General features: G+C 38.4%; 5 protein-coding genes and 4 long non-coding RNA genes across 13 annotated transcripts; 2 read left to right on the plus strand and 7 right to left on the minus strand.

Annotated features, from left to right (window-relative positions):
• Positions 1–3,577: 3,577 nt before the first annotated feature.
• LOC129453910 (uncharacterized) lies at positions 3,578–5,597 on the plus strand. The gene is made up of 2 exons (XR_012368468.1): positions 3,578–4,962; positions 5,008–5,597. It is a non-coding gene; the product is annotated as an uncharacterized lncRNA (long non-coding RNA).
• Positions 5,598–25,070: 19,473 nt separating this feature from the next.
• On the plus strand, positions 25,071–29,159 carry LOC129427192 (uncharacterized). 3 transcript variants are annotated; one of them, XR_012368464.1, is made up of 7 exons: positions 25,071–25,155; positions 25,853–25,921; positions 26,227–26,380; positions 26,862–26,941; positions 27,211–27,450; positions 27,548–27,693; positions 27,804–29,159. It is a non-coding gene; the product is annotated as an uncharacterized lncRNA (long non-coding RNA). The 3 variants fall into 3 exon arrangements; XR_012368465.1 differs by lacking the exon at positions 25,071–25,155 and having other exon boundaries at positions 25,696–25,921; positions 27,804–28,409; positions 28,578–29,103; XR_012368463.1 differs by lacking the exon at positions 25,071–25,155 and having other exon boundaries at positions 25,395–25,921.
• Positions 29,160–34,416: 5,257 nt separating this feature from the next.
• On the minus strand, positions 34,417–36,338 carry LOC141362893 (E3 ubiquitin-protein ligase TRIM39-like). Its single transcript, XM_073865157.1, has 3 exons — positions 36,255–36,338; positions 36,111–36,137; positions 34,417–36,000 (listed from the first exon to the last, which is right to left on the minus strand). The coding sequence occupies exons 1-3, from the start codon at positions 36,280–36,282 to the stop codon at positions 35,477–35,479; spliced, it is 579 nt and encodes a 192-aa protein (XP_073721258.1). The 5' UTR covers positions 36,283–36,338; the 3' UTR covers positions 34,417–35,476.
• A 14,137-nt stretch (positions 36,339–50,475) lies between these two features.
• Positions 50,476–52,777, minus strand: LOC141362751 (zinc finger protein RFP-like; the record flags this gene model as incomplete). The annotated part of the gene is made up of 3 exons (XM_073864967.1): positions 50,476–51,773; positions 52,087–52,113; positions 52,759–52,777. Coding segments are annotated over 3 exons (597 nt in total), but the record flags the coding sequence as incomplete, so codon positions are not given.
• A 2,160-nt stretch (positions 52,778–54,937) lies between these two features.
• LOC141362895 (uncharacterized) lies at positions 54,938–55,868 on the minus strand. The gene is made up of 3 exons (XR_012368469.1): positions 55,602–55,868; positions 55,358–55,465; positions 54,938–54,970 (listed from the first exon to the last, which is right to left on the minus strand). It is a non-coding gene; the product is annotated as an uncharacterized lncRNA (long non-coding RNA).
• A 140-nt stretch (positions 55,869–56,008) lies between these two features.
• LOC141362752 (myelin-oligodendrocyte glycoprotein-like) lies at positions 56,009–56,813 on the minus strand. The gene is made up of 2 exons (XM_073864968.1): positions 56,614–56,813; positions 56,009–56,388 (listed from the first exon to the last, which is right to left on the minus strand). Exons 1-2 carry the CDS (start codon positions 56,669–56,671, stop codon positions 56,009–56,011), a joined length of 438 nt encoding a protein of 145 aa, XP_073721069.1. The 5' UTR covers positions 56,672–56,813.
• Positions 56,814–72,701: 15,888 nt separating this feature from the next.
• On the minus strand, positions 72,702–201,556 carry LOC141362822 (butyrophilin subfamily 1 member A1-like). 3 transcript variants are annotated; one of them, XM_073865074.1, is made up of 9 exons: positions 201,480–201,556; positions 179,331–179,400; positions 178,762–179,112; positions 178,306–178,578; positions 142,285–142,392; positions 91,432–91,485; positions 73,899–73,943; positions 73,675–73,701; positions 72,702–73,379 (listed from the first exon to the last, which is right to left on the minus strand). In XM_073865074.1, exons 2-9 carry the CDS (start codon positions 179,383–179,385, stop codon positions 72,856–72,858), a joined length of 1,437 nt encoding a protein of 478 aa, XP_073721175.1. In that variant the 5' UTR covers positions 179,386–179,400; positions 201,480–201,556; the 3' UTR covers positions 72,702–72,855. The 3 variants fall into 3 exon arrangements, with proteins under 3 accessions (XP_073721175.1, XP_073721176.1, XP_073721174.1); XM_073865075.1 differs by having other exon boundaries at positions 179,331–179,403; positions 201,480–201,550; XM_073865073.1 differs by lacking the exon at positions 201,480–201,556 and adding an exon at positions 179,594–179,978.
• Positions 83,161–90,729, minus strand: LOC141362733 (E3 ubiquitin-protein ligase TRIM39-like). The gene is made up of 5 exons (XM_073864931.1): positions 90,642–90,729; positions 89,953–89,979; positions 89,327–89,626; positions 83,749–83,775; positions 83,161–83,642 (listed from the first exon to the last, which is right to left on the minus strand). Exons 1-5 carry the CDS (start codon positions 90,727–90,729, stop codon positions 83,161–83,163), a joined length of 924 nt encoding a protein of 307 aa, XP_073721032.1.
• A 15,558-nt stretch (positions 201,557–217,114) lies between the features above and the next one.
• LOC141362926 (uncharacterized) lies at positions 217,115–218,787 on the minus strand. Its single transcript, XR_012368489.1, has 3 exons — positions 218,739–218,787; positions 218,178–218,255; positions 217,115–217,914 (listed from the first exon to the last, which is right to left on the minus strand). It is a non-coding gene; the product is annotated as an uncharacterized lncRNA (long non-coding RNA).
• Between the last annotated feature and the right edge of the window lie 36,662 nt (positions 218,788–255,449).

The following is a 255,449-nucleotide window of genomic DNA, read 5'->3' on the forward strand; positions in this document are numbered from 1 at the left end:
GCCCCGGGAGTAGTCTCCAACCCCGGGGAGACAGGAGTCGATCCCTCTAGCCGGATAGCCCCGGTCCTAATGGCCCTCAAGCTGGCCTGCGTCTGGCGGGATCCAAACGATCCGGTCGGTCGCCGCCTGGCATTACCTTCGGGCCCGCATACGAGTGGGTCATAACACTCGTACCCCGACTCGTATGCGGGGCGGGATCTCCTTCCCCGTATCGCCAGGCGGCTGCCAGCAAACATCTCGCTGGGTTCTGTTGGGTGCGTGCGTTATGTCACGGTACGTGTAAACCGGATAATGGAAAACTAAAAGAAGACGAACCCAAACGCAAGACGTACAAAAATATAACTATTTATTAAACTGAAACTGAAACACCCACGATGGGGTAAAACGGGAAGGAACAAAACAATGTGATGAAACACAAATAACTGTAACAGATAAACGGAAACCAGAACACTTGGATTTAACAAACATCATACATCAAACAACGCACGCACACCACACAGAGAACACAAGGGCATTATAAAGACACCACATCAATGGGGAACAGGTGAACATAATTAATCACTTAAGACATGATTACATAAGGGAGTAGGGTAAAAGTGACAAGACACTGGGAATACGTGTTACACAGATATGATGTGAATACACACGTATTCCCACATAAAACAATGCTGCCCTGGTCCTGCCCTCTGGATAATAACCAAGGTCAGGCAAGACCATGACAGCCACAAAACACTGGGAACACGTGTCACACAGATATGATGTGAACACACGTGTTCCCACTTACACACACTGCTGCCCTGACCTTGCCCACAGAACATAGACCTGATCTACACTAAGGTCTGGCAAGATCACGACAGCAACAAGACACCGGGGACATGTGGCAGCCACACACAGAATGTGATCCCACATGTCCCCACACAGAACATGATACTGCCACGGTCCTGTCAGATGCACTCAGACCAACATCTAGCACGGATGTCTGACAGGACCATGACAGTTTGAAAGTCATTGCTTGCAACAGATTGAGCGACTGTCATTCTGCATTTCTGTTTGCATTGCTTTGCTTGCATTTTGAATCCTTTGCAATAATAACTTCGCAAAAAGTTTTACATTTGAACTGTAGTTGTAGATTCAAGTTTGTTTTTCCTTGATATAATGTATTTATATAGATTTTTACAATTATTTATCATGCAGTGCTTCATATATGAGAAAGACAACGCTTGAAGAACCACACAACACTCATATTAATGTATGTGTCATATTAATAAAAATAAACAAGTCTTTGCACTTCATTTATATTTAATCGAGTGATATGTAACTTCACAATGGTGGATTCTTTAACTATTACATGAATATGTGCATTGTGATTTCGATTTATTGACCATAGTTATGTCTTAGGAATAGTGGGGAAAATCATTTACTAAAAAAGACAAGGTGCCAGATCTTTCATTTACTTAAATGCAATAAAATTATAGTACAATTGTAAGCAGCTTTAATGGAATCTATGTAATATAGTCAGTAAAGGGTCGATATAAAGGCCACGTTTTTAGCATATAGTTTATAAATTAAGAAAAAAATTCTTAATATTAGATACTATAAATTACGATTTTCATTAGTAAAGCCATACAGCATTTTTACTTTGATGTTGCATAAAAGGGTAACTCTAAGTGTAACTTTCTGCCTTATGGTTAAATGTGTAGTATGGGTTTATATAAAAGCTTCGAGTGGTTTCACGTCCCCGGAAGGTCCGCCAGCGAACGTTGTCTAGCGGACCATATGTGACCCGTCACGGAAACCAGGGACACAAGTCGGCAGCACAAGTTTCGAGAAAATGAGAAACAAAGTTTTTTTTTCAAAATTTTTGATTTTCGTTTTATTGCAGAATCTGTTAGTTGAGATCACGAAGAAGCCTCTCCATGTTTGAGATAGCAGTTTATGTATATTTAAAAGCGTACATTTTGCGGTTAAAATAGGCTTGTTTTCCGGAGATTCTAGCGTGCAGCGGGGGGCGTCATTGTCTGTGTGTATATTTACATACTGTATAAGCTTGTGTTTTCGCCTCCGCCCCCAAAGGGAACAGCGTGACTTCTGAATAAGGATAGTTCGCCCAAAACTGAAAATAATGTCATTAATGACTTACCATTATGTCGTTCTAAACTCGGAAGACCTCCGTTCATCTTCGGAACACAGTTTAAGATGTTTTAACATAGATTTAGTCCGAGAGCTTTCTGTCTCCTCCATTGAAAATCTATGTACGGTTTCCATGTTCAGAAAGGTAATAAAAACATTATCAAAGTAGTCCATGTGATATCAGTGGGTCAGTAAAATTGTGTTGATGCATCGAAAATACAGTTTGGTCCAAAAATAGCAAGAATTACGACTTTATTCAGCATTGTCTTCTCTTCCGGCTCGAGCGTGAAGTCACGTGACTGTAGTGACGTGGCTGCTCTGTCCCTTAAGACATGTTTGCTGAGTTTTATTTATTTTTTTCAAACTTATAGCGTGCGTCTCCCCAGACTGTAAATGAAGCTCGGGCGCACAAAACAAAAGAAATATAAAAGAAGCTGGGGCGGAACAAATAACAGTCAACCGCATATACGTCAGGCGCGTCACTGACTTTATGGGGCGCCGCAGTCGGAAGACGTCAAAGTACCGCGAGAGCTCTTTAAGAAATCTTACGGAGTAGTTTAATTTCGACTCGCTCTCGCGGTACTCTGACGTCATCCGACTGCGGCGCCCCATAAAGTCAGTGATGCGGCTGACTGTTATTTGTCCAAACACACAGAAGTTACACAGAGATCGTTGTATTCTTTATATAATTGGCTACATGTTTTGTCTATCAATATTTTCCATGAAGTCATTGGCTCATAGAGGAACGATCGAGCGATTCGTAACATCTCTTAAGGACTTCACGTTTTCGACGGTGCTGTTTTTGGATTATCTATTTTAAATACAAACTTTGAAGGCGGGTTCATGTGTTTAACGGAACGTAAATACCGGAGTGTAATCTGATATACCCTTACATGTTACGATGTAAATAGTCCTCAGATTGTATATTATATTGTATTACCAGAAGTTCATGCGAAATAGACTATATATCTATATTTCACGGATTATACGCATTTGTGGACAAAAATCATTGGATGATTCACACATCTGAAACAGACTGGATTCGACTTGTGATCCCCGCAAAGGTAACGTTAAAAGTCCTGTTTATTTTTGCATTTTGTCATTCGGACTTCTGTAATAAAATACTACATATGCTGCTAGAACCTCTGTATCTCAAAACGGCTTTACAGGGGGTATGGCTTAGCTAAATGAGATGTAAATGAGCCCTATTGTCTCTCCAGCCAGGGAAAAGGGAAAGTGTTAACTTTTTTCTTTCTCAAATTTCTCAGCATTCTCTTTCTTGAATGTGTTACATTCAAATGGCCACAACTTCTCCAAATCTTATCAGATTTCCATGTGTTACACATCGTTGGAAAGCTTAGAATCTGCACTTTCAGAATCTATGAATAACTCAAAATGCCCCAGATCCGACTTGTGTCCCTACTTTCCGTGACTGGTCACATATGCGGATGTCACAAAGTGACGATCTTTTCGGGGCGGAACCAAAAGTTGGGAAAGTTTGGTTCCGCCCGGATGTTTCCGTCCAGACCGGAGAACGGAAACACCGGACATCCGGCAGTTTTGCGAAGGCTGTAATCAGCGGATTGAGCACAGCTGTGCCTAGTTAAAGAGATCGCCGGGCAATTGGACAACTGGAGTACATGGAGGAGTATAAAAAGCACAGTTAGATCACAGTTCGGGAGTTCGGGCACGAGAGGGGGATTGACACGGGGAAAGCTCCTCTGCTTAATGCAGAAAAAGTAACTACGTACCTTTTGAAGAGCCCGCAGGCTCTGTTGATCCGGGCTGCGCTTGGAGCGCACGGAAAGAAGACAGGAGCTGCCTGGGGTGAAAGAAAGGCGATACGTGGGTGGAGAAAAGGAGCACCCCGAAGAGAGCATTGTGCTGTCAAGTTGAGTTGTAGTGTGTGCTGAGGAACGGAGCTGTGCTCATTGTTAGACGTGGTGGCTGTCTGTATTTCTCTCTCTCTCCCTCTCTTGTTGTAGTTTACGGTGGACCTGCTGGAGTAAACGAAGAATCCTATGGGTAGAAAGGAACCTTGGTCTAACCAGTATTTTTGAAGGAGTAAAGCAGGAAGAAAATTGACCTTGTTGCACAACGTAAACAAAGGCTATCCGCTGTGAGTATACCCGTTGGTGTGGAGTAACTTGCAGATATTAACCTGTGTGATCGTTGGAGTCCTCCAGGACTAGGAGGGCGGCCCTACCCCTATAATAGCGTGGTGGGCGAGCCGCTAGAAGTGTACGTCCAAACAGCCACAGCAACGAGACTTTATTTTGGTCGTGTTTTCTATCACCCCTATTTCAGCCCAAGCGCAGTGGAGGACACCGGGCGCTTTCCCTTGTGGTGTTGCACTTATAGTGTGGTGAGTGAGACTTTACAATTAATAAGCTTTTCACGTTGGAGTGGTGCTGTGTATTTGCTGTGGGTTGCTGTGTGTCTTGTCAGACGAAGCCCCGCACCATCCATTTCCTCTACTGGGCAGAGGACGGAGAGGCTAACGACCTCAGAAATTACTGCTACCATACGCTGTGTGCTGTTTCGGAGTACGAAGGGATGCAGACCAAGAGCTGTCAAGGACTGTGAGTAAAATATTGGAAATATTCGTGGTGTAAACTTACCTGTGTCTGTCTTTGTCGCAGAGTCAGAGGCGAAAGGGTCCGCCGCCCCCGTGGTCTCTACAAAAGGGCGCCCCTGTCCAGGATTCGATCGGCCTACGGGCAGTGGAGATAGGGCAGCGCTCGACCCGGCGAGGTGGTGTGTGACCTTCGCCCCTCTGCTGACCTACAGAGGAAACCATACCTACCTAGAAAGCTGTAAGCAGCAGAGCCGGTGAGAAATACTCGAAGTTTCAGTAACAGTGTCTTTGTGTCCTAGCGACCACCTGTGGAGAGAGAGGAAAACAAGAGTGAATAATTGAAGAACAGACTGTGAACGTGATACCTGCCCAGAAAGCTGTAAGCAGCAGAGCCGGTGAGAAATACTCGAAGTTTCAGTAACAGTGTCTTTGTGTCCTAGCGACCACCTGTGGAGAGAGAGGAAAACGAGAGTGAATAATTGAAGAACAGACTGTGAACGTGATACCTACCCAGAAAGCTGTAAGCGGCAGAGCCGGTGAGAAATACTCGAAGTTTCAAGTAACAGTGTCTTTGTGTCCTAGCGACCACCTGTGGAGAGAAAGGAAAACGAGAATGAACAAATTGGAGAACAGACTGTGTAACGTGATACCTACCCAGAGAGCTGTAAGCAGCAGAGCCGGCGAGCAATACTCGAAGTCCAAGTAACAGTGTCTTGGTGTCCTAGCGACCACCTGTGGAGAACGAGAATGAACACTAGGAGAAGGAACTGTGTGAAGATCCAGTTGGTGGTGGAGGAGAGCCTAGAGTGGCCATTATTTTAAGTTCCCCGTTTTTCCCTTCCCTATTTATCTTTTTTAAGTAACTTAAATAAAGTACATTTTTAAATTATGCTTACCTTGTGTGTTTGGTCATTGGGGTGGCTTTGGGAATCTCCTCGAGGTGGAGAAAGGGGCGTGACCTTATTTACATCTGGGTCCACCCCGACTTGTGACACGGACGTCACCGGAATGTCCGCCAGCGAACGTTATTTAGCGGACCTTATGCGGACGTTCCCGGAAGGTCCGCCAGCGAACGTTATTTAGCGGACCATATGCGGACGTCCCCGCAAGGTCCGCCAGCGAACGTTATTTAGCGGACCATATGAGGACGTCCCCGGAAGGTCCGCCAGCGAACGTTACAATGCGGACCAATTGAGGACCTTTTGCGGACCTAAGAGGACATTCGCGACGTCCGGGGGACGTCCCCTGTTTGCTGGGTACTCGACTGTTTTGTCCTATTTTCTTACCATTGTCGCTTCGGTTTAGGGTTAGATTTACATAAAATGACATCCCTAACCAAACGCCAGGCGACATATAAAAAAATAAATCAGGAAAAATAGTATAGATCAATATATTAAGTGACATTCTAATGCAAGCACCAAATCTAACCCTAAACCGAAGCGACAATGGTTTAAAAATAGGAAAAAACAGTCGAGTAACCAATACGTGATAATCACACGAAAACAGGAATTCGTTATACGACTACGAAAAAACACGAAATTTCGTGATAATAGCACGAAAAAAGAATCAAAAAAATACGTGACTATATCACGAAACTTTGTGAGACTGGGTAGGGCCAGAACGCAATAGCGCAACATCGATAGAACGAAAAACAATCCAAAATGTACAGACTTAAATTATATCAGAATTTACGTTTATAATAAATACATTTTTTAAATCAAATAAGGTCAGAAGTAACAACGTGCAGAACAAATGTGCAAAATGCCTCAAGTGCACGGAAACAAAACACAAGCCAAATAGATAAATCAGATAAACCAGAGTGATTTATAAATAAAATAAAGAAATTAATAAAAAAACGAAAGTATTGCCAGAATTGCCAGCTTTGTCTTTTAAATGTAGAAACAAAGAGGCAATGGTTTATTAACATAGGAACCTCTTTTTGGACATGTAGCCCTGTCACAGGGATTGTTGGATTTATTAACGCATTTTAAAAATATTTATTGAAAGCTGCTACATCACATATTATTGGCAGCATTATAATAATATGCTGTATATCAATATATTGGGAGAAAGCTGTTATGTGCGAAATCAGATAATGTGTGCACCCATATACGGCCAAAATTGAATGATCCTCATTTCATAACACATCTGCAACGATTCGACTGTGAGATTGGTAGTCGAATCCGGCTTCTCCGATGCATAGAATCTTCAACTATTCGGGGTCACCCCTATTAATTATTAAAAAAAAGTTTTCAATATTAGTAATACTGATGTGTTGCTTTGTACTTTGAAAATACATGATATTAATTAAGATATGTTTTCAGGAATGTGTCTGCAACACCAACTTCGTCTGGTACTCGCACGTTTTGAACAATGGCACGACAACATTTAACTCCATTCCCAAAGAGTTACAGTGTGTGATGGTTTACAAATGTATACCTTATTTTTTATATTTGGAAGTATTTTTAGATGCACACCAAACTTTCACAGCTGACATTTAGAATCATTTTCTTTTAATTAGAGCCATATTGTACTGGTCATATAGAATATTGTTACATGTATACATATTGTTACTTTATTATTTATAATTACAATTAAGCTTCTTTGTTTATAATTACAATAAAGCTTCTTAAATCTATTGTATTGTTCATGTTGTTAGCATTTTTTGCAACCCTGTAAGACTTTTATTTTACTAAAAAGGCCTTTTGTACTTTATTTTAACCTATTTTTTTTAACTACAAGCAAAAGTTTTTCTCTTTAAGTCTCAAGCAAAAGTTTTTCTCTTTAAGTCTCCCCACAGTCACAGTTCTTTTGTCCCAACATTCCTCACTTTTTGCTTGTTAACAAATGTTTAGGATGTGTTCCTTGGCCTTATTTCAGCAACTTTTTGTTTTCTTTTTTTTACTAACCACGCATAAACATCATTTACTTAAAAATACAAACATGTACATACATTTATCTTAAATATTATTATAGCACAGTTTGTGCTGAATACAGTGTTATGTGATATTAGCCATTAATGTGTTTTAAAGCAACTGAAAAAAGACCAAATGTGAGAGCATCTCAGAACCTCTGACTGTGTCCAAAAAAGGGTCCGACCCCAGAGGGTTAAAACCACCACTGGGTCAGCACCCCCCCTACCTTCACTTACCTATAGAGCCTTATGTACCTGTCACCAGGTGACTATGGTAGGGCGGGAACCAAAAGTGGCAGAGAAGAGTTCCGCTTGAACATGGTTTCCGCCCGGACCCGATTTTTAATCAATTGTACTTCCTGGTTTCCATAACAACACATCAGGGCTTATTAGAAACAGGTGTGCAGGAGTAATGTGGCGATCTAGGATTGGAAGAAGAAAGGAGGACGGGCAACATAAATAGGGCTGTAGCAACACACAGAGGGAGTTCATTTTTCGGGCACGAGCTGCTTCACTGCCTAGGGCAGATCCGAACACACGCTCCGTCCTTAGAGGAGCCGGAGGGCGCCGTTGATCCACGGAAGCGCTTATAGCGCATGGAAAGAGTGCGGCAGCCAAGTAAGGCGAAGAGGACGGAGCAGAGGGAATTAAAGGAGCACTGCACCGGAGTGAGCTTGTTGGTGTACTTTGTACACGCTGCGTTTGCTGCTGTGTGAGCTGCCGCATTGATTTACGTCGATCCCTTGGGGAGAAAAAGAGGCAAAAGGTGACTAGGTGAAGAGGTTTGGACACGGATGTATTTGTGAATGTTATGATTCAGAAACCAACGAGTGCAGTTAAAACCCAGATTGTGAGTACAAACAACGAGTGAGTAACCACTGGTGTATGTGCATGCAGTATCAACCAAAGGCTGCCATTGTGTATTCTGAGTGTGTTAAAGGTGCTGGGCCCCACTGTGAAGGGAAGCGTGGGTGAGCTGCGTAACCACCGGAAGTACAAACAGATTGTGAGATTCAACAACGAGTGAGTAACCGCTGGTGTATGCGTATGCTGTATTGACCAAAAGCTGCCATTGTGTATTTTGAGTGTGTTAAAGGTACTGGGCCCCACTGTGAAGGGAAGCGTGGGTGAGCCGCGTAACAACCGGAAGTACAAACAGGTTGTGAGATTTAACAACGAGTGAGTAACCGCTGGTGTATGTGTATGCTGTATTGATAGAAGGCTGCCATTGTGTATTCTGAGTGTGTTAAAGGTACCTGGCCCCACTGTGAAGGGAAGCGTGGGAGAGCCGTGGGATAACCGGAAGTGCAAACAGGAAGACGACGTGGGAGCTGTTGCTGTAGGTCATCTGGCCCTGCGGATACAAGAAGCGCGGGTGAGCCAAACGGGTAGCAAATAGCATACAGGGGTTGTGCTGATTTCTTCCATTATATCACCATACTGTTTCTCTTGCGGTGGGAGCGAAGCTCAACGGGCCTCACTGACCGGTCGAGGCCAGGTGGTCCAGCCTAGAAATTCACGTGAGAGTGTGCCGAGTGCTGTGGGGTGAGTGAACTTATCATTTGGTGTTTACACAAAGCTTGCTGTGTGTGCAGTGTCTGTAGGACTAGAACCGCCCCGCCTCGGACGGCTCGTGAGGAAAGAACAACACGTTGTGGCTCGCGCCCCGTGTGAAGAGGAGCTTAGACCTATCGGCCCCCTGTGTGTCAGTATTAACCACCTCCTTTTTGAAGCAGACAGTGGTGAAGCCCAGCGCTACGTGCAAGTGAGTAACAAATTCAGTACACTGTACGGAGTTCAGGTCACGGCATTCTTTTTGGGATTCATTCCACAGAAGCCTTTGGTGTGTGCGGAGCCTCATCAAGAGTTCGCCCCAGCTCGTGGCCCCCCAGTTGTCCAAGCAAGGAGGGAGAGCCAGGGAAGCGTTCGGCTCCGCAACACTCGAACCGTCAGTCCCCACAACACCCCGAAGGCGTAAGCAGACGGGTGAAGGTATACTGTGTATGCACGCTGTTGCGAGAGCCCACTGTCTGCAGTACACGAGACGGCCAAGCCCCGTGAGTAACCTATTCGTGTGATGTATTAACCTACCTGTACTTACAGAAACGCCCCGAGGCAGAAACCGAACAGTGAAGAGAGAGTGGAACACTTACCTTTGTCCTAGCGCACCGCCTCGAAGGGAACAAGACGGCCAAGCCCCGTGAGTAACCTACCTGTGTGACGTATTAATTCTGTCTGTGCTTAAAGCAACGTCCTGAGGAGGAAAAGGACTGAGAAGAGAGAGAGAAATACCTACCTTTGTCCTAGCGCACCGCCTCGAAGGGAACAAGACAGCCAAGCTCCGTGAGTAACCTACCTGTGTGACGTATTAATTCTGTCTGTGCTTAAAGCAACGTCCTGAGGAGGAAAAGGACTGAGAAGAGAGAGAGAAATACCTACCTTTGTCCTAGCACACCGCCTCGAAGGGAACGAGACGGCCAAGCCCCGTGAGTAACTTACCTGTGTGACGTGACTAACCGTCTGTGTTTACAGCAACACCTGGGGGAAGAAACGAACTGTGGAGAGAGAGTGAAATACTTACCTTTGCCCTCGTACACCGTCCCGAGGAGAGCGAGGGGCCCCAACCGGAGAAACCTAAGGGTGTAGGAGATACGGGTGAAAAAGCCGGCTAGTTGAAGTCCCGTGTGGAATACTTAGTTCACTAACAGTTTTTTACTTGTTTGCCTCCAGGAAGAAGCGGAGGGCGCCACGGATTGCAGGACCAAGCCAGAAAGGAGCCCCTGTCCCCATTCCCTGGTCCAAACCGCCCTGGAGACAAGAAGAGAGTTTTATTAGTTTTAACTGCCCTTTCCCCTTCCCCTTTTCTCTTTTTAATTATTTAAATAAAGTGATACTTTTAAACATAGTATACTTGTCCGTCTGGTCATTGGAGTGGTTTTGGGAACCTCCTCGAGGTGGAAGTTAGAGAGGGGCGTGGCCTGTTAGCTATCTTGGGTCCGCCCCCGGCCGTGACATACCCTCTCGATCCCTGTGCTCTGCCACCGAGCGACAGCTTGTGGTGCCATCTCACAACTGTGGAATGATCTTCCGATCATGACACAATCTGCTGACACTGTAGCTGTCTTCAAGACTCGGCTAAAAACTCTCTTCTGCCATTACCTCACTTCCTAATAACGGACTTACTATCTTTCTCTATTTCCCTTTCTCTTTATCGCTACACTTCCTAAAAAAAAATACTAACAATCCCTCGTCTATGTATACTGTGTTGGACTTGATGAGACTATTTCAGTGCACTTTTGTATTGCTGTTCTTGTGTTGCTTAAATTGCTTCTATTGTTTACCTTACTTGTAAGTCGCTTTAGACAAAAGCGTCTGCTAAATGACTAAATGTAAATGTATGTATCATAATTAAACTCATTTAATGTTAGTTTTCAGTGGTTTGCTCACCTTCAACATTGAGATCAACAGTGATATCATCACTCCAGGATTTATACTCAATAAAACACTTATAAAGTCCTTCATCAGAGATCTGAACTGTTGATAGTTTGAGTGATGTGTTTCCTTTCTGTAGTTCATCTTTAAACACTTCAGTTCTTCCTCTGTATGACTGAAGCTGATTTGTGTTTTTATCCTCATGATCTTCATAGAGATGAACTACTGAGTCTTTGAGATCAACTCTAAACCACTCAACTCTCATGTTTACAGCACTGATGTTGGGTTTAAGAGAACAGGGCAGAATCACATCTTCACCAGATACAATGAAGAGAGGAGCTACTGGTCCAACAACAGCAAACTGATCTGTAAGAGACAGAAAATGGAGGGGTTACTTGAGTGTAACCTTGTTCCTAGGGTTGCCACCTTTCTGAAATGGAAATAAGGAACGGGGGGTGGGGGTGCCTGGGTCCGGTGACATGCCCCCACGAAAGTCAATTTTGAAAAAAATTACCCCTGAAATGAAGACTTCTGATGAAAACAGTGGAAACTAATTAATAAATTTAGATAAATATATTTCATACAACTTCTTAAGCCTAAATATTTAATGAAAAGCAAAGTATGCCTAATAAGTATACAAGACTGAACCACATGTGAAATATAAAGGCAATCATGATCATTTTGCCAACAATGAACCATGGTTTAGACCCCACCCCCTTTTTAAACCTTGCGCAATCTAAATCCATAATTATTTAATAAGAAACCCATCAGAAATGATTGACACATTGAGACGGGAGGGACCGGGACACAGGAACAGAGGGAGAGCACTGGAGAGATAGGCTAAACCTGTACTATCTCTTTTAATATAGCCTAATCACTTTCTTATCAACTATATTTGAGTTTTAAAAATCCACATAATTACATACCATATGAACCTCTGGAGACGACTGACGATCAAGAACCTTGACATAGCTCCATCCTGTGCCCGCAGTCTCTCCCTCCTCTTGTGATTATCTCCTCATGCGTGCTGCTTTATATCACACACTCCGCCGTGACAACCAGAAAAAACGCGATCGCATATGGTACAATTGGCCGTGTATTCATTGTCCCTCACGCATTCCAGCCACGGGTAGTCATTTTCTCATTCAATTCTATATTTTTGTGCTCGTTTCTTTTTCGCCGGCTGCTCGGATGCAGTCATTTTTACATTTCCCGCTGTTGTCACTTGTCGTCATCGTTGCTATGATACGCGACATCACATGACTGAAACGACCAATTAAAAGGGCATTCCCTGACGTGGCTGCAGGATGTTAAAAATGCTACGCTGATCATAGATAAACAGAGGGAGACATTACCGCACCGTCAGGGTTTTCTTATACAAATGACGCGGTCTTTGTTCATGGCTGACATATTATAAGCTATGTGTCTGTCATGTATTTGCACTGAATTGATTTTCATAAAATACGGAACAAACTGCGTTCCGTATCAGTTCAATACGGAACAAGAATTTTATGTGTCAAATACGGGACGATTCCGTATTATACGGAACGGTTGGCAACCCTACTTGTTCCCTGAAAAAGCGGAACATGATGCTGTGCTGCTAAGCGCTATGGGGAAACATCTTTATTGTTGACCAGCTGAATATAGTGTGCAAACACTAGGGCTGCACGATAAATCGCATGCGTTTGTCACGCGCATCACGTCAGTAATGCCGGTTCCTTGATTAGTATTATATCGCCATCAGCTGTTTTCAGATGGAGCAGCTTTAACTACACAGAGCCGTAGTTCCCTGACAATCGGGGCAATTTCGCATTAATTATCGCGGACGTATCGCCTGCGATATGTATGCGATATGGCCTAGCTTGTCAGGGAACTACGGCTCTGTGCAGTTAATGTCGCGCCATCTGAAAACAGCTGATGGCGATTTAATTCTAATCAAGGAACCGGCATTACTGACGTGATGCGCGTGGTATCGCATGCGATTTATCGTGCAGCCCTAGCAAACACGTCAATGAAATTGACCCGGAGGTTTATAGCCTCGGTTGATGACGACATCACAGCGCACCGGATGCAAGGCTATAAAATAGATGAGCACCAGCTGTGTCATCAGATCTTTTGTTTGAAGACCAGTCCTAGGACATCTATTGTACGGCAAGACAGTGCAGCATCTCGTTCCGCTTTTCCAGGGAACAAGGTTACACTCAAGTAACCCCTCCGTTCCCTATCAAAAGCTTTACTTCGATGCTGCGCTGCTAAGCACTATGGGGAACGACAATATCCACGCTGCCGTGCTTGGAGATGTCTGGACCCCTTACGAATGTGTAAGTGTGCGCACAAGGACCGCAAAGAAATCTCAGACATAAACAACCAAGCTAAAAATAGTGGATGTGTGCAGAAAGGATGCTCCTGCCGCCTCACAAACACCTATAAGAAGGCATCCCTTACTAATAAATAGCAGTGGGCGATACCCCTTTAAGGACAAATGGTATAGACATCAGATGGTATAGATGTTGACTCGAGGACATGAGATCCTGGAGTGACATGAGCATCCAAGCTATAAAATCTTGTGAACGTATGCGGAAAGACCAGCCCGCCGCATCACACCTTCATCATTCCTGGGGCAAAATCTAGACAGGATGGCAAGACCGCCAGAGCCTGAATATCCCCAATTCTTTTCAAAGCAGTTATTGCCATTAGAAAAATCATCTTTAGTGCCAGAAGTCTATCAGACGCTGACTCTAGAGGTTCAAAGGGGGTCTTAAACAGACCATCAACTACTATAGCTAGGTCCCACGAACAAATCTTAGTTCTTGCTGGAGGCCTTAATCGTTGGATGCCTCCCGAGCGGCGCCCCATCCACCAAAGCGTGGCAAGCCGAAAAAGCAGCCACATAAACCCTGAGAGTGGATGGGCATAAGCCTGCTGACAGCTTTTCCTGCAGAAAACTCAGAACTGTAGCAATCTGGCAGTTAACAGAATCTGCATTATGTGTCGTGCACCATGCTTCAAAGACACCCCATTTAAAGGCATAATTCTTTCTAGTGGAAGGAGCCCTAGCACTCAAAATAGTGTCATTAACATCAGACGACAAACCTGTTTCCCTCAGTTGATACCCTTCAGGAGCCAAACATGGAGATTCTACAGGACGGGCCTGAGATGCATTATCATATGAGACAGAAGGTCCCTCCTCTCCGGACTCAGCCACGGCGAGCCGTTGCTGGCGAACACTGGCTAGAATCTGCGGGAGCAGCGCCACTGGAGGAAATTCATAGAAGCGCTTGTCCGGCCATGTGTGCGCCATTGCGTCCAGACCCAGGGGGGGCTGGGGGACTCAGAGAGAATTAAAGAGACATTGCACTATCTGAAAAGAGGCCAAGAGGTACACTCCTCTCTGGTAAATCAGGTCCATATCTAAGACACTATTAGGGATGGGAATTGATAAGAATTTAACGATTCCGATTCCATTATCGATGTTGCTTATTGATTCGATTCCTTATCGATTCTCATTGGGTGAGGGAATAAGTACAAATTTGTATGTTTGTATTAACTCGCTTTAATATCTGATCAGAAGACACAGAACAGAGTATATACAAATTATGTGTAGCAACCTCAGAACAAACTTAAATGTAGGTGAGCTACTTCTTAAAGTAAAGTCCAGGGACATATAGCCTAGGGCAGTGTTTCTAAACCAGTGAATATATGATAGGACTAGGAATTAATAAAACTAGACTGACATAAAACATGCAACTTTTGGTCATGCATGCATTTGTTATTTTCTTTTGAAAAGACATGATGCTGGACAAAATACAGCAAATTAACCTACCAAAATGCAGAGGCATCTACAGTGGCAAACAAATGCCCTTTACCCTTACCACAAACTTAGTCACTGCTTGGCAGAGGTGGACACTACTTGAGTATTTTAGTTTCAGAGTGTTGTCTTGGGATAAAATTTACTTTACTAAAAATGTTCACTACATTTTAAAGCATAGAATCATAATGTGTATTCCTTTTATATTGCATATTAAAATTGTTTTAATCCATATTTACATAAAATTGTGTACTTTTACTTTTCTTGTGTAAAAGTACAAAAGTACTTTTTACTGAAGTAAAAGTAAAAAAACATTACTAGATTTTGAATGTACTTAAATATTAAATATAAACCAAACTAAATATAAAACAAACTTGAAATTATGAAATGTAGTGGAGTTAAAATTGTGATAATATGCTTTGGAATGTATGTTTTCAAATACAAATACTTCAAAATGTACTTTTAAGTAGAAATACTTAAGTAGTGTCCGCCTCTACTGCTCGGTGAAAGTTGTTTATCTTTGCCTCGTACATTTTATTCCTACCTGCCTCTGTAAACGGAATAGCTAGAGGTGCAAGAGAGATACTTTCTGCAGCCTCTGAGCCAGTGTGAGAGCCAGCCAGACTCAGGCCGTCATCAATTTGATGGACAATGACAACGGAGATTATCCGTATAGTAAAAGTTTACATAATGAAATGTGCTCACATTAACATTAACACATTACCTTCAGCATTAATAACAGATGGCGGCCCGTTAGCTCCGCTGGTGTTTGACTCGCTGGTGTTGTTGTGTAATTGTGTATCAAACACGCAACAGTCCTGCAACCTCCTGCAACGCGACCGTATTGTCGTATTTTCGCGTGAAATATAAGTTATTGATTCAACTGTTTCAGTGTTTCACAAAACCTCGCTCTGCCCACCACTAAATATAACCAAACTTTGGATCATTCTGCCTCGATGCAATGTTTGCTGCGTTCTAAACCAAAACAACACAGCGTGTGTGTGACGTCATGACACATTTGCAACGAGCGGAACCGATAAGCGGAATCATTAAGCAGGCATGCTAACGGTTCAAAGGAATCGATTCACTGGGCTTCGTAAGAACCGGTTCTCGATTCCCATCCCTAGACACTATGTCTGGGTGGGGTTTCCATTCCCCAGTCGATAATGTGTGCCTGGACAGTAAATCTGCTCCTACATACAGGTTTCATGGGATGTACACTGTTCTGACTGACAGGGACTTGTCCTGAGCCCAGGGAAAAATCTGCCTCGCCATCTTGTTCAAATTGCACGAGCGCAGACCTCCCTGGTGACTTATGTATGAGACTGTCGCTGTGTTGTCCACCCGCACTTGGACATGACAGCTTCTCAGTTGGGGGAGAAAGTATTTCAGGGCCAGAAATACAGCCGTCAGCTCTAGGCAATTGATCTGATGACCCTCCCATTCCCCTTGAGCTGGACGACCATCTAAGGTCGGACCCCAGCCCGTCAGGGAGGCGTCTGTCATTAGCAGTTTGTGATGACAAGTCGCTCATAGCGTGGGCCCCAAGGCAACAAACCGGGGTCTTATCCACATAGTTAGTGTACGAAGCCAGCGGCGCGTCACTTTTATTAGCCTTTGAGGGTTGGCCCTTGGATGAAACCCTCTGAGTCACAACTGAAACTGCCTCATATGCAACAGCCCCAAAAGAATCACTGTGGATGCTGATGCCATAAGCCCTAATATCCTCTGATATTGTTTCACACTGAGATCCTGGCCTAGTCTGACTCTGCTCAGGGTATGCTGAATGGTCGCGATTCGTGCAGGAGGCCGATGTGCCCGCATCATAATCGAATCCCAAACTATCCCTAAATAAGTCGTTCTCTGGGCATGAGAAAGAACGCTTTCCTTGGCATGGAGTCTCAACCCTAGAAAAAGTATATGTGCTAACACAATGTTTTTGTCTTGGAGCGCCACCTCTCGCAATTTTGCTAGTATTAGCCAATTATCCATGTAATTTAAAATGCGGATGCCCGGGGTCTCAGTGGAGCCAGTGCTGCATCCATACATTTTGTGTATGTGCGGGGTGATAAAGCTAGGCTGACTGTAAGAACCAGGAAGTATCTGCTGTAAAAGCCTGATCTTCTCTCTGGAAGGGGAACATGTTCTATGGCCCCTTTCATCAGTAGAGTTTGTATTTCTTGCAACAGTACGTGCGTTCGTTCCAGTCTCACGGAAGTGAATATCACACCATTGAGGTGCGGAAGACGACAAATAAATTGGATTATGTATCTTATGTGCACTGTGCTTCTTACCCAAGCAGAAACGCCTGGCAGGAGTTTCCACGCTGCCAGACTCTCTGATAATGGTATTAATTTTATTATTTCCTCTTAGGGGAATGCTAAAAAACCCTGAACGGGGGTCCTTTAACATTAAAGACAGTGGGCCTTTAACATTACGCTGGAAACCGCCTCCCACCCCCCCGGCAAGCCCAGAGGCGGCGGAGGTGGAGAGGCTTCATAAAGGCAGCGGGACGGAGCGATCTGATGTAATATGATATGCCCGGCTCCACTGGCGAGCCCTACCCTTGCGTGCAGCGAGACAAAAAATGTGTGAATATTCCCTCGTGCTTTTAACTTTAGTGAATTTCGTGACAACGGAGTCAACCGCATTACCAAATAAACCCAATGGGGAAACAGGGGCATCTAAAAGAAAAGTGTTATCCTTCTCATTTATGCCTGACAGATTTAGCCATAAATGCCTTTCTGTGCTCACCAGAGCAGACATAGAACGGTCGATAGCGCGAGCCGTTTATTTAATGACACGAGACAGATCTGTAGTCCTACGCAACCTGTCAAATGTCTCTTTGTCTATCGTCTCACCTGCACTCAAATCCTTTAACAGACCAGCCTGGTATGCCTGTAATATTGCCATAGTATGCAGCGCAGCACCAGCCTGACCTGTGGCTTGATACGCTTTGCCCACGAGAGCTGAAGTTATTTTACATGGTTTCGTGGGCAGGATAGCAGAGGTGTGGACTCGAGTCATGTGACTTGGACTCAAGTCAGACTCAAGTCATGAATTTGATGACTTCAGACTCGACTCGACAAAATGTACAAAGACTTGCAACTCGACTTGGACTTTAACATCAATGACTCGTGACTTCACTTGGACTTGCACCTTTTGACTCGAGAAGACTTGCTACTTTAGCGTGTTGAAATGCATATACATATTAGGCTATATATTTGGTGTGTGGGATCCTATTGGCGTATGAAATCAAATTACTATAGGGGCGCGAAAGTGACTGGGGAGCAGAGAAGCCACAGGCGAGTGACAGCAAAGTACTGCGAGAGCGATTCCAGTTATCACATGGAGAAATCTGCTTTGAATCGCTCTCGCTGTACTTTGGCATCACCAAGAGGTCTGCTTAGCGCCAAATGAAGTTGAACCTCCAGTGTAGCTGCTCACGCGACACTGTAAACAAACAGTCCATGTGGAGAAGTGAACGAGTGGAGCAACATAAAATCCGGAGAGTTAACAACGCACATGTGAGTAAACAACATTTAAATCATCAGTCCAGTTCATTACTTTATCTGGAGGTAAGAATCCAAATGCAATAAAATAAGCCTGTGATTATATCCTGATGGTTTTTAGCTGCATGTTTGCTTGTGCTTCACAGTGTTAAACTTTCCTTCTCTGTGTTCATTTATATATCTACGTTCAAGATGTATATGATCTTACACTTCTGTTTGGTTTGGGTGTCTAATATTAGGCTACATGATGGTCTTGTAATAATAATTAAGTAAAAGCCTATTTTCATTTTTAGACAATGCTTGTATTATATGCAAATAAGCTTTTTATATCAATGACTATGCAAATTAGAGTTAATCCATGTTCATCTTAAATGTGTATTAATTAAAACATTTACACCATTAAATTACACATAGTGATGTTATCAATAGTTGTCAGATAATAGCTATTGAAAGAGTGGATTTTTTTCTCCTTCAATGCATGTGTTAGCCACAGATTGAAGATTGTAAACAGTTTATTTAATTTTAATTAACAGTTGAGTAACTTTTGGCTCTGAGTTAGATGTTGATTAACACTAAACCAGTCTAAAATCAGTCCAGTTTCCCCAGCTGTAAACCCATTGGCTTTTAAAGTATTTTTTTCTTATAATAAACTGACATGTTGAGAACACATTCAGTTTATGTGTTTATGAGTACACTTTCAGAATGCTCTCAGTTACATGAATATCTATACTGTATGCATCTGTGAGTGTAGTGGTGCTTATGGGGTGTCGCGCTGGGACGAATGAGCATAAGGGTGAGAGGGAAAACAAAAATCTAGACTACACCACAGCAGCTAAGTCACTATATTGACATGGCAGAAGGACAGCATGCCCTTTTGTTCTGGGCACTGAACAGTAAGACTCTTCCTTCACTCTTCGCTAGAAATAGGATACGTTCCAACAGCTTTCAAACTAGCAGTTATTAAACCGCTGATTAAAAAACCTCAGCTTGATCAGGGAGAGCTTAATAATTTTAGACCAATCTCAAATCTCCCCTTTCTTTCGAAAATATTAAGAAATTAGTGGCAAGCCAGTTACGCACATTCTTGACAAATAATAGTACATATGAAAAGTTCCAATCAGGGTTCAGGCCCCACCCTAGCACAGAGACAGCGTTGCTTAGAGTTACAAATGACCTCCTATTAACATCCGATCGTGGTGAAATCTCAATTCTTATATTATTAGACCTTAGTGCAGCCTTTGACACAAAAGATCACACAATCTTACTCAATAGACTAGAAAACTATGTTGGTATCAGTGGTCAGGCGCTAGCCTGGTTTAGGTCGTATCTAACCAATCGCTATCACTTTGTTTATGTAAACGAGGAAGAGTCATATCACTCCCTGGTTAATTACGGTGTACCACAGGGATCGGTTTTAGGTCCTATCTTGTTCTCATTATACATGTTACCCCTAGGAGACATTATCAGGAAACACAACATAAGTTTTCACTGCTATGCGGATGATACCCAGCTTTACATCTCCTCACATCCCAGCGAAACACACACGTTTTCTAAGCTAACAGACTGCCTTAGCGATGTTAGTGACTGGATGGCACATAACTTTCTTAAGCTCAACTCCAATAAGACAGAGATACTTATTATTGAACCGAATCGCTACAAACATAATATGTCAGATTACAAGTTGCACATAGATGGCTGCACTGTGGTGCCATCTTCCACGGTTAGGAACTTAGGTGTGATGTTCGACAGCAACTTATCCTTCGATAGTCATATCGCCAACGTCTGCCGCACAGCATTCTTCCATCTTAGAAATATCTCGAAAATACGCCATATACTGTCTACATCTGACGCAGAGAAGCTTATCCATGCTTTTATGACCTCTAGAATAGACTATTGTAACTCGCTACTCGGGGGATGCCATGCAAATCAAGTAAACAAGCTTCAGCTAGTTCAAAACGCTTCTGCAAGGGTACTTACCCGATCTAAAAAGTATGACCACATAAGCCCAATTCTAGCATCTTTACACTGGCTACCAGTTAAATATCGCATACAATTGAAAATATCACTAATCACCTACAAAGCTTTATATGGCCTAGCACCCTCATATCTTAGAGAATTACTATCAGAATACAATCCATCACGCACACTATGGTCGCAAAACTCTGGTCTCTTGATTATCCCTAGACTATCAAAAGTGTCTAAAAGTGGAATGATTTACCAACCGATGTCCGAGAATCAGACACAGTCGATAATTTTAAATCTAGACTTAAAACTTTTCTCTTCAACAAAGCATTCGCATAATTTGTCTAGTAAAGGTACTTAACTCGAAATAGTTATTTGTACGGAACAAAGCACTCGCGGTCATAACACAGACCAACCAAATAAATAAATAAAAACCTTAACGTATGGTCGGATTGCGATTTTGGAACTTTCGTGTGTCTTGTGAATAGGATGCCATACAGACCCGTTTGCCACTGAACCTGCATTAACAACGACAGTGGGGCTCCCGGCCTTAGTCAAACGGGTTGGCACGTATGGTCGGGTTGGGATTTTGGCGTTTTCGTGTGTCTTGTGAATAGTATGCCATACAAACCCGTTTGCCACTGAACCTGCATTAACGACGGCAGTGGGGCCTCCAGCCTTAGTCAAACGGGTTGGCACGTATGGTTGGGTTGTGATTTTGGCATTTTCGTGTGTCTTGTGAATAGTATGCCATACAAACCCGTTTGCCACTGAACCTGCATTAACGACGACAGTGGGGCCTCCAGCCTTAGTCAAACGGGTTGGCACGTATGGTTGGGTTGTGATTTTGGCGCTTTCTTTGTGTTGCGAATAGTATGCATAGCCGCAGCAAATTTGACTGCTTATGCTATTGTGTATTATGTTGTGCTATCTGTCGTTTTTCTGTGCTTTTACTGCTTCTATTAATGTAAAGCTGCTTTGAAACAATTAAGTATTGTGAAAAGTGCTATATAAATAAAATTGAATTGAATTGAATTGAACTCTTTCAAGTAGCCATCCGAGTCTTGGCAGTGCCTGCTTCTAGTTCTCCAGTGGAGCGAGTTTTCAGCCATGGTGGCATCATTCTGCGTCCCTATCGTGCACAAATGAGTGACAGACTTTTGGCCAATTTGATCTTTTGCAAATGCAGTGCAGTGTAGGGGCCTCCCTCCACCTGTCCACAGCACACATTTTATTTCTGTGGTAAGAGGACTTGAAATGACTCGAAACTAAAATGGTAGGACTTTGGACTCGACTTGAGACTTGTTGGCTTTGACTTGTGACTCGACTTGGGACTTGCCTCATCTTTGACTTGACTTGACTCAGGACTCGAAAGCAAAGACTTGAGACTTACTTGTGACTTGCATAACAATGACTTTGTCCCACCTCTGCAGGATAGGCTTCTTTAATGAGGATGCCTAGCCAGGAGAGAGATAACTCGCGAGCGTGTCTTCCACCTGTGGCATTTCGGTATATCCGAGTGTCTTTGTACCCACGATAGTCGTATATTGACGCCGTGGGCATGAAAACACGCAATGAGTATGGTCTCTATCATGATTTATTTAATTCACCATGGAGATCCTCAAAGAAAGGGTCATGTTTCGTCCTCTCCCTTTTGTCACTAGAAACCTATCCGCTATTGCTTTGTTTGGGGTTCTCTGGCTCGCGATGCCAGTCAGTTTACAACCTGGCGTGTGTTACCACCTCGAGAAGCTCTTCGACCGACTTTCACCGTGCGAGGAACGCTCAGAGGCTGGTTTATCAAACTCCGCAGAACCGAGAGAGATATCATCAATGTCATTATTATAATTATCCCCCACATGAACCGAAGAAACACCGGAGTGCGATTCAGAATCACGCGAAGAAATATAACTTAATTTGAGGTTGCGTAAGAGAGAGATTTGCATTTCAGTGTAGCACACACACATTCAGTAGTTGGTCTGAAAATAAAAAGACCTGATGACACAGCTGGTGCTCATCTATTTTATAGCCTCGCATCGGGTGCGCTTTGATGTCGTCATCAAGCGAGGCTATATACCTTCGGGTCAATTTCATTGACGTGTTTCCACACTATATTCAGCTGGTCAACAATAAAGACGTTTCCCCATAGCGCTTAGCAGCGCAGCATCGAAATAAAGCTTTTGATACGGAACAGGTCTGAAATCTGCTGTCAGAGAGGTGTTGTGTGGTTTCATCATGTTAAAATTAAAGAAACCAATCATACAAAATATGAATAGATTTTTTGTAACAATGACCTTATAAACATTCTTCTATTATCAGCTGTCTACTTTCAGTCACTTTTACACACAAAACACACAAAACAAGTGAATTAGTTAAAATGTGTGAATATTTACCTGCTGTTGAGTCTGTAACTCCAATAATAATCATCAGAGTCACACAAATGAACTCCATCACTCCAAAACACAGCTTCTTAAACATTTGACAAAATAAAAAATGTTTTTAGACACAAACACATTTACAAAAAAAAAAAAAAAATACAAACACAATTTCACCTTCATCTACAATCACTTTCTCTTACAATAAAACAGATTAAAATGTAAATGTCTAACAATTGCAGGAGAACATTGGCAAGTGAGACGGAGGTTTATATTGATTAACATGACAGCCTGGCAATCAGATGGCACGCAGATACCCACATACAGTGCTTTACAATAAATTATGCATAAATGAGCAATATCAGATTATTAAAAAAAGGTTGCTGGACATAAAAGAACACACAAGACATTTAGGAGAAAATCTTTCCCTATACATCCTCTGAAAAAAACTATTTTTAGTTGGTCAATCACACTTCACAATTAGATCCTTAAGATCATGCATCTTCTCTTACAAGTTCACCCTATAATGCTAACATCTTTTATTCATTACTGATCTTATGGACACACATTCAAATCTTTATCAACATTTGTAATACACTCTAAAAAAAAAAGGTTCCTTGAGGTTCTATATAGAACCGTGGGGTTCTATACTTGGCCAATAGAACCTTTTACCAAAAAACGGGTTCCATATAGAACCCTTGGAAGGCAAAGAACCATTTTTATTAAAATGGTTCTATAATTCACGTTTTGTGACTGAAGTGTAATCTAAAGATTACACAATAATTGCAGACCTACACAACTCATTTACAAACCTACACAACTCATTCACAAACCTTTTTGTGTCAATAGGTTGTGGTCAAATAAAGAGAGAGTCAACAAATAGGCTACTAATATTTAGTGTACACTGTAAAAAATCCAACTAATGAAATGTTGGACGGGCAAAAATATATAAGCTAAACCAATTTTTTTGTTTGAGTTAGTTGAGAAGATCTGTGTTTAAAATATTAAATGAATGGTTATTTTCAAATCCAGTCAAAATTCAGAATGGCTAGTGTTGAGTGAACTAATTAAGACAAATCAGGTAAGTATGTGGACTTATGACAGCTATGTTTCCTGACAACAAAATGCTCATAATATTACTGTTATTTTGTCACAAAATGTAATTGTAAGAGTTGTTCAGGCGTGAATGTATGTGCTTAAAGTTTAAATATGCGGTCGGTTAATAAAGATAGCGTCTATTTAAAAATGTGCTCGGACACTTTCGGACGTAGATGAGCTCCATATGAGCTCCAGAAAATCACAGACACTTAAGCGCTCACACCCCGCCCAGCGCAGCCTCTCCTCGGCAAGCCCATCAGACTGCTGGCTCTGATATCTCTGTGGCGTTTAAACATGTGATTTAATTCATTTTGATTTCTCATACTTAACAATGAAAGGGTTATGTTTTAAATCATATTTTAGGATTGCACTTAATTGATATTGCTGTTGAGTGATGTTTCATATCTTTTACATTTGTTATAACCGGACTGCATGCGAATTTGAACTTCAGATCTGAAGGAGCGAGTGGAGAAATAGTCCCAATATCATAACAATCTTAAATAAAACTTCTAAATATACCCGTGTGTGTACCCGTGTGCTTGCGCGCGACCCGTTTTTCTCGCGCGTGTGTATGTACAGTATGTGCGTGAGTTTTTAATTTAAAATGTCTAACTTAACTCGGAAGGATCTGAATCAGGTCATTTCATCTGAGATCATTCCGCATGTAACAGCCGGAATCACTCACTGTTTCCCACAACGACACGAGTCATCAGCCGTTTCCTCAAGGTCACGTCAGGTAAGTGTTTGTAAATAAATGTTAATTTTAGACTATATTAATTGGCAAAGACGCAAATACTCGACGTTTTTGTAAACATATAAGTTATATAAAGGTGTGTTATGTTATGTGACCGACTTAAAGTGTGTGTTATGTTATGTGTCCGAGTTAAAGTGGAGCTATTTTAGTTAAGATAATACCGGACAGGGTTTAGGACCCCGTCTTAATTATAATTGGGACATTTTTACAAACAAACCTTATAAAATACAATACTAGTGTGCATTTTGAGACAAAACAATAGCACTCATATGTTAACAGATGTCAGTATTTTAGTCAGTGATAAGTCCTGTCCGAGAAAACCGCCCAATAGTGTTTAATTCAATTACGTGTGATGTCTGAGGGAAACTTGGCAATTTTAGGGTATAAAATCTTTCACCGTCAAGCTTTATTATATTAAACATGTTATTTATGTATGTGTGTGTGTTTATATTCCTCTGTTTATTAAACCAGAGCGGTGATGATGAGAGGCAGAGACCACCACCATACGATGAGCCTCGAGGCGTGACAGTTATTTTTTCAAACTGAGGAGTTCGGACTCCGGACCGTCATTTCTGCTTGTTGGTACCCTGAGGTAAGTAAACTTTCTACATTTTTGAAACGATATTACTGAAATATTTAGTATAATTAGTTAATATTTATTTTGTTAGAGTAGGTCTTGTGCTAAATAGTGATACTAGAAGCTACATTTATAATATTTACCTCAGTTAAAAAATACTGCTGGTAACGTTAAAGCACTGACGGGCTTGTTAAATACATTTTGTTCCTGGTTTTAATGAATTACGTTACAGTTCTGCTTTATTTCTTTGTCATTTTCAATTAAATTGCCAAGCACAATAAGACAGCTGTGTTGTAAGGAGACGAAATTCGAGACAGGGGTGTTATTTCAATGAAGCGCGTGGTCAAAGGAACCGGGTGGAAGACGGTGGAAGGGAAATTATATGTAAATGTTTGTCGCTTGAGTATTTTTCGCTTGTTCACAAGTGTTTTATCAGGGTTGGAGCTAAACCTTGAAGGAAAGTGGAAACTGCTGGCCACAGTTAAGAACTTTCTGCTGGTCTGTATTATAAATGCACGATTGCAGTGCAGCGTTTGTATCTGCAAGTCTAGATATGCATGTTTTCTGTGATGCACACAATTAATTAATGTGATGGTAGCTGTTAAGACACTTACATTTAACATTCAAATGTTTTAAAAACCAAACGTGTTCAGGTTTTTATGTGTATTTGGTTTGTGAAGTGTAATTTATGCTTTTTTCCTCTCCCCCACAGATAACCATGGTTAATAAATGATCAGACACGTCACTGGCTTTAAAATATAAACCCCATTGATGCAAAAAGGTAAGGTGCTTAAAAGGACCTTGTAAGACTTCGTCACTAATGTTCATTAAAGAGAAAATAAAAAGAAATCTGTGTTTTGTAGCTTTAATGATAATTCTTATTGTATGTATTTCATTTAGAATTTAGCATTAAAGACTGTAAAGTGTTTGAGGATTTAATTTAAATTCTGTATATTTCACACTATTTTTTTATTGAACATTGTGTTTTGAAAAATACATCACTAGTCAATTGCAACCTCAAGTTAATGTAGACTTTAAGGAACTTGTTTGTCTGAAAGTGGATATATAAAGATTTTTTGTTTTAAGATGCTGCATGGAATGACAATGTGGTTTGGAACAGACTTGGTGAAGAACATGGAAACATCTCTTAATAAAATGGCCCCAAACATCATCAGGAGTGCAAAAGAAGGAAGTAAAAAACATCTCTACGCCAATCTCATTGGAGAGGAAACCACAGAAGGTGCTTGTTCTTTGTCCAGTGTAAAGTAGCCTTATTTGCATTGTCAATGTAAAGGTTCTAGCACCTATAAATTGTATAACTGAAAATATGAAAATAATGTTAGTATAAACTTTTTCCTTGCCATTGAAGAGTAAACTTGTTAATTAAGAGACGCTGGCTGAGAAAGAGTTAAAGTTTACCCACAAATTAAAATTGTCGTCACTTTCTTCAGCAGAACACAACAGAGGAAATTTTGAAAAAGTATGGTAATCGAACAACAATGGTGCCCATTGACCTGCATTGGTTTTGTGTCCATTAAATTGCTAGCAGAGTTGTTCGGTTACAGACATTCTTCAAAATCTTTTTTGTGTTAGTGTTCTGCTGAAGAAAGAAAGCTGTGAATGTTTGAAATAACGAGTGAGTGAATGAGTTTTCTTTTTTGAGTAAAATGTCCCTGTAATGGATATCTGTACCTAATGTACAATAATTTGTATCTTTGTAGGTCTGGTGAGGAATGCTGCACTTATGTTATTGCAAGCATTATTTCAAGAAAATCCCAGCTTCCTTTACTGTGTAAATAGTGTAAGTATAGTCTTCTGTAATTTAGTTAGCATTTGAGGCACTTTATTTAAAGTAACATTCAATGCAAATATAAAACTATTACTCTGTTTACCCTTAAATAGCATACAGCTCTACATCAATTATTATGAGTCTTGTTGGTTCGTGAGTGTCGCTTGCCTAGTTGTCATACTTATCCCATATTTGTGTTATTATGGGATAATTTTAAGTCTATTTGATGGCTTCTGTTAATTGGTAAAAAGCACTTAAAAGGTGAAATGTTTGTTTTACAGGAACCCAAAGGTCCCACACCAACCATAGTGTTCAACGGCTCTCCTGATCTTTTCAAATCTGAATGTATCAACTTTATAATGGACAATGTGAACTTAATATGTGGAAGACATTGACATCACAGGCTGTGGAATGACTGTGTCACAGGTCGGAGAAGCGGACCGCCCCTGTCGCGGATCACGCTCCTCCTAGTTCCACCTCGAGGAGGTCCCAAAGCACCCCAATGACCAGACAAACCAGAGGTAAGTAAAATATAGAAATAGAAACTTTATTTAAATTATTTAAAACTAAAGTGGGGAATGGGAAAGGGAATCAAAAAATCTCGCTTTTCGTCCTCAGGGGGAGTATTACGGGGCCAGGGACGTTGGAGGGGTTTCCACTTGACTCCAGCTGGAACACCGCTACAGAGCGTATCTGGGTGGGTTGGGCACACACCGTCGCGGCGGCCCCTGATGGCATCCACAAGGGTCCAAGACCCTCCTAAGGTGAGTACGGACGACAAGGACACAGCACAACACTTCAATAAAGCTTTGTGTATTTCCGTTTCAAGAGGTTCTTACTTGACTGTTGAACAGTGTTTCTTCTCTCTCCACAGCTCCTAGAGCCGTAGCAGAACTACGTATTTCAGCACCCGAAGGACTAACAACCCAGCCGGCATCTGCAGCGTATATCCAACGCGATCAAACTTCACTCTGACAAGTAACTTCCTATACACAACCACGCCGTCCTTTCGCCCGGACCAGCCCCGCACTCTTTCCGCCCGCTACCTAGCGGTCGCCGGATCAGCAGAGCCTGCGGACTCTTCGGAGGCTGGTCTTCGTTGTGCTGCCCAAGGCGGAAGTTGACTCGCCCGAAAATCGACCCTTTCAGTAACTTCTACCTTCTCTCTTTATATCCTCCTCCCAGGCGTGGCGAGCCTGGGAGGAGGATATAACAGCTGTGCCTTGTTTCAGCGAGTGCGGGGATTCCCGGGGAACCCTGAAGTGCCGGTGTCTGTACAAACCGGTCCGGGCGGAACCTCTTCACTCTCCTTTTGGTTCCGCCCCGCATAGTCACTCCGTGACAACTGTTTGCGTTTTTTTTTTCTCCTCAATGTTCAATACCCTTTTGCCATTAAGCACACAGTGACTTTAATTTATAAAATATATGCTTAAGTTTTAATACCTGTACAAAACAAATGTACAATCAACTTGTGTAAATTGTCATTCTATTTAATAGATTGTTCATGAATTGTCTTTAAATGCATTGTGATTTCGGTAACACTTTACAATGAAGTTCATTAGTTAACATTAGTTAATGTATTAACTAACTTGAACAAACCATAAGCAATACATTTGTTACAGTATTTATTCATCTTTGTTAATGTTAGTTAATAAAAATTTAAGCTTTAATTGCTTGTTCATGTTAGTTCAGAGTGCATTAACTAATGTTAACAAGATTTTAATAAAGTAATTGTTGAAATTAACATTAACAAAGATTAATAAAGGCTGTATAAGTGCAGTTCATTATTAGTTCATGTTAACTAATGTAGCTAACTAATGTTAACTAATGAACCTTATTGTAAAGTGTTACCGTGATTTCTTTTCATCATTTCAGACACATGTAAAAGTTACTAAAAATTAGTACTGCATATACTGTACAGTATCTATGCGTAAGGGAAATAACTTAAACAAAATTTTTAATGTATAGTGTAATTAAGAGTTTAGCTGTTTAATACAGAGATGCAATTTATTTATATATATTATTTATATATAAACGTATGTATGTTTATTAAAAAGTGAAAATGCTTAATGGAAATAATTAAATAACTAAATGGTTGAATGTAATGAGACATTTTAAATGTAAACTAAAGTTTTGCTGTCTAATACAGAATAAAGAGATGTGATTTTAAGTAATTTTTATAGATTTATATTTCTGTATAATACAATTAATAAATAGTAAACTTTTATAATTTTCTAGATCGGTTATAATTTCTTATCAATAATAAATTACTCATAATAATAAAGAACCTTTAATGGTTCTAAATAGAACCATCTAACTTTGATTCAAAGAACCATTTGGGGTTCTTTTTAATGAACCCATTAAAGTGGTTCTATATTGAACCATTTAGGGGTTCCATATATGAAGCGGGTGATAGAACCATTTCTGGTTCGATATAGAACCATTTTTTTAAGAGTGTAGGATTAAACTTTTACACACAGGTAGTAAACAGAAGAGAGGCAACACAACCTCACAAACATCACAATGAGGAAGAAACAGATTTTTAAGTTAACAAATGCACATTACAACACTGCTCTAATCTTTATTAATTGTATTTATTGTTTAATATAATTAACATTCAATACATGTTGAAATCACATACATGATCTCTCAGCTACACTAATGTAAGACTTACACAGGCTCAGTTAATTTACCATTCTTACCTTTTAGCTCAACATTAAGTTTGTTTACAATCGTCTAAAGCGTCTGAATAAATTCTGATCATGAGCGTTTGTGGGATCAAGCAGAAACTTGTTTAATTTTACTTTCACTTATGATCTCATTGTCACGGTAGGAAAATCCATTGTTTTCCTCCGTGTCATGTTTGTATGTGTGTGTTGTTCACTTACCCTGCCATGTGCTCGTTAGAGCGATTCCTTTCACCTGTGTGTTGATTGTCTCGCTCCAGCTGTTCATCATTACATCATCTCCATAAATACTCACCTGACTTTCTGTTCCCTGCCAGATTCTATTGTTTGCTCAGTCTGCTTGTTGCTTGGTTGTTCCCTGTGCTTTGGATTACGTGTTTCAGTTTGGATGTGTATTGTCGTCGTCGTCTTCGTGTGGATGTTCCGTGTCAGTCTGGATTTCACCACTGCTCACCACTCCACCAACGTCGCACTCAAAGCACCAACTTCCACCGTAGTCATCGTCACCATTGCCATCAACAACACCGGACTGGATTACTTCCGCATTGACATTGAATACTCTCTCTTTGTTTATATTTAATAAACATTGTTATATTTTACACCTGCGTTTGCTTCCGTCTCTTACAAGTCATTACACTCATACCTGAAGTGCTCACACAGCTCCTCCCATCATTCTGATAAAGAGGAGTTAATTTTCTCTTTTTGTGTTGACTGAAATCTTTAAACTTTCATTAATTATAAGGTTTAACATGAATCTGTAGTTTTTTAGGTGTGGGATGATCATATTCTTACTGATTCATGGATCAATATGTTGTATTGCTGTAAAATAATCTAAGTTATGTAAATTTGTAAGTTTGCAGCCATAAAACCTTGTATAGGAAATATAATCCCTCATTATAATAAAAATACAGGTTTTATTGTATTTGTCAAATAATTCACATGAACATACAAATAGCCTTCTCTCCATACATTTTGCTCTGACAGTAAATAATATCTTATTTGGCTATAAAAAGGATAAGCAACAAAATCAAAACAAGCTGATATCAATCTCATACAAAACACCTAAATGTTCAGGTTGCATTGTACACAATATAACAAATTATGTTTGGCAAAAATTAAATGAAGATTTCTGTTTAGAAGATTATGTGCGGTCTGACATTTATATTATTTAGCTTCAGATATCTTTAAAGACAGTGACAGTTTTCATTTTCAGTGCCATAGATATTAAAACTTTTGACTGCACACAGTTTGTGTGGTGATTGATTTAATGTGAAGCCCACAGCTGGAGTGAGATTCAGTTCATCTTCAGAGACTCCAAATATGTTCATGATTCAGAGCGTTTAATGTAACTTAAGATCTTTAACCTGTGTGAAATGGTTTCATACAGGTAAGTTCGTTGGAAACAGTATTGTGTCTGGTATCTCATCAGTCAGGTTTGTCTGGTTCTGTGTTAACTCACCTCACAGAGACTCAAGTGTGCTCTGTTGAAATCCAACATTAAGCAGATTTCCAGTGGCAACGGTTTTTGGACCAGGAGGTTTATCTCTCGAGTTAGACACAGAGAAGAGACGATAAAGAACCAAAAGCAGAATAAAACACAGATCAACACAGCTGTGCTGTAATCCTGAAGAGGTGCCATATTAGACAACACCCAAAGAAAAGTCAAGGCAGGTTTTCAGGGACAAAGTGGAGATATAATCTGTTACAAGCACTGAAGAGTGTAAAGTAGGTTTGGCTGATACATTAAAAGTTCATTGATATTGCAAACAGTTCATGGTGCTGTTAACACTTACTAAACAAGCGGATGCCATGAGATCTGGTGCCTTATTTATAAAGCATGCTTACACACAGATTTGATCATAAAGTGTGTGTAGGCAAAAATCCACAGCAAAATCCATATTTATGAAAACTGTCTTTGACGTGGAAAAGTGCCTAACACCCCGTCAGGGTCTGAGCAGAAGTTTGCTTGTCCGATTGCTGCTGGTTTTTGCCATTCTTGCTGCTCGAAAAGGATTTAAACATTAACAGTTGTTCTTTTATATGTCAATGACATTAATTAGGTATCGTTTAAAGACGGAAATCTGCAACTGTTCAGCTGTGCACAATTTTAAGCTAATTTGCGATTTATAGATTTCACGTCTGAAATTGAGACGCTTGCATTTTCTATGCGTACATTCGTTTTATATATAATTTATACAAATATTAATTAATGTGACAAAACCAAAGTGAAATCAATAAGAAAAAAACAAATGACTACAAAAGATTTATTGATGTGACACATGTGTTTAACACAATGAATTAAATGTAGCTTTGTGGTCTAACAGTCAACATCTTTTAACAATAACTTCCAAGCAAATGTAAAATGTTCATTCACAATCTAATGTAACATATTTTTTCTTTGTCTCACTTTGTCCTCCCAATAAGCAAAATACAATCAGACAAAAAAATGAGTAACCAACAAAGTATAATCAGAAATCATGAACATTTACACAAACTGAAGTGACTACAGGAATATTTTAAACAAAACATGCTGATGATTTAATGAAGTGTGTTATTTATTGTTGATAATACTGTAGGTCATGATGTCAGTCTCTATCAGGAAAATTATCTTGTCTGTTACTTAAAGTTAGTCAACTCTGTTGTGAGTTAAAACTTTTACTCAACCATGAGACAGAGATGAAGAAGACCATCAGGCAGATAAAGCGATGATAAAATAAAGGCCCTTTTTTAATGATCTAAGCATATGATCCATAGTGCACAGTACAAGTACACTTAGGGTGTGTCATGAAAAAGTATGGATAAATGATCACTGTGAACTCAAAAAATATTTTTACAAGAATAATTTACAAATATGAAAAAAATTGCACTCAAAAAACACTTTATTTGTAACAAACAGAAGATAAAGAATTTACAAACGTTTTGAGAGCCGCAACTTTTCAGCACTTAAGAGATCGTTGTAAGTGTTTTGATAAAAATGGTTCTCATCTCTCACCATATCCACAAACTCTTCACATACATTAATCCTTTAATTTTTCTTATTTCTAAATCTGACCCGTGTTGGCAAAATTAGTTGTAATACGTACTGTCTAATTTTGAGCTACAGGCAAAAGATAGTATAAATATCGATTTTGATCAAAATTTAGGTTTTCATAAAAATAAGTACATTAAGCCCTCGTCTATGGATCTCAATGCTCTAAATAATCATTAAACATCTAAAATAATCTTTAGTTGTATGTTTTCTGAGAGGTGTACCGTCCTAAATGCTTAATCTGATACAAAGATGCGTGCATCCACATGCGCGTCTGACATTTTGATTTCCGTTTTATAACATGCAGGAACTAGAATATAAAATGCAGGACTGACTTGATGTTGAAAGAGTTATTAAGAGTTACAGACTCGAAAACAATCTTTCTCGCACTGACAGACAGATCTGAAGCATGGACACATATGCGGGAGTGCGCAAACCCAATATGTACACATATACAGAATTGCTGTTTTGACAAGAATTCACGGAGATATCCCGGGTGAAAAAGTAGTACACTTCCATACACTCTAAAAAAACAAACGGTGCTATATAGCACCAAAACTGTTGCTTTGGATCGTAATCATAGAAGAACCGTTTTTAGTGCCATATAGCACCGGTGAAGCACCTGTGTAGAACCATATATGGGGCATATAGCACCACTATAGCACCACATATGGTTCTACAAAGCACTATATGGTTCTACACAGGTGCTTCACTGGTGCTTCACCGGTGCTATATGGCACTAAAAACGGTTCTTCTATGATTACGAGCAAAGAACCACTTTTGGTGCTATATAGCACCGTTTGTTTTTAGAGTGTAGTGTACTTAAAGTGCTTTATTTTCGCACACTAATTTTGTACTTAATATACTAAAAATTCATCTTTCGTACTTCTTAAGACGTTCTTAAGATTATCTAAGTGTACTTCACTGTGCTATTTTGAGACACCATGAATATGAACTAAAATGCACTTTTAACATACTCTCTCTGTATTAAAAAAAATCAACTTTCATACAAAGATGGGTTCAAGTTTACTACAAGTGGTACCTAAATACATTTTTTAAATACATTTTTGTTCATATTTATGGTGTCTCAAAATAGCACAGTGAAGTACACTTAGATGATCTTAAGAAGATCTTAAGAAGTACTAAAGATGAATTTTTAGTATATTAAGTACAAAATTAGTGTGTGAAAATAAAGCACTTTAAGTACACTATGGAAGTGTACTACTTTTTCACCTGGGATAATTCACCTGTTATGTGAATTTTTTTGTATATTGTAGGGATTTTATTGTGATTGTATTTGTTGGTATTCTGGAAAAGTTTTTTTTTAGATCATGTGGTTTATTTATTTGTAATGCCAATGCCCCTACTTCCTTTGCACTAGAAGTGAAGTTGTGTTTTACTTCAAGGACCACAATGGAAATAAGTTATTTTAACTTTATTGTGTTATCCTTGACAAATGTGTTATTTCACTTTTTGTCCAATAAATCAAATCAAATCAAATCAAATGTTACATAATGTTTGGTTAACTGTTGGGGAAATATATCTGATGTGTAACATTATATTAGTTATTAGATTACAGTAGATCTTAAAGCTATCTGTTTCAACGTCAATCAAACAATAAAAGAAAGAAAAATGTAAACATATATTTTCCTATAGATATTGTTTTTGAGTTTGTGTGTGCCTAATCTATTTGTTTTATCAGTGATTATCAGATATGGATACAGTAATTTAGATTTTTCAACTTCAAACAAGTGAAGCTCTGTCATTTTTTATTAGATTTCAACAAATCATACTTTTTTAAAGTTTTTGTTTAATAGAGAATGCCAAAATATAAATAACTAATTTTTTGAAAATTTGCTCATTCCGACTCATTTTGCCAGCACATGTCACAAATGGTTGTGTGTGTAATAAGCATATTGTCTTCCCATTTATAGGTGCATAATCCTAACACTAAAAAAAAAAAATTGTGCCATTGACTTTAGATCAAATTTTAGTTGGTCAGTGGCACAATCCATTTCAGTTCCCTTAAAATAGCAATGCACCAACAATGCGCCTAAACACTTCTGTTTCAGACCAGTCATGGGCGCACAAATGGGTGCAAATGCAGGTGGTATGTATACATCGTGGCGCAGGACTTGAAAGTGAAAAGTAAATAAAACTTTCGCTGCATTGGGCCAGGTGTATGTAGGGTGGCCATTCGTGGCAGTTCCGCCGGACACGTCCCGAACATGTTTTCGGGTTCGTTCTCCGGAAGTCGCGTTGGTCGACCGCATACATCATCAAGGTTTAATATTTCGGGTTTAATTTCAGAAAAGCAACCGTTACATTTCAAGGTAAGAATGAAACTACAATGATTGTATGTCTTAAAAGAAATAAATCTAAATTTTCTAATGTATTTTAACTGAAATGTGAGAACCTCAATGACGTATGCGGTCGAACAACGCGACTTCCGGAGAACGAACCCGAAAACATGTTCTGGATGTGTCTGGCGGAACTGGCACGAATGGCCACCCTAGCTGTATGATAGGCCCCAAAATGAGCAGAGTTTACTGAATAATCTTTGTTGTGTTTTCAATGCTGAATTCATCTGACTAGACACAGATTCAACAGGTGGTAATTGACTCCCCATGACATTATTGAGAAGATTGTTACAGTCCTTTAGTAGTGAACAGCGGTCAACAAGGCTTTCCAGTGCCACAAGCTTTATGCCAGAGCCTACCAGATCAGAATCAAATGTATATTACTGAAAATGACACGCACGTCCCTGTGTATAATACCATTCCAAGTTACACAAATAACTTAAGGAGAGGATTTTTATATTTAGATTAAATCTCAGAGATCACAGATGATGAGTGGTGCAGAGTTACTATGCCAAAAGATCGGATGTAGTTTCTTATTAAAAGATTGATCAGTAAATGAGTAGATATGACACATAGACTCCACATCATAAAAAGAGACTCGACCCTCATCATTATCCACAAACACCCCGACTCGCTGAGGCTTCACGCTCACAGAAATAGGAATATATGGATACTCACTAGCCTGATACTTTCCTCCTCTCAAACCAGCCACCCAGTATCCCTTCTCAGGATTCAGACTTACAAACCCTTTCCTCTTAACAGATTCTCTGGCCACACCCACAAACCACTCACTTAACCCCTTCACCTGCACCTCATAGTAAAAACATGAGGTGAATCCTTCCTTTCCAAGAACACAGAGCTCTTCATCAAACTTGTTATTTGACTTTTGATCTCCATCCTTCACTGTTTCTGATTGTTGTTCATATCTCACTTGTTTCCCATCATCCGACACAATGAGATGTGGATGAGCTGAATCGGAATCCAGGGTCACATTCACTGATAAAATAATAACAAACAAATTCAGTGTGTCAAGAAAACCACATATAGTCTCGTCTAACAGCTGTAGATCTATATCACTTTAATGATGTCATAAAGCCTTTACTTACCTGCAAATTTTCTTAAGAGTGATTTCACTAAAAACAGAAAGCCAGTAAAGCGTTAAACAGAGATCATAATAGAAGATTGTGAATGACATTAAAACATTTATAGTAAAATCTAATAATTGAATAAAGATATGAAAATAAACTCACAACTTTCTACAGTCCCCTTCTCTATCATTGCAAGTCTCTCACATTCTAGAGAGTTCAAGTTGTAAAGAGGAGAGAAAAGAGATTAAGTAAAATAAAATTAAACTTTAAATAACAATTATTAACACAAGCATTTACAGCGGGGAAAATAAGTATTTGACACATCAGCATTTTCAGTATCAGTAAGGAGATTTCTAAGTGGGCTATTGACACAAAATTTCCACCAGATGTAGCCGTCAAGCCAAATATTCATACAAAGAAATCAGAACATTTAAGTATACAAGTTGAGTCATAATAAATAAAGTCAAATGACACAGGGAATAAGTATTGAACACACTTTATTTAATACTTCGTAGAAACTTTGTTGGTGATTACCGCTTCTAGATGCCTCTTGTATGGAGAGACCAGTCGTCTGCATTGCTCAGGAGTGATTCTGGCCCATTCTTTCACACAAATGGTCTTTAAATCTTGAAGGTTCCTGGGCCTCTTTTATGAACTTTGATCTTCAGTTCTCTCCATAGATTTTCTATGGGATTTAGGTCAGTTGATTGACTGACCACTTCATTGTTTTTTGGCCTTGTTGAAATGTCCACCCTCTTTTCATTTGAAGCTTTCTTGTAGATGGCAGCAGATTATCCAGAATTGGTACATTTCTCCATTCATCCTGCCTTGAATAATATGAAGTCTGCCAGTACCCCTTACTGAAAAGCAGCCCCAAACCCTGATGCTTCCACCCACAAACTTAACTGTTGGTATGGTATTCTTGGGGTGGTGGGCAGTGCCATGTCTTCTCCAAACATGGTGTGTAGAATGACTGCCAAAAAGTTCAATTTTGCTTTTATGTGACCATACTATAGTCTCCCAGTAATCAACAGGCTTCTCCAAATGCTCTTTTGCAAACTTTAACTGAGCCTCAACATGCTTTTTCATCAGCAATGGAGTCTTGCGTGGTGAGTGTGCATGGATGCCATGGCGGTTCAGGGCATTGCTTATTGTTTTCTTTGAAACAACAGTACCTGCTGATACAAGGTCTTCCTGAAGTTCTGTCTGGGTGGTTCTTGGCTCTTGGAGAACTCTCCTGATTATCATTTGGACTCCTCGGACAGGGATCTTACATGGAGCACCTGATCATGGCCAGCTTTTGGTGAAGTGATGCTCTTTCCATTTCCAGATAATGGCCTCCACAGTGCTCACAGGAACATTCAGCATTCTGGAAATGCGCCTATAACTATTCCCATCAAAATGCTTTTCAACGATAAGATTACATAGATCTCGAAAAAGTTCTTGCTTTTACCCATCATGACGTCTTTCTTGTGTGCCTCCTAGTTAATGAGAAGCCTTTATAGGCCATCAATTAGGACTAAAGCAGCTGATATCAATTAGTACTGATAGGGGGCAGGGTTTCTCTCTCAATACTGACAGATTACAGGTGATCATATGGCTTTCTATGCCATTTTGCACCTTGTTCTCTTCATGTGTTCAATACTTATTCCCTGTGTCATTTCCCTTTAATTATTATGACTCAAGTTGTAAACTTAAATGTTCTGATTTCTTTGCATGAATTCAATATTTGGCTTAAAGGCAGGATAGGCAGGAATTATCTAAAAAAACTTTTTTACAAATTTGTTTAAACTGACTTTATATATCAATACATAATTAAAATGTAAGTACTCTGAAAAAGAGAGTATAAAAATCGAGTGTCTGTAGACCTCTCAGCACTGTTTTAAACACAGCTAACTTTTCCATTCACTCCACCCCCTCCCTTCTGGGTTTCTCCTTAAGCCACGCCCCCAAAACACATGAACGCGCGAATTACCTCAGACAAGCGGAGAGGAAGGAGCGCGGTGCATGTAATAACATCAAGTCACAATCACATGTAATAATACACCTAACTTTATCACTAGGAATATAAACAGATGGCTTTTATAAACGGATGGCTTTTAGTACTCACTCAGCCAGTGTTTTGCATGGAAGAGTTTCTGTGATGAAAGCATTGTTGACTCTGACGAGGACTACACTCCGCAGACAATACCGCTACCGCATCATCGGCTCGAGGAAAAGCCACGCGATATTTACTCTCGTTTGATTGCTTCGTTTATTCCTTTTTTGCATTCGCTGACTGGATATGCAGGTACTGTGAGTTGTAAATGCTATTTCTCTGCTGTACTTTTGCTCTTCCTATTGCCTTGTGCACGTTCAAATCAATCGGTGTGCGCATGTCTGGGCAGATCCCATAGCAACGGGTGGAGCCATGGTCGCGAGAGAGAGGGATATTTGAGCAAGCTAATCATATGTTTCGTCCCGGATGGAAATAATTAACTGTGTTTAACACAGTCGTGAGAGGTCTACAGACACTCGAGTTTTATACTCTCTTTTTCAGAGTACTTACATTTTAAATATTCATTTGTATATAAAGACAGTTTAGACAAACTTGTAAAAAAGTTTTTTAGATAATTCCTGCCTACCCTGCCTTTAATGGCTATATCTGGTGGAAATTATGTGTCAACATTACTAATAAAAATGCTGATGTGTCAAATACTTATTTTCCCTGCTGTAACTATTTTGTCAAGTTTGATCTGATTTTTAATCTTAAATCACACAATAGAAATACAGATGTTTGTGTAAACTCTTGATCATAATGACCATTATTTGAGCTTCAGATCAACACAAGAGTCAATAGTATTTCGGCACTAATTCTCTTAACATAGAAAACATCTTGATGACTACTGTATCCTTTGTTCCCTGAGATAGGGAATGAGACGCTGCGTCATGATATGAAATTTTAGCATGCACACATCTAATTAACTTATAAAACTAGCTCCTATTTGATCAGCAACGAGAGATGATGTCACAAGTGACGGCAGATACCAGAGGGTATAAATAGGAAAACCACATATGCCAGCTTCTGGAAAAAATTAAGCAAGTGCTACAGGCACAAGGAGTTATGTCAAGTTATTTTAGGGAACAAAGGTTACAGGCGTAACAGAGATGTTCCTTTTCGTGGGATCTCAATGCTGCATCCTCAAATAAAAGTTTTTGGAATAAAATGCCCACTAAGCCAAAAACGTAAGAAAAACTTAGACCACATTTGCGCAATAATCATGAACAAGGAAAGAATATATAAATTATATAACACAGATTTATATTATTGGGTTCTTTTTCCTTGTTCATGATTATTGTGCACATGTGGTCTAAGTTTTTGCATACATTTAAAATAAATTTAAGTATGAAAGTTTTTGTTGAATCATGATTTGTAAGTTAAAATCTGTTCATTTTATGAACAAATTTGTGCGTACACATGCTTAGTGAATCAGACCCAATATTACAATTTTTTAGTCTCCTCTCTTCACTCTTTAGTTTCTCGTATTCACTCAGTTTCTTTCTCTGTATTTCTGAAGTGGAAAAAAACATTGAAATGATATAAAGCTATTTCTTTACAACTACAAAGATGCATTATTTTCCATTAATAAGATTGTCTGGTTTAAACTTTGATTTGCCCACTTGACACTGTGATGTCTTTACATGATAATGTGTGCAGTTCAGTTTACAGCACACATCATAAATCTGTCTGAAAAGTATAAATTATTGACTTTTAAACACTACAATATGAGAAGTGAAATCTCAAATCACTGTGTGCTCAGTTGAAGATGAAGTGAATCTAAACCTGAAAAAGTAAACATAATAAAACAAACATGAATGTTACCTCTGTGTCTATAGATGAACATAGCGATCAATATCCCAGTGATCACACTGAATATAACAGCAAATTAAATCAGGACCACTGATGTCCTCCAAGAGTTAAACATTTTACCTGTAAAAGAAAACTTATAAAACTTACTATTTCATTATTACTATGCAAATGTTGTGCTATATAATAGGAGACTGTCAAGCTTTTTTTCAGATATGATCATCATTTGAAAACAGACCCAGCTGGACATCTTTATGTATAAACACCCAGTTACACTGTTTGGGCAAAGCAATATGAATAATACTATAAAACATAATGTTGCCATTAAAAAATGCCTTTTAAATTGTTAAAGCAAATAATCAAAATGTTACCCTATAGATTTATTAAAATTTTCCACTGACGTCCCAACACCTAGTTGCATCTCCCTTGGGTCCTATAACCCCTTCACTTAATATCAATTAAAGTTCACTTTTAGAATATTTTCATGTGGGCCATTCTACCGAATTTGTGCCATTTCTGGACAAACATGCAAGAAAACTCTAAAATAAATGTTATTGTTAAGCATTGTCCTGCATGTTAATCTTACACCAAATCTAAACTTTATAATTTAAAATATTAATAAAAACTACATAAAACACTGGAAAACAGCATTTTTATCCATCACTGCTCTCAATCTCTATACTTTACCTTTAAATATAAAGCATAACATTCTTCAGATATCATTTTATTGGCATATTTGTGTAGGTCTATATCCCATCTTTGATTTACATATTTTTACCAATGGAAAAATTTAATAATTTTTATGTCCCCAGAATTTCACTCAGCCCTGTACCTAACACGTAGCCTGACGTTGTCATACTCAATTCTAGTCAGAATTTGAGTCTGATACCGCTCCATTGAGCTATAATTATGAGGCGTGTCTCAACCGAAAAATGCCTCTGCACTCAATTGGATAGACCTACGACCAATCAGAGCAACGGAGTGTATGTTGAAATTACATCTTTGCAGCCTGACCGAACTGCTAGTTATTTCGCTACAATGACACTAACATTGTGATTATACTAAGTCCGAGTTAGCAAATGTACATCAACACCTACTATGTTTACAACATTTCGTTTATATTGTAAGGTACCACCCACAAGCCCAACGACAGATACAAGTGGAGTGGGTGAAGGGGACTCGTGTTCGTTCCTTCCTCAGCGCTTCTAGAAGAATAATTCCATATCATGATTAAATTAATTTCTTTGATCTCTGTGTTTAAATTATAATCTGACTCCAATTTAATATACTAAGAATTTTGTGCATTATTCCAATTATCTGTTGATCATAATTTAGATGTTTGATTATTTATAAATTCCCATAGTCTTAGTTATTCGTTCATTAGGGACCCGATATCGCACAGAGCATACGCCGGCCGTTTGCGTACATCTCACGGACACAAAATTGCCAGTTCTGATCTTAGTCAGAGGTTACCGGGTAAACTAATATTTTTATGTCTGGCCGCCCCATGCTTGCTCCGGTCATAAAAATAGTTACTTTAGTCACGATCATGCAACTTGCTAAGGCAGGTGATAAACATAAATCTGAGAGTCCTGGTGAATGTGCTACCTGCTCCATTCAACATCAAAACACCAGTGTGATAATATCCTGACATACTTATTCTGCGGTAATATCAGACTCCTTCTAATCTACTGGAAATAATAATTTAGAATTAAAGAATTAAAATAAATCAAGACAATTCCTGAAGAATTCAGATGAATCAAATGTAACAATTTATTATACCAGGCAGGTTTCAGCTTCAAACATAAATTAAACAATATCATACAGAATTTGATTCAATTCCAATTAATTAAAATGATCAACAGTTGCAAAAGTTACAAAGTCATACTTGGCAATAGACACTCTGGCTACAGAGTACTTCCATCATGAATATAATATACCCAAAATGGTGTAAGAAGATTCTGTTAAAGATTTCTCCCATAATGTTTGAATACACACACACAAAGTGTGGGGAAGTTTCTTGCTGAAGAATACTTCCATAATGTCTGAATACACACACCCAAAGTGTGGGGAAGATTCTTACTAAAGAATACTTCCCCGAGTCTCTTGCCAAGCCACCTTATATACACAGAATGAGACAAAGAATAGTAACATCTCAAATCAGGATTTGGTTGGTCGGTTCTCATGACCTGAAGAGGAGCACCAAATGGGACTGTTAACCATCTGTAATCTAGATCTCCTCATGAGTTGACACCCATCACAGGAGTACAGATTATGTCTTAAGTTTTAAACTTTGATATACTTTCTCTTAACATTATAGAAATTAGACCTTTTTAACCATCGCACCATGACCTTTAAAACAACACCAAACATGAAGATGAAACCTTTGTAGCATCACAACATATGATATACCCAATGTTACATGTGTTTAGTATATTTCCAGCAGAGGTGGGTAGTAACGAATTACATTTACTTCGTTACATTTACTTGAGTACATTTTTTGGGTAACTAGTACTTTTAGAGTAAATTTAAGGATGTGTACTTTTTACTCTTACTCGAGTACATTTCTAATGAAAAAACTGTACTTTTACTTCGCTACATTCGGTGGCGTTACTACGCTACTTTCAAATGGTAATAATTAATGAATATATTTTATTTTTTAAGTTTATATGGCTTGTTCGAAAGTCTCGCGATACGTTAGAGAGGCTGCGTGTGTTGCGAGGGGTGGCTACGTATCACCATTTAGCGCGCGTAGATGAAAGGAGATGACTGAAGCGGAGGATGACCTATGCAAGCTATCGGAGGCAGATCACGCGTGGCCTCAAGTTTGGTCTATGTTTACACTACAAAAGGTCAAAAAGATTAGTTTCATAATGCGATGCATGCTTTGTGCACCAAAACGAACTGACATCTCAGCATACAGGAATTCAAGCTCCAACCTGAAACAACACGGCGGTACGTGTCACTTTGTGCAGTGCCTTATTATAATATTATTTCACGCACTGTTTTTGTCATATGCGCTCTTGTGCAAGCAATGAAAATTACTCTAACCTTACAAACAACACACGTTCACATCTGCACATTTCCATATCATTTCCCCATAAAACTAAAATTGAACAGCATAATATTAAGTCTTGCATTAATAATACGGGAAAACCGGGGCAAAAGTAACGCTGGACGAAAGTAAAAAGCGATTTTCTCAGAGGACTGATAACATTTGCATCCCAAACTATGACAGCATCTTTGCAACCCTTGACAGAGCTGACAAATATCGCGTTATTTACTCACCATTTTCCGGGTGTAGATCCAGAAAGGTGTTTTCAACCATAAGTAAATTCCAAAAGCGGTCATTGTTTTCTTATAACGCGTTATGTTTCTCGTTTCATCAATCTACAGGTTATTTAGTGCTCTAACTAACACATCCTGAAGTTTGACTTCTCAAGACTTTTTCAAAATAAAAGTAAATCGGGTTTAAATGTGAGGAGATCCTGTCAGGACGAAAGGTAACACTTACTTTTGTACCACTTATATTATTCTAATTTTATTTAATTTAATTTTCATAGTGTTCAAACTGTTGAATTTAAGTTTGTACTGTTGGTTGCTTTTGAAACATTTGATAAAACTGAAATTTAAAATGAAAATATAATTTCATTATTTTTTTACAAAGATAAATTACAAAATATGTTTGCAGTTACATATTAAAGAGGTCATAGTCATGTATAGTTAATAAAAACAAGTGTAACACGAAAATCTACATTTGTTGTGTTAAAAAAAAACAACTCACCACTTATGTTCAAAGTGAAATTATACTAGTCATTTTACATTTGTTCAAAATTCCACCTGGTATTGATAGTTACTGACCACAGCAAAAATATATCTCTGTCTGAAACATTATCTTTAAAAATTTAAAAAACTTCTGAAAAATGGTACTTTTCGCCTGTTCTCCCCTACACATAACCCGGACACCTTACTTAAATGTAGAAAATACATACGAATAAAAACTGGATTGTATTTTATTTAATTCCTTCCTAAAGAATCTATATACTTATAAAAATAAAAGAATAAAGTAGGTTTTTAAAGAAACATGTTTTATATATTATAATAAATGTAGAGTTGATTTGCAAAAACAGATTAGTTCCATTTGAAATTATAAAATAAGCATTTTATCAAGCTCCTTATGTTGATTAATTGAACATTAATGTCAATGAAAATAACCTATTCATATAAAAACATGATAACAAACAGACACACACATTCTTTTTTGCTTACTGTAAGCTTGTTTGAAGGCAGATGCAGCCAAATGTTGTTGTGAACGTGAAAATAAAGACACAGTTAACTGTCAGAAAAAGTGTGTTTAAGATTTTTTTTTAATGACAAGTTATGTGGTGATGGAGGACTGAGAACGACTGCTTTACTTTAACCTAGGTTTATAAGTAGTATATAAGCAGAACAATGAGACTTTTAAGGAGAGGTTTGTAAAAGCCCTCCAAGTAGTCTGAAATTCAGGGATTTTACGCTTCTTTTCAATCAGATCGGAAGTAACGAGTAACTAACTACTTGAGTAGTTTTTTCATCTAATACTTTTTTACTCTTACTCAAGTAAATAATTAGATTGTTACTTTTACTTTTACTTGAGTAAATATTTGTATAAGTACTTGTACTTTTACTTGAGTACAGATTTTGGGTACTCTACCCACCTCTGATTTCCAGTAACCAAAACCTTAAAGGAGAAGAGAGAGGGGGTGAAATACAGATCAGTTCCTGGGTATCCGTGACCCCTGTGGAGAGAGACAACAGGTCTCTCAAAAATAGACACAGAATGTGTTTTTTATTGTTTTATGGTCCAGCTCCAAAAACAAAACTTGTACACCTGTCCTACAATATCACAACATGAATTATTTACTAAGTCATGGAGTATGACTATCTCTTACCATTTGTACGTTAGGTGAACTTCATCCACGACGATACCCAGACCCGGCGCCAGACACAAATTCACGGACGGGCATTTCATTTTTCAGGGGGGGGGCACAAATGAGAGCAACGTCACTGCAATGCATAATATCATTAATTATGCATTAAGTGGACAAAAAAGCGGACCTAGATTGGACCTAGCTTACTGAAGCAATCTAAACGCAAATAAAACGCGTCGCAGGGCTCGACATCAACGCTTGTCCGGTTAATATCAGAGACAAGTGGATTTTTTAAAAGGCCAAGTGAAAGAGAATTTTACTTACTCGACCGAAGTAGCCTAGTCTGATTAAAAACACCAATAACAATAACCAAAACACGATAATGATTCTGCATCCTTTAATCAATGGCGACCGAAATGCATAATGTAAAAACGCAAAGTTAAACAAATAAGCACAGCAAACACAAAGTGTGTTAACAAAGTGGGTTAAACATACTGCGGTAAAAATGTGGATTTTTTAATAACATGATACAGTTAAAGGAGCATTTCACCCATAGAAACATTAAACTTTATTTAAAGTGTGTCATATTTGTAATCGAAATGTAACATACATTTAGAATTTGGTGCCTATTTGACCAAGAAAGGGGGTGTTTGTAGTCTCACTCCCTCAACAAAGATATTGGACTTCCTTCTTTCAATGATGCAAAATGATGATTTTTACATCATTGAAAGAAGGAAGTGCAACACTGAAATCTGTATTTCTCCAGTCTCAGCGGCAACTGAGAAAATGATGCATGACCATTCAAAAACATGACTGGGGTTCTAACTATACAAAGCTTTATGCAAATGGGTGAAGTGTCCCTTTAAGCAGCATCACATCACGGTTGAAAATGTGACAGATTTAATGACAGTTCACTACAAATAATTAATATTAAGCCACTTACATTTTAGACGCAATGTTGACTGTTTTTGTTGTTTCAGCAGCGAAAATAGTGAAAGATAACAGCAGATCCATAACGTGTCAGTCTCACTGCAGGCAGCACTCAATCGTGTCTTAACATTAAGCGGTGGCGCGCTTAGCAAATAACCAAACATTTCCGCGCTCACTACTGACAAACCAATCAAATTCGTTTAATATATATATATATTTTTAAATCAGACCAAACACATTTTTATTTTTATTCATGAGTTATATATGTACAAAACAATAACTTTTAATTAATAACAGTGGCCTATTGATAAAAACATGGAGCTGGTGAACAGGTGAAGGGAGACCGAAGGTTCGTCCAGGGCGGGCACTAGTGACTCACAGGGCGGGCCCGGCCCCCTAAAGCCCGCCCATGGCGCCGGGACTGACGATACCCTACGTTGGCTTGAAAATATTGGAGCCTAGCATGTCCCTCCACTTATTCAGCAACCACGACTCCGGGCTTCCGAAAAGAAGCTGGCAACGACCGCTAATTATATCCATCTCGTCGTGCACGCAGAGTTGCATCGCCATGATAAGGTTGCCCATTTCAGTTGCGACCAACCTTTGCCGGATCCCATAGGAAGGACGGCAAAAACATAAACAAATGCCCTGCTCGCGTTTCTCTGTTCCTCTTTTAAAATCAATGCTCTGTCGATATCTTAGAACAGACTCAATGTCAGAATCCACACATCTGAACTCTATTGCGGCAGCCATTCAACACACGCGCTCTTTGGTGACGTGGTTCATTACGTTACTGCGTTTATCTGTCAATCATCGTATAAAGCCCGCCCTCACAATTTAATTCGTCGGCCTGTTTTGATATTCTCATAGTAGCTCCTCAACGGTGAATCCCCAGACCGATCTTCCCCGTATTTCAAATCGTGGTGGGCGGGGCTAAGATCGGCTGGCACCCAGGCTACCTAACACGTTCACCCCTCTGAAAATCTAGGAATATTCCACAAGTCACATTTGTAAAACGAAGTGACATCATCTGGATCTTCTGAAGGTCATGTAAAGATCAAAAGTCCCTTTTATATTGATGCTATGACTGTGAATATCAATCTTAAAGGAACAGTATGTAAGAAATTTATATCAATTAATCATAAAATGTCCCTGATATGTCACTAGACATCAAGAAATCATTTTCATTTCAAATATTTATATCACTCACAACAGTGGTCTGGCCAGGATATTGTCATTTAAAAAGTGAAGTTGCAGCCCTCAACTGATGTTTATGTTGTCATTTTGTGTATTGGCCACCAGTTGTGTGATTGCAGTACCAGTTTTAGCCACAAGTTTTGTGATTGCAGTACCAGTTTTAGCCACAATCCTACATACTGTTCCTTTAATGTTCAGTCCGGTTACCTATATTATTTCTTTGATGCTATCGGTTTACTTTAAAATAAAAAAATGGTAAATCACTAGAATTTGCTCAGTCTTCATGCTATTAGCACATATTTAATTCAGCAATATTTCATTTATTTGCTACATCTATGCTAGTCCTGTTACTTTAAGTCCTTTTACCAAAATTTCTCCATTCTCCAATACCTGAGATTGACCAATAATCATTTGGAAAAGTTAAATATGTGTGTTATTAGATGAAGGGGCAGATTTACTAATAGCTTGCACCGAAGCATACAGTTACAAACATCTCTTCATGTACTATTTTGCACATGATTTCAGATGACATCGTACAAACCAATTTTGTAGTTTTGCCACATTTAAGGGGAACATTTTCATTACCGCAAAGAGTCCATGACTGGATTTGGGTTCTTTGAGACGGAAATATTTATAATTTAAAAATCTAAAAAATAAAAAGCTTCAATCAATCAATCAATCAATCAATCAATCAATCAATCAATCAATCAATCAATCAACATTTATTTATACAGCCCTTTACAACACTCAAGGTGAACCAAAGTGCTTTCCAATAAAAACAAAACAATAAAAACAGTAAATAAAAACCTTCAACAAGAAATATATAAATACACAAAAATACACATAGTGTCACGACAATTGCTAGACATTAAAAGCCAGTGCATGTTATACTATAAACATTTATAGTAAAGAAACATGTGGTATTTGGTGATCATTGGTAAATGGAGAGACAATAATAAGGAATATTAATGTGTCCAAGACCCAGTTTTTTCATCCTCCGCAACAATTTTCAATAATTGTATAAGCCCTTAAAGGGGACAGAGAATGAAAAACCATTTTTACCTTGTCTTTGTTGAATAATTATAGTCTACCTGCATTCACTAACATACAAAAAGTGCTAGGCATGCTAAAAATCTCAAGGTGCGTTCCATTCGACAGGGTCCCTGCGGAGTGTTCACTGCTCCCTACTCCCTGAGCACGGTATATCAGTTGCAGTGGACTTCACGGACAATAACCGCTCATTTGGAACGGCCTGCAAACGTCATCAAAGAAGTCAACGACGGGGTCGCGCAGATTGATATAACATACATTTATATAGGACTACATTTCATATTTTAATTTTTATTTGCTATCACATTTAAAATATGTACACTATACAATAAAAAAACATTGAGTACTACGTAATGAAAAACTTATGTTTATTATACACTTTAATTGACTACTGCTGCTATTACTTGACTATTAACAGAATTGAAGCCCTGCTGTAACTGTCATGCAAATATGAAAGTAAACTTTTATTTGGTTAATTATGTGTATATATGTGTGTTTTTAAACGATTGTCATATAATTGCATAGCGGTCTGACCGTTCTGACTGGTGATCACGTGATGCGCGCAATGACAGTTGGGTGATTATCGCTCTCCACTTCCTGTGAAGTGATGTATCGATGTTCCCTGATTCCCTATGCCGTGCTCAGTGCCCTTCGAACTGAACATGTTCGCTCCCTTCGGATTGGAATCTCACTTAAGATGGCGGAATACCCTGTGAAGTCCACTTCGCAGTCCACTTACGGTCGAATGGAACGCACCTTCAGTCTCATAGAAATTCCTCTTTTAAAAATGTCAGCCAGAAAATGGCCCAATCTGAAAAACTGATGCTTATGACATCACAGGCATCTAACTGCCCCTCCACTTTAAAATAATTGGCTACATTTTTGAGTGGCAGCAAAGTCAGCCAATCAGTAATGAGATTGCAAGTTAAGCCAGTAGGGGGAGCCAAATAGGTGCAAAACCACTTGTTTAAAATCCCCCACCCTAATAGAGCTATCTGAGAGAGGTTTTTAGGAAGCTTCTAAGGCATTACAGACACACACAACATTTTTTTTTTGTCTACATGTCACATCACAGAACAAGGATAAATACCCCATTCAATCATTCTATGTCACCTTTAAGGAACTAACATTTTAAAAAAATAGTTGGAAGGGACATAATTGACTGTGACACACAAGATGGCTACCAGGTAAGCAGTTCTTATTTTTTCTCTCCAGATAAAAGTTAAAATTTTGTTTGTCATAGTACCTAGACAACTTTTTAGTTCTCATAACTGAAACATGATTTTGTAAATTTGTTAATGTAATATCATGTTGCGGTAATGATAATTTTTTAATGACTTCACCCATTTAATATGATCTCATAGGGCTACATTAGATTAAGCTTTGAAGTGTTGTACATCATTATGTGGAAAAATTGACACAAAAGCTCAGACTTTTTGGTAAACATGATCATTTTTTAAATTGGAATAGTGAAAAGAAAATAGAAAGAAAATTTGTATCAAATGGTAAAAAAATTAAATACTGAAATGTTTTGACCCGATCTGCAAAAGCCCAGCTAACATTTGTGTGTGTGTGTGTGTGTGTGTGTGTGTGTGTGTGTGTTCTACATAAAATCATCCTACATAAGTTAAAGGGTCAGAATGGCCAATTTAACCCATAGTTGGAATGTGACCTCTTCATTTAACCCATTCAGTGAGTTCAACACACACACACACACACACACACACACACACACACACACACACACACACACACACACACACACACACACACACACACACACACACACACACACACACACACACACACAATGAGTTAACGTGACCAAAACTAATAACACCTCTAGAGTCTTGTGTACAACACAATTGGTGTCCTGTGTGACGATCACTACACTTTAGATAAAATGTACTTTGTCCAGAGACTCTTTAGTGTTGCTATGATGGTTACACAGCTGTTTTAATGCCTTTAATGAATCAAACATGTAAGGAAAACTACTCTGAACCCTTCTAAAGGTGTGCTCAATCCAGAATCTGAACTACACTCATCTGGATGATGTTTATACACTTCAAGGTCAAGGTGACGTTATTGTCTCAGACAAGAGAAACACTGCTGCAAAAAAAAAAAACACAACTCACAACATACAGCCATCATTCAAACATACAACTGTCACACATACATCAGCATCACTTTCCTTAAAAAACAATACCATTATAATGCATTACCAAAATGGGAAAATATAAAACACACAGCCTTTAGTTACACAAGTTACTATATACAGTAAGTCTATTATCAGTGTTACTGTGAAATAAATGAATGTTTATATTAATTATGTCTACATAACAGGACACAATAATCTCTTACACATCACTCAGAGTTGAACACATGTGAAGAGTTTATTAAGAGTTTATTAATCTGCTGTATGATGGACTGATCAAAAATATCTGAGCTTCTGTTTTTTAATGATTTTCCCTGACACGCTCGACAGATTATTTATTTGAGTTTTCATTTTAAACATTAAACTCCCAAACCAGACAATAATTTCATATCACAAAATAAGTTCTATTGTAGCTTTATAAAATATATACAACATTACTGCTCACTATAAATAATTGTAATCTTCCTTAAATGTCTAGACGCTAATGAACTCTTGTATACAAACACTTAACACATGTTTATACCACTGAAGCTCACTGTCGATGTGGACCTCCAAATATTTACAGTATAGGAAGCAACCTGATTAATGTCGTGACTGTAAACAACAACAGAGCTCCTGTCTTCCACTGATCTGGGGTCTGTGATCACCTCCTCAGTTTTATTAACATTCATCTGAAAAGTATTCTCATCACAACAACCAACAAATCTTTCCACTGCAGTTATAGACATTATTTCAATGACTTTAGTTGGGTTTTCACAGACAAGATCACATATGTTAAAGATAAAACCTCTTTTGTTCTTATGACCATGAAACTGATGAATGACACGACTGTGTGATTGTTATTCATGTGTTTGATTGTTATACAGCATCACATGTATGTACTGTATGCACAAAACTAGTTTCTCTTAGGGGACAAAAAACGACCATCATCATTTATCATCACATGTTTCTGAAAATTAGACAAACATCCCTGTGTATAATACCATTCAAAGTTTCAAAAATAACTTAAGTAGGGGATTTATATTTTTAGATCAAATCTCCTTAGAAATCACAGATGATAAGTGGTGCTTTTGAGGAGTTTTTAGAAAAATCATAACTTAAAGAAAAAACAGGATATAGTTTCTCATTAAAAGATTGATCAGTAAAAGAGTAGATATGACACATAGACTCCACATCATAAAAAGAGACTCGACCCTCCTCATAATCCACAAACACCCCGACTCTCTGAGGCGCCACACTCAAGGAAAGATAAACAGATGATGGACCCTCACTAGCCCAATACCCTCCATATCTCGAACCAGACATCCAGTATCCATTCTCAGGATTCAGTCTGATCCACCCCTTCCTCTTAACAGATTCTCTGGCCACACCCACAAACCACCTACTTAACCCCTTCACCTCCACCTCATAGTAAAAACACACTGAAGTGAATCCTTTATTTCCAAGAACACATGCACGTTTCTCAAACTTGTTATTTGACTTTTGATCTTCATCCTTCACTGTTTCTGATTGCTCTTCATATCTCACTTGTTTCCCATCATCAGACACAATGAGATGTTGATAAGCTGAATCAGGATCCAGAGTCACATTCACTGTTAAAATATTGAGATTTCTGCTTTATAGATGAATGTTGTAATAATGATGATAATAATATTATTAGTTTGTGTCTTTCTAGAACACAACATCACTTTACAGAGAAATAAATAAACATAAACACACTGCATAGAGAAAATTAACTGAAAGAAAACAAGACAAATCTAAACAATATATAACAACAAATGAACACAGATGAAAAATATAAAGATGATAACAAACAAGTTCAATGAGTCAATAAAACCACATACAGTCTCATCTAACAGCTGTAGATCTATAACACTTTAATAATGTCATCAAACTTTAACTTACCTGCATATCTCCTTAACAGCGATTTCACTAAAAACAGACAGACAGTAAAGAGTTAAACAGAGATCATAACACAATTATACTTAAGATTAAGAATGAGATTAAAACATCCACAGTAAAATCTTATAAATCTGTTTTACTTACATATGATATGACACACTGGCCCAGTTTCACAGACAAGGCTTAGCTAGAGTAAAGCCAGGACTAGGCCTTTAGTTAAATTAAGACGTTTAAACATCTTTTATTAACATGTCTTAGAAAATGGTATTACTGATATGTATCCTGAGATAAATCAATGACACTGGCATATTTTAAGATCTGTATGTGTAAGTTATTTTCAGTTAAGACACCTCAAACGTATGTTTTAGTCTAAGACTTCACTGTAAAAAAATTCTGTAGAAATTACAGTAATACAGCTGCCAGTAATTTACTGTAGATTTTACATTTATGTTATTTACTGGCAACAGTTTGTTTAAAGTTAAATGAACATTAAAAATGTTCAGTCTTTATCTTCTACAGTAACTTACTGGCAACCAGCTGCATAATTAGCAAATATTTTACAGTGTTGTCTAAAGGCTTGTCTGTGAAACCAGGGGACAGTGTGTTAAATTTGATTGCAAATGAAAGTTTGTCTAATAATTAATAATTTGATAAAGACATTGAAAATAAACCTACCAGTTTCTACAGCCAGTGAAAGTGTTTGACGTTCTAGAGAGTTTAAGTTGTAAAGAGAATATAGATATACACAACAAAATTAAATTAAAGTTAAAACAACAAGTAGGGGAGAGCGGGGTAAGTTGTCACACGGGTAAGTTGTCACACTGTTAATAACTCCAACACTAGAGGCTCTATCTCAAAAATCAAATAGCCACTTTATGTGACTTCTTCTTCTATAGTCAACTTCCTGTTCACATGTGGTCAAGATCACTGTAATCTGAGGTTAGCACAATTTTCTTATTTTTCTGCTTAAAAAGTAAAAAAAAATCACATTTTATGCAATACAACTTTGTTAGGTGTGAATGTTTAAAATGATTATTTTGCACAAAATAGAGGAGACCGTAAAGTGTCTTTTGATACTTTAGCTAAAGTGATATGATGAGCTAAACTTGAGATTTAGACAACATTAGCACACAAGTAAGTATGGGGCAAGTTGTCTCAATGACTTTGGGGCAAGTCGTCACATCTGACAACTTGCCCCTGTACAAACAAACACATCGAACATGCTCAGAAAACATGATATAGAAAAGAATAAGCCTCAATCTAGCAAAAAGCTGTTTCAAAAGAAAGGGAAGCAGAAATCTGGACCTATGAAAAACAAGGCAGCTAAAAGAAGAAAAATCATGCAAGAGTCATCATCAGATGATGAAGAGTGCTTCTGCCTCGTCTGTGTAGAGCCATTTTCAAAGAGTCGTCCAAAGGAGACCTGGGTAAAATGTGTAAAATGCAACAATTGGGCCCATGATGCTTGCACCTCAGGCCAGGCAATTTATGTGTGTCAGAATTGTGATTCTGGAGATGAGTCCTATTAGTCATACAGGGCATCTGTTTTGTTCAGAGGTTAAACATGTTAAGTTAAGCAAGTTATCTGCAGCGTTCCATTCAGTTATCTGGTTTTATGTGAAAGCCATAGAACATTTGAACCAAAGTTCAAAGTAAAGTGGTCTTGCCACTTAATTGAAATGTGCATTATTTGGATTGAAATAATTGTTTTTCCAGATTCTCCAGGCACGGATGTTTATATTTCCAGTTTGGTTTGAGTTTAAAAATTAAAATCAATATTCACAATTAAGTAGTTGTGTTCTTATTTTTAGATAATCTAGTGTGACAACTTACCCGCCCTAGTGTGACAACTTACCCTCCGATGGGGCAAATTGTCACAAGTGCACAGTCACTATTCAACAGTCTACAACTCTGTAATGAGATAAGATATAAAGATGTTATGAATACAACATATGTGCCCAAGACTTCCTTCTTTCATTTGGTATGAGATTTATACCATTTTGATGTATGGTGCTCAGTAAATGTTAGACAGTGTGAAAAGTGTGACAACATACCCCGCTCTCCCCTACAAACAGAAACATTTAAATATGTTGTCATGTTTTAATGAATGATTTAATGTTTGTTTGTTTGTTGTTTATCAGAATTTGATCTGATCATCTAAACTTAAATCACACAACAGACACACAGATGTTTGTGTAAACATTTACAGTGCAGGTGGATAAAGTTTGTGAACTCTTGATCATAATGACTGAGTTTCTCTCTTTTATCAGCAGTAATATTCACTGAGTGTTTCATGTATTGAGTGATTATTTCAGCTTCAGATCAACACAAGAGTCAATAATATTTCTGCACTGATCCTCTTTACATATTAATCTCTTTATGTTCATCAATATAACTGAGATGTAATTTTATTTGAGATGATGTTAAAGTATCTCAGTCAGGTTGAGATCAGGACTCATGGGTCACTACAGAAACTGTTTTATCTTCTTCTGTTAAGCTTGAAGTACAGATGACCGCACAACTCCTGATAAATGTTTACTGTAAATGACAACACACAGTCCAGGACCTAAGACAGCAAACAGCTTTAAATCATGATGTTTGTCTTATTGTGAACTGTGAACATCAAGACTGTTAGAAATACTCTTTATAACTTTATATAATTCACACAATTACAATACAGCTTGAAGTTCACACTGGGCAGTGATTCTTGTCTTCAGTCTTGTGTTATTGATTCAACTTCATGTTAAGTGTAATTCACGCACATTTATTACTCTACACTGTAAATATGTTTAACACAGTTTTTAAATAAACACAAAACACATGAAAATTAATAATAAAATATAAGCTTAATTACCATTTTTTATTCTCTTCTTTTCACGTGGAACTTCTAGAAAAATGACACAATTATATTTTTTATAACAACTACAAACATACAACATTATTTTATAAGATTATTTTTTGGTTTAAATTTTGATTTGTCCACTTGACACTGTGATCTCTTTACAAGATATGCAGTTTAGTTTACTCCACACAACACAGATGATAAAACTGTTTGATAAATATAAAGTCTTGACTAAGCGCTTGAAGTGAAATCTCAAATCACTGTGTGTTCAGTTAAAGATGAAGTAAATCTAAACCTGAAAAACTTCACACTGAACTCCACTAACTGATGAGATAACAAGAAACAACATTTCTTTAAATCTAACCAACCTTAGGTCACACTATATACAGTACATACATACATTATAATAAATATAACAAACATGAATGTTACCTCTGTGTCTATAGATGAACACAGCGATCAATATTACAGCGATCACACCGAGCACAGATACAAAAGAAATCAAGATCATTAATGTCCTCCAAGAGTTAAACATTTTACCTGTAAAACAAAACTCTCTTTATCTAATATCATTGATTATATTCACTTGAATTATGAATATTTTCATGTATTACTGCATCAAATCATCATCAGACAAAATAAACAACATACTCAGAATCAGTGTTTGTGTACTTACTTGATGTAATAATCTCAGTCTCCATCATGTGATGTCTCAGTTTGACTCTACAGTGATATTTACTGTCTCTGTTATATACAGTGATCATGTGTTTCACTCTGAATCCATCTGTCTCTCTCTGTTTGTCTGTAGTTTCAGATGTCAAAGTGACTCCTTCACTGTCCAGCCACACAAGTTCAGGTTCAGGGTACCAACCTTTAGATTCACACTGAATATGAAGTCCACCAGAACCATCAAATCCATCTACAGTGATGAGTGGATGACTACCTATAGCTACACGTGCCAAGAATGAAAAACATAAATTTAGTGATTATTTTATAAAATGTCTTTTGGCTTGTTGTGATTATGACAACATACAAGCACTAAAACCAATACTGAACATTACTTATAAGAAAAATAAATCTTGTTCAATGTTGGTTTTCAGGATTTTGCTCACCTTCAACTCTGAGATCAACAGTGATGTCATCACTCCTGGATTTGGACTGAATAAAACACTTATAAAATCCTTCATCAGAGATCTGAACTCTTGAGAGTTTAAGTGATGTGTTTCCTTTCTGTAGTTCATCTTTAAACACTTCAGTTCTTCCTCTGTACGACTGAAGCTGATTTGTGTTTTTGTCTTCATGATCTTCATAGAGATGAACTACTGAGTCTTTGAGATCAAGTCTAAACCACTCGACTCTCATGTTTACAGCACTGATGTTGGGTTTAAGAGAACAGGGCAGAATCACATCTTCACCAGATACAGCGAGGAGAGGATCAACAGGTCCAACAACAGCAAACTGATCTATAAGAGACAGAAAACAGGTCTGAAATCTGCTGTCAGAGAGGTGTTGTGTGGTTTCATCATCATGTTAAAATTAAAGTAACCATTCATGAAAAATAAATGAATTGTCATTGTTTGTAACAATGGGCTTGTAAACATTCTTCTATTATCAGCTTTTATTGTCTACTTTTAGACAGTTTTAACAACAAAAAGTTTATATTATATTGATAATATGTGAATATTTACCTGCTGTTGAGTCTGTAATTCCAATAATAATCATCAGAGTCACACAAATGAACTCCATCACTCCAAAACACAGCTTCTTAGAAACATGACAAAATGAAAAATGTTTTTAGACACAAAACTTTTACAAAAACAAATACAAACAAGTTTGTTCACAATCGTCTACGGCGTCTTAATAAATTCTGTTTATGAGCGTTTGTGTGATCAAGCAGTAACTTGTTTAATTCTACTTTCACTTCTGATCTCATACACCTGAAGTGCTCACACTGCTCCTCCCATTATTCTGATAAACAGGAATCTGAATTCATTTTCTCTCGGTGTGTGGACTAAAATCTTTAAGCTTCAAGGGGCGGTTTCCCGGACAGGGATTAGATTAGTTTTAGACTAAAATAAATTTAAGAGCTGTCCAAACTGAAAATAACTTGCACTGACATATCTTAAAATACATCAGTGCCATTTGTTTTTCCTTAAAATGCACTCAAGTAATGTTTTTAATAAGGGATGTTTGTTAAAACTAGTTATATTTCCTAATTAAACTAAGGTCTAGTCCTGGCTTAAGCTAATCCCTGTCCGGGAAACCACCCCCAAGGGTTTAACAGGAATTTGTGGTGTTTTAGGTCTGGGATGGTAATTTTCTTACTGTTTCATGGGTCAATATTTGCTATGACATAAACTAAGCTATCTAAATTTGAAGGTTTGCAGTCATAAATGTAAAAGAAATATTGATTTCCTTATAAATAATAAAAATACAGGTTTTATTGTATTTGTCAAATAATTCATATGAACATACAAATAGCCTACTCTCTTCCCAACACCATACATTTTGCCCTGACAGTAAATGAAATCTTATTTACTTATAAAAAGGACAAACAACAAAACTCAAAACAAAAGAATCTCATACAAAACACCTAAATGTTCAGCTTGCTTTTTACACCATATAATATGCCAATAACTTGAATTATATTTGATATGAAGTAAATTAATTTTTTAGAAGATTATGTGCTGTCTGACATTTCAGTGCCACAGATATCAAAACTTTTGACAGCACACAGTTTGTTTGGTAATTCTGAAGCCCACAGCTGGAGTGAGATTCAGTTCATCTTCAAAGACTCCAAATATGTTCTTTTTTCAGAGCGTTTAATGTAACTTAAGATCTTTAACCTGTATGAAATGGTTTTATAAGTTCCTTGGAAACATCATTGTGTCTGGTATCTCATCAGTCAGGTTTGTCTGGTTCTGTGTTAACTCACCTCACAGAGACTCAAATATGGTCTGTTGAAATCCAACATTAAGCAGATTTCCAGTGGCAATGGTTTTGGCCCAGGAGGTTCATTTCTCGAGTTAGACCCAGAGAAGAGATGTTAAAGAACCAAAAGCAGAATTAAAACACAGATCAATAGCGCTGTGCTGTAATTCTGAAGAAGCCCCATATTTAGACAACACCCAAAGACAAGTCAGTTGAGAATTTGTAGGATAAAGTGGAGATATCTGTAACAAGCACTGAAAGGTGTAAAGTAGGTGTGGCTGATACATTAAAGGTTCATTGATATTGCAATCAGTTCATGGTGCTGTTAACACTTACTAGACAAGCAGATGTGATGAGATGGGGCCTCATTTATAAAGCGTGTGTACGCACAGATTTGATCTTAAAGTGTGTGTACGCAAAAATCCACGACAAAGTCCATATTTATAAAAACTGTCTTTGATGTGGAAAAGTGCTTATCGCCACATCAGGGTCTGAGCAGACGTTTGCTTGTCTGATTGCTGCAGGTTTTTGGAAATATAAGCCATTCTTGCTGCTCAAAAGGATTTAAACATTAACAGGTGCCCTATATGTCAATGACAATAATTAGAAATTGTTTAAAGGCAGAAATCTGCAACTGTTCAGCTGTGCACAATTTTAAGCTCATTTGCGATTTATAGATTTCACATCTGAAAGTGAGGCATATGTGCATTTTCTATGCGTTAATTCATTATATATAAAATGTATAGCATTTTATAAACGAGGTCCCTGTTTTCTGGTTTGTTAATGTGACATGAAAGCACTCCCCCCCTCTCTCTCTTAAGGACTAATAAAGTATAATAAACATTTGTGTGACTTAAGTACTCAAGAATATAAAAATTTTAGTTTTATGTTATTTTAAACCCATCTAAGAATTCATCTATAATTACCCTCCCTCCTTAGATTTAAAACATTTTCAACACGTCCATCAGTATCAACACATTATATGGAAAAATGGACACAAAAGCTCAGACTTTTTGGTAAACATCATCACTGTTTAATTTGAAAAGCAAAAAAAGTTGAATTCGAAAAAATTTACTAAATGGTAAAACATTACAATACTTGCCAAGATTTCACAGACAGTTTCACAAATATTATTTAATGTGACAAAACCAAAGTGAAATCAATAAGAAAAAAACAAATGACTACAAAGTTTATTAATGTGACACATGTGTTTAACACAATGAAGAAATGAAGAAAATGAAGCTTTGTGATCTAACAGTCAACATTTCTTAACAATAATTTTCCTAGCAAATGTAAAATGTTCATTCACAATCTTATGTTACATATTTTTCTTTGTCTCACTTTCTCCTCCCAATTAGCAAAATACAACCAGACTAAAAATGAATAACCAACAAAGTATAATCAGAATTCATGAACATTTACACAAACTGAAGTCAGAACTGTGACAGGACTTCACAAATTGACTACATTAATATTTTAAACAAAACATGCTGATGATTTAATGAAGTGTGTTATTTATTGTTGATAATACTGTAGGTCATGATGTCAGTCTCTATCAGGATAATGATCTTCTTGTCTGTTACTCAATCATGAGACAGAGATGGAGAAGACCATCAGGAAGATAAAGCAATGATAAAATAAAGGCCCTATTTTAATGATCTAAGTGTATGATCTATAGTGCACAGCGCAATCTTAGGGCGTGTCCTGAAAAAGTATGGATAAATGATCACTGTAAACTCAAAAAATGATGAAGAATAATTTACAAACATGCAAAAAAAGGTTTGCACTCAAAAATACTTTTTTTGTAAAAAACAGGAGATAAAGAATTTACAAACGTTTAGCAAATCACAACAGCACCTAAGAGATCATTGTGAGTGTTTCGATAAAAATGGTTTTCATCTCACCATATCCACAAAGTCATCACATACATTAAATCTGTGGGGTAGCATTTTTAAACAAATCATTTCAAATAAATCTACCTTTTTAAGTCCTATAATACGTCCTCATTTGTGTTCAAGAGACTCAATAATAATCTTTTACATTTTAATCCTTTAATTTTTCATATTTAAAAATCTGACCCATGCTGGCAAAATTAGTCTTAATGCGCACTAACTAATTTTGAGCTTCAGGCAAAAGAAATTATAAATATTATTTTTTGGATGCATCCATCCACATGCGCGTCTGACATTTTGATTTTGGTTTAGAAACATTAGAAAATGTTGAAAGAGTTATTAAGACTTACAGACTAGAAAACGACCTTCTTCGCACTGACAGATCTGAAGCATGGACACAATGCGGGAGTGCGCGAACCCGATATATATATACACAGTTTAAAAATATCTGTTTTGACAAGAATTCATGCAGATATAATCTGTTATGTCTTAAGTGAATGTTTGGTTAACTGTTGAGGAAAAAATATCTGATGTGTAACATTATATTAGATCCGTGCATTACAGTAGATCTTAAAGCTATCTGTCTCAACGTCAATCAAATAAATGTTGAAAATGTGCTCATTCCGCGAGCACATGTCACAAATGGTTGTGTGTGTAATAAGCACATTGTCGTCCTATTTATAGGTGGATAATAAATACTAACACGCTCTCTAAATACTGTAAATGTAAAAAATTGTGCCATTGACTTTAGATCAGGTTTTAGTTGGTCAGTGGCACAGTCCATTTCAGTTGCCTTAAAATAGCAATGCACCAACAATGCGCCTAAACACTTCTGGCTCTGACCAGCCATGGGCGCACAAATGGGTGCAAATGCATTTGGTATGTAAACAGTGTGGCGCAGGACTTGAAAGTGAAAAGTAAAAAAAAACTTTCGCTGCATTGAGCCAGGTGTATGATAGGGCCCAAAATGAGCAGAGTTTACTGAATAATCTTAGTTGTGTTTTCAATGCTGAATGAATTCATCTAACTAGACACAGATTCAACAGGTGGTCAACAGCTCCCCATGACATTATTGAAAAGATTGTTACAGTCCTTTAGTAGTGAACAGCGGTCAACAAGGCTTTCCAGTGCCACAAGCTTTATGCCAGAGCCTACCAGATTAGCATCAAATGTATGTTACTGAAAATGACACGCACATCCCCGTGTATAATATCATTCCAAGTTACACAAATAACTTAAGGAGAGGATTTTTATATTTAGATTAAATCTCAGAGATCACAGATGATGAGAGGTGCAGAGTTACTATGCCAAAAGATCGGATGTAGCTTCTCCTTAAAAGATTGATCAGTAAATGAGTATATATATGACACATAGACTCCACATCATAAAAAGAGACTCGACCCTCATCATTATCCACAAACACCCCGACTCTCTGAGGCTTCACGCTCACAGAAATAGGAATATACTTTCCTCCTCTCAAACCAGCCACCCAGTATCCCTTCTCAGGATTCAGACTGACAAACCCTTTCCTCTTAACAGATTCTCTGGCCACACCAACAAACCACTCACTTAAGTACCGCGAGAGCGATTCGAGATCAGCCGCCTGAGTTAGCCAGCGCAGTTCCCGAAGAGGTGCTGCACTATGGAAGCATATGGGTAGCTAAATTCAATTTAGAATGTAATATGCAATATGACAATGCAATATGTAAAATGACAATGCATTTCTGTATTTAAGTTTACATTTTCCATGCATTTATGTGCAATCCTTGGTGCAAAATAGAAATGAAAATGTAATACTTTAATTTACATTTTCCATTTTCTACAGCCCTGTTTTAAATACATATTTTAATGCTTTAAAAGTTGCAAAATTAAAATGGAAATGTATTACCCGAACTGATATAATGTGTTTCACATTGTAAAGCAAAAACTGTAGCAAAATTGTCATTTAAATGTAAATTTCCCTAAATGCATTTACATTTACAGGTGGGAAACTTGGGATTGCATTTTCATTTACAATGCATGCAATGGATGTAGCAAAATTAAATTGGAAATGTATTAGCTGGATTGATTAGATATGCTTTACATGGTCAAGCAAAAACTGTAGCAAAATGATCGTTTAAATGTAATTTTCTCTAAATGCATTTACATTTACGGGTGGGAAACATGGAATTGCATTTTCATTTACATAGCGCGCAACGGATGTAGCAAAATTCAATTGAAAATGCATTCCGAGTTGACCACGCCCCCGCCCTGTGAATCACTGCGTCAAGGCGGGGCCAACAACTCCCATTGCCTGGCCTCTCACGTGGGAAACATGGCGGCAGCAGGGCTGATTGAGACTGTTATATTCGCTGACCGATTAAGTGAAGCATAAACAGAGAAATATTAGTGTTTATGGAGATTATTACGTGTCTGTAGGTGACAGAACTACAGCGTTGTTTGATCCTCTCACCGAATTGCCTGCATTATCAGACGCTAGTTCACCTCGCACTGTCCTGTGGCTGCCTTTCGTGCCTTCGCATTCAAGTAGCGGAGCGGCAATCGGGAAAGTCGGGACTTTTCCCGGTGGACCGGCAGTGTTTTGAGGCTGCGAACGCCGGTCTGATAATAGTTATACATTGCGAGTTAGCAACACAATCTGGCAGCCTGATGTGCGGCCGATTCCCGCTGGTCAAACTGTGCAGCCTTTCTGCTCAACACAGTAAAGTGCCCTCAACCCGTTCGGCAGGTCCAACATGTCTAGGATTTACAAAAATACGGGGATCAATGAACGACCCCTCAACAAATGGCATAGCCTGTTGGCCTTTGATGTGTTTATTGCAGTATGTATGCGGTTAGATTTGTCAAGCAGCCGTCTTGTGCTTTCACACTCTGTTTGCAGTGCGCTGCAGCTGCTGACCGCTGCTTTTGACTATAAAAATATCGTGTGATTGACACTTCCTGCGGAAAAGCGCAAAAACAATATAACATCATCATTTTTTTTTCACAAAACAATATACTTTAGATATTATTTGATAGACTAGTAAGTGTGGATTAATGATGTTTATAAAACGGTTAGTTCCAATCCTTGATTCTGATTGGTCAATAGGTGTGCTTTATTCACGATAAAACACTGCTATGACCGCTTCACCCAACGGTTCTATTTAATATCACTGCGCCCTTAGCAACACCCTTAGCAACACATAAACATATAATGAGACAAAGTCTGAGAACAGTTTGTTGTTTTTATTTGAGCTTTCATGTTATTGTTCGCAGTCAGGGACTATTTTTTCTAGCAGAAGGAATGCTTTTATTGATTTAACTTCATGAAAGTTGCACTAATATTTTTTTTTACTTTAATATTGTGTGGTAACCATTTTATAAAAGCAATAAGGTACTCGAGGCAAGTGCTGTATCGTGAATAAGTAACGGCTGAAGGGGTTGCAGGCACTCCGCTTCGCGTCGTGCCTAACAACGCCCTTCAGCCGTTACTTATTCACGATACAGCACAGCCTCTCGTACCTTATTGCTTACTTAAAATCTCTAGCCTGGTGGTCAGGAAATTAATGGATCAAATCAGCAGATTTGCAAATGTTTATTTATCCCCACATATATCATTAATAAAAATTAGCAGTGTAACTTTGCAGTGTACCACATTATATTTCCTACGTATATATGATTTCCATATTATAGACGAGAGTATTCAACGGCAATAAACGTCTCATATGGCAATAAATATCTTTCAACATTATTGTTTCTAAAACGTTGACAAAATTATTTTCAAAGTTATTCAGAGATGCACACATTATTCCGCATATGATTTGAATATTAGACTTAACATAACAGCACCATGAAATGAATAAACAGAGAAGGAAGCAGGATTGATATAAATTGTATTATTATAAAACAATAAGCAATATTACTGAAATAAACTCTTATGGTAAATGCGCCAAACACGCTTTTAACCACACTAACAGGTCAAAATAAGCAATGACAGTGGAAAAAACATTATTATCTCTCAACACTTTATATGACAAATAATATATTTAAAGGAAATATTCTTACAGTATTCAAAGATGCACACATAATTCCATTTATTGCTTCCTGTTGTCTCTGGCCTCGCTCTGTTAATATTGACAGGTGCGCATCCCTGTCTTCCAAACAGGTATCATTTTGTAAAGTTAATCCTTAAAATTAGCCATGATTTTATTATTGTGAAAAAAATTGATTACGGTTTGTATTACTCTTGTTTTTTTTTACCACTGAGGGCCTACAGATGTTTCTTCCGCGAACATTTCATCACAGTTCAAATAAACCCTGACTGTTACATGTATGTATTTATACGTTGAAAACATTGTCCAAATCTTTTTTAATTATTTTAAAATACAGAAAAAAGCGTTAAAACCCCTCACGGAGTGAAAAAAGGTAGACAGACTGAACTTCGACATAAATACCTTTTGACATGTTTTGTGAAGAAGAAGAACCATTATCTGTTCCGGTAAAATTCTGTTCTTTAACAATAATGCATGGATTATCATTTAACAAGAATAACCATGGTTTTACTATAGTAAGGTTTAACTATGGTTGTAGAAAATCTGTAGTAAACATGTTTTTTTTTATTTTGCTTTAAGGTAAAACGGTTCATTTTGGTAAGGGTCATTAATTGTTTTACTGTTTGCTGTTACGACTACCACAATTAAACGTAATTTTACTTCACATGTTTTGTTTGCTTCATTAAAACGAATTTAATTTCATTTAATTTGTTTCTTAATTTTAATTTATGTTTTGTTAATAACTTTTGTGGATATAAATAAATAAGAACATTAAAAATAGTGAATAAGATAAGACGACGTCACTGGCCACAGGTCAGTAGCCTACCCTTCACTACGCTTCTGCTATGAAAGTGTATAAAGGTACATAAGTTAAATGTATGTTTGGTCTGATCGGGTCAATATGCTCTTATTCGAAAAGAAAAAAATCTATTAATTTTTTTTAACGTGTCACAGGTTTAAGGCATTGTAATATAGAATGGTCATTTAATGCGTATCACTTGATCTGTGTTATTTTATGTAAAGAAGTATACATGAAAATTATTTTGTATGTATTTCTAATTGTTTTGGCCATTCGGTTCGCAGTAACTTATTCGAGATTTAACACCGCTGGGTTTTCTGATTTCACTTAATCGCGTGTTATTTAGACGTGCTCCGCATCATGAGAAATTAGCCTCTTTTTACCGATAAAACAGAAGAGCTAACCGAGACAGACATGGAGAATGAAACGAAACTTAGAAAAAAATTATTATTTGCGGTGCTCTGGTTATGAACCGGATTGCTGGAGATGCAAACAGTAAAACAAGCAATATGACTCCGTCTTGGACCCTTAAGAAAATTTATCATAGTTTTACTATAGTTAAAGCCAAAATCATGGTTACAAGATCGTTTCGAAAACCAACCACCCAATAGCTTAAAAAACCTTAAACCTTACTGTAGTAAAACCATGGTTATTCTTGTTAGATGATAGTTAGATGATAATCCATTATTGCATAATTGTTAAAGACTTTCACTGGAACAGAATGTTTATTCTTCTTCTACAAAAACATATCAAACTAAATTAAGAATAGTCTGTTATATAGCCTATATACCTTTTATAATTCGCTCCGTCTGAGGTTATAACACCATTATCTGTATTTTAAAATCTTTAAAAAATGTAACAATGTTTTCAACGTAAAAATACATTCACATACATGTAACAGTCAGTGTTTATTTGAACTGTGATGAAATGTTCGCGGTAGAAACATCCGTAGGCTACTTGAATGCAAAGGCAGCCACATGACAGTGCGAGGTGAACTAGCGTCTGATAATGCAGACAATTCGGTGAGAGGATCAAACAACGCTGTAGTTCTGTCACCTACAGACACGTAATAATCTCCATAAACACTAATATTTCTCTGTTTATGCTTCACGTAATCGGTCAGCGAATGTAACACTCTCAATCAGCCCTGTTGCCGCCATGTTTCCCACGTGAGAGGCCAGGCAATGGGAGTTGTTGGCCCCGCCTTGACGCAGTGATTCACAGGGCGGGGGCGTGGTCAACTCGGAATGCATTTTCAATTGAATTTTGCTACATCCGTTGCGCGCTATGTAAATGAAAATGCAATCCCAAGTTTCCCACCCGTAAATGTAAATGCATTTAGGGAAAATTACATTTAAACGATCATTTTGCTACAGTTTTTGCTTGACCATGTAAAGCACATATAATCAATCCAGCTAATACATTTCCAATTTAATTTTGCTACATCCATTGCATGCATTGTAAATGAAAATGCAATCCCAAGTTTCCCACCTGTAAATGTAAATGCATTTAGGGAAATTTACATTTAAATGATAATTTTGCTACAGTTTTTGCTTGACAATGTGAAACACATTATATCAGTTCGGGTAATACATTTCCATTTTAATTTTGCAACTTTTAAAGCATTAAAATATGTATTTAAAACAGGGTTGTAGAAAATGGAAAATGTAAATTAAAGTATTACATTTTCATTTCTATTTTGCACCAAGGATTGCACATAAATGCATGGAAAATGTAAACTTAAATACAGAAATGCATTGTCATTTTACATATTGCATTGTCATATTGCATATTACATTCTAAATTGAATTTAGCTACCCATATGCTTCCATACATTTTCGACACAATTGTATCGGAAAGCAATAATGCTTCGAAACGCTTCATTTGGCCATCACTATGCGGCATAATGAGTTCGGTGTGCGTTCACGGATGCGACGCGAACAAGCTCGTGTCACATTGTATCCTTCATGTTTCTGAACTTGAGCAAAGTTTTACCATTAGAGGACTTCACGGAGCACCCGCGGCCCATATGGTTCAGGTGTCGTGAGCAATTCGGTCCCCCCGGGCAATTCGGTCTCCCCTAGGACCCCGCACGACTCCATTGGCTGAAAAAACTCCTCATGGGTAGTTTTCTTAGCGCCTTATTACAATTCCTACAAAATCGCGTTATGATTTTTGTAGTTAGAACGTTGTTAAAATTACAATTGATGTCTTTTAAATGATATGTTTCATATAGTAGTATAAATGAGGCTATATGTGGGAGATCTACACATTGCTTGTGTCATTTTATTATTTAGATTATTATACTGTACCATTTACACTTTTGACTGTCTACTTATACAATTACTTACTCATTAATTACTTATACAAAACATGATTACTACATAGTTGAATCACACATTTAAATTATAATTATAAGCCATGATTGATTACTACACTTTTACTATTAAAAATATATATTCCGTAAGGTATGTTAATAATTTACAAAAAATAAAAGTATTGTTTTTGTAAAGCAGATGATGACACAAAAGTACTGACGTGTCTGCAACATGAATATTAGTTTATTATATTGTTTTTTTAGTTAACTTTTTTTTTTTTTTTAAATATAATGTTTCTATTTTGTACAACATAATTAGCTTGCTAGCCGCGTATGCAGACGAGATATTGCAATGACACATTTTTGAGCAGGCATTAGTGCTAGATAACAATCGGGGTCCTAGGGGAGACCGAATTGCTCGGGGGGGACTGGATTGCTCACGACACCTGGGCTGCGTTCAGCCCCGACAAAACGTTGCACAACGTTTATTAAACAGAAACGGTGATGCATTGAACACTCTGTTGTGATGACGTAAGCGTTGCAACTACGGTAGCTGAGAGGCCATTCTTTTTTAAATGTTTCTGAGGACTGATCAAATCGTTATAAATGTGTGTTTAATACTGTAAAAGACCCTCGATGTTACAGTCACTGACCTTGGTGTCCAGAATGAAAGACAACATTCCAACTTGAACCCATTGAGCAAGCTGTCTCTTTACTATCGCGTGGTTTTATACATCTTGCCGCTGATTGGGCTGACATTTCTGACACACCCACCAAACAAGAGAAAACGCTTCTAAAACCTGTTGCATTCCGTTGCACACCGTTTAAAGGAAACATGTCGTTCAACCCGGAAACCGTAGCAAAACGTTGCGCACCGGTGTGAGATTGAACGTGCCCCTGGTTTGTATTTGAAATGGTCAGCCGGGTCCGGGTCAGTCATAGTTAATTACTCCGGGTCACGAGTCTGATTAATATTGTGTGTAAAACCCGAGTCGAACGGAGAGTGGCCGTGAGCGCTACCGCGCTAAAGCTAGCTTGCAGTTTCAGCATGCCGACGGTTTCTATGGCAATAAAACTGTCTCTTTTCTATTATTATTAATAAACCATATATTTTCTAAAACCTATTGCAATGAACGAGCAAAGCTCAAGCTGACTCAAGATTTACAAAACGCAAAACTGTAATGTAAAGTCCCTTGTCACTGGGACAGCAAGTAGACTTTTGAATCTGAAATAATGAGTGGATTTAGCCTTTTTTTTTAACCGGCAAGAGAGCTTCTGCTCTATCTAATAGAAATAATAACCATTATAACACCAGTCACATTTCTAATCTATAGACCTGCACTGTCTATTAATATACTATATTATTGTATTTAATAGAGTTTGATAAAAGGGGTCATCTAATTGCTTCATATCAGTTTTTATTTTTGCATAAAGACATAAAGTAATATCAAACTACATTTAATTTGTTGTGTTTATTTTCTTTAAAATTGTATATCTACTACAATCAGTCACATAGGAAAAAGTAAACTACATTTACATACTGTGAATAGTTTTTGAATCGAAAATCGATTCTGAATCGAATCTTGAGCCTAAAAATCGGAATCGAATCGAATCGTGAAATTTTCTGAATCGTGCACCCCTAATTTTTATCCATCACTGCTCTCTATCTCTATCTCTATACTTTACCTTTAAATATAAAGCATAACATTCTTCAGATATCTTTTTATTGGCATATTTGTGTAGGTCTATATCCCATCTTTGCTTTACATATTTTTACCAATGGAAAAAATTAATAATTTTTATGTCCCCAGGATTTCACTCAGTCCTGTTACCTAACACGTTCACCCCTCTGAAATCTAGGAATATTCCACAAGTCACATTTGTAAAACGAAGTGACATCATCTGGATCTTCTGAAGGTCATGTAAAGATCAAAAGTCCCTTTTATATTGATGCTATGACTGTGAATATCAACCTTAAAGGAGCAGTATGTAAGAAATTTATATCAATTAATCATAAAATGTCCCTGATATGTCACTAGACATCAAGAAATCATTTTCATTTCAAATATTTATATCACTCACAACAGTGGTCTGGCCAGGATATTGGCATTTAAAAACTGAAGTTGCAGCCCTCAACTGATGTTTATGTTGTCATTTTGTGTTTTTGGCCACCAGTTGTGTGATTGCAGTACCAGTTTTGGCCACAATCCTACATACTGTTCCTTTAATGTTCAGTCCAGTTACCTATATTATTTCTTTGATGCTATCGGTTTACTTTAAAATAAAAAAATGGTAAATCACTAGAATTTGCTCAGTCTTCATGCTATTAGCACATATTTAATTCAGCAATATTTCATTTATTTGCTAAATCTATGCTAGTCTTGTTACTTTCAGTCCTTTTACCAACATTTCTCCATCCTCCAATACCTGAGATTGACCAATAATCATTTGGAAAAGTTAAATATGTGTGTTCTTAGATGAAGGGGCAGATTTACTAATAGCTTGCACCAGCGCAAGAAGCATACAGTTACAAACATCTCTTCATGTACTATTTTGCACATGATTTCAAATGACATCGTACAAACCAGTTTTGTAGTTTTGCCACATTTAAGGGGAACATTTCATTACCGCAAAGAGTCCATGACTGGATTTGGGTTCTTTGAGACGGAAATATTTATAATTTAAAAATCTAAAAAATAAAAAGCTTCAATCAATCAATCAATCAATCAATCAATCAATCAATCAACATTTATTTATACAGCCCTTTACAACACTCAAGGTGAACCAAAGTGCTTTCCAATAAAAACAAAACAATAAAAACAGTAAATAAAAACCTTCAACAAGAAATATATAAAAACACAAAAATACACATAGTGTCACGACAATTGCTAGACATTAAAAGCCAGTGCATGTTATACTATAAACATTTACAGTAAAGAAACATGTGGTATTTGGTGATCATTGGTAATGGATAGACAATAATAAGGAATATTAATGTGTCCAAGACCAATTTTTTCATCCTCCGCAACAATTTTCAATAATTGTATAACCCCTTAAAGGGGACAGAGAATGAAAAACCATTTTTACCTTGTCTTTGTTGAATAATGGTAGTCTACCTGCATTCACTAACATACAAAAAGTGCTAAACATGCTAAACATCTCAGTCTCATAGAAATTCCTCTTTTAAAAATGTCAGCCAGAAAATGGCCCAATCTGAAAAACTGATGCTTATGACATCACAGGCATCTAACTGCCCCTTCACTTTAAAATAATTGGCTACATTTTTTAAAGGCAGCAAAGTCAGCCAATCTGTAATGAGATTGCAAGTTAAGCCAGTAGGGGGAGCCAAATAGGTGCAAAACCACTTGTTTGAAATCCCCCACCCTAATAAAGCTATTTGAGAGAGGTTTTTAGGAAGCTTTTAAGGCATTACAGACACAAAAAAATTTTTTTTGTCTACATGTCACATCACAGAACAAGGATAAATACCCCATTCAATCATTCTATGTCACCTTTAAGGAACTAACATTTTAAAAAAATTGTTGGAAGGGACATAATTGACTGTGACACACAAGATGGCTACCAGGTAAGCAGTTCTTATTTTTTCTCTCCAGATAAAAGTTAAAATTTTGTTTGTCATAGTACCTAGACAACTTTTTAGTTCTCATAACTGAAACATGATTTTGTAAATTTGTTAATGTAATATCATGTTGCGGTAATGATAATTTTTTAATGACTTCACCCATTTAATATGATCTCATAGGCCTACATTAGATTAAGCTTTGAAGTGTTGTACATCATTATGTGGAAAAATGGACACAAAAGTGCAGACTTTTTGATAAACATGATCATTTTTTAATTGGAATAGTGAAAAGAAAATAGAAAGAAAATTTGTATCAAATGGTAAAAAAATTTAATACTGAAATGTTTTGACCCAATCTGCAAAAGCCCAGCTAACATTTATGTGTGTGTGTGTGTGTGTGTGTGTGTGTGTGTGTGTGTGTGTGTGTGTGTGTGTGTGTGTGTGTGTGTGTGTGTGTGTGTGTGTTTCACTGTTTTCTACATAAAATCGTCCTACATATGTAAAAGGGTCAGAATGGCCAATTTAACCCATAGTTGGAATGTGACCTCTTCATTTAAACCATTCAGTGAGTTCAACACACACACACACATAATGAGTTAACATGACCAAAACTAGTAACACCTCTAGTGTCTTGTGTACAACACAATTGGTGTCCTGTGTGACGATCACTACACTTTAGATAAAATGTACTTTGTCCAGAGACTCTTTTAGTGTTGCTATGATGGTTACACAGCTGTTTTTAATGCCTTTAATGAATCAAAAATGTAAGGAAAACTACTCTGAATCCTTCTAAAGGTGTGCTCAATCCAGAATCTGAACTACACTCATCTGGATGATGTTTCTACACTTCAAGGTCAAGGTGACATTATTGTCTCAGACAAGAGAAACACTGCTGCAAAAAAAAAAAAAAAAAACATACAGCCATCATTCAAACATTATCCACAACTGTCACACATACATCAGCATCACTTTCCTTAAAAAACAATACCATTATAATGCATTACCAAAATGGGAAAATATAAAACACACAGCCTTTAGTTACACAAGTTGCTATATACAGTAAGTCTATTATCAGTGTTACAGTGAATTAATGTTTATATAGATGTCGTGGAATTTTAGCCGCATCAAATAATACTCACTAAGAGTCAAAGTCAAGGATCACACAGACACACTGTCGACAGAATTTTCTTTGTCTGAATTTTATATATTCTGCAGAATAGGCTCTCACCCCCATGGTGTTGTCAGTGATTAAGAACATAAACAGTTAAACACAAATCTACTGAAATCATAAAACGTATGTCTTGTTCTCAGTACATGATGTTTAAGTCCTTGGACATTGTACTTTGCTCAAAAGACAGAAAGAGCATAATTCTGTACGTTAGCAGAAAAACATGATCTCCATATGAATCACAATTTATGAGCTTATGATTGTAATTAAAAAATGAAAAATAGGATGAATAATATGAAAATAAAAGCATAATAAAAGTCCTCCACTACATTGATTATGTCTACATAACAGGACCCTAAAATCTCTTACACATCACTCAGAGTTGAACACATGTAAAGAGTTTATTAAGAGCTTATTAATCTGCTGTATGATGAACGGATCAAAAATATCTTCTGAGCTTCTGTTTTTTAATGATTTTCCCTGACACGCTCAACAGATTATTTATTTGAGTTTTTATTTTAAACATTAGACTCCCAAACCAGACAATAATTTCATATAACAAAATAAATTCTATTGTAGCTTTATAAAATATATACAACATTACTGCTCTCTATAAATAATTGTAATCTTCTTTAAATGTCTAGACGCTAATGAACTCTTGTATACAAACACTTAACACATGTTTATGCCACTGAAGCTCACTGTCGATGTGGACCCCCAAATATTTACAGTATAGGAAGCAAACTTATTAATGTCCTGACTGTGAACAACAACAGAGCTCCTGTCTTCCACTGATCTGGGGTCTGTGATCACCTCCTCAGTTTTATTAACATTCATCTGAAAAGTAATTCTCATCAAAACAGCCAACAAATCTTTCCACTGCAGTTTTATAGACATTATTTCAATGACTTTAGATGGGTTTATAGACAAGATCACATATGTTAAAGATAAAACCTCTTTTGTTCTTATGACCATGAAACTGATGAATGACACAACTGTGTGATTGTTATTCACGTGTTTGATTGTTATGCAGCATCACATGTATGTACTGTATGCACAAAACTAGTTTCTCTTAGGGGACAAAAAACTACCATCATCATTCATCATCAAATGTTTCTGAAAATGACACAAACATCCCTGTGTATAATAACATTTCAAGTTACAAAAATAACTTAAGGAGTGGATTTTTATTTCTTAGATTAAATCTCATTAGAGATCACAGATAATGAGTGGTGCAGAGTTCACAGACCAAATGACAGGATATAGTTTCTTATTAAAAGATTGATTAGTAAAAGAGTAGATATGACACATAGACTCCACATCATAAAAAGAGACTCGACCCTCCTCATAATCCACAAACACCCCGACTCTCTGAGGTGCCACACTCAGGGGAAGATAAACATATGGACTCTCACTAGCCTGATACTTTCCTCTCAAACCAGACATCCAGAATCCACTCTCAGGATTCAGCTTGATCACCCCCTTCCTCTCAACAGATTCTCTGGCCACACCCACAAACCACCCATTTAACCCCTTCACCTGCACCTCATAGTAAAAACACCCTGAGGTGAATCCTTCATTTCCAAGAACACAGAGACGTACATTAAACTTGTAATTTAACTTTTGATCTCCATCCTTCACTGTTCCTGATTGTTCTTCATATCTCACTTGTTTCCCATCTTCAGACACAATGAGATCTGGATGAGCTGAATCAGGATCCAGAGTCACATTCACTGTTAAAATATTGAGATTTCTGCTTTACAGATGAATGTTGTAATAATGATGATAATAATATTATTAGTTTGTGTCTTTCTATAACACAACATCACTTTACAGAGAAATAAACAAACATAAACACACTGCATAGAGAAAATTAACTGAAACTAAACAAGACAAATCTGAACAATAAATGACAACAAATGAACACGAAAAATATAAAGAGGATAAAAAACAATAAAACAACATACAGTCTCATCTAACAGCTGTAGATCTATAACACTTTAATGATGTCATCAAACTTTAACTTACCTGCATATTTTCTTAACAGAGATTTCACTAAAAACAGACAGACAGTAAAGAGTTAAACAGAGATCATAACAGAATTATACTTAAGATTGAGAATGAGATCAAAACATTACAGTAAAATCTAATACATTTATTTTACTTACATATGATTTGACACAGTGTGTTAAATGGTTTAGCAAATGAAAGTTTGTCAAATAATGAATCAAAGACATTGAAAATAAACTCACAATCTTTTACAGTCCCCTTCTCTATCAGTGAAAGTCTCTCACGTACTAAAGAGTTCATGTGGTAAAGAGAAAACAGAATAAGTAAAACAACACAACAAAATTAAAATGAATTTAAAAACAAACATAAACATTTAAATATGTTGTCATGTTTTAATGAATAATTTTATGTTTATGTTGTTTAATCTAATCTTAAATCACACAACAGACACACAGATGTTTGTGTAAATATTTACAGTGCAGGTGAATAAAGTTTGTGAACTCTTGATCATAATGACTGAGTTTCTCTCTTTTATCAGCAGTAACATTCACTGAGTGTTTCATGTATTGAGTGATTATTTCTGTCACGATCGGTCTTAAACCGGATTATGAAAAATAAAGAAGAACCCAAATGCAAAAGATGTATGAAAATATAACTATGATTTATTTACAAACAGAAACACCCACGAGGGGGTAAAACAGAAAGTAACAAAAATACCGGGATGAAACACAAATGAAACAAAACACGAGAAGAACTCGGATAGGAACTGGTGAACATCAACACAGAATCTACAACAACGCACGCACACCACACAGAGAACACAAGGGCATTATATAGACAGCACATCAATGGGGAACAGGTGAACATAATTAATCACTTAAGACATGATTACATAAGGGAGTAGGGTAAAAGTGACAAGACACTGGGAACACGTGTTACACATACATGATGTGAAACAACACGTATTCCCACATAAAACAATGCTGCCCTGGTCCTGCCCTCTGGATAATAACCAAGGTCAGGCAGGACCATGACAGCCACAAAACACTGGGAACACGTGTCACACAGATATGATGTGAACACACGTGTTCCCACGTACACACACTGCTGCCCTGACCTTGCCCACAGAACATAGACCTGATCTATACTAAGGTCTGGCAAGATCACGACAGCAACAAGACACCGGGAACATGTGGCAGCCACACACAGAATGTGATCCCACATGTCCCCACACAGAACATGATACTGCCACGGTCCTGTCAGATGCACTCAGACCTAATCTAGCACGGATGTCCGACAGGACCGTGACAGTACCCCCCACTTAAAAGACGGATACAAGACGTCACAAACAAAAACAAACAAAAACATTAAACACGAGGAACGATGGACTTCACAACAGAAGACACCCACGACAACAATACCACAAACAACAAGGGTAAACAAACATAAGTAACAAACGGATTGGGGTGATGTAACAAAAACAATACATGATGAAGGGGTGGGGGGGCAAAAACAGGGGAAACAAAATGTCCATGGGGAACATGATTTTTAAAGTCCCGCGGCTGAAAAGCCGACTGATGACGTGTCCCCGGCTGCGCCGGCTGGTGACGTGTCTCCGGCTGCATCGGCGGATGACGTGTCTCCGGGCGCGCCGGCTGGTGACGTGTCTCCGGCTGCATCGGCGGATGACGTGTCTCCGGATGCACCGGCTGGTGACGTGTCTCCGGCTGCACCGGCGGGTGACGTGTCTCCGGCTGCACCGGCGGGTGACGAGTCCCCGGCTGCACCGGCGGGTGACGTGTCCCCGGCTGCACCGGCGGGTGACGTGTCTCCGGCTGCACCGGCGGGTGACGTGTCTCCGGCTGCACCGGCGGGTGACGTGTCTCCGGCTGCACCGGCGGGTGACGTGTCTCCGGCTGCACCGGCGGGTGACGTGTCTCCGGCTGCACCGGCGGGTGACGTGTCTCCGGCTGCACCGGCGGGTGACGTGTCTCCGGCTGCACCGGCGGGTGACGTGTCTCCGGCTGCACCGGCGGGTGACGTGTCTCCGGCTGCACCGGCGGGTGACGTGTCTCCGGCTGCACCGGCGGGTGACGTGTCTCCGGCTGCACCGGCGGGTGACGTGTCTCCGGCTGCACCGGCGGGTGACGTGTCTCCGGGTGTGTCGGCGAATAACGAGTCTCTGGTTGCGCCGGTTCCGAGGCCCTCTTCGTCCTTCTCCTCCTCCCTTTTGACGCAGGGAGTACCGGTCCGAGACTGGCCCCGGGAGTAGTATCCAGCACCGGGGAGATGGGAGTCGATCTCCCCATCCTGACAGCCCCGGTCATCATGTCCCTCATCTTGGACTGAGTCTGGCGGGATCCAACCGATTCGATCGGTCGCCGCCTGGCATTACCTTCGGGCCCGCATACGAGTGGGTCATAACACTCGTAACCCGACTCGTATGCGGGGCGGGATCTCCTTCCCCGTATCGCCAGGCGGCTGCCAGCAAACATCCCTGCTGGGTTCAGTTTGGTGCGTGCGTTCTGTCACGATCGGTCTTAAACCGGATTATGAAAAATAAAGAAGAACCCAAATGCAAAAGATGTATGAAAATATAACTATGATTTATTTACAAACAGAAACACCCACGAGGGGGTAAAACAGAAAGTAACAAAAATACCGGGATGAAACACAAATGAAACAAAACACGAGAAGAACTCGGATAGGAACTGGTGAACATCAACACAGAATCTACAACAACGCACGCACACCACACAGAGAACACAAGGGCATTATATAGACAGCACATCAATGGGGAACAGGTGAACATAATTAATCACTTAAGACATGATTACATAAGGGAGTAGGGTAAAAGTGACAAGACACTGGGAACACGTGTTACACATACATGATGTGAAACAACACGTATTCCCACATAAAACAATGCTGCCCTGGTCCTGCCCTCTGGATAATAACCAAGGTCAGGCAGGACCATGACAGCCACAAAACACTGGGAACACGTGTCACACAGATATGATGTGAACACACGTGTTCCCACGTACACACACTGCTGCCCTGACCTTGCCCACAGAACATAGACCTGATCTATACTAAGGTCTGGCAAGATCACGACAGCAACAAGACACCGGGAACATGTGGCAGCCACACACAGAATGTGATCCCACATGTCCCCACACAGAACATGATACTGCCACGGTCCTGTCAGATGCACTCAGACCTAATCTAGCACGGATGTCCGACAGGACCGTGACAATTTCAGCTTCAGATCAACACAAGAGTCAATAATATTTCTGCACTGATCCTCTTTACATACTAAACTCTTTATGTTCATCAATATTACTGAGATGTAATTTTATTTGAGATGATGTTAAAGTATCTCAGTCAGGCTGAGATCAGGACTCATGGGTCACTACAGAAACTGTTTTATCTTCTTCTATAAATCTTGAAGTACAGATGACCGCACAACTCCTGATAAATGTTTACTGTAAATGACAACACACAGTCCAGGACCTAAGACAGCAAACAGCTTTAAATCATGATGTTTGTCTTATTGTGAACATCAAGACTGTTATAAATACTCTTTATAACTTTATATAATTCATACAATTACAATACAGCTTGAAGTTCACACTGGGCAGTGATTCTTGTCTTCAGTCTTGTGTCATTGATTAAACTTCATTTTAAGTGTAATTCACACACATTTATCACTCAACACTGTAAATATATTTAACACATTTTTTAAATAAAGACATAAAACACATGGAAACATCAATGTTATTTTATCAATAAGCTAAATGTTTATGTAAATTACTGTCAAATTAAATTAAATACGGGTTATTATAACATGATTATTTATTAATATTTAATGAATAAAAACTGTTTTTCAATTTACAATAAATTAATAACATAAATAACCAACAGACAAAATTACCATTTTTTATTTTCCTCTCTTCACTCTTTAGCCTCTGATCTTCACTCTTTAATCTCTGATCTTTACTCTTTAGTCTCTGATCTTCACTCTTTAGTCTCTGATCCTTTCTTTGTTGTTCTGAAAAGAAAAAAAAACATTAACCTTATATAATTATTTCTTAACAACTACAGGCATAAAAACTAATGTACAAACATCCAACATTATTTTATAAAGATTAATTTCTGGTTTGAATTTGATTTGTCCACTTGACACTGTGATGTCTTTACAGGATAATGTATGCAGTTCAGTTTACAACACACACCACAGATCATAAACTGTCTGAAAAATATATAAAGTCTTGACTTTTAAGCACTACAGTATGAGAAGTGAAATCTTAAATCACTGTGTGTTCAGTTGAAGATGAAATAAATCTAAACCTGAAAAACTTCACACTGAACTCCACTAACTGATGAGATGTTCAATGTTGACAAAAACAACATTTCTTTAAATTTAACTAACCTTAGGTCACACTATATACAGTACATACATTATAATAAATATAACAAACATGAATGTTACCTCTGTGTCTATAGATGAACACAGCGATCAATATTACAGTGATCACACCGAGCACAGATACAAAAGAAATCAAGATCACTGATGACCTCAAAGAGTTAAACATTTTACCTGCAAAACAAAACTCTCTTTATCTAATATCATTGATTATATTCACTTGAATTATGAATATTTTCATGTATTACTGCATCAAATCATTATCAGACAAAATAAACCACATACTCAGAATCAGTGTGTGTGTACTTACTTGATGTAATAATCTCAGTCTCCATCATGTGATGTCTCAGTTTGACTCTACAGTGATATTTACTGTCTCTGTTATATACAGTGATCATGTGTTTCACTCTGAATCCATCTGTCTCTCTCTGTTTGTCTGTAGTTTCAGATGTCAAAGTGACTCCTTCACTGTCCAGCCACACAAGTTCAGGTTCAGGGTACCAACCTTTAGATTCACACTGAAGATGAAGTCCACCAGAAACATCAAATCCATCTATAGTGATGAGTGGAGGACTACCTACAGCTACACATCAAGAATGAAAAAAAAAAACATTAATTTAGTGATAACTTTCTTCCTATACTTTTTTCCTTGTTTTCTTCTGGGTTATTGTGATTATGACAACATGCACTTAACCCAATAAGCTACTGAACATCACTTACAAGTACAAGAACAATAAAACAGTTTGCTCGCCTTCAACATTGAGATCAACAGTGATGTCATCACTCCAGGATTTATACTCAATAAAACATTTATAAAGTCCTTCATCAGAGATCTGAACTCTTGAGAGTTTAAGTGATGTGTTTCCTTTCTGTAGTTCATCTTTAAACACTTCAGTTCTTTCTCTGTACGACTGAAGCTGATTTGTGTTTTTATCTTCATGATCTTTATAGAGATGAACTACTGAGTCTTTGAGATCAAGTCTAAACCACTCGACTCTCATGTTTACAGCACTGATGTTGGGTTTGAGAGAACAGGGCAGAATCACATCTTCACCAGATACAGCGAGGAGAGGAGCTGCAGGTCCAACAACAGCAAACTGATCTGTAAGAGACAGAAAACACGTCTGAAATCTGCTGTCAGAGAGGTGTTGTGTGGTTTCATCGTGTTAAAATTAAAGAAACCATTCATGAAAAATAAATGAATAGTCATTGTTTGTAACAATGGGCTTGTAAACAGTTTTAACCACAAAAAGTTAATATTATAGTTATAATGTGTGAATATTTACCTGCTGTTGAATCTGTGATTCCAATAATAATCATCAGAGTCACACAAATGAACTCCATCACTCCACAACACAGCTTCTCAAAAACATGACAAAATAAAAAATGTTTTTAGACACAAAACTTTTACAAAAACAAATACAAACAAAATTTGTTCACAATCGTCTACGGCGTCTTAATAAATTCTGATCATGAGAGTTTGTGGGATCAAGCAGAAACTTGTTTAATTTTACTTTCACTTATGAGCTCCTCCCATCATTCTGATAAACAGGAGTTAATTTTCTCTTTTTGTGTTGACTAAAATCTTTAATCTTTCATTAATTATAAGGTTTAACATGAATTTGTGGTGTTTCAGGTGTGGGATGGTCATATTCTTACTGTTTCATGGGTCAAAAATTTTAGAAGATTATGTGCAATCTGACATTTACATTATTTAGCTTCAGATATCTTTTAATACAGCGACAGTTTGCACACAGTTTGTGTGGTGATGGATTCAATGTGAAGCCCACAGCTGGAGTGAGATTCAGTTCATCTTCAGAGACTCCAAAAATGTTGTTGATTCAGAGTATTCAACTTAAAATCTTTAACCTGTGTGAAATTGTTTTATAAGTTCCTTGGAAACAGTATTGTGTCTGGTATCTTATCAGTCAGGTTTGTCTGGTTCTGTGTTAACTCACCTCACAGAGACTCAAATGTGCTCTGTTGAAATTAAGCAGATTTAGTAGTGGCAATGGTTTTGGCCCTGGAGGTTCATCTCTCGAGTTAGACGTAGATAACAGATGATAAAGAATCAAAAGCATAATTAAAACACAGATCAACAGCGCTGTGTTGCAATCCTGAAGAAGTGCCATATTAGACAACAACACCCAAAGACAAGTCAAGGCAGGTTTTTCTGGGTCAAAGTGGAGATAAAATCTGTTACAAGCACTGAAGAGTGTAAAGTAGGTTTGGCTTATACATTAAGGGGCGGTTTCCCGGACCAGGATTAGCTTAATCCAGGACTAGGCCTTAGTTTAATTAGGAAATATAGCTAGTTTTAACAAACATGCCTTACTAAAAACATTGCCTGTGTGCATTTTGAGGTAAAACAAACGGCACTGATGTATTTTAAAATATGTAAGTCCAAGTTGTTTTCAGTTTGGAGAGCTCTTAAAAGTGTTTAAGTCTAGGACTAGTCTAATCCCTGTCTGGGAAACCGCCCCTAAAAGTCCATTGATATTGCAAACAGTTCATGGTGTTGTTAACACTTACTAAACAAGTGGATGCGATGAGATCTGGTACCTCATTTGTAAAGCGTTCGTATGCACAGATTTGATCATAAAGTGTGTCTACGCAAAAATCCACGACAAAGTCCATATTTAAGAAAACTGCCTTTGACGTGGAAAAGTGCCACCCGGTCAGGGTCTGAGCAGAAGTTTGCTTGTCCGATTGCTGCTGGTTTTTGTAAAAATAAGCCATTCTTGTTGCTCGAAAAGGATTTAAACATTAACAGGTGCTCTTTTATATGTCAATGACATTAATTAGAAATCTTTAAAGACAGAAATCTGCAACTGTTCAGCTGTGCACAATTTCACGCTCATTTGGGATTTATAGATTTCATGTCTGAAATTGAGATGCATGCATTTACTATGCATACATTCGTTTTATATATAATTTATACGAATATTATTTAATGTGACAAAACCAAAGTGAACTCAATAAGAAAAAAACAAATGACTACAAAAGATTTATTAATGTGACACATGTGTTTAACACAATGAAGAAAATGAAGCTTTGTGATCTAACAGTCAACATCTTTTAACAATAATTTTCCAAGCAAATGTAAAATGTTCATTCACAATCTTATGTTAAATATTTTCTTTGTCTCACTTTTCCTGTCCTCCCAATAAGCAAAATACAACCAGACTAAAAAATGAGTAACCAACAAAGTATAATCAAAAGTCATGAACATTCACACAAACTGAAGTCAGAACTGTGACAGGACTTCACAAAGTGACTACAGGAATATTTTAAACAAAACATGCTGATGATTTAATGACGTGTGTTATTTATTATTGATAATACTGTAAGTCATGATGTCAGTCTCTATCAGGATAATGATCTTGTCTGTTACTTAAAGTGAATCAACTCGTGAGTTAAAACTTTTACTCAATCATGAGACAGAGATGAAGAAGACCATCAGGCAGATAAAGCGATGATAAAATAAAGGCCCTATTTTAATGATCTAATTGTATGATCTATAGTGCACAGCGCAAGTACACTTAGGATGTGTCCTGAAAAAGTATGGATACATCATCACTGTAAACTCAAAAAATATTTTTACAAGAATAATTTACAAATATGCAAAAAAAATGTTGCACTCAAAAAACACTTTATTTGTAACAAACAGGAGATAAAGAATTTACAAACATTTTGAGAGCCGCAACTTTTCAGCACCTAAGAGATTGTTGTGAGTGTTTTGATAAAAATGGTTCTCATCTCTCACCATATCCACACAGTCATCACATACATTAATCCTTAAATTTTTCATATTTCAAAATCTGACCCGTGTTGTCAAAATTATAAAATTATCGTAATGCATAATGTAATTTTGAGCTACAGGCAAAAGATAGTATAAATATCGATTTTTATCAAAATTGAGGTTTTCAAACTTCAAACAGGTGTAGCTCTGTCATTTTTTATTAGATTTCAACAAATCATACTTTTTTTTAAAGTTTTTGTTTAATAGAGAATGCCAAAATATAAATAACTAATTTTTTTAAAATTTGCTCATTCCGACTCATTTTGCCAGCACATGTCACAAATGGTTGTGTGTGTAATAAGCATATTGTCTTCCCATTTATAGGTGCATAATACTAACACTAAAAAAATAAATAAATGTGCCATTGACTTTAGATCAAATTTTAGTTGGTCAGTGGCACAATCCATTTCAGTTCCCTTAAAATAGCAATGCACCAACAATGCGCCTAAACACTTCTGTTTCAGACCAGTCATGGGCGCACAAATGGGTGCAAATGCAGGTGGTATGTATACATCGTGGCGCAGGACTTGAAAGTGAAAAGTAAATAAAACTTTCGCTGCATTGGGCCAGGTGTATGTAAGGTGGCCATTTGTGCCAGTTCCGCCGGACACGTCCCGAACATGTTTTCGGGTTCGTTCTCCGGAAGTCGCGTTGGTCGACCGCATACATCATCAAGGTTTAATATTTCGGGTTTCATTTCAGAAAAGCAGCCGTTACATTTCAAGGTAAGAATGAAACTACAATGATTGTATGTCTTAAAAGAAACAAATCTTAAATTTCTAATGTATTTTAACTGAAATGTGAGAACCTTGATGAAGTATGCGGTCGAGCAACGTGACTTCCGGAGAACGAACCCAAAAACATGTTCGGGACGTGTTCGGCGGAATTGGCACGAATGGCCACCCTAGCTGTATGATAGGCCCCAAAATGAGCAGAGTTTACTGAATAATCTTAGTTGTGTTCTCAATGCTGAATTCATCTGACTAGACACAGATTCAACAGGTGGTAAATGACTCCCCATGACATTATTGAGAAGATTGTTACAGTCCTTCAGTAGTGAACAGCTGTCAACAAGGCTTTCCAGTGCCACAAGCTTTATGCCAGAGCCTACCAGATCAGCATCAAATGTATGTTACTGAAAATGACGCGAACATCCCTTTGTATAGTACCATTCCAAGTTACACAAATAACTTAAGGAGAGGATTTTTATATTTAGATTAAATCTCAGAGATCACAGATGATGAGTGGTGCAGAGTTACTATGCCAAAAGATCTCATTAACGCCAATGTAGATTCTCATTAAACATTTGATCAGTAAATGAGTAGATATGACACATAGACTCCACATCATAAAAAGAGACTCGACCCTCCTCATTATCCACAAAGACCCCGACTCTCTGAGGCTTGACGCTCACAGAAATAGGAATATATGGATACTCACTAGCCTGATACTTTCCTCCTCTCAAACCAGCCACCCAGTATCCCTTCTCAGGATTCAGACTGACAAACCCTTTCCTCTTAACAGATTCTCTGGCCACACCCACAAACCACTCACTTAACCCCTTCACCTGCACCTCATAGTAAAAACATGAGGTGAATCCTTCCTTTCCAAGAACACAGAGCTCTTCATCAAACTTGTTATTTGACTTCTGATCTCCATCCTTCACTGTTTCTGATTGTTGTTCATATCTAACTTGTTTCCCATCATCAGACACAATGAGTTGTGGATGAGCTGAATCAGGATCCAGAGTCACTTTCACTGATAAAATAATGACAAATTCAATGTTTCAATAAAACCACATACAGTCTCATCTAACAGCTGTAGATCTATGTCACTTTAGTGATGTCATAAAGCTTTAACTTACCTGCAAATTTTCTTAAGAGTGATTTCACTAAAAACAGATGGACAGTAAAGAGTTAAACAGGGATCATAATAGAAGATTGTGAATGACATTAAAACATTTATAGTAAAGTCTAATAATTTAATAAAGATATGAAAATAAACTCACAACTTTCTACAGTCCCCTTCTCTATCATTGCAAGCCTCTCACATTCTAGAGAGTTTAAGTTGTAAAGAGGAGAGAAAAGAGATTAAGTAAAATAAAATTAAACTTTAAACAACAATTAATAACACAAGCATTTACATTGGGGAAAATAAGTATTTGACACATCAGCATTTTCAGTATCAGTAAGGAGATTTCTAAGTGGGCTATTGACACAAAATTTCCACCAGATGTAGCCATCAAGCCAAATATTCATACAAAGAAATCAGAACATTTAAGTATACAAGTTGAGTCATAATAAATAAAGTCAAATGACACAGGGAATAAGTATTGAACACACTTTATTTAATACTTTGTAGAAAAACCTTTGTAGGTGATTACAGCTTCTAGAAGTCTGCATTGCTCAGGAGTGATTCTGGCCCATTCTTCCACACAAATGGTCTTTAAATATTGAGGCCATGGCGGTTGCTTATAGTTTTCTTTGAAACAAACAGTACCTGCTGATGCAAGGTCTTCCTGAAGTTCTGCCCGAGTGGTTCTTGGCTCTTGGAGAACTCTCCTGATTATTCTTTGGACTCCTCGGACAGGGACCTTACATGGAGCACCTGATCATGGCCAACTTTTGGTGAAGTGATGCTCTTTCCATTTCCAGATAATGGCCCCCACAGTGCTCACAGGAACATTCAGCATTCTGGAAATGCGCCTATAACTATTCCCATCAAAATGCTTTTCAACGATAAGATTACATTGATCTCGAAAGAGTTCTTGCTTTTACCCATCATGACCTCTTTCTTGTGTGCCTCCTGGTTAATGCGAAGCCTTTACAGGCCATCAATTAGGACTAAAGCAGCTGATATCAATTAGTACTGATAGGGGGCAGGGTTTCTCTCTCAATACTGACAGATTTCAGGTGATCTCCTGCCTTTCTATGCCATTTTGCACCTTGTTCTCTTCATGTGTTCAATACTTATTCCCTGTGTCATTTCACTTTATTTATTTATTACTACAAACCTTAATTATTTTCCATTAATAAGATTGTAAAACCTGAAAAAGTAAACATTAGAAAACAAACATGAATGTTACCTCTGTGTCTATAGATGAACATAGCGATCAATATCCCAGTAATCACACTGAATATAACAGCAAATGAAATCATGACCACTGATGTCCTCCAAGAGTTAAACATTTTACCTGTAAAAGAAAACTTTCAAAACTTACTATTTCATTATTAATATATGCAAATGTTGTACTATAATAGGAGACTGTCAAGCTTTTTTTCAGCTATGATCATCATTTTAAAACAGACCCAGCTGGACATCTTTATGTATAAACACCCAGTTAAACAGTTTGGGCAAAGCAATATGAATAATATTATAAAACATAATGTTGCCATTAAAAAATGCCTTTTAAATTGTTAAAGCAAATAATCAAAATGTTACCCTATAGATTTATTACAATTTTCCACTGACGTCCCAACACCTAGTTGCATCTCCCTTGGGTCCTAACTCCTTTACTTAATATCAATGATTATTCACTTGAATTTTAAATATTTTCATGTGGGCCATTCTACCCACATTTCTGTGCCATTTCTGGACAAACATGCAAGAAAACTCTAAAATAAATGTTATTGTTAAGCATTGTCCTGCATGTTAATCTTGCACCAAATTTAAACTTTATAATTTAAAATATTAATAAAAACTACATAAAACACTGAAAAACAGCATTTTTATCCATCCCTGCTCTCTATCTCTACTTTACTTTTAAATATAAAGCATAACATTCTTCAGATATCTTTTTATTGGCATATTTGTGTAGGTCTATATCCCATCTTTGCTTTACATATTTTTACCAATGGAAAAATTTAATTATTTTTATGTGCCCAGGATTTCACTCAGTCCTGTTACCTAATGCGCCCCCCCCTCTGAAAATCTAGGAATATTCCACAAGTCACATTTGTAAAAGGAAGTGACATCATCTGGATCTTCTGAAGGTCATGTAAAGATCAAAAGTCACTTTTATCATTTACTTTTCTTGTATATTTTATGATATTGACGCTATGACTGTGAATATCAATCTTAATGTTCAGTCCGGTTACCTATATTATTTCTTTGATGCTATCGGATTACTTTAAAATAAAAAATGGTAAATCACTAGAATTTGCTCAGCCTTCATGCTATTAGCACATATTTAATTCAGCAATATTTCATTTATTTGCTAAATCTATGCTAGTCCTGTTACTTTCAGTCCTTTTACCAAATTTCTCCATCCTCCAATACCTGAGATTGACCAATAATCATTTGGAAAAGTTAAATATGTGTGTTCTTAGATGAAGGGGCAGATTTACTAATAGCTTGCACCAGCGCAAGAAGCATACAGTTACAAACATCTCTTCATGTACTATTTTGCACATGATTTCAAATGACATCGTACAAACCAGTTTTGTAGTTTTGCCACATTTAAGGGGAACATTTTCATTACCGCAAAGAGTTCATGACTGGATTTGGGTTCTTTGACACGGAAATATTTATAATTTAAAAATCTAAAAAATAAAAAGCTTCAGTGCATGTTATACTATTAACATTTACAGTAAAGAAACGTGGTATTTGGTGATCATTGGTAAATGTAGAGACAATAATAAGGAATATTAATGTGTCCAAGACCAATTTTTTCATCCTCCGCAACAATTTTCAATAATTGTTTAAGCCCTTAAAGGGGACAGAGAATGAAAAATCATTTTTACCTTGTCTTTGTTGAATAATTGTAGTCTACCTGCATTCACTAACATACAAAAAGTGCTAGACATGCTAAAAATCTCAGTCTCATAGAAATTCCTCTTTTAAAAATGTCAGCCAGAAAATCTGAAAATCTGAAAAACTGATGTTTATGACACCACAGGCATCTAACTGCCCCTTCACTTTAAAATAATTGGCTACATTTTTTGAGTGGCAGCAAAGTCAGCCAATCAGTAATGAGATTGCAAGTTAAGCCAGTAGGGGGAGCCAAATAGGTGCAAAACCACTTGTTTAAAATCCCCCACCCTAATAAAGCTATTTGAGAGAGGTTTTTAGGAAGCTTTTAAGGCATTACAGACACACACAACATTTTTTTTGTCTACATGTCACATCACAGAACAAGGATAAATACTCCGTTCAATCATTCTATGTCACCTTTAAGGAACTAACATTTAAAAAAATAGTTGTAAGGGACATAATTGACTGTGACACACAAGATGGCTACCAGGTAAGCAGTTCTTATTTTTTCTCTCCAGATAAAAGTTCAAATTTAGTTTGTCATAGTACCTAGACAACTTTTTAGTTCTCATTACTGAAACATGATTTTGTAAATTTGTTAATGTAATATCATGTTGCGGTAATGATAATTTTTGATAATGATAGTCCATATAATGATAATGACTTCACCCATTTAATATGATCTCATAGGCCTACATTAGATTAAGCTTTGAAGTGTTGTACATCATTATGTGGAAAAATGGACACAAAAGCTCAGACTTTTTGATAAACATGATGATTTTTTAATTGGAATAGTGAAAAGAAAATAGAAAGAAATTTTGTATCAAATGGTAAAAAAATTAAATACTGAAATGTTTTGACCCAATCTGCAAAAGCCCAGCTAACATTTATGTGTGTGTGTGTGTGTGTGTGTGTGTGTGTGTGTGTGTGTGTGTGTGTGTGTGTGTGTGTGTGTGTGTGTGTGTGTGTGTGTGTGTGTGTGTTTTCTAAATAAAATCATCCTACATAAGTTAAAGGGTCAGAATGGCCAATTTAACCCATAGTTGGAATGTGACCTCTTCATTTAACCCATTCAGTGAGTTCAACACACACACACAATGAGTTAACATGACCAAAACTAGTAACACCTCTAGAGTCTTGTGTACAACTGGTGTCCTGTGTGACGATCACTACACTTTAGATAAAATGTACTTTGTCCAGAGACTCTTTTAGTGTTGCTATGATGGTTACACAGCTGTTTTTAATGCCTTTAATGAATCAAAAATGTAAGGTAAACTACTCTGAATCCTTCTAAAGGTGTGCTCAATCCAGAATCTGAACTACACTCATCTGGATGATGTTTCTACACTTCAAGGTCAAGGTGTCATTATTGTCTCAGACAAGAGAAACACTGCTGCAAAAAAAAACAACAACTCACAACATACAACCATCATTCAAACATTATCCACAACTGTCACACATACATCAGCATCACTTTCCTTAAAAAACAATACCATTATAATGCATTACCAAAATGGGAAAATATAAAACACACAGCCTTTAGTTACACAAGTTACTATATACAGTAAGTCTATTATCAGTGTTACAGTAAAATAAATGAATGTTTATATTGATTATGTCTACATAACAGGACCCTAAAATCTCTTACACATCACTCAGAGTTGAACACATGTGAAGAGTTTATTAAGAGCTTATTAATCTGCTGTATGATGAACTGCTTAAAAATATCTTCTTAGCTTCGGTTTTTTAATGATTTTCCCTGACACGCTCAACAGATTATTTATTTGAGTTTTCATTTTAAACATTAAACTCCCAAACCAGACAATAATTTTATATCACAAAATAAATTCTATTGTAGCTTTATAAAATATATACAACATTACTGCTCACTATAAATAATTGTAATCTTCTTTAAATGTCTAGACGCTAATGAACTCTTGTATACAAACACTTAACACATGTTTATACCACTGAAGCTCGCTGTCGATGTGGACCCCCAAATATTTACAGTATAGGAAGCAAACTTATTAATGTCCTGACTGTGAACAACAACAGAGCTCCTGTCTTCCACTGATCTGGGGTCTGTGATCACCTCCTCAGTTTTATTAACATTCATCTGAAAGTATTCTCATCACAACAGCCAACAAATCTTTCCACTGCAGTTTTATAGACATTATTTCAATGACTTTAGTTGGGTTTTCACAGACAAGATCACACATGTTAAAGATAAAACCTCTTTTGTTCTTATGGCCATAAAACTGATGAATGACACAACTGTGTGAATGTTATTCATGTGTTTGATTGTTATACAGCATCACATGTATGTATGTATGCACAAAAATAATTTCTCTTAGGGGACAAAAAACTACCATCATCATTCATCATCACATGTTTCTGAAAATGACACAAACATCCCTTTGTATAATACCATTTTAAGTTACAAAAATAACTTAAGGAGAGGATTTTTATTTCTTAGATCAACTCTCATTAGAGATCACAGATGATAAGTGGTGCAGAGTCAATACACCAAAAGACAGGATATAGTTTCTTATTAAAAGATTGATTAGTAAAAGAGTAGATATGACACATAGACTCCACATCATAAAAAGAGACTCGACCCTCCTCATAATCCACAAACACACCGACTCTCTGAGGATTCACACTCAGTGAAAGAGCAACAGATGAAGTACCCTCACTAGCCTGATACTTTCCATATCTCAAACCAGCCACCCAGAATCCATTCTCAGGATTCAGCTTGATCAACCTCTTCCTCTGAACAGATTCTCTGGCCACACCCACAAACCAGTCCCTTAATCCCTTCACCTGCACCTCATAGTAAAAACACTTTGAGGTGAATCCTTCATTTACAAGAACACATGCACGTTTCTCAAACTTGTTATTTGACTTTTGATCTTCATCCTTCACTGTTCCTGATTGTTCTTCATATCTCACTTGTTTCCCATCATCAGACACAATGAGATGTTGATAAGCTGAATCAGGATCCAGAGTCACATTCACTGTTAAAATATTGAGATTTCTGCTTTATAGATGAATGTTGTAATAATGATGATAATAATATTATTAGTTTGTGTCTTTCTAGAACACAACATCACTTTACAGAGAAATAAACAAACATAAACACACTGCATAGAGAAAATTTACTGAAACAAAACAAGACAAATCTAAACAATATATAACAACAAATGAACACAGATGAAAAATATAAAGAGGATAAAAAACAATAAAAGCACATACAGTCTCATCTAACAGCTGTAGATTTATAACACTTTAATGATGTCATTAAACTTTAACTTACCTGCAAATTTTCTTAACAATGATTTCACTAAAAACAAATAGACAGTAAAGAGTTAAACAGAGATCATAACTTAATTATACTTACGATTGAGAATGAGATTAAAACATTCACAGTCAAATCTAATTAATATGGGATATAACACACAGGGGTGGTTTCCCGGACAGGGATTAGACAAGTCCTAGACTAAAATAAATGTAAGAGCTGTCCAAACTCAAAAAAAACTTGCACTGACGTACCTTAAAATACACCAGTGTCCTTTGTTTTGCCTCAAAATGCACATAAGTAATGTTTTTAGTAAGGTATGTTTGTTAAAACTAGTTATATTTCCCAATTAAAATCAGGTTTAGGCCTGGCTTAAGCTAATCCCCTGTCCGGGAAACTGCCCCACAGTGTGTTAAATGGTTTTGCAAATTAAAGTTTGTCTAAACTTACCACTTTCAACAGTCCCCTTCTCTCTTAGTGAAAATGTGTGACGTTCTAGAGAGTTTAAGATGTAAAGACAAGAAAAAAGGATTAAGTAAAATAACATAACAAAATGAAATATAAAAACAAGTACATACATAAACATTTCATTATTTTATGTTTTAAAGAATGATTTTATGTTTGTTTGTTTGTTTGTTCAGAATTTGATCTGATCATCTGAACTAAAATCAAACAACAGACACACAGATGTTTGTGTAAACATTTACAGTGCAGGTGGATAAAGTTTGTGAACTCTTGATCATAATGACTGAGTTTCTCTCTTTTATCAGCAGTAACATTCACTGAGTGTTTCATGTATTGAGTGATTATTTCAGCTTCAGATCAACACAAGAGTCAATAATATTTCTGCACTGATCCTCTTTACATACTAAACTCTTTATGTTCATCAATATTACTGAGATGTAATTTTATTTGAGATGATGTTAAAGTATCTCAGTCAGGCTGAGATCAGGACTCATGGGTCACTACAGAAACTGTTTTATCTTCTTCTATAAATCTTGAAGTACAGATGACCGCACAACTCCTGATAAATGTTTACTGTAAATGACAACACACAGTCCAGGACCTAAGACAGCAAACAGCTTTAAATCATGATGTTTGTCTTATTGTGAACATCAAGACTGTTATAAATACTCTTTATAACTTTATATAATTCATACAATTACAATACAGCTTGAAGTTCACACTGGGCAGTGATTCTTGTCTTCAGTCTTGTGTCATTGATTAAACTTCATGTTAAGTGTAATTCACACACATTTATCACTCAACACTGTAAATATGTTTAACACAGTTTTTAAATAAAGACATAAAACACATGGAAACCCCAATGTTATTTTATCAAAGATTATAAGATAAATGTTTATGTATCTAAATTACTGTCAAATTAAATTAAAAACAGGTGAATATAACGTGATTATTAATTAATATTTAATGAATAAAAACTGTTTTTCAGTTTACAATAAATTAATAACATAAATAACCAACAGACAAAATTACCATTTTTTAGTCTCTGATCTTCACTCTTTAGTCTCTGATCCTTTCTTTGTTGTTCTGAAAAAAAAAAACATTAACCTGATATAATTATTTCTTAACAACTACAGGCATAACAACTAATGTACAAACATCCAACATTATTTTATAAAGATTATTTTCTGGTTTGAATTTGATTTACCCACTTGACACTGTGATGTCTTTACAGGTTAATGTATGTAGTTCTGTCACGACCTGGTCTCTCTGTTTCTTGTCTCATCCGAGTTTGAGGGATTAGGTTGTGACAGTACGTGTCTGCCCTGAGAGAGTTGTGTGACATGCCCTTCCGCGGTCCACGTTTCTCTCAGGGTTCGTGAATTGTTTCCCGCTCCCTTATGTTTGATTAAGCTCCAGGTGTATGTTGTTAGTTCTCCCTATTTAATACCCTTCTGTCCTGTCCTCCGTGCGTTGGTATTATTCTCTGTTTCTTTCCCAGTTCCTAGTGTTTATTCCTGTTCCAGATATTGTGTAAGTTTATGTAGTTAGTGTTTTCAGTATTGATGTTAGTCAGTGTAGTTCTTGTACCTGTCATTGTATGTTTTACCCCCTTGTGGGTGTTTTTGTTCCGTATGTTCATGTTTATTAAAGTATTGTTTATTTAAGTCTGCGTTTGGGTTTTCCTCGTCCTCCCAGTGTACCGTGTCGTGACAGAATACCAACGCCAAAACTAAACCCAGCAGACTATGGACATCAACCCCAAGTTTGACTACGCGGCGTTTAGTGGGACCAGACTGGTTCGACGCGGGGGAAGTAATGCGTGGAGAGGTGCCACGTCCAGAGGGGCATTCCAGGGAGGAAGGACCTCTTTTCCAGCCCCTCTGGCAACCATCCCGGAGCGTCGGCGAGTGGGAGTGTTTGCTTTAGACAGGCCTTTCTCGTCGCTGCCACCGGTGTCCTGTCCACCCGACAGTCTCAGGGGGAAACGTGAAAGACATGCCTCCTGGGACTCGGCGTCGGGTGGATCATCTTCGGAGTTCGGTGGTCCGGCCGTGCTGTCTCCCACTCCTCCGGCGCTTTCCGCTCCTCGTCCCAGACGGAAGACGAGGAGGAAGAACACCTCTCCCGCGCCGCCTGTGCCAGCTACTTCCCCCAAATCTCCAGAGTCGCCGGCGCGTCCAGAGTCGCCGGCGCGTCCAGAGTCGCCGGCGCGTCCAGAGTCGCCGGCGCGTCCAGAGTCGCCGGCGCGTCCAGAGTCGCCGGCGCGTCCAGAGTCGCCGGCGCGTCCAGAGTCGCCGGCGCGTCCAGAGTCGCCGGCGCGTCCAGAGTCGCCGGCGCGTCCAGAGTCGCCGGCGCGTCTTAAGTCACCTCTACGTCCGATGGACTTTGAGGAATCCGCCTTTTCCTGCGGGGCAGAACCGTTTTGTTCGGGTCAGTCTGCTTTTCCTGTGGCCCCTGTGTTCCCTGTTCCTTCGACGATTCCTGAGTCCTTTGTACCTCCTGTGCCCCCTGTGCTTCCTGTTTCTGAGTTCCCTGTACCTCCTGTGTCCCCGGTGTTCCCTCGTCAGTCCCCTCCCATTGTGGTGAACTCTTGTCCCTCCCTCCGGACTTCCCCATCTGTCACCACCACCACCAAAAGAACTCATAAAACTGTAAGGACACAAACTGACTCTCATTCAAACTTTACCGTTGCTCCCCCTCCGCTTCCATGCATTTTGTTTTTGTTAACCCATCCCAACCCTGTTATTATGTTATCTGTTTTACCATTAATTTTGGTGTCTCTGTTTTCTTGGTTTTTGTCTCACTTTAGGTCCTGTGTTTAGTGTCTCCTCCTGAGGGCGTCTAGTATCCGCCCTTAGGGGGAGGGTACTGTCACGACCTGGTCTCTCTGTTTCTTGTCTCATCCGAGTTTGAGGGATTAGGTTGTGACAGTACGTGTCTGCCCTGAGAGAGTTGTGTGACATGCCCTTCCGCGGTCCACGTTTCTCTCAGGGTTCGTGAATTGTTTCCCGCTCCCTTATGTTTGATTAAGCTCCAGGTGTATGTTGTTAGTTCTCCCTATTTAATACCCTTCTGTCCTGTCCTCCGTGCGTTGGTATTATTCTCTGTTTCTTTCCCAGTTCCTAGTGTTTATTCCTGTTCCAGATATTGTGTAAGTTTATGTAGTTAGTGTTTTCAGTATTGATGTTAGTCAGTGTAGTTCTTGTACCTGTCATTGTATGTTTTACCCCCTTGTGGGTGTTTTTGTTCCGTATGTTCATGTTTATTAAAGTATTGTTTATTTAAGTCTGCGTTTGGGTTTTCCTCGTCCTCCCAGTGTACCGTGTCGTGACAAGTTCAGCTTACACCACAAAGCACAGATCATAAAACTGTCTGATAAATATAAACTCTTGACTTTTAAGCACTACAGTATGAGAAGTGGAATCTCAAATCACTGTGTGTTCAGTTGAAGATGAAGTGAATCTAAACCTGGAAAACTTCACACTGAACTCCACTAACTGATGAGATGTTCAATGTTAACAAAAACAACATTTCTTTATATTTAACTAACATTAGGTCACATAGTACATACATTATAATAAATATAACAAACATGAATGTTACCTCTGTGTCTATAGATGAAAACAGCGATCAATATTACAGCGATCACACTCAGCACAGATCCAACAGAAATCAAGATCACTGATGACCTCAAAGAGTTAAACATTTTACCTGTAAAACAAAACTCTCTTTATCTAATATCATTGATTATATTCACTTGAATTATAAATGTTTTCATGTATTACTGCATCAAATCATCATGAGACAAAATAAACCACATACTCAGAATCAGTGTGTGTGTACTTACTTGATGTTATAATCTCAGTCTCCATCATGTGATGTCTCATTCTGACTCAGTGATATTTACTGTCTCTGTTACTGTATATACAGTGATCATGTGTTTCACTCTGAATCCATCTGTCTCTCTTTGTGTGTCTGTAGTTTCAGATGTCAAAGTGACTCCTTCACTGTCCAGCCACACAAGTTCAGGTTCAGGGTACCAACCTTTAGATTCACACTGAAGATGAAGTCCACCAGAAACATCAAATCCATCTACAGTGATGACTACCTACAGCTACACATCAAGAATGAAAAAAAAAACATAAATTTGGTGATTATTATTCTGCCTATGAGCTTGTTTAATTCTGGGTGATAATATAACATATGATGTATAAAACTCGTTTAATGTTTTTATGGGTTTGCTCACCTTCAACTCTGAGATCAACAGTGATGTCATCACTCCTGGATTTGGACTGAATAAAACACTTATAAAATCCTTCATCAGAGATCTGAACTCTTGAGAGTTTAAGTGATGTGTTTCCTTTCTGTAGTTCATCTTTAAACACTTCAGTTCTTCTTCTGTACGACTGAAGCTGATTTGTGTTTTTATCCTCATGATCTTCATAGAGATGAACTACTGAGTCTTTGAGATCAAGTCTAAACCACTCGACTCTCATGTTTACAGCACTGATGTTGGGTTTAAGAGAACAGGGCAGAATCACATCTTCACCAGATACAACGAGGAGATGAGCTGCAGGTCCAACAACAGCAAACGGATCTGTAATAAAAGACAGAAAACAGGTCTGAACTGCTGTTTTGGGTGGTTTGATCATGTTAAAATTGTTCCTAAAGAACCAATTCATGCAAATAAATTAATAGCACTGTCTACACTAACCATTATAACAATAATGATCATTGTAAACATTTAGCGATATCTGCATTTCAGTTGTTTCCTGCCAGTCTTGAGAATCTAATCGGCAACTTTTGGGTGACAAGCCGACAGGTAAAGCAGGCTGGGAACGTCAAGGGGCGTTCCTAGGGGAGGGGGTACTGTCACGGTAGGAAATCCACTGTTCAGAGGTTATGCGGACACAGGGGCGAACTTTTCATCTAGAGCCCTGGGAGATTTTCCAGTGGGCCGCTTGGCAATGTGGGCTGGTTCGCTGTTATGCATGTAAGTTTTCCACCGTGAATGACTTCCAGCCAATCGAATTACATGGCCGAGCAAAAATTTTAACCAATTAAATGAATGAAGTCAGTTATTTCTTAAGATGAACGCGAATTCCAGCCAATCACATTACACAGCTGAGCAGAATTCCAACCAAGGGGGCGTAAGTTTCTGTTCATTAACACTGCGTCCGAAAGCTCTAAAATGCTGCCCTGAGGCGAAGAAAGTGGCTGGAGCAATTTACTGTAAATAAAGTTATATTTTCCCTTTTTACACCTTTTAATTGCATTTCTAGTGAGAAATTAGTATTACAATTTTCAAATATGGGATTAATTATCACAAAAGCGCTCTCTGTTTATTTTTTCAAACTGAATTCCATTACGCTGCCTATGAAGTGTGTCTGAATGCTTTTCACGGAGCTGCCTTCATGCCTCTGAAGTCATTGCCTCATGAGGCAGCGAGACAACAAGTCAGCTGCCTTGTGTTTCGGAAGCAGCCTAAGTTTGAGCATTTGTATCCAAATCCATAGATGCAAACTTCTTAACTTTAGGTGAATTTTGCCGTTTTTTATTTGCTTTGTTACGCTTGGTAATGTCACGGCCGGGGCGGACCCAAGGTAGCTAACAGGCCACGCCCCTCTCTACTTTCCACCTCGAGGAGGTTCCCAAGACCACCCCAATGACCAGACAGACGAGTATACTACAGTTAAAAGGTATCTTTATTAAATATTTAAAAGGTAAAGGAAAAAGGGGAGGGGCAGCTTAAAAACAATCTTCTTTTCGCCTCCAGGGCGAGTTGGACCAGGGGACGGGGGCCAGGAGTCTCCTTCTGTGGTGTTTTTGAACTCGTGGCGCCCTCCGCTTCCTCCTGGAGGCAAAATAAGGAAAGCACAATTAACGTTGGTCCAGCACCGAGTCACAACTTATCTGACCGTTGTTTCTGTCTCTCTCGCCCTCAGGTCACTCCGTCTTGACCTCACTGGACGCAGGGGATCCACCACAAGGCACGGCTGCAGACACAGGTAAGTTACACTCTGTACAGGTAGGTTACTCACAACACTAGGCCTTTAATATACTCCAGAGCATCTGTGGAGACAGAGGTAAAGGGTTTCTCACTACTGACACTGCTTGGTCCTCTTCGAGGCGTTGCTGTAAACACAGGTAAGTGATATACTGCACAGGTAGGTTACTCACACTACTGGACCTTTAATATACTCCAGAGCATCCGTGGAGACAGAGGTAAAGGGTTTCTCACTACTGACACTGCTTGGTCCTCTTCGAGGCGTTGCTGTAAACACAGGTAAGTGATATACTGCACAGGTAGGTTACTCACACTACTGGACCTTTAATATACTCCAAAGCATCCGTGGAGACAGAGGTAAAGGGTTTCTCACTACTGGCACTGCTTGGTACTCTTCGAGGCGTTGCTGTAAACACAGGTAAGTGATATACTGCACAGGTAGGTTACTCACACTACTGGACCTTTAATATACTCCAAAGCATCCGTGGAGACAGAGGTAAAGGGTTTCTCACTACTGACACTGCTTGGTCCTCTTCGAGGCGTTGCTGTAAACACAGGTAAGAGATATACTGCACAGGTAGGTTACTCACACTACTGGACCTTTAATATACTCCAAAGCATCCGTGGAGACAGAGGTAAAGGGTTTCTCACTACTGACACTGCTTGGTCCTCTTCGAGGCGTTGCTGTAAACACAGGTAAGTGATATACTGCACAGGTAGGTTACTCACACTACTGGACCTTTAATATACTCCAAAGCATCCGTGGAGACGGAGGTAACGGGTTTCTCACTACTGACACTGCTTGGTCCTCTTCGAGGCGTTGCTGTAAACACAGGTAAGTGATATACTGCACAGGTAGGTTACTCACACTACTGGACCTTTAATATACTCCAGAGCATCCGTGGAGACAGAGGTAAAGGGTTTCTCACTACTGACACTGCTTGGTCCTCTTCGAGGCGTTGCTGTAAACACAGGTAAGTGATATACTGCACAGGTAGGTTACTCACACTACTGGACCTTTAATATACTCCAAAGCATCCGTGGAGACAGAGGTAAAGGGTTTCTCACTACTGACACTGCTTGGTCCTCTTCGAGGCATTGCTGTTAACACAGGTAAGTGATATACTGCACAGGTAGGTTACTCACACTACTGGACCTTTAATATACTCCAAAGCATCCGTGGAGACGGAGGTAACGGGTTTCTCACTACTGACACTGCTTGGTCCTCTTCGAGGCGTTGCTGTAAACACAGGTAAGTGATATACTGCACAGGTAGGTTACTCACACTACTGGACCTTTAATATACTCCAAAGCATCCGTGGAGACGGAGGTAACGGGTTTCTCACTACTGACACTGCTTGGTCCTCTTCGAGGCGTTGCTGTAAACACAGGTAAGTGATATACTGCACAGGTAGGTTACTCACACTACTGGACCTTTAATATACTCCAAAGCATCCGTGGAGACAGAGGTAAAGGGTTTATCACTACTGACACTGCTTGGTCCTCTTCGAGGCGTTGCTGTAAACACAGGTAAGTGATATACTGCACAGGTAGGTTACTCACACTACTGGACCTTTAATATACTCCAAAGCATCCGTGGAGACAGAGGTAAAGGGTTTCTCACTACTGACACTGCTTGGTCCTCTTCGAGGCGTTGCTGTAAACACAGGTAAGTGATATACTGCACAGGTAGGTTACTCACACTACTGGACCTTTAATATACTCCAAAGCATCCGTGGAGACAGAGGTAAAGGGTTTCTCACTACTGACACTGCTTGGTCCTCTTCGAGGCGTTGCTGTAAACACAGGTAAGTGATATACTGCACGGGTAGGTTACTCACACTACTGGACCTTTAATACAGTTTCTCTCCTCTGGCTCAGGCCTCAACATGCTATTTTCTTCGCACAATCTGCACAGGGCCCGGGCGGCTTCGTTTACTGTCAATACAGCACACACACAGCAAGCTTAGTGAAACACACGATAAAAGCCACACTCACCACAGCACTCTGCACACGCACTCCACGTGAAGTTTAAGGCTTGGCCGCCTAGGTCTTGGCTGCTCGAGAGGCGGGTTGGGCGTTGTACACGCCAGAGAAAGAGAAAAGATTTCACAGGTAAATATATTCACAGCGCCCCTCTATGTCTTCCGGTTACTTCTTCGGCTCGCCTACGCATTCAACCTCCGCAGGGCCGGTAACCTTCAACACCCCCAAAAAGATAATAGTAACTCCTCTTCTGGATAACACAGAGCGTTTCGTTGTAATTGTTTACTCACGCTTGGTTGTCCAACCGATTTCCCAATATACATCCACCAGCGTCGTGTTTGCTTCTCCACATCCAAATCACATGATCACTTCCTTATCCCAACGTCTCCAACCTCTCGTCTTCCCTGAGGGATAAGTGTGAGTCAACCCAGCCGATCTCCACCGTAACAACGAGCACAAGCAACGTATGCACAAAGTGCCACCAACAACAACATCTGACACCTTCAAAGCTCTTTATATCCTCACCCTTCTCTCCTCTTCAGCCTATCAGCGATCGCTGTGTTGATCGCTCTTACCTGAACGATATCAGGCTTGATTTAGAGTTTTGGGGAAGCCCCGGGAATTCCGGTGTTTTGCCTCAGTCGTCCTGACGGAACCATCGCCGGGCGGAACCGATCTTACACACTTTTGGTTCCGCCCTCACAGATCGTGACTTGGTGACAGTAACACTTTATTTCATAATCATGACATGACACGTGTCATGATGAACATGAAGGAGATTTTATGCACGTTTATGACAACTGTCATTAAGTGTCATTCATTTAATTTTGTAATTTTTAATGCAAAGATAACATTGTTTCAGATGTCTTTGTTATGAAATCTTGACATTAACCAATACATCATAACTTGTCATGACAACTTGACATTACCAAGACAACATAACTGACCACTTTTTACTAGTAATACAAATTTAAATTGTCAATAAAAATGTAAAAAATGTCGGTCAAATAGTTTTATAACAACGTCATAAATATTGTTCAGTTTTTAATGTTTTTTTAAAGTTTTCTCCATGTGTTTAAGAAATAAAATCAATCAATTAATAATAAAAATAGTAATAATAATAATAATAAACAGTTAATTACATTAAATTAAATAATTTTATTAAATGTTTTGTTAGTTTTTTTCTACGTCAGAAAATGTTAGAACCCTCTGTGTGAGGATGAACAAGTTCTGTTAGTTGTCAGTGTATTTTTTTTGATGTATTGTGCACATACATAAAGTTAAGTATAATCTTTTGACGTGTCTGTTGCATTTTGTAAAATCATTTGACAGTATTAACACTTAATGACATTTAAATGACAGTTTAATCTTACCCTGCTCCTAAAGGACCCCCAATACTGCACATTTTCTTTGTCTCACTAATCAAACACATCTGATTTCACTCATCAAACACATCTGATTCAACTCATCAGCTCATTAACCCATGTGAAAATGAGCTGATGAGTTGAATCAGGTGTGTTTGATTAGGGAGACAAAGAAAATTTGCAGTATTGGGGGTCCTTCAGGAGCAGGTTTGGGAAACCCGTAAAGCTAGGTTGTAATGACACGTAAGGAGTGGAAACAACTGCAGGGGAATATTAGAACAATGTTTATTAAAAATAAACACAGAGAGAGTATAGAGAGTCAATGCGGAAGTAACAGTCCGGTGTTGTTGTTGTTGGCAATGGTGGCGAAGACTACGGTGGAAGTTGATGTTTGAGTGCGACGTTGGTGGAGTGGTGAGCAGTGGTGAAATCCAGGCTGAACACGGTAACATCCACAAGAAAACGACGACGACAATAAACATCCAACTGAAAACGTAATCCAACAGAAACGGAACAACCAAACAACACGGTGTCAAACACAAAGTGAGAATCTGGCAGGGAACAGAAAGTCATGTGAGTATTTATGGAGGAGATGTAATGATGAACAGCTGGAGCAAGACAATTAACACACAGGTGAACTGAATCGCTCTAATGAGCACATGGCAGAGGTGAGTGAACAAACAAACACACACACACACACATGACACGGAGGAAACAGTGGATTTCCTACCGTGACAGTACCCCCTCCCCTAGGAACGCCCCTTGACGTTCCCAGCCTGCTTTACCTGTCGATTGTAATCATCAATAAGGCGGTGATCCAGTAAGTCTCGAGCAGGAACCCATCTTCTCTCCTCCGGACCGTAACCTTCCCAATCCACCAAGTACTGAAATCCGCGTCCCCTCCGTCTAGAGTCCAGAATACGGTTAACCGAATACGTGGTCTCCCCATTAACGATACGAGGCGGGGGGGGGGACCGGGGCAGGCGGATTAAGACGGGATGAAATCACCGGTTTAATTTTGGAAACATGAAAGACGGGGTGAAGCCTCCTGTACGCCGGTGGAAGGCTAAGACGCACTGTTACCGGATTAATGATCTTGGTAACAGAAAACGGGCCAATAAATTTGGGAGCAAGTTTATTCGAGACGGAATGCATCGGAATATTCTGGGTAGAAAGCCACACTCTTTGACCGACGACGTAACGGGGAGGCTTTGACCGGTGGCGATCGGCCTTGGCCTTGGTGCGCGACCTTGCCTGGAGCAAAGCTCTACGAGCTCTGGTCCAGGTACGGTGACACCTCTGGACTAGTGCGTGTGCGGAGGGGACCGACACCTCGGATTCCGTACTGACAAAATTAGGTGGTTGGTACCCTAAACTACACTTAAATGGAGACATGCCCGTAGATGACACTGGCAGAGAATTGTGTGCGTACTCCACAATTGAGAGTTGCTGACACCAGGACGAAGGATTCTTGGAAACCAAACATCGTAACACCCTTTCAACATCCTGATTGGCTCTTTCGGTTTGACCATTGCTCTGGGGATGGAACCCGGATGAAAGACTAACAGTCGCTCCTAACAATTTACAAAATTCTTGCCAAAATTTGGACACAAATTGGGGACCCCTGTCAGAAACCACGTCTGTCGGGAGGCCATGTATTCGGAAGACGTGATCAATGACAGCTACCGCTGTTTCCTTGGCTGATGGTAATTTGGGCAAGGGGATGAAATGAGTCGCCTTCGAGAACCGGTCCACTACGGTTAAAATCACCGTATTACCCTTAGAGGGTGGGAGGGCGGTAATGAAATCTACCGATATGTGGGACCAGGGTCTCGAAGGGACAGACAGCGGTAAGAGTAACCCATCTGGAGGTCGATTGGAAGTCTTACCAGTGGCACAAACCGAACAAGCCAAGACGAAGTCGTGAACGTCACGAGCCATACCAGGCCACCAAAATCGTTGCTTGACTAGGAATCTAGTTCTACTAACCCCTGGGTAACAAGCAACACTGGAAGAATGACCCCACTGGAGGACGTCAGACGTAACTTCTCCGGCACAAACAATCGATTCGACCTCCCATCTGAGCGCAGAGACAATGATGGTCTCTGGTAAAATGGGCTCGGGAGTAGCAGTGCGATCGGAACGCTCAAAAAGATGGGATAAAGCATCGGGTTTGATGTTTTTGGAACCCGGCCGGTAAGATAATGTGAAATCGAAACGTCCGAAAAAAAGTGCCCACCGAGCCTGCCTGGAGTTAAGTCTTTTGGCGGTTCTAATGTACTCGAGATTCTTATGGTCCATCCAAACAATGAAAGGTACACCCGACCCTTCAAGCCAGTGACGCCATTCCTCCAGTGCTAGCTTGACTGCCAACAACTCTCGATTGCCAATGTCATAATTAACTTCTGCAGGAGATAAACGGTGAGAAAAATACACGCAAGGATGAACCTTTTCGTCTGAGGATGCGCGCTGGGAAAGCACTGCTCCTACCCCCACCTCTGACGCATCGACCTCCACTATGAATTGACGTGAGCGATCAGGGGTGACAAGAATGGGAGCTGAAACAAAGCAGCTTTTCAGTTTGGCAAACCCAGCCTTGGCTGCGTCTGACCACCTGAACATCAAACTAGGGGAAGTCAAGGTGGTCAGACGTGCGGCTAGTTGGCTGAAATTGCGAATGAAACGCCGGTAAAAATTGGCGACCCCCAGAAATCTCTGCAGGGCCTTGCGAGACTCTGGGGATGGCCAATCTACCACAGCCTTAACCTTCTCAGGATCCATGTGAACACCCTCAGTCGAAATGATGTGTCCTAAGAAAGAAACAGACTATGCATGAAAAACGCATTTCTCCGCCTTGACAAAAAGCCCATTCTCTAGCAGCCACAGAAGCACTCGTCGTACGTGTTGCAAATGTTCCTGGAGAGACGAAGAAAAAATCAATATGTCATCCAGGTAAACATATATGAACTGATCTACCATGTCTCGCAACACGTCATTAACGAGTGCTTGGAAGACTGCCGGCGAGTTTGTTAGCCCGAAAGGCATGACGCAATACTCAAAATGGCCTCTAGGGGTGTTAAATGCAGTCTTCCATTCATCCCCCTTCCTAATACGGACCAAATGATATGCATTACGTAAGTCCAATTTAGTGAAGACGGACGCTCCCTGCAACCTCTCGAAGGCAGAAGACATTAACAGCAAAGGATAGGTATTCTTTACCGTAATGTTATTCAACCCTCGGTAATCAATACAAGGTCGCAAGGATCCGTCCTTCTTCCCCACAAAAAAGAACCCCGCCCCCGCTGGAGAAGAGGAAGGACGAATGAACCCCGTTGCCAGAGAATCAGAAATATATTTCTCCATGGCCTCCATCTCTGGAACAGATAGAGAGTATAACTTGCCCTTAGTAAAGCCCTGCAAGCCCGTCAGGCCCCGACGGGGCCCGACAGGCTAAGCCCATTTGGGCCGGGCTCGGGCCGTTTTTTTTTTTTGCAGACCGGGCTCGGGTCGGGCTCGGGCTTATTTTAACGTCTCTCCTCATTGTGTGTGTGTTTGCGTGTTGCGTGTGTAGCAGAGACAGCACGCATCTGAGGCTTACATTAATGGGTTTATCCTTTTAAACGTTACTTTTGCTACATTTACTCCTTTCATTTACACACCACCGTTTTCGACCCTCATAAACGGATTCGTTCGCAAAAGCTGCAGACCTTGTTTTAGTTTGAGAACTCAAGACGTTGCGCTGCAGTGTAAATGAACGTAGATGGAGTCTTATGTAAACGAACAGCTCATGTTAATGTGACAGGCGCTGTCAGTGACAGCGCATCATTTTCAAAGTAAAAATTATTTTTATTCAGGTAAATGGAGGTTTGCAACGGAGGTTTTGCCAAAAATAGTAAACATCTATACCAACCAGCTATTATAAACGCTTTATCAGGTTGTTTTATGTATCCTTATAGATAATGTCTGTTTTATATTTATGTTTGAGTATTGTTAGGTTTGAATGTTGTTGTAATGTTGTTGTTGTTTTGTTTAAATTTATTTAGCTTATTATGAAAGATAGACCGTAATTTTAAACGCGTTGTAAAGATTAATTTGAAGGGAGAATTGTAATGGGTCAGACATTATTTTCGAGTTTAATTTAAGTTTTTCTTGCTACTTTAAAATGAATTTCGTTTCATATAATTTGTCTCTTAATTTTAATTGATGTTTTGTTGATAAGTTTTGTGAATATAAATGAATAAAAACAAAAAATCAACGTCATATTAATATTTAATGCTCGTTTAGCCGATTGCGCTTTTTGCTATAGCGGAGGACGTTCATGCACGGACCTCGCACACTTAAAAAAAAATTAACGTCATACTAATTTTTATTAATTAATTGCACACTGAACAGCGACAGGTAAGGGAAGATAAGTTATTTAGTGTTTTTCTGAAGAATACAGTCAGTTCGTACAAAAATGTTCAAATGGACTATAAGATCATAAATATGAACTGTGAACAATGAACTATTAACTCCCTACATTAAAGCAATAAGCATTTCTGTAGGCTAAAGCTATACTTCAACTCTTATTACGCATCCGAGAGAGAGAGCGCGCATCAAAGAGCGCGCGCGTCAGAGAGAGCTTAAAAGTGATTGAAATTGGTCTCGGGTCAGGTCGGGTTCGGGCTGAAAAAATTGCAAGCATTGTCGGGCTAGGGTCGGGTAGGGCTTGAACACTTCGGGCCAGGGCCGGGTTAGGGCTGGAATTTTTGGCCCGTGCAGGGCTCTAGCCCTTAGGCGGAAACGTACCTGGCATTAACTCTATTGCACAGTCATAGGGACGATGCGGAGGTAGAGAATCAGCCCGAGACTTACTGAACACCTCCTTCAGGTCGTGGTACTCCGCGAGCACGTTAGACAAATCCACTGCTTCCCCCTGAAACACAGACTCAGACACAGATAAACAGGCAGAGACAAGACAGGACTTATGACACTCCTCGCTCCAGCTGGTAACAGAACCCAGTTTCCAGTCAATCTTGGGGTTATGGGAATGGAGCCAAGGATGTCCAAGAACTATAGGGGAGAGAGCAGTGTCAGTAATGAAGAATGAAATAGTTTCAGTGTGGTTGCCGGAGGTGATGAGTGTGATGGGTGCAGTAGTGTGCTTGATGGTGGGTAGCGGCTGTCCACTGAGGGCGAAGGGCGCAATCTGGTGGGTGAGTGGAATGAAGGGTAACTGAAGCTTACGTGCAAGTGAGCTGTCGATGAAGTTGCCCTCCGCCCCCGAATCCAGAAGTGCGTGCCCGGTGTGAGATTTGGTGGACCACCGTAGCCTCACCGGAAGGAGAGTAGATGTAGTCGAGGTCTTGCTAGCGGAGATCCCGCCCGATAGTAGCCTCCGTCTTACTACCGGGCTTGGTCCTTTTACCGGGCATTGTCGACACAGATGACCCGGCTCACCACAGTACATGCATAATCCAAGGGATCTCCGCCGATTCCTCTCCTCCCGGGGTAACCAAGCTCGACCCACCTGCATGGGCTCCGAATCTGAGAGACCGCCGGCGGAGACTTCGCTGGTCAGATGGGAAACCTCGGTACGTGGCTGGGATATGGCGGGAGACCTCCTACGGGCGGCTATGGATAGTCGAGCGTCGACCCGGATCGCCAAATCCACCAGTCCGTTGAGCGTCGTGGGTAACTCCGCCATGACGATCTCTCGCTGGATCCGATCCGCCAACCCATGCAGGAAATGATCCCACTGCGCCTCTTCGTTCCACCTGCACTCCGCCGCCAGGGTCCGGAACTCGATGGCATAGTCCGAGACCGACCGCTCCCCTTGTAGAAGCTCCGTGAGGAGACGGGCGGCCTCCTTCCCGGCGACGGAGCGATCGAAAACCCTCTTCATCTCCTGGGATAGCAGGGCGAACGAGGAGCAGCAGATGTCCTTATTCTCCCACACCGCCGTCCCCCAGAGGGCAGCCTTGCCGGTCAACAGTGAAAGGGTGAAGGCGACCTTAGTTTCCTCAAGGTAGAATGACCGGGGCTGTTGGGCAAAATGAAGAGAGCAATGTGACAGAAATGTACGGCAGTAATTGGGCTCACCAGAATACTTTTCAGGAATCGGTAACCGGGGTTCATGAAAAGAACTACCCCCTGGAGGTGAAGATGATGCGGGCGGCGTGGGTGGCGCAGTGGGAAGCGTGGTGTGTGGAGATCGCTGGGAGAGCTCGGAAACTTTCGCCACCATTGCATGGACTGCCTTCCGCATATCATCGATAGCCTTGTCCTGGTGATCCATCCTAGCCAACGATCGCTGGAGAAACTCCTCCAACGCGGAAATGGGTTGTTCCCCTGCTGCTTCAATGTTGGCCAGATTCTTCTGTAATGACACGTAAGGAGTGGAAACAACTGCAGGGGAATATTAGAACAATGTTTATTAAAAATAAACACAGAGAGAGTATAGAGAGTCAATGCGGAAGTAACAGTCCGGTGTTGTTGTTGTTGGCAATGGTGGCGAAGACTACGGTGGAAGTTGATGTTTCAGTGCGACGTTGGTGGAGTGGTGAGCAGTGGTGAAATCCAGGCTGAACACGGTAACATCCACAAGAAAACGACGACGACAATAAACATCCAACTGAAAACGTAATCCAACAGAACACGGAACAACCAAACAACACGGTGTCAAACACAAAGTGAGAATCTGGCAGGGAACAGAAAGTCATGTGAGTATTTATGGAGGAGATGTAATGATGAACAGCTGGAGCAAGACAATTAACACACAGGTGAACTGAATCTCTAATGAGCACATGGCAGAGGTGAGTGAACAAACAAACACACACACACATGACACGGAGGAAACAGTGGATTTCCTACCGTGACATAGGTAGTTTCTTAAGTTTGATAATTATTTTGCCATGTCATGTTTATGACAGATTTTAACAAGTTATGATGTATTGGTTTATGTCAAGTTAACAAAGAAATTTCAAACAATGTCATCTTTGCATTAAAAATGACATAATAACACGAATGACACTTAATGACACTTAAAGGTGCAATTTGTAAGATATTTGCAGTAAAATCTCCAAAAACCCCTAGGCCAGTGTTATATATTTTGTCCAGCTGATTACTATCAATATCTGTAATGTTTTCAACTACTTGTAAATCGTGAGAAAATTTCCATTCAAAACATTGTTATGGGGCAATTGTCTCCTGTCAATGACGTTAATATCCATGTGACCCTTTGTCACCGGCTTTACTGACGTAAACTACATGACAACACCGGTCGAGCTCGAAAAAATAAAATGGCGGCCAAGGAAGTGGCTGGAGCACAAATTTAGTGAAAATAAACGTTTTTTTTTTTTTTACTTTTTAAGCATTTTAATTGCATTTCTAGCGAGAAATTAGTATTGTAGTTTTCAAATATGTGATTAGTTATCACAAAGGAGCTTTCTGTTTATATTTCAAACACGCTGCCTTTGAAGTGCGTCGGAAAGCCTTTCTCTGAGCGGCCTTCAGGCCTCCGAGGCCGAAGTCATTTCCTCATGAGGCAGCGAGGCAACAAGTCCTCACAGTCCTCACTTCCTTGAGTTTTCGGACGCAGCCAGTGTTGTGGACAAATGCGGAACTATGCGATAGCGCCTGTCGGGCTACGCGCTTGCTTATGAACTTATGGATATCTCTGTACCGTCTGCCGCTGGTTGTGTCAGTTCCTGTAAGCGTACGGGCCAACCAAACGACCCAAGAAGAGTTTGGAACAAAACGAGAGAGGATCAATTTGTTGTTGCATTATCTGGATGGAGAGAGCTTCACGACAACATTTAACTAGACAGAGATTCTGATCCTGCTTGTGTTTTACGCGATGGGTGAGTTGTTTTGATTTGTAACCCTTCAAAAAACATAGGCTATTATATTTATCACAACATTAGTGTGTAGATTGTAATCAGCGCGTCTTTCCGCAGACGATATGCACATCAAAAGGTATTGTACAGCAATATAAATGGTCATTTTAAGACACTTCACAATAGGATTTGTACTGTCAATACATTATGTGAAAAATCATTGTAGCATGTAAGTTGAAAACTAAATTCTGTGCTGTGTTTGCCATCGAATTTGGACTAATACTGTAATATCAATATGAATGACAATTTCGTTTTGAACATCACATATAAACTTACATAATGAAATAAACGTGTCATCAAACGCAACATTTATAAGACTTGATTACCTTATCCATCAACGTGATTTCTCGTTCGCGTCTGATTGATGGCCATCAGCGGTTAAGTTAAAGACTACAAATCCCATAATTCCACGCTGCTTCAGAGCGTCAGTAAACAACATCATTGTTTTTGTTTGATCTGGCGCCATCTTGCGGCACATAAATACAAATTGTATCTTTAATGTTGTTGCTTTTCAGTAAATAAATTTGTTCTCGATAATGATTTATAAAACTTAAAGTGAGAGATCTTCACCCTCAGATCTGACACAAAAACACAACTGAATCAAAGCCGAATCAAAGGTTTAACCTTGTTTTATGTCATGGTTAGTAAGATGTCTTTGGCAGATGGTTAAAATGCATTATTTTCTAATAAATTTGATTTCCTTAAAAGTATAAGTAGCATTTATGTTGGGCCAGTGTGCTGTGTTACAAGCAGGGTGCGGTGGGTCGCTTTGGGTGAGAAAGTCCAGGGCCACTTTTTAGTCCCAGTCCGCCCCTGCATTAAGCCACAGCTTCCCCCCATGAGTTTGTTATAATGTATGAATATTTACCTGCTGTTGAATCTGTAATTCCAATAATAATCATCAGAGTCACACAAATGAACCCCATCACTCCAAAACACAGCTTCTTAAAAATATGACAAAATAAAAATTATATTTTTAGACAAACACAAATTTCATCTTTATAGCTACAATCACTTTTTTCATTTCTAAAATGATTATCAACTGAAGGAAAACATTGACCATTGAGAAAGGTGCTGAAATACAGCCTCAGTGTTGCAGTGGTTGACCTACCACTTCTCACACGGCAGACCCAGGTTTGAATCCCAGCATATTTTTATTTATAACCCAACATGTGTTCTGTCCAATATTTACCAAGCATTGGATTAAAAATAACCCAGCAGAATTTAGTGTGCAGTAATAGAAATTTAACAGTGTTTGCCAAGTGTGTTGTTATACACGTGCATTTTTCTGTAACCAGATGTCCAGGATGTTGTGTTTTTCATTTTTTTATGAATTCTCTGTAGTATTTTATATATTGAATGGTTTTGTGTATCATCTGAAAGCATTGTTTGTTTTTGAGCAGAGATTAAATGATTTTGAAGCGATTGTTTGATTTTGCTAGAGTCAGAGGTTCTGTAAATGTCTGAATATTTAATTTTGTGTTCAAGGTTTTAAGAAAGTGGGCAATAGTTTAAAAGCAATTTCGAAATTGTGAAAAGCTGTAATAAACAATTTATTTTGTCAGGTTTATTGTATATACAGCTTGGAAGTCAGGTGGCACACAGATACACACATACACATACAGTGCTTTACAATAAATAAGCAAGGCCTGACTCACTAAATATATAAGAGCACATACATTACCTCTACCTCCTCAAAAAAAAAAAAAAATACTCATACATTTTAGTTGGTCAATCACTTTTATATTAGATTCTCAAGATCATCCATCTTCTCTTACAAGTTCTTCCTGTAATGCTAACATGTTTTATTCAATACTGATTATATGGGCAGACTCAAATAAATGTATCATTCTTACCTTCAGCTTAACATTAAAACAGCGTCTTAAAGGAATAGTCTACTCATTTTCAATATTAAAATATGTTATTACCTTAACTAAGAACTGTTGAATCATCCCTCTGTCATCTGTGTGTGTGCACGTAAGCACTGGAGCGCGCTGCGACGCTACGATAGCATTTAGCTTAGCCCCATTCATTCAATGGTACCATTTAGAGATAAAGTTAGAAGTGACCAAACACATCAACGTTTTTCCTTTTTAAGACGAGTAGTTATACGAGCAAGTTTGGTGGTACAAAATAAAACGTAGCGCTTTTCTAAGCGGATTTAAAAGAGGAACTATATTGTATGGCGTAATAGCACTTATGGGAGTACTTCGACTCGGCGCAGTAACACCCTCCCTCTCCCATTATGAGAGTGAGAAGGGGAGCAGACTTTTCAGGCGAGTCGAAGTACTCCCAAAAGTGCTATTACGCCATAAAATATAGTTACTCTTTTAAATCCGCTTAGAAAAGCGCTGTGTTTTATTTTGTACCACCAAACTTGCTCGTATAACTACTCGTCTTAAATAGGAAAAACGTTGATGTGTTTGGTCACTTCTAACTTTATCTCTAAATGGTACCATTGAATGAATGGGGCTAAGCTAAATGCTATCGTAGCGTCGCAGCGCGCTCCAGCGCTTACGTGCACACACACAGATGACAGAGGGATGATTCAACAGTTCTTAGTTAAGGTACTAACATATTTTAATATTGAAAATGAGTAGACTATTCCTTTAATAAATTCTGTTCATGAGAGTTTGTATAAAAGGATCAAGCAGAAACTTGTTTGATTTTACTTTCACTTATGATCAGGGGCGGACTGGCCATCTGGCAGACCGGGCAGTTTCCCGGTGGGCCGACGTACTTTTTGGGCCGATCCATCTCATACTATTTTTGTCTGAGCAGCCCAGTTAGCGTCTTTTTTTTCCTAGACAGACCGGCCCACTGACATTTAAGCAGCAGCCCATTGGTTATTTTTTTTAATGACATAAAGCTGGCCCAATCACCGCTTTGGTCTCTGTGCAAGCGAGCGTGCAACGTCGGTCAGTTCACGTGTCAAAATAGAGAGAGAGAGATGGAGAAAAAACTCAAAGGAGGTGCAGAAAAACTGCGCGACAAAAAGAAACAGACTCTTCAGGCAGACGCTGGAAAATAACACAACTGTTTTCTTCAACTCGCGTCGCTGGTGATGATGATGATGGTGGCGCGTGGCACTGGCAGCACCAGCACGCAAAATGTCAGTGAGGAGAGGGAGAGAGAGACGAGGGAGAAGTGAGTTGCGGTAAGCAGAACTGCTTTCAAAACACAAGTTTAGATAGATACCCCTTGATAAAACCAAGTCAAAAACACACAATTATGGTGATAAAGCTGCAACAAAATAATTGCACTCTTTGCTCTGTGACTACAACCCAGTCAATATTTGACGACACTTGACCATTCGTCAATATGTGACGCGGAGGGTATACCTTTCGCGTCATTTTTTGACGAACTGGGGACTTCAATACTATTACGTCCGTTGCATTCTCTTCTCCTATTTTCTTACCATTTTCGCGTCGGTTTAGGGTTAGATTTACATAATGACATCCCTACCCAAACCTAACTCTAACCCCAACGCCAGGTGACAACTGTTTCTAACCCCAACGCCAGGTGACAACTGTTTAATTTCGCGTACACTGTTTAATTTCGCGTACACTGTTTAATTTTGCGTAATCTAACCCTAAACCGACGCGAAAATGGTAAGAAAATAGGAGAAGAGAATGCAACGGACGTAATAGTATTGAAGTCCCCAGTTCGTCAAAAAATGACGCGAAAGGTATACCCTCCGCGTCACATATTGACGAATGGTCAAGTGTCGTCAAATATTGACGACATGGGGTGAGACTGTGTTAGTGACTACGAGAGTGTATCTGATTCGTAGATTTTTCGTTGATTGTCTGTTTCAAAACGTGTCATTTCTCTTCAAGCTAAATCAAACAATCCAGGACATCTGCTTACAGACAAAATATATGTTTATTGTATATAACAACACAATTGACAGATAATGTTAAAAAGCTCTATTACTGTAATCACACAAGTTTAGTTCAGTGAATGTAGTAGTGAATACTTTCCTGTAAGTACTGCAAGTAATAATCAGTTTTTAATATTACTGTAAGCAGCACTTGTATTTTGTTAAAAGTCAGCAATTCAATGGCAAATTTTGCCAATTGCACCATCTCTGGTGTCCTGTTCTTCATCATAGGGTACTCTTCATCTGCCTCTCAGACTGTTTACAATCCACACAATTGGTAAAGAATACCATTAGAAAAAAGCGTGTACAATTTTGAGTTGTTGTGTTTGCTTGATGACAACTGAGTTGTAGTTGTGTTCATCTTTAGCAGCCTGCCTGTGTTTAGCATTTATAAAACAAGTTCATTGCAGTGTAAAATGTGTGTTTTACTCAGAAGTTTGTTTAGAGTTTAGCCAAAAGAGTGCATGACGAATGTGTTTAGGCCGCTATGAATTTGGTTCAGAGATTGGGGTTTAGGGTTTTAGCAATTCAGAAAAACTGTAATCAACATATAATATGACAGTTAATCAGATAGGAATATTTTTGTTGTGTTCATTATTTATTATAGGCTACGGTGTGTAGTGAATAGTGTTTTTAGGACTTAACAAAAATGTTTACAAATGTTTGAAGGATGAAGCTTGTTTAAGGATTCATGTGGATTATACAGTTTTACTGCATTAATAAATAACACGTTCTAGAAGTGTTTGTTGTGTCAACTCTCACTCTTTTCTACCTGCTATTAATTGGGCTTAGTGCTTTTATGGAATTGGAGTTGCTATTGCTTAAAGGCGTGCAAAGATGGGTGGTATTTGTAAATATATGTAGTGTGGGCCGGTTTGGGCCAAAATGCCAGGGCCTAATTTTTGTCCCAGTCCAGCCCTGCTTATGATCTTATACACCTGAAGTGCTCACACAGCCGCACCCCTCATTCTGATAAACAGGAATCTGAATTCTAATGGATTTAATGGTTATAATAAGAACAGTACTGGTTTTAATGGAAACTGTAATGGTCTCTTATGGTCTCTAACAGTAATGTGTTGGGTTATCTGAAAAATGGGCATCAATAAATCTTGATGTAATAAGACCCAATACACAAAGATTATTTTTATGCTAAAAGGTTTTAATGATAAAGTGCTGTTTGTTCATGATGGTCTTCGTTATTAACCTACTGAAATAAACAATACAAATTCCTATTATAAAATATTAGTATTAACTGAGCATTACAGGACATGAGCTTTACATGTAACTGTTGATATCACACATGAAGATGAAGTCTTGTAAATACTCTGATTGAATGGTTAAATGTTTTTGCTCAGTGGTTGATTGACAGGTAAGTGGGCGGTCCTTCACTAACTTATCAGGACATATTTACAATGACAGCAGCAATGAAGTATGCTGAAATATGCCCATATTTACACCTGAGATTGGGTCACCTGAATCTTTACTCCAGTGCAGGTGTAAATAGGGTCTCAGTTCAGTTGTTATCTGTGTGAATGGTTTTATAAGTTCCTTGGAAACATCATTGTGTCTGTGGTATCTCATCAGTCAGGTTTGTCTGGTTCTGTGTTAACTCACCTCACAGAGACTCAAATGTGATCTGTTGACATCCAATATTAGCAGATTTCATTTTTGGCCCTTGAAGTTCATTCCCAGAGTTAAAGACCCAGAGAACCGATGATAAAGAACCAAAAGCAGAATTAAAACACAGATCAACAGCGCTGTGCTGTAATCCTGAAAGAGTGACATTTTCAGACAACAACACATAAAGACAAGTCAATGAAGGTTTTTGTGGGACAAAGTGAAGATATAATCTGTTACAAGCATTAAAGAGTGTAAAGTAGGTGTGACTGATACATTAAAAGTACATTGATAGTGCCATCAGCTCATAGTGCTGTTAACACTTTCTTAACAAGCGGATGCCATGAGATCTTTTCTCTGGTTTGTTTGTGTGATGTGAGAGCAGTCTTGGGATTTTGATGTCCATTTAAACCTGAATGATTTGAATATAAATGTTTGTGCTACATGAAAAATTGTAAATGTCAGAAAAATCTATATCTAAGCTTTGAAGTGTTTCAATCTCGTCCATCTAGGTATGAATTTTTAATTATATGGAAAATGGACACAAAAGCTTAGACTTTTTGGAAACATAATCATTTTTTATTGGAATAGCGAAAAGAAAATATGTGATTGAAAAAAATTTACTGTATGAAATGGTAAAACATTACAATGCTGAAATGTTTTGACCCAGTCTGCAAATGTTTTCTACATAAAATCATCCTACATAAGTAAAAGAGTCATAATGACCAATTTATGGTAACCCATAGTTGGATTGTGACCGTGCATTTAACCCATTCAGTTAAACACACACACACACACACACACACACACACACAATGAGTGATGTGACCAAAACTAATAACACCTCTAGTGTCTTGTGTACTATACAACTGGTACCCTATGTGATGATCACTACACTTTAGAAAAAAATTACTTTATCCAGAGGCTCTTTAGAGTTGTCATGATGGTTACACGGCTGTTTTTAATGCCTTTAATGAATTAAACATGTAATGAAAACCACTCTGAACTCTTCGCAATGTGCTCAATCCAGAATCTGAACTACACTCATCTGGATGATGTTCTACAATCCAAGGTCAAGGTGTCATTATTGTCTCATACAAGAGAAATTTATTTTAGACAAGAGAAAAACTGCTGCAAAAAAACTCACAACATAGACATCATACAAATGTTTTCCAACCTTCACACACAGTCGCATAACTACGGGTGGGCCTGGGCTAACGTTAGGTATGTTAAACTAAAATGAAACAGAGCACTTTACTAAAGTTTGTCTCCAAAACACGTCGGCCACTGGAGGAAGAGAATTCAGATGTTGCCATCAATCTCGAGTTGTAGTAAGGAGCTGAACAGCTTGATAGATAACAACAAACCACGGGGAAATCATATCAGCATATGGCGTGGAGGGGTATTAAAACTATTATAGGTCAAAATCACCACTCTAACACCCTGGTACATTCAGTCTAGCAAGCAAATGCCCTGAATGAACACTTTGTGAGATGGGACGTGCCAGTTACTCCAATCAGCTTTGATTGAAGAGCAAGTGCATCAATCAGGGTAAGCTGTGAGGAAGTGAGGTGGATCTTCTCCCATATAAGTACAAGGAAAGCTGCTGGCCCTGACAGGCTGGAAGGCACCGTCCTAAAGAGCTACAAAGAACAACTGAGCCCGGTGTTCAAAGGACTGTTTCAGAAATCACTTGACACACACAAAGTCCCAAAGATATGGAAAACAGCAGATATTTTACCACTTCCTAAGAAAACCAAACCAGTTGGACTGAACGATTTTAGACCAGTGGCACCCACTTCCGTTGCTATGAAGTGCCTTGAATGGATTACTTTTACTCACCTCAAAATACAAACCCAAGCTCACATGGACACATTACAGTTTGCTTATAGAGAGAAAAGGGGTGTGGAAGATGCTGTCACAACCCTCCTGAATGGAATTTACAAACACCTTGAAACACCTGCTTCTTATGTACGCATCCTGTTTGCAGACTTCTCTTCAGCTTTTAACACCATCCAGTCACACATGTTGACAGAGAAGCTGACAAGCATGGGTGTAAACCTCACTCTTGTAAAGTGGATTCAGGACTTTTTAACAGGCAGACAACAGTATGTGAGGGCAGGTTATAGTCGGTCAAGAGCCATCGTTACCAGTGGCGGCTCATGACTGCTCATTCGAGGGGCGCAAATTCAAAATAAGTGTTCGGAGTGTCATGTGTGTGGTTCCCTTTTCCAAAATATGTGTTCTGCGTATTGAGAGATCCTGTGTGCATCACGTGTTTTGTCAAAATAAGTGCCTGCTGCACACGCGTCAAAACCATTTATGATAAAAGAGTGCACCAAACATGACATTTAAATCCATATTTACTTGCGTATGTGTGTCACTAAAAGTTCTTCAGACTCTAGTGTTTTCTTTGTCCTTCCGTCAAACAGTACACACGACGGGCACACACGACAAATACACAAACACACGAGTCAGAAAATCTGACGCACTTTTGGTATTCTTATAAAAACGCGATTGCAAATAGCACATCTAAATCCTTATTTTTTTACGTTTCACACTTTAACGTTTTAAATTATGTATAAATCATATCTGTATGTCCAAAATCAGCAGAGTAAACTAAGTCTCCTTGCGGAGTGATTGAAAAATAAAGAGTTTGTGATGCGCCCGCCGCGGTCGACCCCAGAGAGTTAAGCTAATCCCTGTCTGGGAAACCACCCAAGAATGTTGAAAGAATTTTTTATTATTTTTCGATTCATCTTAGATATTGGACTGATGTTTGTATGTTACCACCATTGCTGTGTCTACAATGTTGTTGGATGTCAATGTGGCTCCCTTGAATGCAAAACAAATAAAGGTTTCAATCAATCAATCAATCAATAATGTGCTTATGATGACATACAGGCTTTATATATTCTGATATTATATATTGTGATATATTCAAGCAGGTGTAGTTGTGTGTTGGTATATTTTGATAACAGATTCATTTTAGGCTACGCCCACCTGATTTTCTCTAGGCCCACCCACATTGTGAATCCTGGCTACGCTAGTGTTCACACATACATCATCATCACATTCCTTAAAAATCAATACATTATAATGCATTACCAAAAAGATAAAATCTAAAGCATACAGCTTTTCGTTACATGAGTTACTGTATAAGTTTATTATCAGTGGTACAGTGAAATGAATTAATATTTATATTATGTCTACATAACAGGACCCTAAAATTTCTTACCAGAGTTTATCAGCACATCACTCAGAGTTGAACACATGTGAAGAGTTTAATAAGATCTTATTAACCTGCTGTATGATAGACTGCTCAAAAATATATTTTAAGAAACTGAGCTTCTTGTGATGAATTCTCATCACAACAGCCAACAAATCTTTCCACTGCAGTTATACATCACATGTATGTAAGAAACAATATGTAACAAATATGTATGTAAAAAAAACTATCATCATCATTTATCATCACATGTTTCTGAAAATGGCACCCAAATCCCTGTCTATAATACCATTTCAAGTTACAAAATAAACTTGAGAGGATTTTTATATTTAGATTAAATCTCATTAGAGATCACAGATGATGAGTGGTGCAGTATCCCAAATATGCCAAAAAACAGGATATAGTTTCTCATTAAAAGATTGATCAGTAAAAGAGTAAATATGACACATAGACTCCACATCATAAAAAGAGACTCGACCCTCATCATAATCCACAAACACACCGACTCTCTGAGGCTTCACACTCAGGGAAAGAGGAACAGATGGACCCTCACTAGCCTGATACTGTCCTCCTCTCAAACCAGACATCCAGTATCCACTCTTAGGATTCAGCCAGATCCACCCCTTCCTCTCAACAGATTCTCTGGCCACACCCACAAACCACCTACTTAACCCCTTCACCTGCACCTCATAGTAAAAACACCCTGAGTTGAATCCTTCATTTCCAAGAACACAGAGACGATAATTAAACTTGTTATTTGACTTTTGATCTCCATCCTTCATTGTTCTTGATTGTGGTTTATATTTCACTTGTTTCCCATCATGAAACACAATGAGATGTCGATGAGCTGAATCAGGATCCAGAGTCACATTCACTGTTAAAATATTGAGATTTCTGCTTTACAGATGAATGTTGAAATAATGATGATAATAATATTATTAGTTTGTGTCTTTCTATAACACAACATCACTTTACAGAAAAATAAACAAACATAAACACACTGCATAGAGAAAATTAACTGAAACAAAACAAGACAAATCTGAACAATATATAACAACAAATGAACATAGATGAAAAATATAAAGAGGATAACAAACAAATTCAATATGTCAATAAAACCACATGCAGTCTCATCACACAGCTTTAGATCTATAACACTTTAATGATGTCATCAAACTGTAACTTACCTGCATATTTTCTTAACAGTGATTTCACTAAAAACAGACAGACAGTAAAGAGTTAAACAGAGATCATAACACAATTATACTTAAGATTGAGAATGAGATTAAAACATTCAAAGTAAAATCTAATAAATCTGTTTTACTTGCATATGATATGACACACTGTGTGGTACATTGTATTGCAAATGAAAGTTTGTCTAAAAATGAATCATTTAATAAGGACATTGAAAATAAACTCACAACTTTCTACAGTCCTCTTTTCTCTCAATGAAAGTGTTTGACATTCTAGAGAGTTCACATTGTAAAGAAAAAACAAATAAATTAAAAACAACAAGTACAAATATAATCATTGAAATATTTGGTCATGTTTTAATGAATGATTTTATGTTTGCTATGTTGTTTATCAGAATCTGATCATCTAAACTTAAATCACACAACAGACACACAGATGTTTGTGTAAACATTTACAGTGCAGGTGGATAAAGTTTGTGAACTCTTGATCATAATGACTGAGTTTCTCTCTTTTATTAGCAGTAACATTCACTGAGTGTTTCATGTATTGAGTGATTATTTGAAATTCAAATCAACACAAGAGTCAATAATATTTCTGCACTGATCCTCGTTACATATTAAACTCTTTATGTTCATCAATATTACTGAGATGTAATTTTATTTCAGATGATGTTAAAGTATCTGGTAACACTTTATTTTGATAATCCACTTTAGAAAATTTACTAATTATAAGTAACTTTGCAACTACTTATCAACTACCAATCTTTAGAGAATTAGTAGAATGTCTGCTTAATATCTAATAACACTTTATTGTGATGATATCTCTACAGACATTCAACTGTCTAAAAGTATCTTTGCAGGTGCATGTCAACTTATTCCACTAACCCAAACCTCTTCCCTAACCTAATTGTTTATGTATAATTGTTGTGCATATAATGTAAGCACTGTATATGAATATCTGTATTTATGTATGTAATAGGGGTGGAACGGTACATGTATTCGTTTTAACCGAATCGGGGGTCACGGTTCGATGCATGAATTTAAACGGAGAATACACGGTATGAAAATAAAAAAAAAACTTGCGTGCAAAATAATTAATGTAATGCGGAACTACTGTTAGATACGCGGGTTCTTTATGGACAACTGTTGCCCCGCTTTAGCTCTGATTGGCGCCGATGCAGCCGAGCTCCGCCTATGTATGCGCTCTATCAGAGCCCGTCTACTGGCACTCTGCAGTTTTTTGTACCGTCGACGCCGATCCAGTCAGTTAGTGAGCAGCGATAGCGAGGATGGCAAGTGGTGTTCCACAAGAGTTAGACGCTCCGCCAGCCTCTTTAAGATCGCAAGTTTGGCAAAACTTCAGTTTTCCAGTCAGTTACAGGCGAGAGAGTGGTGGAAAACACGAAGACTGTGCGTCGGTGTTGTTCAGCAGTTGTTGGGTATGTGAGTGGAAATACATCTAATCAGGGCTCTCAAGTCTCACGCATTCACCTTGACACACACGCATTTCAGTCAGTTCACACGCTCACACGCCACACTTTGTATTTCTCACGCTGAGAAGTAGGAGATAAATTGCCCTGCTAATATACAATTAATGGAGGAGGCGCAGTTCTGTCGAGTTCAGCTGCTTTTTTAAAGTGTGCTCAACCTTACACAGCGCCATCAGCGTCAGAGTACAGCGAGAAATCTTGCGGAGGAGGCTGATTTCAAATGGCTCTCGCGTTACTTTGCTGTCATCCACTTGTCGTTTCTTGCAGCGCCTCGTGAAGTCGTACACATCTATTAATTCATCCTACAAGCCTATTTTTTTTGTTCTTTAGTACATTAATATGAAATAAGGCCAAAATGCATTTTAAATGTATTTAGGTAACACTTGTAATACATTTGAACCCATATTTGTATGAAAGATGAGTACAAGATTACTTAAAGTGATATACATTTTTGAAATACGAGATAGTATGTTAAATGCATTTCAGTTCATATTCATGACATCTCAAAATAACACTGATAAGGACACCTATGTTTTTAAGATTATCTTAAGTACTAAAAAAAATGCCTCCTTCATTTTTGTTTTGCTTTTCCCTCAATTGTACCGAAAGTGAATCGAACCGTGGCGCCTGAACCGAGGTATGAACCGAACCAGGACTTCTGTGTACCGTTCCACCCCTAGTACGTATGTATATGTGTGTGTGTGTGTGTGTGTGTGTGTGTGTGCGCGTGCGTGCGTGCATGTATGTGTATGTATGTATATATGTATGTATGTGTATGTGTACATATATGTTTATGCAGGTATTGTTTATGTTTAATTTTGATGGGTAGATGTTGTTTTGTAAATAGGGTAGGCGCAATAAGCCGCGGCTTCAGCCTACACCTCTTCGGTTACCATTTTTGTCTGTCTGTAATGAATTTTCTGTACGTATATTTTGTTCTATGTTTAGTAACCGAATAAACAAATAAACAAGTAAGCAATAAGGTACGAGAGGCTGTGCTGTATCGTGAATAAGTAACGGCTGAAGGGCGTTGTTGTGCAACCCCTTCAGCCGTTACTTATTCACGATACAGCACTTGCCTCGAGTACCTTATTGCTTTTATAAAACGGTTACCACACAATATTAAAGTAAAACAAAATGAGTGCAACTTTCATAAAGTTAAATCAATAAAAGCATTCCTTCCGCTAGAAAAAAATAGTCCCTGACTGCGAACAACATCATGAAAGCTCAAATAAAAACAACAAACTGTTCTCAGACTTTGTCTCATTATGTTTATGTGTTGCTAAGGGTGTTGCTAAGGGCGCAGTGATATTAAATAGAACCGTTGGGTGAAGCGGTCATAGCAGTGTTTTATTGTGAATAAAGCACACCTATTGACCAATCAGAATCAAGGATTGGAACTAACCGTTTTATATAAAAAAATAAACAATAGAGTAGTAGAGTCTAAGAGTTAGGCTTAATGACAGTTAGTTGACGTATAGTTGCAAATTATTGAAAGTTAGTTGACATGTAGTTGCAAAGTTGTTTATAGTTAGTAGAATGTCTAAAGTGGACTATCAAAAAAAAGTGTAACCAAGTATCTCAGTCAGGTTGCGATCAGGACTCATGGGTCACTACAGAAACTGTTTTATCTTCTGTTAATCTTGAAGTACAGATGACCGCACAACTCCTGATAAATATTTACTGTAAATGACAACAAACAGTCCAGGACCTAAGTGTTATGGTGGTGGTGGATGAACCCAAGTGCAGACGGTAGGTACTTAACAAAATACTTTTATTAAATGACAAAACCAAAAACAAAACCCACGAGGGGGCAAAACAACATAAACTGGATACTTTGTGAACACTAAACTAGACAGGACTAAACTATGACACTAAACTGGATACACTTAACAATAACCTAGACAAAACACTTAATATATAACACTAGACTTGACTGCTTAACAGAGTACTCACATGAATGGGAAACAATGCACAAGCACAGGACAATGAAAACAAAAGGATTAAATAGGGGAGCAAATCAAGAGGGGAACAGGTGACATGAATCAAACAATAATGAAGAGAGGATGACAAGGGAGCAGGGTAAAAGAGACACAGGGAACACGTGGTCTACTAAACCACAAAGGACAAGATGGCAGAACCATGACAGAACCCCCCCCCTTAAGGAGCGGCTACCAGACGCTCTCCAGGGAAACACTAGACAAGGGACAAGACAGACAAAAACCAAGAAAACATGACAAATAAACACAGGGGCAGTGTCACCCCAACTCCTACAAAGGAGTTGGGGTGACACAATAAAAACAACAAACAAGGGAGGGGGGGCGGAGGCAAAACAGAGTTCATGTGAGGAAGTCCAGGTAGGGTGGAGCTGGGTGGGCAAGGGGTCTTGGGTAGTGGAGGGCTTGGGACGAGGAGTCCGGGCAGGCTTGGTGGGGATCTTGGAGGGAACAGGCTTGGTTGGGGATGCAGACTGGTTAAGGGGTACAAAAGGAGGCAAGGTAGGGTTCCAGGGTGTGGTAGGGGTAGACAAGGGAGCAGATGGGGGCGAGCCAGGACTCACAGTGTAGGGGAGAGAGTCAAGGGAGGACATGGAGACAGTGGCAGGGGAGGAAGCCACAGAAGGAGCCGGTGAGACAGGGGGCGCTGCGGCCGGCAGCGGAGACGAGAAAGGGACCGTCACATGGGGCGCTGCGTCCGGCAGCGGAGACGAGACAGGGACCGTGTCAGGGGGCGCTGCGGTTGGCTGCGCAGACGGCAGGGGCTGCAGTAGTGGCTGCGCAGAAGGCAGGGGCTGCAGCAGTGGCTGCGCAGACGGCAGGGGCTGCAGCAGTGGCTGCGCAGGCTGAGGCTGAGGGTCCACAACCCCTCTCCTCCTCCTCTTCTTGCGTGGACGTGGTGCGGTGAATGGAGCAGGTGGGATGGGCGCCGTGGTGGAAGTGGCAAGATCTGTGGAGGACCCCTCGGACGCTGACACCTCCTCTCGCGCTTCCCCCGGAGGTCGGCAGGCTGGGAAGAGCCTTCGAGAGCTGGAGTGGTGAGAGCCGGGTCCTCCAAATGTCACCACACAGATGGCGCGGCCCTCCGGAATGGTTGGCAGAGGGGCAGATGGTGATGCCCTGGTGGGAAGCTCCTCCCGACACAACTGGTCCACAACCTCACGGAACGGGCGGCGGATCAGCCCCTCTCGTTCAGGCAAGGGAGGAGGGACGTTGAGGCCCGCAATGAAGTAGGAGTTGAGGAGGGTCTCTGGCAACAAAACCCTCCTCGCTTCAACATCCTGGGCATACACCCTCAGGGTCCTCTCTAGCTGGGGAGGAAATGGGGCCTTGCCCATTTTCATGTCGGCGGCAGTGGACTGCCACCACAGTTCTAGGTCAGCCGACTGCCGCCTGGCGGGACGACACAGGTTGTCTGCTGGGTTCTGTTGTGGCTTGTGCATTCTGTTATGGTGGTGGTGGATGAACCCAAGTGCAGACGGTAGGTACTTAACAAAATACTTTTATTAAATGACAAAACCAAAAACAAAACCCACGAGGGGGCAAAACAACATAAACTGGATACTTTGTGAACACTAAACTAGACAGGACACAGGACTAAACTATGACACTAAACTGGATACACTTAACAATAAACTAGACAAAGCACTTAATATATAACACTAGACTTGACTGCTTAACAGAGTACTCACATGAATGGGAAACAATGCACAAGCACAGGACAATGAATACAAGAGGATTAAATAGGGGAGCAAATCAAGAGGGGAACAGGTGACATGAATCAAACAATAATGAAGAGAGGATGACAAGGGAGCAGGGTAAAAGAGACAAGACACAGGGAACACGAGGTCTAGTAAACCAATACTAAGACCACGTGAACCCACACAAAACATGGGTCTGTCATGATTCTGCCACAAGACTAGATAAAACAAAGGACAAGATGGCAGAACCATGACACTAAGACAGCAAACAGCTTTAAATCATGATGTTTGTCTTATTGTGAACATCAAGACTGTTAGAAATACTCTTTATAACTTTATATAATTCATACAATTACAATACAGCTTGAAGTTCACACTGGGCAGTGATTCTTGTCTTCAGTCTTGTGTCATTGATTAAACTTCATGTTAAGTGTAATTCACACACATTTATTACTCTACACTGTAAATATGTTTAACACAGTTTTTAAATATAGACATAAAACACATGGAAACACCAATGTTATTGTTATGTTATGTTATAAAAATAATAAGCTAAATGCTTATGTGTCTGGATAACTGCCAAATAAAATGTAATATTTTTAATACACGTGATTATAATGTGTTCATTCTTTAAATACATAATTGATCAAAACTGTTTTTATATTAACAATAAATTAATAACATAAATATCCAACAGAAAAATTACCATTGTTTAGTCTCTGGTCCTTTCTCTTAAGTCTCTGGTCCTCTCTCTGCAGTCCTAAAAAGAAAAAATACACAGGAATAACAACTACAAACATTTTTTATAAAGATTACTTTCTGTTTTGAATTTGATTTGCCCGCTTGACACTGTGATGTCTTTACAGGATAATGTCTGCAGTTCAGTTTACAACACACACCACAGATCACAAAAATATAAACTTTTGACTTTTAAGAGAAGTGAAATCTCAAATCACTGAGTGTTCAGTTGAAGATGAAATAAACCTGAAAAACTTCACACTGAACTCCACTTACTGATGAGATGTTCAATGCTGACAAAAACAACATTTCGGTAACACTTTACAATAAGGGTGCACTAATAATCATGAATTCACGCTTAACTAATGCACAGATAACACTGAATTAATGTATTACTAATGATTATCTAAGCTATTCATTAGCTATTTATTAATGATTGCCTCATTAGCAATTAATGAAGATTCTGTCTGATTAATATATTAGTTCATATATGAATTGTTATTAATTAAATATGTAATTGTGAATTAATTCAAACATCACTTCTTTTATGAACTAATAGTGTTAATTAATTTGTTAATTACCACAATAAACTTCCAGATAATACAGGTAAACTAATATGCATTAATATATTATTAATTACAGCATTAGTAGTGTGTTAATTAATACTATTACTAAATAATGAGTTAATAATGATGTGCCTCAACAAGTAAACGTGTGAAGGGATGGCGTCCGCGCCTCTAGTCCAATACAAAGGTAACTCCGGTGCGTAACTCCAAAATATAGATCAAAGTAAAGAAGAAAAGTCCGCACACAGAAATCCTACTAATGTGAAACATTTATTAAATGCCGAAAAAACTCTAATGGCCAAAGATGCTAAGATACAAACGTTTCGGGCTTAGCCCATCATCAATGTAATTAGTTCACCTGACTCTGTGACGTCACTTATATATCTACGTATCCGCTACTCAGACAATACATACCCAATTTTGCTTCTTAAGAGTGTCTATAATGGTAAATCCCAGAACTTCCATTTGAAACTTTTGAATTCCACTATACTTCTTCAATTTCCATTCCAAAGCAACCTGATTAATCGTGAAAATCATGTATGGACACACAAATATGAAGATACACTAAACATATAAAGTCATATATTACCCCGAATTATCAGACAACAAATTATATAAAAAAATTATATAAAAAACAAAATATATATATATACACAAACACAAGAAATATATATATATTAAAAAAAAAATATATATATATCTATATATATACATATCCATATCGCCATATATTCAGCAGTGTTATATAATATCATATATTTTATGCATGACCTAGAGATTAATATCAAAGGACCTACATTAAGACTCTATGTACACCCATTATAGTCTATGCTGTGAACGAAACAATTCTCAAAAACACCAGATACACCTCTGTTTCCCAAAATATCCTCACAAAACCAGAATGGTTCACAAGAAACAAGATAAATTTAATTCTTCATTTAAACCGCCCGGGTGCACTGTTCTTAAGGTGGAGATCCAAAAACATTCCCTTTGGAGCAGTTTTCTTTCTAGATCCCCTCCCCTGCGTGCGGGTTTAACATGTTCAATAATTATAAAACTCAGGGAGGATAAAGGATGTTTTGCGTCAGAAAAATGTTTAGCGATCGGAGATTTTTCATCCTTTCGTCTGATCGCACTGTTATGTTCAATGATACGTGTTTTTATGGCTCTATTCGTTTTCCCTACGTATTGTTTTCGGCACGGACATGTGATTAAATATACCACGTTCGATGTTAAGCAAGTCGTAAATTGTTTAATTTTATATGTCTGATCCGTGACCGAACAAGTGAAAGATGTAGCTTTCTTGGTATTATTCCTACATGCCGCGCATGTGCGACAGGGAAAGAACCCACTAATATTTCTTAAACGTCCTTCCTTCGAGTTCTGCATTATATGACTATCAGCTTTAACCAACATGTCCCTAATATTTCTAGCTCTATAATGAGAAAATAGGGGTAATTCAGCAAACAAATTACGTCCTATCGGGTCACTCCTCAGTACATGCCAATGTTTACGTATAGATTCTTTGATGTGATGACTCTGTCGTGTATAAGTTGTAGTGCAGATCAATGGGGCATTTTTCGTTCTCTTAGGGATGATCTCATTATTATTAACCCTATTCAAAGCTTCTTCAAGCCAGGTAGATGGATACCCTCTCAAACTAAATTGTTTGTACATCTTCCTAATTTCTGTATTAAAGTCAGACTCGTTAGTGCAGATACGTTTGATTCTCAAAAACTGCGTATATGGAAGCCCTCTTTTCAAATACGTAGGATGCGCACTCGAAGCATGTAAAATGCTGTTTTTGTCGGTAGGTTTAGTATACAAGGTGGTGACGAACTTATCACCCTCTCTGAATACTCTAGTGTCAAGGAAAGAGACAGATCTAGCATCCCAAACCGCACTGAATTTGATTGTTTCAATCATATTATTCAAATGTACCAGAAACTCATTAAACAATTCAACACTCCCTTCAAATACACAAAACACATCATCCACATATCTTTTCCACATCACAATGTTATCATAGAATGGATTATTATTCCACACATATCTCTCCTCTAGATATCCCATAAATAGGCAAGCATAATCCGGTGAAAATCTTGATCCCATGGCTGCCCCTTGTTTTTGTAAATAGTACTTATCTCCAAAGAGAAAAAAATTTTTATACAACAAAATGGAAATCATATCCATAAGGAAAGTGGTAGGAGGGTTTTTATCCGTCCGTAAATTCAAAAAGTATTCAATGGCAATCATACCTTTCTCATGTGGAATGTTTGTATACAGTGACACCACATCCATCGTAGCAAGGAAGATGTTCTGAGTCGTGTTCTCAATATGTAACTTGGACAATTGTTCAATGAAGTCCCCGGTGTCTCTGAGGTAGGAAGGTAACGTCACGACTAATGGTCTTAAAATCCGATCTATGTATACCGACATGGGTTCCAAAAGGCTGTCATTGCATGCTACAATCGGACGTCCCGGTGGGTTCTCCAAGGTTTTATGAACTTTAGGTAACACATATATGCATGGTGTAGTCGGATGGTTGTTGCACAGAAATTTCTGCTCGGTCTGACTAATGTATCCCTTCTCATATGCATTAAGCAAAAAATTGTCAATTTCCTGCTTGAACTCCCCAGTCGGATTACGTTCCAAAACTTCATAACAATCTCCATTCGCAAGTTGTTTACGTATTTCTGATGTATATTTCTGTCGATCCATGAGTACTATCCCACCACCTTTATCCGCTGGTTTCCAAATAACCTCGTGTTTTTTAGCAAGTGAAACCAATGTTCTCTGTTCATAAATGCCATAATCTTTCCTTTTAGTTTCTGACATCATATTCTCAATATCCTCGTCGACGAGGTTGCAGAAGGTAGTGATGGCAGCATTATTTACTGGAGGGCAGAAAACGCTTCTAGGTTTTAAAGTGCGTGTGTATTCGTACGTCGGGGCCTCTGTAAGTGTATTGTCCTTGTGGAAGAAATATTTCAACTTAATAGATCTATAAAATTTAAACATTTCTACCCTAAGCATAAAGGGATCTGTATGAGTCGGCGGGACATACGATAAACCTTTGTTCAAAACACGTAACTCTGTTGAGGATAGTTGTACATCGGAGAGATTGAACACCAGTTGTTGTGGGTTATTAGGGGAATCATCCTGTCTCACAGTTGTGTCTTCCGCCCCTTTCTTCTTCCTCTGCCCTTTACCTCGTTGTCCCCTTCTGGTCTTCCTTTTTGTCTTGTACGGTAACTTCTCCGAATTGGAGCAGTCTCTTCCAGTTCTGTATCTTCCTCCCGTAAAAAATCGGGATCGGAATCAGAGGGGTATTCAGAGCTAGAGCCAGAAGTGTATGATCGTGTACTGCCAAAATGTACCTGTTTCTTCTGCTTCATACCAGATGTAGCGGCTTGGAGACGCCAGGGGTAGACCTTGCCATCTCGATAATCCATGGTGTCTCTCCGTAATTTCCTAAGTTTTATCTTGTGTGTTTCATCTTTATATTTCTCTGTAGTTTTTCTCAATTCCTCCTCCAATGTACCAAAGGCCAGTGGTTCCATAGATGCCTGGATCTTCGTTCTAATCTCTCCAATCTCCATCTGTGTCTTAGCCAGTTCCTTCTGTGTATATTCAATGATGAGCACCATCAGATCAAGAGAGGCTTTATTCATAATTTCGCACCATTTCGTGCAGAACTCGTCATCCGTCCGGCCCAATGTAGGTGCCTTTTGTATACGTAGACCTCTCGGTATTCTTTTGGATCGAACATATTCGCTTAATGTAATGCCGTGAAGATGCAATCTCACCTCTTTGAGTTCCAAGTGCTTAATCTTCCGTGTAAAATCCTCAACAAGTAAAGTCACAACATAATGATATATTTGCAAACCATTACCTTATGATTAATTAATAATGAAAGACCATCACTAGAGTTTATAAAAGCTATTTATTAAACACTGGTTTCCAAAAACACATTTCCATAACACACTACATTTAAACACAACATTAAAACATTAAAAAAAAAAAATAATATAAAATGAAATAATATAAAAATAATACAAAAAGAACACTGATCAAAATTAGACAACACGTTCAGATACCTCACAGATATCTGTGTTAATCTGGCACCCGTGCTAATACATAACACAAATGTCCAACCGTTTCAGTCTGTCAGTCGTACAAGTGAATGGTAACAAACTCTGATAGACAAAAAAACATGCACAGACAAATTCAAATTAAACCCTGCGGCTCGTGGCGACACATCGATGTCCTAACAAACGATCGGTTTGTGTCAAAAACAGAACAGTATTTATATAAATTGTTTTTATCTCTAATACAACACTATCCCCAGAGCAACACGTGCCTTCACATCCGTTTTATTTATTTTTCACATCACCGTCTTCTTCATCTAATGTTTAATGGCGGGTTGTGAAACAACTTTATAGGTGCATACTGCCACCTATTGTATCGGGAGCCCCGTATAGTTTATAAGCGCCCTCATGCCGTGCACCCAATACAGTAGGGGGCGGTATGCACGTATGAAGTTGTTTTCCCAACCCGCCATTAAACATTAGATGAATGAGACGATGAAGTGAATGCACGTGTTGCTCTCTCTGGATAGTGTAAAAAATGGATAGAGGCCAGATTAATACGGATAACTGTGAGGTATCTGAACGTGTTGACTAATTTTGATCTGTCTTCTTTTTGTATTATTTGTATATTATTTCATTTTATATTATTTTTTAAAATGTTTTAATGTTGTGTTTAAATGTAGTGTGTTATGGAAATGTGTTTTTGGAAACAGTGTTTAATAAATAGCTTTTATAAACTCTAGTGATGGTCTTTCATTATTAATTAATCATAAGGTAATGGTTTGCAAATATATCATTATGTTGTGACTTTACTTGTTGAGGCACATCATTATTAACTAATTATTTAGTAATAGTATTAATTAACACACTACTAATGCTGTAATTAATAATATATTAATGCATATTAGTTTACCTGTATTATCTGGAAGTTGAAATATAAGGCTTTGGCTCATTGTGGTAATTAACAAATTAATTAACACTATTAGTTCATAAAAGAAGTGATGTTTGAATTAATCCACAATTACATATTTAATTAATAACAATTCATATATGAACTAATATATTAATCAGACAGACTCTTCATTAGTTGCTAATGAGGCAATCATTAATGAATAGCTAATGAATAGCTTAGATAATCATTAGTAATACATTAATTCAGTATTATCTGTGCATTAGTTAAGCGTGAATTCATGATTATTAGTGCACCCTTATTGTAAAGTGTTACCAACATTTCTTTATATCTAACTAACCTTAAGTCACACTATTGTAGCAGAGCGGTCAGGTTGAAATATAATTTCTCTATTGGAAGATTATGAAATACCAACAAGGCCCAAAAAAGGGCACAGCTTTCGACTACGCCCCCCCCCAAATATACCGGGGGAACAGTCCAAGAAGGACACAGGTTCGTTACCTTAGGAGTGAGCAAGAGACAAGGGCACGAGAATAATGAAAAATATACCTTTATTTTATGTTAACTAAAAAGAGTATCAAACACTGGTCTTCAGTCACTTATAAAATCAGCACAACACATACAAAACACTTAACATTGGCTGGGTCTCAACTCAAACAAGAGGAGATAACAACCCCCGGTTACACATGGAATCACCCCAACACCACGCACACACACGGCACACGTGTGAAAGGTATAGATTCAGCACAGCACACAGTGTAAAAAGTCACTAAAAAAAAATACAAAATTATCTCCTCCCATCCAAAAGAATGACCCACCCCACACAATCGTCAAAAAAAAAAAAAAAAAATCTACAAACCAAAATACAAAGAAAACAAACCCACAATTAGTTACACAACATAAACCAATATTAAATATAAATCACAAAACAAAAACAACAAAAACTTCTAAACACTGATACAAATGGAAAAGAAAATTAAATAGCCCACGTTCAAAAGAGGCAGTACCTTTACGTATGCTGTGAGTCAAACGCCACCAGCGGACTTGATAGCACAAACCCCTGAGGTCAAACTGACAGTAAACTCACCTATAGTAGTACTTACAGAAATCATCAAGCCAGCTCTGATACACACGTGGAGGTTATAATTTACCAATAAGAGACACAAGCCTTATAGGGTAGTAATAGTAAGGCCCAGACTGATACACATGCAGGCATTAGAGATTTACAGGGAAAACTGGGCAATAACCTCAACTTATAATAGTTAGGCCCAGACTGATACACATGCAGGCCTTAGAGATTTACAGGGAAAACTGGGCAATAACCTCAACTTATAATAGTTAGGCCCAGACTGATACACATGCAGGCATTACAGGTTTACAGGGAAACTGGGCAATAACCTCAATTTATAACAGTTAGGCCCAGACTAATACACATGCAGGCCAGTGGTGTAGTCTAGATTTTTGTAGTGAGTATACTGTGATTTTTCCCTCTCACCCTTATGCTCACTCGTCCCAGAGTGACACCCCATAAGCACCACCACACTTACAGATGCATACAGTATGGATCTTCATGTAATCGAGAGCATTCTGAAAGTGTACTCATAAACACATAAACTGAATGTGTTATCAACATGTCAGTTTATTATAAGAAAAAAAGACTTTAACAGTCAATGGGTTTACAGCTGGGAAAACTGGATGGATTTTTAGACTGGTTTAGTGTTAATCAACATCTAACTCAGGGCCAAAAGTTACTCAACTGTTAATTAAAATTAAATAAACTGTTTACAATCTTCAATCCGTGGCTAACACATGCATTGAAGGAGAAAAAATATCCACTCTTTCAATAGCTATTCATGTGTAATTTAATGGTGTAAATGTTTTTAATTAATACACATTTAAGATGACCATGAATTAACTCTAATTTGCATACTCATTGAAATAAAAGCTTATTTTATGCATATAATACAAGCAGTGTCTAAAAATGAAAATAGGCTTTTACTTAATTATTATTACAAGACCATCATGTAGCCTAATATTAGACACCCAAACCAAAGTGAAGAAAATTATCTTTAATTTGCAAGTCTGAACTGAACATCAACGCAGACATGATTTTCCTCACAAAAGTTTAAGATCATATACATCTTGAACGTAGATATATAAATGAACACAGAGAAGGGAAGTTTAACACTGAAGCACAAGCAAATGTAGCAGTACGGTTTTCTATCCCCTGACGTCATCTGGCCAGCTGATGCGTGTGTTGTTGATGACCATGTATCTGCCTATAAAAGCGTTTCAGTTCACGTTATGCGGGTGCGTTTGTTCCATCAGCGAGCGAGCCGCCGTACTTCCGGGTTTTTGTGTACGAATGGTAGTAAGGTAAGGGCTGCTTTCAGTGAATGATTTGCAATGTTTATGGTGTATTGCACTGGGCTTTATGAAATTCATTGACTTAAGGGTGGACTGAGGAGCTTTTCGGGAAACCCGTCAATCGCTGCGTGAATGGAGACGTTTACATTACACGTCTCCATCTGTGCTTCGTGAGTTCCAATACAGGTATGTGGTGACTTTACTCCTAATGTTATAAAGGCTGTAATGATTGATTGAGTAAAGTGCGTTATTTTCCTATTTAAGGTGTGGGTCAATGTGCAAGGGACGTTACAGTGGGTTGCTGTAGTGGGCTTGCTGCTGGCTGCGTGGCTTTCTTGCGCTACGTGCATCGCTTACACTGCTGGCTTTACCTTCTGCTTTCAACTGCAGCCGCTTTGCGCTACGTCATCATCTGGGCTGTACTAACTCTACTGAAGGGATTTCGCGCTACGTCATCTGTGCTCTGCTTTGCCTGCATCGCTCTGCTTTGCCTGCTTCGCTCTGCATTGTCTGCTTCGCTTGGGTCAGCTGGGCATTCTAATTTACATTTCTGACGGGTGGCGCTCTGTGCTGCTGCTGGTTTGCGCTGTTTGCGGCGTTGCTGGGTTATACCAGCTGATTAACATTGCGCTGCTCATGTGCTAATAGTTTACTGTTGCAGCATTGCAGTACTTCGCAGGATCAGCTGGACCGTGGTCTGGATTTGGGGCGTGGTGCTTATCCAATTGTAGCGTGAGTAACTGATTCAAAATCGGCGTGTGACAGAGTAGTCATTATCTGACTGTCACTAGCATTATTCTACTCTGAATTCCTTTGGTTCTGATTTATTAGTTTATTTTTTGTATTATCTCTATTTCTGTTGTCATTTATTCTTATTAGCATCATTCTTTACTTAGTTTGATTATTGTTTTTTATCTATAATGATATTTATTATTATTTAGAATTATTTTGGCCTTTATGTCTTTATTGTTTTCAGTCTTGAGCTACAGCTTTTGTTTTTTTTGTATTAAGCAAGTTAAGGATTTTCTAATTATTTTTGGATGACCTGTGAGGTGTTCTCTCTCTGTAGATTTCATTGACTTTGTAACCAGTTTACTGGCTTCCTGCCTATTGCCTGTTTGGTAGCTGGGGTGACCGGACGCGGCACCTACAGTGATAACTTTTGGGCAGTTGATTACATGACAAGAACCCAGATTGTTAGAGGTGATGTCCCTTTTTATTGTGTCTTTTAAAGGTTACTTATTTGTTGTTTTGCTTTCTCTTCAGGAGTGGGTTGGCCGTATCAGCAGATTGTTCCTTTAAGGTGGTGGGCTCCTTACTTGGTTGCAGTGCTGTGTTCACAGTGAGGTGTGCCGTGCTGTAGTGTGCTGTGGTGCGTGTGTGCACGTGTGAGTGCTGTGTGCTTTCTGCTCAAAGAACGTCAGGCCTTCTCCCACCCTGAAGTGTTGTTTGTCTGTCTTATTTTCCATTTTTACTATTTGATACTGTGAATAAAATTGAATACATTTTAAATAAAGTTTTTCTGATTGACTCAACTCTTGTCTGATACCTGACCCAGTCGTGACGAACCTGTGTGCTGTTAAATTGAGGGCGGTCCCGGGAGTAGCCCCCGGGTGGCGTAGTTGGTACAAATCCTTAGTTAGGCATCGCCACATTTGGCGTATGATCGGCAGGGTATTCGACTGGTTATCAGATTCAGACTTTGAGGAGAGTTTTTCCTTTTCCCTTCTTTCTTTTTCAGCATGCTGGTGACAGAGCAGTGATTGGGTGAGTACTTTTGTAACACGCCATGGAAAACGAATTACAGGAGATGCGGGACTTAGTTGCCCAATTACAACTTGATAATGAGAGGCTGCGACAGGAGCGTGCGGCGGTTGAGCGGCCCGATCCTGTCGCACCATCTGGTAGTGCAGCACCATCTGGTAGTGCAGCACGCCCATCTACACCGCGGTCGGCTGATGTGGGTGCCAGTACAGTCGAACGTTTTGTATTTATTCCGAGAGACCGACGCTGCCCAAATTTTAATGGCAGATCTGGTGTCAATCTTGATGAGTGGCTTGAGGAGGCCCGAGCGTGTATGAGAGTTCGTAATATGACATCAGAAGAGCAAGCCTTTTTCCTTTATGATCACCTTGAAGGAGAGGCCCGAAACGAGATAAAATACCGTTCTAGTGCAGATAAAAGTGATCCAGACAAAATTATTGCAGCTTTGCGTGAAGTGTATGGTTGTGCAGAGTCGTACATTGCACTGCAGGAAGCATTTTTCTCTCGGCGACAGCGCGAGGGAGAAACATTGTTGGAGTTCTCCTTGGCGTTGTTAGGTCTTTTTGAAAAAGTAAAAAACCAGTCGCCATGTGAAGTTTTAAATGGTGATGTAATTGTAAGGGATCAATTTGTCGAATGCGTGTCAGATAATGCACTTCGTAGAGAATTAAAACAATTGATACGACGTCAGCCCACTGTAACGTTGCTAGAGGTTCGAGGAGAAGCGATCCGTTGGGAAAGAGAGGGATTACCAGGGGGTGTTAGGGGTAGAAGTCAGTCAGTCCCCCTGGTGAGTGGAATCCAGTATGAGGTCCGGGGAAGTCCAGAGATGGGTTGGGCCCAGAGAAATCGTACATCTGAGTTAAGTGAGCTACGAGAAATGCTGCATAGGCAGCAACAGCAGTTAGATTTGCTTACCCAGACTATCGCCCGGAATCAAACTACCTTTTCCCATGGTCGTGCACCTCGTCCAACTCAATTAATCTGTCGACGGTGTCAACAACCGGGTCATTTTGCACGGGAGTGCGATGGGGAGCGTCGTCCGCTTCGTGCTCCGCCAGGCCCGGTTGTTGCTCCTTCGGCCGGTGAACCAAGGTCCTTGCCTGGCCCTAACCGTCCGGAAAACTAGTTCCTACCGAGCTGCTGAGCCACAGCTCGGTAGGGAGTGCGCGTGGCTCTCGTATTGTTCATGGTAATGAGACGGGTTCCCGACTAGTGTCCTCATGTCCACGCCTTGTTGTAAATATTGGGGGGGTTTCAGTGCCCTGTTTGGTTGACACTGGTTCCATGGTGTCGACCATCACGGAAACATGTTTCCGGTTGATGTTTGAGCCATGGGGCCAGGGTCGTCTGCAATCATGTCACTGGCTGCAGCTCCGAGCAGCAAATGGATTGGAAATTCCGTATATTGGGTATCTTGAATTAGATATCGAGCTGTGCGGTAGTACAATTCCTAATTGTGGAGTATTGGTGGTCCGTGATCCTCCGGGCAGTGGCCCGGACGTGCCTGGTATTCTAGGCATGAATGTTCTTAGCCGCTGCTACCGGGAACTGTTCGGTCGTCATGGATCCACGTTATTTGAGTTGCCAAGTTTGGCTGAGGATGTGAACATGATTCAGGTATTTCAGAATTGTCAACAAGCTGTTCGTGCCGCTGATCGCGGGAATAATGTAAAAGTAAGGGGGCACAAGGTGTGTCGCATTTCAGGCGGCACCTTGACATTTGTCACAGCTACCTGTTCCTCCTTGCTTGCAGGTAAGACCGTGTTGTTTGAGCCTACTGAGACTGGTTTGCCTGCAGGACTGTTGGCTTCACCCTCATTAGTACAGGTGAGCGGGGGTACTGTTTCGGTCCCGGTCGTAAATGTCGGTACCGTTGATGTAGTACTGTATCCCACTACAGTTATAGGTACGTTGAGGGAAGTATATTTCGTGGGGTTGCCAAATGGGTTAACGGAGGTCTCAACCATGACCGCTCAGGTGGCCTCTTGTGATGCATCAGATATGTTAGGGCAGATAGCGTCACTTGAGTTTGGAGGACTGCCAGTTGAGGAACAAAATCAGGTTAGGGCTCTCCTTCGGGAGTATCAAAGTGTGTTTTCGACACATGAAGGAGACCTGGGTTGTACCAACCTGCTTTCCCACGAGATCCCCCTGACCGATGACACTTCAGTTCGGCAGAGGTACCGACGTATCCCACCATCAGAGTACGAAGTGGTTAAGACTCACATTAGTCAGTTGCTAGATACACAGATTATCCGGGAGAGCTGCAGCCCATACGCCTCCCCGATTGTGTTAGTTAAGAAGAAGGACGGTAGTTTACGCATGTGCGTAGACTACCGTCAGCTTAATTCTAAAACGCGCAAGGATGCGTTTCCGTTACCTCGGATTGAGGAGACGTTGGATTCATTGACTGGTGCCCACTGGTTTTCTACTTTAGATCTAGCCAGTGGGTATAACCAAGTTCCCGTCTCTGAATCCGACCGTCCCAAAACTGCCTTTTGCACGCCATTCGGTTTGTTTGAATGGAATCGTATGCCATTTGGGTTGTGTAATGCCCCAAGTACGTTCCAGCGCCTGATGGAGCGGCTCTTCGGTGACCAGCGGCACCAGTCTGTTTTGCTGTATCTAGACGATATCATTGTGTTTTCATCGTCCATACAACAGCATCTAGAGCGGTTAAGGATGGTGTTGGGTCGCTTGAGGGCCGAAGGCCTGAAGGTTAAGCTGGAAAAATGTGCATTCTTTCAGGAGAGGGTAACATACTTGGGGCATGTAATTTCTTCTTCCGGAGTGGCAACAGACCCAGGTAAAGTTGAGGCTGTAGCTCAGTGGCCATGTCCTAGGACAGTGGCCGAGCTGAGGACCTTCCTGGGATTTGCTAGCTACTATAGGCGTTTTGTCGAGGGATTTGCGAAATTGGCAGCCCCGTTACATCAAATAGTGGCAGAGTTAACAAGAGGTAAGGTAGGTAAGCGCAGTCTAGAGTTGGCAGCGGTATGGTCTCCCCAATGTGAGGACTCCTTTCAAACTTTAAAGCGGAAGCTTACCACGGCGCCAGTGTTGGCATATGCGGATTTTACTCGTCCTTTCATATTGGAGGTCGATGCCAGTTATGCAGGGCTTGGAGCTGTGCTGTCACAGGAAGTCGAAGGGAAGGTTAGACCCATCGCGTATGCTAGCCGTGGTCTTCGACCTGCGGAACGGAATACGGCCACTTATAGTTCCATGAGGCTTGAATTCTTGGCCCTTAAGTGGGCCATGGCTGAGAAGTTTCGTGAGTACCTGTTGGGGCATAAGTGTGTTGTACGTACTGATAACAATCCATTAAGTCATCGTGCTACAGCTAAGTTGGGTGCTACCGAGCAAAGGTGGGCTGCTGAGTTAGCCGCCTTTGATTTTGTGATTCAGTACAGAGCGGGTAGAACCAACCAGAATGCCGATGCGCTGTCACGATTAACTACTGTGCAGCTGGGGGCTGATGATAGTGGGCAGTTAGGTGCTGTGGTACCCGAGCTGCTGAGGCGAGCAGTAAGGGTAACGCCAGGGGAAGTTACCACTGTGCATGCAATGCAGGCTTGGCCTAGTCGCTCAGTGCTTGATATCAGCACCTTACAGCAGACAGACTCGGTGGTAGGGGAAGCCTTGCGATTTTGGCGGCAAGGGCAGCGCCCAGGCCCGCAGGAGCGACGGACTTTGGCTAAGCCAGTAATCACGCTCCTCCGACAATGGGACCGGTTGGTAGAGCAAGAGGGCCTATTATATCGAAGAGCTTTCCGGCCAGATGGAGGGGAGTCAGTGCTTCAGGTTGTTGTGCCAATTGCTTTACAGCCAGAGGTGTTAACTTCTTTACACCAGCAGCATGGACACCAAGGTGTCGAACGTACCTTAGAACTGGTACGGCAACGCTGTTACTGGCCGGGCATGTCCGCAGACGTGGCACAGTGGGTTCAGGAGTGCGAGCGGTGTCAACAAGCTAAAGATGTGGCACCAATCCCTCGAAGCTACATGGGGCATTTACTGGCCTCTCGTCCAAACGAAATTGTAGCTATTGATTTTACGGTGTTGGAGCCATCCCAGGCTGGACAAGAAAATGTGCTTGTGATGACTGACGTGTTCAGTAAGTTTACAGTGGCAATTCCCACCTGGGATCAGCAGGCGAGCACTGTGGCTAGGGTCTTGGTGGAGGAGTGGTTCTTCAAGTTTGGGGTTCCTGGGCGGATTCATTCCGACCAGGGCCGCAATTTTGAGTCCACTTTGATTCAACAGTTGTGTAGCCTGTATGAGGTAGGAAGGTCGCGCAGCACTCCATACCATCCGGCTGGTAACGGCCAGTGTGAGAGGTTCAATCGGACTTTACACAATTTGCTGCAGACCTTGCCCACTGACCGTAAGAGAGATTGGGCATCTTGCCTGGCACAGGTGGTGTTCTGCTATAACACCACTCCCCACCAGGCTACTGGTGAGTCGCCCTTCTTTTTGATGTTTGGGCAAGAACCAAGGTTGCCCATAGACTTTTTGCTCGGGCAAGTACAAGAGCCGGTGCCAGGTAGAGTCCACAAGTGGATTGAGGAGCATCAGGCACAGTTGCAGGTGGCGGTTGATGGCGCCCGAGAGCGGCTGCAGGCTGCAGCAAGCCGGCGTAAAGCAGGGCATGATCAACGGGTAAAAGAGCTGCCGTTAGGGGAGGGCCAGTTTGTCTATTTGAGAGACTTTGGGGTTCGAGGTAGGCATAAGATTCATGACCTTTGGAGCTCCACAGTATATCAGGTGGTTAAAGCCCCTCCACCTGGTGGTTCTGTGTATACAGTAGCTCCAGTAAACAATCTGACTCAAGTCCGACAGGTTCATCAGTCGGCATTGAAACTTCGAGCCCAAGGGGAGGTGGTATCAGATGACCTTTCTGAAAGTTCAGTTGATTCACCTGTGCACTTGGAGACTGAGATAGAGCCTGAAGATGGGGACTTGGCATATGTGGTTTCTGAGGTTGTACCGTTAGCTCAGAGCGGAAATACGGCAAGGCCAGAACCAGCTGGAATAGTGCAGGCCAACGATCCTCCAGCACCTACAGAAGTAGCCAATGTTGAGTTGGTACCTGTAGTGGCTTCCCCCTCTCGGGAAACTTCTAACCCACCAGGTGTAGTTCCACGTCGGACAGGACGAGTAGGGGCAGGGCAACATTCTAATGTGCACCATTTGCCACGAACGGTAGGAGCTGGAGGTGTAAGCGCTCCAGATGCTCCAGCCTGTGGGACTAATGCAGTTATGGCGTGGTTTAGGCCTTGGAATTAGAGTCTTGATTGTTTCATCGTCGGGACGACGATGACGAATGGGGGGGTAGAATGTAGCAGTACGGTTTTCTATCCCCTGACGTCATCTGGCCAGCTGATGCGTGTGTTGTTGATGACCATGTATCTGCCTATAAAAGCGTTTCAGTTCACGTTATGCGGGTGCGTTTGTTCCATCAGCGAGCGAGCCGCCGTACTTCCGGGTTTTTGTGTACGAATGGTAGTAAGGTAAGGGCTGCTTTCAGTGAATGATTTGCAATGTTTATGGTGTATTGCACTGGGCTTTATGAAATTCATTGACTTAAGGGTGGACTGAGGAGCTTTTCGGGAAACCCGTCAATCGCTGCGTGAATGGAGACGTTTACATTACACGTCTCCATCTGTGCTTCGTGAGTTCCAATACAGGTATGTGGTGACTTTACTCCTAATGTTATAAAGGCTGTAATGATTGATTGAGTAAAGTGCGTTATTTTCCTATTTAAGGTGTGGGTCAATGTGCAAGGGACGTTACAGTGGGTTGCTGTAGTGGGCTTGCTGCTGGCTGCGTGGCTTTCTTGCGCTACGTGCATCGCTTACACTGCTGGCTTTACCTTCTGCTTTCAACTGCAGCCGCTTTGCGCTACGTCATCATCTGGGCTGTACTAACTCTACTGAAGGGATTTCGCGCTACGTCATCTGTGCTCTGCTTTGCCTGCATCGCTCTGCTTTGCCTGCTTCGCTCTGCATTGTCTGCTTCGCTTGGGTCAGCTGGGCATTCTAATTTACATTTCTGACGGGTGGCGCTCTGTGCTGCTGCTGGTTTGCGCTGTTTGCGGCGTTGCTGGGTTATACCAGCTGATTAACATTGCGCTGCTCATGTGCTAATAGTTTACTGTTGCAGCATTGCAGTACTTCGCAGGATCAGCTGGACCGTGGTCTGGATTTGGGGCGTGGTGCTTATCCAATTGTAGCGTGAGTAACTGATTCAAAATCGGCGTGTGACAGAGTAGTCATTATCTGACTGTCACTAGCATTATTCTACTCTGAATTCCTTTGGTTCTGATTTATTAGTTTATTTTTTGTATTATCTCTATTTCTGTTGTCATTTATTCTTATTAGCATCATTCTTTACTTAGTTTGATTATTGTTTTTTATCTATAATGATATTTATTATTATTTAGAATTATTTTGGCCTTTATGTCTTTATTGTTTTCAGTCTTGAGCTACAGCTTTTGTTTTTTTTGTATTAAGCAAGTTAAGGATTTTCTAATTATTTTTGGATGACCTGTGAGGTGTTCTCTCTCTGTAGATTTCATTGACTTTGTAACCAGTTTACTGGCTTCCTGCCTATTGCCTGTTTGGTAGCTGGGGTGACCGGACGCGGCACCTACAGTGATAACTTTTGGGCAGTTGATTACATGACAAGAACCCAGATTGTTAGAGGTGATGTCCCTTTTTATTGTGTCTTTTAAAGGTTACTTATTTGTTGTTTTGCTTTCTCTTCAGGAGTGGGTTGGCCGTATCAGCAGATTGTTCCTTTAAGGTGGTGGGCTCCTTACTTGGTTGCAGTGCTGTGTTCACAGTGAGGTGTGCCGTGCTGTAGTGTGCTGTGGTGCGTGTGTGCACGTGTGAGTGCTGTGTGCTTTCTGCTCAAAGAACGTCAGGCCTTCTCCCACCCTGAAGTGTTGTTTGTCTGTCTTATTTTCCATTTTTACTATTTGATACTGTGAATAAAATTGAATACATTTTAAATAAAGTTTTTCTGATTGACTCAACTCTTGTCTGATACCTGACCCAGTCGTGACGAACCTGTGTGCTGTTAAATTGAGGGCGGTCCCGGGAGTAGCCCCCGGGTGGCGTAGTTGGTACAAATCCTTAGTTAGGCATCGCCACACAAACATGCTGAAAGTTAAAAACATCAGGATATAATTACGGGCTTATTTTATTGCATTTGGAGCCTTACCTCCAGATAAAGTAATAAACTGGACTGATGATTTAAATATTGTTTACTCACATGTGCGTTGTTAACTCTCCGGATTTTATATTGCAGCAGCTCGTTCACTTCACATGGTTTGTTTACAGTGTCGCGTGAGCAGCTACACTGCAGGTTCGACTTCATTTGGCGCTACGCAGACCCTTTGGTGATGTCAAAGTACCGCGAGAGCGATTCAAAGCAGATTTCTCCATGTGATAAATGCAATCGCTCTCGCGGTACTTTGCTGTCACTCGCATGTGGGTTCTTCTGGTGCCACACCAGTCTGCTCCCCAGTCACTTTCGCGCCGCTATGGTAATTTGATTTCATACGCGAATCGGATCGCGCAGTTCGGCAGGAATTCAAACACACCAAATATATAGCCTAATATATATATATGCAGTTCAACCCGCTAAAATAGCAAGTGTAGCATGCTACTGGTCAGTGCTTTACATCTGAATTATGACTAAAAGTTTGAAATGTCAGAAAACCATGCTGTTACGCATCCTCAAGCTATTTTTAGTGGGTATACGGAAATCCTTGACAATTTCTAGTGGGTATACGGCGTATACCTGCGTATCACGTAGACTACACCACTGATGCAGGCATTAGAGATTTACAGGGAAAACTGGGCAATAACCTCAACTTATAATAGTTAGGCCCAGACTGATACACATGCAGGCATTACAGGTTTACAGGGAAACTGGGCAATAACCTCAATTTATAATAGTTAGGCCCAGACTAATACACAAGCAGGCGTTAATGATTTACATGGAAACTGGGCAGTAACATCAGATGATAATAGTTAGGCCCAGACTGATGCACAGGCAGGCATTAAAGGTTTACAGGAAAACTGGGCAGTAACATCAGATGATAATAGTTAGGCCCAGACTGATGCACAGGCAGGCATTAAAGGTTTACAGGAAAACTGGGCAGTAACATCAGATGATAATAGTTAGGCCCAGACTGATGCACAGGCAGGCATTAAAGGTTTACAGGAAAACTGGGCCGTAACATCAGACTATAATAGTTAGGCCCAGGCTAATACACAGCAGACTTCCAAACAGGACCAAAGAAAAACAAAGAAAACAAACAAAATAATAATAAAAAAAAACTCTCAATTACACACAAAAAAAATAAATGTAGTAAAACACTAAACCCACATTAACTAAGCGACTTATCAGTGAACCACGGACACAAGAAGTTCATGTGAATAAACATAAAGTCGCTGACATAAATACCGGCATACCGAGTGAAGCCCCGTTGCCTAAAATCGGATTCAAAAGTGACCCATACAGTTCAAAGGCAAAACAGCAGCGCAGTCAAACCCTCGAAAATAACCCTCTCATTCCCCAGAAAGTGGTCGGAAGACCAGATCAACCTGCCGAGCATATAACAGGATATTATTATTTTAAAAGGTTAGAAATTGACTAGTTCGCTAGAATGAACGTTGTTCCTGTTCACAAACCAGACGCCAAAGCACGCTGAAATGGTGCAGCATGTAAGTTTCAGTACACCAGTTCCCATAGTCCAACAAATAGAGCGCACATACCTGGGATAGCAGACAGCCCACGCCAACAACAGTAGTCAAATTATCCTGTAGTGTTAAACAAAGTAACGTAAACAAACGCACATAAAGTTTGCCGGAAGGTTACACGCTGCTAACGCACATACCTGGAGAAAACATGAATGAGGTCCCACAAGAGGGCGGTGACAAGGATGACGCATAGCCAGGTAACCAAATACATGCCTTTATATAATGATTCACCATCACGTGACCTAATGAGCAGATAACCTTCCTTACTCTGCTACACTATATATAATACATTATAATAAATATAGCAAAACAAACATGAATGTTACCTCTGTGTCTATAGATGAACACAGCGATCAGTAATCCAGCGATCATACTGAGCACAGATACAACAGAAATCAAGATCACTGATGACCTCCAAGAGTTAAACATTTTACCTGTAAAACAAAACTCTCTTTATCTAATATCATTGATTATATTCACTTGAATTATTAATGTTTTCATGTATTATTCTGCATCAAATCATCATATGACAAAATAAACACCATAACTAGAATGAGTGTGTGTGTACTGTACTTACTTTATGTAATAATCTGAGTTTCCATCATGTGACGTCTCGTTCTGACTCTACAGTGATATTTACTGTCTCTGTTATAAACAGTAATCATTTGTTTTACTCTGAATCCATCTGTCTCTCTCTGTTTGTCTGTAGTTTCAGATGTCAAAGTGACTCCTTCACTGTCCAGCCACACAAGTTCAGGTTCAGGGTACCAACCTTTAGATTCACACTGAAGATGAAGTCCACCAGAACCATCAAATCCATCTACAGTGATGAGTGGAGGACTTCCTACAGCTGCACACAACAACAATGAAAAAACATTAATTTAGTGATTATTGAATATTAGTGATTATTTTATAAACTTGTTTTTCTTTTGGCTTGTTGGGATTATGACAACATACAAGCACTAAAACCAATACTGAACATCACTTACAAGAAAAATAAAACTCGTTCAATATTAATTATCTGTTGTTAGCTCACCTTCAACTCTGAGATCAACAGTGATGTCATCATAGTTGGTTTTGGACTGAATTAAACATTTATAAAGTCCTTCATCAGAGATCTGAACTCTTGATAGTTTGAGTGATGTGTTTCCTTTCTGTAGTTCATCTTTAAACACTTCAGTTCTTCCTCTGTACGACTGAAGCTGATTTGTGTTTTTGTCTTCATGATCTTCATAGAGATGAACTACTGAGTCTTTGAGATCAAGTCTAAACCACTCGACTCTCATGTTTACAGCACTGATGTTGGGTTTGAGAGAACAGGGCAGAATCACATCTTCACTGGCTATAGCGAGTAGAGAAGCTGCAGGTCCAACAACAGCAAACTGATCTGTAAGAGACAGAAAACAGGTCTGAAATCTGCTGTCAGAGAGGTGTTGTGTGGTTTTATCATGTTAAAATTAAAGAAACCATTCATGCAAAATAATGAATAGTCATTGTTTGTAACAATGGGCTTGTAAACAGTTTTAACCACAAAAAGTTAATATTATAGTTATAATGTGTGAATATTTACCTGCTGTTGAATCTGTGATTCCAATAAAAATCATCAGAGTCACACAAATGAACTCCATCACTCCAAAACACAACTTATCAAAAACATGACGAAATAAAAACAAACACATTTTCAAAAACAAATACAAACAAATTTGTTCACAATCGTCTACAGCGGCTTAATAAATTCTGATCATGAGAGTTTGTGGGATCAAGCAGTAACTTGTTTAATTTAACTTTCACTTATGATCTCATACCTGAAGTGTGAAGCTCCTCCCATCATTCTGATAAACAGGAGTTATTTTTCTCTGTTTGTGTTGACTGAAATCTTTAAACTTTCATAAATTATAATGTTTAACATGAATTTGTGGTGTTTCAGGTGTGGGATGGTCATATTGGATGGAAGCATATGGGTAGCTAAATTCAATTTAGAATGTAATATGCAATATGACAATGCAATATGTAAAATGACAATGCATTTCTGTATTTAAGTTTACATTTTCCATGCATGTATGTGCAATCCTTGGTGCAAAATAGAAATGAAAATGTAATACTTTAATTTACATTTTCCATTTTCTACAGCCCTGTTTTAAATACATATTTTAATGCTTTAGAAGTTGCAAAATTAAAATGGAAATGTATTACCCGAACTGATATAATGTGATTTACATTGTCAAGCAAAAACTGTAGCGAAATTATCATTTAAATGTAAATTTCCCTAAATTCATTTACATTTACGGGTGGGAAACTTGGGATTGCATTTTCATTTACACAGCGTGCAATGGATGTAGCAAAATTAAATTGGAAATGTATTAGCTAGATTGATTAGATGTGCTTTACATAGTCAAGCAAAAACTGTAGCAAAATGATCGTTTAAATGAAATTTCCCCTAAATGCATTTACATTTACGGGTGGGAAACTTGGGATTGCATTTTCATTTACTTAGCGCGCAACGGATGTAGCAAAATTCAATTGAAAATGCATTCCGAGTTGACCACGCCCCCGCCCTGTGAATCTCTGCGTCAAGGCGGGGCCAACAACTCCCATTGCCTGGCCTCTCACGTGGAAAACATGGCGGCAGCAGGGCTGATTGAGACTGTTATATTCGCTGACCGAACCATAAACAGAGAAATATTAGTATTTATGGAGATTTTTACGTGTCTGTAGGTGACTACAGAACTACAGCGTTGTTTGATCCTCTCATCAAATTGTTTGCATTATCAGACGCTGACATCTGTTTGGTAGTTCACCTCCCACTGTCCTGTGGCTGCCTTTCGTGCCTTCGCATTCAAGTAGCGTAGTGGCAATCGGGATAGTCGGGACTTTTCACGGTGGACTGGCAGTGTTTTGAGGCTGTGAACGCCGGTCTGATAATAGTTATACACATTGCGAGTTAGCAACACAATCTGGCAGCCTGATGTGCGGCCGATTCCCGCTGGTCAAACTGTGCAGCCTTTCTGCTCAACACAGTATATAAAAGTGCTCAACCCGTTCGGCAGGTCCAATATGTCTAGGATTTACAAAAATACGGGGATCAGTGAGCGACCCCTCAACAAATGGCATAGCCTGTTGGCCTTTGATGTGTTTATTGCTGTATGTATGCGGTTAGATTTGTCAAGCAGCCGCTTTGTGCTTTCACACTCCGTTTGCAGTGCGCTGCAGCTGCTGACCGCTGCTTTTGACTATAAAAATATCGTGTGATTGACACTTCCTGCGGAAAAGCGCAAAAACAATATAACAAATCATCTTTTTTTTCACAAAACAATATACTTTAGATATTATTTGATAGACTGGTAAGTGTGGATTAATGATGTTTAAAATAGCCTGGTGGTCAGGAAATTAATGGATCAAATCAGCAGATTTGCAAAAGTTTATTTATCATAAATAAAAATTAGCAGTGTAACTTTGAAGTATACCACATTATATGTCCTACGTATATATGATTTCCACATTATAGACGAGAGTATTCAACGGCAATAAACGTCTCATATGGCAATAAATATTTTCACAACATTATTATTTCTAAAACGTTGAAAAAATTATTTTCAAAGGAACTGTATTCTTACAGTTATTCAGAGATGCACACATTATTCCGCATATGATTTGAATATTAGACTTAACATAACAGCATCATAAAATGAATAAACAGAGAAGGAAGCAGGATTGATGTAAATTGTATTATTATAAAACAGCAATATTACTGAAATAAACCCTTGAGGTAAATGCGCCAAACACGCTTAAAACCACACTAACAGGTCAAAATTAACAACAGTGGAAAAAACATTATTATCTCTCAACACTTTATATGACAAACAATATATCTAAAGGAAATATTCTTACAGTATTCAAAGACACACATCATTCCATTTATTACTTCCTGTTTATGAGCATGTTTGTCTCTGCCTTCGCTCTGTTAGGTGCGCATCCCTGTCTTCCAAACAGGTATCATTTTGTATAGTTCCTTATAAATAGCCATGATTTTATTATTGTGAAAATTGTTTTTTGGCAGATTGATTACCGTTTGTATTACTCTAGTTTTTTTTTTTTTTTTGACCACCGAGGGCCTACAGATGTTTCTTCCGCGAAAATTTCATCACAGTTCAAATAAACCCTGACTGTTACATGTATGTATTTATACATTGAAAACTTTGTTCAAATCTTTTTTAATTATTTTAAAATACAGAAAACGGCGTTAAAACCCCTCACGGAGTGAAAAAAGGTAGACAGACTGAACTTCGACATAAATACCTTCTTAGTTTTACATGTTTTGTGAAGAAGAACCATAATTATCTGTTCCGGTAAAATTCTGTTCTTTAACAATAATGCATGGATTTTCATTTAACAAGAATAACCATGGTTTTACTAGGTTTAACTATGGTTGTAGAAAATCTGTAGTAAACATGTTTTTTTTATTTTGCTTTAAGGTAAAACGGTTCATTTTGGTAAGGGTCATTAATTGTTTTACTGTTTGCTGTTAAACGACCATCTCCACCACAATTAAACGTAATTTTACTTCATATGTTTTGTTTGCTTCTCTAAAACGAATTTCATTTCATTTAATTTGTTTCTTAATTTTAATCTATGTATTGTTAATAACTTTTGTGGATATAAATAAATAAGAACATTAAAGTATTGAATAAGATAAGACGACGTCACTGGCCACAGGTCAGAATATAGCCTATACCCTTCACTACGCTTCTGCTATGAAAGTGTATAAGGTACAGAAAGCTAAATGTACGTTTGGTCTGATCGGGTCAATATGCTGATGTCCGGGTGTGCAAGACTAGTCGATCTGCAATAATTATTCGAAAAGAAAAATCTATTCGAATTTTTTTACGTGTCACTGCAGGTTTAAGGCATAATATTGAATGGTCATTTAATGCGTTATCACTTCATCTGTGTTATTTTATGTAAAGAAGTATACCTGAAAATTATTTTGTATTTATTTCTAATTGTTTTGGCCATTCGGTTCGCAGTATATTTCGAGATTTAACGCCGCTGGGTTTTCTGATTTCACTTTCTCGCGTGTAATTTAGTCGTGCTCCGCATCATGAGAAATTAGCCTCTTTTTACCGATAAAATAGAGCTTACAGACAGACAAGGAGAATGAAACGAAACTTAGAAAACAATTATATGCGGTGCTCTTATGAACCGGACTGCTGCAAACAGTAGAACAAGCAATGACTCCGTCTTAGATCCTCACGAACATTAATCATAGTTTTACAATAGTTAAAGCCAAAATCATGGTTACAACAAGATGGTTTCGAAAAACCAACCACCCAACAGCTTAAAAAACCTTAAACTAAGTATGTTGCTAACTCCGCTGTCGTGGCTGACTTTTTGGTTCCACTCAGCGAAACTCAAGATTTTCTCAGGCGGCGCGCGGTGTTGTTGAAAATAATGCTTCTGTTGGTTTGTTGATGGCGAAATTTCTGAGTTTTTATTGTTAACAGCACCGGAAGAACCTTAGGTACCTTCTCGTTTTCAGTCACCACCTTTCATGTTTAACTACTGGCCGTGCGAGCTCGCCAAAGTCGGTTGTTTGTAAAATCGTCGTTGTTTTTGCTGAAGTTGAGTAAAGACATTCTTGAAATTGTAAAGACATTTAGTTTAATTGCTAAACTACAAGTGAACGAATTTTCAATAAATTTGACCGACTACCACAGGTGGTTTTACCTCTACCAAAATCAGCTTGAATGGTAAAGAATGGGAAGCAGCCGTATAACCATGTAGTAGATGTCGGTATATATAGACTGAATAAAGAGTGTTATTTGGTGTAATTAGTGGTTTGTTTTATTATATATCTGACTTTTCACAAGTAGAATATGTAGAGGATATATCAAACAGCTTATTCTGAAAGATTCAGGTAAATATCTTAAAAATGTAAAAAGTAATAGCAAAAAACTTCATATTTTCATGATTCGGTCACACATTTTCTTGAATGTTAATGGAAAACATGGGACAAAATAAAGTGATGATTTTCGAGTTTCAAATGGCCAGTATTTTGTTATTTTTGAACCCATAAACATGATCTTGGTCTCATTTAAAATAAGGTGACCAGACGTCCCCGTTTTCCGGGGACAGTCCCGTTTTTTGGTGTTCTGTCCCCGACTGAAGCTGTCCCCGGAAACGTCCCTGTTTTACAGCATGTCCAAAACAACCAGCAAATACACTGAAAAACCCGCTCAACATAGCGTTTGAAGTACCACACCGGAGCAATCATGTAATGATTATTTTCACCAGCAGAGGAGGCCGCGAGCTACTTATTACTTGCGCACGCCACTGATTTAGCGATGAAGAATTTACAACGAGACACATGAGAAAACATCATTATCATCAATCAAGTTATCATAAGATATGAAAACAATTAAAGTTATGGGGGCTTAAGGTACTAACTACTCATGTTAAATTAAAATAATAAACCAATGAAGTGAACTGATCACAGTATGTTACGGAGCATTTGTTTTGTGTAGGCTAAATATGTTTACATTTTGCATTATTCCTTCTGTTCTTCACATTTACAATGTTATGAAATCAGCTGAAGTAGTACATTAGAAGTCATTTTAGATGAGGTATGTCTCTTGCGTAAAAAACGGGAGAAATTTAATTTTTAGGCTACAGAAATTGTTCAATTAATTGAATTAGAAACACTTCTCTTGTTTTCAGTACAAATACAAAAATTCTTAAGTCAAGATGCATTTTCTTGATGGGCAAAATGACCTAAGAATATAAGTCTAATTTTTAGACCAAAATATCAAATTTATGCTTAAAACAAGCAAAAAAAAAGAAAAATATGTTTTGCATGTTTTAAGCACAAATTCACTTAAATTAATTTTTTTTGTCTTAAAGCTAGATTTTTCTTAGGGGATTTTGCTTATCAAGAAAATGCATCTTGTTTAAAGATTTTTTAGATATTTGTACTGAAAATAAGACAAAAATACTATTAAGTAAGAAGAAAGTCATTTTTTGTGAACCCACAACAATAAAAAAGAAAACTTAAAAAAAACATTTTGTCCCCATTTTTTAATTCATAGATAACCACAAAATGAGATTTTAATGATATTTTCACCATTTAACTATAAAATGTCCCCGGTTTTCATTTTAAAAATCTGGTCACCTTAATTTAAAAGCTTTTTTCAAGCTCTTTCTGAACAACTAGTTTTAGCATTTAACCATTTTGAAAATTTTAGCAACATACCTACTGTAGTAAAACCATGGTTATTTTTGTTAGATGATAATCCATTATTGCATAATTGTTAAAGAGTAACTAAACCCTAAACCAACTTTTTTTAGTCAATGATCTGTAAGAATGATGCTTTATTAGTGCTGTTTATTGATTTTAGTAAGTTTTTTGACATTTGGATATAAAGTGTTTCAATACTATAATATATGGTGTAAAAACGTCTGAGTGCTGCCCTCTTCAGGTTGAACGGTGGCTACTGCAGTTGAATTTTCCTATTGGATGTTGGGTCCAAAAAGTAACTCATGACGTAAGCAGGTTCAAGCTCACCACGCCCTTGTTACGATCTCACCACACACTTGGTACGAGCTTAGTTCGTCCCCTCTATCTCCATTGGGATCTGCCCACTTTTCTAGCATTTTTCAAATATTGACAGTGGGCGGAGTCAGGCTCTTACCAGGGGTTTAGTTACGCTTTAAAGACTTTCACCGGAACAGATTAATGTTTATTCTTCTTCTACAAAAACATGTCAAACTAAAAAAAGAAGTAGTCTGTTAGCCTATATACCTTTAATCATTCGCTCCGTGTGAGGTTATAACATCATTATCTGTATTTTAAAATCATAAAAACTTAACAATGTTTTCAACGTAAAAATACATTCACATACATGTAACAGTCAGTGTTTATTTGAACTGTGATGAAATGTTCGCTGTAGAAACATCCGTAAAGTTAGGCTATTTGAATTCGAAGGCAGCCACAGTCCGAGGTGAACTAGCGTCTGATAATGCAGACAATTCGGTGAGAGGATCAAACAACGCTGTAGTTCTGTCACCAGACACGTAATAATCTCCATAAATACTAATATTTCTCTGTTTATGCTTCGGTCAGCGAATATAACACTCTCAATCAGCCCTGCTGCCGCCATGTTTTCCACGTGAGAGGCCAGGCAATGGGAGTTGTTGGCCCCGCCTTGACGCAGTGATTCACAGGGCGGGGGCGTGGTCAACTCGGAATGCATTTTCAATTGAATTTTGCTACATCCGTTGCGCGCTATGTAAATGAAAATGCAATCCCAAGTTTCCCACCCGTAAATGTAAATGCATTTAGGGAAAATTACATTTAAACGATCATTTTGCTACAGTTTTTGCTTGACCATGTAAAGCACATCTAATCAATCCAGCTAATACATTTCCAATTTAATTTTGCTACATCCATTGCACGCTGTGTAAATGAAAATGCAATCCCAAGTTTCCCACCCGTAAATGTAAATGCATTTAGGGAAATTTACATTTAAATGATAATTTTGCTACAGTTTTTGCTTGACAATGTGAAACACATTATATCAGTTCGGGTAATACATTTCCATTTTAATTTTGCATCTTTTAAAGCATTAAAATATGTATTTAAAACAGGGCTGTAGAAAATGGAAAATGTAAATTAAAGTATTACATTTTCATTTCTATTTTGCACCAAGGATTGCACATACATGCATGGAAAATGTAAACTTAAATACAGAAATGCATTGTCATTTTACATATTGCATTGTCATATTGCATATTACATTCTAAATTGAATTTAGCTACCCATATGCTTCCATATGACTGTAGGGTAATAAGGAATATAAATGTGTCCAAGACCAATTTTCTCATCCTCCGCAACAATTTTCAATTACTGGCTGAATCCGAAATCACATACTTACGGAGTATACTGAATTTCACTCAGTACCTACTGAACGAGCGCTAAGACAGTACGTACGTTTGCGTCATGTGACCTTTGACGTAGTAGACTTGTTCAAGTTCATGCGGAACCACAAGAACCGACAGGAGGAAGACATATCACAATACCACGAGAGCGACTCAAAATCAGACTTCACAGTACTTTGATGTCATCCGCATGTTGGTTCTTGCAGCGGTGGATGAACTCGAACAAACCTAATAACAGGCATGAAAACGTATGCGTTTGTATGAGGGACAGGTGCACTAACACCTGATTGCATCAGTAACTTGACAACTCTACTACAGTCTCTGTCAGTGTTACAGATATTATATTACACATTATTTTTAGTGGACGAAAATAAGTAAAATAAGCAGACTGTAATTTATTATGTATTATCAGATGACAGCTGTGCTTGGATAAAATCTAGATAATGCTGTCCATGTGATTATAAACATTTTAGTGAAGCAATGATGCTCTTTTATTTACTTAAAACAACAGGAAACATGAATTAAAAAAATGAAAGAATAAAACCATTACAATAAATGAAAACATATAGATGAGTGAATACCATACGAAACAAAACTTTATTCAAATGTATTTTTCTGACAAACTTATCACATATTAACTGTCATCTCAACACAGCTGTGATAATTCTACAGCTTTATTTTTTATGTATCAGCTGAGCACTTTGTGGTATCTTGGGTCTGTGCATGAAGTCAGGGTGCCGAGGAACAACCCTGTGTATCGAAATCACCTGATTGGCTGCTCTCCGGTCGATATGTCCATTGCTTTGCTTTCCCGTGGCATCATGGGAAAACTGGGTTAGAAGTGTCCATCCGATGCTTGCTTCAGAATCTGGGCGGACTCAGTAGGGCATCCGGGAATTTCTCGCCTACTCATTATATGAATACTGAGGATTATGACATACTACTCTGCTCACGTACTGTTGCCCCTACTATATAGTAGGTAAGTAGGCAGTTTCGGAAGATACTTAAAGCAACACTAAAGAGTTTTTGCTCTTTGCTCCCCCTTGTTACCACTGTCGTAAATAATTTAGCCTACTGCAGCAAAGCTGGGTCTGATTGGATTGTAGGTCTGCCGTAAAGCAAGTTTTTGTAGTTTTCACCCGAACTACAGGAACGCGACCCGACGGTTGGAAACTTCTTTAGTGCGGTTTTGGCCGATAAAGGGCTGCAAAGCCGATGTGAAAGTGCCGTTCACTCTGTTTCGAATGGATGAACGACTGAAACTTTTTTGGAAACGTTATTTTAAGGTAAAAAAAACCTCTTTGGTGTTGCTTTAAGTGCACGTGCCTCTGAATCTCACAAGAAATAGTCCAAAATCCCGGTAATTCTTGCCTACCCTTTTAAGTATACTGAGGTTTCAGACACACTACTCGTTTGCCTACTGCTTTTTGCCTACTATATGGTAGTATGCGGTTTCGGAAGCAGCCATTAAGTAGTATTTTGTTGTTTTTAACACAATTTAAGTTGTGAGTCTAACTCACTATTAAAATCAACTGCTTAACCCTCTGGGGTCTAAGGGGTTTTTAGGGCCCTGGAGAAGTTTTGACATGCACTGACATTTGTGCTTTTTTCAGTTGCTTAAAAACATAATAATGGCAAAAGTCTTATAACACAACCTTCAGCACAAACTTGGCTAATATTTTATATGATTAACATGTATGTAAATGTTTGTATTTTTGAGAGAAAAATGTTTATGCGTGGTTTTTGAAAAATAAAAAAAAATTAAGTGACTGTTATAAGTCCACAAAACCCATACTAAACATGTTTTCCCAAGACTTTTCAAAACAGGATCTAGTAGTCTAAAGTTTTTTCTTTAAAATGATGTGAAAATCATTCTGCTAACTCATTCACATAAAACAATATATTGATTTACAATTTCAAAGTCACTTTTTGGTTAGGAAGGCAATATGCAAGGAGGCTGGAAGCTCTTGAATAATCTGTGATTGACAGCTTAAGAACAATACACTTGCATAATGAGCTGCATAATGAGCCTTTAGGCAGGTATGTAAGAAGACGCCTTGTTACGTGTTTGTTTGTGAAAGCAACACAAAAGAAATGCCTTCCCATGCGTGATCCTGCGTTAAATAAACTTACTGTGCAGATTTAAGTTTTATATGTGTTTAGATGTGTCTTAATACAAAGTGCGTCAAATATGAGGCATTGTGTGTTTGTTTGTGTGTGCGTCTGACTGAAGCACAAAGAAAACATTAGATAACTTTAATTTGCAGACGAGAGTAAACAAGTAGATGTGATGTTTGCAATCGCAACTTTTATAAAAATACCACAAAGCGCGTCAAATATGAGGCATTGTGTGTTTGTGTGAAACACACACACTCGCGTCTGTCTGGAGATAACTTTAGGCGCGAGTAAACAAGTAAATGTGATGTTTGCAATCGCATCTTTTATAATGATACCACAAACCACGTCAAATATGAGGCATTGTGTATTTGTGTGTGCGTTTGGACATCGATCACGTCTCACTGTTTGATGAAGCACACACACTAGCGTCTGGAGATAACTTTACAGTTGCGAGTTAACAAGTAGATGTCATGTTTCCAACACTCGGATTAAAACTCAACACAGCAATGAATGGCTGCAGAGACGGAGTCTCCATTGATGTGGGGTTGACTAATGAATATGGATGATCTCTGCTGTTCTCTTCAATGGAGCGGTTTTCGATTTCACTTACGTCATTTAAAAGGAGACATTCCAAGCATTATGTAGACATGTATCTTTTGTTTCTATGACAAGTATTTGTTAAGTTACAGTTAATTTTTCTGACGTGTTTCTGAAAAGACTTCACTGAGGGAGAGAGAACAAAACACGCATCATGTTTATTTTCTCAATTTTGCGAAAAGCACAACATTCTGTTTTTATTGGGAGTGGACAGAAAAAAACTAGACACTTTAACGTTTTAAATGATGTATAAATCATATCTGTATGTCCAAAATCAGCAGAGTTATCTAAGTCTCTTTGCGGAGTGATTGAAAAAATAAAAGTTTGCGGCGCCGCAGTCGACCCCAGATTGTTAAATCTATTTAGCCATGAACCCTTTGCACCCTTTTTGATGAATTAGCTTTTCTTTCATTATCCTTGTATACTTGAGGTTTAGTTGAAACTGTTACTGTTACAAACCCTGCTATGTAAAAACATTTTATTAAATCCTAGCTGTCACTAGTTGTTGACATGTTTTAAAATGTTGCTACATTTTAGGTAACAAGTCAGTGTTTATGGATAAAATAAGGTTGAATTTAAACACCCAACTCAGAAAAAAAAAACATTAAGTTTACTTATGCAAAAACACTGCAATACAAAATTTAGGCAACAATTTAAAAGTCAAATTAAAATAAGACATCTTTTTATACCAGATTTTCTTTACATTGGGGTAATTTGCCCACTCTCGATCAGTGAGTCCCCCACTGCTGTATAGTAATTTACATATGAAAGCTTCACTCAGGCCAAGGTGATAGGAGGCATGGGGATGTCAACCCCCAAGCCTATTCCACATCAGTTTTTGGCAGTTCCTGACAATTATTTGTGCTGCCTGCACATTCCCTCGAACAGTCGTTAACCTGAAACTTCTATGGCAATTTACAGTACTGTTAGCTGTAAATCTCACTTTTTTTGTTTACAGCAGCACCAACAACAACAACAACAACATACAGTGATCACAATGAACACAGATCCAACAGAAATCAGGATGACTGATGACCTCCAAGAGTTATACATTTTACCTGTAAAACAAAACGGATGTGTTTAGAACCTGTACTGACTGTTCGGGACAAAATTAACTGTTAGATTAGAAATATTTATTTAACACCATTTCAGCATCTATGGTTATATCATTAGCCTGGCTCCGCCCTCCTACGTGCTTCCGCTTAATTTTCATTTCGCTTCAGTACTATGTCTGGGACTGCTGTGTAAAGTTTAATTTTCTCCTGCAAAAATCTGCAGGTCCAATCAGCAAACAGAGGGGGGGTGGCTAAGAACGATGACGTTGAGGTTGTGCGTCAGTTTGAGTTGTAGTTCAGTAATGGCAGCGGAGAAAGACGTGAGAAAAGCTATTCTTTCCGTTGTTGAAAAACTGACGAATATACAGAGTTAAAGCCGGGGGCAAGAACAATGTTTGCTAAGTTTTGTTGGTCTGATCATTCGGACTTGTTTCCGGCCGGTTTCGACGCATGATATATGTCACGACCACACGTTAGCGATTGGCTATGGCAGATCCTGAGTGACTCTGGCAGATCCAATCGTTTTAAACTTCAACAGAGGACCCTCCTTAACGGAAGTAACGCTTTGCAATGGAGCGTGGCCAGACTCTCTGTGCAAATTAAATGAATGTACGAGAGTCTGGTTGGACCAGGCTATATATTCATGGCAAGAAACAGTTAATCTACAAGTTGATCTTCTCAAGTTAGGGAAAAGGTCTCCTGTTAACATAACCTGCATCTCTTTGGACTCTGGGAGGTAAACTTAAATACAGTGCAGATTCACTAAAGCAAAAATGTACAACAGAACTATAGTTGTCAAATATTCTTGATGTCAGGGATGCTTAAATATGATCATCATCATCTTCAAAAACAACCCCCCATCTTTAAAGGTGACCAAGAATGGATTGAAATAATATGTTACATTGTCCTTTGATATCTAAATATAAGGTATGTGGCTTTTTTTAAGTGAAACAATTATCCAGAGACGGTTTTACATGTCCATTTACAACGCTACGATTTGCCCTCAGAATGAAATGGTCTGTTATAACCTTATTTGAAAGGGTCATGAACAGGGCCTGAAGTTAACTTTTTTGACCACCAGCCAGAGACTTTTTACCAGCCAGTTTTTTTTTTTTTGCCTGAATAGTGAAAGATAACACTGTCTTTATTGTATGAATTAAATATAAAAAAAATTCAGAGCTACAAACGTGAATTTCTCTTTGTCTTAGGTTGTTTGATTAACATTAATGACTTAACAGACTTAAGTAGGTTAATTGAGGTTACTGTCTCTTTAAGACCAGCACAGACTGGTTTTTGACTCTCTATACATACACTTAAGACATAAAGAAATGTTTTATTAGGAAATGAATACTGTTGAGATCATTTTGTTTATATGTGCCCTGTCAAGAGCAGAAAGATTTTATGTACGCATGCTTTTAGGAACGCGTCTCTCCGATGTGCCCTATTGAGTGCCCTTAAACCAGTGCGTGCACACAAAGACGGAGGGGGCACAAACTGCGCACATAAATGCAGCACATACGTTGTTTTTCATTACTATATTCGCAAAATGTATGTTAATGTACTACAGTATAAGGCACAGTAGCGCAACTCTCTCTAAAGTTTACACATCAAGAGTTCTGATCCATCACAGCACTACACATCTGTGCAACTGTGATTGTACTGTAGCCTATGTCAGCATTACATTCTCATCCCATCTCACCAACAGTTTAATACTTACTCGCACATCCAAACGTAGTCAGAGAAGTGCCTCATCTTCTTTCCAATGGCATGAACGTTGCGAAACAGCAGTCGCAGTCTCAATGAATCACTCAATTTGCATCGGTGATATGCGCAGGTTGATAAGAAATGAGCGAGTGCCGGTTACAAGTCATCCAAAAATATTTTAATGATATTCAGGCCGCGGTCAGTCGGTCGAGTTTAAAAACTACTTTGAACAATTGCGGGCGGGTTAGTTGAAAATGTCAGTCGGGACTCGGGAGTGGGTTGTTTCTACAATGACCCGCGCATCACTGATTCGCATTGGCTACCCGCCAATGTGGCCTGGTAGACTGACAGTGTTACCCGCCAATTGCAAAATCCACCCACATTTGGCGCGTGGTCGGGTGTTACTTTCATGCCCTGGTCATGAATAATAATAATGAGCTGCGTTCTGATCGGCTGTTTCCCAACCATAGCTACGTCACCACCAGGACTTAATTGCAAGATGTTTACATGACTGCAGCTAACATCTTCACTCCTGTTTACATGCAGTTTTAATTTCTTATTTTTGACACATAGCCCAATACAGAGCACAAATGATGAACACATATACTGTCCACTATTTTAATTTACTTACATTAAATGACAAACACGTTCTTATGAATGTATTTCATTATTCTGTGCCGTGATGAAGACAGAAATATTATGACAGTGCCTGTACTGACTTTATACGCTGCTGTTGCGTTATTTGAGCTGTTTCTGGATGAAGGCAAACTGCTGTCAGTGAGTCGTGTTCACAGAGTTCAGGGAAAACTTCCTATTGTTAAGTTTAAAATGAGTTTGCGCTTAAGGTGAGTGACACAAACACATGCGCACTTCAGTTAGTATTTAGTGGAATTACTGTATATGAAAACACAGGCAGGAATGAATATAAACATCCTTGTAAATAGGTCATCATACAATCTAACTTGTGCCATTTAGTTTAGTTTGGTAGTTAACGATGGCTAAGGTTAACTTTACTACAGACGCATCTTGCGTTCGATCTCGACAACAGTAAATTATCGTTAATGTTGTTTGCTCACTAAGCAACTTTAAATTTAAACTGAAATCAACAGTAATAAAATCACTACTTACAGATGTGGCCTTTAAAAACGCGCGTTTTCTCCCGCGGCATTCGCCAATTCGTCTCGCAGAGTCCCGCAGCATTCTGCAAGTGCTTTCGGGGGGGCTACTTTTCCCTTTCCCTTAATGTGTTTCGCTTCAAAGAATATCCACCAGGTGGCGCATAAAAACATTGTCATTGCCGTTGTTTCCAGAAGTTAATAAGGGCATTGGTGAATATTTTACATTGAAAACAGCAAAGTGATATGTCAACGCCTTCTTGCCAGCATAACAGCGCATACAAATATTAAGATGACTGTACGTGCAATGCGCATTTATAGTAAGTGCAACAGATAATTTAGTGTGAGCCTAATAAACGCGACTCGTGATATAGGGTTGCTATTTACAATGAATATCTTAATTATTTGTGTTGTCGAATTTTGACACCGTTTCATTGTTTGTTCATAATATTTATAATTGTCAGTTTTTCAAAAAGTATCAATATTTTAAAGAGATTAATGTGGTATAAAAAAGACATGTTTTAAAGTTTAAAACGTTGTAAAAAATATAGTAGTATTCTTATATTTTAAGAATAACAATATGATACATTTATACTCCGCTAAAATGCTTTACATATGGAAAGAGGAATTCTTCTCAGAACAGATATTTTTATGTTATTATTAAGACGTAGGCTACATCTAATAAAATAGCGAACAGAGAAACTGTGCCTTTTGCGGACGAAAAACACCTCCGAAATATTGAGTTTATGAATATTTACACTTAAAATATGTACTTTGTGAAATGTGTGTGTAATAATTTTATAACATGTGGCTGTAGAGACAAGCACGCTGCGTCGCCTTTCAGATATCTTACACGTTCGCATTCAACACTTTTCAAAACGTATTTATATTAAATCTAATGAATAATTATAAATTATGACATGAGAAAATTAGAAGTGTGCAAAAGAGCACAGTTCAGATATTGTTAATTAAAGCGGTTTTATACACCTTTCTGCCTTGTTTAAATTAACAAGAATTTTATTTGCCACTGTCAACACGTTTTGTGATTGATTTAATGATTTATTACAGAAACTTCTATGAAGCAAAGCTATTGTACTAAGCATCTATATATATATAAATAAATAAATAAATATATATATATATATATATATATATATATATATATATATATATATATATATATATATATATATATATATATATATATATATATATATATATATATATGTTATAAATGTTGTAAAAAAATATATTAGTATTCTTATATATTAAGAATAACAATATGATACATTTACATTGCGCTAAAATGCGTTACATATGGAAAGAGGAATTATTCTCAACCACCACCAATAAAGTTTAAACATTATTTTTTAGAAAAACGCCTCGGAAGTGTTGAGTTTATGAATATTTACACTTACAATATACTTGGTGAAATGTGTGTTTAAAATAATAAATTTCATAACATGTGTATAAAGACAAACACGCCACGTTGCATGATTTTATAAATACCGAGGTCCATATAAGTATTTTCTAGGGCATGCACCCCAGGAAAAAAACTTCTTATTTCCCTGCTCTACATATATGAATTTTAATAAATCAGAAAACCAAAGAATCAAATACCTATAGATTTCAAACCATATTAGTATGCAGAAAACTTTTGTTGGTCATTAGGAATACATTGTAATAATTATTTTACCATCCTGGGCACACTGCTGCACACTTTCTCTTCTTTTGTTATTTAATTAACTTTAATGACTTTAACAGGTAGGCCTTACTAAATGCAATAAAATGTTCAAGCCAAAATATGAACATTTAAACTCCGTGCACGCGCACTACGGGTGGATGAAGCGTTGTACCGCGCACGTGATGCATCGTTTTCAAGTTCAAGCTTAGCAGCACAACACAGTGAATCTAATCATTATACAGTAAAAAAACATATCTTCAAGAATTAAAGGGTGGCGTTGAATTTTGTTAATAAACACGCTGAATAACGGAAAGTGAATTACTGGAGGGAGTAAGAGCAGCGCATTAAATCTGGACACCCATATGTGCTCAACTGCAGTAATGTTTCTTGTCCTGTCACCTTGACAGTCACTGCGGTTTCACATTTCTCGTCATTAAACTGCTGTATATAATAGTCAGCGTTTGATTACTTAGGCTACATCTTTCTTGCACTACCACTAACTGCGCATCTGACCTGTGTTGCACCTCTGTCTGACTGGTTTGATTTTATTGGTCATCTCGGTTTCATTTTGACTTTATCTTAAAACTTAATAGACCCTTTAACTGTTTGTACACAACGATGACATGGCACCGTATGCGTGCGCATTTGGGCAACGGAGCTATGGCAAGAATCAGCAGCAACTGACCCATTTCACAAAAAATTCACACGGCCGCGCCGCTCCATTAGCATGCTACACTTGCTACTTTAGCGGGTTGAAATGCATATACATATTAGGCTATATATTTGGTGTGTTTGACTTTCTGCCGAACTGCGCGATCCAATCGGCATATGAAATTACTATAGCGGCGCGAAAGTGACTGGGGAGCAGACTGGTGTAGCGCTACAAAAACCCACAGCCGAGTGACAGCAAAGTACCGCGAGAGCGATTCCAGTTATCACGTGGAGAAATCCGCTTTGAATCGCTCTCGCGGTACTTTGACATCACCAAGAGGTCTGCTTAGAGCAAACTTGTGACTTGCATAACAATGACTTTGTCCCACCTCTGCTAAGACGTCACATGCCGATCGGTCTGCGCGGTGCAGGAAGAAGCCACACGAGCGCTGAGCGTTGAGTCAAATTATAAGACGAGCGTAAGAAAATGATCGAGGTCTGGTCAGGGAATTAACCCAACACAAAGTGAAAATGATAGCAATGACTCTAAGATCTATGGACATGCACATCAGTGTTTTATTTGTGTGGAGAAAAGGACAATTTGAAATAGTGTCCAACACAATACTCTACCATTATACTCAAATAAGTAGGGCCTACATGCACTGCTCCCAAACGTGATGTGTTTTGGTGTTGCTTGTAATCTGGAACTTGGTGTATTTCAAATGTGTTTGTTAAGTGTCTCCACATGAAAACGGAATGCCCTCCCCCCGCACAGTCCTGCAATGAGAACCAGAAAAACCGGTTTCTAACCATTTTATTTACATGTGAATAGTGAGAGAGCACCCCCTCAGGAGCTGTAGGACGGTTTTTTATAAGCGTAAACCAGGACTAAGCCTTAGTTTAAATAGAATATAAAATTAGTTTTAACAAACATGCCTTACTAAAAACATTATTTGTCGGCATTTTGAGGCAAAACAAAGGGCATGGCCGTCCGGACCTCGGTAATTTTCTGACGCTTGTCTTATTTGACTCAATGCTCAGCGCTCGTTTGACGATCTTGCGGCGCCACGCAGACCGATCGGACGGCATGTGACATCTTAGCACCGCGAGACAGTAGGCCTACAGCATGCTTTTGAATAGATCTCACGGTAGTGTGATGTCACAGACCAACGGGTTTGCGCTGCGCCCCATTAGGTAAAATAAAGTGAAAATTATTCCTAGATGACCAATAAAATCATACCAGGCAGACAGCAAAGGAGGACGGATACCTGAGTTAGTGGAAGTACCAGAAAGATAGGTTAAATTGGGCCGGAGCACAGCTCCGCCTCCTCGGGTCCACAACACACCTTGCCGGAGCTCCGGTCCGTCTCCTTCAGCAACAGGGTTTGGTAAAATATAAAGTGTATAAAGTGTGCAGTATACAAAAAATGCCAACAAATTATTTCTAAAAGTAGCAATATTTTAAAGAGATAAATGTGGTATAAAGAAAGACATGAGAAAAGTAGAGGTATGCAAAAGAGCACAGTTCAGATATTGTTAATTCAAGCGGTTTTATACACCTTTCAGCTTTGTTTGAATTGACAAGCATTTTATTCGGCACTGTCAAAACATTTTATGATTGATTTACTGATTTATTACAGAAACTTGTTGTCAGAAGCAAAGCTATTGTACTAAGCATCTTTATATGTATGTTTTAAATTTAAAAGTGTTGTAAAAATATATGAGTATTCTCTTATATTAAGAATAACAATATGATACATTTATATTGCGCTAAAATTATTTTGCCATATAAATTATTCTCAACCACCACCAATAAAGTTTTAACATTATTCTTTAGGAAAACAACGGCGTTTAAACCCGTGGAGCGAACAAGAAAACATATGTTTATATGCTCATTCGGCATATCATATGATATTTTTTATTTAGTTTTACAGTTTTAAAAGTGGCAAAAAAAGTTCTTAAAATCTAACTGGTCTCTGTAAATATAACTGCAGATGACAGCAGATTAGATTCAGTTCACCTACTAAGAAATAGGAGAAGCGATGATTTGTGATTGATTGGGGCTAATAGAATGACGGTCTGCCACACTCAAAATACACCAAACCAAATGAGCACTTTATATTACACTAAAGCAACACACAATGTGCAAGTCATGACCATGGCCGGGTTTCCCAAAAGCATCGTAAGGCTAAGTAGATCGTAAAAACGATCGTACGAATCATCTTAGAATTACGGGCTGTTTCCCAAAAGCTTCGTAACGTAAGTTGCACTTGAAAATCATCGTAGATCTACGAATGCTCTGGAGTAATCGTTCATTCATAAGTGCTTTTGGGAAACCGGGCCCAGGCCTTGACGCTTTGTGTGTTCGACTTTAAATGGTGGGGCGCTGACTGGTCGGCGTTTGACATCAGAGTACCGCGAGAGCAAAGGTAAAGTCGGACCATTTGTAACATTTCGACTTGCTCTCGCGGTACTTTGATGTCTTCGGTGCCGAACTGTCTGCGCAGCGCCACAAAGAAACGCCCTTTGACTCTTTACAGCAGAGTACCAGCAACATGAGAAGTGGTGGCACGCAAAAGGAAGTGAAGGTACGCAGTACGCTAAAATATAAAGTGTCTGTACTGCGAGCACTGGTCTAGTTATTTACATCGTGTGTTGCTCTTTCACCATTGTGCACCCGCGCACTCGCTCTGTAGTTTGTAGCCCGCGCTCCGGCTTCTGTAGCCGTTTCTTAATACAAAGTACAGGAGAGTGGAGCAAAATAAGCCTTTATCTAGGCAACCATACAGATTTGTAGCCGTGTGACCACAAATACAGGTAGCAACCATAATTTATATTTGGCTATGTTAAGGGGAAGGACAAATTAAAGAGTTATGATTAAAGTGATTTTTTTTACAAAAAAATCCTATCCTATCAAAGTAAAATTTATACATACCAGGTGGTTATGTCAAAGTAGATTTATTCAGGTCTAAATATACCATAAATATTGGTGATAGGCGAATGATTTAGCTAAAGATTAGCCTGAATTACTAAGCTAGGCAGTTTTCCCAAAATGGTGGCTGTGGGGCAAAGTGAACCACCATGAGGCACTGTCTGAAACCACTGAATATGTTTCATTAAAAAAATATCTGTGTAGTTTCGCACAACTGATTTGTTCATTTTTAAACATTTTAGAAAACATATCATGCCAAGACATTACAATATTACTACATTTTTATTTTATGCATTTGGCGTTTTGGTCCATACTGAAAAACAAACTTACCACTAAGAAACGTCCATTGACAATCTCCAAACAATAAGTTGTTCCTCAAAATCTGTATTTTCATCTGATACAGACTCAAACATGAGTGGATGACATCAGAGTACCGCGAGAGCGATTGAAACCAACCTCCTCCGCCTTATTTCTCGCGGTACTCTGATGTCATCTGCTTGTCTGCTCTTGCGGCGCTGCGTAAAGTTGACCACACCTAAAAACCGTACTGCTAAACTCGACAGGAATTCTCTGTGTATACCAGCATACGGAGCCCTTCTGGTCACCCCCTGGAAAAAAGAAAACAATCCGTGATCACGGTTTTGTAATTCGTCCCCTCAGTTTATAAACCGTACTCACGGATTATTAAACTGTTCCCTCAGTTTTACAAACCGTGCGCTCGGATTAATAAACCGTACGCACGAGTTAACAATCCGTGCTCTTAGATTTGTAAACCGTACCCTCAGTTTTTGCAATCCGTACCCACGAATTTATAAACCGTGCGCACGCTTTTGCAATCTGTTCTCACAGTTTTGCTAACTGGATTTGTAGCCCCTCCCTCATTTTAGAAATCGCTATTCATTCTTATTCATTCTTTCCAAGTTTGCTATTAATGTTTGATATTTTCGGAAATTAATAAAGTTTAAACCGTGTTAAGCTGTTTTATACGTTCCTAACTGGAAACGTGCTTTAATATTTACGAAATATTTTAATCGGATGCTACAGTAAACAGATATCTTTGTGTAAAATTAACATGTTATTTAGATTTATTCATCAAATAAAATAAGTATTTAACTAACAAATGATTTCTACATATCCTATATATTTTAATCAATATACTTAGGCTTGCTATATATTTTCGTTTTTAATTGCTCATTTCAAATTCATCTTTTATGTATTTAACATCAGCTTATTAGGTAAGATTAAAAGATTATTAAGAGCTGCACAATTATATACATATAAGTTTTATATACATATAATTCTTAATTATTGTAAATCAATATTATTATATCTGATTATCAATATATTTGAGAATTTCACACTTAAATATTTACACGTTTTAAAACTTATAATAATAATTGCTCATTTAAAATTAATATTTTATGTTTAACATCAACATAACATCGACAATCAAACATTTTTACATTGTAGCCTATTATTTGAGTAAATATAGGCAAACAAAGTAGAACACGTGTTAATTTAAAAATCAACAAAGCAAACGGGTTTTATTCAGCAGCAGATGAAATTGTGTCTTTTGCAGACAATAAACATCTCCGAATCTCCTCAAAAATCCTGGTAAGTGTGGAGTATGAGTAATTACATTTACAATATAGGTGCAGGATTCTGCTGATCCACCTGTCTGGAATTAAGAAGTGATTCTGCAACCTCTCAGAGTTTATTCAGCTCATTGTATTTGTAACATGTACTGTTTGGCATTTTTGGAGTTTCATGATGACTGTAGAGTTATGTCATGTGTAAATAAATGTTCAATAAAATAATTGTGTACAATTGCTTTGTTCATCGTTCATAAAGGATGGTATGAAATAAATTCACTTTACATTAAGTAAATTCAACTCATTTTTTATTGAAATAAAATTCATAAAAAACAGCTACATCTACTTAACATTTGCAATTACTTATTTTTACTCAATTTTATTTTTAATAGGAAATCAATTTAATTATTGTTAATACCAGATTTAAAGCTTTCAAATTTACTCAGTATTTGTAAGTATAAAATGTTTTACCAAAAATTGAATAAATCATAGTAAATGTTTTACAGAGTGTGGCTCATATACCCGCTCATTGTGCATTAAAAATATGACCAGAAATTGATTCTTTTACACACATTTCAAAGAGCACAGCTATTTTAACACGTTGATGACCTAAATAAATACGTACAATACAAATAGTCACGATTATTCTAGCAGTATTTGCACAGAAAGCTGTTACCCAGTTAATATAACAGTATAACTTCAAGTATTCAGATAAAAAAACTTTACGCAAGGACAAAGACAATATTTAATTAAAAGTACAAATTTTAAGTTTAAATATTAATAAACTCCAAACTTATCTGGATTTTTTAAAGAGTTTCTCTCATGTTTGTCATCCCAGAAGTTTCCTTTGATGATTATTTTCTCATTGATCCTTAAATTAACATGTGATCTACTTAATTTCTAACTACTTTTTTGCTTACATTAGCTCAGATAATAAACATAATGTAAAAATGTTTCACCAAAAAATTAAGTAAATCATAATAAAAGTTTGGCATGAAGTTGATGTTAAATTAAATGCAAATAATATTGATTTACAATAATTAAGAATTATAGGTATATAAAACTTATATGTTTATAATTGTGCAGCTCTTAATAATCTTTTAATCTTACCTAATAAGTTGATGTTAAATACATAAAATATGAATTTGAAATGAGCAATTAAAAACGAAAATATATAGCAAGCCTAAGTATATTGATTAAAATATATAGGATATGTAGAAATCATTTGTTAGTTAAATATTTATTTTATTTGATGAATAAATCTAAATAACATATGTTAATTTTACACAAAGATATCTGTTTACTGTAGCATCCGATTAAAATATTTCGTAAATATTAAAGCACGTTTCCAGTTAGGAACGTATAAAACAGCTTAACACGGTTTAAACTTTATTAATTTCCGAAAATATCAAACATTAATAGGAAACTTGGAAAGAATGAATAAGAATGAATAGCGATTTCTAAAATGAGGGAGGGGCTACAAATCCAGTTAGCAAAACTGTGAGAACAGATTGCAAAAGCGTGCGCACGGTTTATAAATTCGTGGGTACGGATTGCAAAAACTGAGGGTACGGTTTACAAATCTAAGAGCACGGATTGTTAACTCGTGCGTACGGTTTATTAATCCGAGCGCACGGTTTGTAAAACTGAGGGAACAGTTTAATAATCCGTGAGTACGGTTTATAAACTGAGGGGACGAATTACAAAACCGTGATCACGGATTGTTTTCTTTTTTCCAGGGGGTGACCAGAAGGGCGCCGTACTAGCACCTCCTTTATTAATTGTATAGCAGGAAAACTTATTTTTTACTTCTCAGCGTGAAAAATAGCTTGGTTTGGCGTGTGAACTGACATATGTCAAATTAAGTTACCCGATATCCACTTAATTTTAGTTATAGAAATTCATTTAAAATAACTTACAGCGTAGTAGGCCTAGATTTGCGTTTAAACAAAGCAACTGCAAGGTTTTCTTTTGATTCGCTCGCTGAGAGGAGATTAGAATTGGGGGTTGGCAAAGAATTGGCAGACCTGGGGGTGGGTGGTTTTTAATTTCTTGACTTTCTGTGTCAGTGGTAGCTGCTACTAGACGCATTACATTTTGGAATGAACTTCCTTCATGTCGTTTTATTTATACACTGTAAAAAATATTTTCTGAATTTGTAAGTAAAGTTAGCATTAAATATGTATTACAATTTTAAATGATTTTTTGCTTTTATTATAATTATAACTTAAATAACTGTAAAATATTATGTGTAATTTTTAATGTGTAATATTAAAAATAATATTACATATTTTTTTATCAAAAAGACAAATAACTTGATTCTCATTAATAATAGGCATGGAAAACAAACTTCTAATTTTCAAACCCTCATACAGCTTGTACCTATCTGCGTTGAACTTGAGAGCGCTTTAAGCGTTTATTGTGTCTTTCCAGCCCAGTCTCACGAAATTTCGTTATATAGTCACGTATTTTTTTGATTCTTTTTTCGTGCTATTATCACGAAATTTCGTGTTTTTTCGTAGTCGTATAACGAATTCCTGTTTTCGTGTGATTATTACGTATTGGTTACTCGACTGTTTTGTCCTATTTTCTTACCATTGTCGCTTCGGTTTAGGGTTAGATTTACATAAAATGACATCCCTAACCAAACCCAACTCTAACCCTAACGCCAGGCGACATATAAAAAAATAAATCAGGAAAAATAGTGTAGATCAATATATTAAGTGACATTCTAATGCAAGCACCAAATCTAACCCTAAACCGAAGCGACAATGGTTTAAAAATAGGAAAAAACAGTCGAGTAACCAATACGTGATAATCACACGAAAACAGGAATTCGTTATACGACTACGAAAAAACACGAAATTTCGTGATAATAGCACGAAAAAAGAATCAAAAAAATACGTGACTATATCACGAAACTTTGTGAGACTGGGTAGGTCTTTCAGCACATTACATATATGACCCATTCTGTCTAAATGAGTGGGATGTTTTCAAATACCCTATTAATTAAACATCTAATACGTTTTCTGAGAGTGAAATGATTAATACTAAGATGCATGTCATGTCTGACATCTTGGTTTCGGTTTAAAAACATGCAGGAATTTGAAAATAAAATCCGGAACTTGCTTGATGTTTAAAAAGTTATTAAGAGAGATAAAGTTCGGGACTGATTTATGTTAAAAAGTTATTAAGATCAACAAGACTCGTACTGACTGACAGATCCGAAACCAACGCACAGACACGCAAGTACCTGCAGACAGAATAGTAAAAAAATCTGTTTTGGCAAGAATTTACGAAAGCATATTAAGCATTACAAAAAACTTGTTAAGCTCATTATTAAATATGTCCATAGCCTACAGCGTTTGCGCGAACAGAACGAATTGTTTAAAAAAAAACTCTCTCATTAATCTTCATCTAAATTAATAAATAATCAGATATTCGTTTATAATTTTAAATAACAGTATTCTCTATTATTTAAAGTCAGTTTTAGTTCAAAACAAGCAAAATTATTTTAAACAAGGTAATTAGAAAGTTGTAATTCAAATGTTTCAGCTGTTATTTACTAACTTTTTTATGTTAATTGCAATTCATGTCATAATAATCTTCAGTATACATTTTGCTTTTAAAATGTTACATTTTCATATTTTTATCTATTTACTTGTTTATTTTATATTCACCTAGATTGACAATGAAGCTGGCTTTAACTTGAAGTAATTTAAAGATCATCTGTGACCGAAGTCACGGAGTTATTAACGAATATTTTATTATCAGAGTGCAGCATTTTATCAAGGTTTTCTGGTCTTGTGTAATTAAATAAAACAAAAAAACTAAAATGGTAATTTTTTACAGTTGGATTAAAAGAAGCTTGATATTAGGAGCGTTTTAAAACTAATTCCAAAACATCTCGAGTTTCTAAATAAGGGACGCGCAGAAAATGTCATTCATTCATGTAATTTTATAGATTACACTCATTCACTTAACACACATATTATGCGTGCTTTAAGGGCTTTATAATTTAGCTGTAAACACTTGATTATGTCTGGCCGAATATTTTTTCTGCTATGATATATAACGGATGAATTCGTTATTCGTTTTAAAGCCATTATCCGTGCCCTTGCGAATAACGTATTCGGCTTCGGGCACATCCCTAATATATATATTTATTTATTTATGTTTGACGAATGCTTATCAGTACATACTTTTTGGTTTCTTCAACTTTAAAGATGAATATTCTCCTTTAGAGATGGGCAATTTTTTGCAATCACGAAAAAACAAAGAACGGCACACTGCTACTATAGCTCTCAATATTTATTATTTAAAAGACAACGTTTCGACCAAAACGTTGTCTTTTAAATAATAAATATTGAGAGCTATAGTAGCAGTGTGCCGTTCTTTGTTTTTTCGTGATTTAGTGTTTTTGTGATCGAGCACCTGCCTCATAATATTTTTGGATGTGCACACTTCTTATTCAATTTTTTGCAATAGCACATTATATTCAAAATTTTGAGCTCATAAAAAAAGATTTTTCGCTTATTTAAATGACATGTTTATGTTTTTATGCACGTTTAGATTTGGTGCAATTTCCCAAAGGCTTATAATTAGGAAATACACACAACACGCTAAACTTATATTTTCTTATATTTCTACTTATATTCCTACTGTTCAGTAATGCAGAAAAGCGCAACACAACCATGTTAAGCTATTAAAACGTTCAGATGCAATGAACTAAATGTAAAATTAGATAAATTAGTTAATGATATTGCGTAAATGCGCTCGGTCTCTTCAAAGGTCTTCGCGAGTTATTTTGTTATAAGACAGTTATCATATATCACGTCTCTTCTACTGTAAGTACACGGAAAAAAATAAGACAAATGATGCGCGTTTGAGTCGAAATTTTATGAAGAATATGTCACTGTTTATGTAACTGGCAAAGAAAACTTCACCAACGAAATGTTTGCCAAAAAAGCCTGCATTTGTATGACATCAAAGAGTGTCTCCTAAACACAGAAAATCCGTGTCATGTTACTTCAATATCATACAGTATACGCTCAGCATGAAGTCAAGCACACAAATTGTCGTCAGTATGGCCTACATGAAACACTACTGCCATCTACAGGTTTTTGTATTTCCTGCATCCCCCACCGAACCCCCCTTCTGCGGGATCTCGCAGAATTTCGGAAGTACTCGCGGCATTCTGCTCTCAAAGACGCGCATTTTTAAGGGCCACATCTGTACTTACGGTTTGTGTAATGGCCATATTGCCCCGTTTGTCAGTATCAAACGCCAGAGGTGGGGACAAGTCACACATGGTCAAGTCCAAGCAAGTCTCAAGTCTTAACCATCAAGTCTCGAGTCAAGTCTCAAGTCACAGTTCAGATAAATCAAGCAAGTCAAGTCAAGGGTTCACCCTAAGCAAGTCAAGTCGAGTACTGATAAGTTTCAAGTCAAGTAAAGTCTTGCTTTTTGAAACACGTCTCTCCGTGTGTGCACTATTGAGGGCACTTAAACGTGCGCACACAGATGGAGGGCGAATTCCAAACGGCACAGCATGAACAGTCGCTCCACATAAAACTTTGTTGTTTTTCAGTGCTCTGTTAGCCAAATGTATCTTAATGGACTACAGTGTGAGAGACAGTAGCGCAACTCTCTCTATAGTCTGCACATAAAGAGTTCTGATCTTTGAATGGTATAGGGATGATCAAGAGCTGGACCAGACACATTCAACCGCATGTGCGTCTGCGCTTAGTTACAGAAAGCTGCTCATTTTAGCGCCTTGTTGTGGTTAAATTGTTTAAAATCACTTGAATGTTAACATTTGCAAGCCTTTGAAAACGTGCAAATGATAAACTTTCCCAATCCGCGAATCGAATCGCAATTGAGCCGAACAGTGGGTCGTGATCACCGATAACGGATCAATTGCAACTACACTGTTTTTTTCCACACGCAGTCCACACAAACACTTGAAAATGTGCACATGTAATACAGCACTGATTCTTGAAAATTGGGATAAAACAGCTCTAAATTTTGGGGAAAAAAAGTTAGTTAAAGGGACACAAGGCAGCATTTTTATGTTAATAAATCATCTTCGTAAGTCGGTATATGGTTAAATGACTCATTACATGACGAATGAAGACTCTCTCGCCCGCCCCTACCGTCTGTAGGAAGAATACCCCACTTGCAAGTTCGCTGTATCCGACCCGGTGTCCTTCAGTCTCGTATAGTCTCAGATATAGAACGCATTTACTCCCAGACACTAGGGGGAGCTAGTAGAGAAATAATACTCAGACTTGCCTTGTGTCCCTTTAAATTACAAAATCTGAAGGTATATCATTATAGACCTAGGTCTTGGCTGTTCAGCAATTTACTGGTGCAACTTCCCCTGTTCGTATTTTTTTTCATAAAATAGGCATTTTTCCAGTTAATACTCATACAACATTTACTTTAAGCCTAAATAGAAAAAGTAATGATTTTTTTACTTAATAAACATATTTTTGTATTAAGAGAGACTATTACTTTAATAACTCAACAGCACTGAAGAAACATATTGTAAGCATATTCATTTAAAACAAATGGTGACACTAATCTGACGGTGGTGACATTGGCCTCATTATTCCAAAATGTATACCACTCAAGTCAATGGCTTCTTGCTTAAAGGAACACGCCCACATTTTGGGAATTTAGCTTATTCACCGTATCCCCCAGAGTTAGATAAGTCCATACATACCTCTCTCATCTCCGTGCGTGCTGTAACTCTGTCTGACGCAGCCCCCGCTAGCTTAGCTTAGCACAAAGACTGGAAATGCATGGCTCCAGCTAGTATACTGCTCCCAATAAGTGACAAAATAACGCGATCATTTTCCTATTTATGTGTTGTGATTTGTATAGTCAAACCGTGTACAAATAACAAGGTGATATGAGACACAGCGATCTTTTAACAGTATACATACTGAGAACTATATTCTCTGAAGACAAAGCACTGCCGCATGGGCGGAGTGATCTGCTCGCAGCACACGAGAAGCCCCTGGTGAGGAGCAGAGAGTTCGGTCAGAGTTGTGCAAATCACTCCGCCCATGCGGCAGTGCTTCGTCTTCAGAGAATATAGTTCTCAGTATGTATACTGTTAAAAGATCGCTGTGTCTCATATCACCTTGTTATTTGTACACGGTTTGACTATACAAATCACAACACATAAATAGGAAAATGATCGCGTTATTTTGTCACTTATTGGGAGCAGTATACTAGCTGGAGCCATGCATTTCCAGTCTTTGTGCTAAGCTAAGCTAGCGGGGGCTGCGTCAGACAGAGTTACAGCACGCACGGAGATGAGAGAGGTATGTATGGACTTATCTAACTCTGGGGGATACGGTGAATAAGCTAAATTCCCAAAATGTGGGCGTGTTCCTTTAAACTTTATGTAAATATTTGGTCCAAAAAATAACAATCCTGAGCACTGTGATGAACAAATATCAAATCATAACTTCCTAAAATACATAAAACCCGACAGAAAAGACAGAAAACCTGACGGTGGTGACATCTGACGGTGGTGACAAAAACCTAAAATAGATAAAAAAAATAGATGAGTTGTTCACATTAGCCATCTTGTTTCCCCTTTGTTGCTTGCTACTTCAGACCTCTTCTTAAAAATTATACATTTATTTCATAATCTAATCTAATATTTTTTATACAAAGATGACGGTGTTGACATGTTACGGTTGTCACAGTAGCAGTGTCCAAAAATATGAACAAGTTTAAGAGAAAATAGGAAACATACAGGAGCTTGAGTGATCTTGAAACTTGCAGTAGAGCTGAAGGTTTGAAAATGGGGTCCTCAGGAATGCAGTTGACCCTGTAGTTGTCTGATTTTATTGCTTTTTAAAAATATCTGACGGTGGTGACGAATATGTGGGACACATTTTGAGCAATCACAAAATAATAGTAAATATTGTTCAAAACTCACTGTTTGTAGTTTTTAATACATATTACAATGTACCCTTTCATGCGGTAAATCTATTATTCAATTCAATTATTACTTTTGGCTTTTTTAATCAAGTTGAAATGATTTTCTCTTAACCGAGGACAGCTGATTTGGTAGCACTTTATTTTACAGTACGTGTACTTACCTTGTACATATATGGTAAATAAGTTGTACTTACCGACAAATGTGTTGTACTTACTTTTAGGTATCTACATGGTAATTAACTGGTATCATTACTGTACTTACCAGTGGTACATACTTGGTAGTTATTATGTAACTCTAGATAAGTATTGGGTAATAACAGATACATACTTATAGTGTATGTATACTGTAACTAACGAGAAACATTACTGTACTTACAAATAAATGTACAATTGAAGTATTTAGTATTTACAGGCAAGTAAATGACAGGTATTTATAGTGTACATATATGATAACTAATATCAAACACTACTGTACTCACAACTTGTATATACACAATAAGTGTGTACTAGTGAATGTACCCAGTAGTTAATGCGTATGATAGTCAATGGTTGGGTTTGCCTCACAGTAACATGTATATGATGCTATGTCTTAGGTGTTAGGTCCTATGTAATAACTGTGTAAAAAAGCAACACTTTATTTTACAGTCCTGTTTCCATGCAGTTACCATAGACTTACTAGTGAATGTACCCAGTAGTTAATGCGTATGACAGTCAATGGTTGGGTTTGCCTCACAGTGAAATATTTATGATGCTATATCTTAGGTGGTAGGTCCTATGTTATAACTGTGTAAAAAGCATCACTTTATTTTACAGTCCTGTTTCATGCAGTTACCAAAGACGTACTAGTGAATGTACCCAGTAGTTAATGCATACGGTTATTTAATGCTTGGTTTAAAGGACAAAGATACTGAGTCTGAGTACCAAAATGGCACATCAGTAATGTTTTTTCTTAGTTATCATAAACGTATGGTATAAGTATAACTTACACTTGCCTGCAGGTACCACACACTTATCGTGTATATACAATTTGAAAGTACACTAGTGTTTCTCGTTAGTTACAGTATACATACACCATATGTGCCGGTCATTAACTTACACTGGCCTACAGGTACCACACACTTATCATGTATAAGTACAGTAGTGTTTGATATTAGTTATCATATATGTACACTATAAAAACCTGTCATTTACGCTAACTTGCCTGTAAATACTAAATTCTTATATTGTACATTTATTTGTAAGTACAGAATGTTTCTCGCTAGTTACAGTATACCTACACTATAAGTATGTATCTGTTATTACCCAGTACTTACCTAGAGTTACATAATAACTACCAAGTATGTACTACTGCTAAGTACAGTAATGATACCAATTAATTACCATGTAGATACCTAAAAGTAAGTACCAAACATTTGTCTGTAAGTACAACTTATTTACCATATATGTACAAGGTAAGTACACGTACTGTAAAATAAAGTGCAACCGCTGATTTTGTAGGCAATAGGCCAGCATATTATCATTAAATTAATAAAAATAAACCTATAAAAGAACCTTACATATGTGCAAAGGACCCCCTGATTATAACATTGATTCTTTTTCTTCATGAAAATTTTCTTGGTGGGACATGTTTTTGCCAAAGTTTCAAGAATCAGTGACAGACATTATAGCCTACATGGTCCGCTCATTTTAAGATGCATCAACATAAAAATTCAGGCTACGCCACTGTTATAGTCACTATACCTATGCATATTTACGAGACATATCAGTAATGATAATGGTCACATTTCTAATAAGTAAAAACATAATATGCAACCAAGGCCAAATTATGACAAACAGGAAAGATTAATTTATTACATTAAGTAATTGTTATAAATCTTAGTGAAACTGACTATTAGGACTTTCTTACCCTTTCTTATGGTTCTTGACGTTGTCCTGTCGGATATTCTTATGTTGCATATTTTGCATCTGGCAAATCTTTTTTTATTGGCATGGTCCAGTTCAAAGTTTTTGTAGCCAAACAAGACTATTTGTGGAGCTCTACTTACGTTACTGTCTGCCATGTTTGGTGCGGTTTGAATTGTGCAGCGTTAAAGGCACAGACCCTGATTAGTGGTGCTGGCGTCACAATAATATTTTTTTATTTTAATGAATTGTATTGCTGTTTGTTTATTATAAGTTCAAGTCTTTGTCAAGTCTTCCACTTCAAGTTAAATCAAATCTCAAGTACCTTGTTCTCAAGTCAAAGTCAAGTCAAGTCATTTTCATACTTTAATCAAGCAAGTCGCAAGTCCTGAAAATTGTGACTCGAGTCCCCCACCTCTGTCAAATGCTGAGCAAAACCAGCCTTATATTGTCCCAGGTTCGAAAAACCGTCCACGTTAAAATGGCCAGAGTAAACTAACAACTTTATATCGAATTGCTCCGGTATCTGGTTGTGCCTGCACATAACATTTATATCCATGATCTGCCATTTTCGTCCTTGCTTGTTTCTTCTCAATACCTACAAAACTTCAGATGATTCTGCTGTGCACGTCCCGCTGGCCTATAACATGGGCGGGTATATGGAAATGTTGGGGGGTGTACATCTCGACTGTTACATCACAGTCGGTGTTATGTTGAGATTGGCCTGTTTTTTGTTGGACTTTTGAATGCACAAGATTTACATAAGAATGAGGAAACATTACTGTTTGAGGCTCACGATGTGTCATTACTGTATACAGAGCTCTAATAATTCAGTTATGACAAGGAAAATACAGTTTAACATTCTTGGTCACCTTTAAGACAACTATACATTTTCGTTTATAAAAACCCATTTAAACTGTGTGGGATGTAGTATGATATTATAATATCATATTGGGCTCTATCATACACCCAGCGCAGTGCGGCGCAATGTGCAACGCAAATGTCTTTTGCTAGTTTCAACCTGCTGCAATTATGATTTTCACGTTAACCGGCACAATGTTTAAAGGATAATTCCGGTATTTAACACTTTGAGTCTCATTTATGGTTTGTTTTGGATGAAGTACAGTGATGGACACTGAAATTTTGACAATGGGTCGTGTCTTGACATTTTGAGTCATTCGAGTCAGCTGGTTACTGAGCCATCAAATATGGGAAAAACCTGACAGAAACCGAGCCAAAAACTACAACCACATGTAAACAGACCCTTTTCTGTTTCCCGGCAGCGAAGTGATATATCAGCGAGCAATGAGTCTTCCAAGAGAAGTCAATGGAATTTTACAAAATGCCAAATAAAACACAACAGAAACTGTATTTCGCTACACAACTTGTTTTTAATCATCAACGAACACCACAAACCACTCGGTGAGTAGTACAGTTTTAAAAATGAACGTTAAAGGGATAGTTCGGCCAAAAATGATATTAAACTCATGATTCACTCACCCCCAAGCTGTCCGAGTTGCATATGTCCATTGTTTTTCAGACAAACACATTTTCGGATATTTTAGAAAATGTTTTAGATCTTTCAGTTGATTAAATGTAATGTTACGGGTCCACCCATAGTCCACGACCTTCAAGTCCAAAAAAAGTGCGTCCATCCTTCACAAATTAAATCCAAACGGCTCCAGGATGATAAACAAAGGTCTTCTGAGGGTAATCCGCGCGGTGTTGTTGTAGAAATATCTATATTTAAAACTTTATTAATGAAAATAAATACCTTCCGGTAGCGCCACCATCTTAGACTCCTCTGTATTCAGGAGAGAGTATTAGCGTAGTGTACGCACTTTTCTTAGTGACGTATGACAAATTCGGAGGGCGGGGGCACAGAGCAGCAGCAGAGTAGCCTCCGTAGGCTGCGTAAGCTCTCATCCTGAATGCGGACGCGACTAAGATGGCGGCGCTACCGGAAGGTATTTATTTTCGTTAATAAAGTTTTAAATATGGATATTTCTACAACAACACCGTGCGGATTACCCTCAGAAGACCTTTGTTTATCATCCTGGAGCCGTTTGGATTTAATTTGTGAAGGATGGACGCACTTTTTTTGGACTTGAAGGTCGTGGACTATGGGTGGACCCCGTAACATTACACTGTAAAAAATTCCGTAGAAATTACAATGTTATTGCAGCTGGGTTGCCGGTAATTTATCGCAGATTTATTTTATTTTTTATTTTTATTTATTTTATGTTATTTACTGGCAAGAGTTTGTTCAAAGTTAAATAAATTTTAAATATTAACAAGTCTTTATCTTTACAGAATAAAACTATACCATAACAGCCTCATGCAAAGCATTCTGGGAACCAGAAATCATCATCAACCTTTTTCTGTTTTTTGCTTCAGATTTTGTTTCCCAGAATGTTTTGCTTGATGCTGTTTTTTTTGTTTTACTATGTAAAGACAAAGACTTGTAAATGTTTAATGTTCATTTAACTTTGAACAAGCTGTTGCCAGTAAATAACATACATTTAAATCTATGGTAAATTACCGGCAACCCAGCTGCAATTTCTACGGATTTTTTTTACAGTGACATTTAATCAACTGAAAGATCTAAAACATTTTCTAAAATATCTGAAAATGTGTTTGTCTGAAAAACGATGGACATATGCAACTCGGACAGCTTGGGGGTGAGTAAATCATGGGTTTAATATCATTTTTGGCCGAACTATCCCTTTATGTGTTGTTTTAATGACATGTTTGTGCATGGTCATTGACTTCCATTCTGAAGCAGTCAAAAGATGCTTCTAAATGAGTCAAAAAGTCAAGACACGACCCATTGTCAAAATTTCAGTGTCCATCCCTGTAGTTCATCCAAAACAAACCATAAATGAGACTCAAAGTGTTAAATACCGGAATTATCCTTTAAATCGCAAATGCATTTGCGCCCATGGGCATTCTGGTCTGAAAACGGGCTGTATTAAGTCGCATTGTTGGCGCATTGCTATTTTAAGACAACTAAAATAGACTACGCCATTGACCAACTAAAACCTGGTCTAAAGTCAATGTCGCAATAGTGTTTTTGTTATTTAATGAGTGCGTTAGTAATATGTGCTTATAAGCGGGAAGACAACACAGGTTTGCTTATCACACAAGGATCCGCAGCAGCACACAAACGTTTTTAAATATGAAAAATTAAAGGATTAATATGTAAAAGATTATTATTGAGTCTCTTGGATGTAAATGAGGACCGATTATGAGACGTTAGAAGGTGTTCAGAGCAGCTTCACCTGCAGCCTGGTAAGTAAATAAATGCTTTGCTTTAAACAAATGCATCTATTTTTAAATGTTTTTTAATGCTATCACACAGATTTATTGTATATGATGACTCTGTACCTGTGGATATGGTGAGATGAGAAACATTTTTAATAAATGCTTTTTAAAAACCCATGGCGCTGTCCGAGTGCTGAAAGGTGTCAGCTGTCCAGACGTTTGTAAATTCTTCATCTCTTGTTCATTACAAATAAAGTATTTTTAGAGTACAAACCTTTTCTTGCTAATTATTTTATGAGATTACAATGATTATATAAATAAATTTACAGCAATAAAAAGCTTGCTATTTTTACATCTATGACTGAAAGAAAACAGCTTTTAAAGGTTTTAATAAAAAATAACAATTTGAATAGAAATGAAAACAACACAATTTTTAACATTAATCTTAAACTGGTGGTCTTCTCCCTCCGCTTAGTTTTTCAGTTTACAAATTTCGCTTTCTAAATTAGCAAAAGTGAAATTGGACACGCCCTTTTAGACCATGCGCAGTGCACTTTAGACAATACGCTTAGATCATTAAAATAGGGCCCATAATTTCCTAAAATAAACAAAATTGGCTTTCAAATTGTTAAAGCAAATAATCAACATATTACCCTATATATTTACTCAAATTTTCCACTGCCACCCAACACACTGTTAAACCTCGTTACCTAATATCATTGATTAACTTCACTTGAAATAATGTTTTTGAGTACTCTACGGCATCACATCATCATGAGACAAAATAAATAACATAACTAAAATCTGTGTGCGTGCGTGTGCGCATGCGTGTGTACTTACTTGATATAATAATCTCAGTCTCCATCATGTGATGTCTCAGTTTGACTCTACAGTGATATTTACTGTCTCTGTTATATACAGTGATCATGTGTTTCACTCTGAATCCATCTGTCTCTCTCTGTTTGTCTGTAGTTTCAGATGTCAAAGTGACTCCTTCACTGTCCAGCCACACAAGTTCAGGTTCAGGGTACCAACCTTTAGATTCACACTGAAGATGAAGTCCACCAGAAACATCAAATCCATCTACAGTGATGAGTGGAGGACTTCCTAAAGCTACAGATATGAAGGATGGAAATATATTTAGTGATTATTCTCTACCTATAAACTTGTTTATCTTCTGGCTTATTGTGATTATGACAACAAACAAGCACTAAAACCCTTACTGAACAGATTTACTAACAAGATTCAGGAACAGATTCAAACTTACTCACTGTTAGTTTTCAGTGGTTTGCTCACCTTCAACTTTGAGATCAACAGTGATGTCATCACTCCAGGTTTTGGACTGAATAAAACACTTATAAAATCCTTCATCAGAGATCTGAACTCTTGATAGTTTGAGTGATGTGTTTCCTTTCTGTAGTTCATCTTTAAACACTTCAGTTCTTCCTCTGTACGACTGAAGCTGATTTGTGTTTTTGTCTTCATGATCTTCATAGAGATGAACTACTGAGTCTTTGAGATCAAGTCTAAACCACTCGACTCTCATGTCTACAGCACTGATTTTGGGTTTGAGATAACAGGGCAGAATCACATCTTTATCAGATACAGTGACTAGAGGATCAACAGGTCCAAAAACAGCAAACTGATCTATATGAGACAGAAGACCGGTCTGACATCTGCTGTTTTGGGTGATTTCATCATGTAAAATAACCATTAACGCAAAAAAATTATATCACTGTCTATAACAATGACCATTGTAAACATTTAGCAATATCTGCACCTTAGTCGTTTCCTGCCAGTCTTGTGAATCTAACCATAAAGCCACAACTTCCCCCATGAGTTAGTTATCATGTGTGAATATTTACCTGCTGTTGAAAATGTGATTCCAGTAATAATCAGAGTCAGACAAATGAACTCCATCACTCCAAAACACAGCTTCTTGTAATGAATATGACAAAACAAAAACATAATATTTTTAGACAAACACAAACTTTATCTTTATACCTACAATCACTTTCTCTTACAATAAAACAGATTAAAATGATTAACAACTGGAGGAAAACATTCACTATTGAAATGAATGCTGAATTATGTCCTCAAAAATATGTACAGCTCCCACTGGGCAGACCTGCTGGTCCATGCTGGTTTGATGCTGTTTTTTCACCAGGAATGTCATGTATGCATAAAATCATGGGTTCAAACCCAGGGAATACACATTGGTTAAATGTATACTAAGTAATGCACTGTAAGTTGTTTTGGATAAAAGCATCTGCCAAATGCATAAATGTAAATAAACAGTGTTAAAATGTACCTTTAGTATGTTATAGTTTTTCTAAACCTAAAACTCATTCCCTCTCAATAAAAACACATTTCACACTGCAATGAACAAAAATGCAAAATGCAAAACACAGCAGGCAAAAGTTGAACACAACTTCAACACAGCTATCATCAAGCAAACACAACAACTCAAAATTGTTCACACTTTTTTCAAATGATATTTTTGACCAATAGTATATTGCTGTGGTTCTCAACGTTATTCATGGAGGCCCACTGCTCTGCACTTTTTGTATGTCTCCCTTATTTACCACACCTGATTCAAATCATCAGCTCATTAGCAGAGATCTCCATGAACTGAACTGAGGCCGGCAGATAAGAGAGACATACAAAATGTGCAGAGCTGTGGGCCTCCTAGCCTGACTACGTCAGACTTCGTACTTCCGCTAAATTTCATTACGCTTCTGTACTCAGTCTGAGATACCTCCCATTCAAACCGTTTTCCCCCGGTCTCAAAACGACCGTCCAATCAACGAACAGAGGGCGGGCTGAGAGCCGTGACGTAGACGCTAAACGCCGAATCACGGTTGTAGTCTGTTGAGGACACGGAGACACAGAAAGCTCTGTTGTGGAGAACCGGCACTTGCCAACTTAAACCCGAACAAGAAAAGTGTTTGTTAAACATTTGAATGGAGATTATATTGTTGCCCTACTCCCGACAAGTTTTTGGAAAAGTTTAATTTATCAACTTTACCGATCGTCAGCGAGAAACTGTGTGCAGCACAGCTTGACGTGCACAACGATCGAGAAATCATGGAAGGGAATTATATTGTTCACAGTTAATGGTGGAGGACGCGTGGGCAAGCATTCTTTGGTGACATTACTGATTAACCAGAAAATAAGGTAGGAAGATTTAATTTACATATGGTTATGGTTGTCTGGTGGAAGAGTTTGAGAGAAGAGAGGGGCTTTCCTCCCGTTAGACGTGAGTGGAAGCCACCGTAAGGATAGTGTTCAACTAGCTATGGCCCGATTTACTTTACATAATCTGCAAAAGTCGTTCATAGCCATGTTAACTCCGGTATTTCGCTCGATGGGTTTGTTTTCACATCATACGTGTATTTTACAGCAGAGATTCGATCGATGCGCTGCTCCGGCGCATAAAGCACATCATATCTAAATGTTATGTGTGATTGGCTTACGTTTAGACCAATGATTTTAAACTTCAGACAAGCCCCTCCCACGAGAAGGAAAACGATTGTCAATTGTGCCCAGCCAGACTCTGTCTATGAAGCGAAGCAAAATAGCAGAGGATGGTATTACCAGGCTATGGGCCTCCAGGAACAGAGCTGAGAAACACTGGTATATTGGAAACAATGTTATAATGCAACTGGCAAAATTTTGCCGTTGGACTGCTGAATTTGTACAAAATACAAGTACTGGACATACAGACATTCAAAACTTGCTATTCCTTGCAGTACTTATAGTATTCAATATATTTACTGAACTAAACTTGTCAGGTCCGGATTAATACAATGTAGTTGCGCAAACAGAAAATGTAGGGGCACACCTTGAAACCAGCCTGCAGTGCAATTATAATGCCCAAAATAACTATATTACAGACATGTAACCTCATTCACAGAGTACTTTGGTCCCAGAAAATTTCCATAAAATTGTAAGACAGGCTTCTGTGTGAACACAAACACTTCACGCTTCCGGAAAGAGGACCTAACATTGCCTTAAGAGACACGGAAAACGTTGTGTGTGAACAAAAGGCAGAAACAATGCTGTAAGGGGCGTGGCGTAGTGAGGACTTAGAAAGTAGTCCTCGTGAAATGTGCAGGACACAATCGAACATTTTGGCTGAAACAACGTTGTAAATAAAACCTAAGCCCCGGTTTCTTAATGACTCTATTAGAAGGCAAAACAAAAGTAGTTTACATTGTAGTTAACGAAACACACAGCGTCTACTCGATATGGTGGAAACTAGGGCTGACTTCTTACAGTCGAGGATTTGACTATTTGATTCGGAGAGGTCTGATTCAACTATGAACCTCATAGTCGAATAGTAGGGAAGTGTTATATAACCAATGAGCAGCAGCACTGAGAAGCTTAACCGCATGGATGACAAGTAACCGCAACAACCGCTTTTTACGTTAAATTCATATATAGCTATGCCCTTCTTGTTTTTCACATCATATGTATAATAAAGGCAAAATAGATTGTCAAGAGTTAAGAGAGTAACTTGTTTTTCGTACATTTCTATTCAAAATGTAATACTATGCAAAAGTGAAACTAAGATGACAGAATAACTGTAGCGTCGTCTGCATCTAGAGTAGAGTTTTTAAAGATTAAAAGTTTTAAAGATAAAAATTACTTTAACTGATCAACACGAATACAAAACGCCATAATATAACTGATTGCTTACCAGCATTAAAACCACTTAAAATAAAAACCTTTATAGGTTTTTTCATTGTCCGCTCCGTGAATAAGGGAGATGCAGCCAAAAACGCCGGTGACTGTATTATTAACTGACTGAACACTTGACTCTTACCTGGACATTTAGATATGAAAGTTTTTCATCAACAGTATCTGTGTTAAACATTATAAACATTGAAAATCACCTGCGACTCGACTAGACCCCGAAGCCGTTTGTTTTGAGAATAATGGCTGGCTGATGAAGTTATTGGCTGGCTAGCCGGCTCAGCCGAAACCTAAATGGCTGCTGCAGCCGCCAAACTTTTCATAGCTGCAAATGGCTGAAGCTGCCACATGTCTACAGATGTCTACGTTATACTGATTAACAGTGTTGGGAAAATGACTTACAAAGTGTAATACATTATATATTACAAATTACTGTAATTTGAAAGTAATTAGTCACATTACAATATTACTGTCTCTGAACTGTAATGAGTTACGTTATTTTTGAGTTACTTTCATCAAAATAACAGAAGTATGACTAGGCATTATAAAATGTTAAAATGTAGTTTATTGCTGCTTATAAATCTAGAAGTTATGTGTTTGCCCTCGAGCTTTGAATAGGCACAGTGAAGACTTATGGCAAAATACAATAACAATCACTGTCAGAATTATAAACATAGACAAATGATCTGGTAAAAGTCTGGTAAATTATGGTACACATAACCAAACACAATAGAGCTAGAGCCCACTATAATGCTACTTATAGACTAATAACATGGCAAAACACGCAACCTCTTTTCATTTCTATTCTTTAATTCACTTTTAATTCAGAGCCACAGCACAATACAAAGGTTGGTAAAAACTTTTAACATTGATATTTAAAAGTCTACACTAATTTTACGTTGTAGTTTTGGTTGCTGTTTGTAATAAAACGGTAGATAGCATAGCAATAGCCTAGCAATCTATTATGTATCTGGACTGTAACCATAGCAACGTTAGCTTACCTTGTCATTGCTGGTGTGATATGGATTTTACTGGCAAGCTTTTTAAAAGTCTCTTTACTTCTGAGGTTCAAGCAGCATGGGAGACCGATAGAAAGAAACTTTCTGTTGCTTGTACTTGCTCTCATTCGCAGAAATATGCGTGGCGGCGCTACCGGACCTGATTGCGACCACTTTAGTCAATGTTATACAGCCGCGGACTTCCCAGAAGCGGCTCTTTTAAGAAACGCGTCTATATTTGACTTCACCGATTCCAAATGGCAGTTCCAATACAAAATTAAAGTAAAAATTAACATGCTGCATACAGCACCCGGAAACAGACATACAAACGTTATTTTACCCGCAGCTTTTTCCTGTGTGGATGCTGGTCGCGCGCATTGGTCAAAAATAAAAATAACACAGTCTATTTTTGAAATGCATTGTTGTGACGCGCACGTTACTAATGCATCGCTTCTTCTGTAGGGAAAACAAGCAATTTAATTTACCAATCCGAAGACTGCCTCCGGAGGTCGCATTTTTACGCTGCCTACGTCATCAACACTGTCTTATTTCAAAATATCAACAATTATAAAGTTTATTCTTATTATAAGTTAGTCGTAAATTGTTGTAATATGCGTATGGCTTGCGAATGTAATGCTCAGTTAACTTAAATAAACCAGGCTTGATGACGTATGCAGGTTGCAACCCCTCTGTGTATTGTAGCAACGAGCGAGCACAAGACTGTGCTGTTATGAAACCAATCGGAAAATGGATCTCGTGTATTGTTTATATTCCGTGTGTGTATGTCTCTATGTGATAGAATTATTATTTGATTGCAAATAATTCTAGCCGGCTCAGCCAAACTTTATCAGCTGGCGGCTCAATTTGGCTTAGGAAATTATTGGCTGATAGCGGCTGAACTTCTAAATGGCGCAAATGGCGGCGCCTGGCGGCGGCTTCAGGGTCTAGACTCGACTGTTTCAGCAGGTCCACTATGTTGCAGAGAGTCCGCTTAATTAACGGCTTTTTGTTCAGTCCGCGTGAGCTAAACATTTTTGTTCTGTAATTTTTGCTTGCATAGGCTATATTTCTACATATTTTTGACCAAGTAACACTCAGGATATAATGTAAGTTGTTTTGTAATGTAAGTTTATTTTAACTTGTTCTGAAATGATAACAAATCTTTCTGACTAAAAATGATCTATCCAGCTTAATTTAGCCAAAATAATGATTTATTCGTTTTCATACTTTAAAGATACACGTTAATTTATCTACTAATATACTATTGAAAATGCCATAAATAAATATTCACTGCCTTCTGTACAGGTGCATAAATACTGTCTTAATTTTAATTTCTTTGAGACACTGCTTTGTTCTGTATTTAAAAGACAAAAAAGCCTTCTTGTTAAGAAATTGTTCTTTAATTTATTTATTTTTTAAATATGTATATATATATATATATATATATATATATATATATATATATATATATATATATATATATATATATATATATATATATATATATTTACCTGTAGTATAGCTTGTTAATCTTTTTCTCATAAGGGGAAAGACATGTAGCCAACTCTGCTTCTACACCGGTGCACCTCGTTGTTTTGGATTTAAAAAAATTATTTTACTTTAGTAAATGAAGGTGGTTAAACCGCATAGCGCTAGTGAGTCATGCAAAATCACAGCAGAGGAAATTCCTTCACCGTGCTTCACCGTGACAGACATAGCTGCTACTGTATCTAAAAAAAAACAAAAAGATTTGACTATCAGTCGACTATGGCAAAATCTAAGAATCAGATTCGACTATGAAAATCCTTAATCGAAAACAGCCCTAGTGGAAACAACAATACTACAGCTCGACTGAAAGTTACACCATCTATCTTTGCGTATACATTAGGGTGGTGTTACTGTACACTGTTAACGATTTCCCTGTATTTTTACAGTACGGTACTGCCAGCACGGTTGCCAGTAAGTTACTGTGTTTTGGTTTTACAGTACTGTACTGTAATACAGTTTTACAGTACACAAACTAGTACCGTATCGTTACAAAGCAGTACTTTACTGTATTTTTACAATAATAGCCTATTTTTTTTTACAGTTATTTACTGTAATGTCTATATTGACCCATAAATACTATTTATTACTTATTACAGTTAATACAATAATGTATTATAGCTAGATATTTAGGTTTAAATCTATAGTTTTTAATATAGTAAAAAATGCTATCCTTGACATGACATTATGAATTAAAAGGCATTATATCAAACATTTTATTAAAAAAACATGTAATTGAAACAAAACATTTAAAACAAGATAAACAATAATAAACAAGTAAAATAAAATAAAATATTATAAACAGTGGCGGCTGGTGCTAAAAAAATTTGGGGGGGGGCACAAACACAAAAATCAAACTTTTACTGTAGTAATGCAGTACTCTTAATAGCCATTTATCAGGTGATGAGTATCATTAGGCTACTACTTAGCTAAAATGCTGAAAATGTTACAGTTGAAATCAAACGCATGAAATAAATGTACTATGAATCTGTAATGAACTAATATCAAGGTAATCATTCACACGCACGCACACGCACACACACACACACACACACACAGAGAGAGGTTGCGAAAGACTTTTTCAATCTTCGTCATTTTTTTGATAAACAGCGTTGTAAAGAGTCCTTCACAGTCAGTTATTATCCGTAATTTCATGTTTTAATTATTTTCATTTTCGTTCACATGTCCATTTCTAATCATAAACTTACAAGACGAGCATACAAGTCAAATGTGTTTATTCATTTGTTTAGAGAACAGATAAACGGAGACCGTGCATCACTTTACCATCACATGAAGCAGATGACTTAAAGTTTTTTTTCTCACAGTGACAGCGGAGGCAATAAAACACGGAGCTTTATGCTGAACAGGCAAATATGAACAAATCAAATAACAAAATACTGATTAAAATATCAATAAACATGTAAAAAACTGAATTGAACTAAACTCATCTGAAACCATCTTGTGTAATAAACGCATGAAGGCAGATTAATGCAGACTCTTGTCATTAGATTTTGTATCTTTACCTTAGACAGGCATCTTGTTGCAGCGCTCCTGAAGTGTTTAACTTCAGCAGCCATGCGCAGACCAATCAGTATATGACATCAAAATATCGCGAGAATGTTTAGAAACCAGGGCGTCAATTGAGCAACACACTGCCACCAACTGGACATGACTAGGAATTGCATTCTCAAGTTGAGTTGTATGGGCAATCTGCCAAAATGGCGTTCAGATTTTTCTTTATTCTGCTTCAATTTTCTCCGTCAAAGACTTTGTTTAACGCGACCGAACACATACAAAAAGAGACACTAAAGTTGCCTAATCACAGGCTCGTACGTTTCTTTTTGCTTTTATAGCAATAGCACAAGCACATTTTTCCCTCACAACAGACTAAGTACATAGGCTACAGTCCATCAGCTCAATATGCACGGTTTGTGAAGTTTCCTTAAAAACAGTGGTTTTCTCGTGGGTGCTTTTTAAACTCTACAACAACAAAACAAACAACAAAGTTGACCAAACCACGGAATATACCGGATTATATGAGCTCTCACTCTCATTATGTCCACGCAACACAAGCTCAAACGCGCCACAAAAGTTCATGTCTTGCACGTCTATCACGCATTCAGACTTTAAAACAGCAAACAGGGAAAAAAATAAAACTCAAGACTTACATGCTATATCCAGCTAGCCAGGTTATGAGACTCTGAGAATGATCCAATCACAGGAGGTATAAAACATTAAAAGCAATATTGATTCGCTTACAACATAAGTGGGAGTGTTTGGGGCGCACAGACCTGCGCCCCAGGGCGGATCCGAAACCAGCCACTTAGAGCTCAGCCTCAGGTCACATGTTTTTACCCTTTTTCCTGACCTACACAGACACTCATTAGGGGTGCGCCCCAGACACACAAACATGACACACACACAACAAACTCAGTTTTGATTTTTAATTGTTTTAAATAAATTATAACATGACTAACAGTGAAATAGTACAACTAAATGATTTTATTTTGTATTAATTTGCACTATATATTTAAAGGGGTCACAGCGTGAAAATGTTAGCATTGCCACTTTGTAGGTTTGAGCAAAAACGTGTCGTTTTGGGTGTGTCTTTTAAAATGCAAATGAGCTGATGAAGTGCAAACACTGATCACAATGATGGTGGTTTCATGCAATTCAAACTCAATTGTGGTGTGAATTATTTTTCTCTCTTTCTTTCTCTCTGCACTAAACGGCAGTGCTGTGGTTGGATAGTGTACATTAAGGGGGCGGTATTATTCTAATAAGATATCCTTATGACATCATAAGGAAAGCCAAATTTCAATGACCTATTTTTGCTCACACCTACAAAGTGGCAATGCTAACATTTTCACGCCATGGCCCCTTTAACGTTTTGGTAACATGTTAAAGTAGCTTTCCTCTCTGGCCAGCTTTAAGGGGGCGGTGCCCCCTAGTGACCAGCCGCCACTGATTATAAAGTATAAACAAGTTTGGAGGCCCCTGCTGTAACATATTTAACTCTGGCAAATATAACACTGGTCCATAGTTTGAAGTTTTCAGTTTAAAGTCCATCATTGATTAAAAGGTAACATTTCACTGTGGTAAAAAGAACACTGGCCCATAATTTTAAATATTCTATTTCAATTTCATTGAACACTAAAAATAAATGCATTAAACTGTGGCAGACAAACACTGGCCTTTAGTTTAAAGTCGCCCATTCAAACTCTATCAGGGATGAAGCTGTTCACATGGGGGTTAATGGCCACAGCTTTTCTCTGCACCAAGTTCCTTGTCTTTTTGCTTGCTCCTTGTCTGGATGTGCACTTTTTCCCATCTTTGGGATTAATTCTGTCCAGAAACCTGTTAGAATATCATAAACATTAAGTCAACAAATACAAGATAAAAAAAGATTCTTGAAAAAAAAACTAAACTCAGCCCTGAATTTACTCCTATTCTGAAACCTTTTGCTCTTATTCTACTGTTCCACACCTAATTACATTAAAATACAGAAGATTCACTTACCTCTGAACAAACTCTTTCCTCAATGGATAGCATCCACATGGATCATGTCATGATTGAATGTCCTGAATAGAAAGTACAATTGTTACTGATTTGGATACAATATTTGGAACCTGCATTAACGACGACAGTGGGGCCTCCAGCCTTAGTCAAACGGGTTGGCACGTATGGTCAGGTTGCGATGTTGGCGTTTTCTCGTGATCTTGTAAATAGTATGCAATATAGACCCGTTTGCCACTGAACCTGCATTAACGACAACAGTGGGGCCTCCAGCCTTAGTCAAACGGGTTGACACGTATGGTCAGGTTGCGATGTTGGCATTTTCTCGTGATCTTGTAAATAGTATGCAATATAGACCCGTTTGCCACTGAACCTGCATTAACGACGACAGTGGGGTTACAGGCCTTAGTCAAACGGGTCGACAGGTTTCATTTTCTCTTAAAAATCGGAAGGTGACCCTTAGTTACCATATATACCATCGCAGTGGGCCCCCAATTTGCAAAATCCTCAACTGTAGATAATATAATTATGCCGCAATAGTTAGTCTGTCTGAAACTAAGCTGATTAAACCACATCACTGTGTGACACTTGCATTACATGTGAACGGCCCCTACGCTTATATGATTTTGTTTTTCTCTCCCTGTCTCGTCCTCGACCCTGAGGACAATGGGACAAACAGACCCAGTTCCGGTAGATGTGAAAGTCGGCACACCTCTGATCTACTGGTCGTCCCTCAATGTGATGCCCAGCTGATGCCTGACCAACGATCACCGGCAGAACCCGCTTAATCTCCGCTTAATCTCCGCTTAATCTCCTTATCCGTTTATATGTGTGTATATACATGTATATCTCCCAAGGGTTTTTCCCTCCTAGGACTTTTTATTTTTTATTTCCTCGGCTAAACAACCCGGGGTTTTTGTTTTTTTTCTCCTAGGGGGTTTTTTACCCCGGGGAGGTAGCCTGCTTGGGCTTAACTTAGCTTCTTCTCCTAGACGTTACATTAGTAATATGCTTGCTCATAATGTCGAGTCATAGCCGCAGCAAATTTGACTGCTTATGCTATTGTGTATTATGTTGTGCTATCTGTCATTTTTCTGTGCTTTTACTGCTTCTATTAATGTAAAGCTGCTTTGAAACAATTGAGTATTGTGAAAAGCGCTATATAAATAAAATTGAATTGAATTTTATTCTGTGTGGGTATGTGAGGTTGTGTGACAGTGTTGCGTGTGGGAATTGTGTAAGAGTGTATACATGGATATTTAAAGAAACTGTAGTGGTAAAGTGCAAACTTACCGAACAATGTGCTTGGTGTGTGTCTGGCAGGGACGGACTGGGGCTAAAAAACAGCCCTGGACTTTCTCCCAAATAGGCCCATCATCCGGCCATTCGCCCCTAGCCGTGCGCAACAGACACAAGGATGTCCTGATACTATGACACAATACTGTCAGACTATCAGACAAGTTTATTTAATATTTTGTGAATGTCATATTACACTTTGATGTATAAGTTGTTTGTGAAATAATGTAAATGGCGATGCCCTATACATTTTGTCTGTAAAGCTTTCACAACCAGGTCTTTGCCAATTCCACAATGCTAAACACAAATATGAAAGACAAGGCAAACTGCACTAAAAGCTAGGATTTTTTTGTTTACAGTTTTTCTCAATTGCTAAAACACAATTTCTGAAACCTTGCTCCTTTTTCTGAAAACATTAAATACAAAACCTCATCTTCAAGCACTATTTGCAAAACCTCTGACTTCTCTTGCAAAATGAAACTTTCGGCCCAAAACAGTTGTACCTGTGTGCAAAATTAAACACTGTTCTCAAAACAGTTTTACCTGTGTGTAAAATCAAACACTGCTCTCAAAACAGTTTTACCTGTGTTCAAAATAACACACTGCTCTCAATTCATAAACAAAGTGATCAAAATGATATACACTATAGAGTAAACACTACACCAAAAAATAGAAAACACGTGGTTCAAAACATATAGTTCTCAGGGAGTACATTTTTACATATTTACAGTGTAACTCTCATTGTTTTGGACAAATTGCAAATGCTTTTATACAATCAAGCAGATGATTATGTACAAATGTATGCTGTTTGCATTTTCAATTTAATTTTCATGAAAATACATTATTCTGGTTTCTGTTTACAGTTTTTTCCAATTGCTAACACACTAAAATGACATGAACAGTACAACTATTTAAACTGACACACAGAGAGCAACACTTCCTCTCAAATCTCCAAAAGTCTAAACACATTTTCTGCTTTACACACATTTTGCAATTCACAATGGCACTTTTTAAATGCACTGAACACGGTTCTCTGCACAAGACACAACAATCTGACATAAAGTCACATGTTTGCCTTTTTAAAACACTACCATTCAAAATGGCACTACACAAGGTAAATGGCCAATATATGTGCCACCTGCCCAAACACCTGAGTGGTTAATTGTTAACACTTCAATCAGGATGTAAGCACTAGAAAAGACCACAGGAACGTCATTGGCCACAGAGCCATTATAGATGTTCCTGGCTAACGTGGTGGGAACATCACAATGTGTGCTGCCATCTCCAATATGGATGGCGTCCTCCACCGTCATGCCAACCTTGGACCATACAACACAGCCCATATTCTCACATTTCTAGAAAGACTCCACAACATTCTCATACCATCAGAGTGTATGAATGATGCAGACCAAAGAAACCAGTATGTTGTAGTATGGCACAACGTGAGCTTTCATCATGTAGCTCCAGTCCAAAACTGGTTTGCTGACTACCAAACATTTATCGTGCAATACCTCCCACCATACTCGTCATTTTTGAACCCCATAGAAGAGTTATATGGAAGGTATATGACCAGCAGCCCTTTGTGCGCATGCCTCTTTTGCAGGCTATGGAAGAGGCATGTGATGGGATTGATGTTGGTACAATTTAGGGATGGATAAGGCACTCAAGGCGCTTCTTCCCTCAATGTCTGGCAAGGGAATATATTGCCTGTGATGTGGATGAGGCGTTGTGACTTGTTTGGTGAAAAATAAAAAAAATTCAACAGCATGTAAGTGTATCTGCAAATATTTCTGTGCATGTGAACAATCTAATACATATTTTAGTATTATGGCAAAGCATACTAAAGAAAAGTGCACTTTTCATTATGCCCAACTGTGTGTAGTTGGTTAGACAAAAATCTGGTAATATGAATGAAGTGTGTTCCAATTTGTGTCAAAGTTTGATTTTGATAATGTTATATGTAGTTTAGGTTGGAGTGCTTCATTTTGCAGAATATATGTGGTATTTTGCTATTTGGGTGTGTGGTTTTGTAAATTGTGTTAAGTTTTTTGATAAAACCAGACTAGTTTGTGTCTTACCAATTGGAAAAAACTGTAATAGTCTTACACCTCAAAACATTTAGGAATTCGTCGTGCATAGCATGAAATTGTTGACCATATGTGTCATAATCTGTTACTGTAAGCATGAAGCATGTTTTCTATGGGGGTTTTTTTTTTGTAAATGTGAACTGAATCGATAAATTCCTGTCAAGTGAATCCTGAAATTTGGAGTCATTTTTTGAATTTTTTTATTTTTACTGTAATTTTTTTTTCAAAATCACAATTTTTGTTATTTGTTTACAGAAAAAAAGGTGAAAATGTAAATTCATCCACAGTTTACAAAAAAATACTGACACATATAATTGTGTACACTTGGTTTATTTACAACATGGCAACATTTTGACTGTCTTGTTCATGAACAATGACACAGACTTGCCATTTTGATGGAACTGACATGTTCACTGTAAAAATTTACTTTTAAGAGATGAACTCAGACTTTTAACCCCTAGTTTTACAGTACTGTACCCTGCATCTCACAAACTTGTCCTTTGTTTCTGTGATTCTGTAAAACTGTAAAGCAGTCAGTACTGTTAACAAAAGGAACGCACAATGTTCAGGGCCAAACAATTTGTTCATTGTACAGTATACAGCCTAAAATGCACTATCCTTCTGTATACAACAGTGAACTGGCTTATATTGGTTGTGTCACATCATTTGAAACAGGTTAAATCCATTTTGAGTGGTTGTGTTTAATCAATCCCTGCTGAAAAATCCAGCATCAAACCAGCATGGACCAGCATGGGATTTATGCTGGTCTATGCTGGTTTAGCTGGTGGTCACCAGCATACCAGCACCAAAACACAACATATGCTGGTATGACAAGCATGGGATGCTGGTGCTAATGCTGGTTTAGCTGGTGCTAATGCTGGTTTGATGCTGGTTTAGCTGGTGCTAATGCTGGTGGTGATGCTGGTTTGATGCTGGTTTAGCTGGTGTTCACTAGCAAACCAGCACCAAAACACAACATATGCTGGTCTTGCTGGTATGCTGTTTTTTTCAGCAGGGATGACATGTGTGATGACATTTGTAATTGATTGTTGCCGCTTGTGTTTAGCAGTATGCATGACATGTGCATTTGAGTGCAGATTGTGTTTTGAGAATGAGTATGTGTTTGGAGTTTTGCTAAAAAGTCTAAGTGAGATCTGCAAGTTGTGTTTTATGATGTGAAATGGTTTAAGGTATTGACAACAGACTGCACAATTAGATAAATGAGTTCAGGCAACTGAGAACTTTGTTCAGCCAATAGACCTTTCTCACAGTAACCGGAAATACGTAATCGCCGTAAAAACGGAGTTCCTGTCAAGCGTAAACACGCTAGAAAAACATAAACCCGGGCAAGTTTAAAATGGATCAAAGAGTCTACACAACTTTGTTAACGGATTTGCCAAATATTACATTTGCTGATGTGACACGACTAATTGAGGAAAACTTTTTCCATGAAGAATTTGTCCATACATTTCTAGGTAAGTAGAGAGCGAGTCTAACTGTTACTGAACTGTTAACTAAAACAACACATTATTAGAGTGTCCACTTTCACATAATGTATGTATAGTAGATGATATAGACTACCTTACTAAAACATTATAGTCTGCTTTGAATGAAGCATTATGGTACAAATTACCTTCAATTACTGCCTATGGTTGTCCAAGCGAACGTCTTGTGTGTAGCAACAATAACGTTAGCCGGATGATATCATTTTCAGCTAACATTTTTGTCTGGTAATGTCTGTGATCGTATGTTTGTGTGTCGGGGTGAACTCGTTCCAAGAAAAATGGGTAGAGACAGCATTTGGTTGCAAGCGGCGACCAGTGAGCTCTAAAGTAGTCGTCTTTAGTGAAGTGTCTGCTGCATACATAAGTGCTCCACTTTCTTATGGTGAAGTTAGGTCCTTAACCTCGCCGGATAGCCTAAATCCACTTCTGTCTAACTTCACCATCAACAGGGAATTAATGGAACAGATACGGCTTTTTACATTGCCTTGACTGCGGAGGAAGTAGATTTCCGTGACGATTGCGTATTTCCGGTCATAAATACGGAAGTTGTGAGAAAAGTCTATGGGTTTTAGTGTTTTAGCAATTGAGAAATACTGTAAACTAAAATTTGGTCATTTATTTAGCCCTCTTTTTTATTAGCACGTTTAGAGTGGTAGCAATGCATGCCTGATATTTTCCCATTTAATTCAATAGTCTTCATTGTAACAGAAAATGTGAGCCCACTACAACCTATCAATAAAGTCAATGAAAGAAATGAAAACCAATGCAATACGATGAATGTCCACCCATGTTTTTAAATGGGGTTGGATAAATATTTTTTGCTTTGGTGTGTGTGATTTTGGTTAGATGACAGTTGTAGATAATACATTTTGACAAGAGTTTACACTTTGACAAAAGCAAAATGTTTTGTTTTATTTCAACTGTATACAAATGAATGATGTCCCATATGAACAAAATGACGGGGTATGTATTGTTTTTAAGTTTCTACTGTTCAATCGCGCCCGCGCCTCTCTCTCTCACACACACACACGCGGGGACACTCTCATTACGTCTCTCTCTAACAGTAGTTGCGCATTACGTTAATTTTCACGCGAGTTTTATTTATTTTTATATCGTGTATATTATATTATAATGTCACGTGTCCTGCTACTACTGGCACTTACTCTTGCTGATGTGAAGTTAACTCTGTCAGTTCCTCATCATGACCGGGCTGTGGATGCTCAGGCTCGCGAATTCCAAGAATCCGTGGACCAATCACGGCTAGCTAGTAGGCCGACTTTTCTTCCTCGTTTTTTTTACACGTAGCATCATATAAGTGATCGTATTAGTGCCCCTGCTGTTGGCTGTTCATATTGTGTTGTTAGACTTTTTTGCAGACGGCCGGGCGACGGCCTTCCGTTGAACGGCCGTTCTGGACTTTTCCAGAACGCACAGATTACCAATCCGTCCCTGGTGTCTGGTGTCACCCGTGTGCCTCCACATCTGCCTTAACTCCTGAAAAGTGCAAGGGTAAGCTCAGGTAAACTACAAATAAAAAGTGATCAGCCACATTCCTGTGTACTTTTACATGTACTCAGTCGAAAAAATACATGACTTGTAACGTGTAACTGTACATCCAGTACTTGCCTGGTTCCTTTAAAGATGATCCATCTTACCCAATCCAGCTTACAAGCAATGGTAACACTGTAAAAAAATACAAATGTTACACTGCTTGTGGGTATGAGAAGCTTTTGAAATTGGGTAGGCCAAATCCAGGCGAAAATCCCCAAAATAGCCTCAGAGTGTAAGAGGATTCATATATATGTATATATATATATATATATATATATATATATATATATATATATATATATATATATATATATATATATGTATATGTATATATATGTATATATATGTATATATGTATATATGTATATGTATATATGTATATATATGTATATATATGTATATATATATATATATATGTATATGTATATATATATATGTATATGTATATATATATATATATATATATATATATATATATATATATGTATATGTATATATATATATATATATATGTATATGTATATATATATATATGTATATATATATATATGTGTGTATATATATATATATGTATATATATATATATATATATATATATATATATATATATATATATATATATATATATATATATATATATATATATATATATATGTATATATGTATATATATATGTATATATATTAGGGCTGTCAATAGATTAAAAAAATTAATCTAGATTAATCGCATGATTTCATGAGTTAACTGCGATTAATCGCAAATTAATCGCACATTTTTATCCATTCTAAATTTACCCTAATTTAACACTTTTCAGGTTTTTAATATTCTAATCATATATACATATATAGATGCTTTATGCAAATGTATGTTAACAACAGCCTGTTTACATTTTAACAGAATCACCAGCCATTGTTTTGTATATGAATTTTCCTTTCAGAAGATTTTTCTTTCTCCATTTTTGTTTGCTGCTGCATCATTTGTGACCTGTGCTGGCAAGTTGAGTCGGAATTAGCAAATTTTTAAAAAATAGTTGTTCATATTTTGACATTCTCTATTAAAACATAGAACAATGCATGATTTGTTAACAAAATATGACAGAACTACACGTGTTTGAAGTTGAAAGAGTCAAATTACCACAAACATTTCCACATCCATTATATTACCACATCAATACCTTAAAATCACTGGTAAAACTAATAGATTTAGCACACACAAAGCAAAAACATCATCAATGTATGTTCAACTTTTTTCCTTTTGTTTGATTGACATTGAGACAGACTGCTTAAAATCTAAGTGATCTAATATAATGTTACACATCAGATAGTTTTACCCAACAGTTAACCAAACATTTACTTAAAACAAAGACAGATTATAGAGCCTACCTGCGTGAATTCTTATCAAAACAGATATTTGTAAAACTGTAATTTTGTGTAGATGTCTATATATCCGGGTCGCGCACTCGCGCGTCTGTGTGCACGCGCTTCAGATATCAGTCAGTCAGCGTGAGGGGATCGCTTTTGAGTCTTGTCTCTCTTAATAACTCTTTAACATTAATCAGGTACCGAACTTTATCTCTCTTAATGACTCTTTTAACATCAAGCAAGTCCTGCAGTCTATTTTATAAGGCATGCATAAAAGCGAAACCAAAATGAATTGAGACGCATCTTTGTATTAGATTAAGCATTAGGAGGACGGTAACGTTACACCTCTCAGACGTATAAATAAAGATCATTTCAGATGTCCAACGATCATTTAGAGCATTGGATTTGGTAGACAATTTGCTTAATGTTCTTATTTCTATGAAAACACACATTTGTCTGCGACTGCGTCTCTGTTCATTCAACTATGGGCTGGACCAAGGGTCAAACAGAAATTGCGCGTTGCGTTAATCTCCGTTAATAAAATTAGTGGCGTTAAAATGAATTTGCGTTAACGCGTTATTAACGCGTTAATTTTGACAGCCCTAATATATATATATATATATATATATATCTATATATATATATATCTATGTATATATATATATATATATATATATATATATATATATATATATATCTATATATCTATATATATATATATATATATATATATATATATATACATATATATATACATATACATATATATATATATACATATACACATATATATATATACATATACATATATATACATATATACATATATACATATATACACATATATACATATATACATATATACATATATATACATATATATATATATATATATATATATATATATTAGGGCTGTCAATAGATTAAAAAAATTAATCTAGATTAATCGCATGATTTCATGAGTTAACTGCGATTAATCGCAAATTAATCGCACATTTTTATCCATTCTAAATTTACCCTAATTTAACACTTTTCAGGTTTTTAATATTCTAATCATATATCTACATATATAGATGCTTTATGCAAATGTATGTTAACAACAGCCTGTTTACATTTTAACAGAATCACCAGCCATTGTTTTTTATATGAATTTTCCTTTCAGAAGATTTTTCTTTCTCCATTTTTGTTTGCTGCTGCATCATTTGTGACCTGTGCTGGCAAGTTGAGTCGGAATTAGCAAATTTAAAAAAAATAGTTGTTCATATTTTGACATTCTCTATTTAAACATAGAACAATGCATGATTTGTTGAAATATAACAAAATATGACAGAACTACACGTGTTTGAAGTTGAAAGAGTCAAATTACCACAAAAATTTCCACATCCATACATTATATTACCACATCAATACCTTAAAATCACTGGTAAAACTAATAGATTTAGCACACACAAAGCAAAAACATCATCAATGTATGTTCAACTTTTTTTCCTTTTGTTTGATTGACATTGAGACAGACTGCTTAAAATCTAAGTGATCTAATATAATGTTACACATCAGATAGTTTTACCCAACAGTTAACCAAAAATTTACTTAAAACATAACAGATTATAGAGCCTACCTGCGTGAATTCTTATCAAAACAGATATTTGTAAAACTGTAATTTTGTGTAGATCTCTATATATCCGGGTCGCGCACTCGCGCGTCTGTGTTCACGCGCTTCAGATATCAGTCAGTCAGCGTGAGGGGATCGCTTTTGAGTCTTGTCGCTCTTAATAACTCTTTAACATTAATCAGGTACCGAACTTTATCTCTCTTAATGACTCTTTTAACATCAAACAAGTCCTGCAGTCTATTTTCTAAGTCATGCATAAAAGCGAAACCAAAATGAATTGAGACGCATTTTTGTATTAGATTAAGCATTAGGAGGACGGTAACGTTACACCTCTCAGACGTATAAATAAAGATCATATCAGATGTCCAACGAGCATTTAGAGCATTGGATTTGGTAGACGATTTGCTTAATGTTCTTATTTCTATGAAAACTTTCGACTCATTTAGACAGGTTCACATTTGTCTGCGTCTCTGTTCATTCAACTATGGGCTGGACCAAGGGTCAAACAGAAATTGCGCGTTGCGTTAATCTCCGTTAATAAAATTAGTGGCGTTAAAATGAATTTGCGTTAACGCGTTATTAACGCGTTAATTTTGACAGCCCTAATATATATATATATATATATATATATATATATATATATATATATATATATATATATACATATATACATACATATATACATATATATATATATATATATACATATATACATATATATATACATATATATATATACATATATACATATATATATACATATATATATATACATATATATGTATATATGTATATATACATATATGTATATATATATGTATATATATATGTATATATGTATATATATATGTATATATATATGTATATATATATGTATGTATATATGTATATATATATGTATATATATATATATATATATGGTTATATATAAATATGGTCAATACTTACAGAAAACATATAAACCACAGAGCAAAGTGGAGCAAACTGTAACGTTAGAGCTGTAACAAAAAGATATGATGTGTTACTGGCTGACATTTTGAAAGCATTCTGTTTATTATATGATGCATTCGGGAAATACTTGTCGAATAAGATTTTCAGAAAAAGTCAAATGTAACTTTTGTCAGAATTGGGTTTTTATTAAGTTATTATTCTAACATCTTGTCTACAGAAAATCTCTGAAAATATATTTAGTGAGGAAATAGCGATTTATAGTGACAAGGTAACAAGCCTGCCTCTTTAAAGGAACAGTATGTAAGAAATTTATATAAATGAATCATAAAATGGCCCTGATATGTCACTAGACATTAAGAACTCATTTTCATTTCAAATACTTATATCACTCACAACAGTGGTCTGGCCAGGATATTGTCAATTAAAAAGTGGAGTTGCAGCCCTCAACTGATGTTTATGTTGTCATTTTGTGTATTGGCCACCAGTTCTGTGATTGCAGTACCACTTTTAGCCACAAGTTTGTGATTGCAATACCAGTTTTGGCCACAATCCTACATACTGTTCCTTTAATGTTTAACTCGGACCGGCGGCGGTGTAACACGTTATTTCACGCAAAGTTTTTTTTTTACAAAGTTAGCTGCTCACTTTAAGGATTAACATGATCGCCGCAATTTGAGCAATCCTGTTGATGCCAGTGTCCTACACGATGTTATAATGGAATATTTTACATCCAGAGATGAAGGATCAGATGACAGACGAGAAGATAAAGGTACCTGTCATGCTATTACGTGAATGCGGAGCCCATTCTCCTTTTGTGCATTGATTTGAGGTGTTTTGGAAACTTATATTGCATGTAATGCATCTGAAGTGGTGGAAATAATATGCCATACAAAATGTATCTGACAACTTATTGGGCGTGTAAAACGCTTTAAAGAAGATATGCTTTGCTTTTGCTGATATACCGTAATGATAACAATAAGTGCGGCAATCATTTTCATTCATCTGATAATAAGATGAGCCCGGGTCTGAACGATATTTGGCCGCAGTTACAACTGCAATGCATATATCCAGTTAAATATGAGGTTTCTTGGTTTCACTTCTGTTGAGGAGTTGGTTACTACAGTCTGCTGTGTTGAATATTAAGTTTACGGCGTGTCGAGTCCTGTCTGTTTATGTTGATATTCTTATATCCAACTTTTCACATTTGAAAAAGACGCAAATACAGATTAATGATTGATATATAAAACTGTACTTTTTCACGTGCACAGCTAACGTTAATCTACGAGTCAGCCTTGCCAAACAGTCGAACTTAATACTTCTCTCCACCGCTAACTGAACAGATAAACACAGAGATAAACGACCATATGCTGGGACCGCAAGACCGCGCTGGCAAGTTGTCTTTGTCCATTTTGTTAAAAATAGTTTCATTGTTACCACACTTTCAACAAATATAAACTCACCAAAACCGTCATAATTTAGTTAAAACAACCCTATATTCATTAATAAAGGTGTAAAGCGAGTTAAAGCAGCGGTAGGCATCTGTGTAATGTTAGCTTACTTTCTGAGGGAGATTAAAACTTTGTTGGCGACCATTTTCTCTCTTATTGCACGTTTAAAACAATATGACAAATTCATGAAACAGAAAATATACCAAACTTACCGAACTGCCAGAAATCAATCGTCCTCCTTCAGCTGCAGCCAGGAGTTGTGCTGTCCCTCTGTGTAATTTGACGTTGGCGCACTTGATTACACTAACACTGTATTATTGCATGGCATATTACAGCAATGGCTACAGCAAGGTTACATCAAGACCAAAATATACTGTAAAATGTTCCCGCTCAAACAAATTTACCCAGAATGCACTATGAACTGCAGTACTTTACTGTAATGTACACATACAGTATAGTACTGTGGATTTTTACAGTAATGTACTGCTAAATCTACAGCGACATCTAACAGTGTACGCAAATGTTATTTTCATTATGATGTATAACTGCATGGGTTTGTTTAAATTAGCCGTTTTAGGTAGATGTGAATGAGGCTTCACTTTTAAAAAGAAGATCTCTTTGGATTTGAAACTTACATTTTTGCTAATTTACAGATCTTTTATATGCACAGGCATCATTTAACACTCTAAAAACAAGGAAACATGAAATCGGGTCATATGACTCCTTTAAAAACTTGGTTGCAGTCTGGAGCCGTTGGTGCCCCCCTATTGGCTGGTGCCCCAGGGCATTAATTTATCTATGGATAATCTGACCCTAGTTACAGTAATAGAGATTTAACAGTATTTGCCAAGTGTGTTGTTATACACAATAAACATGTAACCAGATGTCCTGGATGTTTTTTTTTTTGTTTTTTTTTTTTGATGTAGCGTCTAATGAATTCTCTGTAGTGTTTTTATATATTGACTGGTTGTGTGTATCATCTGTTTGATTTTGCCAGAGGTTCTGTAAATGTAGTTTGAAAATTTGATGTTCAAGGTTTAAAGAAAGTGGGCAATAGTAAAAAAAAAAAAACGTGTTTTACAATTGCGAATTGATTGTCATGCCATGTCATGTGGTACACAGACACACACACACACACACACGCGCGCACACACATACAATACAATCAATTAAACATAAATGAGCAAAACATTTATAAAAACATTCTGACTCACTAAATACACAAGAGAACATACAGTAAAGTCTTGTAATGAAATCTTTCTCTACCTCCTCAAAAAAATACTAATTTACATTTTTTTTACCTCAATACATTTTTAGTTGGTCAATCGCTCTCATTTTAGATTCTCAAGATCATCCCTCTTTTCTTACAAGTTATTCCTGTAATGCTAACATCTTTTATTCAATACTGATCATATGGACAGACTCAGATAAATTCATCATTCTTACCTTCAGCTCAACATTAAGTTTGTTCACAATCGTCTAAAGCGTCTGAATAAATTCTGTTCATGAGAGTTTGTGGGATCAAGCAGAAACTAATTTTACTTTCACTTATGATCTCAAACACCTGAAGTGCTCACACGGCTCTTCCCATCATTCTGATTAGCAGAAATAATTTTCTCTTCTTGTGTGGACTAAAATCATTAAGGTTTTAGGGTTTATACGGTTTAATAGGAAGTTGTGTTTTAGATCTGGGTGGTCATAAGAAAAGTTTATAAACCTGCGGTGTTCATTCAGAAAGTGTCAGGGTTAAAGATGTGAAGGGTTTCCCATTCCTCCTCATCCCATAATACAGACGTCTGAAGAGGAAATACACACGCACCCTACAAATGATAAATAATCTCAACATCAGACTTTTAGAACAATGAGATAAATGTGAACGTTTATCATCACAATAAAGTGATATGACCACAGATGTTTGATATGTCCCATAGTACTGAATGATTATTAGTGAATTTACATTATACCGCAGTTTAAAATGACACTCCAAAGTAATTCAACAATAACTTGGTACACAAAAAAATACATTGGAACATCATCATATATCTCCAGAAAGTATCATATATGTGTAAATGGTATAATATGTCATATTTTGTAATTCTTTAATAATTTGACCTTCTTGATGAAATATCCATTTAAGTTTACATCACAGCTGTATGTATATGGGGCACTCGTTGGTTCTACATTAGCCAGTCTATGGGTTGCATGGATCGCAGCGTCTGTATAAGTTAAGTTTTTCCTATCCTCTTCACCAATCACTCTGTCAATCTCCTCCTGAACCTGATCTACAAACACAGCACCATAAAAACAGAAGCCGACCAACACAACCACTTTTTTGGTCCAAAGTACACAGTGAACTACGGGCCAAAGTACTTTACCATCTGATGAAGATTAACAGACATTATAAGCATTTAATGTAATGACAGACACAGGTGTGTCAAAGCACAATAAAGCTATGCTTAACCTTGCTGAGAAACAATAGAAACCATCATAGAAATTATAATGGATTTAATGGTTATAATGAGAACAGTACTGGTTTAATGGAAACTGAAATGGTCTCTGGTGATCGCTAATGAGAATGTGTTGGGTTATCTGAAAAATGGTACACCATTCAATCTTACTGTAATAAGACCCAGAACACACCATATAAATATATTCATGAGCTTCACATGATCTGTAACTGTATATTGATATCACACATGAAGATGAAGTCTTGTAAATGCTCTGTTTCTGATTGAATGATTAAATGTTTTGCTCAGTGGTGATTGACAGGTAAGTGGGCGGTCCTTCACTGCCTCACTCATCAGGACAGATTTATATTTACAGCCGCAATGAAGTGGTACGGAGTCTTCCTCTGTATGTGATTTTTGGGATTTAATTATAAAACTTCTTTTCCATATTTACACGTGAGATTCTGTGACATGAATCTTTACCCCAGTGCAGATGTAAATGTGGTCTCAGTTGTTCAGGTCACAAATGTGTTCATGATTCAGAGCATTCAATGTAACTTAAGACTTTAACCCCTGTGAAATTATTTTATAAGTTCCTTGGAAACATTATTGTGTCTGATATCTTATCAGTCAGATTGTCTGATTCTGTGTTGAGACTTAGATGTGCTCTTTTGACATCCAACTTTAAAAGATTTTAAAGATTAAAATAAAAGATTAGACGCAGAGAACAGATGATAAAAAGCAAAAGCAGAATTAAAACACAGATCAACACAGCTGTGCTGTAATCCTGAAGGAGTGCAATTTTCAGACAACAACACCCAAAGACAAGTCAGTGGAGGTTTTTGTGGGACAAAGTGGAGATATAATCTGATACAAGCATTGAATTGAGGTGTGGCTGATACATTAAAAGACCAGTAAAACTGACATCAGTTCATACCCTTACAAAAAAGAAGTATACTTCAAGTTCATTTTATAAAGTATGCTTAAGTAATGTTGGAGTTTAGTTTTAAGTATACTTTATATAGTAATTGTACTAACATTTAATTCAATTTTATTTATATAGCGCTTTTCACCATTGGTAATTGTTTCAAAGCAGCGTTACATTAAAAGAAGCAGGGGAAACATAGAAAAATTGACAGATAATATAAGTACCAAAATACAGCGGCTATGAATAAACTTTACAAGCGAGCGTATTAATAATTTCTCGTATACAAGAGGGTGCTAAGTTAAGCCAATGTCGGCTGACTCCCCGGGGTTGAAAAACCCTCTAGGAGAAAAACCTCAGGGATGAACAAAAAGCCCTAGGAGAAAAAAACCCTTGGGAGATATATATATATATTTATTTATTGATGTTATATATATATATATATATATATATATATATATATATATATATATATATATATATATATATATATTTGTATGGGATGTAAACGGTATGTAAACAAATAAGGAGATTTAACGGGTTCCGGCAGTGGTCGTTGGTCAGGCATCGCCTGGGCATCACGTTGAAGGACGGCCAGTAGATCAGTGGTGTGTTGACCTCCACGGCAGCCGGAACTGGTTCTGTTTGTCTCAATGTCCTCGGGGTTGAGGATGAGACAGGGAGAGAGAAACAAAATCCTATTAGCGTAGGGGCCGTTCGCATGTAATGCAAGTGTCACACAGTGTTATGTTTTAATATCTGCTCGGTTCCAGACAGGATAGCTATAGGGGGCATTAGTATAATACCCAGACGAGTTATGTGAAAAAAGTCTTAAGTTTAGATTTAAAGTGATCAACTGTGTCTGATTCACGAACAGTTGGCAAATCATTCCAGAGCTTAGGGGCTAAGTAGGAAAAGCATCTACCGCCTTTAGACACTTTTGATATTCTAGGGATAGTTAAGAGACCAGAATTTTGCGACCGCAATGTATGTGGTGAATTGTATTCTGATATTAATTCTCTAAGATACGAAGGTGCTAGGCCATTTTAGGCTTTGTAGATGATAATAGGATTTTAAATTGTATGCGATATTTGACTGGTAGCCAGTGTAAAGATGCCAAAATTGGGCTTATGTGGTCATACTTCTTAGTTGGTGTAAGCACTCTTGCAGCAGCGTTTTGAACTAGCTGAAGCCTGTTTACCTGATTTGCATGGTATCCCCTGAGTAACAAGTTACAATAGTCTATTCTAGAGGTCATAAAAGCGTGGATAAGCTTCTCTGCATCTGATGCAGACAGCATATGACGTACTTTTGAGATATTTCTAAGATGGAAGAATGCTGTGCGGCAGATGTTGGAGATATGACTATCGAAGGATAAACTGCTGTTGAACACCACACCTAAGTTCTTAATCTTGGAAGATGGCACCACAGTGCAGCCATCTATGGGCAACTTGTTATCTGACATATTTTGTTTTGAGCGATTTGGTTCGATAATAAGTATCTCTGTCTTATTGGAGTTGAGCATAAGGAAGTTATGTGCCATCCAGTCAGTTATATCGCTAATACAATCTATTAGTTTACAGAGCTGCTGTGTTTCGCTAAGATGAGAGGAACATCTATGTTCTAGTAGTATACTTGTAAGTTTATGTCACGGAGTGACATTGAGGGTGGAACCAAAAATGGTGGAGAGAGGTTCCACCCGGACCGTGATTTGCAAACACGATTTTTGACCATAACTAAGAGCTACCAGATTGTGTTGTGTGCCACCAGAGTGAGAGTAAAGCCCCAGCCAACTGTGAAGTACTTACCTTTGTCCATAGCCCAGAATTACCAGAGTGTGTTGTATGCCACCAAAGTGAAAGTAAAGACCCAGTCCTCTGTGAAGTACTTACCTCTGCCTATAGCTACGAGCTACCAGATTGTGCTTTGTGCTACAAGAGTGAGAGTAAAGCCCCAGCCACCTGTGAAGTGCTTACCTGTGTCCCTAGCCAAGAGCTACCAGAATGTGTTGTACGCCACCAGAGTGAAAGGCAGTACTTACCTGTGTTTTCACCGCAGCTCGAGTGACTTCCCTCTTGCAGTACTTACCTGTGCCTCCATCTAGGGAACCAGTGGAACACTCAAACCAGTGACCTCCCGTATTTCCACCCAACGGGCGGGGTTGAGCCCGGCAGTCAGGAGAGCTGTTCCCCCGACCGCCGGACGAGTAGGAACATCCCTGTTGGACCAACTGGGGTTGTGCACGTACAGATTCAGGTATCGATACTTGCTCCCTTAAATACTCACCCTCTGTTCTCCTTACGCCCAGGAAAAGGCAAGAGCCTTTTGAGGGATTGGTGCCCTGCAACCAGAAAACATAAAAGCCAGTGAATGAACTGTTAACGTCGCAAAGAAAGGAGAGGAAACGAGAAAGGACCCCCCTGAGACCTACTTGCGACTGAGTCACGGAGACTCAAGATTTTGTCCTCCAATACATTGGATTTTAGCTTCCCTTTCCCCCTTCCCTTATTCTTTTATATAAATTAATAAAGCTTGTTTTAATTATACATACCTCCTCTCATGTGTCTGGTCATTGGGGGGTTCTTGGGACCTCCTCGAGGTGGAAACTAGGAAGGGCGTGACTCGCAACATCTGTGGTCCGCTCCGACCTGTGACAGTCGGCAGGGCATCCACCTCGGGTTGAGCGACCAAGGTCCCCCAATGGCCGACAACGAGTTACCAGAGGCCCCACCCAATGTCATGCCAGTGTTAAGGGGAAACCCCTGGGTTCAGAAGTACGGCGGAGCAGAGTCTGAAGTACGCCTGTCCGAATGGAAAGCCCAAATTGAATACTTGGCAGGACTCCAAGGGCTGAGTGCGGCACAACGGTTACAATTTGTGCTAAATTCACTAAAGGGAGAAGCCCGGCGCGAAGTTCAGGCCGCCCCAGAAGCCGTCCGAGCCACTGCCTAAACCATCTTCCAGTTCCTGACCGTGCAATATGGCAATACCACCCCAGTTGCTGTCCTCCGAGCCCAGTTCTTCAATTGCAAACAAGGCCCCCGTCAACCCATTAGAGCTTTTGCGCTGAGACTACGAGAGCAGTTCACACGATTACAGGGACGCCAAGATCATGGTCTGGGAGACAGAGAGACCTTGCTGAGGGACCAATTTTTACTGGGGTTGAGAGAAGGCCCCGTACATCAGAGCCTAAGAGTACAGTTTCTGAGAGATCCCTAGCTCACATTCGAAGACCTTAAGAAGGAGGCGGTGGCTCTGGAGATCGATCAGGCCAAGGAAAAGGACCCCCCGGTGTGTGCGGCCGTAAGTGGGTCTGCGGCGGTGGCCCCAGAAGTGACAGACTGGAAACAGGCTCTGAAGTTGGAACTCCTGAAGGATGTCTGCGACCAAATGACAGAACTGTCTAAAACGCTCTAGAAGAGCTACGCCTCGGACATTCAAGGAATGAGGTAAGGCCTGCCCCCCGAGAACGGGTGTATTGGGATGGAGGCCGAGATCCAGGAAGACAACCCAACCGGCCTAACCGGCCTCGGTTCGAGTGGGATGAGCAGGGGAGGCCAATATGTAACCGTTGTGGCGAACCGGGCCATTACAGTCAACAGTGCGGTCCCCGAAGAGCTTCAGAGAGGGGGTTTTTAGGTCGACCGGCCACAGTGGGTCATGTGGTCGGGACCCCCTTAGATGACCCGTCTGAGGGAGCTGACTCCAGGAACAGGATGATCTGGTATAGCCCAGTGGTGGAGGTCCAAGTGTGCGGCGTCAAGATCAAATGCCTCATCGACACGGGCTCACAAGTCACCCTGTTCTTCTAAAGTCTGTCTCAAGAATTGTTTGGAAAGCAAGATGTACACGGAACGGAGGCCCCCTGGTTCACCCTGAAAGGAGCAAATGGACTGGACATCCCTTATATTGGCTACAGGCTGGCGGACTTGGAGATCCATGGAGTGGTAGTGCCCCAAAAAAGGAGTGATTATCGTCCAAGACCATTGTTTGGGCACTCACAGAGCCCTCCTAGGTATTAACGTCCTCTCAGAGTGCTGGGAGGAACTATTTCGGGCAAGGCCTGTTCAGAAGATACCGCCGGCCCAACGACCAGATTGGGAACGTGTTGTGGCTGACTGTCGCTGGGTCCGGAGGGACCGGGAAGAAATTGGTCAAGTAGCGTGCCGCTTCGCATTGTCTGTACCAGCCAGGAGCGAGGCCATAGTGTGGGCGAGGGTTCCTCAACGAGAAGATGGGCCCGAAGACTGGGTGTTGGTAGAACCTCACGTGGATTGTCAGCAGGTAGAGGTGGCTCGAGGTCTGATATGATTGGAATAAACACCGACCATCTAATTGAAATGAGTGAGATGGATGAAAAACAAAAGAATGTAAAAAGAAAACGTAATGTTTCACAGAAAGGATCTCTGTACAAAAAGTGTGAAAAGAGTTTCAGAAAAGATGGACACCCTGCTGATCACAAGAGGACTCACGGCGAGGAGAAGACATTCAGATGTCAACACTGTGAAAAGAGTTTTGGAACAAATGGTAACCTTAAAGTACATGTGAGGATTCACACCGGAGAGAAACCGTTCACATGTAAACAGTGTGAAAAGTGTTTTACCACAGGCGGTAACCTTAATGAACACATGAAAACTCACACGGGAGAGAAACAGTTCACATGCAATCTGTGTGGAAAGAGTTTCACAAGTTAGCATAACCTTAAGATGCACACAAGAGTTCACACTGGAGAGAAACCATTCACATGTCATCTGTGTAAAAATAATTTCAAACATAAAGGTCACCTTACAGTACACATGCGAATTCACACAGGATAGAAACCATTCGCATGTAATCATTGTGGAAATCGTTTCAGACTGAAGTGTATCCTTAAAAAACACATGAGAATTCACACCGGTGAAAAAACATTAACATGTCATGAGTGTGGAATGAGTTTCAGAATGAAAGGTCATCTTGATGCACACATGACAGTTCACAATGGAGAGAAACCATTAACATGCCGACACTGTGGAAAGAGTTTTAAAAGAAAATCTTCACTTAATGCACACATGAGGATTCACACTGGAGAGAAACCTTTCATTTGTTAACAGTATGGACATAATTTTACACGGGACAAAGCTCTCAGAAATCACCAGCACAGATTTCATTCTAGAGAAAAGCATTTCACCGATCAGTGCAGTAAAGAGTTTACTTTGGCATAGAGATACACACGGCACTTCAAATGTGAGTTTTTCACAGCACACACTTTTGAAAGCTCACAAGAAGATAAACGTCGACGTGAGAGCACACTTGAGAAAAAAACTTCATTATAGAGAAAACACAAGTGACACAATGAACAAACATCTCTTACACTGTCAGCTGTGTTGATCTTCAGAGAAGTTTCTGCATTCATCTACAAAGTATTTTTTTCTTTGACTTTTAAAACTCACACTAGATCATTATGATTGTTTTTAATCAGTATTGTACCTTATCATAGATTCTCTACAAGTGATCAAACTTTTCTCATCAAAGCAATACAGTGATATTTGGTTACACTCTTTTTATTGGTCTACATTTTTGTAAATTTGTTTTCATTTGTAGTAAACACATTTTTTTATGGCCAGTGGCTGAAATGTCTAATAAAACAATAAAAACATAGAAATCAGAATCACAGTAAAACATGTACTGTATTTTTTTATAAGAACGATGTCTAGTTCTGACAAGTTAACAAATAGAATTTGAGAATACGGGTGATTCTCGCGAAATTAGACTTATGAGGTGTCATGAAACATTTTGATAAAAGAAGTAAATGCAAAGTAAGAGCATCAAAATAATAAGCATACAGTTATATACATTTTTTGGAATTGGAAGCATTTCCGGGGAAGACCTGACCTGCTAAAGAGAGATGGCCTCAATCCGTCTCCGGAAGGAAGTGCTATACTCTCTAGAAATCTGACCAATAGTCTTACTTTTGATATTGTCTGACTATCCAGGGCCCAGGTCAGGAAACAGACAGATCGGCTTACCCATCAGTCTGAGGCTGTTTACACTTGGTATTAAGATGTGTTTTCATCGATCGGATCACAAGTGGACGAGAGAGACACATTACGTTTACACCTGGTATTTAAATCCGTCTCTTTTGTCCACTTTTGACCGCTTCTGTGCTGAATACTGTGAGGGGACGGTCCGTGAGACGGTGGGCGAGTCTCTCTGCTGTCATTCAAACGCGAGCGGGAGTAATTATGAGTTTATATGGACGCAAACTAATATTTTATCGGAGTCCGCTGCTTGTTTAGCAAGTATACATGCTGCACAGTGTTTTGTACATTTATATGTTGGAGCTTTCTGTGAATTTTCAGTGCAATTGATGAAATAGGATCGCGCAACTTTCACGCTTTCAAAACGAAACTACGGAGAACACCCGCAGTAGATTTATCAATGAAAGGCTAAAAATAGCACTGTTCACCGAATGTTCACGCCAGAAGTAAAAAAAAGACGTAAAACTTGTGTTTAATACCTCAGATTAGATAAATGGGCGGAGAGAATGCGGTCGCGTGTGGCTGTTCAAACACAATCAACCACATATGCGTTCCGCAACTCCAAAGCGATCCGATCGAAAGTGGTTTCGACTACCTCTGGATGTAATTGAAAGTGGTCGAAAGTGGACGCGTTCAAACCGTTTTGAACACTGTTTACACCTGGCATTAACGTCGTCCACTTGTGATCCAATCAACGAAAACGCATGTTAATGCCAAGTGTAAACAGCCTCTCTGTTAGCTGTCTTGACATGTCAAGATCACATATATCCCAGCACATAGAGCCTTTTTTACCAGAGTACCAACACATCTCGACTGTGTCTGTTCCTCGAACAAATAAATACAGAGCACTGTTTACCTCGTCTCGTACAAATCTTATTAACATAAAATTAGAACACAATACATTAACAGATTAAACTCAAATGTTAAAATTCTGCCTTCTTAACATTAGATCGCTTTAGGGCTGTCAACGAATATTCTAAATTCGAATATATATTCGAATAGTGTGACGAGTCCCTCGTTACTTCCACTAAGACCGGTCAGTGGGCGTGGCTTGAGGGCACGTCAACAGAATTGCTTACACCTGTTCCCTCTCTATAAAGTCTCAATGGTGTTTGTTGTGGGGCTGTTCTCCTGCTTGTTTGGTTTTGTTTAGTTTAACTTATTTTGTTTTTATAATTGGGTTACTTGGTTCTGTCTGACACTTAAACCATCCGTGTGTTTGACAGGGTCAGTATTGGGTTTGTTTATTCCTTATTTTATGTTTTATACTTACATTAATAAATATCTTTTGTTGCAACGTACCAACCTGACTATGTCCTCCTTTACATTTGTCACAGCTTTGAGGCGGTCGTAACAAACGTGGGGGCTCGTCCTTAAATTTAGTGATTTGTTTGGTAAAATATTATTGATTTGATGATTGATTCGTTAAATTGATATTTTTGTTCGTTTCTTTGGTAGTGTTTAATATTTCGTATTACAAATTTTGGAGGATATAATGGTTGGTTTGTTTATTTTGGTTGCTTTGCGGGAGTTCAGCTTCGGTAAGTGTTGGCTACTCTTTGTTTACATTTAGAGGTGAAGTTTATTATTGGATTTGCTTTTCCCTTGTGAGGCTTAGCGGGGTGTCCTTAACGGGATACTCCGATCTTTTTTATTTTAGTTTGTTTTTTTTTTGTACGGTGAAAGCAGTCAGAGCAGTTGTCTCAGGAACACGTCCGTGTTTTGTGATAGTGACTTGTTAATCGGTTGCTATTGCAAACACTGGTTTATGGTGTATAAGAACCCACTGCAAGTAACTGTATGAAGATTAGGGTTGAGTTTAGGTAGTTTTGAATTTCAGTTAGAGGGAATTGCTTGTCCAAAATCTACTCCTCAAAAAATGTTTTGAAAATTAAGTAGCCAATTTATTTGTGTTTACCATGACCTCAAAAATTGAAGAGTTTATTAGTGCTCCATCTGAAACTTTGTTAAATAATTTGACTAAGGATCAATTGGTAGAACTTGCGGGTCACTTTGAAATTAATTTGGTAAGTCAAGATAAACGTTTAAAAGATAACATCAAACTCTTGATAAAAACTGAGTTAATTGAATGTGGAATTTTAGACCCTCAGTCCCTAGAAGGTGCTTCAGATTTCACTGATGCGTCTGCAATGTCATCTTTAACATTTGAGCAACAAAAACAACTCTTGTTAATTCAAAATGACATGAAAGCGAAAATTTTAGAAGCGCAAAATCGTGTGGAAATGTCTAAACTTCAGTTACAACAACAGCAAATTGATCTTGAACGTTGTCGTTTAGATCTGATAAGAGAAGGAAAACTTGTTGCAATGGGAGATGTAGATCGTGATTTGACTTTGAGTAAGTTTGATGTAGTGACTACAATGAGATTGATCCCCAAGTTTGATGAGAAAGATGTTGAACGCTTCTTTCTATTGTTTGAGCGCGTGGCAGATGCGAGAAGTTGGCCTGGTGAAGAACGAACGCTTATGTTGCAGTCTGTTTTTACAGGTAAAGCTCAAGAATCATATGCGTCTCTTAGTGTAGAAGATGCTAAGGATTATTCGACTGTTAAAGATGCAGTGTTGAGAGCATAAGAATTGGTTCCAGAGGCCTAGAGACAAAAATTTAGGTCCTGGAAGAAAATTGAAAGTCAAACTCATGTTGAGTTTGTACATGATATTTCGGTTCATTTCAATCGTTGGTGTGCAGCCTCTGACGTGAAGACAGTAGACGTTATGAAGGAGTTGATGTTGCTTGAACAGTTTAAAAACTCTGTTTCACAACGTGTAGCAACGTACATTAGTGAGAGAAAACCCGACACTGCATATGAGGCAGCTGTTACGGCTGATGATTTTTTTCTGATTCATAAAACCTCTTTTTGTTACAAAAATGTGGGAGAAAATGTTCAGAAACAGTCTTATGATCTTAGCAGGTCTCTAAAATTGTGCATACTTCATCTGATAGGCCGCGTAATTTCGCCGGTGGAGAGAAAGACAGGGAAAATCGGTGCAATTATTGCCGTGCGTTTGGTCACTGGAAGAATCAATGTCCATCCTTAAAAGCAAAAGATGCTGCTAAATTGAAATTTAAGTCTTCAGTGAAACCTGTTGCTCTGACTGTGACTTCTTCAGAAGTTAATATGCAAAGGAATTGCTCATCTGGTGTTTCAACCTTTTCTCCATTTGTTACAGATGGTTTGTGAGATTGCTTAACTCTACCAAGACTGTACCAGTCAAAATTCTCTGTGATACTGAATCAGCAGAAACTTTTGTCTTAGAATCTGTTTTATCTTTTTCAGATGATTCATACACTGGAAACAATGTGTTGATCAGGGGTATTGGATTAAATGTGATGTCTGTTCCCTTGCACAAAATTGTCTTGTGTTCTGATTTGATCCAGGGAGAGGTGGAGGTTGCAGTGCGTTCCTGTTTGCCTGTGGAAGGAGTGCAGGTAGTCTTGGGAAATGATTTGGCAGGTGACCGAGTTTGGCAAAATGTTTCACCAAATTTGGTGGTTATGCCATCTGCCTCGACTGAGTCAAGTGATGAAAACCTTACTTGTTTCTCGGATGTGTCTCCGTCGTGCGTGATTACAAGGTCTATGAGTAAAACACAACCTGAAGATAAGTCGGAAACTAAAAGGTCGGTGACTAAAATGCTAGAAATTCCTTCTCTCCTTATGCTGGGTACACACCAAAAGATAATCGGGCTGATTTTGGGCCGATTTCCCCCCTTCCGACAATCCTAGCTATGTCCAGAGTATCGCGATGGTTTTACAGATTATCTTATCAGATTGTCCCTTCGTGTGAGTTGTGTTAAGAGTGTCCAAACCTGCTCGGAAGAACGTCGGAGCCGCGCCGATCGCGAATCGTAAATATTCAACATGTTGAATATTTACGATCAGAAATCCCGATGTGTGTGGGGAATCCCGAGGACAAACGCGAGCACGCTATTGAGATTATCACGTGAAACGAAACCATATCCAATCAGAAAGCCAGATGAGGGAAGACGGAAGCAGTAATGGCACGGCACAAAGGCCGCTTCTCATTTCCAGGCTGCATAAACGTCATCAAGACTGTCTCAGAATATTAACAGTTATAAAATTGACTATTATTCCTAGTTTATCGTATATTGTTGTAATATACTTATGACTTTCGAATGTAATGCTCAGTTAACTTGAATAAACCAGGTTTCATGACCTATGCAGCCTGCATATGCGACCTCCGCAGGCTACAGCCTTCGGATTGAGAAACGGCCAAAGTGAAGTTGATGTGGACAGCAGAGATGGAGGATCAGCTTCTTGATTTGTGGCAACAGCACGAATGTTTATACAACGTGTCTTGTAAAAATTATTCCAAGCACTATAATTGAAATGTCTTCCTGCATATTGTCCGCCATTCTGAAGTCTCGCGATATTTTGTGGGATTTCCTGTGTTCACAGTCGAGACTCTGGTTAAAAATCTGTTTGTGTGTGGTGTGCTGTCTTTGACACATAATGGCACACCACACACTATAGGAGCAAAACGGTTAAATCTAGGATTTTTTATCCTCATGTTTGTGGTCTATCACATTTTTAAAATCTTATAAGATGTAAAAAATCTTTTGGTGTGTACCCAGCATTACGGTGTCACAGGAAGATTTAATTAAAGAACAAAAAACTGACGTGACTCTCAGTGAGTTATTTGACCGCGTTGTCTCAAGTGATATAATCGCTAATCTCCTTTCTGGATATTATCTAGATGAAGATGTGCTGGTACGAAAATGGGTACCACATGGAGAATTTGTACTTGGCGATCCTATGCAACAAATTGTTGTACCTCAGTCTCTCCGTCAGGTTGTCTTACGCACGGCCCATGATACTTCAGGGCATTTGGGCATAAGAAAGACATACAAGTTACTGTTAAAACGTTTCTTTTGGCCAAAGTTGAAACGTGATATATCAAAGTATGTTAAGTCTTGTCAAACGTGTCAACTGACAGGTAAACCGAATCAGACTTTAAAACCTGCCCAGTTGTATCCAATTCCTGCAATTGGCCAACCATTTGAACATCTTATTGTGGACTGCGTGGGGCCATTGCCACGATCGAAAGCTGGAAATGAATATTTACTTACTGTCATGTATCAAGCGACTAGATATCCGGCTGTGTATCCGTTACGTTCTCTGACTGCAAAGTTAGTTTTAAAGGCACTGACTCAGTTCATTTCCATATTTGGGATACCAAGGATAATCCAGTCTGATCAGGGGAGTAACTTCACTTCAAAATTGTTCAGTCAAGTGTTGCAACAGCTTAATATTCAACACAATCTTTCCAGTGCTTATCATGCCCAAAGCCAAGGAGCACTGGAAAGATTTCACCAGACCTTAAAATCTTTACTGAGATCATATTGTGTTCAAATGGACAAGGATTGGGAATCTGGGTTACCTTGGCTAATGATGTCTGCTGGTGAAGCTGCTCAGGAGAGTACTGGATTTAGTTCAAATGATCTTGTATTTGGTCATGACGTGCGCCGTCCATTGTCTGTTTTGTCTGCAGACTGGAAAAAGTTTGATCCACCTAAAAACATTCTGTCGTATGTGAGTGATTTTCGCAGACGAATCTTTGAAGCGTGTCAATTGGCAAAAGCATCTTTGAAAAAAGCTCAAGGTCGGATGAAGCGACTATTTGACCGTTGTACAGAGTTGCGCTCGTTTCAATCGGGTGATCAGGTTCTTGCCTTACTGCCTATTGTTGGATCGCCTTTCCAGGCAAAATTTGCAGGTCCATACACTGTTGCTAAAAAAATCTCTGACCTTAATTATTTAATTAAGACGCCATATCGGTTGAAGAAAACTAGAATGTGTCATGTAAATTTGTTAAAGCCTTTTTATGGTTCTGAGGATTGTCTTGACACTAAAAATGAAGACAAAGTTGATGTACCTGATTCTTTTATTAAACCTGTGTTGCTTACAGGTCATCCTGCCGGAAATGGTGATACTCATCCTGCCGGAAATGGTGATTCTGAATTGCTCACCACATCGGTTTTAACAAATGAAAATCATGATGAGATTGATCCGGGAGATTCCATCCTTCAGGGTCGGCTACACAATTCTAAAGCATTAAACGCTTTACATGAACGATTTATTCATTTAACTGAAAGGCAACGCACAGATTTGATTAATGTGATTTCTGAATACGTTACATTATTTCCTGATACTCCGTCTCGAACAAGTCTGATTGAACACGACATTGATGTCGGAGAGTCCGCTCCAATTCGGCAGCGTTATTATCGAGTATCTGTAAATAAGAAAAAATACTTGGAGAATGAAATTGACTACATGCTGGAAAATGATATCGCTGAACCGTCTTTTTCTAGTTGGTCGTCCCCATCATTGTTGGTAAATAAGTTGGATGGATCGTTCAGATTCTGCACAGATTACCGGAAGGTAAATGCTATCACAAAACCTGATTCATTTCCACTACCTCGAATTGAAGACTGTATTGATCAGGTAGGAAACGCTGAGTTTGTTAGTAAGTTTGATCTGCTTAAAGACTACTGGCAAGTGCCTTTAACTGAAAGAGCTCGAGAAATTTCAGCTTTCATTGTGCCATCTGGTTTATATTCGTATAAAGTCATGAGTTTTGGATTATGAAACGCCCCGCTACCTTCCAGCGTCTAATGAATCGAGTCATTTCTGGTTTAAAAGGATGCGCTATGTATTTGGATGATGTCGTCGTGTTTAGTAAAACCTAGGAAGAGCACATTATTCAGATTAGAGCACTATTTGATCGATTGGTGAAAGCAAATTTAACTGTTAATTTGGAGAAATGTGAATTTGCCAAGGCCACAGTAATTTATTTGGGAAAAGTGGTAGGGCAGGGTCAAGTGCGTCCTGTCCGTGCAAAAGTAGATGTCATCAATAACTACCCTACACCCACTACCAAGAAAGAACTCATGCGGTTTCTTGGAATGGTAGGGTTTTATCGTTGTTTTTGTAGACATTTTTCTACAGTGGTGGCCCCCCTGACAAATTTATTGCGGGGAGGAATAAACTTTTGCTGGACTTCAAATTGTCAGCAAGCATTTGAGAGGGAAAATGACAGATAGTACAACATAATACACATAATACACAATATATATATATATATATGTATATGTATATGTATATATATATATATATATATATATATATATATATATATATATATATATATACATATATACATATATATATATATATATAATACATATACATATATACATATTGTGTATTATGTGTATTATGTTGTACTATCTGTCATTTTTCTGTGCTTTTACTGCTTCTATTAATGTAAAGCTGCTTTGAAACAATTGAGTATTGTGAAAAGCGCTATATAAATAAAATTGAATTGAAAAATTGAATATATATATATATATATATATATATATATATATATATATACATATATATATATATATATACATATATATATATATATACATATATATATATATATACATATATATATATATATATACATATATATATATATATATATATATATATATATATATATATATATATATATATACATATATATATATATATACATATATATATATATATATATATATATATATATATATATATATATATATATATATATATATATATATATATACATATATATATATATATATATATATATATATATATATATATATATATATATATATATATAAATTGCATCTCTGTAATAAACAGCTAAACTCTTAATTACACTATACATTCAAAAATTTTGTTTAAGTTATTTCCCTTACGCATAGATACTGTACAGTATATGCAGTACTAATTTTTAGTAACTTTTACATGTGTCTGAAATGATGAAAAGAAATCACGGTAACACTTTACAATAAGGTTCATTAGTTAACATTAGTTTGCTACATTAGTTCACATGAACTAATAATGAACTGCACTTATACAGCATTTATTAATCTTTGTTAATGTTAATTTCAACAAATACTTTATTAAAATCTTGTCAACATTAGTTAATGCACTCTGAACGAACATGAACAAGCAATTAAAGCTTAAATTTGTATTAACTAACATTAACAAAGATGAATAAATACTGTAACAAATGTATTGCTCATGGTTTGTTCAAGTTAGTTAATACATTAATGTTAACTAATGAACCTTATTGTAAAGTGTTACCGAAATCACAATGCGTTTAAAGACAATTCATGAACAATCTATTAAATAGAATGACAATTTACACAAGTTGATTGTACATTTGTTTTGTACAGGTATTAAAATTTAAGCATATATTTTATAAATTAAAGTCACTGTGTGCTTAATGGCAAAAGGGTATTGAACATTGAGAAGAAAAAAAAACGCAAACAGTCATTCCACAGCCTGCGATGTCAATGTCTTACACATATTATGTTCATATTGTCCATTATAAAGTTGATACTTTCAGATTTGAGAAGATCACGAGAGCCGTTGAACACTATGGTTGGTGTGGGACCTTTGGGTTCCTGTAAAACAAACATTTCACCTTTTAAGTGCTTTTTACCAATTAACAGAAGCCATCAAATAGACTTAAAATTATCCCATAATAACACAAATAAAGTATGACAACTAGGCAAGCGACACTCAAGAACCAACAAGACTCATAATAATTGATGTGGAGCTGTATGCTATTTAAGGGTAAACAGAGTAATATTTTTATATTTGCATTGAATGTTACTTTAAATAAAGTGCCTCAAATACTAACTAAATTCCAGAAGACTATACTTACCCTATTTACACAGTCAAGAAAGCTGGGATTTTCTTGAAATAATGCTTGCAATAACATAAGTGCAGCATTCCTCACCACCTACAAAGATACAAATTATTGTACATTAGGTACAGATATCAATTACAGGGACATTTTACTCAAAAAAAGAAAACTCATTCACTCACTCATTATTTCAAACGTTCACAGCTTTCTTTCTTCAGCAGAACACTAACACAAAAAAGATTTTGAAGAATGTCTGTAACCAAACAACTCTGCTAGCAATTTAATGGACACAAAACCAATGCAGGTCAATGGGCACCATTGTTGTTCGATTACCATACTTTTTCAAAATATCTTCTGTTGTGTTCTGCTGAAGAAAGTGACGACAATTTTAATTTGTGGGTAAACTTTAACTCTTTCTCAGCCAGCGTCTCTTAATTAACAAGTTTACTCTTCAATGGCAAGGAAAAAGTTTATACTAACATTATTTTCATATTTTCACTTTTACAATTTATAGGTGCTAGAACCTTTACATTGACAATGCAAATAAAAGCTACTTTACACTGGACAAAGAACAAGCACCTTCTGTGGTTTCCTCTCCAATGAGATTGGCGTAGAGATGTTTTTTACTCCTTCCACTCCTGATGATGCTTGTGGCCATTTTATTTAGAGATGTTTCCATGTTCTTCACCAAGTCTTTTCCAAACCTCATTGTCATTCCATGCAGCATCTTAAAACACAAAATCTTTATATATCCACTTTCAGACAAACAAGTTCCTTAAAGTCTACATTAACTTGAGGTTTCAATTGACTAGTGATGTATTTTTTTTTTTCAAAATTAGTGTGAAAAATACAGAATTTAAATTAAGTCCTCAAACACTTTACAGTCTTTAATGCTAAATTCTAAATGAAATACATACAGTAAGAATTATCATTAAAGCTACAAAACACAGATTTCTTTTATTTTGCTCTTTGGTGAACATTAGTGACAGAAGTCAGGTTTACAAGGTCCTTTTAAGCACCTTACCTTTTTGCATCAATGGGGTTTATATTTTAAAGCCAGTGACGTGTCTGACCATTTATTAACCTTGGTTATCTGTGGGGGAGAGGAAAAAAGCATAAATTACACTTCACAAACCAAATACACATAGAAACCTGAACACGTTTGGTTTTTAAAACATTTGAATGTTAAATGTAAGTGTCTTAACAGCTACCATCACATTAATTAATTGTGTGCAGCATCAGGGGCGTAGCACAAGGCCCCGGGCCCTATGCAGAGGCAGTCTTGATGGGCCCACCATTTTTCAATGTTATTTTTTTAATCACTAAATGAACCTCAAATCACAAAAAGACTTGATTCAATCATATTTTATTTTTCTGAATGAAAAAGACGTTACATGTTTACATTACTAGAACATTTATTTTTATTTAGCTTTATTACTTTAAGGCATAAATTAAATCTTAAATATGCCATTTTAATTTTGTACATTAACAAAAAGCTGTATTCATTATAAAAGAGAAACAAAACTTGTGTCACTCACTAGTCATTTTTATCTGAAAAAAAGGGCAAAACGAAAAAAATGCTATTGCTTACATGCAGAGATGGGCATAAATACATGGAAATGTATTTCAAATACAAATACAAAATACTGTGTCGAAAAATGTATTTAAATACAAATACAAAATACTGTGAAGAAAAATGTATTTAAATACAAATACAGTATTTTGTATTTTGAAAATACACAAAATACATGTGAAATTGGTGATTCAGTGCAAGTAGCCATATTAGGCTGAAATCTGGGCCTATTTATGAATGCCAAAAAGCATTTAGATGTGTGCAACTGCTTAGAAACTTTCATTATATTTTACGTACCTTTTGCTTTCCCCTTCCCCTTGGAAATAAAAAACTAGAAAAAAACTTGGTAACACTTTACTTGAAGGGGTGTTCATAAGACTGACATGACACCTTCATAATCATAACATGACGTGTCATGAACATGAAGAAGATTTTATGCATGTTCATGACTAGTGCCATTAAGTGTCATTTACTCAATTATGTAATTTTTAATGCAAAGATGACATTGTTTGATATATCTTTGTTATGACAACTTGACACATAAACCAATACAACACAACTTGTTATAAATCATAAACAAAATCAAAATTATCAAACTTAAGAAACATTAAACATTACATTAAACTGTGATTTAAATGTCATTAAGTGTTAATACTATGTCAGATATTATTAATACTCGGTCAAATAAACATTATGAACTGAAGAATATTCATGTTGCTGTTATAAAACTATTTAACAGAGTATTAACACTTAATGACATTTTAATGACAAATTCAATTTGTATCACTGGTAAAAAGTTATGTTTTGTCTTGGTTAATGTCAAGTTGTCATGACAAGTTATGATGTATGGGTTAATGTCAAGTTGTCACAACAAAGACATCTCAAACAATGTCATATTGCAATAAAAATGACAATTGAACAAATGACACTTAATGACAGTTGTCATAAACGTCCATAAAATCTCCTTCATATTCATGACACGTGTGATGTTATGAAGGTGTCATGTCAGCCTTATGAACACCCATTGAATTAAATGATGTTTTATAAAAACATAAAAACTTTTTCATGTGTCATCGACCCACAACCTAAACAGTTTATATGTGAAGAAATCCACGTATTTACTTCTCACCAGATGAGTGTTTGACAAATTATTCGGCAAACTACTTTCTCTCATCGCTGCTTTTTGATGGTTTTGAGAACAACTACTCACGAGTCGCCCTCTGTCATTTACAGAATTATACAATGGAAAGCACGTCAAGCATAAAAGCCTTGTAGGTTTACTGAGGAGCCTGCAGGTTCACGCCGTAGAGTAGAGCCATGCGAATTGCAAAAGTGTAAACAAGGCTTCAACTGCGCAAAGCTAAAAAGAAATCAGCAACTGTGTGCTGATTCCACCACTTGCCGCGTCACGTGTGAAAGCGCCTTTAAAGAAAAACAACACCGTTTTGCAATATTTTACTATGTTCTTACCTCAACTTAGATAAATGAATACATGCCTATCTTTTTTCAATATGTGCACTTTATCTTTGCACAGCGTGTCATGAATGTGTTAGCATTTAGCCTAGTCCCATTTATTCCTTAGGATCTAAACAGGGAAGAATTTAGAAGCCACCAAACACTTCCATGTTTTCCCTATTCAAAGACTGTTACATGAGTAGTTACACAAGTAAGTATGGTGGCACAAAATAAAACGTGATTTTTAAGTGAATAAAAAATGAGAACTATATTGTATGGCGGAAGAGCACTTAGTTTGCAGCACTTCAACCTCTGGCGCAGTAACATCATCACTCCTGTAAAGATGTTACTCCACGCTGAGGTCGAAATGCTGCAAACTAAGTGCTCTTCCTCCATGCATTGAAAATAGATAGTTATGTATTAATTTGTCTAAGTTGAGGTAAGAACATAGTAAAATATATAAAAATGGTGGTTTTCCTTTAAGTCAAAAGTGTAGGCCTATTTGTCAGCGTTCCACACTCTGTCTCAGTCGTGCAACATCACACCCAATAATTCAATCACCCTTGCTTTTTTCCCACTCCAACATTTAAATTATTGCCAACTAAAAGCTGCACAGATATATTTGCTTACCTGAACTCTGGTGTCTGGTCTGAACTAGTTGATGCATGAAAACAGCACCCTGACTGGTTGTACTGGCTCAAAGTATTTTGAGTATTTTAAAAATACAAAAATACTCATCTTAAATGTATTTAAATACAAATTACATTTCATTTTTTTCAAAGGCTTTAAAATACAAAATACAAAATACTATTTTGTATTTCAAATATGTATTTTAAATACATGTATTTGAAATACTGCCCATCCCTGCTTACATGCTATAGCTGCCTCAAATGTATAGTTGAAGTTTATTCCCTAGTAAATGCCCACTGGCGTGTCTTTTTGCTGGCAAAGTCATTGATGAGGTCCTGAAAGTCCAAATTCCTTGCCAATTGGCTTTCAATGGAGAGAAGAGCAAGACTGTCGAGTCTTTCCTGGCACATTGTTGACCTCAAGTAGTTTTTAACTAATTTCAGCTTGCTGAAACCCCGTTCACCACTAGCAACAGTGACAGGTAGGGTGCAGAAAATCCTCAGAGCAATACAGATTTGTCCGAAAATGCTGTGTAGCTGGAGCTTGTGTATGTCATTAAGGAGCTGAAGAGGTGACTGAATATTAGAAAATGTGGCCTTATGTATTGCTTTCAGGTGCAGCATTTCATCCTCAAATTCAGCTGTGAGGTCTTTGTGGTATATTCTTGTCAGAGCCCGGCTTGTTACTTTTATCTCCTCTTCTGACATATCTGCTAACTTCAGAATTGGTGCAAATGTTTCGCATATGGTGGCTGTGGTCTGGAACCTTGCCCCTAAATCACTGATTATGCTGTCCATTGCAACAAAAAAGACCTGGTTTCTGAATACAGTTGCAGCATTTTCTTCAGTTTCATCTTCTTTACTCTCATCTGGCATACATTTCCTTTTCCGTTTCCCCTTCTCTTCACCCTGAAATTGAGCAGGGATCTCCATGGCTTGGGCTACTAAGTAGGCCTCGGAAAGCAGGGAGTCCCATTCACAATTCACAACGAAGATCCTGCATTTCCTCTTGTAGTGCCTTGATGTTTGCAGCCTCAATGTCCAAAGAAATATTCCCTGCCTGAAGAACCAGGTTACGATTTTCCATACACTGTAGTACCTTTACCCACACAGTGAGTAGAACAACTGCATCAAATGTGTTGAAATATTTTTGTAGACCTTTTGCCTCAGACTTGGCATCATTTGTAAGGCTGCATGTGTCTAATACACATTGTAGTGCTACCAGAATAGAGGGTAGGTGAGTTGCCACGACTCGTATTGCAGCAATCCGGGCACCCCATCGAGTGTCAGAGAGACGGTGAAGAGAGCATCCAGTTTTTTCTTTTAAGATTGCCCATCGCTCTGGACTAGCGCTAAAGAAATTGTATAGGCGATTAACACTGCCAAACATTGTTGAGGCCTCGGGGCATGACTGAGCTGCGTGTACACCCACCAAATTGAGGGTATGGGAAGCACAAGGGGAGTATGTAGCAAGCCGGTTTTGTTTTAAAATCTGAGCTTGCACGCCTTTTACTTTCCCTGACATGTTGGCTCCATTGTCATAACCCTGTCCCCTACAGTCCTCTAATGGTATGCCCCTGTCTTGCAATACTGCCTGGATCATTTCAGAGATTTCCCTGCCTGTCTTTTTATAAAAGTTTTCAAATAGACAGAATCTCTCTGATATCTTCCATACATCACTTTCTTAATCTTGATGTACATATCTCAACAATAGCACATTCTGTTCAGTGTGAGAGATGTCTGGTGTTGAGTCACATATCACTGAATAGTAAATTGCAGCTTCTCTTTCTGCCAGGATAGTGTTCAACACTCTTTTGCCACAGAGCTCAATGAATTCATTCTGCGTCTCAGGACTCAGATAGTGTGTTAACCTTGACCCCTCTTTCTTCTTTTCCCTTATTTTTTCCAAGTGCTCACGTAAAATGGGATCATAATATGCCAACAACTCTAAAGTGCCAAGAAAATTCCCATTGTGGACATCATCTAAATTTGAATTTTTGCCTCTGAATGCAAGGTTTCGTAATGCCAAATGAAGGGTCACATGCAAAAGCCTCTGCAGAATTAGCCTATTCTTTTCTATTTCTGCCAGTAGTTGTCTTTGAAGGTGACCATCAACTCCAGTTGCTGCCAGTAAAGAGTGCTGAAGGCTTTTCCATTTTACATAGCACTGCTTATGGGGCATGTTTGTCTCATGTTCTGGCAATTTGTTGTACATTCTTTGCCATTTAATGTGTGCTAATTTAACTCAATCCTTGCTGTTCAGAGCACTTTTTGATGGCTTTGTCAGCTCATGAGAAAACAGAAGGCATGGGATGCAATAAAGAGCCTCTGCGCTCTCATTATGAATAAGCCAGTCTCTTTTGATTTTTTCACAGCCGTTTGCTGACTTTACAAATTCAAGATAAATGGGAAATGGTTTTCCTTCCATATCTTTTGGTGCCATTTTGTTTGTTTTCTCTGTACCTTTACTTGCCAGCCTGCGTACTATGGTGTCTCTCTGATCATTCGTTAATTTATCTGGCCATAGTCCTGGATCCTCTGGCAAAAACTGGTCTAAATTGCTCTGCCTACTTTTCAGTTCCTCATCCACACTGTGCTCAGAACAACACTCATGCTCCCTGCTCTCTTCACTTCCACCATCATCCTCAATCACATCAGAAGAAAATATCATGCACCATGTGTCAAAATATGATTTATGACCTTGATTTACGACCTAACACCTAGGTGTGAAATTTGTCACCTTATGAGTTGTTTGCTTCCTGTAATAAAATTTTATGGCGGCAATTGATGTTTATACTCAGGAAATTACTCAGGAAATTACTCAGGAAATGATGTTTTATCCAGGTGTCCTATAGTCTCTGTTGTTTCACGCCTCCCCTCTCCTACGTGAGTGTTTAAATAAGGTCTGGTAGTTTGTATTGTAAACAAGAAGACAGTGTGGTTCTAGCGTTGCAATGGCTGCTCCAAAGACTCCTAAAAGGGCCAGACGAGTGTTGTGTACTTCTCCGGCAAGAGGTATTGTGGAAATGGAAGAAAGGATTACTTTTGCTCCTAAGAAAAAACATAGTGTTAGTTTGACAAAGTTTCTCCATGAAAATGAGAAATTTGTGAGACATGATTTCACAATGTCTGATAGACGTGTGGGAAGATATTTGTTTGACAAGGAGTCGCGGTTCCTCAGGCTCTTTGCGGGCGATTTGGTAGATGGAATCACTTCAGATGATCCTAGTCTGATGTTCCCTGCTAAAGACTGGTTCATATTTTATAACTATGTTTGGACCGATTTGAACAACTGCGGCGACGACCCTTTGTACATCGCGGAGTGGGACAGTGAGGTTCCTCAAACAAGATACCGGGTGGTTGGAGACCATTGTAGAAAGCTGCCAGATGACTTTGTTTATATTTTTCGCTGCGACGACAAGACAAAGATCATGGAATATACCTGGCCAATTCCCGAGTCTGAGCATCACAAGTTCTATGACTTGGTTTATCTGCTTCAATGGAAAGATGTGCGAATGTTTGACAACATTTTTTCATGCATTGACAAATTGTTTAGATGGTGTGAACTTTATGATCGCTACACTTCCGTTAAAGTGAAGTTGTTCCACCCAGAGATGTGTGTCCCGCCCTCAAGGACCGGCCTCCTAACCCCACCTACCTATTACAGGCATTAAAAATGGCTCCAGTTTGGATCATTCAACACACTTGCTTAACGGGCTTCAAGAAACCATGGCTTCCCCATGCTACACCAGTACCTTTGCGCTCCCCGTACCAGGATTTGATGAAAGAACCTACAGTTGGACCAGCGCCCTCAAGCCGTGCCCCGCAATGCCTGATGACAATGCAACACCCTACAGCGGCAGCGACCCTCTTGAGACGGTCCCTACAATGCCTGATGTTGTTCCAACATGCTACAACAATATCCTTGGGACTGCTCCGGCAATGCCTGAAGGGATTCCAGTACCCTACAACCACAGCCTCGAGACGGATACTGCAAAGCCTGATGATGAGCCATCCCTAATGGAGGTTACTATGCCAATTTCTGACAACTCTTGGTTGGATAAATTCTGCATGGACCTGGGGTATCACAACCTGACCTTCCTTATGACTCCCTATGGTTGTACTGGTTCAGTAGCTGGAGCAGCACACTTTGCGGGGATCGACTCCACAGAAGGATGTATCCGGACTGACGGCTTTAAGATCATAAAAACAATCGTCGTGGCACTTTTGCAGCATCTTGTTGACAAAAAGCTGAAAGAGCTCTGTAGCGGTTGTGAGATTAATCATCCTAGTCAACTTAGGCACAGGTGTATTTTTGAGGCTAATGCCTATTTCTTTGACTTTTAGTTTGAGGAACTGTCACGTGCTCTGTTCAAGCCAGAGCTCAAACATATCATTTCTCAAGCATTAAGCCATTGTGGATTAAAGATTCATCCTCTGAGGGTTCAGGGGTCAGTTGACAGCATCTTGCACGAACTGCGTGAGGAAATTTTTATTGTGGAAAAGGAGGCCGGTCCTTGAGGGCGGGACACACCTCTCTGGGTGGAACAACTTCACTTTAACGAAAGTGTAGCGATCATAAAGTTCACACCATCTAAACAATTTGTCAATGCATGAAAAAATGTTGTCAAACATTCGCACATCTTTCCATTGAAGCAGATAAACCAAGTCATAGAACTTGTGATGCTCAGACTCGGGAATTGGCCAGGTATATTCCATGATCTTTGTCTTGTCGTCGCAGCGAAAAATATAAACAAAGTCATCTGGCAGCTTTCTACAATGGTCTCCAACCACCCGGTATCTTGTTTGAGGAACCTCACTGTCCCACTCCGCGATGTACAAAGGGTCGTCGCCGCAGTTGTTCAAATCGGTCCAAACATAGTTATAAAATATGAACCAGTCTTTAGCAGGGAACATCAGACTAAGATCATCCGAAGTGATTCCATCTACCAAATCGCCCGCAAAGAGCCTGAGGAACCGCGACTCCTTGTCAAACAGATATCTTCCCACACATCTATCAGACATTGTGAAATCATGTCTCACAAATTTCTCATTTTCATGGAGAAACTTTGTCAAACTAACACTCTGTTTTTTCTTAGGAGCAAAAGTAATCCTTTCTTCCATTTCCACAATACCTCTTGCCGGAGAAGTACACAACACTCGTCTGGCCCTTTTAGGAGTCTTTGGAGCAGCCATTGCAACGCTAGAACCACACTGTCTTCTTGTTTACAATACAAACTACCAGACCTTATTTAAACACTCACGTAGGAGAGGGGAGGCGTGAAACAACAGAGACTATAGGACACCTGGATAAAACATCATTTCCTGAGTAATTTCCTGAGTAATTTCCTGAGTATAAACATCAATTGCCGCCATAAAATTTTATTACAGGAAGCAAACAACTCATAAGGTGACAAATTTCACACCTAGGTGTTAGGTCGTAAATCAAGGTCATAAATCATATTTTGACACATGGTGCATCATATTTTCTTCTCACATCTTCTCTATCATCTTTCTCTACATTAAGGATAAATTTGATATTAACCTCTTTTCCTAATTATAACCTAATATAATAAAACACACTACAATGTTGGTGTTACTTAACACCTTTCAGTCAAAATGGCTAAACATGGTTTGCTCTAAAGGAATTGTTCACCCAAAAATGAAATTTCTGTCATCATTTACTCACTCTCATGTTGTTACACACCTGTATAAATTTCTTTGTTCTGATAAACACAAAGGAAGATATTTTGATAAATGTTTGTAACTAAACCGTTTGTGGACCCCATTCACTTCTATAATAGGAATAAAGAATACTATGTAGGTGAATGAGGTCCACAACCAGTTTAGTTACAAACGTTTATTAAAATATCTTCCTTTGTGTTCAACAAAGAATTGAATACATGTATATAACAACATGAGGGTGAGCAAATGATTACAGAAATTCATTTTTGGTGAACTATCCCTTTAATTTTGAACTGTATTAGCTCACCTTGTCTCAAATCCAAAGAGGAGGATGAAGGGTCTGTTGCTACATCACTCCCTGATGTGACAGTTTCTGAAACTGAGGGCCATGTGTTCACAATGTTAAGATCTGCTTTTATATATAAATATAATGTTGACATCATGACATGATATGTAGCCAAGCTACAGATGAGCTACCAAGCTACCTATGACACTGATTAGCCTATAATTGCTCATTTTAGATATTGATTTTAAATTAAATGTGTTTCAAATTAGGCTATTATAACAGTGTTTTGTATGCAAACATTATTCCTAGTATACAGTTTATTTATTTAGCCTTTCATCTCAAATTTTATGTAGCCTATAACCAAATTATCATCTGAAAGTGTATGTTCTGTTTATTCAATGGGTTGTCTCAGTTCATTTTTAGCATTAATAATCACAGGGATATTCAACAGTTTAGCACTATAGATTTCGTGTTAGTTTAAGTCATGGTATGACCTCCGTTATTGTTTGGGAATTGCAAAACAATAGAATACAAATGGATTAAACTACTTAATTTAGTGAGTATACAATGATTGACAACATGTAGTTTGATACTTTGCAGCAGCAATTTTGTAAAATGCAGTATTCATAAAAATTGTCACTGGTGTTACTGTCACTGGTGTTACCTTCCTTATGGGTGTTACTGTGTTTTTTTTTCTTTCACATTAAAGAGCCACACAGATCCAAAATCGAAACTAACCTTTATTGCAGTGTGTCGTGTAGCTGTCCATCAATGTAAACAACGTGTAAAGTAGTTGAACCAAAAAGTGCACGATTAATAAAGTTATTGGCTTCTAAAGCAGGGAGTCGACTCTGAATCGCTGAAACGAGTCGTTATAGGGAGTGAGTCTTCTTCCTGATATTATCCACGTCACACGAACTTATCCACGTCACATGAGATACTAATCTCCGCCTACAGCCTTGCCTGCGGGAGAAACGAAAACTATGACCCGCCCACAGCTAGCTAGTGTGTGTGAGTGTAAACATCAGCTCACGCTGTTTTCAGCTTTTGTTGTTTTCACTACCAAAGGAGACTTTTTCAAGGAGGGATATTCTAAACGTGTCTGGCTGTGAAGAATCAGTGGTTAAAATTAATTTTTAATGGAGTGATTTAGACGTTTGGCAATGCAAGATGGTTCAGTACCCACTTTATTTGGAACAACATGCGTCTCCTAACCACAACCTGTAAGTATGATTATAGCTACATACTTGCTTAAATGAGTGTAAAATGTCTATAGTCGTTTTATTGCTTGGATTAATGATGAGTGATATCGTTGTTTAAACTCTAACTTATATACTGTCAGAGCCACGATAGCAAGCAGTTTTGCTATGACCCGGTTAGTTTAGATAAATGCTTAAATGAGTGTAAAATTGTTAGTTTCAATCGTCGTTTGTATTGTTTGGGTTAATGATGAATGATGTTGTGTGTTTAAACTGTTCATTTACTGTCAGAGAGTCACGTTAGCAAACGGCTAACGCATGCTTATTTACGGTTTTGCTATGACCCGGTTAGTTTAGATAAATGCTTAAATGAGTGTAAAATTGTTCGTTTCAATCGTCGTTTGTATTGTTTGGATTAATGATGAATGATGTTGTGTGTTTAAACTGTTAATTTACTGTCAGAGAGTCACGTTAGCAAACGGCTAATGCATGCTTATTTACGGTTTTGCTATGACCCGGTTAGTTTAGATAAATGCTTAAATGAGTGTAAAATGTTAGTTTCAATCGTCGTTTTTATTGCTTGGATTAATGATGAATGATGTGTATTGATGTTGACAATGTCTTCTCAGTAAATCATGTTAGCACGAGGTCAATACATGTTGCACTGTTGTTGGTCTGTGCCACCGATCTGTGGTCTGTGAGACTGATCTGTGCATTGTGTGCAAAGACACTCTGTCAGTTGACCAATCAGAGCAGAGTAGGCTACTGAAAGGTGGGGTTTAGGCAGGCTGAGTCGTTGAATGGCTTCACACAAATCGTTTGGGGATCTCTGAGAAATGGGGTAATTTTAAATTTATATTTTGAGAAAATTACAGTGTTTTTTGACCTTGCATGCATTTAAACCTGTTGTCCGGGACGTATAAATAGTGATAGGATGCTTAAAATTGTCATCTTACTGGCTCTTTAAATGAAATCTTTCACATGTGACATGATGATAATTTTAAATGCATTGAATTCCGCTACACTTAAGAATTAAGTTTTAAAGCTGAAAAAATTATAAATAATATTTCATAAACACCTTAAATATTGCTAAAGAAGTAAGGTAACACCAGTGACAAAAAATGGTGTATGCAGTCTTTAAGAACATGCACACAAAAAATAAAAATCATTAAGCTGTCATTTATGTGTACTCATATAGTCCACAAGTAATCTAATAATGTGGTCTAAGTTTAAATGTTAGTCATGATAAAGGTTATTAACCCCTAAAATAAACATCAATACATTATTTACTTACACTTATGTTGTTCCAAAACATAACAGCTTTTAATTTTCCTATCAGGAAATAAATGAGTCATGTATGATTTATTTCAGTCATATTTAGAATCGGGTTATGCATGCTACAGTATGTTAAGATTTAAAGGGACCACTTAAAATGTCCTCCAAAAAAAAATCAATTCATACTCCACACTCCAAACAGACGGGGGCAGTATACCTCCAGAAAGTGAGATGGTCTATTTTAATTTAGCAGCTGCAAATTTAGCAGCATATATCAAGTTTGATTTACATTAGCAACTAAGTAAGTTATCATGAGTCACAAAAAAAACATTCGGTCTCATTAAAATTGCAATGTTTTCCGCTACGTTTCGTGCGTCCATTTGGTGTTCATTATCATCGAAGACATTTCAAGCTTCTTAGCTAATGTTACATTTTAGCATCAGCTTGGTAGATAACGGGTGAAAACCAGATCGGATCCGTGGGTAGAGCTAACTATTAAACGCTAACAGCTAAGGATGCGCGATAATTTGCATGCGATAGTCATTGCGCTTCTCGTCAGTGAAGCCGGTTTCTTGATTAAAAGTGAATCGCCATCAGCTACTTTCAGATGGAGCCACATTTACTGCACAAAGCCGTAGTTCATGTACAAGCTGAGCATAGGTTATCGCAATGCCTATTATAAGTGAACTTCGAGCGAAATACCAGTGTTTCCTCTAGGATTTTTTTCAGCTGTGGCGGCAGGGGGCGCCCATAATGATTATAAATGTACATTATTTTTTTTAAAGTAGAATATAGGCTACAGTAAACTAACATGTATTTTTTATCATTTTCATGCTGTCATTTACTTTTCCTTATATTTATAGCATATTGCTTTTCTATGTTTGATCTAAAATGTATTTTCTTAAAAAACGTTACATAGCTACGTACGTAGTTCGGATATTTCATTGTAGTTTTAATGTAGTGTGCATTGCAAGTTGTGCTCGTGTTTAGCGTTACAGAGCTGTTGCAAACTCACGCACAGTCCTGTTTGATAATCCGCACCGCTGTGATTGACCGAACATCCATCAGCAGCAATTTTATTTCACACCCGGACCATTTGACATAAAGACGCCGAGCCGGTCACACCGCAAATCGCGCAGTTGAATAGAAACCTTTAACGGTCTTCAGACAGATCTTAAACACAAAGCACGGGGCCATTTAAAAACGAGTCGAATTTTGGTCTTGGATGTTAGACCCGCATTTTACTCTTGTCTATTTAGTCCTGACCTGCATCTACAACGCAAATGACACGCGAATTGTCTATTATTACACCCGTTAGATCAAATATTATGCGGTTCACCCGCAGGTACACCGACCCTGCTGTTTCGTCTGAAAACAGATAAAACAGTCTCACCGTCTGCCTCAAGTTTCTATTACCAACGTTCTTCTCTTCCACGGGAATAATGCAAGTTTCCTTACAAACAGATTCGACTATTAATGTCTTGCAGTCAATTTAATGTGAAACTTTGTGAGTGTCGATCTAAAGCACAGAAGATTGATTGACAGCTGAGCGGTCAGCAGCGCGCTACTGCGCTTATAGCCTATATTCTGAATAACTAATGACCAGATAAGTTGATAATATGAGTACAGTGATTCCAAATGAATCTCCAAAAAACTCGTAATATGTTAAATCGAAAGTTTAATAATGTCTTTTCTTGCAGCCCTGCGCTGCGTCCGTGTATATGCGCCGGTGAACATCAAATGCGTGATGACCTTGCACCTTAAATTACCCTAAATTTATAGTCATAAAGATAAAAGTAAAACAATATTCGAAACTTCAAATTATGTCTTTTTATTTGTATAAACTCATAATAAGGAGAAAACTTTGTGCTTATTTAAAATCATTAAAAACATGACGTGCTTTCTGCTGCTTTGGTCAGCGCGTCACAAAAAAACAGAAACTCAAATACTTTTTTATTCGTTTTGTCAATTTAATTATTATTTAAGTGTAACATATTTCGTATAGGCTTATTTATTTTATTATTATTTCTCAAAACAGAGACGTAGCCTAATCATCCTCTGTTGATTTAAATCTATTTGTTTATTAAACTAAACCCATGGAAGAAATTATGATACTTTAGGAGATTTATTTATAAATGAGTTAACACGCGAATCCAGAAAGGAATTTATTTCTAAGACAGCCAGTCTGGCAGGGCGGACATTTCTGTAGCTTTTTTGCGAGCTGCCGCCGTGGGTTTTGTCTAGAAGGGATACAGCAAATGCCGAAAAGTTAAGGATTAGATTTGGAGGTAGGATTACTAGGATGAAAACAGCGGCTCTGGCTAAATGAGATACAAATACATCCTACAATCGTGTGAAATTTTGTGTTTAGAGTTGGGTTTGGTTGAAGGATTAGGATAAAACAGTGGTCATCCAGCGAGATTTCGTTTGCTGTATCCCTTCTATCCACAACCGCAGGCGTGGCGGGGATGTTTTAGGCATGGCGGGCCGCCATGGTAGAATGTATATAGTGTGGGATTTTAATGTCATATGTTTTATTAATATTGTATTTAGAAGTGTTTTCAATAATCATTATAGTATGCTAAAGTAAAAGATTGTTTGTGTTTGTCTGTGAGAGTGGAAAGCTACCAGCTTGGGTGTGTGTGTGGAACTGCAAGAAGGATTAGCTGAGGAATGTATGTCTGGAAATTGTCAGAGATAAGAGAGAGACCAGAGAAGGAAAAGCAAACAGAAAACCATGTATTAACTAATGCTTTAATATTCACAGGATAAAATATGCAATATATTTCTTATTTAATCAGTATTAATCAGTGAATAATTGATGTAATAAATATATGATGTTGTCTTTGATAAATGTGTATTAACCAATGAAATGAAGGTTGCATACAGAATAATCTAATGGGGGGATGGCAGCTCAACTTGGAAGAACAGAATCTCCTGCGCTTGTTCTTTGTGTGTGTGTTTTCTTCCCTAACAGATGTTTTTTTAATAATGATTAAAGTGTTTTGCTTAGAAGTAGTATTGCAGTAAAAGATGTAATATGTGTTTATCTATTTAAAGAAGTTAATGTGTGCCTTATTCATATAACCAATTTTACGAATAATGAAATGATGTCATGATATTGAAATGTGTTTTACATAATAATCACTTTCCTCTTACAGCTTATGTTTTTATGAATAAATGAATGTTTCATTAATGATTTGTTTTTAAGAAAGCATTATAATATGCTATCTGAAGTCAATCATATGTGAAGTGGAGGAGTACTGGGGAGAAGGTGACGGGCTGCATGGCCCTCAGGGATGAGCGGAGAAAAGTTTGTTTTTTCTTTGTATGTGTGTGTCTATCTCCTGCAGACTAAAACTGGGTGTGGTAATGGAGTCAGATGTACGAGGGGAACGGCCTTTGTGGGTGGAGATTCTAAGAAGAAGATCGACGTCACATACTTTATAAATAACTGTTTTCTCCAAATGCGGGCTGTTAGTCGACTGCCTATTGTGGCCTTGAGACTGCCCAGCGCTGTAAAACTTTTTCATATCTGATCAATAAATAGTTTAATTTTAATACCGTGCCTTTCCTCTAATTATGAACATGCAGATGGACGCCTTAAAGTCCAACAATAGCGGAAACACTGAAATACTAACAGCATCTTACTTACCAATCGAAAAGAAATGTTGTCATTTCGGAGTCGAACCTCATTTCTTTCATGTCCATTAGTTGTCTCCAGCGATGAAAAGCAGTGCCAGTATTTACTCTGGTTTGGTTCCTTTACTTATCATATTTTATTTGTGATTCCGTGCGCGTTGTTCCCTGCAGCAAATGGTTGTGGTAGTGGTAAATGTCTCTTGCTTTAGCCATTGTTCCGCTCTCTTCCCTGAACTGAAATACGTCCGAAAACCCTATTGCAAGGCAGGAAGGCATCAGGGCATGTCCGAATCCATGGCTGTCCGAATTGCATTTCTCTGAGCTGCCTTCATGCCTCTTAAGTCAACAAGTCAGCTGCCTTAGTTTTCGGACGCAGCGGTAGTAGTAGAGGGCTGTACTCCCACACATGCGACTTATTCGTGTATTGCAGTTTGGCTGGCGGTTATGTGCGTGGCCCGCATACCGCCTCCCATGGTCGAAACTGGTATTACAACACCAGTCGGGCTGTAGCTAGTAATTTAGCATGCTAATTCAGATTGATATTTCTGCAGCACTATACCTTGTCATTTTTTTAATGACATCTTTGCCCTTATTTCTTCTCATTCTTTTGATGCGTGTAGCTAATTTTTAAAAATATTTTACCTCAATTATTACAAATAGCACCTTTAACTGGAAAGTAAAAAATATGATTTATATAATGTATAATGAGAAAACAGTCTGTTTTCATATAAATTGGTAGTATTCCTACAGTAAACTTTGACTAAACATATACAGTAGTTTACATTTTGATGCAATAATAAATAATAGTAATGAATAACTTTTATAGCTTTATAGCTGTTTACGAGTTTTGATCATCGTTACAACAACGGTGTAACTGTTTTAATTTTTGACTTAGAAAAATAAAAAAGCATGAGGGCTTGGAACTGTATAGAAGAGTAGTATATGTGAATTTAATATATAAATACTAATTAATATAATAATACTTATAATGATTTTGTCACACCATCAATCAATCAATCAATCAATCAAATTTTATTTATAGAGCGCCTTACAACAACCAAAAGGAGCACAAGGCGCTTTCCAGTAAAAACATCAACAGTAGATAATAAAATGCATCAATGGATAATAAACTATAACAACGATAGACAATAAAATATAACAACACACTATAAAATAGCAATAGAAACAAAGGCTACGTGTTAAAAGCTTGTAAGAATAAATATGTTTTCAGCTGTGATTTAAAAACACTCAGCACAGAGATGCTTCGTAAATGTGCTGGAAGTGCGTTCCACAGCTGTGGTCCCTGGACTACAAATGACCGGCCTCCAAACTTTTTATATTTAAATTTAGGGATAATCAGAGAGGTATGTTGTGAGGAGCGAAGAGTTCTGGATGGTTGATAGACTGTTATTAGTTCGGCAAGGTAGGCTGGTGCCAGATCATTGATGACTTTAAACACAAACAACAACACCTTATACTCCACCCGAAACTGCACAGGAAGCCAGTGAAGTGAGCGGAGGACAGGAGTTATGTGGGAACGTTTGGAAGTGTCCGTGAGAAGACGTGCTGCCGCGTTTTGCACCATTTGAAGCCGATTGAGGAGTGATTGATTAAGTCCAGTGTAAAGAGCATTACAGTAGTCTATCCTCGAGCTGATGAAGGCATGAATAGCCTTTTCAAGATCAGCTCGGGATAAGAATGATTTGACCTTACTGAGAAGTCTTAGCTGGTAAAAACTTGCCTTCACTACTGCACTAATCTGCTTATCAAAATGCAAATTATTGTCAAAAATAACACCCAGGTTACGAACGGAAGGTGCAAACTGAGGTGTTAGAGGACCAAAATTAAGCAGGGTACTGGGTGAATCCGGGCTAAACAGGATGTACTCAGTCTTTTCTTCATTCAGATGAAGGAAGTTCTGGGAAAGCCACTGTTTGATATCCTGAATGCAATTATGGAGAGGGTCCAGTGCAGAACAATCACTCAGAGTCACAGGAAGATAAATCTGGAGGTCGTCTGCGTAGAAATGAAACTGAATGTTGTGCTTAGAGATGACTTCACCAAGTGGCAGCATATAGAGTGAGAACAATATAGGACCGAGAATAGATCCTTGAGGCACACCAGATGATAGAGGAGCAACCGAGGAAGAATAGTCATTTAACATTACTGAAAAAGTTCTGTTAGATAGGTATGATGAAAACCAGTCTAGCACTACTCCCTGTAGTCCAACAACATGTTGGAGACGAGAAATGAGGATGGCATGATCCACGGTGTCAAATGCAGCTGTTAGGTCCAATAACACCAAAACCATAGAGCTCTTAGTATCCAGGGCTCGAAGAATGTCATTTTGGACCCTCAGTAACGCTGATTCTGTGCTATGTCTAGACCTAAAACCAGACTGAAATGTATCACCAATGCCGTGCAGTTGAAGGTGAGACTGAAGCTGTGCATAAACGAGCTTCTCCATCACTTTAGAGAGGAATGGAAGATTAGATATAGGACGGAAGTTGGATGGTATGGAGGGATCAAGGTTGGGCTTCTTAAGCAACGGTCTTACAATAGCGTGCTTGAGTGCAGCAGGAACAGTTCCCACAGTGAAACAGCTGTTTATGAAGAAGACAAGGAAGGGACCTATGGTGTCAACAGCCTCCTTCAAAATCTTAGCAGGAACAGCGTCTAGCAGGCAGGTGGTAGGCTTCAACTCTTGGACTGCTTTTTTGAGGTCCACAAGAGTAACAGGATCGAAGTTCTCTAGCACACATTGCGCCGCACGAGAAGACATGGCAACAGTGTGAACTTGTGTAATGGTTTGCCTGACAGACCAGACCTTGTTCAAGAAATAGTCTTTAAATGCATTACATGTGTGTTCAGAGACATCATTCAAAGTGACAGGCACCGGATTTATGACAGAATTAATAGTGCTGAACAAAATTCCAGGGCGGTGACTGTTGCTATTGATGAGAGTAGAAAGGTACTGTCCTTTAGCTTCCTTCAGTGCACTCTGATAGGTGGCAAGACTGTCTCTAAACATTTCCAATGACACCTGCAGCCTATCCTTCTTCCATTTTCGCTCAGCCCGTCTACACTGGCGCCTCAGAGCCCGAGTTGTATCATTGAGCCAGGGGTCCAACGGACCATTGGTCGACTTCACCTTATAGGGCGCAACAGTATCCATGATCTGGGAACAGATGGTATGGAAGGAGGAGAGTAAAAGGTCAGGACACAGAGACGATGCTAATTCAGCAAAAGAGGCGAGGTCAGAAACAGAGATGGCAGCAACAAAGTCATCGACTGTAGATGAGGTAATAATGCGACGACGATGATGGGCAGTAGATGTTGGTGTTGGAGTAGCAGCACAAATGTCAAACCGTATGAGAGAGTGGTCAGAGATGGGAAAATCCATGACCTCATAATTTAACACAACCACCCCACGAGAGATAATAAGGTCTAGAGTGTGACCTAACCTATGAGTGGGACAGGAAATGGACTGAGCCAGATCTAATGAGTCTAAAAGTGCCTTAAAATCATTAGCAAATTTATCAGAGGGGCAGCAAACATGAATGTTAAAGTCACCACAAATTAGAATGTTGTCAAACTTTGCCAAAAACTCAATCAAAAACTCTGAGAACTCAATTAAAAACTCTTTATTTAATTTGGGCGGCCGATAGATTACTGCACATAAAATAGGAAAGGGTAGAGTGAGCACAAATACTTGTAACTCAAAGCTGGAGTACCCTCTAGTGGACAGCTGGCGGCACTTCAGGGACTGTCTATGTGTAGTGGCTATCCCCCCGCCCCTACCCGTTTGCCGCGGGGTGTTTAGGTAAAGGTAACCAGAGGGGAGGAGTTCCGAAAAGGCACTGACGTCACCTGGGGGAAGCCAGGTTTCAGTGAGGAAAAACAAATCCAGATTATGAGAGGAGATGACATCATTAAGGACAAAAGTTTTGTTATTAAGCGATCTGGTGTTACAAAGTGCCATATGGAACGTATTTAAGTTGACAGGCGACGATGTCACACGAGGAATTGGACGGAGGTTTTCTTGAACACAACCCCGGGTGGATGTTTTAACGCGCCGGGTACACCAAGATGGAACGCCACTGTTGGAGCTAACCGGACAGAGCCACCGGTAGCATTCCCGCGATCTTCCAGCATTGCCAAATCCTGAGTGATCTTTACATCCCGGCGATGGAAAATCCAGGTGAGTCCTCAGCCTGACATGTAACCCGCCTCTCCGACCGCGTCTTTTGCGGCGCTTACTGCCTGGTAGCAAACAGACAGTGCGTCTCAGGAAAGGTGGAATAGATGTCAACAGTGGCGGTGGTGGTGTTTTAAAGGACTGGACATTTAAAGGAACACGCCCACATTTTGGGAATTTAGCTTATTCACCGTATCCCCCAGAGTTAGATAAGTCCATACATACCTCTCTCATCTCCGTGCGTGCTGTAACTCTGTCTGACGCAGCCCCCGCTAGCTTAGCTTAGCACAAAGACTGGAAATGCATGGCTCCAGCTAGTATACTGCTCCCAATAAGTGACAAAATAACGCGATCATTTTCCTATTTATGTGTTGTGATTTGTATAGTCAAACCGTGTACAAATAACAAGGTGATATGAGACACAGCGATCTTTTAACAGTATACATACTGAGAACTATATTCTCTGAAGACGAAGCACTGCCGCATGGGCGGAGTGATTTGCACAACTCTGACCGAATTCTCTGCTCCTCACCAGGGGCTTCTCGTGTGCTGCGAGCAGATCACTCCGCCCATGCGGCGGTGCTTCGTCTTCAGAGAATATAGTTCTCAGTATGTATACTGTTAAAAGATCGCTGTGTCTCATATCACCTTGTTATTTGTACACGGTTTGACTATACAAATCACAACACATAAATAGGAAAATGATCGCGTTATTTTGTCACTTATTGGGAGCAGTATACTAGCTGGAGCCATGCATTTCCAGTCTTTGTGCTAAGCTAAGCTAGCGGGGGCTGCGTCAGACAGAGTTACAGCACGCACGGAGATGAGAGAGGTATGTATGGACTTATCTAACTCTGGGGGATACGGTGAATAAGCTAAATTCCCAAAATGTGGGCGTGTTCCTTTAAGATGCGATTAGTTGTGAAACGCAATTCCAGCAGCGTGGTGCGATCATAAACAATAAGCGACGATACGTTAGTAAAAACAAACATGAGAAAACAGAGGAGCAAGTGGCAAGCCAAACACAGCGGCACCATCTTTTCTCACTGAGGGCTAATTATGCACTCCTAAGAATTAAATCCTAACCCCCCCCCCCCCCCCCCCTGTTTAATTTTACTTTCACTTATGATCTCATACACCTAAAGTGCTCACACGGCTCCCCCCTCATTCTGATAGACAGGAGCTGAGTTAATTTTCTCTCCATGTGTCCACTGAAATCTTTACGCTTTCAGGGTTTCTAGGATTTAACATGAATTCGTGGTGTTTCATATGTGGGATAGTCATATTCTTATTGTTTTATGGCTCAATATGTTGTATTGCTATGAAATAAACTAAGCTATCTAAATTTGTAGGTTTGCAGCCATAAAACCTTGTCAAAGAAATATTGATTCCCTTAATAATACAAATACATGTTTTACTCTATTTGTCAAATTACTCGCATACAAATAGCCTACTCTCCATACATTATGTTCTGACAGTCAATACAAACAAGGACAAACAAGCTGATGATATCTCATACAAAACACCTAAATGTTAAGTTGCATTTTACGGCATATATAAAAATAACATTAATTATATTTGGCATAAACTTAATGAAGAATTTTTCAGAAGATTGTGTGCGGTCTAACATTTTCATTATTTAACTTCAGATATCTTGACAGTGGCGGTTTCATTTTCAGTGCCACAGATTTCAAACCTTTTTACTGTAAACATTTTGTGTGGTAATGGATTCAGGGTAAAGCCCACAGCTGGAGTTAGATTAAGTTCATCTTCAGATACTCCAAATATGTTCTTAACTCATTCACCGCCAGCCTTTTTGAGAAAAGTTGCCCACCTGCATTTTTGTGATTTTAACAAAATTTTCACAAAATTCCTTGCAGGAAAAATTATTTTCTATAAATATATAAACATACAAATTATATCAAATTAAAGAACACACCCTCTGCTTTCAAACAAACAATAAACAAACAAACAAACAAACAAAATGGGGAAAAAAACGTTTCATTATATATTTACTTTTTCCACTTAATTTAACCACTGAAATATGGATATTTCTCTTCAAAAATACAACATTTTGAGCAAAAAGCTTAAAAAATTGCGTTTTTTAAAGGAATTTATGTTAGAGATCAGACTCAGAATGACTATCAAACATAAAGGCATTTAAAATAAATCTTAAAATCTTTTTAACATCCGTTTTTGATAAATTCGTTTTTACACTTTCACTTTGAAATTCGTCCAGAAAGGCATTTTTATTAGTTAAATATGAATTCATAAATGACGAGATAACTCGTCAATGGCGGTGAATGAGTTAATTTAGAGAATTCAATGTAACTTAAGATCTTTAACTGTGTGAAATGGTTTTATAAGTTCCTGGAAAACATAATTGTGTCTTATCAATCAGATTTGTCTGGTTCTATGTTAACTCACCTCACAGAGACTCAAATATGGTTTGTTGACATCCCACCTTAGCAGATTTCCTAGTAGTGACAATGTTTTTGGCCCTGGAGGTTCATTTGTTGAGTCCCACAGAACCGATGGTAAAGAACCAAAAGCAGAATTTAAACCCAGATCAACACAGCTGTGCTGTAATCCTGAAGGAGTGCCATATTCACACTGAAAGACGGTGTGACGGGGTTCAAGTCATGAAGGTTTTTGTAAAGTATATATATATTATATATTATGTTGTATCATGAAGTAGAGATATAATCTGTTACAAGCATTGAAGAGTGTAAAGTAGGTGTGGCTGATGTTTAAAGTCCATAGATATTGCCATCAGTTCAAAGTGCTGTTAAAACTTTCTCGACCTGTGAATCCGATAAGACTTGAGAGCCGTCCCCTCTCTCTCTCTCTCTCTTAAGGACTAATAAAATAATAAAATCTATAATAAAAGATTTACTAAAGACGCACATTGACTAATAAGAACCGAAAAGGTGTGGTTTAGTTATTTTTGCGTCTGATTTTAATGCATAAGCATTTCTAGGGGTTTCTCTTTCAGAAGCAAATTGGGAGGAGATTATTTAAATGATGTACTAATGTTTGTTCGTGTGTTATGACCACTGATCTATATAAATGACTGAAATATCACCCTGTAGCCCAAGACAGCTTGCCCACTGAAGCTAAGCAGGGCTGAGCCTGGTCAGTACTTGGATGGGTGACCACTTGGAAAAACCAGGTTGCTGCTGGTAGTGGTGTTAGTGAGACCAGCAGGGGGTGCTCACCCTGTGGTCTGTGTGGGTCCTAACACCCCAGAATAGTGAAGGGGACGCTATACTGTCAAAAAAGCACCATCCTTCGGATGAGACGTTAAGCCAAGGTCCTGACTCTCTGTGGTCATAAAAAATCCCAGGATGTCCTTCGAAAAAGAGTAGGGGTGTGCCCCGGCATCCTGGCCAAACTTGCCCATTGACCTACTAATCATCCCTCATACTAATTAGCTATATCACTCTGTCTCCTCTCCACTAATAAGCTGGTGTGTGGTGGGCGTTCTGACGCAATATGGCTGCCGTCGCATCATCCAGGTGGATGCTGCACATTGGTGGCGGTTGAGGAGATTCCCCCATTCATATGTAAAGTGCTTTGAGTACTGAGAAAAGCGCTATATAAATGTAAGGAATTATTATTATTATTATTATTATTATTACTGGATTGGGCATGACGTCACAACTGTGAAGCCACCGCGCCGCCATATTGGTATACCCAAACATTCTATTAAATCAATGGACGTTATCAGATTTTAATGATAAAACATCACTTTACAAGTCTTCGTTTTTATATCTGAAGTTACCCTGTACATTATTAAACGCAAATGTCCTAAGCATGTACTAGTTATTTACTAAAAGTTGTACATTTTGCTTTTTAATTAGTTATTATACATTCATCTTCATTACAATATCAGATCAGCGGCCGACCGCAGCATATTTAGTATTAATGGCAAACGTGCTCATTCTGAAATCTAAATAAATAATCATGCTTTGTATGTGCATGCAATAATTTGCTAGTTTTGTAATTATGTTATCTAAACTTACAAGTCACCTAAAATTATTTAGATAAATAACGCTGACCGTGTAGCTGAATGTAAAAAAAAAAAATTATACCCGTGTCATTAACAGAATGCAGCAGACACACTCACTTTAACGGTGTTTTATAAATACATTATCCCACCCGATTAAAACATAAACATAGCAAATAACACCAGAATTAAAAATCAATTTATGTACACATGTCCTAAAAATTCATCTTGTGCGACTAATACGCTGTAAAGCGGGTAATTGGGTATGCCAGTTGGGTATACCAAGTTTAAAAACAGTTTATTTGGAATGCCAGAGGAACATATTATTTAAAAAATATTGTTTTTCAAGTCAAGTTATTTATTATTTGCTTAAGTAAATAGGAGTCACTAGGACAGGGGAGGGGAACTCTGGTCCTGGAGGGCCACTGTCCTGCAGAGTTTAGTTCTAACCCTAATCAAACACAGCAGAAAAATCTAATTAAAGTCTTCAGGATTACTTGGAAATTAAATTTGGGTGTGTTTGATTTGGGTTGGAACTAAACTCTGCAGGACAGTGGCCTCCAGGACCCAGGGTTCCTGTACTAGAAGTCACACAATAGCTGGTGTCTTAAAACTTCTTGTAAACCTTAATTTTTTGTCCTCCAGTTCTTGTCAGTGTACTATGGCTTCTTTAGATGGGATTATGTAACAGGTACCGTAGCAACGGCACTGTAAAGAACAGATTAATTCCTGTAAAACAGGAGAGAAATGAGGAGACAGCGTTCAGGTTTGAGCTCTCTGCAGTAATTTATTTTCTGAATTTCCTTCAGCAAACACCTCTATTGTTAAGAGTCATTTTATGTTTCACATATTACATATTCAGTGTCTCTTTAACATAACAATGAATTTTCAGTTTCTATATCATTACAAAATCCATAATAAAAGAAATCTCTTTGCACCAAATACATGTTCACTTACTCTTTGTTCCTGTATTTTACTCTATTTATCAAAATGAAATGCAAAGACAATGGTAAAATCCACCAGCTATTTTTAAAGATACTTGGAATCTTTCACTCACAGTGTTTTATCAGTATCATGTTAATATAGTACTGCAAAATCATGCTCAAAGCTAATAAATTGATTAAAATGATAACTTTATACTTCATTTTTTAACTGTAAACATTTTGTATAGACTTATTAAACAAAAACATTTTCAACCAATGGTGAAAAACTAACAAACAGTGAGTTAACCATGTCTGTTAACCTTACAAGCTCAAAAAACATCTTCATATGGTTTATGTACATGAGAAAGTGTGTGTTTTGAACTGACTCAAACTCATTATAAACAAAATCATTAACAGACTCTGATGAAAATTATTTCACTAAAACAGTCCACCCTTATCCCATTTACATTTCAGCATGACCAAATTCTACACCTGATGTGTTTTTGTACATTTACCCACCTGTAAAACAGGAGAGAAATGAGGAGACAGCGTTCAGGTTTGAGCTCTCTGCAGTAATGAGAAACTCACAACTCACGCAGCTACAGTAAACCTGTCACCCGACACTGCCCCCAGCTGGCCTGGAGCAAACACTACTCAATTAACTTTAAAACAGGAAAAGTCACATAAAAATAGAACCCTTTGGATACTTATATTTTCTTTCTTTAAAAGAAATACAATAAATTGTTTTTCAAATAAAAGACAATAGTTGTGAATATTCTTAAATACACAAATACAACACTTTTGTGGTTGTCACACACTCCCCGGCAAAAAGAAATGGGTCCCACCATTTTCTGCTCATCTTTTAACTAAAACTCTCTTTTCTCTTTTAACAGGCAACAGGAACTGGTAATAGGTATGGTGGTGATGTTAAGGGGTAAGACATGTATGTAAATAGTGGGTAAATGGTAGAATATGAGTTTAGTGGATAGGTTGGTGTTGGATAGGGGATAAGAGAGTGCATGGGTTGAGTGATTTGAGTTGTAGTGTAAGCAGGTGATTGTAAGTGTGTGTTTGCCAAATTAACTGTGGCTTGTGTTGTCAGTGAGGGCTGACCCAGGTTCTCATATGTAAAAATCTGTCTAGGTCGTCTGTCTCGACTTGACCTCCTGACCTCGGCCCGGTTGTCTGGCACCGGATTGGCTGGAGCCTGTTCCTCCTGGATGGGCTCTGGAGCCTCATCATATCCATCTTGTTCCTCAGGTCCTGCAACAACAGACTGGTCTTCATCCTCTGCTGGTTCCTCCATCTCTGCGTCGTTTTCAGGCATCAGGTCTGTTTCAGGTAAGTATTGTATCCTAACTCTCCTTTTTTCCTGTACAGGTAATGAGGTTGGACTACCCCGAGTGCTGGGAATTCGTCGTTGTGGGGCTGCAGCGGGTATCTCCTGTATCCTTTCTGTTGGTAACCTCAGCCAATAACGATGGCCATCTGAGTCATCATCAGAATTTGAGTCTGAATCTGATTCTTCCTGCAGATCTGCCTGTTCTGGCACGTTGGTACGTCGAGTCTGGCATTCACTTTTCTTTGTGTTCTTTTCAGGAGCGTCATGGCATGGAGGAGCTTCAACTGGAAGGTCATTTACTAATAAAAGCAAATTGCGGTGTAGTGTTCTTGTCTTCTTCTTGTCCCCAGACTCAGGGTGAACTACATACACTGGGTTATCCGCGAACTGTTCCTTAACAACGTAGATGGACTTTTCCCAGTATGACCGTAGTTTTCCTGGGCCACCTCGCTCACTGAGGTTCCTGACTAAGACCCTATCGCCAGGCTGTAGTACCACTCCTCTTGCTTTCTTGTCGTAAAGCACTTTGCCTTTTGCACTGGCCTGTCTGCTGTTCTCATTGGCTATTCGATAAGCTTCAGACATCTGCTTTGCCCACTTCTTTGCATATCCTTTTGGCGAGTCAGAGTCTGTCTCTTCAACCAAGCCGAATAGTAAATCAATGGGAAGGCGGGGATGGCGGCCATAAAGAAGAAAGAAGGGTGAGAAGCCCGTCGACTCGTGCCGAGTACAATTGTACGCATGTACAACTTGTGGGATTTGATCTTTCCATCGTTCCTTTTCTTTATCCGACAATGTTCTTAGCATCTGGAGTATCGTCCGATTAAACCTTTCCGCAGGATTTCCCTGGGGATGGTATGGTGATGTTCTTGAATGACGGATACCTGACAGCTGTTGAAGTGTACGAAAGAGCTCATTCTCAAATTCACGGCCTTGGTCGTGGTGTAACTTTGATGGATATCCGAAGCGGAGAATGAAATCATTAAAGATGCGCTCAGCTGCAGTCTTGCCACTCTTATTCTTTGTTGGGTAAGCTTGAGCGAATCTTGTAAAATGATCAACGACCACAAGGATATATTCATAGCCACCACGACTGGTCTCTAGATGTAAATAGTCAATACACACCAACTCTAGTGGTGAGCTTGATGTGATATTACCCATTGGGGCGCGAACATGAGTAACTGGCTTCTTTGATTTTATGCATGGACACTTCTTAGTGACGTGGTCCTCGATCTCTCTGGCCATAAAAGGCCAATAGAACCTGGTTCTGGCAAGGTTAAGTACCCTTTCTGTACCAACATGGGCCATTTCGTTATGGAGTTTTTTCAAAACAAGGTGTTTGTACTTGGCAGGGAGCACCAACTGCTTTCTTTCATCAGCACGTCTGTATAGGAGACCATTCTCCAAAACTAGCTTTCCCCATTCATGGAATAGTCTTTTGGTGGCTCCACTAGCAGCTTTCCGTATCTCGTCAGTTAAATGTGTACCAGCCTCTTTTAACTTGATAATTTCACTGATGGCTTCATCTGCATGTTGTGCTTCCACAAGCTCACTCTGGCTAATTGCATTTAAGTGGTCGAAGGAGAGAGACGGGTCAGCTTGGGAGGAGATGTTGAGAGCTGCCACCCAGGCTACATCTTTCTGTTTGGCTACCTTACTTCCATCCCATACTGCATGAACCACGTCTTCGGTACACTCTTTGGTACAGGACTCCGCATAAGCATCAATGTCCAAAGGGAGACGTGACAGCGTGTCAGCGTCTATGTTGGACTTCCCCGGTCTGTATTTTATGTCAAATCTGAAGTCGGAGAGTTCCCCAACCCACCGATGGCCTACCGCATTTAGCTTTGCTGTGGTCATAACGTAGGTCAGTGGATTGTTGTCTGTATAAATTGTGAAGTGGGGTGCATAAAATAAGTAATCTCTAAACTTTTCACACACAGCCCACTTCAGGGCAAGGAACTCTAGTTTCCCACTATGCAGATGGTAGTTTCGCTCAGCTGCAGTCAAAGTCCTAGACCCGTACCCAATAACTCTCAACTTGCCATCCTGGTGTTGATAAAGAATTGCGCCCAGCCCCTGGTCTGAAGCATCGGTGTGTAATACGAAAGGTGAGTTGAAGTTAGGGTATGCTAACACAGGGGGGCTAACAAGGAGAGACACAAGTTGGTCAAGGGCTTTCTGGTGTTCGGTGGCCCACTCTACAGGTGTTCTGGATGGTAATTGTGGACTTTTGCTTTTACCATGTGCTACAGCTGCGTGTCCTGGCTTGACTTGTAGTAGCTCATAAATGGGCTTTGCTATCCTTGAAAAGTCCTGAATGTAGGAGCGGTAGTAGCCCAGGAACCCGGTGAGCTTTCTCACATCTCCCACTGTCTGTGGTGTCCTACTGGTCAACGACCGCACGGCATCCAGGTCTTTGGGATCTATCCTCACTCCCTGAGCTGACACAAGACGACCCACATATCTCACTTCCTGTCGAAATAGCTCACATTTTTCAGGTCTTAGTTTCACCCCATGTCTCTGAAGAGCTTGGAGTACTTTGCGGACACCTTCCACGTGCTCATCAAAGGTTTTTGCATAGCAAAGTACGTCGTCAAGATACGGAAGACAGCAATCATCTCTCAAGGAACCCAACATCTCCTCCATACTCCGCTGAAAGGCCGCGGGGGCGTTAGAAAGGCCAAATGGGATACGAACCCATTCATACAGCCCCCAGGGGGTAATGAAGGCAGTGAGATGCTGGGAGTCTTTGGCGATAAAACCCTGATGGTAGGCCTTTCCTTGATCGAGGATACTGAACCAGGAATAGCCTCCGAGGGTATCAGTCAGGTCTTGTATCCTAGGTAACGGATGTCGATCAGGGATGGTCTTCTGGTTCAAGAGACGATAATCTATGCAGAGGCGGAGTGTACCATCCTTTTTTCGGACGCAGACCACTGGTGCAGCATAAGAGGACTTTGATTTCACAATCCAGCCTTTCATGAGCAGATCTTGTACATACTCTTTCACCTCTTTGAACAGTGGTTTGGGGACCGAGGAGTAGGCTCTCTGCACTGGAATTTCGTCTTTGAGGGCGATTGACATCTGTAGACTAGGAATACATCCAATATCATGACTGTCTCGTGCAAAAACAGCTGATTCTTCCCACAGCATTTTCTTGACTTTCTCTTGTTCCTCATCACTAAGGTGGCTGAGGTCCACAGGGGGCTGCCACAAGGCTGAAGCAGTTTGAGCAGCTGGTGTTGTGGTTGCCGTAACTACTACTCCTCTGGGCCTAGAACTCTCTAGTGGATCGGCCTCAATCACCCTAGCCACAGTCTGGACGCTGCCAAGGGTTGTCTTTCTTGGAATAGTTACAGAATGTTTAGTGTTATTTCTCACTGGTATAATGACATAAGGTCTCTTTGCAGTCTGTATTTCTAGTAGGCCTTCCTCAATCTCAAGCTCTGAGAGGTGTGCACTGTTGTCATCAGATTCAAACAAGAGGAGAGGGTCTGACTGCACTGCCGCGGATGGGATCTGGCACTTAACCCAGGCCACTTGTCCAGCTGTAACCACAGTGTCATAATTGCCAGTTCTTAACAGTCTCTGATACATGGAGGGTTTGTCAGCCTGTATGAAGTTCACCAGCAGCTCAACTTTATCAGATGGGACAGATATTGCATCAGAAAGGAGCGTGGTGAGGGCTGGAACGAGTTCTGCTGGCCGATTTTGAATCACTTCCTCTAACACATTAAATCCAATTAGTGGCTGTGCAAGCGGGATGCTACAGATGAGGAAAGGCACCATGATAGACTGGCTTAAAGCACCATTCCCACTGAAGCGGACTGCAATGAGGACCCAGCCATCAAAAGGGAGGATTTCTCCATTTACAGCGTGCACTTCCAGCTCTTCTCTCTCATTAAATATTTCACTGAGTGGTCTAATGGGTGCGTCTGGGAGATACTTCTCTTTCCAGCTTTTGTCAATCATGCTCACCTGAGCTCCAGTGTCTAGTAAGGCGTTGACTGTCAAGCCATTAAGGTCACATCGCGCAAAGGCTTTGGCCCCTATAAACTTGGCTAGGCGCCTACTTGTTTGGGTCGGTAGGGAAAGGGGGGATTGGAGATTGACTTGTTCATTGTTTTCATTTGAGCTCTGATTAGCTAGACTTGTTTTTGTATGATTCTCAGAGCCCCATACGTTACACTCAGCACTGTGGGACTGAACGTTAAGCCCGGTCACTACTTGTCCCGGGGCAGGGACCGGCTCCAGTTTTCCGAACGCTTGGGCTTCTTCAAACAGCCTACTGCTCTGTGGCCGTCTTCCCCACAGTAAAAACAATGAGTGCACCCTGGCCGATTCTGTTCGAGGCAACTAGCACAGCTATTTGATCTGGCTTTCTTTTGATCCACTTTGACTTGGCAATGATGGCAAGATTCTGGGTTTTGAATCCACTGTGGTCGTTGCAGCAGTTCCACTTTATTCATTAACTCCTCTACTTTCTCAGTTAACTGTTGGAGTGCATCAGTCTTTGGCTGTTTATCTTGTCCATCTTTCTTTGTGCTGCTGCTTTGTACTGCTGCAACTTCAAGCTCTGTGCTATGCACGTTTACTTGTTTCTGCTTCACAGCTGACCCCAGACGTCTCTGTCTCTCATTTTCAGTATTTGTTATCTTCATCATTTGTTTTAAGATTGTCTCATCAGTCACACTGCTATCTGAGAGAAATGGTTTAAGTTCTCGACGAATGTCATTATGCTTATGGCTGAGGCCCTGATATATGGCATGTAGGAAAATGTCTTGAACTGTGTTTGCATTGTATTTGACTTCTGTGTCAGCGTATTTTGAAGCAAACAGGATCTTTTGTTTGAGACCTATTACACGGTATAAGAACTGTTGTGGAGTTTCACCGTCATTTTGTTTTGTGCACATAAGCTCTTGGAAAAGTTCTGTGTTGCTTCGCCCCCCTAAATGGGACTGCAGAAAGCCTTTCAGCTCGTCAATTGTCAAATCATCCTTGTGCATTAGCATGTCTTTAAAGTTTCCAGATTTAATGACTCTGAGAACGCCTCTCAGTATCTCAGTCTCACTGAATCGTTCTTTAACACCTTCATCGATTTGTCTGCATATGCTATTGTAGCTTAAATCTGAGCTCTGATCACCAATCTGTCCACCTTGAATCTTGAACTCACGACGAAGCAATGAAAGGTCTCGAAGGGGGACGACTCGATCATGTCTTCCTTGTGGATGTTGTTCAGGTTTGTGAGCGTTGTTATATTGTAGTGTAGATTGTACTGGTGTAGTTGTGAGTGTAGGTGATGATGTGGGGTTGTTTATGTATTGTAGGACTTTGTTGCTAAGCTCAGCGTAGCTAGAAAGCATTCTCTGTAACTCTGTGTCAGTGTTCTGTGTAGTTTCGACATCAGTGTGTGTGAAAGGGGGATTAGTGATTGGTGAAGCAGTAGCTATGCTAACCGCAGCTGTGTGGGTAGTGTTAGTATTAGAACTAATGGCTGTCACGTTAGCAGTTGTCAGGTTATCAGTAGCTGTCTCTGGCTGACCTACTGTCATATCCCCTGCACCTGCTTTTGGTTGAGCATAACGAACCTCAATGACATTATTCACAGTATCATTAAGCTCTAACAACACTGCCATACCTGAATCCTCAGATTCCAACAAAGTGTCACTGTTCATAAAAGCTAGAATGTACTCAAAGCAGCCCTCTTCTTCACCAATCTGAAGCTTAGATGAATCCTTCCCTGGCACAGGACCAACACTCTGGGCTAGTTGGAAAAGTTCATTGGCCGTCAGCATGAGTAGATTCTTCTTGATGCTCCACACCAAGCCTTTTCTCTCAACGTCTGCCATGACTACTTTTCCCTCCTCCTCACAGTTGGTTGCTCTCCCAGGTAGCACTTTCACCAGTAGCTCTTGGTCTTCCACGTGTGCAGCACAGTGGTAACCTCACAGGCAATTGGTCTGGTGAAGACAGGGCCTGTGCATCTGAGATGCTGGATGGTTGAAGTAGGTTGTATCTTCACGATCCAGAGGTGAGGTGAAACACTGGCCTCACACATGTAACACCCAATCTTCCTTTAACTTCAAGGCGGGAAGAGGCGTCAGCTCCTGGAACATTACACTGCTAATTCTGGTCGTGCTTGTAGCCTACGCATATGCTGCCGTCCCCGTACTGGCCACCAAAAATCTGTAACAGGTACCGTAGCAACGGCACTGTAAAGAACAGATTAATTCCTGTAAAACAGGAGAGAAATGAGGAGACAGCGTTCAGGTTTGAGCTCTCTGCAGTAATTTATTTTCTGAATTTCCTTCAGCAAACACCTCTATTGTTAAGAGTCATTTTATGTTTCACATATTACATATTCAGTGTCTCTTTAACATAACAATGAATTTTCAGTTTCTATATCATTACAAAATCCATAATAAAAGAAATCTCTTTGCACCAAATACATGTTCACTTACTCTTTGTTCCTGTATTTTACTCTATTTATCAAAATGAAATGCAAAGACAATGGTAAAATCCACCAGCTATTTTTAAAGATACTTGGAATCTTTCACTCACAGTGTTTTATCAGTATCATGTTAATATAGTACTGCAAAATCATGCTCAAAGCTAATAAATTGATTAAAATGATAACTTTATACTTCATTTTTTAACTGTAAACATTTTGTATAGACTTATTAAACAAAAACATTTTCAACCAATGGTGAAAAACTAACAAACAGTGAGTTAACCATGTCTGTTAACCTTACAAGCTCAAAAAACATCTTCATATGGTTTATGTACATGAGAAAGTGTGTGTTTTGAACTGACTCAAACTCATTATAAACAAAATCATTAACAGACTCTGATGAAAATTATTTCACTAAAACAGTCCACCCTTATCCCATTTACATTTCAGCATGACCAAATTCTACACCTGATGTGTTTTTGTACATTTACCCACCTGTAAAACAGGAGAGAAATGAGGAGACAGCGTTCAGGTTTGAGCTCTCTGCAGTAATGAGAAACTCACAACTCACGCAGCTACAGTAAACCTGTCACCCGACACTGCCCCCAGCTGGCCTGGAGCAAACACTACTCAATTAACTTTAAAACAGGAAAAGTCACATAAAAATAGAACCCTTTGGATACTTATATTTTCTTTCTTTAAAAGAAATACAATAAATTGTTTTTCAAATAAAAGACAATAGTTGTGAATATTCTTAAATACACAAATACAACACTTTTGTGGTTGTCACAATTACGCACCCCAAATTTTCTGCTGTGATGTCCGTGGTCCTGAACTAATTTGCGCCTCTCTTAGTAGATTGCGTTGGTCATTATGGAAATCAACTGTTGCCCCTGTGTTATTTAATTTGTGTTTTTTGTAAATAACCTGCCACTCCCATTGGTGCTTTTTTTAGAATTGCGCTTGGACGCTTAAACCTGAGACAGCGGGGTAAGTAAAGCCTGTTTCAGAAGGAGAAGTAACTTATACTGTTTCCAGGGTAACTTACTCTCTGAACTTAACCTGGTCTGGAGGAGGTTTTATTTGGTAAACTCTAAGTTCCTGTCAGTCTCCTCCTCTTTTAAATGAGTATACTGTGTTTAACTATCTTGTTAGTTCTTTTAGTATATTCATTCATTGCATAGATTTTTATTATGCACTGTAAAAAAAATGTAGCTCTCTAATTCTAATCTAATTAAAGAGTCTTTGAGTTTGTATTTGAAAAGGACCCAATTTGATTCTCCTTTCAGTTCAGTAGACAAACAATTCCAGGCTTTTGTGCCTTGTACAGAGAGAAAGCTGAATGTCCAAATAAAGTGTTACGTTTCGGGATCTGACGTCGGGATCTTAACATGTTATATCAAAATAAAGAACCAAGCCTCTGCTTTTAAACATTAAAAAATCATTTTATTCTATCTTCATAGAATAAAATCATGCGTTCTTCATGCGTTCATTTTGAATGCAAGTATGTTTCGTCAAAAACTGAACATTGTGGATAAAAAAACTGCATTTTCAAGCAAAATGCATTCAGATTTCATATTCTTTCAGAAATAAAACCTTCAACAATGAATAAACATTGAAAATAAATATAAAATAAATAAAACTTTAGCACTGTTATTTATCTTTGAGTGGTAAACTGTAGTGTTGTAGTCAAGACCACCTAAGCCGAGACCAAGTCATGACCAAGACCAAGACTGTCCGAGACCGAGACAAGACCAAGACTTTAAAGGGTCAAGACCGATTCAAGACCAAGACCAAGACAGGCTGAGACCAAGTCAAGATCAGTGCAAGTCACTGCATTAAAACACTTATGATAAAATGTGGAATATGCATATGATTAGGCACTTCTTGTCTGTGTGAGTGTGTGTATGCCATCAGAGAAGTTGATAAACTAATCAAAGGCATTGCAGATATGTGGGAATTTATCTTTGTCTATAAGTAAATAAAAGTGAACAAACACTAAAGAGCTGAAATCAACTTAACCATTTAATCTGAACTGTCTTTCCATAGCTTGCCATCCACTTAACACAATGCAGGTGTTTTTAGTAATAAAATTAGAAAATCTGTCAATGGGAGAAACCTTCACAATGCTTAAACAAGGCCAACATCATATGCCAAACCTGAATAAACTGCATAAAATGAATGATAAAAATAAATTTGTGATATGCACTGCAAAAAAATGATTTTCAAGAAAAAAAAATCTTAGTATTTTTGTCTTGTTTTCAGTAAAAATATCTAAAAAATCTTAAATTAAGATGATTTTTCTTGATGAGCAAAACTACTCAAGAAAATAAGTCTAGTTTTAGACCAAAAATATCATATTTAAGTGATTTTGTGCATAAAACAAGCAAAAAATCTGCCAATGGGGTAAGAAAAAAAATCTTAAACCTTTTTCTTAAACACTAAATTCAAGAAAAAAATGCTTACCTCATTGACAGATTTTTTTTGCTTGTTTTATGCACAAAATCAATTAAATTTGATATTTTTGCTCTAAAAACTAGACTTATTTTCTTGGGTAGTTTTGCTAATCAAGAAAAAGCATCTTAATTTAAGAATTTTTAGATATTTTTACTGAAAACAAGACAAAAAATAAGAATTTTTTTCATTAATTTTTTTTGCAGTGTGCCATCAGTTGTGGTCTTGACCGGTCATGAAATAAAATTCCGAGTCCTCTTTGTCTGAGACCGAGACGAGACCGAGTAAAAATGCGGTCGATTCCATGACGAGACCAAGACCTTTAAGAAGTGGTCTTGAGACCGAGACCGTTCTCGAGAACTACAACACTAGTAAACTGCGTAACAATTCCCAGAATGTACGGGGACACAACAACTTTTGCAGTACAACGTGCACAAACCCTGCATCTTCTCGTAGGGTGTTGCTTTTTGGAAGTGGACGCAATTGGAAGTGCATGGACTGCAAAAAGGTCATTTACTGTTTTAGGGTGATCTAGGAGTGTTTTCAATTGGAATTTAGGTTCTTCTGAATCAAGAGCAGCACCATCACTGAGAGGCCTCTCATTTAATGGAAAGTTTTTTGGCTGCTAGTTTGTTACTTGCCACTCATGGCTAACATGTTCAGGAACTTCAGGTGGATGGTTCACATAGGCCCTTGTCTGGTCACCAGCAGCACCATGTTGATGTGCTTCATGTGTCTGACATCTGTCTTGTTGCTGTGTTCTACCTGTAAATAATTATATGATAATGTAAAATTACTGTGACAGCGACATGCATCCACGCACACACACAAACAAACAAACGTCTCGGTTACGTATGTAACCCTCGTTCCCTGAAGGAGGGAACGGAGACGTCACGTCGTGACCGACGAATTGGGAACTCGCTTAGAGAGACCAATCTGCTTCGAATACTACTAAAACGCCAAAGAACTTGGCATTGAGATATTTGCATAATGCTGGCGCCGCCCCGCCAGGTGCGTATATAAGCCCCAGGTGCAAATATAGAAATCAGCTTCTTTTTCGCTGAGAAAGCTGGAAAGTGTGACCGGCCGATAAACAGCAGGGAGCAGCCCTGTGGCGACGGGACGTGACGTCTCCGTTCCCTCCTTCAGGGAACGAGGGTTACATACGTAACCGAGACGTTCCCTTTCAGTCGGTCACTACGACGTCACGTCGTGACCGACGAATTGGGAATCCCTACCAAAACGCCATTGAGGGCTGACCTCTTCCAGTGTCTGCGTAAAGCCCTCCGGTTCCACTTAAGGATAAGGAGAATTAGGTTTTAAGGCAGAAGGCCGGGCACTAGATGTTCCTTTAACCCACAGTAGTGCCAGCGACTGGGAAGCGCCCTATCTGAGCGGTATAGGGACGCTGCGGAAGCCACCGCCCCGTTAAGGGCTATTGGTGGGCGAAAGTCAACCGTAGTTGAGGTATAAATGACAGCCGTGGCTGTGTAAGCAAAGCAGTGCTCTGCTGAGGGAAACGTGGGCTGGTAGGATTAACCCCACGGAAAAATACTCACAAAGGAACCCAGTGGGACGCAATGTGGATGCCCGAGCCAAACACAGGTTTGCGAGGATACAGCTAGTGAGAGGCTGGCAGCGGATGCTCCGCAACATCAGGCTGCCAAGGCAGCGGAGGAAGGCAAAACAAATTATTACGCGTTTTTGCCTCGATGGCCTTCCATACTGAGCTCAGTTTGGAGCAGCAGTCGGAGGCTGCAAGCCGACCTGCGAGCCTGTTCTCTGTGCTTCCCCTAACGAGGAAAGAACACGAGAGGAGACAGGCTCGACACGAACACTGTAAAATCTAGTGAACGTATTAGGTGTCGCCCAACCAGCAGCTCTGCAGATGTCTGTTAGCGAGGAACCACGAGCGAATGCCCAAAATGAGGCAACACTTCTAGTAGAGTGAGCTCTCAAATTAAATGGACAAGGAATGCCCTGCAGATTATAAGCAAGGGCGATAGTATCAACTATCCAAAGAGACATCCTCTGCTTAGTGACAGCTTTCCCTCTCTGCTGACCACCATAACAAACAAAGAGCTGATCTGAGGTCCTAAGGCTTTGTGTGCGATCCACGTAGATGCGTAACGCTCGTACGGGGCATAATAAAGCCATGGTTGGGTC

This window comes from Misgurnus anguillicaudatus, unplaced genomic scaffold (genome assembly GCF_027580225.2).
Source record: "Misgurnus anguillicaudatus unplaced genomic scaffold, ASM2758022v2 HiC_scaffold_29, whole genome shotgun sequence".
Taxonomy (NCBI): Eukaryota; Metazoa; Chordata; class Actinopteri; order Cypriniformes; family Cobitidae; genus Misgurnus; species Misgurnus anguillicaudatus.

What these genes read in the sequence shown, in the direction of transcription:
- LOC141362893 (XM_073865157.1), bottom strand. Translation starts at nt 36,282, where the DNA reads ATGATAGAGAAGGGGACTGTAGAAAGTT. An exon ending in GAAGGGGACTGTAGAAAGTT is followed by an intron (nt 36,138 to 36,254) that starts GTGAGTTTATTT and finishes TTCTGTTTTTAG; the next exon opens with TGAAATCACTCTTAAGAAAA. An exon ending in ACTCTTAAGAAAATTTGCAG is followed by an intron (nt 36,001 to 36,110) that starts GTAAGTAAAGGC and finishes TTATTTTATCAG; the next exon opens with TGAATGTGACCCTGGATTCC.
- LOC141362752 (XM_073864968.1), bottom strand. Translation starts at nt 56,671, where the DNA reads ATGGAGTTCATTTGTGTGACTCTGATGATTATTATTGGAATTACAGAC. An exon ending in AATTACAGACTCAACAGCAG is followed by an intron (nt 56,389 to 56,613) that starts GTAAATATTCAC and finishes TGTCTCTTATAG; the next exon opens with ATCAGTTTGCTGTTGTTGGA.
- LOC141362733 (XM_073864931.1), bottom strand. Translation starts at nt 90,729, where the DNA reads ATGAAACACTCAGTGAATGTTACTGCTGATAAAAGAGAGAAACTCAGT. An exon ending in ATTGTTAAGAAAATTTGCAG is followed by an intron (nt 89,627 to 89,952) that starts GTAAGTTAAAGT and finishes ATCCTGATTCAG; the next exon opens with CTTATCAACATCTCATTGTG. An exon ending in AAAGTATCAGGCTAGTGAGG is followed by an intron (nt 83,776 to 89,326) that starts GTACTTCATCTG and finishes ATCTGTTTTTAG; the next exon opens with TGAAATCACTCTTAAGAAAA.
- LOC141362822 (XM_073865073.1), bottom strand. Translation starts at nt 179,641, where the DNA reads ATGACATTCCTGGTGAAAAAACAGCATCAAACCAGCATGGACCAGCAG. An exon ending in GTTCATCTATAGACACAGAG is followed by an intron (nt 91,486 to 142,284) that starts GTAACATTCATG and finishes TTTTTTTTTCAG; the next exon opens with AACAACAAAGAAAGGATCAG. An exon ending in TCTGTTAAGAAAATATGCAG is followed by an intron (nt 73,380 to 73,674) that starts GTAAGTTAAAGT and finishes ATATTTTAACAG; the next exon opens with TGAATGTGACTCTGGATCCT.